The sequence below is a fragment of the Engystomops pustulosus genome, chromosome 10 (genome assembly GCF_040894005.1).
Source record: "Engystomops pustulosus chromosome 10, aEngPut4.maternal, whole genome shotgun sequence".
In the NCBI taxonomy this organism is placed as follows: domain Eukaryota; kingdom Metazoa; phylum Chordata; class Amphibia; order Anura; family Leptodactylidae; genus Engystomops; species Engystomops pustulosus.
Genome location: NC_092420.1, coordinates 10,409,609 through 10,697,966, shown reverse-complemented (window position 1 = coordinate 10,697,966; position 288,358 = coordinate 10,409,609). Strand labels below are relative to the sequence as shown.

Here is a 288,358-nt window from a genome sequence, read left to right as displayed (position 1 = left end):
GAACTAATATTTAGGTTTTTATAGATGATGATGATTAAGGGGCCGCCGTCCACACCCGCTACTTATCATTCGGGTATGTTTGTGGTACATGGGAGACAATATTAGCGCCATAGAAATCTGTAGGGTTAACGCTATCCTTGTCTGGGAAACCCTTTAACCGATACCAAATGAATACATAGTGATGTCATTGATGATTTTACATGATGACATCATCAGTACGCAGGCATAATAGACAGAAATGGGGGCGATGATGAAAAATATGGACTGAGGTAAAGTTTTGTGAGGTAAATGTCCCTCACAGACTGGGTGGGGCAGATCATTTTAGGGTAGGCCTCAACCATTTTTTGGATTGGGAGAACTAGGCATCACTTGCACAACTTAAAGGGGAGGACCAGGGACGTTGCTGTAGGTTTTACAGAGGCAGCAGTGGCTACCAGGCCCTGAAGCCTGAGTAGGCCTCAAGGCTGCGCTGCCACATAAGAAGATACTATTATAAATGGTGCAAGATAGATGAGGGACAGGCCCAAACATTGTCATCAAGGGCTTTGATGGAGTTAATGGTATAGGCCAAGGAAGGTGCATTCGCTCCTGAGGGCCCAGTCCAGTCCCCCAGCCCCCAGGAAATTGAATCCTTGGACTATTAGCTAGTTTGCCGACCCTTTAAGCAGTTTTACGTATTACGCCTTAAAAGGAGTGTAAAAATTAGGTTTAGTAAAACAGCAGAATCCCCTTAAAGGACATGAAGATAATCATAGGAAACAGTAAAACACGATCCGTCTGCTGTGAGACTGGAGAAAACATTGACGGCGGCCATGTCCCCCCCTCCGTCTCTCAGCAGATTGTAGATATTTACGGAGGAGACTAAACATGTTTGGGAGCCATTAATCTGAAGTCATTGTTTGGGTTCTCGGCCATAACCTTTTATATAACGAAATACGTCAAACTACGAAAAAGCCATGGAGGGTTTCCTGTCTGACACCCCCCATTACAATGTTATTGGACCCTTTAAGAGAATAATAGGTCCTCGAACAAAAATCACAACAACTGCGCAATGTCCCAGTCAGATAAACAGGGCCTTGCTAATCTTTACCACACATTTCGATTATGGCCTATCACATCGCTATATGTCCTGACAGGATTTACCCTATACATGAGGAAATTTTATAGGCCCAGACCTTCTATAGTTACAGTATCATCTCATATTGGGGTTCCCCTTACTAATTTACGGGGAGGGGGGGGATTAAAAATCTATGAGATATGAGAAAATCATCCAAAATTGGCGATTTCCACAGGGCCAGTCATTATCTAATATCTATATATAAAGCTGAATGTATGTGTGTATGTATGTACGTTTGTGTGTATGTGCATGTCCGCTGAAGGAATTTGCAACATTTACAATCACCAAATCTTTCACAGGAACTCTCTGTGACTCAGGGAACATCATAGACTCGGTTTTGAGACAACATTTTCACCAAAAATTTTTTCAAAATACATTTATTACCCAATATATACAGGAGCCATTATCTGCTGCTGCAGTGGCAGTTAGAAGCTGAGCCGTGATTGGTTGCTGTTTTGCCCCAGGTCATTAATATGAGCTCTGAGCTGTGATTGGTTACTTTATATAAGTATATATGAGTATATGAGTCTTATATGAGTATAAGACGCTTATGTATTAGGTAAGATGGATAGAGATACAGACATGGGGGAGATATATCAGAAGTGTCTGAGGTAAAACTGTTCTAGTTGCCCATGGAAACCAATCAGAGCTCAGCTGTAATTTTATAAACAGCTGTGGGAAAATGAAACTTGAGCTCTGATTGGTTGCCATGGCCAACTAGAACAGTTCTGCTCTCCGACACTTCTGATAAATCTTCTTATAGACAGACTGTCACAGTCAGAGAAAACAGTCAGAGACAGAGACAGTCTGAGACAGTGGTAGACAGAGACAGTCATAAACAGAGACAGTCAGAGAGAACTGCATTCGTAGACACAAAGAGATAGTCAGAGACAGAAAGATAGTGAGAGACAGAGACACTCAGAGACAGATAGTTAGAGACAATCAAAAAAAGTCAGACAGAAACAGAGAGTCGGAAACAGAGACAACAGACCGACAGTCTGTTTTTACGTGGGTTTCCTCCGGTTTCCTCCTACACTCCAAAAAAACATGCCGGTAGTGTGATTAGATTGTGAGCCCCATTGGGGACAGGGACCAATTTGGCAAGTTCTGTACAGCGCTGCGTAATCTGTGTGCGCTATATAAATAAAGAATTATTATGGTGGTGGTTGGATGGGTCAATCAGCCATCTTTAGAGTCAACACTCTCACCATCAAGGGCAAATCTAAGGTGTAAATCACACAACTGGAGGGCATGCTGACACTTGTAGTCCCTGAACACCTGGGTACATGCAGGAAAGCAGCAATACAAGGTCATCCTGGTGTGTACAGCTGTCAGGGCCCTGAGGCTACCGTATAGCACCACATATGATTCCAGCTGACAAATGTAGCAGACATGATGGGCACGGACATAACAGGAGACATCTCCGGTATGAGCGTGCTCTGCGGATTCATCATCTCACCTGTCAGGAGCGATTTAACACACAGAGGCGAGATGGTCTGCGGCAAGTAAGTAAAGCCGGGCTCACGAGGGGCCTCCCTGATGTCACCTTAGACCCCCCCCCCATTATTTCATCCCAGTCCAGATGTTCTCCTCATTCTCCAACATGAATGGGCAAGGTCTGTCTGCTGCTGATGTCATCTGCTTTATGGGAAAGACACTCCGTGGCAGACTAAAGAGAGCAACAGCTGCTTCTATTGATGTCTGGACCACCGTAGGCATGGAAAACAGGCGTACCTGAGCCCATCATCCTCCGACGGACAACCCCGCACTCCCCCCATCCCCAAGATTATATCTATAAAGTCACCTCACAGGAATGCAGACACCGCTCATACCCCTGATATAAACAGATAGGGGGAAAGAAATGCACCAACAAGCACTTAAAGGAGTTTTCTTGCTTCCCCTCCAGTACTCCAATTCCGATCCATGCAAGATTAAGGGAACCCATCAGCAGGTATAACCTGGTATTGATCCGGGAGAGATGTGTAGTCATTGCTTTATGTATGTTTTAGTGGACAGTGACATATGGGTGCACAGGGAACGTGTCCTCACACTGCTGTGCTCTGTATTGAATCAATCCACAGCCCCTCCTATTTGTTCAGAGTGATTGCTGTATTGTTCAACCAGTAGCCCACGTGCACGTGCGGTACCATACCGCTCCGTACCCGGGAAAAAGATAGGACCTGTCCTACCTTTTCCCGTAATACGGCGCCGTGCGCCATGTATCTCTATGGAGAGGGGCGGGGTGAGCTGCGCTCACCTCCTCCTCCTCACCCCGTGCACTGCCGTTGCCCGCTACAGTACGGTACGGGCGGGCAACGGCAGTGTGAATATAGCCATACTGATACAGTGTAGGAAGCCATATTGTTTGCTATCCAGCTTTCCTACAGTCCTGAATAGAAAATTTGGATGGTCATGCGCTTATATGGGAGGATGGAATGGATCATTCCATGATAGGGTGCATTTGGAGTTCGGGACAGAGAGAAAGCTCATCCGATGCCTATCTGGAGCTAAAATGGCTGCTGGGTTCATGGTCACCCAGCTTTCCCAGTGACAGATAACTGCAGTGACACAATACCAGGGGCAGGAGATGAGTTGGTGGTGTTTTTCTGTATATAGAGGTGATAAACACGACGCGCTCAGCTGTTTTTTTTACACACTTATTTACAGGAATCTGTGGCTGGAATGCACTTTATCCACTATCACAGGAGAAAGGTCACACAAACATCAGGTGCGGAGGCGGAAACCATGAAAGGGACAGCCAGGGGATGGGGTTAATGAGATGAGTGCTAATCCTGCACAGCTATGTGTGCCAAAGGTGCAATCCCATCCACATGGCAGCCAGTATCTAATCCCCGCAACACCACCCACCGCGGCCTTGGAGTAAAGGAGTACACAGTGCGTATGGAAAGTATTCAGACCCCTATACATTTTTTCACTCTTTATGTCATCACAGCCCATTGGTAAGATCAAAAAAGTTCTTTTTTTGCGCATGAATGTGCACTCTCCCCCCAACTTGACAGAAAAAAAAACTGAAATGTAGATATTTTTGCTAAATTATTAAACAAACCCCCACCTGAAATATCACATGGACATAAGCATTCAGCCCCATTGCTGTTACATTCATATTTAACTTACATGGTGTCCATTTCCTTCTGATCCTCCTTGAGAGGGTTCTACTCCTTCATTTGAGTCCAGCTGCGTTTAATTAAACTGATTGGACTTGATTAGGAAAGGCACACACCTGTCTGTATAAGAACTCACAGCTCACAGTGCGTATCAGAGCACATGAAAATCATGAGGACTAAGGAACTGCCCAAGGAGCTCAGAGACAGAATTATTACAAGGCACAGATCTGGCCTAGGTTACAAAAGAATTTCAGCAGCAATCAAGATCCCTTAGAGCACAGTGGCCTCAATAATCCTTAAATGGAAAAAATTGGAGATGACCACAACTCTTCCTCGACCTGGCAGTCCAGCGGAACTAAGCAATCATGGGAGAAAAGCCTTGGAACATCCCCGGGGGCTGAATACTCATCCCCCAGGGCCGAATACTTGTGATATTCAAGTCTTTCTTGTTTAATAAATTAGCAAAAATATTTACATTTCTAAATTTTTTCCTATCCAGATGGTGCAGAGTGCACATACATGAGCGAAAAAAAAGGACTTTTTTGATCATACCAATTGGCTGCTATGTAACAAGAAGTGAAAAATTTAAAAGGGGTCTGAATACTTTCCGTACCCGTTGTAACTCTGCAAAGAGGAGATAGATCTATTTGTGAATGGAGCTACGCTGCAGTACCAGACGCCACCTGTATGGAGGGGTGGCACTGTTTTGGGATTTCTTCTGTTCTCAGATAACCCCTTTACCCCTGGCAAGGTGAAGCTACTGGCAGGTTACTCTACTAGTAGCAGCATCTGGTATCCTTTCCCTCCTCTTTGCTTCCGTCCATTAGCTGCAGTTTTATTCTCGGCTGCCCTCAGAGAGCGGGCACTGCCAGTACAGTTGGCCGCTATCCAGAGATGAATTATTATTAACCACTCAAGTAGATTTTTCTTGGAGCTTCTCTTTGTGCCAGTACATAGAGGTCACACGCATCAGACGTGACACCAGCGAGGACAATAGAGCGCAGTTCACACAAAGCTTGGCACTGAGGGGTTAGGATGGTGCCTGGCCAGATAACAATACAAGGGTGTGGTGTGGTCGCGGGTGGGACGTGACCATAGGCACAGTCGCTGCATCCTCACCCATCTGTCATCAGGAGGGGAGCCGGGCATTGACTGATCCTGTGTTTACTATCTGAGCCTCCTTGATAAGCCGCAGGGACCCGCAAATTTCACTTTGATGTGTGCGGCTATGGACCAACACAAGTGTAAAGTTATCCATAGGAGCTTACAATCTAAACACCCACCACAATCCGTCCAATATTCATCAGTTAAAAAAAAAAAAAAAAAAAAAATGTTGCTCTCTACTTCCACCACCAATAGTTGCCAAATGTTGCAAGGCTCTAAACAAAACAAAATCTGGCAGAAAAAATTATAAAGTTGCAAGAGGGTAATTTCAATTTTTCATGAGCGCCTTCTTTTGACTTTGTTTCATAATATGCTCATCCTTATGTAATGCAGAAAGTTCAAAAAGTATCCCTATATTCTAAATACTTTTGACACAGAACTTTTGTTACACAATTTTTATTGATGCATATTTTGATTAGCGCCTTCATTCAACTTTGTTGCCATGTAAACTCATCCTAATGGTATGCAGAAGGATTGACACACAAGAACCTTTACATAGAGACATTTAAAACATGTTTCTCATTGATTTAGATCTATATTCTGTGGCCCTTACCTTGAGGTTACCAGGCCGAAATCCAGGGGATCCCACAGGCCCCCCACCACATGACATGACTAATTTACATGTACTTAATGAAAAAGTCACATAGATGGATCAAGTCCTGAGCAATGCTAATACCACCCTCCCTGTGTAAATGCCGATCCAATTCCACAGCAGCCAGGAGACAACATCACAGGGGTAGCAAACTGTACAAAAGTTGCATTAAGTACAAATGCAAATTTAATGTGGAAGTTTGAAGTGTACCCCAAGATTCTAAAAGCTTTTCACATTGAACCCTTGTTATACCATGCCATTGATGCATATGTTGATGCATTCAACTCTGCCACCCCATGCTCCGTTGGTGCTACCCAAACAGCCATAATAGAATTCATGTCAGAAACCCACCATGTTAGGACAGAGAGCTGTTTGGGGGTAAAAGATGTGGAGGCCTCTTCTAAAGTTTGTTTTAGGGTTTCAACCATTCTAGTAACGCCTCACCAACCAACATTAAAGAACTGTTCCCTAAAAGCTTATAGACTGTAACCTCTTATGTCACCTCCTCATCCTCATAGACTGTAAGCTCTTGTGTCCCCCCTCATCCTCACAGACTGTAAGCACTTATGTCACCTCCTCATCCTCATAGACTGTAAGCTCTTGTGTCCCCCCTCATCCTCATAGACTGTAAGCTCTTGTGTCACCCCCTCATCATCATAGACTGTAAGCTCTTGTGTCATCTCCTCATCCTCACAGACTGTAAGTTCCTGTGTCACCCCTCATCCTCATAGACTGTAAGCTCTTGTGTCACCTCCTCATCCTCATAGACTGTAAGCTCTTGTGTCACCCCCTCATCCTCATAGACTGTAAGCTCTTCTGTCACCTCCTCATCCTCATAGACTGTAAGTTCTTGTGTCACCCCCTCATCCTCATAGACTGTAAACTTGTGTCACCCCCTCATCCTCATAGACTGTAAGCTCTTGTGTCACCCCCTCATCCTCATAGACGGTAAGCTCTTGTATCACCCCCCGCTCCTCATAGACTGTAAGCTCTTGTGTCTCCCCCTTCATCCTCATAGACTGTAAACTCTTGTGTCTCCTCCTCATCCTCATATACTGTCACCCTCTTATCCTCATAGACTGTAAGCTCTTGTGTCACCCCCTCATCCTCATAGACTGTAAGCTCTTGTGTCCCCCTCATCCTCATAGACTGTAAGCTCTTGTGTCAGCCCCTCATCCTCATAGACTGTAAGCTCGTGTCACCCCCTCATCCTCATAGACTGTAAGCTCTTGTGTCACCCCCTCATCCTCATAGACTGTAAGCTCTTGTGTCACCCCCTCATCCTCATAGACTGTAAGCTCTTGTGCCCCCCTCATCCTCATAGACTGTAAGCTCTTGTGTCACCCCCTCATCCTCATAGACTGTAAGCTCTTGTGTCACCCCCTCATCCTCATAGACTGTAAGCTCTTGTGTCACCCTCTTATCCTCATAGACTGTAAGTTCTTGTGTCACCCCCTCATCCTCGTAGACTGTAAGCTCTTGTGTCAGCCCCTCATCCTCATAGACTGTAAGCTCGTGTCACCCCCTCATCCTCATAGACTGTAAGCTCTTGTGTCACCCCCTCATCCTCATAGTCGGTAAGCTCTTGTGTCACCCCCTCCTCCTCATAGACTGTAAGCTCTTGTGTCTCCCCCTTCATCCTCATAGACTGTAAGCTCTTGTGTCTCCCCCTTCATCCTCATAGAATGTAAGCTCTTGTGTCACCTACTCATCCTCATATACTGTCACCCTCTTATCTTCATAGACTGTAAGCTCTTGTGTCACCCCCTCATCCTCATAGACTGTAAGCTCTTGTGCCCCCCCATCCTCATAGACTGTAAGCTCTTGTGTCACCCCCTCATCTTCATAGACTGTAAGATCTTGTGTCATCCCCTCATCCTCATAGACTGTAAGCTCTTGTGTCACCCCTCATCCTTATAGACTGTAAGCTCTTGTGTCACCCCTCATCCTTATAGACTGTAAGCTCTTGTGTCACCCCCTCATCCTCATAGACTGTAAGCTCTTGTGTCACCCCCTCATCCTCATAGACTGTAAGCTCTTGTGTCACCCCTCATCCTTATAGACTGTAAGCTCTTGTGTCATCTCCTCATCCTTATAGACTGTAAGCTCTTGTGTCTCCCCCTCATCCTCATAGACTGTAAGCTCTTGTGTCACCCCTCATCCTCATAGACTGTAAGCTCTTGTGTCCCCCTCATCCTCATAGACTGTAAGCTCTTGTGTCATCCCATCATCCTCATAGACTGTAAGCTCTTGTGTCACCCCCTTATTCTCATAGACTGTAAGCTCTTGTGTCACCCCCTCATCCTCATAGACTGTAAGCTCTTGTGTCCCCCCCTCATCCTCATAAGACTGTAAGCTCTTGTGTCATCCCTCATCCTCATAGACTGTAAGCTCTTGTGTCCCCCCTCATCCTCATAGACTGTAAGCTCTTGTGTCACCCCCTTATTCTCATAGACTGTAAGCTCTTGTGTCACCCCCTTATTCTCATAGACTGTAAGCTCTTGTGTCACCCCCTCATCCTCATAGACTGTAAGCTCTTGTGTCACCCCCTTATTCTCATAGGCTGCATTCACACGGACATGTATTTCTCCAGTCCTGTATCTACAGGCTGTATTTCTGTATAAATATGTGACGTTTTTCATCCGTATGCAGCACGTATTTAACCCGTATTTTATACATGCGCATAGACTTTAAGGGCATACACAACTGAAATACGGGAGAAAATAGGACATGCTCTTTATTTTTATCCGGCCAGTATACGGTCCGTACACTCCAGTGTCAAAAACGGCAATATAAATGGTTGAACGTATTGTCCATTGAAATGAATGTGGCCGTATGTAACCCGTAAAAAAACGGTACGTATGCGGCCGTTTTTATACGTCCGTGTGAATGTAGCCATAGACTGTAAGCTCTTGTGTCACCCCCTCATCCTCATAGACTGTAAGCTCTTGTGTCACCCCCTCATCCTCATAGACTGTAAGCTCTTGTGTCACCCCTCATCCTCATACACTGTAAGCTCTTGTGTCCCCCTCATCCTCATAGACTGTAAGCTCTTGTGTCCCCCCCTCATCCTCATAGACTGTAAGCTCTTGTGTCATCCCCTCATCCTCATAGACTGTAAACTCTTGTATCACCCCTCATCCTCATAGACTGTAAGCTCTTGTGTCACCCCCTCATCCTCATAGACTGTAAGCTCTTGTGTCCCCCCCCCCTCATCCTCATAGACTGTAAGCTCTTGTGTCACCCCCTCCTCCTCATAGACTGTAAGCTCTTGTGTCCCCCCTCATCCTCATAGACTGTAAGCCCTTGTGTCACCCCCTCATCCTCATAGACTGTAAGCTCTTGTGTCCCCCCTCATCCTCATAGACTGTAAGCTCTTGTGCCCCCCTCATCCTTTAGACTGTAAGCTCTTGTGCCCCCCTCATCCTTTAGACTGTAAGATCTTGTGTCACACCCTCATCCTCATAGACTGTAAGCTCTTGTGTCACCCCTCATCCTCATAGACTGTAAGCTCTTGTGTCACCCCCTCATCCTCATAGACTGTAAGCTCTTGTGTCACCCCCTCATCCTCATAGACTGTAAGCTCTTGTGTCACCTCCTCATCCTCATAGATTGTAAGCTCTTGTGTCACCCCCTCATCCTCATAGACTGTAAACTCTTGTTTACTCCTATAGTTCCATATGAGTGTTTGTACTCTGTAATGCAGTATTTTATATGCATATATCCCTATGATTAGGGGAAACGTTCCTTTGTCGGAGGTGCCTGGGAATTTAGCTGTTACCCCACCCTTCCCCTGATAATGAACCCCCTGTCCCCCCTCCATCCTGTGGACTTTTAAACTCTGTCTCTTCTGGCAATGTACAAAAAGAAGATCCTCCAGAGCCGGAGTTAAATACATTTCGTCTGAGCCGAGGCCAAATGAGGACAAAGGCGGAAAAAAAAATAAAAAAAATCCCCCGCCTGGTGCGGCGCGCCGTGTGGCTTTGATTGCCGCCGTTTTGATCCCACTTAGCGAGCTGATAAGTGGGATATCACTGGGATGTCAGGCGGTCAGAGGGTGTCAGCGCCGTGATGGATTCATCCTGACAGGGGACCGGGGTGAGGAGCGCTAGGATCCAGTACACACTTGCCAAAGGACACATTCTTCAGAAAAGTCAAATATTTGGAGGAGGTGGAGGGATGCGCCGGGTATGGGGTGCACGCATTCTGTTGAATTTCTCAGTGAGAAGAAGTTATTTGTGTTCATAGTTCACAACCTGCAGGAAGTGTCGTGTTTCGGAAAGCTGCCAAAAATTCCGATTAAATTCAGTTTTCTGCAGTAACAAAAATCGGTTCATTGACATTTAAAAAAAAAACAAAACATTTCTCGCGTTACTTGGTTGGAAACCAATAAAAAATGTAAAACTCACCTCACCTGGAGACAGCCAGTTCCATTGCTGCTGCTCTGGGTCCAGAGCTTCCAGTTCCGTCACAATGGAAATAGTGATTTTCTGCAGAATTGTAAATCTGCTAATTTTAAAGGGAGTTTTTTTTTAAGCATTTAACAAAACACATCAAGGGGAAGACTTGGTTTAAAAATAAGTAATGTCCCCCAGTTCCATCGCTGCTGCTCTGGTCCCTGTACAATCAAATATCTGCATTAAGATTAAAGGGGTTTCCGACCATTATGAAAACACCTTTTAGAGTAGCTTTGGTGTTTAAAAAGGTTTTAAAAACTTTGTAGAAGTCTCCCAGTTCCGTTGCTGGAGTTCTGGTATCTGTAAAGCAAATAGTAGCAGTGAATTTAAAGTTTTTTTTTATTCTTTGGACCTTTATGTAGAATCCTCAGGTCCATTGCTGGTGCTCTGGTTCCGGTGGCTTCAGACAGGAAGTGATAACTTATATTTTGCATATGATGTCTGAGCCAATCACTGGCGTCTGAGGTCAGATTCACACATGACCCATGAAGCGATTGGCTCAGCCATGACACACCTACCTTGAACATGATGCAAACAATGGGACGCAGAGCACTGGTGGTGGAACTGGGGACCTCCAAAAAAGTTTCCCCCCCCCCCATTCTTATACCACAGCTTCTCTCTAATGGTTCATAAACAATTTTGGGGACCTTTTGAGTTTTAATAAAAGGTTTATCAGTGAAAAAAGTCCGACCACTTTCTTTGTGTTTCTATTCTCCTCCATTGCTCAGATTTCTGCTTGCTGTCAGTGAATGAGAAAACTCATGGGAAGTAACCCTGTACAAAGCCAAGTCCTGCTCTAGGGTGAGAATTTGATACAACTGTATCTAGGCAATGCTCTGTGATCTAAACAGCCTGTACTGATACATTGTAGAAAGTTCTCACAGAGAATTGTCTAGAAATAAAATGTTCAAGGTTTAAAATATTCTTATCGCAACAGCGCCACAATTATCCACAGGTTGTGTATGGAATTGCAGCTCATATCATTTACTTCAATGCCGTTGTAATACTGTGTACTGCCTGTGGGCAGGGGTGGCACTGTTTCTTCTACTAATGTTTACATAGAAGATTTTCCCAGCAAGTTCTAATTCACTTTGTTCCAAAACATAAGTCATCACTGGTGACATCATCACGATGAGCGTAGAACGCGCTGAGATAATATCCATACATATTTATGAGGTGGTAAACAAATTTAAGATGCATTGCTCATCCCAGACACCAGGACAAAGCCCCTCTGACTATGTAGTCACTGGGTGTCCATGTGACCTTCCCCTGACTGACAAAGGCTTCTATTGGCTACACTAAAAAATCCCAAAAAAAACAGAGTGTGAGTCAGGAGCGTACGCTGAGTCATGCCGAGTGACTAACATGGTGACTGACGCGTGCCACGATGCCAGGGGGCTGCAGCCATGAGATAGCGCTCTCCGTGTAACGCGCTGACGCCACTCTGCCGCTTATCTCACGTGCATCAGGGTCCTCTGTATTCACGCTTCACACAATACACTGCGTCTCAATGAGTCAGCGCAGGACGACACACACACAGATCAGGTTCCCCATCCCCTCCTGTTACACGTTACCTTCGTAAAGCACACGCATGACTGAGACCACGCAGCACGTACACACGGATAACATCCATGCAGTCTAATATGGCTGCAAGACTAGACAGGTTTGCCATTTCTGACCCTGGAAAAGCTGGGTGACTTAGTTTTGAGCCAGTTATTGTAGAAAGAGATGGAAATCGTATTGGTTGTGTTTTGTATTGCAATTCATCCGCACTCAAGTGACTAAAATTGACCTGCAATACCAGCCAGTGCCTGAATACACTGGTGGCGCTGTTTTGTTACTCAATACTGGACATTTTCTTTCAATTTATGAATATTATACTTAATTGCATTTGATTTTAACTGACTTTTATTGTATCTGTATAATAAAAACAACAGTAAAAATCTTCTACCGTTTTGTGCCTTCAACTCTGATACAGAACTATGCGTATCCATAGTAACAGACAAAACAAACCCACCGTAGTCATATTCTTCTCCATGTGTCCTTTTTGCTCATATTCATTTGATAAAGAAAGTAGAAGTAATAAAAACAACGACCGACAATATCCGACTACACAAGATGTATTTGTTGTCTGTTACCATAGCGACACATAGATCAGTATAGGATCTCTAGACACCAAACAGTAAACAATATTACATTAGGATCCATTGTTAAGCTGTAAACAAGATTTTTGTTGATGCTTTGCTACAAGAAATGAAAATGATAGATAAAAAGAGAACACGGCTTCGGGGTCAGACTACACAGGGTGGGCTTGTAGTCTGTTACCATGACAACACAAGGAGCTATTGGAGATTCTTCATTACACTGTAATGCAATGTTACTTTGTTTTTGTTTGCTTTGGGATAAGGGATGAAACTATGTTTCCTTGGAGTAGAATTTTGTACTAATGTGTAATCCATGATTCATGCAGAGAATTCCTGGCAGCGTGGGATTCCGTTTTTGGGGCTTAGGTGTCACAACACAGAGATCTACATGATCTCATTTCTTTATCGAGTGGAAGGGGAGAGGAATTTGTAAAAATGAGGGATAATGAGAGAGATTTTCCATGTGAGGGATTGTTTCCATATGTTGTTCTGTATTCTCCTACAAAGGGGATTCCCAGGTTATAGGACACTGGTTCCAAACATTAACAAAGAGGCAATCCCAACCCCCCACCCCAGGCTTCAATGGTGGATTTAACATTTTGGGGGACCCCAAGTAAAGTTATGTTTAGGCTCCCCCCCTAGTGTTAGACTGGGGCAGCACAGCCTGACCCTGCTGTCCTCCTGATCTTGGTCTTTCTTCTATCCCTTTCTCACTAGAACTTGAGATTTCAGAATTTTTGGTAGGGGGCAGGAGGAAGACATGGAGCCAGCACATGCAGGTCCTCTAACATTTACATCAGATAAGGGGGGTCCTATACTGCTGTGCTCAGGACTCTCAACTCAAGTGTCCGCAGGGAGGTCTTCTATCAAAGAAGTGTCCAGGCTCTTCTGCTCCTTAGTAATTGCTTGAGATTGGTTTAGTCTCCAGTTTTGTATGGTGCACCATTGGTGAGGCGAGTTGAGCCCCTTGCCTCAGGCGGCACTTCCTGCAGCAAGAGGGGGGGGCGGCATCAGGGGTAAGTACAATCACCTGCTATAAAAACAGGACCTGATACCTAAAAAACAGTGTCTCTTCACACCCGATCCTACATGGAGAACCCATTTACTAAAAAAATAACCTGATATATTACTTCTGGGGATGGGGTGCAGGGGGCGCTGTTCTATAGATCGCCTCAGGAAGCAGAGACTTTAGATTCATCTCTGGTGGGAGGTCTTCTCCGCCAACCATGCTAGGATATGGTCACACCTGGGACCCTCAAGAACCTAAGGGGGCCCATGAGGTGTCTACAAGAATCCGAACACTATAGACAATGGGGCAGATCGTGCTGACACTCCATGCGCCAAAACTTGTTACTAGCCCCTCCCCTTGATCCGCGCTGGATATATGAAGAGCCCCGGAGCCTATAGACATACAAGCGGCGTGGTGGGCGCACTATTGTGCACATAGCTCAGTTCTTCGGGTGTAGAGGGGGAATTAGGCGCAATTCCCGCCTTTGCTGCAATGTAATTTGGTATTCAGGCTTACAAACCATGATAACCCCCCCAATACTTTATAGTTGGGGCCCGGTACAGATTGGCGCATCTTATGACCCAGCGTAGACTGGTTGGGGCAGTATACTCCTTGAATGCAGCGCATAGCAGAGGCACACGCGTCTTAGAGCAGAGAAGACGTCCTCAGGTTCTCCGGAATTAGTGACAATTCTTTACAGTATCATATCAAAGAACAGAACATTCTGTAATAGTGGCGGAGCCCTGGATATCAGTGATACTAATCCCGTGCTTCCTCCCGCTCGCTCCCAAAAATAGCTCATGTTAATACAAGGCAAATTTACATAAAAAACACGGAAAAGGAAAACTCCGGCAGCACATTTAGATCCTGAGCAAATATTATTGAGGATCTGGAATCAGCGAGCGAAGGGTAATTAGCGGCGACAGTCGTGTCTTACACGTGCGGCCGAGATAAGTGATGGGGGGGGGACAGCTTGTTATCGAGGTGCTATGGAGCCTATAGGAGGACACCGCCGGGATCGGCTACGAGGCAGCGATTAGCGCCTGTTTTCCTCGGAAATTTTATGCGCTGCACTGAGCAGACAAAGTCCAGGGAAAAGTCCGAGAGAGACGAGCGAGCCGAGGGCGGACTGCGACCAGAGCAATACACAGCGCCAAGAGATACATAGATAGAAGATAAATGATAGATAGATAGATATGAGATAGATAGATATGAGATAGATAGATAGATAGATATGAGAGATAGATAGATAGATATGAGAGATAGATAGATAGGAGATAGATAGATAGAAGATAGATATGAGATAGATAGATGAGATAGATATGAGATAGATATGAGATAGATAGATATGAGATAGATAGATATGAGATAGATAGATAGATAGGAGATAGATAGATAGATAGATATGAGAGATAGATAGATAGATATGAGAGATAGATAGATAGGAGATAGATAGATAGAAGATAGATATGAGATAGATAGATGAGATAGATATGAGATAGATATGAGATAGATAGATATGAGATAGATAGATATGAGATAGATAGATATGAGATAGATAGATATGAGATAGATAGATAGATATGAGATAGATAGATATGAGATAGATAGGAGATAGATAGATAGATATGAGATAGATAGATATGAGATAGATAGATAGATAGATAGATAGATAGATATGAGATAGATAGATAGATAGATAGATATGAGATAGATAGATAGATAGATATGAGATAGATAGATAGATAGATAGATAGATAGATAGATAGATAGATAGGAGATAGATAGATATGAGATAGATAGATAGATAGATAGATAGATAGATAGATAGATGGATAGATATGAGATAGATAGATAGATATGAGATAAATAAATAGGTAGATGCTGGCTGTTTTGTCTAGGTCCCGTGTTCATCCTGTGATTCATGTGGTTACTCTTTTATGTCTTTCCATCACGATGGGATTAGTCATCACTTACTATAATAATAATCCTCCGGGCTGGGGGCCAGGGTGATCGCTTCTGAACTAATGTACTGACACTTGTGATGCTGGACGGCTCCTGTGCAATTGTTGTTCTGTTTTTGTTTTATTCTGCAGTGAAACATCAAGAGGCTGATTCATCCTCACCCAGGATCTGTGGCCACCACTGATGATCACAGTCCACCGTCTCTGTGGGGATGGGGGGAGGTGGGCTGCAGTGATGTCACAGTACAGGGATAATACACACAGTGATGTCACAGTACAGGGATAATACACACAGCGATGTCACAGTACAGGGGATTATACACACAGCGATGTCACAGTACAAGGATAATACACACAGTGATGTCACAGTACAGGGATAATACACACAGTGATGTCACAGTACAGGGATAATACACACAGTGATGTCACAGTACAGGGATAATACACACAGCGATGTCACAGTACAGGGGATTATACACACAGCGATGTCACAGTACAAGGATAATACACACAGTGATGTCACAGTACAGGGATAATACACACAGTGATGTCACAGTACAGGGATAATACACACAGCGATGTCACAGTACAGGGGATTATACACACAGCGATGTCACAGTACAGGGATAATACACACAGTGATGTCACAGTACAGGGATAATACACACAGTGATGTCACAGTACAGGGATAATACACACAGTGATGTCACCGTACAGGGATAATACACACAGCGATGTCACAGTACAGGGATAATACACACAGTGATGTCCCAGTACAGGGATAGTACACTCAGTGATGTCACAGTACAGAGATAATACACACAGTGATGTCACAGTACAGGGATAATACACACAGTGATGTCACAGTACAGGGATAATACACACAGTGATGTCACAGTACAGGGGATAATACACACAATGATGTCACAGTACAGGGATAATACACACAGCGATGTCACAGTACAGGGATAATACACACAGTGATGTCACAGTACAGGGATAATACACACAGTGATGTCACAGTACAGGGATAATACACACAGCGATGTCACAGTACAGGGATAATACACACAGCGATGTCACAGTACAGGGATAGTACACACAGTGATGTCACAGTACAGAATAATATACACAGTGATGTCACAGTACAGGGATAATACACGCAGTGATGTCACAGTACAGGGATAATACACACGGTGATGTCACAGTACAGATAATACACACAGTGATGTCACAGTACAGGGATAATACACACAGTGATGTCACAGTACAGGGATAATACGCACAGTGATGTCACAGTACAGAAATAATACGCACAGTGATGTCACAGTACAGGGATAATACACACAGCGATGTCACAGTACAGGGATAATACACACAGTGATGTCACAGTACAGGGATAATACACACAGTGATGTCACAATACAGGGATAATACACACAGTGATGTCACAGTACAGGGATAATACACACATTGATGTCACAGTACAGAATAATATACACAGTGATGTCACAGTACAGGGATAATACACACAGTGATGTCACAGTACAGGGATAATACACACAGTGATGTCACAGTACAGGGGATAATACACACAATGATGTCACAGTACAGGGATAATACACACAGCGATGTCACAGTACAGGGATAATACACACAGTGATGTCACAGTACAGGGGATAATACACACAATGATGTCACAGTACAGGGATAATACACACAGCGATGTCACAGTACAGGGATAATACACACAGCGATGTCACAGTACAGGGATAATACACACAGCGATGTCACAGTACAGGGATAATACACACAGTGATGTCACAGTACAGGGATAATACACACAGCGATGTCACAGTACAGGATAATACACACAGTGATGTCACAGTACAGGGATAATACACACAGCGATGTCACAGTACAGATAATACACACAGTGATGTCACAGTACAGGGATAATACACACAGTGATGTCACAGTACAGGGATAATACGCACAGTGATGTCACAGTACAGAAATAATACGCACAGTGATGTCACAGTACAGGGATAATACACACAGCGATGTCACAGTACAGGGATAATACACACAGTGATGTCACAGTACAGGGATAATACACACAGTGATGTCACAATACAGGGATAATACACACAGTGATGTCACAGTACAGGGATAATACACACATTGATGTCACAGTACAGAATAATATACACAGTGATGTCACAGTACAGGGATAATACACACAGCGATGTCACAGTACAGGGATAATACACACAGTGATGTCACAGTACAGGGATAATACACACAGTGATGTCACAGTACAGGGATAATGCACACAGTGATGTCACAGTACAGGGATAATGCACACAGTGATGTCACAGTACAGGGATAATACACACAGCGATGTCACAGTACAGGGATAATACACACAGCGATGTCACAGTACAGGGATAATACACACAGTGATGTCACAGTACAGGGATAATACACACAGCGATGTCACAGTACAGAGATAATACACACAGCGATGTCACAGTACAGGGATAATACACACAGTGATGTCACAGTACAGGGATAATGCACACAGTGATGTCACAGTACAGAGATAATACACACAGCGATGTCACAGTACATGGATAATACACACAGCGATGTCACAGTACACAGATAATACACACAGTGATGTCACAGTACAGGGATAATACACGCAGAAATGTTACAGTACAGGGATAATACACGCAGTGATGTCACAGTACAGGGATAATACACGCAGTGATGTCACAGTACAGGGATAATACACGCAGTGATGTCACAGTACAGGGATAATACACACAGCGATGTCACAGTACAGGGATAATACACACAGTGATGTCACAGTACAGGGATAATACACACAGCGATGTCACAGCACAGGGATAATACACACAGCGATGTCACAGTACAGGATATAATACACACAGTGATGTCACAGTACAGGGATAATACACAGTGATGTCACAGTACAGGGATAATACACACAGTGATGTCACAGTACAGAGATAATACACACAGTGATGTCACAGTACAGGGATAATACACACAACGATGTCACAGTACAGGGATAATACACACAGTGATGTCACAGTACAGGGATAATACACACAGTGATGTCACAGTACAGGGATAATACACAGTGATGTCACAGTACAGGGATAATACACACAGTGATGTCACAGTACAGAGATAATACACACAGTGATGTCACAGTACAGGGATAATACACACAGCGATGTCACAGTACAGGGATAATACACACAGAGATGTCACAGTACAGGGATAATACACACAGTGATGTCATAGCACAGGGATAATACACACAATGATGTCACAGTACAGGGATAATACACAGCGATGTCACAGTACAGGGATAAGACACACAGTGATGTCACATGGTTAGGTACAGTCCCTTGGGAGTCACATAAACCTTTTTAGAATGTAGGGGATTTGGAACTTTGTATCAGTAAAGCTTAGGGGAAAGTGTTAATGGCTGGATCTATCTGCCATTTTCATTATTAGAGGGCGGCCGCACGCGGTGTTTCCTCTCTTTGGCGCTCGCCCGCCCCAATCTACCTTCCCACCTCTTCAGGGGAAAACCCCTTTAACACCCTGAGACTTATAATAGGATTAGTCTCTGCAGATTTTCCCGCCTTGACATGACCCTGGGCTTACACATTGCTGTGACACATGTCAGTGTTGTGTTTATCACACGCGATTCGCGCTTTCGAAACCTCTTCCCGCTCACAGGTTTCTGAGAAGTGCCGCCCTTGTTGTGGGCTTATGGTGACACTCCACTTCTCTCTTTCTAAACTAAATGGAGCCACGGGCCGGTGTCGACACTGACCGCTTTACGGCTTGTTGTGTAGCCCTTCCAGTAAAGAGCGCCTGCGGTTAGCATGGCGGCCATCCAAGAGGAAGTCTTTCCGAAGGTCATCTCCCACCAACAGGAAGTTCAGGGGTTTCCTGTTTTTCATCTGTGTCTCCTTATATTACTAGACACAAGGGAAGCGGCAACAATGGCAGAACATCTGCCCGGCACCAGGACAGCTGGGGGGGGCCCCAGACCCTGAGCCATCCTCGGACAGTCGCCGGCCTTCCGCTCTTCCCTAGCGGGCGGTCATAGATCAGCCGGAGCTGTCACAGGTCACATCACAAACAATACGGAGCGGACAATGTAAATCATCACACCCGAGTACAGTACCACTTACCTGGCGCTACATTGTCCAGTGCTCATCAACAAACAGCCTAGACACAGACCCTTCTACCAGTACATTGCTCCATAAAGTCACATCTTCTCTAAGAATTATAGATTCTTCTGTTATTCCTCCTGGAAATGAATAGCTACATTGACAATTGGGTGTTTCCATTTACTGGTATGTCAGTGCTAAGACACCATATGGAGAAGGATGAACGCATATATTTCCAGGAGGACTAACAGAGGGACAGCACAAAGCGGGGTACTGAGAAGATTCAGGGTTATACAATGGAAATCCTACATCTGGGCCTGACTCTACATTTCAGTATCATCCTTTATCTGATCCTAGACCCGAGCCCGATCCCAGGCGCGAGCCCGATGCCAGACCAGAGCCCGATCCCAGACCAGAGCCCGATCCCAGACCAGAGCCCGATCCTCCACCTGAATCCAACCCTACACCTGAGCCTGATCCCTAACCCGAATCCTACCCTACACCTGAGCCTCCACCTCAGCCTTCCATCTTTCATCTTTGCCCGATCCTACGCCTCAGCCTCATCCTTTATCTAAACATACTAGAGAGGAACAGAAAGAAACATTAAAAAAAAGCGCCAATTTCTCCCGGCAGCAGAATAAGTAAAATATTTACTGACACTTGTCTATTGTAAGACTTCAGGAAGTTATTTAAAGAATTGTCCTACCCAAAATAGCAACTGAGGTGGATGGCGCTGCGCCAGCAGAGAAGAACTCAAGATGAGGCCAAGCCTGCCCCGCTGCCCGGGACCATCAGGAAGGGCACCAGATGTGACACAACTGAGTGGTACGTGACAGAGCTGTGTGGGCCCTGACGGCACTACAGAGCAATAATGGAAGATCAAAGGCTGAGGGACAATAGGTGCCGGCCAGTGGGCGTCTCTCACTCATACCCAGGCCGCTGGTTCAGCGCTGCCCAGACAAGTCGGGGAGACCCTCTGACCAGAGTGACGTCTTTACCTCCTGACATCAGAGGGTATGACGCCTACAGCTCTCAAGTACGTGCCAGCCTCCACTGCTTAGATACTTTGAGATTAGTGAAGATTTAGGGCAAAATATAGGGGTACATTGATAGTACTCCACTGTAAGAACCTCCCGGAGTGAATAATCAGCCATATACTTGAGTCTTTTGGTGTCACATGACCCACTTCCTTACAAATAAAGAGTCCAGGAGGCGGATCTTACCGTTTCTTTGTTGCACAGTTAAGCAGAACATGGGTTGGTCATAACTTGTAACAGTTTTTTCATGATTCTGCTTGGGTCACATGATACACTCCCCTATAGCGCTGACTAAGAAAGAAGGAGTCTGGGGGGCGGTGCTCTCATTTCCTTTCCCCTTAGTTTGGCGCTATTGAAGTCAATTCAATGAAATTATTATGGCTAGTTCATTTCCTTTACTGCGCTGATGAATTTGACTTTGGGGCTGGAACTATGAGGGAGGGAGTTGTAGCCAAACCATGGTTGGTTTTGGAAATCTAGAGGTCACATGGACCATTATACTCGTAAGTCAAATTCATCAGTGGGAAGTGAAGTGATCGGTAGACCTCTCATGCAGGTTAAAAAAAAATAAATAAGTGAGCCCCGCCTCCTGGACTCCCCCAGGAGTCAGGGCCGGAGGGAAGCGTGTCATGTGATCCTACCACACTTCTCTGATTGGATGAGTGAGGACTGAGGATCTATGATTCGGCCACCCCTCTCGTACAGTGTTCTTGCACTCGCCCGCCCGCTTTCACCATGGCTTGTTGTGGTAACCTCCGTCGCCAGGCCTCCTGCAGACAGAAGATTAGGGATGATTTGCATATATGTGCAGATTCCAGAAACAGATTCTTATCAATACGGAAAACATTGCCAGGAACATCCTCCTTGCACATTTGTAGATTTCACCTGACTTTGCATAAAAAGCCATGAAGAGGATTGCAGAAAGTTGCCCAACAAGTAGGTCGTGTTTCAGGGAAATGGAATTTCCGATCACCCCCTCGACACATTTTCTCAACAGTAAATACTGTGCTGGGACATTGTGTTTTCATTGTCATCTCATTCCTTCCTCGTTCAGCAGAAGGGAAGTGTCTTCATGTAACGGCCTCAGCGTCCGGCAGCCATCATCCACACAGCTTTCCCGGGGTTACATACCTGACAACACTTCTTCCTGGGGTACATGGGGTTCCCGGGAATGTAGTCCGGGATTTTCATTCACATTGGGGGTCGTATCCACCTGATGAGGAATCTACAAGCCTGTATTTTCACCACCAGGCAAGATTCCCCCTTACTGTGGTTGATATTATGTTGTCCCTCCCAATAACTATAGTTTTTGATATTTTTAAACCCCCCCCCCCCTACTGTGACCAGTATTTTTGAGTCCCTCCCCCAACTGAAGTCAGAAGTTTTGTGTCTCGCCCTTAATGCGTCCGGTATTTTAAGTCATCCCACCCACTTTTGTGGCTGTTTATTTTAGAGCCCCCTATCGTGGTCAGTAGTTTTGAGTCCCCCCCCTCCTTGTGGCCAAAAAGGTTGAACCAGTCATCTTCACCCAACCCCCAATGTTTCTATTGTGCCCAGTATTTTTGAGTCCTGCTCTAAATTCTAGCCACCACTTTAGAGGGACAACTCTGTTGCGTTCAGTATTTTTCAGTCCCCTCCCCCTCTGGTATTTTAGAGACGCCCCCTTTGGCAGCCAGTATTTTTAGAGTTGGCAATGCAGCTACACTACGTTGTAAGCCCCGCCTTAGAGGTTCACTGAACCCCACCCCAGAGGTTCCATGAGCAACTCCCCTTGGTTGGCCCAGGATTTTATGAGACTATATGAAAATTAGAGACTGTCCCAGCAAATATGGGACAGTTGCTAAGCATTTCTTGTCCTTACGGGCTAACACATGTCCAGAAATGATGTACCACTTTCAGTGATTGGCATTTCAGAAGACGAAAGTTTTATTTAGATTTTTTTTACATAATGCATACAGGATCTTCATTTGCACACTGAAGTGGGAGTGTATGACATCAAATGGGATTTCTTTGTCATGCTCCGCCCCTCTGACCCTGTACCAGGAGTCACATGGAGTGTCCCTGTGCGTTTTAGTGGTACCTTTTAGTGGCCATTTCTCAGCCTGTCCTTGTCTTGCAGAGAGGCCGCCCTCTTGGCAGGGCCGGGCTCCTCTTCTTGCAGAGTCACAGCTGAAGCGGGAGATGAGATCTTGCACTTCCACAGAAGGTTCTGTTTCTGAGAAATAGTTGCACGATGAGCGGTGTCTTGGTCTTCCTCATTCGAGTTACTTGGAAGAGGGGCTGCGGCTGCAGAGAATTTCTGCTTTTGAGTTTATCGCAGATTAATGGTCTGTGGTTTCGTTTCTTCGGAAAGTGCTGTGCACGTACGTCAGCCCCTGGACAATGCACAGAGCCCAACCGTGTGCGAAGGCCCCCAGCGAGGAATGTCTCCGCTATTAACCCCTGTGGAGGAAAAATCAAGAGCTTTTCCCCTTAAAAAGCTGGGTGGTAACAAGTACATCTGCTTTACTGCACATACTGTCATCCTCACCCAGCTTTCCAATACTCCGGAACGGCACAGCCCATCTACTCTGCTCTGAGTAACAGCTGTAGCAGGCTTCCGATTTTATATTTTAGCAGTCACTCACAGCAGAGATGGGAAGCAGAATAGTTCAATACAGAGAACACAGTGTGAGGACAAACCTTTAGTGTACACAGTACAGCTATACAATACCTTACACTAGCTTCAGAGAGCTAAGAGCACAGCAGTGTTAAGACACTTGAAGAAGCTCCATTCCCACAAAATAAATCACAGTCCTGCTGCTACTAACAACATACACTTAGGTATGATTACAAATCTCTCCAGGCACAATGCCTAACACTGGCTGCAGCTTTGTTTGGTGAAAACTGCTGATACATTCCCTTTAAGGCGGACATACGACCAGTGTATGTTACATTTGTCATCACCCACCAAGATTCAGTTTTCAGGCCTAAAAGTTTTCTAAAATCTTGGCTTTGGCCCCCAGCACCAAGAGCATAGGCCGTGCTAACCCCCTACTGTTACCAGTATATGTATTAGGCTCCTTTTGGTACTCTGTGACAGCAAGCAGAGATCTTGATAACTTTGAGAAATTGAAACTTGTTTAATTTAAGGAGGATAGGAGATAAGTCGTACCCAAGCCATAGACATACACAGAGTAGTAAGTATCCAGGTACCCAGGGTCTCGTAGACCCCTATTACAACTCTTTGGACTTCCAGCGGCCGCTCCATCCCTGATGCACATCACTACAGTATTTTTTAGGTGCACGCGGGCAGCATGTAGTAACCACACGTCACACTTCAGTTTTTATTTTCCAGGAAAGGGGAACTGGATGGTTTCATTGAGACTTTTTCTGATCGCTGCCACAGAGAAAAACAATGTGCAGTTTCTATTCACTTAAAGATAGAATAAAAGCAAAAACGAAACCTATCTGACACTACAGGTGCCTTATCACACAGGGGCCGTAATCCGGAGCACAAGTCTCTACCAGGGGGTGACCCTACACCCCAGTAGGTTTCCTATGCATTGGATAGGGAGGGGGACCTATTGGATTTCAGATTTGTGGACTACAACCCATGGAAAATACAACTCCAAGGCTATCAGGCCATGGTGGGTGCTGTACTTTTTCAATAACTGGAGACTTGATGGGGATTTGTTAAACAATCCACCCTCCCATGTCAGATTTAGGTTCCTTGGGCCAACCACTTTCTGAAGGCCCCACTAACCCTTAGGATATAGACACAAGTAGGAAATGGTTTGTCTTCTGCTGGACCTCTAGAGTCAAGTTTTGGGAATAAGTCTGGGTCCACCGAGGATCCACCAGTTCTCTGGTGGACCAGTACGACACTGGTTTGACCAACAACAGTGGATCAATAGTGGATCGATAGAGGTTCCTATTGGGCAGGTGGGAGTGGGTTCGATGGATGTTGGGGGTTGTAATATGGCCCAATGTGTGGCTGCACTGTGGCCGTATACCATTGCCCCATGATACATAGCCTAGACACATAGTCCAATCCGAAGGATAGACAAAGATTTGAGTGTTTTGGACAGCGGATCCTACCCATTTCGTTTGGATCTGCCAACAATCCCATGATATCTCCATTCTATAGCTTGTTGATATAATTTCTGACAGCCGCTTATCTCCATCCCACTGTTGAAATATGATTTAAGCGTCGCATAAATTAGTTAATTGCCCCTTTAAGAAAGTAGCATTCTTGTCTCGCTTCTACAAACATGCACCTTAGGCAGCTGCCTCTGCTGCCCACAGCTCCTATGTAGCAATCAATCTCTTCCAGCTCTGCAGGGGTTAATAATAATAATCGGCGCAGGCTCCACGGGGACAGATGAAACCATGGCAGACGGAGCGGGATTCCTGTTGGACTGAGTCTATCCCTCTTGGCCAGGACGTTAACAGTAACACTGTGTGTGCAGGACAAGCCAACTCACAGTTTCCAAGTGGTGCGGTAACTGGCTGTCTGTGCCTAGGAGATCCCGGGCTCAGGGTCTGATAGAGAGACTTCAATGTAAAAAAAAATTAAAATTGGCCGGAATTTTACGTTAGAATCCAAAGAAGGCGGTCACCTCCTTACTCATAGCCATGAGCGCCGCACATTCCAGTCCTACAAAGGTCCGGATTGGATGAGGACTGGCACATAATGCTGGGAGTAGTAGTTAGTAGCCGAGCTGCAAGGAGCGGGCCTCACCCTGGCATGGTCTCCATCTTTCCTTTGCCCATGTAACCTGCCAGTAAATACCACAGTGACTCATTCCCCCGCGTTACACCTCAGCGACAAACACGCTATTAAATGAGAGTCAAAACATTACAGATGGATGAAGGGCTGGAGCACATCACTGGATCATGTAGCAGAATAGATCGCATTTTTAACATATCTTCTGAATGCACCATCTTTATCACCTTCCAGCAGATTGTAAACTTTTCAGGTCAGCAGTAAATATACTAAAACCCATCTAGAGTCATAAGATACAAGAAATAGATTGCAGGTGAGAGGAGGAGGGAGATGCAGCTGCAGGGACTTTCATACAGTGCGCTTGCGACTGAATGCTGTGGTAGGGGAGAGGGAGCAGTCAAACTGACAATAAATATAATGCAGGTAAGAGGAGTTGGAAGGGGAGGTAGCTGCAGTATTTTTCAGAGGTGGGACAGCCAGAAAGATACTAAATATAATGTATAAGCAAAGGAAAGGGCATGCAAATGCTAAATTTCTCATCATGTGAGATGGCACGCTGTGAGAGGGAACACCCAGACACTAAATGCAATGGGGAACATTTACTAAGGGTCCGGCGGACGCATTTCCAGAATTTTTCCGTTTTGCGCTGAATTGCCCCGCACGTGATCAGATTGTGGCACATTGTCGCAGGGCTTTCATGCGACACAAAGCAACCCGACTGATTCGGACAAACCGCGGAATTGGAAAATCAAATTGTGTCGCAAGATCAGCACTCACATACACCGGGAAGAAGAAGGTGAACTCCGGCGGACCTAAGGGGTAAGCAACACATGCAGGATATCAAGCGCCCGACATTAGTGAATCGTGGCAGCTCCGAATCCTCGTCGAACATTGCAGATTGGCGGCATCAACGGGACGGGTAAGTAAATGTGCCCCTATAAGTTAGAGAAAGAAGAGGGATATGAAGATGTAGTCATTTTTTATTTCAGTGTCTATCACACACAATGCTGTGAGAGGGGAGAGAGAGCAGCCAGAAATACATTAAATAGAATGCAATCAGGAGGAGAGGGAGGAGGGGGAAGTAGCTGCAGCCACTTTTAGATATAATACTGTGAGAGGGGAGAGGGAGCAGCCAGAGAGAGTAGTGATGAAGAAGAAGAAGCTGTACAAGGTTTACAAAACCATAGTAGGCATGACATAAAGCCACAAATGGAGGTAGAAACTCATTTAAAAGGGGTTTATAATAAACATTTATCACCAATCCATAGGACCCCCTCAGTAATCAGAACAGCAGGGATGAATGGGTCAGTGGTGTCCATACATTGCTCATGAGCACTGGCACAGCATTCATCCAGGGGAGTCAGAGACCCCCTTCCACCTCAGCACTGGATGTTCCAGGTGTTGCTGTTTCCGTCTCAGTCCATCACATGAGACATTCGGGCAGATTTACTTACCCGGTCCTGTCGCAATCCCGCTGTGCGTTGTCCGACGAAGATTCGGGTCCGGCACGATTCACTAAGGTCCTGCATGTGTCGCTTCCGAGCTGAGTTCACCCTCTCCTTCCTGGTGCATGTGAGTGTGTGATCTTGCAACACATTTTGTTTTTTAAATTCCGCAGTCTTTCCGAATCCGCTGGGTTGTCCAACGGCCACGCCCCCCCCCCCATTTCTGCCGCATGCAAGCCTACGCCGATGCACCATAATCCGATCACGTGCGCCAAAAAATCGGGGCAATTCGGCGCAAAACGGAAATATTCAGGAAAACCTGACGGAATCGCAAATCGTGCACCCTTCGTAAATGTGCCCCATTATCTATATACCCTGCACAGCATGGGCAATGGGCACAATGTCCACTGACAGTCAATGGTAGGGTTTGGGGTGGGGTCTCAAACAAGAAAACAGCTGAAAAACACAATTCCCATGTAGGGCGAGTGGTCACTGATGTTGAGGTTAGAGCCCCTCCTGGTCCTGGTCCTTGGCCCGGTGGGCAGATGAGTCTCTGACAGCTGCTGTACCACACCCAGGATTCACAGAGGATCTGGTTCTTGTGTAAGTCAATACCCCCAGTGATCGGACCAGTTGGCCCCCTATGATGACCACAGGTATGCCCCCGTGTGTCAGCATTGAGTTACAATCAGCTGGTATCATTCGGGTAGCATCAAACCCCAGATAGCGCTGCCTCCCTTCCATGCCACAGACTCACAATGTATGATCCGGATTCTATAATAATAATAATAATCTTTATATAGCGCCATCATATTCCATGGCGCTTTACAATCCTACAAATTTTGGTTTGTAATGTATGATAAATAACGTAAATGACGTAAAGCTGCAGTGTAAAGCATAAGGGAGAGAAAGACCCAATGTAGGTGAATGTCTGAATTGCTCGGCTAACAAGTAATAACAGCCTGTTAGATAAGATATGGGATAACAAGGGGCCCATAAACTGTCCATGCGCAGTGCTCCCCTACTGAATGACTTTCCCAAATTTGTGTTCCAAATGTTTTCATTCAAGAAGTTCTCCCTCTTCTTATATCTGTTTGCTTCTGAGCTATAACCTAATCTGGGTTACTAGTGGGTGTGGCCACCTAATAAGGACCTGCCCACGAGGAGCACAGCAGTGGAATACTGTATGAATTAGGGGTCAGGTGAGGGTCCACATTTTGGGCAGCGGTCTATACTCCTATAGTTAATGGATTGTAATCTGGTTATATGAAACTCCTATCATTTCACTACTGAAAGAAACTGACTCGACAGAAACCAGATGAGACAATGGGCCCCAGACAAAAGGGAGCAGCAAATCCTTTAAGTTCCAGTCTCTTCTTTATTTGCAACTTTCATAACCAGTTTGTTCACAGCTAAAATACTAAAAAAATGTTGTGAATTTCCGGGTCTATTCTGCCTGAACTCTGTTTTGTACAAAGGTCTCGTCCCATAAAAACAGGTGGAACTGTTCACACCTAAATATAGCGCTGTTTTCTCAGCGAGGTGCAGAAGCTTATAAATAGGATTTGCAGCCGCATACAAGTTCTTTTTGATTACAGGTGTCCTAAAATACCTGAGCCATTCATTAACAGACGTGATCCGCCATTGTGCCGGATAGGGAGATACAAAAGGCCACTTACCGGCTCAGCACTGCCCAGGTCATAGACGTCTATGGCTATACAATGTATGGACCGTGTCTGTATAGGACATAGACTTACACACCTACATTCTATTGTATTGCTTTGTGAATTTCACGTAACCTATTGCTCCCTGTTATCAGCAGACTGACAATAGTGATCTTACCCCGTATTAGACGGGACACACCTAGATAATAGGTTAATGAGCCCCACATTACATAACATTACAAAACATCAGACTCTGCTCCAATAATAAGCCATAAAAGAGCTAAAATAATAATAAAATCATAGGAGTCCAGAAACAACTCTCCTGAGAAATGGGAGCACGTGACGCAGAGGCTGACAGGTATTGGACCCTTTGGCTCATGTTTAGGATCATAGTAAGTATGATATAAGCCACAAATGGAGGTAGACAATTACTTAAATTTACAAACAATAAAAAACAGTGGAGGAGAATGTAATTCCCTCTCCCAGCACAATAAATACAAGGCAATGCTTGCATGTGAATCCACTGGTCTCACAATCCAACAGATGGATTCAGCTCTGGGTTACCCCCAGCAGATGTTGACAATGTGCTGCAGATGCATCAGAGAAATCACATCCAGATGTTATTCAGGAGCCAACTACAAAAATTCTGCAATAATTATTCTCTTGTTAAAGGAAATCTACAATAAAAATCCATCCTGATAAACCAGGGACATTACTCATAGATCCAGGCACCGGGACTGTGGGAATCGTCTTATATTTCTTATCCATGGCCTCCTTCCTTCTAAAATCAACTTTTAAAATTATGCTAATGAGCCAGAAAGGCTCTGGGAGGCGTTACTAGAGCCCCTCTGCAACTTCACAGGCAGTGACACTGTCTCCCCCTTCTCCTGTTCCCTCAGCACTCCCCCCCCCCCTCACTCATAGTATCTCATGGCAGCAGAGGAAGTTTCCGCACAGAGTGGGAGGGAAGAAGTGCTACTGCACAGTGTAACAGACTACAGCAACACAACAGAGGTGCTCTGGTAACACCCCAAAGTACTTCCGCTTCGTTAACATGATTTTAAAAGTTGATTTTAGGAGGAAGGAGGCCATGGATAACAAATATAAGAAGATTAACACAGTCACGATGTAAATGTCCCTGGTTTATCCCTGGCCCTTGATTATATGGCTGCTTGTCTAACTGTGGGTGTGGTAGCCATATTGGACGTTGGTTCCTAAAATTATACTGGTAGCTTACCTTCCACTCCCCCCCCACCCCTAGAAAAATTGGGGTCCAGTACAGGCAGTCCCCGGGTTACGTACAGGATAGGTTCTGTACGTTTGTTCTTAAGTTGAATTTGTATGTAAGTCGGAACTGTATACTTTATAATTGTAGCCCCAGCCAGAATTTTTTTTGGTCTCTGTGACAATTGGATTTTAAAAATGTTGGGTTGTCATAAGAACCAGGAGTAACACTAAAGCTTCATTACAGACGCCTGTGATAACTGTTATAGCTGATTAATGTAGCCTAAGGCTAAAGTACAGTAACTTACCAACAGCCAGAGGTCCGTTTGTAACTAGGGGTCGTATGTAAGTCAGGTGTTCTTAAGTAGGGGACCGCCTGTACAGGGTTTGAGCTTTGGCCCTTCAGAGGAGTCTCTGAACCTGAGTACCCGGGTTCTGTCCACCCACATAGGAGGCATTTTTTGTATTTTTGGGGTAAATAGTCTATTTTTAAGCAAGTAAATAAACACACTAGGGCCAGGAGTGGGAGGAAGGGCTGATAATGGGATGGATTTACAGCCCCTGTCATTACTGGGCCATCACTACTGGGCCGCAGCAGCCAATAATGAAGTCATGTGCGGAGTTCCTGGGTCTCTGGCAGCTGAACCTTTGATCTCTTTCATTCCCTTTTCTCTTCTTGTGCTTCCTTCTTCCTCCAGCAGTGAAGCGTATCTAACCGCCTCCCCGGCCGCTGGTGTTAATTTCATTGATTACGTTTTTCCCATCACCTCTTGGCGGAGGAAAGGAGGAAGAGAGAACAAAGCGCATTCTCTGGATAATACAAATCTTCCCATAGTGGAAAGTGGAGAATAGGCTACAAAACCCGGAATAGTCAGGTCACTAATGGATAGCAGCAAGTAATAAGCCCAGTATCATCCAAAATTGTCTTATCTGCAGGCAGTATGTTATAGAGCAGGAGGAGCTGAGCAGATTGTGCATAGTGTCCTATCTGCAGGCAGTATGTTATAGAGCAGGAGGAGCTGAGCAGATTGTGCATAATGTCCTATCTGCAGGCAGCATGTTATAGAGCAGGAGGAGCTGAGCAGATTGTACATAGTGTCCTATCTGCAGGTAGCAGGTTACAGAGCAGGAGGAGCTGAGCAGATTGTACATAGTGCCCTATCTGCAGGCAGCATGTTATAGAGCAGGAGGAGCTGAGCAGATTGTACATAGTGTCCTATCTGCAGGCAGCATGTTATAGAGCAGGAGGAGCTGAGCAGAGTGTACATAGTGTCCTATCTGCAGGCAGCATGTTATAGAGAAGGAGGAGCTGAGCAGATTCTGCATAGTGTCCTATCTACAGGCAGCATGTTATAGAGCAGGAGGAGCTGAGCAGATTGCACATAGTGTCCTATCTGCAGGTAGCAGGTTACAGAGCAGGAGGAGCTGAGCAGATTGTACATAGTGCCCTATCTGCAGGCAGCATGTAATAGAGCAGGAGGAGCTGAGCAGATTGTACATAGTGTCCTCTCTGCGGGCAGCATGTTATAGAGCAGGAGAATCTGAGCAGATTGTGCATAGTGTCCTATCTGCAGGCAGCATGTTATAGAGCAGGAGGAGCTGAACACCAACAAGACAGATTTAAGTTGTTTGCCCACGAAAAAATGTTCTCAAATCTCTAGCCATCCTAACATGATATGGATAAGTTTTAACTACTTTGCAATGTTGCTCAGTTTTTGCAGCTTTTGCTTCTTTCCTAGAATCAATCAGCTCAGTGTAAAATTCTGATGTGTGGGCAGGGGCGGATAAGGCTGCCATGGGCCCTGGACTGTATGAATATTATGTCCCCTACAATTCTAGGAGTCACTTCCTGCATCTGGTACAAGAATCCTTGGGGAATGGAGGATGTGTCCCATCTGGCCGCTTTCAATCTGTGGTTTCAGGACATTTGGAGGACCATCAAAGGTCCAGAAATGGCTCTTGTGTACATGTGTAGTGAGAGCAGGAACAGATGTAAATGTTTTTCATGGGTGAAGGTTCTTCTCAGTATACAATTTAGTGGGTGGTTTGGGTGGCCATGGGCCCCCCAGAAGGCTTGGGCCCCAGGGCTACCACCCAAACCACCTGTATTATAATCCACCACTGTAGACTAGACATGGTCAGCTATCCGCATGCTGAGCTGTGCTACATATTACATATGCGGATGCGCAAAATATGTACTAAAACTACATCCAAGACACACATCCGGTACCGGTACATCACTGTGCTGCTGCTCCGTGTCATGGGCATTGTTGTAGCTGCGACCCGTCACGGTGTCGGAACTTCAGCAGTGAACAGGAGAACATCAGTAGTGTTCTACGGAGACTCTGGCAGAACCGGCGAGCTGAGCCGGCTCGTTCTCCACAGGTTGATAAAGAGATGCGGCACCGGGCACATACTCCGCTGAGGATGTGTATGAGCGAGACCCTCACTCCCACCCAGTACCGGGAACTGAAGGGCTTATTCAAAATCAGATGCCACAGACACGCGGCGCTAACTGTGCCGAGACTGCGGAGACTCCAGCTCCCTTGAGCCGACACTCACAAACAGGGTTCACAAACGGAATAGATACGGTCTCGGAACCAGAACTGGTTCTGAAGTAGTAGTCAGTGGTGTAAGGTTTGGGGAAAGAGGGTGCAGACCCAGCCCGGAAGTGGAATAGGATAATGTAGATAATAGGATGGTGCCGGGCAGTGCAGGGGAGAAAAGCTGATGTATCGGTCCTCCATAGGCAGGAGATGGGCGTTCATGTGATTCTATCCGACCTGACAGGCAGAACTGGATGAGTTTATGGTCGTGTCCAAGGACAACCAAATAACACATAAGGAGGACTAGTGGAGACAGGTTATGAATATATTGAACAAAGTATGCAAAATTTCTACCGTGAATGCAATTAAGAATCTTGTCTCCGTGGGAATACAGTTCCTGCTTATTATATAAAGATCACTGAGGTTTGTCGTTACATTGTGTCAGACCCGTTTTCTTTCCTCACTTCTTACCAGGAATGATATGGAACCTGCAATTTCAAGTGGAGACGAAATGTCATGTTCCTTATCGATAGTCCGGGATGTCAATCTCACATCAGTTATAATTGCTTCGCCCTGTGGCCTTTGTCCTCCCCGGGGGAATGTCGCCTTCTAAGAAATTATTAAGGAGCTAATCACGAATGTGCAGCACCTGAGCTCCGGCCCCTTTGAGACGCTGTAACTGTGTAACCGCAGCGCTGAGCCCTCCTGCTCTACGGTGTCAGCACCATCTCAGGTCACGCAGTGCCATGACTAGGCACACGGGTGCCATAAGACTTGGACTTTGTCACAGCTATGCCACAGCGCAGATTACTAAATAACCCTGGAATAACACCGGAGGGAGAGCAAGGAGGAATACTGGAATGACTTGTGATCGGAGGGTCACTCCAGGTCAAGGGAAAGGTCACGGGGTTGCAATGGGATCAAGCGCTGGGAGGTTAATAAATAAGTTATTTCTAATTATCATCACACACTGCAAGCAGTATTTTAGTTTAAGGGTTCATGTGCCACTATTAAATCAACAATAGTCACTGCATACAAGGATGGTCACAGGTTGTTGTGATGCTGGGACCCCCTGTGATGAGCTGTAATCTGTGGTGGAATCTATTGCAAATTGTTTGATTTCTCTGCAGCACCCCCACAGGTGATATAAGATATTACAACATTAATAGGTTGTCTGCACAGTGTGGGTCCTCCATGCTACCTACTGGCACCCTGTGATGAGCTGGTAGAGCCTAATACGGGTGCTACATTTCCCTACAGCATCCCCAAAGGCGAAATTATGTATTACAACATTTTACAATTAAATTATCAGGGTGAGTGTGGAGTGTATAGACATGCTGGGTCCTCCAGAAAGTCAGACACCCTTCAAGCTGGAGAATAGATTGGGCAACTCAATGAAGGACCCGCTATATTAATTCACATAGAATCCCTTTAAGAGCTGAACCAGTGGGGCCGTCACCCATATTTGCCAGAACAGGTCCACTCCAATTTTTTGGAAAGCTGAAGGACAACAAGAGGGGGGACCATAAAATAGGTCTTGAGGGGTCCTAGAAGTCAGATGATGGACCTCTTCACTTATTTTTACCTTGATACTATATGAAACAAAATTGAACTCCACAGTCCGGGTGCTTTTGTCATGGAACGGTTATGGGTTAACTATAATATCCCATAGAACATACTATATGTAATCTGGCAGCATGGTGGAGGACACATGACACCCATCAATCACGATGTTGGGAGATTCTATCACTTTAATTGTGTTATGGAAATTCCTGTAGAAAATTCCAACTGCCGGTAGGAAGGGAGGATGACAAGGTTCCATTTTTCCTATCACGCTCCATCCTGACGCCTGGTCAGTTGTTGTGTTCCTGTTGTGTGAAGCTCCACCGTATGATGTCCACATGATGACCTTGTGACATGATGGGAATGTGTCCTGTGGTCCACGTGAGCTGCGGTGCATGTGGAATGAACAATAGGAGAAATGTTCACCCTACAGAAGACATCGGAAGAGAAATTGTAGGGAGGTCTCATGGTCTACAAGTTCTCACATGGTCTTAGATGGGATCTGAAGGTTCTCCACCTCACACAAATCTGATTACTAGGACAGTATAAGCAGTGGTACTGCTAAGCCTGATTGGCCAGTCATTAAGTAGAACCTAAGAAATGTTAACTTCAGTGTGTGGCCTGAAAGCTACATTTGCCTCATTGACAGTCTTGGACTGCTTTAACAAGAAATTTAACAAATTTTCCCAAAATATGAAATCTGAATAAAAATTGTAGAGAGGTCACATGGTCCATCAGTTGAGACTTCTCCATCTAAGAAAAATCTGATTACTCAATCCTATACTGAACCTGAGACTTGGTGGGTTGTACGCAGTCTAACAATAATAATATTATTAGTGTGTTTCTTAAATTAATAAAAATGTTCAAAAAATACAATTAGGTTGACAACTTCCTCTACCTCAGTGATGGCAAACCTTTTAGAGACCGAGTGCCCAAACTACAAGACGGACCCACTTATTTATCGGAAAGTGCCAACTCAGAAATTTAATTTGTGATTTATACTCCCTGCTCTGTCACAGTTTTCATTGATACCAGCCCCTGAGGACACAAATAAAGCAGAAAATAGTCCCAGGTAGAGCTGTCACTTTAAAATAGCTCTGTGCACAGCAAGTCCTGGGCTGCCTGGGACTGCAGGAAGGTACCTGGAGTCATCTCTGGTGATGGCCTGGGTGCCCACAGAAAGGGCTCTGAGTGCCACCTCTGGCACCAGTGCCATAGGTTAGCCATCACTGCTCTACCTTTTAGGGGCGTAGATCTGGATTTCTGTTCGAACTTGAGGTGGAACCAATAATAATAATAATAATAATATAATAATCCTTTATTTATACAGCGCACACAGATTACGCAGCGCTGCATAAAGCATGTCTAATTGGTCCCTGTCCCCATGGGGCTCACAATCTAAACAACCTAACTGTATGTTTTGGAGTGTGGGAGGAAACCGGAGTACCCGGAGGAAACCCATGCAAACACGGAGAGAACATACAAACTCTTTGCAGATGTTGACCTGGGTGGGATTCGAACCCAGGACCCCAGTGCTGCAAGGCAGAAGTGCTACTCACTCAGCCACCATGCCGTATCTTTGGTTCCTTGACAGTCTTGGGACCATTTAGACAAGGTGTATTATACCTAGATGAGACATTTGATCAGGAAATATGATGGTCTAGAAGTTCTTAGCTAAAACCTGAAGGTTTTCCACCATACAAAAATCTGATTATTGTGGCAGCATTCACCTTGGAACTTCTAAGGCTTCATTCTTTAGACAAATATCTCCAATAACTTTAGGGACAAAGCTCTGGTTTCCAGGCCGATTGCCCCATCTTGATGTAGAACCAGTAAAATGTTGACCTGAAAAGTAACTTTTGATTCCTTTTGGGGATCATCTCAGCAAGGTGGCTTATGCCTAGATATGACAAACGAACAAACTCCGTACAAGTTGTTCCAGGGTTTTTATATGAGACCTGAAGGTTCTCCACCATACTGTTTAGGCAAATGTGATTACTACAGAAGTATTAACTCTAGTACTTCTAAGGCTTCCTACTAGTGACAAAAAGCTTCTATAACGTTGGGGAGAAAGATCTGGATTTAAGCCTGATTGCCCTGTTTTGAGGTAGAACCAATGAATCCTTGACCTTTGTTTCCTCCACAGTCTTGGGATAACTCTTACTTCCCGACCCTAGTCACTAGCCTCTCACCCAGCCAAACCAGTTCCCTACGCTATACTGCGTAGACCCAACCAGGTTGAAATAGCGCCCTCTACAGTTGGGAGTCTGTACCTTCTGGAATAGATATACTGGTTTTGTTTTAATCCCGCATCATGTCATTAGGCATCTTGTAGGTCATGCTTGATGTTAAGGGAGCTGCCTTACAAGGTAGCTAAAAGAGGCGTGGCTTTCCTTATTCCATCCTGGAAAACTATGCATAATTTCCCAGAATCCTCCTAGTGGAGCATCCATGTCTATAAGACTTCACACACCTACATACTCTTACTTCCTGACCCTTCGGAATGTTTAGACCTGCATATGACATATCAACGAACTCCATAATAACATTGCATTGTTTTTATTTGGGACTTGAAGGTTCTCCGCTATTTAAAAATGTAATTATAGCAGAAGTATTAACCATGGTACTCCTAAGGCTTCCTATTTTTTTGACACCTCAACCCCTTAAAGGATAATTTCATATTGTGACCTTAGGCATTGCCTCTTTGGAATCAGTAGAAGACTACTGCTGTACCTAGAGATATGACAACAAACTACGAGGATGTCCCACAGTCTACACAGTTTACATAAGTTCTTCCTTGACCACACCGGAGACATAATGGTTGCTAGGGAGCACCCTGCTCAGCAACCCTGCAATTAGCATATCCCCGACTAACTATTAATTAGAGTTTTCTAAAAATACATTTAGGTGGAGAACTTCCTGAACCTCCTGGGGTGGAGTTCTGAATCTCACCCGGATTGTCCTACCTTGAGGTGCGGCCGGTGAGATGTTGACTTGTGACCTGAACACTACCTTTGCCTTCTTGGTAGTCCTGCGTTGTTTTGGCAGAGCGTCCTGGATACTATTTACTACCAATTCAATATAATTATTAATTACTCAGAAGGAAGATAAATGCTGTAAGCCACTTGTGACTTGGCGGAGATAATCCTCACCACACAACACACTGGTAATTATATCATTGTCACAACATGGCTCCTAGGACAACCTGTACATTGGGCTACTGCCTCCCTAAAATGGCAATATCTCCTCTCTATTGGTGATGATAACTTAAGACATGCCTGTTCTGGCCTTGGTTGGACCCATCATTCTGGTCACCTTCTGGAACCTACAGCCCTACTACGAAATCCATTGGTGCTTCTCCAATGGTGGCATATGTATAGGGTGAGCGGGAGTGGACTACCTGTCCTCGACAATAAGGTCAAATTGGGGGACCCTGGCAGTCCTCTGGTTGTGTGTGGTACAGCCTTCAATAGAACTGAATGGCAATACCAGACACAACTTTTTAGTAGCAAGAACGTAAGTTGACAATAATATAAAGTCCCGCTATTTTGGATTTGGCATCTGCTTATTGTTGTGTGCCCCGGGGCAATAAAATAGAGGCAAAGTGGAATTGCCCCTTCAGCCTGTATTGACAGGCTGAAGTCACATCTGTTCTGTGTCACATTATCACCTATACGAGAATAGTCATCACTCTTGTATCATGACTCATCATGTGTTAAGAGACCCCCCACCACCACCGCACATCTGTGTACATCAGGTGAGGATGTGTGAACAGGGCCATAAACAGCTACTTGTGAGCTGCTAACACAAGCTGTAACCCCTGACACTCCCCCTGTTTATATATCTTAAAGGGGTTGTCTACGAATTACAAATAAAATAGCCAATACTGATGGCCACACTGGAATTTGTTGACTATTCTGCATTGATAGTGTGCTGACCATGCTCTTGTCATGAAATCGCTAATGAGCAGAATAGTGAGTGCAGCTCTGGGGTATAATACAGGATGTAACTCAGGATCAGTACAGGATAAGTAATGTCATGTATGTACACAGTGACTGCACCAGCAGCAGAATAGTGAGTGCTGCTCTGGGGTATAATACAGGATGTAACTCAGGATCAGTACAGGATAAGTAATGTCATGTATGTACACAGTGACTGCACCAGCAGCAGAATAGTGAGTGCAGCTCTAGGGTATAATACAGGATGTAACTCAGGATCAGTACAGGAGAAGTAATGTCATGTATGTACACAGTGACTGCACCAGCAGCAGAATAGTGAGTGCAGCTCTGGAGTATAATACAGGATGTAACTCAGGATCAGTACAGGATAAGTAATGTCATGTATGTACACAGTGACTGCACCAGCAGCAGAATAGTGAGTGCAGCTCTGGTGTATAATACAGGATGTAACTCAGGATCAGTACAGGATAAGTAATGTCATGTATGTACACAGTGACTGCACCAGCAGCAGAATAGTGAGTGCAGCTCTGGAGTATAATACAGGATGTAACTCAGGATCAGTACAGGATAAGTAATGTCATGTATGTACACAGTGACTGCACCAGCAGCAGAATAGTGAGTGCAGCTCTGGAGTATAATACAGGATGTAACTCAGGATCAGTACAGGATAAGTAATGTCATGTATGTACACAGTGACTGCACCAGCAGCAGAATAGTGAGTGCAGCTCTAGGGTATAATACAGGATGTAACTCAGGATCAGTACAGGATAAGTAATGTCATGTATGTACACAGTGACTGCACCAGCAGCAGAATAGTGAGTGCAGCTCTGGGGTATAATACAGGATGTAACTCAGGATCAGTACAGGATAAGTAATGTCATGTATGTACACAGTGACTGCACCAGCAGCAGAATAGTGAGTGCAGCTCTGGAGTATAATACAGGATGTAACTCAGGATCAGTACAGGATAAGTAATGTCATGTATGTGCACAGTGACTGCACCAGCAGCAGAATAGTGAGTGCAGCTCCGGGGTATAATACAGGATGTAACTCAGGATCAGTACATGATAAGTAATGTCATGTATGTACACAGTGACTGCACCAGCAGCAGAATAGTGAGTACAGCTCTGGGGTATAATACTGGATGTAACTCAGTGATTGGTAACTAAAATGAATGTATGAATGATTGCATTTCCTCTCTTCCCTCTAATCTTGGATGTGTTTCTAAGACTTTTAATCTAAATCCACCTTCCATGAAAGCAGTGGAGGTCACATGAGTTCAAAGGAAATGTGACCTGGTGCTTTCTCCTCTACAACTTTTTCTTTCAACTTTTCAATGTCATTACCCAGAATTGAGGGATTTTATCCCATTTTCCATGAAACCTGCCCCTCCCACATATCACTGCCCTCAGTACTAAGTCACGCCGAGATAAAACACTAAAATAAATCAATATAACACGGAGAATGCGGCCACATCCTGCCATAAAGCGTCATCTCCCGGCCACGTGATGAGCCGCCACTAGTCCTGACGGGTGTTGGGTGATATAAGGACTATTTAATGGCTTTCCAAATATAGAGGCCGGAGCAGAACCTTGTACCATGCAATGATAAAAGTGTCAGCGATTATACACCTGGCAGGTGAGGACTAGACCTAGGAGAGGAGGCAGGTGCTTGAAATAACACATGCATGCTCGGCTCACATGCATGCTCGGCTCCATCACATGAGTGCCGGGTTATGGGCAAGATGGAGAGAATAGCAGAAAATGCAGACTGCAGCCAGTGCTATGTATTGTCCTTGGAGAGATGTGTAATCAGACCTCTGTGTATGGTGTTAGTAGCAGCAGGACTGTGATATATGGATTTATATTCCAGGGTTTTATCTCTAGGAGGATGTCCTCACACTCCTATGCTCTGTGCTCTATGCAGCCAGTGTTAGGTAGTGTCCCTGGAGAGATGTATAATCATAGATTTGTGTATGGTGTTAGTAGCAGCAGGACTGTGATATATGGATTTATATTCCAGGATTGTGTCTCTAGGAGGATGTCCTCACACTTCTGTGCTCTGTGCTCTCTGCAGCCAAAGTTAGGTAGTGTCCCTGGAGAGATGTATAATCATAGATTTGTGTATGCTGTTAGTAGCAGCAGGTCTGTGAAATATGAATTTATATTCATTGTATCTCTAGGAGGATGTCCTCACACTTCTGTAATATTCCAAGATTGTAGCTTCTTCAAGGGCACTAAGGCTGTGTCCTTACCCTGCTTTGCTCTGTACAGCCAGTGTTAGGTATACGCCCTAATAAGAGCTTTGTGTACATTGTTATTAGCAGCAGGACTGTGCTATATTGATTTAAAGGACATCTACCACCAGGATGAAGGATTGTAAACCAAGCACACTGACATACTGGTGTGTGCCCCCTCTGACATGATCTGCTCTTCTCTTCTTATGGCCTAGGTTTTTTTTAAAACAAAAAGTCTTTTAAAAATTATGCAAAAGAGCCTTAGGGGCACCGTTTTTTCCATAGGTGTCAATAGGGCCTGGAGCTCCTCAGCCTCATTTGCATAATCTGTAAAGCCTTTTATCTTAAAAACCAGGGCATTAGAAGCTAAAAGAAGAGCGCATCCTGCTAGAGGGGGCACACACCAGTATGTCAGCGTACTTGGTTTACAATCCTTCATCCTGGTTGTAAATGTCCTTTAAGTTCCAAAATTTTAGGGGGCATGTCCTCACACCGCTTAGCACTGTGTAATGAGTTTCTCCACAGTCCCTACCACCCTCTACGGTAAAAGATGTAGTAGTTTTTTTTATTAAATCCCTCAGAGAAAAGGGGTGGAGCTTGACAGAAGCTCAATGTAGGGAGCACAGAGCACAGCAGTGTGAGGACGCTCGACCAGTGCATGTTGAGATGCCACAATCCTGGAATATAAATCAGCAGATCATAGTCCTGCTGCTACTAACAACAATAAAATATTTTCATTTAAAATTTAGAATATAGAAATCATTCTATTGGAAAAGCTGGGTGACTGCCAATACAGAATATATTGCAGCGCCCCCAGGGGTGACCACCCATCGTTCTCGGTCCAGCAGAACTACCACTCTCATTGTGCATTACTACATAGCTCCACGTACTGTAATCCTTTAACTCCACAGCGGAGAGACAGTGTCTCCAGATCCTGTAAGGTCTCATCCGTGTCTGATATTGATCAGTAGCTCTGAAAAAAGGGGCTTAAAGGGATCCCACACAACGCATATCATAGGATTATGGTGTCACAGAGATTTTCTCAATGGCTCCTCTTATCTAGGACCTTAGAAAAGACACTATTATCCAGCTTACCAGGGATATGATGCGTTTACGGGAAAGCTGGGTGACAATGATGGAATATGCTACCCAGTTTTAAAGGGCCATAAAAAACTTTTCTTAAAATTGCGACCCACATAATACCGCCATATAGGTTTACGTAGTACTCAGCTGCTATAATAACATAATACCGCCATATAGATCTACGTAGCACTGAGCTGTTATAATACATAATACCGCCATATAGATCTATGTAGTACTGAGATGTTATAACATAATACCGCCATATAGATCTACGTAGCACTCAGCTGTTATAATACAATGCCTAAAAGATATACACTATACAGTGAAGAACACTACACTGCAATCACCACCCAAATAATACCGCCATACAATACTCTGGGCGGTCCGAGTCTGTTCCTAGGGAAACGCTCTTTAATATCAAGCCCTGAGTTTCCCTTGATGTGGTAGACGGCAGTATAAACATGACATCAGCCGCTCGGTCAGACGAGCTCCTAAATATTTATATAGTAATAAACCGCACACATTGTATTACCCCGTCACACCCTGCACATGTGCTATACACTGCTGAGGAGTGGCGCGTCACGTGAGTCACCGCACCAGGTCGTACACATAGCATAGCGGTCACTTAGCAGGCTCTACTTGGCCCTATAAAGTATAGGGGACCACCAGAACATACATGTAGGTGGAGAACCCCTTTAAAATTTGACCTTGGTCACCAGACGACAGAAGCAAAGGTCAGAAATGAGTTATCCAGAGCAGGGTCGTATACTACATAGTTGATAGGTCCGCACCTGTTAGGGTGCGGGATTTAACTTTAAGATTGTGTTGCAAAACAATGCACTTACATGCACCAGGAAGAAGATGGTGAACTCCGGGGACCTGAGCGGGGAAGCGACACATGCAGGATATCAGGCGCACGATCTTAGTGACTCCCCGCACAGCGCATTATACACGGACAATGCACTTACATGCACCAGGAAGAAGAAGGTGAACTCCAGGGACCTGAGCGGGGAAGTGACACATGCAGGATATCAGGCGCACGGTCTTAGTGACTCCCTGCACAGCACATTATACACGGACAATGCACTTACATGCACCAGGAAGAAGATGGTGAACTCCGGGGACCTGAGCGGGGAAGCGACACATGCAGGATATCGGGCGCAGGATCTTAGTGACTCCCTGCACAGCGCATTATACACGGACAATGCACTTACATGCACCAGGAAGAAGAAGGTGAACTCCGGTGGACCTGAGCGGGGAAGTGACACATGCAGGACAAAAGGCGCACGATCTTAGTGACTCCCCGCACAGCGCATTATACACGGACAATGCACTTACATGCACCAGGAAGAAGAAGGTGAACTCCGGTGGACCTGAGCGGGGAAGCGACACATGCAGGATATCGGGCGCACGATGTTAGTGACTCCCCACACAGCACATTATACACGGACAATGCACTTACATGCACCAGGAAGAAGAAGGTGAACTCCGGTGGACCTGAGCGGGGAAGCGACACATGCAGGATATCGGGCGCACGATCTTAGTGACTCCCCGCACAGCGCATTATACACGGACAATACACTTACATGCACCAGGAAGAAGAAGGTGAACTCCGGGGACCTGAGCGGGGAAGCGACACATGCAGGATATCGGGCGCACGATCTTAGTGACTCCCCGCACAGCGCATTATACACGGACAATGCACTTACATGCACCAGGAAGAAAAAGGTGAACTCCAGGGACCTGAGCGGGGAAGCGACACATGCAGGATATCGAGCGCACAATCTTAGTGGATCGTGGCACAGTGCATGATTGTCGGACATTCCGGATCATGGATCACGCCAGGGACGGGTAAGTAAATGTGCCCCAATTTGTTCATCATTTGGGGGCCTTATAAGCGGGACCCCTACTTCTCTTGGCAATGGTGGGTTGTTTGTACATTGGGGAAGTTTCATAGTGGTGAATTAGATGGCAGAAACTCCTATGATGCATTAAGATAGGGGGTGAGCCCTATTCTCATATACATAGGGGTCACAATGAGGTAGGGGGTCAATCCTATTCTCATATACATAGGGGTCACAATGAGGTAGGGGGTCAATCCTATTCTCATATACATGGGGGTCACAATGGGGTAGGGGGTCACCCCTATTCTCATATACATAGGGGGTCACAATGGGGTAGGGGGTCAGCCCTATTCTCATATACATGGGGGTCACAATGGGGTAGGGGGTCAATCCTATTCTCATATACATGGGGGTCACAATGGGGTAGGGGGTCACCCCTATTCTCATATACATAGGGGGTCACAATGGGGTAGGGGGTCACCCCTATTCTCATATACATAGGGGGTCACAATGAGGTAGGGGGTCAGCCCTATTCTCATATACATAGGGGGTCACAATGGGGTAGGGGGTCACCCCTATTCTCCTATACATAGGGGTCACAATGAGGTAGGGGGTCAGCCCTATTCTCATATACATAGGGGTCACAATGGGGTAGGGGGTCAGCCCTATTCTCATATACATAGGGGTAACAATGAGGTAGGGAGTCAGCCCTATTCTCATATACATAGGGGTCACAATGGGGTAGGGGGTCAGCCCTATTCTAATATACATAGGGGTCACAATGGGGTAGGGGGTCACCCCTATTCTCATATACATAGGGGGTCACAATGAGGTAGGGGGTCAGCCCTATTCTCATATACATAGGGGGTCACAATGGGGTAGGGGGTCAGCCCTATTCTCATATACATAGGGGTCACAATGAGGTAGGGGGTCAGCCCTATTCTCATATACATAGGGGGTCACAATGAGGTAGGGGGTCAGCCCTATTCTCATATACATAGGGGGTCACAATGGGGTAGGGGGTCAGCCCTATTCTCATATACATAGGGGTCACAATGGGGTAGGGGGTCATCCCTATTCTCCTATACATAGGGGTCACAATGTGGTAGGGGGCTCCCCTATTCTCATATACATAGGGGGTCACAATGAGGTAGGGGGTCAGCCCTATTCTCATATACATAGGGGTCACAATGGGGTAGGGGGTCAGCCCTATTCTCATATACATAGGGGTCACAATGAGGTAGGGGGTCAGCCCTATTCTCATATACATAGGGGGTCACAATGGGGTAGGGGGTCAGCCCTATTCTCATATACATAGGGGTCACAATGAGGTAGGGAGTCAGCCCTATTCTCATATACATAGGGGTCACAATGGGGTAGGGGGTCACCCCTATTCTCATATACATAGGGGTCACAATGGGGTAGGGGGTCACCCCTATTCTCATATACATAGGGGGTCACAATGAGGTAGGGGGTCAGCCCTATTCTCATATACATAGGGGGTCACAATGGGGTAGGGGGTCAGCCCTATTCTCATATACATAGGGGTCACAATGAGGTAGGGGGTCAGCCCTATTCTCATATACATAGGGGGTCACAATGAGGTAGAGGGTCAGCCCTATTCTCATATACATAGGGGGTCACAATGGGGTAGGGGGTCAGCCCTATTCTCATATACATAGGGGTCACAATGAGGTAGGGGGTCAGCCCTATTCTCATATACATAGGGGGTCACAATGAGGTAGGGGGTCAGCCCTATTCTCATATACATAGGGGTCACAATGAGGTAGGGGGTCAGCCCTATTCTCATATACATAGGGGTCACAATGGGGTAGGGGGTCACCCCTATTCTCCTATACATAGGGGTCACAATGGGGTAGGGGGCACCCCTATTCTCATATACATAGGGGGTCACAATGAGGTAGGGGGTCAGCCCTATTCTCATATACATAGGGGTCACAATGGGGTAGGGGGTCAGCCCTATTCTCATATACATAGGGGTCACAATGAGGTAGGGGGTCAGCCCTATTCTCATATACATAGGGGTCACAATGAGGTAGGGGGTCAGCCCTATTCTCATATACATAGGGGTCACAATGAGGTAGGGGGTCAGCCCTATTCTCATATACATAGGGGTCACAATGGTTTGACACGACCATCTACAACTTATCCTCTATCCTACAACTTATCAACCTAATTCACTGACTTCAGGGATCACAACCAGGGATGCCACTAGGAAGTTGCCCCTGAACACGGTCACACTAAACCCCACCCCCTTATGGCAACCCTGGTCACACCTACTGCATTTCAACATGTCCAATCCAATTACACTAGGACAGGACTCATTGCCAGTCATCTGGTAGCCACATGCATGCTCAGCCCAGCCAAGTGTGCAGTGCATGAGGGTAATGGTCAGTAGGTATCTCGTGTATGAGCAGCCAAAAGTGTAGAAAGAAAACTTCTGAAAGTTTTGATATACTCTATGCATCCATCCCACCCTGACTCCATTCTTCTCACAGCTGGGATTTTGCTACAGTTGCATCCAATCTTGTGAAGTTGAACATGGCCCAGACTGGAAATAGTTCATCATCTCCTACAGCTGATGGGTATATTCACACTATAGACAAACCATCCTGATCTTCTTAGCACTTCCATCAATCTCCTTAAAGGATCGCATTAAGAACAGATGCCACCAACTGTCCCCTCAGACCCTTGCGGGATCCCAAATCTCAGGATATGTGGACACAGCTGACAATGATTTACATTTCTGCTGACATCCTATATCAGGTTGAGGCCGAGTATTCAGGAGGTAGATGCTGACACGGAGATGACCTCTCCCAGAAAATAAGGTGTCACAAAATGGTGAGAAGGTGTCTGGGCGGTCAGGAGCGCTGTGTTGAGACACCATATAATCCACAGAACAGGGGACCCCAAGTCCCTAAAACTTGGGGTTAAAGCGGTCTCGCAGAAGATAGTCGTCTTTTATGTCCCCCAACAGAGCCAGTCATGGGGATTTGCGGTGGGTCTCAATTGTCGAGCATCCATCAATCAGATCCCCTGTAAAGAGAAACATTCACCAGGTATTACCCCACAAAACTGCTATCCCCCTCCTTTTTTTTTTAGAATTCTGTATTTTATGGGAAGTCTCACCCTTTTACCTATATAAAATCTCCCTAAAGTCAAGCAAATATGACTCTTTTCACATGAGATGAGTCAAGTTTACTGGCTGCAGGGGTAGTGTCAGTCCAGCATCCCCTATCTTCTGTTCTATAGCACCTGTAAACATACTGCCGGTGTCATATTAAAGATGAGAATGCCTTGTTTAAGATCTGATGTGGCTTATGGCTCTGTGTTTAGCTGTCTCTATCTGCGGTTCTGTAGCTCATAAGCATGACGCGATTTTAAAATATGAGATTATTATCTTAAATATGACACCAGCAGCATCTTTCTAGGTGCTATAGAACAGAAGATAGGGGCGTCTAGAGTGACACTACCCCTGCAACCACTAAACTTGACTCATCTCAAGTGAAAATGAGGTTAGAAGAGTCATATTTGCCTATTTTGGGTAAGATTTCAAATATGAGGGAAGTCTATAAAGGACATTTCATACCTGACCTGAGGGGACTAGTAGTTTATTAGGGTAAAACCTGCTGATAGGTTCTGTGTCCCCAATTCAAAAACCTACAGAAGGGCCTCCGCCTCCTGGGTGCCATATATAACACTGGTGTTGTCTTATATGGCGGAAAGACCTTTGGCTTGGCCTGTGAACCCTAATTAAGCAGGTAACCCCCAGTCTACCTCCACTACCACTGTCCAACCATCCAAGATCATATCTGACAGGATGAAAGCTACCAAAACGGTATTATGGGCCTAGTTTCCATAAATCCTGCTACTTTACAGGATGATCCAGGCCAAATCTGACCTTCTGCCTGAGCCCCATTCCCATGGTAACACTTGCCACTGATCCAATATGGCGGCTTTCAAGATGGCAGCCATGTTCTGGAAATAAAATGGTATCCTAGGACTTTCCCCTCACCTTCTACATATATAATCACCTATATACTAACACTTACGATTGCACAATTTTGTCACCTTGTTTACAAAATTGTTTGAAAAGTACATTCAATTTTGCAAAAACAGAACACAAAAAAAAACCCACCCTATGGGATGGAGCACGATGTGACATCTCTGTAGTATGTCGACATCATAACCTTTAGTATAAAAGCCAGGTATGTGTGAACTGCAGGTAACCGCATTCCTCCGGGAGCATTCCTCATAGCTGACACATAAGAATGCAGGTAAAGTCCCAGGGGCCAAACTGAGTCCTGCAGACATTGCAGGTGAGACCCCCGTGCCTTTACATCTTACTCCACTCCTTACCTGAAAATTCCCACCTGACGGTCACCACATCGCCTGTATTCACACTCTGCAGATTTATAGCAGCTATTTCTTTGGCTTTTACCATTCAACGCAATTTATTAAAGCCTCTGCGCCAGTTTTCTGTTTGCGCTAGAAAGAATGTGCAAACTGCTTGTACATATATTTATAAACTGGGGAAATCTATTGCTTTAAGTATAAGCCTAGGATGTGAAAAGCATTGGTCACAGCCTCCATCCAGTATATAGCCAGCCCCCTGTTCTCCAGTATATAACCAAGCCCCGTCCCCCAGTATATAGCCTGCCAGCCCTAATCCTCCAGTATATAGCCAGGCCCTGCCCCAGTATATAGCCAGCCCCCTGTGCCCCAGTATATAGCCAATCCCCCAGTATATAGCCAGCCCCCTGTACCTCAGTATATAGCCTGCCAGCCCCTATCCCCCAGTATAAAGCCAGCCCCGTGTCCCTCAGTAGAAAGCCAGCTTCCTGTCCCCCATTATATAGCCAGCCCTGTCCCCCAGTATATAACCAGCCCCTCAGTTAATATAACCAGTTCCCTGTCCCCCAGTATATAGCCAGCTAACCCCTGCCCCAATATAAAGCCAGCTAGCCTTTGCCCTGTAGTATATAGCCAACAGCCCCCTGTCACCAATATATATACAGCCAGCAGCCCCTGTCACCAATATATATAGCCAGCAGCCCGTCACCAATATATATGGCCAGCAGCCCCCTGTCACCAATATATATATATAGCCAGCAGCCCCTGTCACCAATATATATATAGCCAGCAGCCCCTGTCACCAATATATATAGCCAGCAGCCCCCTGTCACCAATATATATAGCCAGCAGCCCCGTCACCAATATATATGGCCAGCAGCCCCGTCACCAATATATATGGCCAGCAGCCCCCTGTCACTAATATATATAGCCAGCAGTCCCTGTCACCAATATATATGGCCAGCAGCCCCCTGTCACTAATATATATAGCCAGCAGCCCCCTGTCACCAATATATATATATATACAGCAGCCCCTGTCACCAATATATATGGCCAGCAGCCCCCTGTCACTAATATATATAGCCAGCTAGCCCCTGTCCCCAGTATATAGTAAGTAGCCCCTGCACCTAGTATATAGCCAGCCCCCAGTATATAGCATGGGCGCATTTATGTTTATATGTAACAACAAAATGTATATGTATGTAATGTGTAGGCATGTACGGTATGCATGTGTAATATACTAGTACTATTTTTATGTGTGTAAAGACGGTATTTATTTCTGTCAAGTTACATTAGGTGTGAAAAATTTAATTAAATTCTAGTTGCGTGTATATATGTAAGTACAAGTGGGAAAGGGAGGAGGGGGTGACACACAAAATCTTTGCCCCAGGTGATGAAATACCCTAACCAGGATTGCACTCTGACACAAAACTGAACAAAATGCAAGGAATGGTAAGTTGCATACATCTTTCTCGAGTCTATAAGGTTCAGCGATTCCTCAGGGCGATGCGGATGTCTGTGCCGGGAACATGTGGGTCAGAGTTCACTATTACTAACGTCTGGTTAGGGCAGGTAGGAATGGAGCAGAGACGGTGAGCAGCAAATCATGAGGGGTATTAGACGCTGATCCTTTCTACTTAGGGATTAAAAGCAATTAGACGCTAAAAAAAACACTCTGAAGCACCTGTCATTTTACCAGTCTTCAGCAGGGGACACACGTTACATACTACATATACATCCCCTTGACTATGCTTGCACCATAAAGCACTGCAGGTTAGCTGCAGCTGAATCACCAGGGGTTAACCTGCAGCGATTTACAATGTCCCCAGGTAGGACCTGATAGAGATATTGCTAGCTGGACATGCCCTTTAACAGGGAGTACACTGTTAGCCTCCCATGCATGTAAGTGACAAGGTGACAAAATATACTATTCCATTGCTTTCAAAATGGAGGACAATTCTCATAATTTCCTGTCTCCGGGAACCGAATAGTACAACTCTGAAGCACAAACTGACGTAGTAACTACTGGAAAGGCTCCATTATCTTGTTACTACATGTGATTAATAGACGTTTTCACAGCTTTCTACTGGCGTCAGTATATTATGTACTGAACACTGATTTTCTACCTCATAGCGTAAAAATGGAGCATGTAGGACATAAGATTGGAGGATTTCCGCTCAGAACATAAAGACTGATTACTATGACATAGGGGAAAGGTCAGAGAAACAGCTAGTGTTTTATAATTACTTCATATTCCTTTGAGGAGATTTTCAGCATCATTTGGTTTCAAGGTGGCAGCCATTTTGGAAAAAAAGATATGACAGGAAAAGCAGCCATCTTGGATGTTACCTCATAACAGCAAGTCCAAGGTTATCGATTAAGAAAGGGCAGAGAAAATTACAATGATTATTGACCAATACGAGGCTAATAGAGCTGTAAATATGTCAAAGATAACGTCCAGCTGGACAGGACGTCTGATTTATCAATAATTTGATAATTTGAGGGCTAATGATAAATTAATATCTGCCCTAAAGTTGATATAGTAAACTGGGACAGTTTGAAGCTGCAGTGTTTGCAGAATTGTGAATGCAGCTCAGGGCAGTGAGCTTAAAGCTTGCAGAATTGTGAGTGCAGCTCTGGGGTAATGTATACTATACTATCTGTAGTACACAGGGCGTAGTAGTATCTCGCTTCTGGTTTCTTGCAGTAGCAATTACTGTACGACAACTTTCGGACAGTTTCTTAGCCGGGCGATGTGAGTGCTATCACAGACCTGCCGGGGATCTTCTTTCCTCCGTGTTCAGAATATGTGGGTCATTTTGTCACCACCCCGGCTCCTGTTGCTGGTACATGAAGCTGACGTCTGAATAGGTGAAAGGCAATTCGCTATAAACTGGTTTAACCCCTGGTAGTCTAGCCTAACAGGGATCTGATGATGAAAAGAAAATGTCTATTCTTTTTGGCTACGCTATATGTTTTTGAGAAAGTTGGGTGAGAGGAAATGGGGCTCATTTACTAAGGGTTGAGTTTCATTGAGTTTCCCGAATATTTCTCTTTTGCCCTGAATTGCCCCAGGTTTTTGGTGTTCGCAATCGGATTGTGGTGCATCGGCGCCAACTTGCATGCGACAGAAATCGGGGGGCGTGGCCATCAGACAACCCGACCGATTCGGACAAACCGCGGACCTCGTCACAAAAGTGACTCATGAAGGAACTCGGACGCATGATTTTAGTCAATCGCGCCGGACCTGAATTCTCGTCAGACAACGCACCGCGGGATCGCGACGGCTTCTGCCAAAATGGCAAGAATCTGAAATTAGTCAGGTTTCTCCCTCATCTCTGGTAACGGTCTAAACAAATATGGGTACAGATGTCAAGCAGAAGAGGTTCCCATTAGGACATAAAGTTTATTTATATAGCGCCTAATTCAGTCCCTGTCCCCATGGGGCTCACAATCTAATCATTTTAGCTGAAGTCTAAATGGGCCCCCCTAAGGCTCAGGGGCCCAGGTGCAATGTCCCTTTTCCTGTCCTGACAAGAAATAAGTACAGAGTCTTAAAGGGGCGCTGCAGTGCAACCAACTCACAGAAAAGGGGAAAACTGATCAGTGGGGGTCTAGCTGCTGGGATCCCCACTGATCTCAAAATCGGGTCCCGTGATACTGAGTAAATTACTTTGCTCCCTGCTTTCTGGCAAACCAATCAGAAATGTATGGAATAACAGTGCGTATGTGCGACCCCCACCGTCCAGCAAGTTGTCCTCTATCCCCTGTATAAATCATTGTCACCAGACTACCCCTCTAATGGTGATTTATTGGTAAAAGTCATTATATCTATAGCTGCTTGACCCCCACCCCACTTAGCCAATGCTGAGCCACAAAATTAAAGGAACAGGTGTCGGCCCCCCACCTGTCCGTAGCATTTCAGCTGTGACCAGTAGCATGTGTTGCCGTGAGTAAAGCGGAGGGTGATGCTGGAGCGGCGTTGACAAAGGCTAAGAATAGCATCACGGTATCAATTACATCAAGAGCTGCAGGACCTTATACCGTACGTCACCCCTCCATCCCGGCGGCCCCCCCAAGCATTGACCTAAGCCACAGAAACATGCCCTTTAAAATTGGTTTGGACATAAAGGGCAGCAACCCCTGCGCGCTCCTGAAGGTTAATTCCTCGATAATTGTTGTCATCTGTTCACCGTAACGCACTGACATCACTTTTGATCGGTGTCGATTGTAAACAAAAAGAAGTAAAAAAAAACCTACATTTCCATTTATTGAACTAAGAAGCGCACAGCGAGAGCCTTAAGATGTGGTAAGAGCTTCCTTTACCTCCGTGGCCCCGAGGTGAGGATGAAATAAGAAAGCTTTGTGTAATTAAGAGGATGCAGTAAAATAAAACATAAAAACAACATAAAAAACAACAATCCCCAGGCTCAGAGCACGCAGGGTGAGTAATAGCCTTCCTGGTATGTTCTTAAAGGGGGTCTTCAGAATGACATAAATAGGGGTTAAACAAAACACCTACATCTGTTGAGCAGGCTAACTTGTGTGTCTAGGAGGAGACAAAACAGCGCCACATGTGTCTGTAGGATTTGTGTGGTACTGCAGTGCAAGTCTATTCACTTTAAAGGAGATGAGCTGCAGTACTGGGCACAACCTGCGGACAGGGGTGGCGCCATTTCTGGCAGAAAACTGTTGTTTATGGCCGGTCCCGGGTGCCAATGATATATACAACTATGTAAACACAGAGAGGTTAAAGCTCCCTGGCCACAAAGCGGTTAATTCCCGAAAATATTTAATTGTACCTGGCAATTTTACTAATATTTATTGTGTCTTCTGGTGGAGTGTTCCTTAATTGGTTCCAGGCATTGAGCACCCGGGACTCATCCACACAGGAAATCTGGAATCCAGCGATGCGTCTTGTCTAATACAAGGTTAGAATGGGATTATTCATATTTCTTGGAAGCCGCTCTTTACGGAGACATAAAAGCAGAGAAGAGGAAATCCCGGTCTATAAGAACTTGTCTGCAGGCACTCGTAAAAAAAAAAAAACAGGAATAAAATATTGAGACAAAGGAGAAGAAAATCTCAAGCAAATCTCAAAGAGGAGCAAATATTTGACAGTGATGCATTATAGTGGGGGGAGCACATGGGGGGCACATGGGGGGCTGGTAATATATCAATACAAGTCATCACAACAGGATAATGCAGTGTATGTGGGGCCTGATACAAGGGATCTCACACAGAAACGCAACTACTCTACAGTTACAGAAACTGAGCATCCAGCAAAGCCCCCAATTCAGTGTGTACAGAGGGGGAACACCCCAACAGTGTTGTGTAATATAGAGGAGAGCCCCATTGTTATACAATATAGAGGAGAGCCCCATTGTTATACAATATAGAGGAGAGCCCCATTGTTATACAATATAGAGGAGACCCCCGTTGTTATACAATATAGAGGAGACCCCATTGTTATACAATATAGAGGAGTGCCCCATTGTTATACAATATAGAGCAGACCCCATTGTTATACAATATAGAGGAGAGCACCATTGTTATACAATATAGAGGAGACCCCCGTTGTTATACAATATAGAGGAGACCCCATTGTTATACAATATAGAGGAGTGCCCCATTGTTATACAATATAGAGCAGACCCCATTGTTATACAATATAGAGGAGAGCACCATTGTTATACAATATAGAGGAGAGCTCCGTTGTTATACAATATAGAGGAGAGCTCCATTGTTATACAATATAGAGGAGAGCTCCATTGTTATACAATATAGAGCAGAGCCCCATTGTTATACAATATAGAGCAGACCCCATTGTTATACAATATAGAGCAGAGCCCCATTGTTATACAATATAGAGCAGAGCCCCATTGTTATACAATATAGAGCAGAGCCCCATTGTTATACAATATAGAGGAGATCCCATTGTTATACAATATAGAGGAGAGCCCCATTGTTATACAATATAGAGGAGAGCCCCATTGTTATACAATATGGAGGAGAGCCCCATTGTTATATAATATAGAGGAGAGCCCCATTGTTATATAATATAGAGGAGAGCCCCATTGTTGTACAATATAGAGGAGAGCCCCATTGTTATACAATATAGAGGAGAGCCCCATTGTTATACAATATATAAAGCAGAACCCAATGTTGTATAATATAGAGAAGACCCCTTTATTATAGAAGTCACAAGACTTCTTACAACACCCCCCCCCCCACACACACAATGAATAGCTCTGAGGTCACAATGTCACCACATGACATCATTCCTCGCCCCTTTCTCTACTGCTGCTGTGTGACAAGAGGCCATTTGATCCTGGCTTTACATCAATGAACCAGGGGGATTAGGATGAGCAGAGCTACTGATCCCTCCCCCCACCCCAGATAGAAAAATATGCAGGACTTGAACAGTGGGAGGACCCACAAACATACATGAATACATTTTCCGATTTTAAACAATGCCGCACACTACAGCGTCTCCCACAGATTCAGGAGTCAAAATTTTTGTCGGAATTATGGAGTGGAACAATAGTGAAAAGAAAGAAAAAAAAAAAAAAACAAGATTTGAGGAGCAAACAGAGAGTCTAGTATGTGGTCCTGTTACCTCCTGCAGGATGTGAGGTTAGCGCAGGCCATTTTGGGTTCACTTCAATGGGATTCCACACATTCCTCGCTCAAATTACAGCCATTCTTATGCCGCTTCATCTGTCCCCATTAGCACAGTTGATGTTCCTCAGATTTCACATGGATCCCCTCAGGCTCTCCGCATTTACACAACAAACACGGCTCAACATGGAGACCCCCGACTTCCCACACATAATAAGTGCAGGATGAGGGGAGTCACATGTGAAGATCCGAAAAGGACTAAGCCACTTCTTGGAATTTCTAATGACCTTTCAGGAACGCGCCATCAAGTGACGCAGAGGTCAAGTATAAAACGCAGATGGCGTTTACTCAGAAAATCGCCTGCGATACAACGGATGGGACATCTGGTCCGGAATATAACACACAAGTATTTCACTATTTCAATCTAACTTAAAAGGGAACCCGGCAGAAGGTTTGACCCCACTAAACTACTAGATCTTGACCAAAATCAGGCTAAAAAAAACTTTTCACATGAGATGAGTCAAGTTTAGTGGTTACTGTGTTAGTGTCACTTCAGAAGCCCCCATCTTCTGTTCTATAGCACCTGGAAACATGTTACTGGTGTCATAGTAAAGTTAAGAATCTCAACTTCCAGATCGTTTTATCTTATTTTAATGTGAGCTACAGAACTGGGACATATAGGGAGTTAAAAAGTCTGGAACTGGATCTTTATCTGCATTTGCAACTACGTCTAATATCGTCTCAGGCACCAGTAGAATATTTTTAGGTGCTATAGAACGAAGTTGAAGACTAGTTAGAAGCAGGGGCGTAACTACAGCGGTAGCAGCCATAGCAGCCGCTATGGGGCCCGCAGTGTCAGGGGGCCCCGTCATCCAACCTGACACAATAAAGACAGGAGGATGTGCACCATTATATCTATATTGTACTGCACATTGTCCAGCATAATATGTATATAACATATACTGTGATGGATATGCAGTATCTGTGATGTGTAGATGGTGTCTGTATACACTGTATGTGTGTGTATATGCACATGAGTGTATTTATATGTGATTGTAACTCGCATGTGTGAGTATACTAATATGTATATCTTTTAAGTGGGAAGGGGGGCCCCATGCAGTAGCCTGTTAGGGGGCCCTGTCTCTCCTAGTTACACCACTGGTTAGAAGTAAATTTGATTCATCAGTCTATGGTGCTTAATCTCTTTAAGACAATTTTTCGGTATGTTTAATGATGGGACCAATCTGTGTTATAAAATAAGATGGTGTAACCCCTGAGTGTCAGGAATACGCGCATCCTCTGCTGTGTAGAAGCGTGATAGCATTACATAGCTGGTATATAAGCAGATGCCGGGAACACGTGCTCCTTCCTCCAGCCTTATATAAGAATTGCTTTTATGCAAGTAAAGGTTACCTTGTCCTGCCTTGTGATATTACAGTGTACACCGCACATAAGCCTCCCGCATTCCAGCTATAGAATCAGCTGCCTACAAACATCCAACATATTCTCTACGTAGGTGTATAAACTTTCATTTTTGTGCTGCTTCCATTGTGCATAGGTTTCCAAAGTTTCCCCCAAAAATTTTTATGTAGGACACCTCTGGACAGAATATCGTAGTCCATACTTACATAATTTTGGACATAGGTTTCAGCAATTTCTGTAAATATTCTGCCATGACCACACCTCATTTGGCGGACTCTATATTGTGGTCACAATTTGTCCGACAATGGGGTGTGGGTTGAAGGAAAGAATGGAAGGGAAAGGCGTGGCTTAACATGAAAAGGTGTGGCTGAATTGGAAGGAAAGGTGTGGCTTAACATGAAAAGGCGTGGCTGAATTTGGAAGGAAAGGTGTGGCTAATATAGAAGGGAAAGGTGTGGCTTAACAGGAAAGGGTGTGCCTGAATTGTTAGGAAAAGGTGTGGCTTAACATGAAAAGGCGTGGCTGAATTTGGAAGAAAAGGTGTGGCTTAAAAGGAAAGGGTGTGGCTGAATTGTTAGGAAAAGATGTGGCTTAATATGAAAGGCAGAGCTGAATTGGAAGGAAAGGTGTAGCTTAAATAAAAAATTTTATTAACAGGAAAGGGCATGGCTGAATTGTTAGGAAAAGGTGTGGCTTAACATGAAAAGGCGTGGCTAAATTTGGAAGGAAAAGGTGTGGCTAATTTGGAAGTGAAAGTTGTGACTTAACGGGAAAGAGTGTGGCAGATTGTTGGGAAAAGGTGTGGCTTAATATGAAAAAGCGTGGTGAAATTGGAAGGGAAAGGTGTGACTGGATTGAAAGGAAAAGGTGTAGGTAAAGATGTAACATTAATAAAATGTATAATTTCTAGGAGCGAGATGGATGCAGGAGTTTTCCACAGGACTCGAGAGATATGCCAACTTTTGGGACAGCAGAGGGTCTGCTGTTTCCTTCACCACAAAAAAAGGGGTGAAGTGCCACTTTAAGAGACACCTCAAAATCTAAACCGCCCCCAAAAGTCTCCTCCAATTTACCCATAGACCACTTGTGTTGTTTTTTTGGAGCCTCCGATTTCCTAATTGTCCCCTCAAGGACCAGTCAAAGATTTGAGAATGATAGAGAGATTTTCAAAATAAGAGGGGGAGGGGTAGTTTGGACAGGTTCCTGTAAATGCCACAGGAATGTGGTGATAAGGGACACTACCCCCCTAGTCCGGGACGCTCGGTAAATAAAGCCCAGGCTTCGGCCGCCCACAGTCCTACGACAGGCAGCGCTGGGGCTTGTGGCTGATGTCCCGCTGTGAAAATGAAAGACAAAAACTTGATGATAGGGACTGAGGACAAACAAAAATAAAAGCAATGCAAAGACCCAAGAAACTTGAGACAAAAAGTAATGGAGAAATCCTGGCCTCTGTGATTATACGAGACGCAAGACTGCGGACAACGACACATGAAAGACCCCGAAAATCTGTGCAGTGAAGTGATATATCCTTAAAATTAAAATTAAAATTTGTGGTCGCTAAAATTTTAAGGTTCCAGTCAAACAAATGAAGAAATGAATGGCAGGGAAGTAACCACAGCAGCTTCTGGAGGAGGTGTACCTGTTTATTTGATGGGGTGTGAAAAAGACCCTTGGCTTAAAATGGAAACTTCCTACAGATTTGACCAAAGGAATTCCCCCTGGAGAGATGTGTAATCAGACCTTTGTATATGTTGTTAGTAGCAGCAGGAAATATGGATTTATATTTCAGGAATGTAGCCTCTCCAAATGCTTTGGGGGTGTGTCCTCACACTGCTGTGCTCTGTGCACTCTGCAGCCAGTGTAAGTAATTGTCGCTGGAGAAATGCGTAATCATACCTTTGTGTATGTTGCTGGTATGCAAATATGGATTTACATTCCAGGATTGTAGCCACTCCAAGTGCCTTGGAGGTATATACTCACACTACTGTGCTCTGTGCACTCTGCAGCCAGTGTTACTAATTGTCCTGGGAGAGATGTGTAATTATAGCTTCTTGTATATAGAAGAAGGACTTGTATTATGGGGGTCTTCCTTAAAGCTACTGATCCATTTACACTCTGGGATCCCTGATCTTATGAATAATGGCATTGTCAGTATTGACAAGTTGCCATTAGCAGTGGAGCTTGCAGGCTGAATCATCCTGATCCTCCTGGTTCATGAACAGAATACTAGAACAGTGATGACTGACAACCATATGGCAGTGTAATGGTTACTGGTACTGGTTGTTACTGGGTTTCTCTGAACATATATCCCAAAGGAAGGGATGGAGATTTGTGAAATGCATTGAAATTGATTTCATTGCTAATTTTCAGTCCACTCTTTGGATCTCCGAATAAATGTAACAGTTTCTTGCGGTGTTGATCCGTTTCACATTGTGGGAATTGAATGTCTGCATCATTTATTCCAGAGTTCTCCCTGCCACGTGTATCATCCGGCGCTCACATCAGGCAGCCAGAGCGTGTGCGCTCATCATGCTGTATACAATAACAGGGATAAGGCCCTCGAGATTAGGATTTAAAGGGAACCCGTCACTAGGAATACACATTTTCCCCTAATGACAGGATCTCATAGCCTATTTAATACTAATTCCATACTCCTTGTATAATTGACAATACTGGTTCAGTTGATAAAAGTTTACCTGGCTCCCTGCCAGCAAACTGCATTGAGTCATGGGGGCTTCAGAGTCCATGTGCCGTCATCATCATTATCTCCTCTCTGTTAGCTCTTCCTACGTCCCTCCTCCCTCATGCAAACTGGAGCGGACAGAAATTTGCTTGAGTATGGGGTCAGCCCACAGCTGCATGAGGGAGGGTGGAGGAAGAAAAAGCTAGCAAAGTAGAGAGGAGATAATGATGACGAGGCTTGTGTACACCTCCATGACTCGATGCGGTTTGTTGGCAGGGAGCAAGGTAAAACTTTTAGCAACTGAACCAGTGATTTTAATTATACAAGAATATGGGAATACTTGTATTAAAAAGTCTATGGGAACCTGTCATTAGGCATGGACAAAATTTAACACCTGATTCGCTTGAATGGGACTGAGCTGAAAACAGACCGAGTGATGAATAAATATGACATTACTGGAGCGTCACGGCTACTTCAAACATCAGATTATTGGGGTGCTAGGTGTCGGACCATCTGATACTGATCCCACAGATAAGTGAATAGTTATAAAATTCACAATGTAAGGCAGATACAGGTCTATAGGATGTAAAAGAGGCAAGCAGGGAAAATACAAGGAAAGAGGAGATACAAGCAAACAGTGAAGATAGGAACAGACAAGGTGAGTAAGATACAAGTAAACAAACCAGCAAAAAGATTAAAGCTGCATCTTCCCCAGAGATCTGCGGGTGCACTGAGCCATGAGAGGCGCGAGGCCCGGTACATGGAGGAAGCAGGTGGCTTTGTATCTTACGCTCCCATCTTCAGGCACTCAGGTAAATTTACTTGTGAGCAAACTGACATCCTCATCCTGACAGCAGCGCGGGTCTTGTCAAGCCGATCCCTTCCTTAAAATCTCCGTAATGAGCCTTATGTGCGGAGTCAGGAGCTCTGGGACTACTCCGCACTCCCCGCGCTTCCATTTCTCTCTTAATGCTCGAGTGCGAATCCTCCGAGAGGACGCCATCGGCGGAGGTCATCGCTATATGGACGAGATACGAGAAAACAGAACATGTTATCTTAAATCAACTCCTCTCCATTAATGTCCATACGTGGAGGTTACGCGATGGTGTCCTACAGACGTGAAGGTCGATCCATCTCTTCATCACAGTCCATTTACTTTGCCTTGGAAAACGCAGTTGACTTAAAGGGATATAGGCGTAACTTGAAGTTGAGGGACCCCCGATACAAAATCTGAACCAGGCCCCCCGCACTATGAGGAGTTCTTTATAGTATTGGTTTCCTCACATGGAGAAGAGACATCTAGATGGTTCCTAGACCGGAACCCATCCCCGGTTACGAGCCGGAGCATGAGTCCATCTTTAAGATGTTCTTCAGTGATCCCAAATCATTGAATGGAACTACAGTGCCCCCAATGTTACTGGCTTCTCCATATACAAGGTGAGTCCAAGCTCCAAGGACACTCTTATTCCAGAAACAGAAGGTAAATGACATATCGGATACTCCAGTAAGTAATACAATTAAGTAAAGGGTCGATCTTTTAGGAAAATTCCAGGACATGCCCACCATCTTGGATCAAGGACAAGATTTTCCATCGAGAAGGTGGGCACGTATCATGTCGAAGACCACAAGAACTGTCTAAAAGATCGATAGCCGAAATATTTCTTGTGCTTCAAAAACTTAGCATAAAAAGTTAAAGCAAGAACTGGGAACTGACAAACTTTTTGGTAAAATAGCAAAGTTAAAAAAAAATGACAACAAAAATTCTTGTAAAAGGAAGAAAGAAGGTCACGAGAAGCCCTTGAAATAAATGCAGTTTTTATTAATGTTGAAAAACACTGTAAAAACAGAGGCCTCCAAGCCATTTGCTGCTCAAGTGATAACCTTTTGTTTTAAGTTTTATGTCTTAGGGTTAATCATTGACCCCTATTGGGGATCTTCTTAATGGTATTTGGGCTAATATTGTAATATATAGCCCCTGTAATATACAATACTGACAGCAGGTACAAGGGCGAGGCTGGGGTCAATTTACACCCTCCATGGAATGAGGAAATATTTAAAAAAAAATCCCATGAAATGCAAATACCAGGAGGAACATGATCGGCACCGTGTTTGTGTTGTCTTTTATCTTTATATTTTCACACGTGATACATAGGAAGTGTCCATGGCAGAACAGCATTCTCACCGGTGTCAGTGTCGGGCTTGTGTAGCTATGATGCTCAGAAGACCTGACTAATGCGTAGGGATCATCACATTTATCAACCTGCTTTTTACTGTCCCAACTCCGCTTTAAGCAGCTCAGATTGATACCTGGACTCCAGGAGATCTCTGAAGGAGTCCTGTGCTATCGGAAATCAAGATGCAGCAGCAGTTCCTTAAAGTTCCTGTGAGTTGCTTGTTGAGGCTTCCATAGATGAGACATGTTCTTCCAGCACATCCCACAGAAAATCGATCAGATCGAGATCCTGGATCTTGATCTATTTGTCACATTCCTCACACCATTCCTGAACACTGTCTACGGTGTGGTCGGGGCATTATCCTGCTGAAAGAGGCCATCTCCATTAGGAGGTATTGGTGACAGTTGTAGTACTTGGCTTTTAGGTTGGTGGTGACCATTGTAGGCTTTACGATGGTGAACAGGGTGCAACATAGACGCCCTCTGTGTCCTGTCAATGCCCAATGAGCCATGGGTGGCCATGATCCCTCACCAGATCTCCTTCCTTGGGTCACTTTTGACAGGTCCTAACCACTGTATTCTCGGAACAAAACACAATTCCCGACATGTTGATGGTGCTCCGACCCAGTAGTCACCATCACAATCTGGATATGGTCATAGTCCCGCTTCTAAAATATCAACCTGTTTGACCTGTCATTAGCCCCCTTATATATACTCTTCGACCACCCTAATGGTAACCTACCTGTAGAATGATCAGGAACTGGTGAATGTACAATAAAATAGTCTGAACCGTAAAACGGTGACCCCGGAAATAGTGGGTCTATCTAAGACGGCTGAGGATGTCCTAATATTGATGAAGCACTTGCAGGAGCTTTGCTTTCTTAAAGGTACATAACCGAGAATTATTTTTTGCCTCACGACAGTCCAATCGCCCCCTGAAAGCGATAGGGTGACACTGGGACAGCAGACTATAAATAACGGACAATAATAATAATTATGTAATGGGACGGGATAGGCTGCCTGGCAGGGGCAGGAGCCATCGGCATGCTGGATTGGCCCATCTATTTTGGGCTGAGAGGGCTGCCTCAGCATACTCCGGGCCGGCAGAGTATTCCTGACATCCTAGCTTGTCCATCTTCAGTTCCTCACACTGATAACATTTCCAAGCGTCCCCCTCCTCCTCCTCCTCGGTTTGGCAGGATCCCAGGACGCTGATGACGTCACGGGGAAAGCTATACGGAGGCCGGTGCTCGGGTGGGAGCTGACACAACTGGTGGAAAGGAGATGTCAACAAGGATTGAGTGTAACATAACTGAGGAAACTTCATAGCCGAATGAAGCGCTATCCCACAGGAAAGATTAGACAACCCAAAATATGCACATGAGAGAGACGCGCCCGCTGCAGGGGTGTCATGTGACCCAGCGCTGCAGGAATCTACAGACCCTAAAACCACATACAATTATACGGTATTACACAGTTAAGTAAATCATTACCCCAAAATTACATATTCGCCTTAAAAGACTTAAAAGCCTGTCTTCACTGGATGACAAAAGAAGGGGCCATCGTCATAGGATGCTTGTGATATAAGTGGCTATCTGTAACAGATGCTGGTAACACAAGGGACCAACCTCATAAAATGGGGGTAATAGAATGGGCTATACATCATACCTGTACCTTTTGGTCTTTGCCAAATAAAAAAAGGAAGAAGAAGGGGCTATCCTCATGGAATGGTGGAAATAGAAGGGGCTATCCTTATAGGATGGTGGAAATAGAAGGGGCTATCCTTATAGGATGGTGGAAATAGAAGGGGCTATCCTTATAGGATGGTGGAAATAGAAGGGGCTATCCTTATAGGATGGTGGTTATTCGAAGAGGCTATCCTTATAGGATGGTGGTAATAGAAGAGGCTATCCTTATAGGATGGTGGTAATAGAAGGGACTATCCTTATAGGATGGTGGTTATTCGAAGAGGCTATCCTTATAGGATGGTGGTAATAGAAGAGGCTATCCTTATAGGATGGTGGTGATAGAAATGCTAGCCTCGTTGAATGGGGTAATAGATGGGCTATTCTCATTGGATGGTGGTAAAGAGAAGGGACTGTCCTTATAGCAAGGTGGTAATAGAAGGGGCTATCCTTATATGATGGTGGTAATAGAAGGGGCTATCCTTATAGGAAGGTGGCAATAGAAGGGGCTATACTCATTGAATGGGGCAACATAAGTGGCTAATGGTGGGAACAGAAGGGCAAGCCTCATTGAATGGGGTAATAGAATGGGCTATCCTCATTGGATGGTGGTAACAGATGGGCTACCCTCATTGGATGGCAGTAACAGAAGGGGCTATCCTTATAGGATGGAGGTGATACAAAGGGCTAACCTCATAGGATGGTGGTAATAGAAGGTGCTTGTACAAGATGGTGGTAATTGATGGGGCAATATTTGATGGTGTTAAAAGATTGAAATAGGGGCTATCCTCACTAGACAGTTGTAATAGAAGGGGTTATCCTCACAGGATAGCAATAGTTGAGAAAGAAATTATTGCAGAAACACACCAATAACCATTCCTACCGCTTAGGGTGAAGACACACGTCGCATTTTTAGGCCGTTTTTGGGCCATTTTTAGTTAGTGCGTTTTCAGATCTTAAAAAACGCATGCGTTTTTGACCAGTTTGAATTAAGATAATTGGTCAAACCTGTCAGAAACGCATGAGTTTTTTACGATCTGAAAACGCACTAACTAAAAACGGCCCAAAAACGGCCTAAAAACGCCACGTGTGTCTTCACCCTTAGGGTGATGGCACATGTGGCGTTTTGAACACGTTTTTGGCCCGTTTTTAAGCAGTCCGTCAAAAACCGCATGCCATCACCCTTAGGCCGCGGTCACACGTACCGCTAAGCGTCCGTCATAACGCGACGCTAGCACACAGGGGGAGGTCCTCGTCCCGAACGCACATGCGTTTCCAGGGATTGTTAAGCCGATTGCATGCATTTCTCTGGAAACGCATGTGCATTCGGACCGAGGACCTCCCCCTGAGCGCTAGCGTCGCGTTATGAACGGACCCTTAGGGGTACGTGTGACCGCGGCCTTAGAGGGATTGTCTGGAGGTTGGAAAACATGGCTGCTTTCTTACAAAAACAGTGTTACACCTGAGCACGGTTTGATATTGATATTACTACTCAGCTGCATAGAGATGAATCAAGTTGGGTTGTAATTGCGCCACAAACCATGGTGGTGTGGTGCTGTTTTCAGAAGAAAGCAGCCATATTTTTAAACCTCTGGACAACCCCTTTAACACTTTATGGGTCCACAACATTCATTCATGATTAGAACGATGCCCCTCCTATTGGGACCCATAGGACTTGTATGGGTTTCTGTATAGTAAGGCAAATTTCAATTGAAAGGCCATTTCTTTTGTCAATTGGTCCGAATCCAGCCTTTGGGAGGGTTGATATAATGAGCTGTAAATAAATATCAGATGGTAAATATATATCTGAGAGTCATGGTGACTCTAGATCCCATGACATCTGCGTGGCCTCGTTCATGGAGCGCGCGCTCCCATGATCACTCGTGCCCTTGGATTAATATTTACATAGTTATATTAGACACATGGCGCACGTGGATCCCGTTAATGTGGATATAAATACCGCTGCGGTATATACAGAGCCTCCCCAGTGTGTGACTTGCTTAAATTTATGCATTACACTAGTAAGGAAGCATGCCACAAGCCCCGTGACGTCAGTCCCCGAGGATGTCCAGATTAGAACGACCTTTTGATACCCAGGCCCCTGTTCAAAGCCTTGTGACGTCCATGCATTTGTGTGTACATATTTAGTGCGAGAGGCCTTCCCCCACCAATGAGAGCGCCACTCGCCTATTTACCCTTTCATCACTCAAGGTTAAGGTCAGCGGGGGTGCCTAGCAGGCCCGATTCAAGGCACAAGTGCTGTTTGGATACTATATCATGTACTTGCCACAAGTTATGCTCTAGTCCCTGCACAATCAGCACATGTGACAGTCCTATGTATAACAGCTGAGCTCTATTTCGGAAAATATGTCTATAGGCGCTATTTGAGAAAGATGGTGGACGTCTTCTCTATGAACAGCACCACCACTGTTCATGGGTTGTGTCTGGTACTGCAGGAGTGAGTGGCAGTCAGCTGCAATACCAAAACACAACCTCTGAATAGATGTGCCACTGATTTTTGGCAGACAGTTGCCATGTTTTTTGGGGCCTGTAAAACATTTCTAAAGAAATTTTTGGGCAAACATCAAAATCTGACCTCTACTGACCATGCAAATGCTGTTTAAAGGGGATGTGTCACCAAATACACAGAATACTAGGGAACCCCCTTGAAAAACACCTTCTGAATTAGGGAACACACTTTTATACCTCACACTTGAATTTTTCACGATGGAAAATCTGTGAAAAATATCCATTGTGTGAACAGTTTCATAAAAACATGGCCGCTTTCTTCTGAAATCAGTACCATAAGTGTCCACAGATCGTATGTGGAATTGAACCTCAGCCCTATTCACTTTTTAAGTAATGAAAATCCTTTTATTTACATGGATTTTAATTTTTATTTCATGTTGGCGCCCATATTTCAACCAGTTGAATAAAAACACGGCTTGATCACTTTTAGTTAAGGACGTCTACTTACATAGATTTTCATTTCAATTCCACGGTGGCGGCCATTTTGGTCCAGTTTCATAAAAACATGGCCGCTTTCTTCTGAAAACAGTACCACACATGTCCACAAGTTGTATGAAGCATTGAAGCTCAGCCTTATTCGCTTCTTTAGTTAAGGAAATCGCTTTATTTATATGGATCTTCATTTCTCCATGGTGGTAGCCATTTTGGAAGAGACAGTAGGTTTGTTCACCATTTTGGGGAAGACAAATCTGATGTTTTGCTTTGAGTGGGATAAAAACAGACCTTTCATATTATAATTTTTCATTTTGGCGATTGATCATGGGGCCTGTTTATTTTATTCTCTCTTCTACAATGGTGGCTATTTTGTAAGAGAAAGCAGAATCAGCCACCATTTTGGTCCAGTTTCATAAAAACATGTCTGCTCTCTTCTGAAAGCAGTACCACACACATCCACCGATTATATGCGGCATTAAAACTCAGCCTTATTCACTTCTTTAGTTAAGGAAGTCGCTTTTACTTATATGGATCTTCATTTCTATTCCATGGTGGCAGCCATTTTGTAAGAGACAGTAGGATCATTCGCCATTTTGGGGAAGACATCTGAAGTTTTGCTTTAAGTGGGATAAAAACAGACCTTTCATATCATATTTTTTCTTTTTGGCTATTGTTATTGATAATGGGGCCTGTTTATTTTATTCTCTTTACCACAGTGGTGGCCATTTTGTAAGAGAAAGCGGGATCAGCCACCATTTTGTTCCAGTTTCATAAAAACATGGTCGCTTTCTTCTGAAAACAATACAACACTTGTCCACAGATTGTATGTGGCGTTAAAACCGCAGCCGCATTCACTTTTTAGTCAGGAAATCTCTTTATTTACATGGACCTTAATTTCTATTCCATGGTGGCAGCCATTTTGTATGAGACAGAAGGATCGGCCATTTTGGGGAAGACATTTAAAGCTTTCCTTTGATAAAAACAGATCTTTCCTATTATATTTTGTTCTTGTTGGCGATTGTTATGGAGCGTGTGTGGCCTGTTGATTTTATTTCTCCCTTTCTCTCGGTCTGGGCCAATGTTTTGCTTTCATTCCATCCAGATCCTTAATCTGTGTGTAAAGCACATTCCCCAAATTCCACAAGCGGGAAAAAAAATAAAAAGACAGCTCTATCTGATGGCGCTGTGTATGGCTGTAATAAATTGTCATTGTTGCTAAATAATGTGGTTGGATTTACGCAGTTAGGCCCGCTGCGGACGTCACACATCAGGGTCCGGTCCTCCTCCTACTAGTTTATACAATACAAAAGGAGAAAAGAAATCCGGCTGCCTCGGAATATGGAAATGTACAACACAGTGAACTGGTGCAAGATGGAGTAGATGAATAGGTAAATTTCCAAGGCCCTGTTGAATACTCCTTCATCCCTGAGTTATGTGGTGGACACATCCAAATGGGATATATCAACCACGAAACAATGTGGTGTTTCAGGGTTCCCCATATGTGGCATCACTTAGAAGGATGGAGCGTTGCCAGACCATAAGTAGTCCCGGGAAACATGGCTCTAGTCTCCCCCAAGCCTGGAGAAATGTTCCCACATAGACCGGTCCCACATTCCAAAAATGTGCCCATAGCCAGGAATGGGATGTATAATAATAATTATTATTTATTTATATAGCGCACACAGATTACACAGCGCTGCACAATGCATGTCAAATTGACCCCTGTCCCCATTGGTCTCACAATCTACACAACCTAATAGTGTGTTTTGGAGTGTGGGAGGAAACCGGAGGACCTGAAGGAAACCCACGCAAACACGGAGAGAACATACAAACTCTTTGCAGATGTTGACCTGGGAGGAATTTGAACCCAGGACCCCAGCGCTGCAAGGCAGAAGTGCTACTCACTCAGCCATTGTGCCGCCCTGAAACTTTAAGATGGTATTTCGTGCTTGCCATACAGGACATCACTTAGAAGGATGGAGCCTTGATAGACAATCCATAGTCCCGGAACAAGGGGCTTGTCTCGCAAGCCTGGAGGACTGCTCCCTCATAGATCGGTCTATTTGGAACTTCCTATGGTGGACACACCCCGAAAATGTGCCCACACCCTTAAAGGGCATGTCCGAAGCCCTAAAAAGATGGTGCTTTGTGCTCCCCATATGTAACATCACTTAGGAGAGAGAGTGGCCAGACCCTTTGTAGTCCCCAATGTAGGGGCTAACCTACAAGGCTTGGAGGAATGTTCCTGCTTCTACCATGTGTTTTAGAAACATCTTGTGGCAGTCACGTCCTGAAAATGTGCCCACGCCCCAAAAGGGGGTGATTTGCGACCCCTTGAACGAGGACATATCGAAACTCAAAAATTAGTTACATTTTGTTAAACATTGCTCTCCCCACCCAATGATCCAAGGAGCACCAAACTTGTAGAGCGGAGGTCCTCCAATCAGAAATCAGCTGCACCGAATCGTATGTTTACTAACAAAACCGTTACGTTACTGCCTAAAAAAACCATAGTAAACAAAGCTATAAATTTATCCTTCTGCCATGAGAAAAAAAAAATAATATTTGTTTCGCCTTGAGAAAAGACGTCACCGTCATAAAAAACTTCCAAGGTCAGAAGTATCATCTTCGCATCATGTACCCTCTGCCACGATTCTATTCTGCCCTATCATCTCATGTGAACTCCCATCATCTGCTCGAAGAATGTAACCTTCTGCTCGGAAAGGTCACATGACTCCGAGAATGCCGGATCGGTAGGAAAAGTTTCGATGATTTTCTCAAGGAAATGATACTGTTTTTGTAAACTTGAGAGTTTCAGACTGTTCCTTTCTATAATGGAATCTGCCGTCTATTCTTTCCAGAACTTTCTGTGGAGGACTGGGAGGAGGGGCGGGTATCACTATTTTTTTTACATCCTTATATTTTATTTGGGTTTTGTTTTTCCATTCGCTCATCCCCTGTAAGATTATCCGTCCTGAGGTAGTGGAATCGCACTTGACTATTGAAATGTAAACAATATAGAAGCTAAATATAGAAGCAGGAGGGGAAAACAGAGGCCCTGCCATATACATGTAAAAATGTCAGCTCCCTATATATATAGTTTTACATATCACTGCGAAAACATTACCGCCTCAGGGAGGGGGCGGGCCGACGATTGTTGATAGAAAAACATCACACGTATAGTCAGACGATTAGAACAATATAAGGAGACGTTCTTATGTCACTAGCTGCAAGGTCACTGCAGCAGAATGCCACGTGCGCCATCGTGCAACTTTGTAGAGTTGGCAAAAAGTTCAGTTTGACTCTTTTTTTGCTTTTCCATCTGAATTATAATGGTATCAAGACCTACACGAGACTGAGAGGTGGCATACGCACACTACGATCCCTTTCACAAGACAATCCCTTGAAGGCCATGTTTACATTTTTTCACAAAAACTAGGATTTAGATGAACTTGTGGATTTATGAAGAAGGGCCTCAGTCCAGCTCCTAGGAAAACAAAACAGTGTACACTGTAACAGAACACAGCTGTGAACGAGCAAGCTAGTGGGATGTAACTAGGATATGAAATTATAATACCATATTAGTAATGCTATATGCTAGCAAGATAGCATCATATTCTAAGATGGGGAAACCCCTTTAAGACCCCAAAGTACATTGGATGAAACTTCTGCAGAATTTACACCAGGATTGCAAATGCCGTATAAAACAACTAGTGGATTCTGCGTCTGTACCTCAAGCCAAGGAGAGTTCAACCTTTGTAGTGCAGTATTGTAGCTTTCAGGGGCGTGTCCTCACACTGCTGTGCTCTAAGCTCACAGCACTGAGCTGCTCCCGAGCCCCCATCTGGTGCATTTGACAAATGGCTGTCCAAAGTGGAAAAGTACATGAAAGATATCTATGAAAAATTTACTAATATTCCAGGATTATAGCTATAAGTGCACTGGAGGCGTGTCCTCACACTGCTGTGCTCTAGAGAGTCTGCACTGAGCTGCTCCACAGCCGACCCCCATCTGCTTTTAGTGACTTAGAAAATGTAACCAATAGCTATAGCTTTTACTCATAACAGAGGTGCGCAGCAGTGTGAGGACACGCCCCCACAGGCTGCAGAGAGCACAGGGTACGGCAGTGGGAGGATACGCCTCCAGTGTACTTGGGGAAGCTGCAATCCTGTAATATATCACAGTCCTGCAGCTACTAACAAAACACACAAAGGTGTGATTACACATCTCTTTATGAACAAAACCTAACACTGGCTTCAGAGAGAACAGTGCACAGTAGTGTGAGGACATGCATCCAGTATCCTTAAAGGAGTTTTCCCACGAACAAAAGTTAGCTGATCAGCTGATGAGACCCCTACAGAACACAAAAACCAGGGGTCCAATGGGGTCCCACGTACCTCCATCGGACCCCTCATCGCTCCGCCAGAGTAATGGAGAAGACGGCCCCGCATGACCGTTCTACTACATTAATCTCTATGGACCTGACGAAAATTGCTGAGCACAGCGCCCACCGATCTGGAAGATCCCTTTAAATAGCGCAGAGAATCATCCACAGCCACTGTACTCCTTGTGGCGCTGCGATCTGCTCCTGATCAAGCAGGATAGAGTCAGTTATTCTCGGTAATCTGTGTGTCTGTTTCCCCGTGTGCTACACTTCTACCGTCTGAAGATTAATGACAGACAGGATCTGTGCCGGATTACCGCTAACTTGTGATTAGGATTAATACGTCCGACTCACTTTCCCTTTCGCCGCCAATTATAGGTATCCCTTTTATATAAGCATCTGGTCCTCGTTCCCGTTTCTGATTCTCGCTCTGAGTTCACACAAAGCAAAGAGAAGCAGAAACTCCGCACAAACACAGATGAAAGCGCCGGGGTCACATTCTCCCCGTGTCCTTCCACAACCTGCGGCGCATAAAACATTCAGCCGGAGACGCACTGTTCTCTGATGAAACTGATTAAGTCTAATTAAATTGATGCCAGATTAAAAAGGAACAAATCGTGATGCCCAAATCTTCATGAAACTCAGACATAAATATTTTGGTGGCAGGTTCAATGCTCTCATAACTACTCACACGCGCATGCGCCAGCCCGGTCTGCTGACATGAACTCTGTTTACCTTTCCAATCGTTTCTATTTGACAGGTTTATAAGATATAAGAAAAAAAACGTCACAAAGTGAGTATTCAGCTCCAGTGCAGGTTTATGTGTCTCTACGGTTACAGACTACACATATATCCCATTGCAGTCTGATACTGTAGTCATGTGTTTGAGCCTTGAAAAAAGAATAAAGAGTTACATTGTGTATTATACTCCAGAGCTGCACTCACTATTCTGCTGCTGGTGCAGTCACTGTGTACATACATGACATTACTTATCCTGTACTGATCCTGAGTTACATCCTGTATTATACTCCAGAGCTGCACTCACTATTCTGCTGGTGCAGTCACTGTGTACATACACGACATTGCTTATCCTGTACTGATCCTGAGTTACATCCAGTATTATACCCCAGAGCTGTACTCACTATTCTGCTGCTGCTGCAGTCACTGTGTACATACATGACATTACTTATCCTGTACTGATCCTGAGTTGCATCCTGTATTATACTCCAGAGCTGCACTCACTATTCTGCCACTGGTGCAGTCACTGTACATACATGGCATTACTTATCCTGTACTGATCCTGAGTTACATCCTGTATTATACCCCAGAGCTGCACTCACTATTCTGCTGCTGGTGCAGTCACTGTGTACATACATGATATTACTTATCCTGTACTAATCCTGAGTTACATCCTGTATTATACTCCAGAGCTGCACTCACTATTCTGCTGCTGGTGCAGTCACTGTGTACATACATGACATTACTTATCCTGTACTGATCCTGAGTTACATCCTGTATTATACTCCAGAGCTGCACTCACTATTCTGCTGCTGGTGCAGTCACTGTGTACATACATGATATTACTTATCCTGTACTAATCCTGAGTTACATCCTGTATTGTACTCCAGAGCTGCACTCACTATTCTGCCACTGGTGCAGTCACTGTGTACATACATGACATTACTTATCCTGTACTGATCCTGAGTTACATCCTGTATTATACCCCAGAGCTGCACTCACTATTCTGCTGCTGGTGCAGTCACTGTGTACATACATGATATTACTTATCCTGTACTAATCCTGAGTTACATCCTGTATTATACTCCAGAGCTGCACTCACTATTCTGCTGCTGGTGCAGTCACTGTGTACATACATGACATTACTTATCCTGTACTGATCCTGAGTTACATCCTGTATTATACTCCAGAGCTGCACTCACTATTCTGCTGCTGGTGCAGTCACTGTGTACATACATGATATTACTTATCCTGTACTAATCCTGAGTTACATCCTGTATTATACTCCAGAGCTGCACTCACTATTCTGCCACTGGTGCAGTCACTGTGTACATACATGACATTACTTATCCTGTACTGATCCTGAGTTACATCCTGTATTATACCCCAGAGCTGCACTCACTATTCTGCTGCTGGTGCAGTCACTGTGTACATACATGATATTACTTATCCTGTACTAATCCTGAGTTACATCCTGTATTATACTCCAGAGCTGCACTCACTATTCTGCTGCTGGTGCAGTCACTGTGTACATACATGACATTACTTATCCTGTACTGATCCTGAGTTACATCCTGTATTATACTCCAGAGCTGCACTCACTATTCTGCTGGTGCAGTCACTGTGTACATACACGACATTGCTTATCCTGTACTGATCCTGAGTTACATCCAGTATTATACCCCAGAGCTGTACTCACTATTCTGCTGCTGCTGCAGTCACTGTGTACATACATGACATTACTTATCCTGTACTGATCCTGAGTTGCATCCTGTATTATACTCCAGAGCTGCACTCACTATTCTGCCACTGGTGCAGTCACTGTACATACATGGCATTACTTATCCTGTACTGATCCTGAGTTACATCCTGTATTATACCCCAGAGCTGCACTCACTATTCTGCTGCTGGTGCAGTCACTGTGTACATACATGATATTACTTATCCTGTACTAATCCTGAGTTACATCCTGTATTATACTCCAGAGCTGCACTCACTATTCTGCTGCTGGTGCAGTCACTGTGTACATACATGACATTACTTATCCTGTACTGATCCTGAGTTACATCCTGTATTATACTCCAGAGCTGCACTCACTATTCTGCTGCTGGTGCAGTCACTGTGTACATACATGATATTACTTATCCTGTACTAATCCTGAGTTACATCCTGTATTATACTCCAGAGCTGCACTCACTATTCTGCCACTGGTGCAGTCACTGTGTACATACATGACATTACTTATCCTGTACTGATCCTGAGTTACATCCTGTATTATACCCCAGAGCTGCACTCACTATTCTGCTGCTGGTGCAGTCACTGTGTACATACATGACATTACTTATCCTGTACTGATCCTGAGTTACACCCTGTATTATACCCCAGAGCTGCACTCACTATTCTGCTGCTGCTGCAGTCACTGTGTACATACATGACATTACTTATCCTGTACTGATCCTGAGTTACATCCTGTATTATACTCCAGAGCTGCACTCACTATTCTGCTGGTGCAGTCACTGTGTACATACATGACATTACTTATCCTGTACTGATCCTGAGTTACATCCTGTATTATACCCCAGAGCTGCACTCACTATTCTGCTGCTGGTGCAGTCACTGTGTACATACATGACATTACTTATCCTGTACTGATCCTGAGTTACATCCTGTATTATACCCCAGAGCTGCACTCACTATTCTGCTGTATACATACCTTAAATTATCGAGTTAAATGCTATATTTGGACCTCATAGCTGCAGTCACTATGTAGTTACGATGTTTGATAACAAGCTTACTGTAGCACATGGCAGAATTATGAGTGCAGCCCTGAAGCATAATACCAGCTACAATTCCCTGCACAGTCAGAGTTTTGTAGAAATGATGTGCAGGAAAACACACCAAGGTAGGTCCTATCAACATACCTTAATATTAAAAATACCCCTTTAAGACCTATTCAGCATCTTCATCTGATCCCATTCATTGTACAATAGACCCTGCAGCTTTGTGCTTGTCACTACATTATGCATCATGGGATATCCGGCCATGTGCGAAAATACAATTATGAATTGATAAAAGAAAAAAAAAATCTTCCCACACCCTTTTCTATCACCCCCCCCCCCCCCCTCCACCCAAAGCAAAACTCAGGAATTTCTGTCATGTGCGGCTCAGGGCGTCCTACATGATTTGCCGCTTACAATTCTGAATTTGTTTAAGTCCTTTTTCTAGCCTGGGGTGACCGGCAATTTCCTGCAGTACCAGAAAGGAGGAGAATTTTCTTAGGTTCTGTTCTGCATTCTTCCCCGGGAAGTTGTAACGTAAAGTCTGCAACGCAAAACATTGCAGTCACATGAGGCGGTCACTCACTGGCGGAGAGAGGCTGGCCAGAACCGGCAACAGCGGCTTCCCATTAACAAGTGACATTGATATAAACTCTCGCTAGGTCATCTGAGGCTGGGATCACAAGACTGGCTTTAACCCTTCCACGCCGCTCCACTTTCACCTTGGAAGACGAAGGATTATATTCCGCTCCTCGGTATTTCCCTACAAGTCCTTGACTTTGTCCTCTACTCACAAGTTTATAGAAAATTCCTACAGATGACCCCCTACTTAGATTTCTTACTTTTTCAGACCTTAAATGATAAAAATCTTCCTAGAATTTGCTCTGATCTTAGTCTTGGGGCTCATTCACACAGCCTTGATCTGATGCGACCAGATCGTGGCCCCCATAGATTTCTATGGCACCAAGTCATGGCACAGTCCGCACACCGTGACCGTGTTGGGGGTGGACTTGTCTTATACTTTGCCAGATATGCGGTGCGGCTGCTCTTCTGGCTGTGGAGGGCGGAGGGGTGATGAGCGTTCACCCCATCTTGCCTCCTTCTCTAGGCCCTGCCCGGGTGAACACACAACCATGGGAATGTCCCCTTAGTTTGTAGAACCTTTAAGACTATGTCTGTGCCATGTGTAATAATATGGTGCACCATATGGCTGTACGCTATGCAATGATCGAGACAGGGATGAACCTAAACTCTCTGCTGCCTGAGGCGCGCAATATAGAAGTGGGCCGCCTCCATCACATCCAATAGTAATATATTAGTATTTCTTTAGTAAGTGGGTTCTCCATGCAGTTTCTCAAACCCATTCTAAGAGACACTATTTCTAAGTGTCAGGTCCTACTTTATAGCTCCTGCCCCCCATCTGTTTGCAGGGGGTGCCGCCTGAGGCAAGAGGCTCAACTTGTCTCAGGGATGGTGCACACCTGGATAAAGGCTACCGCTGTTTTTCCATCCCAGAGATATAACAAATTGGACTAAGGAGCAATGTGCTTGTATAGAGATACAAGGGGTATCCGCTTTAACTGTATTATATGGACATTGCACAGCACAGCTATTAGTTATGGAGATGTATGTTGGTGTTATTTGAGCACCTTATTGCAATATTTATGGATCTACTGTTGTATGGGGGGTCTTCACTGAAGGCCATTAACTATTAGGCTGTGTTCACACGTGGCATTTAGATTGCATTTTACAGCACTGCAATCACAATGTAAACATAAACCTCTAAAGTCTGGAGCAACAGTAAGCTATATTGCAGCATACGGGACTTCCATGGTGGTCATACACCATTGGAAAATGTACAAGGAAGTAAAAATAAATTATAAGAGATCCAGGGAAATCCAAAGAAATATCCTCTATGATCGCCTTATCTCTACCTGACATGGCCGGAGATGTGGGAACGGGAGATTTTACAACCCTATAAATCCCTCACGTTCTAAAAAACTATGGCAGCTCCATAAAGAGGAAGTCCAGTTCCAGATTTATTTTCCTTCTCCGGTTTATAGTTATGATATATAATGTGCGGGTTCAAACGACAAGATAGAACCAATGGAGACAGAGTAGCTCCAGGTTTCAGTAGGCCCCTGGGCGACAGAGCCTCAATGGGCCCCTTTGCAGTGAACTCATGTGCAGTGAGCTAAAACAAAAAGTCTCTTGTTTCCTAAAATATTCCCTAGTTTATCATCCCAAACAGTCCCTCATGGTTATTTTATATAAAACCCCCCACCACCTATATAGATTCATTAAATACAGCCCCCCTCACCCCCATGGCTTCCTTATGTACAGCCTTATGTGGGCCCCCCCAGCAGCTCTGGGCCCCCGCACTTGCCCAGGTATGCCCAGTACCGGCGCCGGCCCTGAATAGAGAAGGTTGAAATAGTGTAGATACCTACCTTTCTAGTTGAGGCCCAAAAGCCAGGGGTGCAACTTGAGGCATGACAAACTTGGAGGATCGAAAAAAGGTCTCTTCCACATTCAAAGATTACAATAATGTAGCGGGGGATTTGTATAGAATTAGCAGTTTCATGTTACACCTCAAATTGCGAGGACTTCAATTCTACAGGTGGTTCATGGAAAGGGGGGCTCTGATGTAGATGTCACCAAATTATGACTGCCTACATGCGTTGACGTCATCAGGGCGCCTTAGGAAATGTAGTTGTTGAGCGAGTGGTTGGACCCATCAAATTGGCCACATGTTTGATTTGGTTATATTTGGTGGCCCTTTAGGTGTGACCTTGGCTAGATCATTGTTCGAAGACCCATTCTACAAACTGAATGGGGACAGTACAGCCTGTACATGGTTCCAGTGGAACATCAATGACCTTGCATTACAACGAAAAGTTTGTTACACGACCTAGAACAAAAAGTCTTCAACTTTACCAACCGCTCTTGACAAACCCACTCAACACCACGAGACTGTAAGCTGCTTTGTACTCAATTATATCTAAACAGCAAAAAGGGGGGTTAGAGGTAGAGTCCTAAAACCACCTCATCCAGAGCGAACTAGTTGTTCTAAGAGCAGGAATTCTCCTCTCAATTAACGAGTGTTTATAGCAAATACATGTCAGAGGACTGTCCTGCTGGGAAGTCACCTGAGGAAAGGCCTAAACATGAAACAGAGAAGTTTTTACTGCGTAAGGACATAAAAAGTGAATGAAAAGCAGAACAATGTGACTTTCGCAACTCACAACACACAAAGAAAGTGAGAATGGGAAAACCGGCGAAAACCAACGCAAACACGTGGAGAACTTACAAGTCCCATCAGATTGTAACCTAGGACGCTATCGAAACCAGACTAAAAATTTCGGTACTGGGGGCATTTCACAAATACTGGAGAAACAGTCAAGAGGAAGGGTTACTGAATATAGTTTCTGTGTGTTATATTTAGGAAGGAGTAGTAGTAAATTAATGGGATAGTATAGTATAACTAAGAGATTGAGCCTGAGGGGGCTTAGTAGTAGAAGAGGTTTCTTTGCTGGAAAATTGGGGTCCAAGACTGGACAAGGTATGCAAAGGTCATAGAGAAGGTCATATAATAATCTTAGGGGTCTGAGAGGACTGCTGTGTAGCAGGGGATTTGGTAATAGAGAGGACACACTCCCACCAAGGACGTGGACCACCACACACCAATGGTCAACCTGAAGGCCCAACCCTTGAAGGAACATTTTGTAATCATGGGTTTTTGCGAAATGGGCCCCCATTAGCTATCCTCCCTTATTCTGTGAATGGGGGAATAACCTTAATTAGGGCTGTAGTCACACATGCAGTTTTTGATACGGATCTTTGCATCATGGCCAGAGTCCTTTGTTTATAGCTTCCATTCCTTAAGAAACCTCTTCAAGTTTTCGCTCAAAAATGGTTCCAAAAGCTACAAGCCGATTGTTAGTTATAGTGTGAGGAAGTACCAGTCTACCTTGGTGGTACAGACCAGCCAAAAAAAATTATCTAGGAGGGTCAGCTGCAATTAGCCCCAGTCAATAATTAGTTCCCTTAATTAAGTCCCCCAGGGGAATTTCCCATAACTATTAGTGAATTCAAAAAATTTTTTTACTTAAAATAGCAGACAAGAAGATGAAGAACTTTCCCTGAAAACACATTGGGAATTACCGTACTCAAGAAGAAAATATACCATGTACTAGTTTTTTACAAAAAATAAAAAAAAAATAAAAAAAATAGAAAGACAACTCCAAAGCATAAATGAAGCAAAAAAAAAAAAAGCAATTATACTGCTACTTTTTTTTTTTGGTCATAGCTCCCTGATGGTTTTGTTATCTCTAATAAATTGGGACATAATCCCACCCAAGGATTCTTACCGTCAGGGGCCTTACGGTAGAGGCCGAAGAATTTACATGGATGCTTCAGTCTCTTTAAATCCTGTTACCAGTCTTAAATACTTTGACCTCTCTGGACCCACAAAGCCTTTTCCCAGGCCTTTATTGTAGCAGGTTTTTGGAGGTGGAATTTGAGGACTGAAGACGTTAAACATAGGAAACAATCACTATAGCCCGGGTCAGCGGGTCAAGATCAGAGGCTACTTCCTGTAGGGAGGACACTTGAGTGTGGAGAGGGCCTGTCAACTCAACTCTAGGGTTTTGGTAACATTGTTTTTTGGAGGCAGTCACCCACATCTCTGCAACCAGCGGCCTCCTCTGCCCTCGACGGATCCCACCTCTTGGCCTTCTAAAATTTTAACAATAGTGTCTTCCATGCAGACTCAATCCTAATGATCTCCCAGTGAGAACCTGAGGAAAGTTTGGAATTACACATGAAAGAATCCCATTCATCCCCTCGCTCGGCTCTCCACTCACATTAAACCCTCGCCGTTCTCATGGGTATTTATTTTTGGTTATTAATAACCGATAAAGTCACCTGAGAGCGGAGCAGTACCTTGAAGCTCCTGGGGCGTGACAGCTGATGCAACCATACCCGAGCCCTGCATCTGGTGTTTTCTGGCTTCTGCATCAACCTTTAACTGTTCCGGTATATAAGATCATTGTTAATCAGTGCAAATGTTTTATACTTTCAGGAAAATTCCTTGGGGACCACCATATTGGTGACACGTAGATGATCAGTATAGGGCAGCAGGGAGAGTCTGATTTATGGCTGTTGCAATAAGCTGCAAATGAGTCACCGGACAGATAAGAATCCCCTACTTAAGAACACCCGACTTACATACGACCCCTAGTTACAAACGGACCTCTGGATGTTGGTAATTTAATGTCTGCAATGAAGCTTTATTGTTAATCCTCGTTCAACAACACCATTAAAATCCAATTGTCACAGAGACCAAGAAAAATTTGGCTGGTGCCAAATTTGGCCCGTTTTTAAGCAGTCTGTCAAAAAAACGCATGCGCTTTTGACATGTTTGACCACTTATCAGGTTTGGTCAAAAACGCATGCACTTCCAAAAAACGCATTCGTTTTTCAAAAACGCACAGGTTTTTTAACGCACACGTTTTTTGACGCACTGCTCAAAAACGGCCCAAAAGCACGTTCAAAACGCCACGTGTGCCATCACCCTTACATACAAATTCAACTTAAGAACAAACCTACAGACCCTATATTGTACTGCCTGTACCAGGAAGTCCATTAGTCCTGAAGTACACAATTGATTTTGGGACCATATTATGGAATTTTGTAGGTTTCCTATTAATGTTAGGTGAAAACCCCATTAAGTTGGAACAAAATATTACATAGTTGAGGCAAAACTATGATGTTTTGCAGCTTGTTGTATGTTTTAGGGATCAATAAACCCCCGTGATGAGTGAGTCATACACGGCACAGGGAAGGTTTCTATATTATTTACGCCATTATTAAGCCATGTGCAGGCAACATTTATTTTTCATGAAGATCTCCCATCTTGTGCGTCCGTTTCGTTCTTCATTAAGTCCTCCACAAGATTCCCTTACGACTCTACCACCCCTCCCGACTTATGAACGGCCCTTTTCACCAACCTGTCACTTAATGCGAGGGTGAAATGACAGCGTTGGTTTCCCTGCTTGTGTGTTTGTGTTTTTGCCTTGCCCATGGCTACATCCATTAATCACTGCCTTATCCCATCTCCGTCCCACAGGCCGTTCTCAAGGCAACCATCAACCAAGAGGGCCATATTGCTGACATCATAAAAAGAAGTGGGGGCGTGCATGACGCACGCACTCACAGAAGATGATAATAATACGGTTCTGTGTTGTGCTGCCGGTGATGGGGGCCTGTATGTTATGTGTCAGGGACCATGTGACTGCGTCATTGTTGTCATTCGTCTTTCTAGCGGAGAGAAAAAAAATGAGGGTGGAATTACCCAGGCCGAGTCTGACTCCACTTGTCAGATTCTTTCCACTATGCAATCAGTCCTCCTCGCGACGCACATCATACACAGTAACTTTTTGTGATCTATCAAAATATTGGCGGCGCGGTGAGTCAGGCTGCAGTCCGCACTGATTACTTAATGATGTCTGTGAGTCCCGCTGGAGTGTTTTCACTCTGTGCCGGGAAAAGGATTTTCTAACACTATTTTTTTCCCCCTTAAAACCTAAAATATTATGTCTCATTTGCTTCTATGCCAAAGTGGAGACAGACGTCTGAGTATAAAATTATAAATGCTGAAAGGAGAGGAGGGCACTGCTGCTGGAGAGCGGTACTTACACGTCTGGTGAGGGTGGCCCTATTGAAGCTGGAGTGTTGGCCACACGGCAGGGATGCACTGACGCATGGCTTTGTTTGTGGGTGGTGCAGGAGTCGTAACTTTGGCACGTGTTTCAAAAAGTCAAATAACAGAATCGTCCACCTATTGATTGATAGGATATTGTTTATTATAAGGTATACATAAAATTGAAATAGTTGGACAATAGATACAGGAAATTGACGGTTAGTTACGAGACCAAGGGATTGCGGCGAGATTGCGGGATAGAGGGGAGATCGAGGGATAGAGGGGAGATCGAGGGATAGAGGGGAGATCGAGGGATAAATACCAGATAGAGGGATAGGTGAAAATACATCTATATTAATCTTATATCTTTATCCATATAAAGTAATAAGATCACTAATTAGATAAATATAGAGTAAACATAGACCAGTCCATTTTCTAAGATTGGGGCGAGATCGAGGGATTGGGGCGAGATCGAGGGAGAGGAGCGAGATCAAGGGTTAAATACGAGATCGAGGGATTGGGGCGAGATCGAGGGAGAGGAGCGAGATCAAGGGTTAAATACGAGATCGAGGGATTGGGGCGAGATTGAGGGAGAGGGGCGAGATCAAGGGATAAATATGAGTTCGACAGATAGGTGAAAATAGATCTTTCAGCACTTAATCTGATATCTTTATCCATATAAAGTAATAAGATCACTAATTAGATAAATATGATGTGAGAAAACATAGATCAGTCCCTTCTCTAAGATCAAGGCGACATCGAGGGACAGCGTCGACATCGAGGGACAGCGTCGACATCGAGGGACAGCGTCGACATCGAGGGACAGCGTCGACATCGAGGGACAGCGTCGACATCGAGGGACAGCGTCGACATCGAGGGACAGCGTCGACATCGAGGGACAGCGTCGACATCGAGGGACAGCGTCGACATCGAGGGATAGCGGCGAGGGATAACTGCAAGATCCAAGGATAGATACAAGATAGAGGGATAGGTGAAAATACATCTATCGGCACTTAATCTCATATCTTTATCCATATAGATAAAGTAATAAGATCGCTAATTAGATAAATATGATATGAGTAAACATAGATCCATTCCATCTCTGAGATAAATGGTAGTACTTCATGGTAAATAGCGCCGCTATAGAGCAGCTGCACGGCATATGTGTCACGTTGTTCCTCAGGCCATTGAAGGCAGAATCTTTCTTTAGTTTTATGCATTTTGATAGCATCGGCTTAAATACAAACAACAAACTATAATGATCATCCATGGTTAAGTCTGGTTCTTTAAATTATCCCAAAATATGCAGCTTGGAGGATTTTCCAAAAAAAGTTTTTTTTCCAGGCCCGTCGTGGAGGCGGCATGATGCTGAACAGAATCTTTACTTGTTGAGTACAGGCTGTAGTATTTACCGAGCTATATGAGGCGTCTGGCTCACCAAGAACAGCACATCACGACTAAATGAGTCAGGACATGGAGTTCCTTCAATGACTATGTAGTCACCGTGTTCTGGGGATACCAATGTCTAGCCGGTGCCAAACTCTGTGCCAAATACACCCACCCTCCCACAGAAGGGATTTCTGAAAATGCCAAGCTCAACACAACAGCAGCTAACAAGTTGGCTTATTCATGTATTTGTTATATACTGTGTGCCAGGGGCCCATGTACCTCTTCATCCCACAGTCATGTCGGCGGCAAGCGCTGTGCATGGCGCATTGCGTCTGCTTGTCATTGATACCTCAGAGAAAGAAAGAACCCTTCTGTTACCATTCATAATAATAGGGAAGCATATCTCCTAATAATGACTGCAAACCCCTCTGACAACACTTCCTGTCTTGTGCCTTGACAATTCATTGTCCTAGGGAATGGCTCAAAGGGGACCTCTCATGCCCTCCTGACACGTCCGTTTAGTTTAATAAATACCTATTTTCTTTCTATTTTTTTGGAGACTGAAATTCTTCCTGTAAATGTGTGTAGATAAATTGAAAGTTTGGTGGTGGGGATTTTAAAGTTTATTTGTGGATCAAAATCACCATTCACAGTCTAAGGCCTCATGTACGCGAGTGAAGCGGAGGAATCATGGCCGCTAGCCGTATTTCTGGGGACTCATTCACACAGCTGGGGTTTCCACAGCCTCATATTTGGGGCCCAGGTATCCTTTCAGACACGCCAATGCCACAAAGGCTGAAAACAATGGGCCATGTATCCATTGTTTACGGTCATAGATTCTTAAAGGGGCCCCCGGTACGAATAGTGTTAGGGGACACATGATGTCACATCCCCCCTTCCCTGCTTTATTGTGGTTATTTGCTCATATTTTACCTCAGGTGACGTATTTAAAGGCTTACACAAATTTGTATGAGGTTCTGTGGTAAGTTTTTTCACGCTCTTTCTTATTTTTTTTATTATTTTACTTCAGGAGAGTTATGGACCAAGGAGAAGAGTGTTATTGGGGTAAGTTGTGAGTGGGTCCCGAGTAAGTCAAATGAGAAAGCAGTTAATGGGGCTCATTTACTAAGGGTCCGCGGTCCGAACTATCATCCGAATACCCGACGATTTCCAATGCGCGCTGCATTTAAAAGGGGTTTTTGGCGCACGCGATCGGATTTTGGAGCAAACGCGCCGACTTTCATGCGACAGAAATCGGTGGGCGTGCCAGCGGACGATTCGACGGATTCGGACAACGCGCCGGATTTAACATTCAAAATTGCGCCTTACTATGGGGGATCGTGACGGGACGGGTAAGTAAATGTGCCCCTATCAGGAACTTACCTGATTGGTGAATCTTCATGGCGTTTCTCTTGATTGACACCCCACCCCGTTATAAAACTTCTGAAGCCAATATTGTTGGTAAGGGTATAATGAGGTTTGCGGTAACGTCACCGTTCTACCACAGTTTGTCTGTGACCAAATGGCGCTGTGGAGCCCTAACCTGCAGCGTTCAGTAGCCAGTGAGGAAACACTGACCTAAGCACGAAATACATTAAGGATTTCTGCTCAGAAAAAGGGGGATTTGTGATGAGATGAGGAGCCGCAGGAATCCCAAACAATTTAACGATGACTTATTACAGAAGTATGCGAGGGGGGATTACAACTTTCCCCTCTCTACTGAGATGACCTCAGAGAAGACCACCAGCTTGGCTTCTATGTGATTCCTAATAAATAGCAGATGCTGAAAAATTATAAAAGAGAAAATCGTAGAAATAACAGAAGTTTTATGATAAAGTCTGGAAACAACTGCATCATCGTACAGTCAGCGGGATAAACCCGGACTGAGGACCTGCGGGACCTGTCAAGGCTTCCGTCTAAGCGGAGCTGATATCAAAGCATTCAAGTTGTTGTCTAACTACAAAATTTTAGCGTTACGCACCTTTCTCTCATATGGAAAATAGTATGTCAAATTGGTTGTCCAGCCACATCAAGTTTAGCAAATTAGCAAGTTAACTTGCTAATTGTGGGAGACCCACTCATGGAAACCCAACATACCACAAGACCAAGAGTTCACATTGTCCCCTCAAACCAAGCAGCTCATTGTACATGTCCCTGCTGCTCTATTCATCTCTATGGCGCTGACGGAGATAGCCGAGTGCAGGACTCCGCTACTACTGTCAGTGCCATAGAGAGTTGGACATGCACACTGCCACTCCATTCATTTGTGGTACAACAGACCCTTTAACTACTGGCCACACCACTAAGACCCCCAACAATAAACAAGTTTCCCTCATCCACTGGATAAACTTGATGTCGACAAGTTTCGACGTCCCTGTTAACTAGTATATAAAGATAGATAGATGTGTAAAATAGAAGTAGGACCACATGACAAACAGAGCCACAACAAATCCACATAAAAGGAAACCTACCACTTGAAGTGGCAGGTTTCAGAAGAAAACACCAAGCACCAGCTCAGGCTGAGCTGGTGCCGGTGCTTATTTTTGTTAGTGTTTTAAACCGCGGTATCGCGCAGGGAGGTACGCGCTCGGCGCTTACCATGCGCGCGGCTCTCCTTCACTTCCTATGTAGCCGCACGCACGGTCGCGCGCATGGTAAGCGCCAAGCGCGTACCTCCCTGCGCCGGCTATACAGTTTAAAAAGTGTTTTAAACCGCGATACCGCGGTACCGCGATACCGGCACCAGCTCAGCCTGAGCTGGTGCTCGGTGTTTTCTTCTAAAACCTGCCACTTCAAGTGGTAGGTTTCCTTTAAAGACGGACCCCTCTGCCCACTGTGACCTCTGGTGAAGCTCTCTGGATGTTACTATAGTCCCAGACTGCAATTAACACCTGTAAGGTGTCTGTAAGGAAGCTTTGTTGATAATCCTTGGTCCCATTACAGCAAAAATTTTTGAAATGCCGATTGTCATAGAAATTCAACTTAAGAACAAACCTATGGAACCTGTCTTGTATGTAACCCGGGGACTGCCTGTAGATAGATTTATAGCAAGATCTTAGCTGTAAAATTAGTTATAGAACCACAAGGTGAATCATGTCGCCATGATGCACCATCCCAGCTAGATACAAAATAGAGGGATAAATTGATTAACGCATAGAGAGATCGACACATTCATTACAAAAGAATTTAGATAATAGATACAAGCTAGATGGATACATAAAAGCATAAATATGAGATTGATACGCAAATAGATAGTGATTGAGGAAATGAGAAGGATGAGAGAGAAAGAAAGACAAAGAGATTGTGGATTTATTAATTTTGCGTGATAGGCAAACTTTACTTTGCCGGTACGACTAGACACATTTTGATTGTAGATCGATAGATAACAGATTAAAAGTTACAATGATAGATAGTTCTACTATCACGCAGACACCCCAGAAATCTATCGGACATTGCAAAAATGGACACTTTTTTCCACAATCCAGATGCAAACCTGATGCAGAGAGCGAAACCTAAGGCTTGGCTACGACATTCTAGTGTGGAACCCCAGTGGAATCTCACTGTAAAAATTGCAACAAAAATGCGGTATAAACCTATTCTATAAGCCGCGGTGTGAACACGGCATTGCTGTGCCTTATGACTTGTGTATTCCGGATTTTGCTTCCACTCGACCATACAATACGATTATTATGAACCTACGTAAAGCGCTGACATCAGTGACCAGGATGGAACAATGCATTACCAGGCTCTGTCCTAAGTCGTCTCCTGTCCCTGTAATTATGGACTTACACTCCAGGTCTGCACATAGGTGTATTATTAGACAAATTCATTATGAGGAGCTGTGTTGTGCCTGCGTCATGGCTCCCGTGGACGCAGAAGGGATTACACGCGCAGATAACAGACTTGTGTGTTCTGACATCTTAATGAAGTCAGTGAGTCACGAGCTCCTAGCAATGAATGACAAACGCTCCGAGGGCTTGTTTCTGTGGTGAAGGGTCCGGGATAACGGGGCGAGAGGTCCTGTTACCAGAATACATAAGCCCTTAGGACAAACATGTGCGTAGGTGGCGGAGGACTAGCTTAAACTGGCAGGATACACATCACTAGCTTGTGTCGGTTAATACAAATATGTCAATTCCAATTTTTCTCAAGATTTTTCTTTAACTGTTCAAGGCTGTGTCTAAAAATAAAAGACTGTTTTTGGAGCAATTCTTAACATCTTTTAGTTGGTGCAGCTTCACTGCTTTTGGAGTGTTTTTTTTTTTGGTAAACCTCACAATTTCCCAACAATGAATTTGTGTCACAGCTTGTATAATACTCCAGAGCTGCATTCACAGTTCTGCTGGAGGTTGGAGACTGTCCGCACACTATTATTCAGGAAACTCCTGTGATAAACAGGACATCAAGGAATAGGGCCAAGTGTCACAGTGACCAGACAAAACTAGACACTATAGAAGAAGGGGGTGAAGGATGATTGCAGCTCTGAAGCCGACATAAAGCAGCTTGAGGGTTGCACACACAGTGAATCACAAATCATACAGAACTACAGATGATGTCCAGGCAATGCTCTGACAAATAAAACATTGGGGTCAAGTGGTACACAAATGCCCTGGCCAAAGGCTGAACTTATAGTCCCCTGGGACCCCCTAAAATGGTATACTTTAGAAAAGGAGGAAAGAAGTGCCAACAGGGAGTTGGATCAAAACAAAATATATACTTTTTTCGTTATTTTACCCCTGCCCCCGGAGATTTTCAGATTAACCCAGGAAAGCAGACCAGACACAGCCATAGGATGTCGAATTTCCTTTATACCCTTCCCATTATACTGTGTGGCCCCTATGGGAGTACCAGGTAAAACATATTAATATGTGTTAAACATACACTCATCGGCCACTTTATTAGGTCCACCATGCTAGTAACGGGTTGGACCCCCCTTTTGCCTTCAGAACTGCCTCAATTCTTCGTGGCATAGATACAACAAGGTGCTGGAAGCTCCTCAGAGATTTTGCTCCATATTGACATGATGGCATCACACAGTTGCCGCAGATTTGTCGGCTGCACATCCATGATGCGAATCTCCCGTTCCACCACATCCCAAAGATGCTCTATTGGATTGAGATCTGGTGACTGTGGAGGCCATTTGTGTCCAGTGACCTCATTGTCATGTTCAAGAAACCAGTCTGAGATGATTCCAGCTTTATGACATGGCGCATTATCCTGCTGAAAGTAGCCATCAGATGTTGGGTACATTGTGGTCATAAAGGCAACGTTTTTCCAATCTTCTACTGTCCAATTTTGTTGAGCTTGTGCAAATTGTATCCTCAGTTTCCTGTTCTTAGCTGAAAGGAGTGGCACCCGGTGTGGTCTTCTGCTGCTGTAGCCCATCTGCCTCAAAGTTGGACGTACTGTGCGTTCAGAGATGCTCTTCTGCCTACCTTGGTTGTAACGGGTGGCGATTTGAGTCACTGTTGCCTTTCTATCAGCTCGAACCAGTCTGCCCATTCTCCCCTGACCTCTGGCATCAACAAGGCATTTCCGCCCACAGAACTGCTGCTCACTGGATGTTTTTTCTTTTTCGGACCATTCTCTGTAAACCCTACAGATGGTTGTGCGTGAAAATCCCAGTAGATCAGCAGTTTCTGAAATACTCAGACCAGCCCTTCTGGCACCAACAACCATGCCACGTTCAAAGGCATCAAATCACCTTTCTTCCCCATGCTGATGCTCGGTGTGAACTGCAGGAGATTGTCTTGACCATGTCTACATGCCTAAATGCACTGAGTTGCCGCCATGTGATTGGCTGATTAGAAATTAAGTGTTAACGAGCAGTTGGACAGGTGTACCTAATAAAGTGGCCGGTGAGTGTATAAAAATGCAGGGGCCGCATAAAGACAAAGGTCTAGGTAGTAGGTGCCCACCTGTGATCATATATATATGGAGCATGCACTTCCCCTTTAAATTGAAACATCAAAACTGAAGCTCCATCGCGTTCCGTAGGAAAATATCTATATATAACCCTGACCTAAAAATAGCCGCCTTGCCTCATTTATTGTGTTCCGCAATCAAGAGAAATATGATTACTAAATGAATACTTATCACTCTCGTCTGGAAGATCTCTCCAGCCGACAGGCCGGGGCGCACGCCTGCAATTAGCCGAACAGCTGTGCCGACGTCTGAGGCAAGAGACCCAAAAGGTCCTGTTCGGAATAGGTCCCATCACTAATTATCTGTAGGCCTTTATATTGGGAAATGTCCGGTATTAACACTACCAGGGAATGACACACCATCGGAGGATCAATAACAGTTATTTTTGTGTATGCAGCTGCAATGCAGATGTATGTGTCTCCATGTCAACAGACCACAAACAAGCTACAAAGTCATATGCAGCAGACATATTCAAATATTTCTAGTGAATGATTAGAGGACAAACAGAATAGTAGCCAATGTCAGAAATACCGCACCTTCTGTTTATCTGTTAGACCAAATAATTGCCACCAGCAGGAATGCAAAATTATTTGTAGAATAGTGAGTGCAGCTCTGTAGTATAATACAGGATGTAACTCAGGATAAGTAATGTCATGTATGTACACAGTGACTGCACCAGCAGAATAGTGAGTGCAGCTCTGGAGTATAATACAGGATGTAACTCAGGATCAGTACAGGATAAGTAATGCCATGTATGTACACAGTGACTGCACCAGCAGCAGAATAGTGAGTGCAGCTCTGGGGTATAATACAGGATGTAACTCAGGATCAGTACAGGATAAGTAATGTCATGTATGTACACAGTGACTGCACCAGCAGCAGAATAGTGAGTGCAGCTCTGGAGTATAATACAGGATGTAACTCAGGATCAGTACAGGATAAGTAATGTCATGTATGTACACAGTGACTGCACCAGCAGCAGAATAGTTAGTGCAGAGTGCGGCCCCCACCTGGAAAAGCACCGCCCGCCGTGTATTCACGGCGGCGGTCGGGTCATGCTGCATGGAGAGGGCTCACGGGCTGAGCCCTCTCCATAGCCGGTAAGTCTTTGCTGCATATTGCAGCAAAGGCTTACCGGTAACACCCGCGATCAGTGCTAGCACCGATCGCGGGTGTTTGCACAGCGATAGCTGCCGGCAAAGCTGCCAGCAGCCTCAAAAAGATAGCGGCGCATGGGTGCCGCCATCTTACCTGGGATCGCCGCTCCACGTGACGTCATCGGGGGGCGGCGATCCGTCTCCATGGTAGCCTCGGGTCTTCCGAAGACCCGAGGCTATTTCGTTTTAACCCCTTCATTACAATGTGCTGATAGCACATTGTAATGAATGAGGAGGAAAATCCCCATATATTGCCATACTGTAGTATGGCAGTATATGATAGGATCGATCAGACAACCTAGGGTTAAAGTACCCTAGGGCAGTGATGGCGAACCTTTCAGAGACCGAGTGCCCAAACTACAACCAAAATCCACTTATTTTCCATGAAGTGCCAACATGGCATTTCTAGCAGTAGCTTATTGCTACCTGTTCTTCCACATCATTCAATTGTATTGGCCCTCCTAAGGCCACCAATAGAGTTGAAAGAAGATGGGCAAATAAGTTCAGACTGTCATTGTAGCTTTTCTCCAGAAAGAATGGTGGGTCCAGCAGAAGGACCTCCAAAAACAATGCAGTTCTGTCAAAACCTTCTCACTTTTCCCGCAGTTTCAAACAGCCAATAGCGCTTTAAAATAGCGCTGAGAGCAGCATCCCTTAAGTTGCTTGGGACTGCAGGAAGATTTGGTGGATTTTGTCCTGTTTGGTGAAATTGGGGGGGGGGTGGCCTGAGTGCCCACAGAAAGGGCTCTGAGTGCCACCTCTGGCACCCGTGCCATAGGTTCGCCATCACTGCCCTAGGGAGTCTGAAAAATAGTATAAATAAAAATACAAAAAAGTTTAAAAAAAATTTCAAATCACCCCCCTTTCCCTAGAACTGACATAAATATAAATAAACAGTAAAAATCATAAACACATCAGGTATCGACGTGTCCGAAAATGCCCGATCTATCAAAATATGATAATGGTTTTTCAATGCTTTTAACCCCGTAACGGAAAATAGCGCCCAAAGTCGAAAATGCCACTTTTTTGCCATTTTGAAAAATATAAAAAATCTATAAAAAGTGATCAAAAGGTCGTACAGTCCTAAAAATGATATCATTGAAAATATTATCAAATTTCGCAAAAAATTACACCACCCACAGCTCCGTACACCAAAGTATAAAAAAGTTATTAGCACCAGAAGTTGGCAAAATCAAAAAAATAATTTTAGTACAGGAGGTTTTAATTTTTGTAAAAAACATTATAAACCTATAACAAATTTGGTATCCCCTTAATCGTACCGACCCAAAGAATAAAGTAGACAAGTCATTTGGAGCGCTCAGTGAAAGATGCAATATCCAAGCCCACAAGAAAATGGCGCAAATGCGTTTTTTCACCATTTTCATTGCATTTGGAATTTTTTTCCCGCTTCCAAGTACATGGCATGGAATATTAAATACCATCACTATGAAGTGCAATTTGTTACGCAGAAAACAAGCCGTCACACAGCTCTTTACGTGTAAAAATAAAAAAGTTATAGATTTTTGAAGGTGGGGAGTGAAAAATGGACATGAAAAAACAGGAAAGGGCCCGTAACCGGTTAATCCCCTTCCCTCCGGTACTTGAAGAAGATGAAGTCGCCGCTCTGAACGCACTTGGTGCAGGTCAGAGCGGCAACTTCATCTTCTTCGATGGGAGGGACACGGGGAGGCAAGTACCGGGTGGTGGTGGGGGGGGGGGGGGAATGGAGTGTCCCTGACTGGGCTCAGTGCGGTAGGAGCTTGGGACCCCTCGGTACACAGGACGCGTTCATAGAGAAAACACGTCTCCCAGCTTGGGGCTTTCCTTGCACTGGGAGACGCCGTGACATTTGAATCTGAATAATGATATTTTGTAAGTGCATTTTGTGTGGAAAACTTGATGCGGCCCAGCCTTACCCAGAATCTACCTCCAACGGCCCCCAGGTAAATTGAGTTTGAGACCCCTGGTATAGAGTATAATAGAGGATGTATCTTAGGATCAGTAAAGCAACAAACAATTTTGGTTGCAGTTTATGTCCCCTTAGTACATATGGGGAACCTTACCACACATTATGATTATAATGCCCCCCAGTTCTGTGTGTGGGGTCATGTGATGCACACAGCACTTTTGTCTATTTGCTCATTTGACCTCATGCCATATGGAAACCAGATCAGCATTTCATTGCTATGCAGATACATCAGCCGTGTGTCTTTTTCCAGACTGCAGTAATTGTCTCAAGTCTCAGATTTTTTTTTTTCATGTCCTTTTTTTTTCCCCCAATACTGTGCAGAGCGCAAGATAAGAAGGAATCCGTACTGTAAGGCGGAATCATCTGCAGCATTTGTAGAGAATAAAAAAAATCTATCAAAGTGAGGGAGGAACTCCGGATAAAAGAGTAAGCCGAAATATAGGTAAAAGGGCAGCCGTCACCCAGACATGACCTCTGCATTGTGCCGTAGACTAAATTATGGCGCTGGGGCTCCCTTTTGTCCCACACGGATCTGCACTCTGCCCAAATAAACTTTTCCCGTTGCATAATTCGCAGTCTAGAACAGTGGTCTCCAACCTGCGTCTCTCTGACTATTGCAAAACTACAACTCCCAGCATGCCGATAGACGCCCGAGAGCCCTAACTTGGTGACCCTTACTCTATACAGGCAGTTCCCGGGTTACGTACAAGATAGGTTTGTTCTTAAGTTGAATTTGTATGTAAGTCGAAACTGTATATTTTATAATTGTAGATTATTGCAATCTGGGACTATAGTAAAACATTCAGAGAACTTCACTAGAGGTCACAGTGGTCAGAAGGGTCCGTCTTTAACTTGTCTGTAAGTCAAGTGTCCATAAGTAAGGGACTGTCTGTACTGTAAAAATGGAAAGTTGAAAATTTAGATTGTTTTTCACATAGAAGTTTCAGTAACTATTCTACTTGATTCGAGTTCCGGGGGATGTGGATCACAGGATCATGGGACCAACATTGTTGTGAATTTGGTGAACATTCCATAAGTCAGGTGTTCCCGCGGTTTTCCAATACTTCTGATTCGTGGGATCATGGGACACATTTCGACCAATGAATGGTCTTCTTAGACCTGAGGGCAAAAAAGGAAACGGATGTCCAATGGTCCAAGAAGGCCATTCATTGGCAAAAATGGGTCCTGTGCACCACAAGCCGGGAGCACCACTAAAAGACCAGAGCGAGATGGGAGTCACAGCAGGGCAAGTGGGCTTTCTTTTTTGGCTACCCCTCTTACAGAATACTGTAAATCCTTCTTAACCCATGTTTTACCCTAATAAACTACTAGTCCCATCACGTAGGAGGTGAAATATCCTTTCTAAAATACCCAATTTTATGTGACATCTCACCTAAAAAAAAAAAAAAAAAAAAATCTCCTCAAAAACCAGGCAAAAACGACTCTTCTCACCTAATTTTCACATGAGACGAGTCAAGATTAGTGGTTGCAGGTGTTGTGTCACTTCAGAAGCCCCTATCTTCTGTTCTATAGCACCTGGAAACATGCTCTTGGTGTCATATTAAAAGATAGAAACTTTGGCTCACATCAAGCTTATGGTTCTGAGAGCTACAGAACTGGATCTTTATCTACAGTTTGCATTGCCCACTTTAGCTGCCTGTATCTCCGATTCTGTAGCTCACAAAGCCATAGGCCTGATGTGATCTTAAAGGTGAGATTCGTAGCTTTAATATGACACAAAAGCTTGGTTCTAGGTGCTATAGAACAGAAGAAAGCTGCTCCTGAATTGGCATCACACCTGCAACCACTAAACTAATGTAGATTTTTTTTTTATATATAGGTAAACAGGTGATATTTCACATAAAAGAGGGCATTCTAGAAAGGACATTTCATCCTATACCTGAGAGGAGTAATATTTTAAGTGAGGTGAAACCTGTTGACAGGTTTTCCTTAATGATACACCCTTGTCCATTGTCCCTGGGGACAGTCCACCAATGAAGATGACCCTACAAAAGTATTACATCCACAGTGGCGCCACCATTGGTTAAATTAGGTAGTGCACGCTGCCTATATAATCAATGCATTTATATATTGGGTCCTCCAGCCAGAGAGTGACACTTTTTGGGATGGAGTCGTTATAGAACGGGTTTTTTGAACTTGCTTCCACGTCCCCCTTCCGGTCTCCTATACACCTGGATGATGTAGCGCGGGCGTCACGCATCCTTAGCTGCTAATTGACTTGATCCTATTTCTGTCCTTCCATTAATAGGGGAGATTATCTCTCCTTCCAGTGACACGCTGTAGCCTCTCCGCCAGACTATTGTGAGGCTTCTAACCGGGCAGAGAATGAGGTCAGAGGCGCACGAGCAGATACCTATCATTTGTTTTGCATTACTGCGCTCTTCAAAGCTCGATTGCAAAAGATGTTTTTCTTCTTCGCCGCTTATTTTTCTTTTTGATTCCACAGACCAGAAAACACGGGGACGATCTGGAGGGTTTATCATCAGTCAGTGCAGATGATTCATTCAGAGACCAGGCACAAAAACTGTGTTTTGCAAGAAAACGACTGCAAATCACCAGAAACGTCCCCAATATTTTTCTTTAATTACAGCTTCCAGCCTTAATTACAAGGGCACTCAAGAGCATTAACCCCTTGATACACAGATGAGAGGAAAGACTTAGTGATGTGCAATGTGTTGGCAATACATAGCATAATGGGATCCTTCCATTAATAATAAAGATTGAAAACTCCAGAGCTGCATTCATAATTCTGCTTGTATAAGGTCTATACGGAGCTCGTAGCCTAATGCTGGAAAACAGCTCCTATGCATTAAAAGAAAGAATAGTAACTTCAGTTCTGGAGTATAATATAGGATGTAACTCAGGATAAGTAATGTCAAGTATGTACACAGTGACTGCACCAGCAGCAGAATAGTGAGTGTAGCTCTGGGGTATAATACAGGATGTAACTCAGGATCAGTACAGGATAAGTAATGTCATGTATGTACACAGTGACTGCACCAGCAGCAGAATAGTGAGTGCAGCTCTGGAGTATAATACAGGATGTAACTCAGGATCAGTACAGGATAAGTAATGTCATGTATGTACACAGTGACTGCACCAGCAGCAGAATAGTGAGTGCAGCTCTGGGGTATAATACAGGATGTAACTCAGGATCAGTACAGGATAAGTAATGTCATGTATGTACACAGTGACTGCACCAGTAGCAGAATAGTGAGTGCGGCTCTGGAGTATAATACAGGATGTAACTCAGGATCAGTACAGGATAAGTAATGTCATGTATGTACACAGTGACTGCACCAGCAGCAGAATAGTGAGTGCACCTCTGGAGTATAATACAGGATGTAACTCAGGATCAATACAGGATAAGTAATGTCATGTATGTACACAGTGACTGCACCAGTAGCAGAATAGTGAGTGCGGCTCTGGAGTATAATACAGGATGTAACTCAGGATCAGTACAGGATAAGTAATGTCATGTATGTACACAGTGACTGCACCAGCAGCATAATAGTGAGTACAGCTCTGGAGTATAATACATGATGTAACTCAGGATCAGTACAGGATAAGTAATGTCATGTATGTACACAGTGACTGCACCAGCAGCAGAATAGTGAGTACAGCTCTGGAGTATAATACATGATGTAACTCAGGATCAGTACAGGATAAGTAATGTCATGTATGTACACAGTGACTGCACCAGCAGCAGAAAAGTGAGTGAAGCTCTGGAGTATAATACAGGATGTAACTCAGGATCAGTACAGGATAAGTAATGTCATGTATGTACACAGTGACTGCACCAGTAGCAGAATAGTGAGTGCGGCTCTGGAGTATAATACAGGATGTAACTCAGGATCAGTACAGGATAAGTAATGTCATGTATGTACACAGTGACTGCACCAGCAGCAGAATAGTGAGTGCACCTCTGGAGTATAATACAGGATGTAACTCAGGATCAGTACAGGATAAGTAATGTCATGTATGTACACAGTGACTGCACCAGTAGCAGAATAGTGAGTGCGGCTCTGGAGTATAATACAGGATGTAACTCAGGATCAGTACAGGATAAGTAATGTCATGTATGTACACAGTGACTGCACCAGCAGCAGAATAGTGAGTGCAGCTCTGGGGTATAATACTGGATGTAACTCAGGATCAGTACAGGATAAGTAATGTCATGTATGCACACAGTGACTGCACCAGCAGCAGAAAAGTGAGTGAAGCTCTGGGGTATAATACAGGATTTAACTCAGGATCAGTACAGGATAAGTAATATCATGTCTGTACAGAGTGACTGCACAAGCAGCAGAATAGTGAGTGCAGCTCTGGGGTATAATACAGGATGTAACTCAGGATCAGTACAGGATAAGTAATATCATGTCTGTACAGAGTGACTGCACAAGCAGCAGAATAGTGAGTGCAGCTCTGAGGTATAATACAGGATGTAGTATCATATACAAAAAAGACACTTTTGCATCTTCAAATGAACTTTTAATTAAACCCCATACAGAGTCACCTAATCTTATCCACATTAATTAGCTAATTCTCCCCCTCAGGGTGTATCCTCCACAATCCCTGGTCATTATCCTATGTAAAGTGTGATATTTTATTGCCCTACATGACTCTGAAGCATCTGAATAACAATAACAACCCCCACCAATCCCTCTTCCCTGCTGCTCTGCCATTGTGTCAGTGTTTACCGCAGTTTTGCATTATATTCATGTACTAGATTAGTAGCTCCGCTGCAGTAGGTAAGGGGGTATAATTCTAAGCATCTGGAAGGATTCTTAGACAGTCATTTTTCATCACGAGGAATCGATCAGGGATTACATATGATATTTCACAGCCTCCTCGGCACCCGGCATCACAATGTGACAGAGCGGTGGAATGGCACATTCTAGAATAATAATTCATACACCCGAGAACAACACATTACAAGGAAGATCTATTTGCACATTTTCTGCTCGGCCGTCCACAAAGCTGACATCTCAACATCTCCAGTGATTTCGACGCGTTTCACGTCCGCAGCCTCATCAATTCTTGCATAAATGAAGAGGGATCCCGGCTGTTTCCCCCCCTGCGGAGTCTTTCTGGTTCCTGGCCTGGATATTCTGACGTCCGTACGCTCATATAGGAGGTAATTCCCATGGTGGATTTGTAAATGTTTCATGTCGGAAAATCAAGTAGAGATTGAGCGAGCTCTTAAAGGGAGTGTTTCAGGTCCACAATCAGTGATGATCTTCATTAATATGCAAATCGGCAGAAGGAGAGGGGCCTGATTATCCTTTAAAGTGTTAATTACCCCACTTCTACCAGTAGTTCTGCTTTGGACAACACTTTTGGAACTTTATAGTAATTTGCTAGGGGGTAACACATGCGCCCCCACCCCCCACATCTACTTGGTCTTTCTGCATCCATAAACTTTTTATGGAAAACCACCATATTACTCTAATGCTAGATAACCCCTATCTGGACGGCGGGACAACCCCGGCCCTCAGCAGTCACATGTGCAGAAAGTCGAGTATTTCTGGGCCATCAATAATACATTTAACAAGATTACCACAGTCCCGGCGCCCGGATCTATGAGCATGATGGATTCTGATGGTAAATGTGATTGGTTACGCAATTCATTTGGGGGTATAACCAACCCAGTTTTGGGGATTCGTAAGGATCCCACTACAGAGAAAGTTATCGACTAACCTTGACGTGGATCCACTTGATGTGGACGGAAAACCCCTTTAAATGGAACCTACCAACACGATTCTACTTATAAAGGTAGAACTGGTGGAAGGTGGATGTATGGGACGTGAGGATAGCCCTTTTTAGAGCTAATCCTCACATCCCGCTAGCTTTTTAAAATCTTTATTGCCCTAAAATGTAAATTTTGTAAAGCGGCTGCTGGGGCGCGGATTAGCGGACAAGAGGCTACACGTTGCAGCTACCCACGCCCCAGTAGCCTCTTTTCTCCCCTTACCCTGAGATCTTCAGCGTGCAGCTCCTCGTAGCTGCGTGCCCTCATCCGAGAAGCTGGAGTCCTGCACATGCACAGTAGCTCCGGCTTCGGAGCAGTGGCCGGGCAGCCACTGGCCTGAGTTCTGCGCATGCTCAGAAAGCCAGCTTATCGGACGAGAAGTAGCTGCGCGCCGAAGATCTTAGGGTAGGAGGAGCAAAGAGGCTACTGGGGCGTGGAGTAGCCACGACGTGTAGCCTCATGTCCGTCTACTCCACGCCCCAGTAGCCGCTTTACAAAATTTACATATTAGGGCAATAAAGATCTTAATAAGATAACAGGGATGTGAGGATTAGCTCTAAAAAGAGCTATCCTCACATCCCATACATCTACCTACCACCCGTTCTACCTTTATATGTAGAATCATGGTGGTAAGTTCCCTTTAAATGTTATCCTCTATACACAAGATAGCAGGTTGAAAATCTGCAAAAGGAGTGACAGGGTGAATGGTCCCCCTGTTATTGTAATAGCTGATTGAACCCCATCAATAAGAACGTTATCACTTATCCACAGGATAGGGGGATTACGTTTAAACCTGGGAAACCCCTTTAAGTAAAAACATCCATCGATTTTCCACCCAAATTTGACCAGGACTTAATAGATTCAATATGGAACGCATTAGGAAATTCCCTTCACTAATGCACAAAAATAAACTAAAAAACACCAAAACATTAAAAAAAAAGAGGAAGAAGCACCAGAGAAACTCTGTAGTTGTAAATTTTTGACCTATTCGCTTAAATGAGCCCAAACACAATAGATATTACTACAACCCCCTCCCCCCTTACTTCCTCTGCGAGCGGCTGCCCCTCCAGTCACACAAGGCCTGTGTTGTGATAAGAGCGGAAAAACAAATGACTGCCATTCATGACTGAACAGTGAGGGATCAGTTCTGAGGAAATCTCCCCGCTGTAATAACACAGATCTGTTTTGTTTCGCAGCGATGGGATGAAGTCGTTTCATCACTTGTGAACCATCTCCTAGGAGTAAACATGGGTGCAACGACTGACGGCGCAGCGCACAAAGGATCGGTGCGACGCTTCTCTTTGAAGTCGCGGGGCTATGGCGGCTGTGGAATCCGTCATGTTAGGGGCTGGGGCCCAGTTTTAGTTACATCAAGATCAATCGTGAAGTTACAGGACCATCGAATAAATTTCACAATTGCTCAACATCTCTGCTTGCCGAAAAATGAACCGAAAAATGTTGTATACCAAGTACGTCAAATTCATTTACCCGTTTGAGATCTCTGCTTGCCATCTGTGAATGGAGAGGTTCCGGTTTACATCTATAAGCTGGGCCAGTCATCACATACCTAATTATTGTTCATATATCTGCTTGCTGTCAGTGAGTGACACTTCCCAATTTACATGTCGTTGCTCTATGATTCTATGATTCTGAGAACATATGTGGTGCCTGGACTCCTTGCTCTTTGTGAAATTAGTTTGATATTAATGGAATATAAACAAGTTTTTAACCAGAACCTGAAAACCTAAATATCTCCATGAGAGGTCATCCCGACTTTCAATGTTAAAGGAAATCTACCATCAAAATCAAGTATGATAAACAGGGACACTTACTCATAGAGCCAGGCACTATGTGTCTATGGTAAAATCAACTTTTCAAATTATGCTCATAAGCAAGAAAGGCTCTGGGGGTGTTACCAGAGCCCCTCCATGCTGCAGCTTCACAGACTGTTACATTGTGCAGGATTACTTTTCCCCCTCCCTCTGTGTGCTGAAACTTCCTTTGCTGCTGTGAGCTTACATCAGGAAGGGGGAGAGGGGAAGTGCTGAGGGTGCAGTGGCAGGGTGAGACAGTAATATCCTGTAAAGGTAGAGCACGGAGGGGATCTGGTAACACCCCCAGAGCTTTTCGGGCTCAGTCGCATAATTTTCAAAGTTAATTTGAGAAGAAGTATAACAAATAAGATTACCACAGTCACCGTGCCTGGATCTTGTATGCCTTTGTATGCCATATACCAGTGGTGGCGAACCTATGGCACGGAGGTGCCAGAGGTGGCACTTATAGCCATCTTTGTGGGCAACCAGGCCATTAGCCAAGCAAAAAAGTCTGGACAGGGCTGGACTATCATTAAACAGCCGACCCACAATTCCTTCTGTTTAGGGGAACACTGGAGGGAACTACAATAATAATCCAAATTTCTCCTCCTCCTTTCAAAGGTGTTTGTCTCCTTCAGATGCCAATACAATTTAAATATGTAGCAAAGCAAAGAGCAATAAGTTGCCTAATTGCTGTGTCGCCACTTTGAGAAAAATAAGTGGGTTTTTGTGTGTAGTTTGGGCACTCGGCTTCTAAAAGGTTCGCCATCACTGCCATATACCTTTCATTTTGAAAGTCAGGACAACCGCTTGTTAAGATATTTAGGTTTCCAGGTTTTGGGAGGAAATATCTTATGTTGATATTTATTGATCAGACAGATTTCTCAAAGAATCTTTCCATTAGTTCGGACCCCCGCACTCCGGACCATCCGAGGTGGTGGACCATCTCCAGGGATCAGGTACTGAAGGTCAACAAATGATGTAGCTGTAGAGTCGGAAGCCCCCACTAGCTCAGACAGTCTTTAGGCCCACCGATTCTCATCTGTCTGGGGTCTTCGAGTGGCTGTGCATTTTGCAACGTTGCAGAATATTCTCAGTTCTATGTTGACAAGCCAAGAGATGATCCGATAGAAATGAGGAACATGCCACAAAGGAATGTGTTACATCCGCTGCAATTACCGGCAGGGAAACCAACAAATTATGTGAATCATTTCAACCATCTTGTGTTTTTTTTCCCCCCCTTTGTGACATTCTGTAAAAATGTAATCGCTGTAAACAGAAGCGGCAAGATCTGTGTACAAAAGGGAAGCTGAACAAATATCACAGCCTGGGAAAGCTGGGAGACATGCAAGACTGTAAATGCAACTCCCATTACTCCCATGACAGATGAGCACAGCAGAGAGCAAAGCAGTGTGAGGACATTCAGGTCAAAACTGCTAAACGATGAGCACAGCAGTGTGAGGACACAGTCCTAGAGCTACAACTCTGGAATATAAAGCCATAATTCAATGTCCTGCTGCTACTAACAACATACAAAAAGGGACGATTACACATCACTCCAGGGAAAATACCCAACACTGGCTGCAGAGAGCACAGCAGTGTTAGGACATTCAGGTCAAAACTGCTGACAGATGAGCACAGCAGAGAGCACAGCAGTGTGAGGACATTCAGGTCAAAACTGCTGACACATTCCCTTTACTGAAGTATTAAGTAAAACAGATAGAGGGAGGTCCTCACACCCTATTATGTCCTGCTAACAGGGGTCCAGCAAGCAGAGATATAAGGAGGCGTTTGCAGGGCCTGCCACTCTGAAGCAGTTTTAGAAGTTTTTATAGCCGTCAATGACTACAGCAGCTATACTTTATCTCTCCACGTCATGGGCAATGTAAACATAAGCCAATAGTGAGGACCCCAATAAACAGGCTCCTATATCTCATCTTTCTGGCCCCCTACAATGGGGACTTCGAGGGGATCATCTGGAGTCCTATGTGTATTTTCAGGTCTGAAGTGTTAGACTTTAAATGACCAGGAAATACAAGAGGATGTAAGATTTCGCTGTGGGAAAATGGAGACATTCAGGATTAAGAGGCCTTTGAAGGAACGTCTTGTGAGGGTCTGGAGATAAGTGTTCAGATATATTTGGCAAGAGGCGCCCTTGCCTTTTCTTAAAAGCCCCATTAGCACTTGGCCATAATAAGCAACGCCTGGAATCTTACAATTAGGCATGGCACGATTGTCATTGAGAATTCTTTCCGACATGGAACTGAATGGAACAAGTTTCCTCCGCTGCCGTGGAATGACGTCACATGTAAACAGAGTTGTCTTTCCATGCCATGTTTCGCTCTCTTCTTCTTTAAACAAAATAACTCAGCCATTTATAGGTCGCTGTCTTTCCATTTTATGCTTGTGGAATAATTGCAAGGTGAATTTTTTTTTTGGCAGAGCAACTTTAGGAAGAGTTGGGGGGGGGGGGGGGGTAGACAGTCCATTCAGTCCATCACCCCCTGACAAAGGCTAGGAATAGCCGAAACGCGCGAGGGACAGCGTTAACCCGGCCACATTGGTGCCATCACTAATGTGGGTGAGTGGTAGTTGTTCATATCATCTGGTCATTGCAATAGGGTCCGATATATTGTATACTGATAGTAATTCTGTTATCCATTAGGATGCCAACATTTTGCTATCTGATCATGTTATACTTACCATTGCTGTATATAGATTATATATTTGCACCCAATGTAGCATCCTATCCACAGGGGTAACTAACTGTCTGCTTCAGACTCTTTTTGCTGACTAGGTTTATAATTTTTATAAAAATGCTACAATAAAAGTGATATTTTTCATTGTTCTTCCCATCTTTGACCAAAAGTAGGTACCGTTACAGTCCAACCATTGTAGAGGCCATCCCTCATCTCTCTACCTTGCTGCAGTTGATGCGACCCGAAGTTGCCCTTCACGTAAGCGAGCATAGCCGTCGGGTTATGATCAATGGGACCATAGGTGCTTTGGCTATGTTCACATTGCATAATGCTCCCCCGTCAGGGGTTCTGCCACACCGAATGGCAAAAATAGCGCATCAAACTAAAGGAGCCCCAGTCATGAGCCGACATAGCCCACCATTATGGCAAGTCTCCTATAATGATCGCAAACTATAAAACAGTATCCATCAATGGATTCATGCCTAACATTTGTGGAACCTATTTAAAGTGTGCAAAATAAATCAAGATTTATTATTAGAGCTGTGGTAAAAATAAAATTCCTAGCATGTAACTCCTCTATAAAAACCATAGCCATGAGTGGGCATGGTAGTTGTAGTTTTAGAGGCGCCTGGGTGCTGACAGCATTTTATCTTTAGGATTGGTCATCAATGACAGACCAATTGGGGCACAAAGACCAGAACCCTCATCGATCAGCTAGATGACATGGCCTATTTATGTTTTTCCAGTCTAGTCTAACAATATCTCATTAACATCTACATCCTGGAAAACCCCTTGAAAAAACACCCTGTGTTACAAGTGTTCAGTGTAAGGTAAACTGCTGACTGGGAAATTTATCTGAAATAAAATAATCTTGAACTATTAATACCCTCTATAGGATCTTTTAGTAAAACTATCACAGAAAATGTGGCAACCAATCAGAGCTTTACTTTCATGATTAAAACTGCTCAGTAAATATGAAAGCTGCTCTGTGATTGGTTGCTATGGGCAACATGGCCACACTTTTCTGTCAGTTTAGGTAAACAAGGCCCGATTATGGGAAAATGTTGCCGTTCCCAATATCAAGAAGTGCGTCATGAGTTTTTTTGTCGTTTATGCCACTGTCTGAAGAGACGTAAACATGATTTGTCCTCCTCGTATCCCTGTGTGCTGCACAATCGCATAAAAGATATATATAGATATACGGCAGCAGTGCTCTAAATTAGGTTATGCGATACCCTACATAAGAGAACATGCAGTGCTGATAGGGAACAAGTCTTACAGGGGGGTCGGATTTGACACACTTCCAGGACCACAGAAAGGTCAGACAATTGTACCCGGGTATCCGTCAGATTAGTCGTTTTACAACAGCGGCGTATTAAACGCCAGCCCTGAGCCACTCAGAAAATAGGCCATTGTTTGGAAACAGTATAAGCAATCTGGTCAAGGAATTACGTCTATACGGTGTGATAAAGGAGCGCTCACAACGAGGCCACATTGTACTCTTCTGCGTACATAAGAACCGGAAACATAGGGGGAGGGGGCCAGCAATTCACCTGCTTAGCCGTAAGGGGAGGAGGTGGGGGGGTAAATGTCACCTGTGTTACGCTACCAATTTGTAGGATGTGGACACAAACATCAGGAGATTAATGTACGTGCAAAGGGAAAAAAGAATGGCGCTCATTACAACCGCCAACATTACGTTCATGGAGCCTTCCTTAGTCTGTTTGCTTCAATTCACTGACAGCAACAGAGATCTCATAGGGGATTCCATTGGGCTAAAAAAATAGGAGGAAGGTAGGTGTAAAAATTTAAAGGGGGTTTCTATAGTTATTATTAATTATCTAGATTACCTATAATTAAGATAGGAGATTAGTGATAGATTAGCACCCCACCAACTATATGTCGGAAAAGACGTCACAAGGATCACTTACGCCAGCGATTGGTAGTAGTCAGGAGTCATTTCTTGCTCATGTGACCCCTGAAGCCAATGATTGGCAATGGTCAGGGGGTGACATAATAGTGTTCTTGCTCATGTGACCCGTGAATTCAATGATTGGCAATGGTCAGGGGGTGACATCATAGTGTTCTTGCTCATGTGACCACTGAAGCCAATGATTGGCAATGGTCAGGGGGTGACATCATAGTGTTCTTGCTCATGTGACCACTGAAGCCAATGATTGGAGATGGTCAGGTGGTGACATCATAGTATTCTTGCTCATGTGACCACTGAAGCTAGTGATTGGCAGAGGTCAGGGGGTGACATCATAGTGTTCTTGCCCATGTGACCACTGAAGCTAGTGATTGGCAGAGGTCAGGGGGTGACATCATAGTGTTCTTGCTCATGTGACCACTGAAGCCAGTTATTGGCAATGGTCAGGGGGTGACATCATAGTGTTCTTGCTCATGTGACCCCTGAAGCCAATGATTGGCTGAATCAGTCAAATAACGTTTTTGATATTGCAACTCAGCCCGATTCACATGAAAGGCCGTGTGTCGAGTGTACATATTACAGCACAGACCAGGGAAGTAGAGCTGCGATGGTTGGGTGCTGGAAATCAGACCTCTGCCAATCCAAGATTAATTTCCAAAAAGAGTTACCCATTAAAAGACAAAAACTGCTTACGCTCATCTCCACCAATCCCTGACTACTCTTGTCTCCCATATTTTAGCAAAGAACTGAAACATTAAGTACATTTACAATCCCCTAACTGTTACAAGTAACCCCTGCTACCACAACTCAATCTGAATTTACATAAGAAAGACCCACATGACTGTTCTACAGAAGAGGTGAGAAAAAAAAAATCTAGATACACGTGTTCCATGTGACTAAATGTGACTGTGCATTAGGAAAGGTGATAACGTGAGAGCATGGCGGAGGCTGCTCCGTATTACCATAATCACACATAGCCTGCCCACAGTACTCACAGCTGGAGAAGGCGATACCTTCAGAGCAAAATCCCTACATGTTAATCATGAGTACACGCTGCACACCTCCCCCCACGCTCTCTGCCAATTAACTGCAAATAAACGATATGCTAATGTGCAAAATTTACATTGCCCCTTTAATAAATAAAAAAAATTACCATGAGTAATCCCTCTGCTGGAAAAGAAAACACTCCCTTGGTGAGAAAACCAATATGGCCGCCATTACAGCCATCCAATAGGAAACTCACATACAGGCAGTCCCCGAGTTACGTACAAGATAGGTTCTGTAGGTTTGTTCTTAAAGGGGTATTCCCGTCTGGACATTCACATTCAGTTTCACTAATCTTCCATATATAAACATTTCTTCAATTGGATGTTATTAAAAAAATTGTTCCTGTGTGAAGATAATTTCTCATAAATGTAGCCATGTTGTCCCTTAGAAACGAGATGGCTTTCTCGGTTACGACCACGTCACACTCTGGCAGAGGTGGCCAGACATGCACTATTGAGCCCTGCCTGACCTCCTGTATTCAGCAATCATTACTACAGGATGGCTGTGGGACATACAGTAACTCCCGGACATTTCATATACAAAAACTTTTTGTTTATTTGTGAAATCCATCCAGCAGAGGTGGCCGTATCCGAGGAAGCTATCTCGTTTCTAAGGGACAACATGACTACATTTATGAGAAATTATCTTCACACAGGAACATTTTTTTTAATAGCATCTAATTGAAGAAATGTTTATATATGGAAGATTTATCAAACTGATTGTGAATACCCAGACGAGAATACCCCTTTAAGTTGAATTTGTATGCAAGTCGGAACTGTATTTAATAATTGTAACTCCAGACAATTTTTTTTGGTCTCTGTGACAATTGGATTTTAAAAATGTTGGGTTGTCATAAGAACCAGAATTAACAATAAATCTTAATTGCAGACGCCTGTGATATCTGTTATAGCTGATTATTGTAGCCCAAGGCTAAAGTACAGTAACTTACCAACAGCCAGAGGTCCGTTTGTAACTAGGGGTCGTATGTAAGTCGGGTGTTCTTAAGTAGGAGACTGCCTGTATTCTGCTTTATAAAAGCCCAATTAAAAAAAACAAAAAAAACACCAGCAATAAAACGGTTTTTAGAAGAAGAGGGTTGTCCAACTAAATTTGGAATGGTCAAATGGTTGCGGGCTTGAGGAACCGTCCTCCATTAAGCATTTACAATATTACTTTACATTATCGGATTATTAGGAGACACCATTTAATTAAGGGTGATGCCACACATGGCGTTTTGAACGCGTTTTTGGGCCGTTTTTGAGCAGTCCGTTAAAAACGCATGCGGTTTTGACCAGTTTCAATTAAGATAATTGGTCAAATCTGTCAAAAATACATGCGTTTTTTAACAGACTGCTCAAAAACGCGTTCAAAATGCCATGTGTGGCATCACCCTAAAGGGACAAAAAAAAATTCAAACCTGACTTTTTTCAACTGAAGCTTTTGTTGGGGAGGAGCCTCTATAAAAGGGGTGGAGTTTCCATTTGAATTATTTTAACGGTAGATGTAATAAAAGTAGCACCTACAGATGACAGGGTGGGGGATGGGTTTGTTGTGTGAAGTAGGGGATGGTTTTAATGCAGTTGCCCTCAATTCTATAGCACAAGAGCGAAAGCAGAGAAGAAAGTCGAGTTCATCATGATTAAATAGAAATCTTGGAGCCGGCTATAAGCGCAGTCATAGATCTTTCTGACATGTATAAATTGCTTTCTGTGCGCACATACAGGTAGCCTATATCAATAAGCATATACATTAGAATTTAGCATGCCATATGACTGCAGCTGCTCCCCGAGAGGCGACCCTCCCCTTTAATCAATGCAGGCAGCCTGGAGACCTCTGGGCTTCACATCCTCCGCAAAAACCTACAGCCACGAACAGACCGAGTGATTGTTAACCGAGGAAGAAGTGGTAGAACTTACCATGGAGACTGAAGCGGCCCTGTCCTCATTGTCCCCACTGACCTCTCGCGGTCATATCACTCATGTAGTGAGGTCGGTGCGGTCACTAGAATAAGCTGTGTACACAGCGGCTGCACTGAGCGCCTCCAGTACCATTTTATCACAACAAAAAAATGCACCGATAAAACCAGTCGCTGGATATAAATAGTTATTACGAGACAGTTAACCCTTTGGAAGACGGACACGTTAATTAGCAGCGATAGATATGAGGATCAGAAAGCTAGAATGGACCAGTAACCACTCACGACCAGACAAGTGATTGCAACAAATTAGGTATGGAGGAAAACAAACAATACCCCATCAGGTACTGATGATATCATACACATGGCACACATTGGTCGAGCCAATCCCATGCCTTAATCAAGGTCACGTGGCTACAAAGGGTTCAGGGGTCATGTGCCCAATGTATGTGACATCATTTATAGGCAGAACAATTATGTCATCACTGGATCCAACAGAAATAGACTGGATCAATGATTAAGAGTCTTGTCCTATGCCACCCCATCATCGTGGGGCCGCCCCTCCCTGACTTCCCTCTCCGCTGGGCCGCCCCTCCCTGTCTTCCCTCTCCGCTGGGCCGCCCCTTCCAGTCTTCCCTCTCCACTGGGCCGCCCCTTCCAGTCTTCCCTCTCCGCTGGGCCGCCCCTTCCAGTCTTCCCTCTCCGCTGGGCCGCCCCTTCCAGCCTTCCCTCTCCGCTGGGCCGCCCCTTCCAGTCTTCCCTCTCCGCTGGGCCGCCCCTTCCAGTCTTCCCCTCTCCGCTGGGCCGCCCCTTTCAGTCTTCCCTCTCCGCTGGGCCGCCCCTTCCAGTCTTCCCTCTCCGCTGGGCCGCCCCTTCCAGTCTTCCCTCTCCGCTGGGCCGCCCCTTCCGGTCTTCCCTCTCCGCTGGGCCGCCCCTTCCGGTCTTCCCTCTCCGCGGGGCCGCCCCTTCCAGTCTTCCCTCTCCGCTGGGCCGCCCCTTCCAGTCTTCCCTCTCCGCTGGGCCGCCCCTTCCAGTCTTCCCTCTCCGCTGGGCCGCCCCTTCCAGTCTTCCCTCTCCGCTGGGCCGCCCCTTCCAGTCTTCCCTCTCCGCTGGGCCGCCCCTTCCAGTCTTCCCTCTCCGCTGGGCCGCCCCTTCCAGTCTTCCCTCTCCGCGGGGCCGCCCCTTCCAGTCTTCCCTCTCCGCGGGGCCGCCCCTTCCAGTCTTCCCTCTCCGCGGGGCCGCCTCATCTTCTGTAGCCTAGAAAGAAACATTTTTTGCACATTATAATAATCAGAATATACCTGCCCTGCCAGCGAGATACATTGGGGCACATTTACTAAGAACAGTGCCGTCTGTACCCTGTGCGCCAGATTCAGAATTTCTCGCACTCCCTGCACTGCCCCGACATAATGCACCACTATATTTTCTGTGCATTTTTAACATGTTCCATGCGACACAATTCTGTTGGACTTTGCAAGTGCGACTGAGCACAGGAACGCCCCCTTCTGTGCAGAAATTTGGATTGCATGATAAGTGCCGTCAGATGTGACGCATACGTGGCGCAGGCACTTCTTAAATACATGTGCAAACAGTTTGCAGTGAAAAAAACGTGCAAAGTCCGACAGAAAACTGGCGCATGGCCCTTTGTAAATGTGCCCCATTATGTCTGTAGCCAGTAGTATACCCAGCACTGGGCTTGTATCCCAATGCAGCAGAACATAACAACTAAACAGAAGCCCCGGGTGTAATAACAACCCTCCCTCCATGCAGGGGGTCAGTAATCGCTTCACATTTATTACTTCCTCATGTTAGTATCATCTTCATATGACCGGAGGTGTGTGGCATAGTTGCCTTGGGATATAACACAAAGCTGCCGCCTGGATACAATGGTAGTGATACACACAGAGCATGGCGAGATGACGTCACACCCCGAGCAACACAAATAAACAATGTCATGTGCGGCAACACAAGCGGGAAACAGAGAGAAAGATGCACAACGCCATGGAGAGGGCAACAAACTCCGGGCAACAAGTGATCAGATAATCCGGGCTGCAGGGGACATTCCTGCTATTGGAAAACTACCACTACCAGCATGCTCCATTCACTTTTGCAGAATTCAGAGAACAGTGAAGCAGGTTTGAATGCTGGGAGTTGTAGTTTCACAAAACACAGCTGAGCTAAAGTTTGCTGGGTCTTCTATAATAAATTATAGAAAGCCCATTGTCAAATATGCCAGGGCCAGGCTGGGCATAATCGCAGAGGGTTAGCAGTGGTAGCTTGCTGCCATTAACACTTACAAATCCCACCTACATGCTTCTCAAAAAAATGTAGCCTTTGTAATGTTTTTTTGTTGTTGTGAAGGAATGTCCACAGCAAACCTGCCCCGTTTGTCCTAGGCCTTAGGCTATGTTCACACAGGCAAAATACTCTTCAAATAAAATCTGATAAGTGTTTTGGCTTTGAAGCCCTTGGAGTATGGCCAAGGCTTTCTGCTGCGTCATCAGATTTTAGCCCTGAGTTTCAGCCACAGGTTCACACAAAGTCTTGTTTAATAGGGTTTATCTTACTGCGGCCTCCTGATGCAGAAAGGTTTTAAATGCAGAAAATGCAAAAAAAAAAAAATCTTAAAAAGTTATCAAGTGACTGCTTTTTAAGATTTAAGAATCCTTGGACCAGAGGTCCTAGCATGTCCACCCATGAGGTGGAGAGACCAGAAATGTTTAAGGGGATTTCTGAACTTTCTCGGATACCATAGTATCAAAAATCACAGTTTGAAGGGTTGGAAAAAAATTTTCATTTTATCACCACAGGATAGAGTAAAATAAGCAGATCAGGGGGTCTGCCTGCAGGGACCCCCACTGCTCAGTAGACTGGACCACAGCAATTCAGAAAACTGGAGTCCAATGGAGCGGCAGGTCATGTACGTGTCCTTTTCATTAGTATAGGAGTGTCAGAAATTGGATTGGCATTCTAAGACACACATTGCTGTGCTCAGCAATTTCCAACATTTTCAATAATCCTGTGGCTCCACCCATTAGTGAGAGACAACCCCTATTCTCTGGAATGCTGGGGGAAGAGGGTTGTTCTCGTGTTCAGTTTGGGTCCCAGTATTCGGAACCTATGCTTTGCATGGATAACATGCAAATTTGGGACAGCGTCAGAATAGATACCAGTTCACCTCCCCCCCCCCCTGCCCAACTGTAGATAAGAGTCTTCACTTTATTATAGTACAAACAATAGACATTGTCACAGTGGCATACAACAGGCCGACGCGTTTCATTGGCCATGACTAAGGACGGGTACGCCGTCTGAAACGCGACGGCCTGTTGTATATCACTGTAACAATGTCTATTGTTTGTATTATAATAAAATAAAGTGTCATATCTACAGTTGGGCTGTAACGTAACATTATTTTTTGGACTGAGCTAAATTTGGGAAAGCCCCTTTAAACTAGGACTATGTCATTCTTTCCTTGGTGCTCACCATTAGAGGACCCTTGTATCAAGGTGCTGTCCAAAGTAGATTCCTCAAAACTGAAAAATGAGTCAAATATAACAATACCACAGCTATAAAATGTATTTTCCAGTTTCTATGAACTGTCCATGGCAGACGATAATAGATGACCGAATGATCATTATGACCCTACACCATTAGCACGGGGACGCTGTGAGCACAGCCCCCGTGTTCATACATTGGTGTAAATGGGGTTTCCATTGCGTGTCCCCAATGGCTGTTCCCTAGTAGCATTCCTGCACTTCCTCTTGTTTGTGACAAACACTAGACATATGCATGATAACTATGAAGGGCAGCAATGGCCTGCGGCCTGCAGACTGCGCACACGTACCTGCTACATTCCTGAGCCTGACTCATTGCTGCTGCGGACCAAACACGCCAAAATAATGTCAATTAAATATTCAATTATCAGGATAAAACTAAAACTGTGTCCCCTAATTTCCTCCCTCTCCAGCGCCATAGGGGGCCTGGGTCATATCCCAGTGTTACAACAGAGATGGAACAGGACCTCTCCCCTAATTGTGGCGAGGCAGAGTTCAGGCTCTATTTCAGTTGTGCCATTGACTGTCATTGCAAAATATGACAAGATTCCAAAAAAAATGAAGCCGCAACGTAATACGGATTCTGACAAAGTCATCAGGGAGCTGATGTAACAGAGACGGAGTCTCCCGCTGGCGGATGCCAAAATTCCGGTCTAGTCTCGTGGCTGATAACTGGGAGCAAAAGAGGGCACAGAGTTTAGGTGTGGTGCTTCCTTAGGATGGTCATCAATGTGGAAATTTTTTTATATACAGTCTGCTGGGTATTGTACCAGGTGATACAGAGGTAAACAGACACACTTAATGCTTTAATGTGATATCATGTCTAATGCATCCCTATGATAAGACCCTATCCAACATCATGCAACAGAGGTAAAGCAGAGTTAGCCAAAAAATCCTTGGTGAGTAACCCTTTACAATTCCAGTAGCAGCATAGTGGGGGGAAATAGGACCTGCATGTAGCAGTGAAGAGTGACTCCTGCATGTCGATATATACGCTGCAGATGTGTAGTCGGAATTTTAACCTTTGCATTCTAAACCCATATGCCCTGGGGTTCTGTTAAAGTTGTGTACAAAAATATATGGTCTTTCACCTTTCAAGAGAACTTATCACCAATATTTACCACACTACACTACTTGTCCCCTCAGGTCAGGTATGAAATGTCCATTCTAGAATTCCCTCTTTTATGTTATGTCTCACCTGTTTACCTTAAAAAATATGACTGTTCTCACAACATTTTCTCAAGAGAGGAGTCGAGTTTAGTGGTTGCAAGGTTATAAGCCCCTATCTTCAGTTCTATAGCACCTAGAAATATGCTGCTGGTGTCATATTAAAGTTGAGCATCTCATCACCCCAGGCTTATAGCTATAGAACCAGAGATATAGACATCTAAACACATAGTTGGAAATGCAAGCTGCAGATAGAGATCCAGTTCCTGCCCATATTTTAACTGCCTTTGTGCCAAGTCCAGTGGATCACAGAACCCTGGTTTCTGGAAGATAAGATTTATATCTTTAATTTCACACAAAGAGCATGTTTTTAGGTGCTACAGAACATAAGATAAGGGTTTCTGAAGTGTAACTACTAAGATAAGCATGAGGGGATCTGAAAGATGAGATTTATATCTTTAATATGGAACAAAAAGCTTGTTTCTAGATGCCATAGTTCAGAATATAGGGGCTTCACAAGTGACCCTTCTTCATGCAACCACTAAACTTGACTCATCTCATGTGAAAATAGGATGAGAAGAGTCATTCATATTTAACTTTGGGGGAGAAAGTCATATTTGCCTGACTTTGGGGGAGATTTTTTTAATATAGGTAAACAGGTGAGCTTTCAAATGAAATTGGTAATTCTAGAAATTATATTTCCTACCCTACTTTGAGGGAGCATGTAGCGTAGTGGGGTAAAACATGGAGACATGTTCCCTTTAAGAAGAGATTTGCAATAAGTGAAAAGTCCCCCTGGTGCCTCCAAGTCCATTAACAGCTGACGGTAAGTTAGGAAAGTTTTTGGACTGTCCAACCATGGGCAGAAAATCCAAAAATCTTCCAAGCCGGTTAGTAAAAAGAGCCAGTGTAATAAGTACGGTCGTCATGTTCGCAGGCAAAAAAAAAACATAACAAAAACACACACACTGGCGTAGAGGTAAGCACAGCGGCGCCCTAGCAGCTGGAACAATAAGAGGTTTGAAATATAAAAGAATGCTGTAGTTGTATGAAGCATGCAGCTCCATACTTAGTCACTGATGGGAGGGTAGGCGTGTAACGATACCCTCCCCCGGACCCTCCCCCTACCGCGCTGTCAGCAGTGTCATGTTGCAGAGTCCTTGAGCCTGAGTCAATGTGAACGCTGCTATCTTAGAGGACTGATCATTCCTTGGACTATACCAGCACCGATCGGACTTCTAAGTGTCAGCAGGGAACGAGAAGAAGAAGACGGCTAGCCTGGACAAACCACTACGGCAAGACCGTCACCCTTCAACCGGATCCTACCCTGCTGATACCGCCACCATGTCATCGGTACAAGTCATCTATCACCAGAAAATCCACAATTACCTCCTGAATTCTGTATTCCCCAAAGAGGAGCTGCCAGCTGGTGAGTAACCTTTCTGCTACAATGTATCGCTGACCTGTGAACAGAACATACGATGTTGCAATTAGTCTTTAATGTTGATTTATTTTATTTCGTTTTTTTTGTATACGATGTTGTGGATGTGGTAGAGCCGGACTGATGAGGCACATGATGTCTCCGGGGCTATAAATATTAATGCACGAGTGTGATTCATAACACAGGGTCTTGTGCATCATCGGCACTGAGGGGGTAATTGTAGAGAAGGGATTGTGACAGCTCTAAACTCAATATTATACTGGAATATCATGTGATCTGCCACAGCGGCAGCGGCGGTGTAACATCTATGAGAGAGAGAGAGAGAGAGAGAGGGGGGATGTTAGGTAACCACCGGGGAAGCCTATCTGTGTAAAGGGAACCACGCCATCTGTGCGATATGATATTATAACGCAGCCGGTTTCTAAAATATCCACCGGGTCGGGGGCTGCTCCTGAGCAATATATAGGATACATAAACATACTGATGACATGGGGGGGGCGAGGGGGGTCCCTGGGCTCCGTGTAACATTAAAGCAGGCAGATAAGATGGATGACGTGTCGTGTTTGCAGCTGGTGTTATCCCAATGCTCCCAATACCCCATCCTCTAAACACGGGAGCTTGCGATCAAAGCTGCAGGAGGGCGTAACGATATGATAGACTATCTTCTATATAATATATCGTATCGTTAATTACCAGCTTGAAGGACACCCGCCTCCTGGGAAAAGGGGGTAAGACCCTGGGCAAATCTATTTATAGCAACATTCTGTGTGGATTAACCCATTATTAAGTAATTTTTTTTTTTAATAATAATAATGAATTATGGCAGATGATCGAAGCTGCACAACCCCCGCCGGGTGTTTGCTATTTACATAAGACCTCATCTTTTCAGATTACATAAGAGAATTAAGGATGTAAACAAACCCCTATAACAAAATCCAGGGGCGATGAGAATTTTTTTTTGGGGGGGGGGATTGGGTTGTCAGTTAGAAGTGTGACAATTAGACCGATTTAAAGGAGGAAAAATTGTAAAAATTGAAAGAGAAAAAAAAAAATGGCTTCTCCGAGTGCATCGCCCTGGCAGTAAATTAAAGGGGTGGTTATAGAATTTTCTACTATGGCGGAATAAAGCTGGCATTCCACGGGAGGTGAAAGATCTAACCGGTATTTTAAGTGCGCAGAAGGCTTTGGGCGGTATTACAGGGCAGCGGCGAGGTTACCAGAATCTCACTGACATATCTGGCAAGGAAAATGTCAACACTGAGCCCAGCGGCGTCCCCTAGCGGCCGCTAGTGGCGCGGCAGCGTGCTATAATAAGAATGCTTATTATGTCGCTCCGCCACATTACACACCGTCGTCAGTGGCAGATTTGCATACCTTCTAATTGCTCTCTTCTGGGTGTTCACCGAGAGGGTTTCGATGATGCCGGAGCGTCTAAAATTAGAGACCGGGACAGAACGTTGTCAACTTCTTCAGCGAGGGAAATCCTAGGTGTGACCTGAATAGAACGATATACAATAAGATGCAGACACGTTGTATTACATCACGGGCGGATGTTGTGACTATTATGGGATATAAACAAAGTGAAAAGTTTTTAGAAAAAGTTGCCAAAACTTTTCTTTTTCTCACGAATGAAATTTAGTATCGTCAACGGTGAGATCTCACGATTTGTAAAGCGCTACGGAATATGTTGGTGCTATATAAATAAAGACTTTTATTCATCTCAGTAATTTTAGCTATAGTTTAATTCACTTGGACACTCACCCGTATCAGTGTGAACAGAAGGGAATATCAAGACGCTTCATTCTCTTGGGCCTTATTCACACCTTTATCATCAGGTTTTTTTTGTTTGTTTTTTTTACACAGTTTTAAAGCTAAAACCAGAATCCCAACACGAAACTGATGCAGATCTTTCTAGATTTTTTACTTTTATGACTCTGGCTTGTTTCAGACTTAAAAAAAAACTGCATCTAAAACCTGCAGGTGTGAACACTCACCAAGAATAAGTGTGACAATTGTCAGGGATGGGGTTTGAGCAGTAAATCAGCATCTAGTAGACACCTGTCATGGCTGTGATTCATTCAGGGGCAGCTTTAAAATCTTATTCCTGTATAGGGGACAGTAACATATATCCCCCCCCCCCATATAGCTACAATTTTGTGTTTCCAATAACTACAATTCCATAAAGTCTGCACTGTATCATCACAGAATGCTGGGGGTTGTAGTTCTCTGCTGGCTCAGTGCATGCCATGTGTAAGGTCCAGTCCTTTGTGCAGGCAGCAGACCACCCAGCCTTGCAGACCCCCTGCCTCTCACCCTCTGTGTGTAAGGGGGGATGAAGAGGGGGGCTGGTTCACCTCATGTGCTCCCAGGTTTGGCGCCATAACCAAGCCACACTCTCATCCTATAGGAATGCGGGGAGGAGGGGGGGAGAGGTATTGAGCAGAGACAAAGGTGCCCCGCAGCCATTCTCATTAGCCGCCATTGTTGGGTTAGACTGAGATAAACTCTCCATCGCATCACATTATCACTGGCGCTGGAGTATTGCGATAGAGGCTCATTCACATTGTATTCAGCGGCTGCGGATTAGCAACGCGAGGGGGAGGGGGTGGGGCCTTTTGCACTCGTATTTGTATTCATCCGCAGGCCACGCCCCTCCGCCTCTCGTTTGCATTCAAAAGCTTTGTCCCTGCCGCGCGCTCATTGGCTGCCCTGCCCTCTCAAACGCGGGAATAAGAATCCCGGGATGCGCCCTGATTGGTCAGTGGCTTACAGTACCCCGCACGCTGGTTGGCCAGTTCGGGACCCTCCCGGAGAGCTGATTGGTCAGTTCTTACACCTTGGGAATAATATACAATATTGTAAGCGCACGGGCCACACGTGGAGTTCGTTGTTCTACCGGCCGGCAGCAGCAGCGTGGTGTGTGCGGGCAGCGCGGCGTGGTCATCATGTTACTGGCGGCACAAGGGCCCTTCATGGAGCATCATCACATGGCTCCTCTGCAGCGCTACTATAGGAAGCCATCAGCCGGCAGCGGGCATGACACTACAGCCCCGGAGCCCTGCCCGGTGCCCGAGCAGCAGGGCAACCTCCCTCCAGGTATACACTGCTGTGCCCGGAGCTGAACGGGTTAATCTCCAGTGTCTGCTGTGATGTAGCAGGGTTGTTCTAATTGATTGATGTAGCTGGGTTGAATGGGTCACCCGGTATTCTACATATTATTGTGTAATATTATAACTTATTATTATTATTTTGGGAATTTTAGATAATGCTTGGGAGTTGTATTTGCTGATCAGTTTCTTTTGGATCATCAGTAGGATTTTATTATAAGTCATTCTGTGTTATTTGATGTAGCAGAGCTGAATAGCTATTTACTAATAGCTATACTGTCATATTTTTTTTTTTTTTTTTTTTTTTTTTTTTTTTTGCAATGTGACGGATTTGGAGACTTTACTGGAATGATTTGCTATATCTATATGAAGTGCATTTACATGCAGATGGGAATAAATGCAATTTGTAAATTTTGATATTATGTTGCAGATTCTAGCTGGTTCCAGCATGAGATTGAGATGGATAGATATAGATCTGAGAGAGTGATATTAGTGGCAATGTTGCTGCAATATATTCTGTAAATCCATATGATGCGGTGATGTTGGTAGATTATAGCTGCGTTGCTCCAGAGCTGTCAATCTAGCATGGGCCCCCACATGTGTTCGTACAATGTGCTTGGCTGTGGCTTGTGCTCTGAGATTAGATTGAGTTGATGCTGATGGGAGTGCGGCCATCATTGATCCTGGGGGTAGGTGATGGCTATCCTCCTCTGCGCTTGGATTAGATGTGGTACCTGCAATGAGAGGCTGCAGCTATTGATCTGCCCAGGGGTGGGGGCTCTTTGCAGATGCGCTGCTGCATGGAGAGAGAGAACGTGTGTGGGTGTGGGGTGGTCTCCTCCTGAGGGAGGGGTTTCCCCGGGATACCCGCAGAGCTATGCTTGGGAAGGTGGAGGGGGGAGGTTGCCTTATCCGCAGGGAGTCTCCCAGATCCTACTGCTTTCTAGGAGATGCTGCTGGTGATGAGGCGGCGTTTCGCATGGTGACTCACCTGCTGTGTACATTTACATGCAGCGATGACTAATATAATGGGGGTCTGCAGACCTCACACCCTGCCCCCACTGGATGTAATCACTGTACTATGCTTTGCTATTTACTACATCAAATGTTTTTTGTCTTCTACCACCATGGCTCAACTAACCACCTCCTTTCTCCTCCCCACAGTTAAAGAACCTTTCGAGGACTGCTACCAAGTGGGTCCTGTGATTGGCACCGGCGGCTTTGGCACAGTCTATTCTGGAGTCAGGCTGGCAGATAAATTACCCGTAAGTGTCCTTCTCTATGTAGCATTCTATCAAACTCGCCCTTTACTTGTCAGTCAGCTATTTGCATATTTATTAGCCCATGTCTTAAATACTGGATATATGATTTATATAGTGACCCTTCACTAGGTATAATGCAGTCTGGCTGATAACAGCAAACAATAGATTGCATTGGAGATTATGCAACATTATCTAGTGATCAAGGTGGCCAAATACAATATAGTCTGGGCTGATAACAGGGAACAATATAAGGGAGATTAGCGATCAAGGTCAGCTTTCTAGAAACAATATTGTCTGGGTGATAATAGAGAACAATGGATTGAATGTAATACAGATAAGATCAGAATTAGGTGAAGTGTCCCTTTAAGAATGCCTTATAAGTATTGAATGTTTTCTTAAAGGTGATGTTGTCTGTTACAGGTTGCCATCAAGCATGTGTCAAGAGACAGAATTGGAGAAATGAAGCACATGGTAAGAGCAGTGAATTGCCAAAATATAATGTGCAGATTATAACATAATCCAGACTGTTGTATTCATGGTCGCCTTCATCTTTCAGAATGGGACCCTGGTTCCCCTAGAGATCTACCTTCTGAAGAAAGTGTCCACCAGCTGCCGGGGAGTGATTCGTCTCCTGGACTGGTACGAGAGGCCGGATGGGTTTATAATAATCATGGAGCGGCCGGAGCCGGTGCAAGATCTATTCGACTTCATCACAGAACGAGGGGCCCTTGGTGAAGACCTGGCCGCCAACTTCTTCCGTCAAGTGGTGGAAGCTGTGCGGCACTGCCATGCCTGCGACGTGGTACACAGAGATATCAAAGACGAGAACATTCTTGTAGACCTCAGAACTGCAGAGCTGAAGCTGATTGATTTCGGTTCCGGTGCCTTGCTGCGCGATGCTGTTTACACTGACTTTGACGGTAAGGTTCCTCTAAGATCTCAACTCTGTGTCTAATCCTCCTATAATGTCTATGGTGGACATTTTGATTTAATTGGGTTTCTCCTTTGTCTTTCATATAGGTACACGCGTCTATAGTCCACCAGAATGGATCCGGTTTCACAGATACCATGGCCGCTCTGCCACTGTGTGGTCCCTTGGCATCTTGCTGTATGATATGGTCTGTGGTGACATCCCATTTGAACACGATGATGAGATCCTCAAGGGAAAGATCCAGTATCGTTGCAGGGTGTCTAGAGGTAAGGATGATCCTAAGACTTCTTCCTTCATAATCGTCATGTATGTAGAATGCATCTGGCTGGAGTGATGTGGTTTGTAGGGGGATATTGCCCGTCATCTGATCTGATTGGGTATGATCAATAATGGGATATAATATGAATAGTTTTATTGTGATGGTCTGTTCCATGTAATTAATGGTCCTATTTGTGTTCCCTCTGCAGAATGCCAGCATTTGATCGAGTGGTGCCTGTCCAAGAGACCCTCCGACAGACCGACGCTTGAGCAGATTCTGTCCCATCCCTGGATGTCCCAGGAGAACCATCTAGAGAAAAAGGACAGTAAAGTGTCTAGGAAAGTGGACCAAGAATCAACCAGCACAAGTCAGGAGAGCCTCTAATCTCGTAGAGAGACACTCGGCGAGCGAGGCGGGAAGTATCTGTTGCAGTCCCGGTTGTGAATGGGCTGGCGTGGGCTTGTGCGTCCAGCCTACAAGCTTGGATTCCCGGTGGGATGGAAGGAGCTGTCCCATCAAGAGTGTGACATACCTCGTTGGGGGTCTTAAGAAGGGACTTTATTTTCTTTTCATACCTAGAAAAATGTGGTGACCTCAGACTGTGGACTTATTCCGGACAGCTCTCGCTTTCTCAATGGACTTGATGGGAAGGATGGGGGCGAGTGCGGTGGGTGGATGCCGGGGGTATCACTAGCGAGATTCTGCTGCATCTTGCTTCTCTAGTTATCCGCTGTATCAGGGTTGGTTAGCTGCAGTTTACACTTGACATCTTCTTAAATGTGTATATTTTTGAGTGTGCATCCAACTGGAACCAGTTTTCCTATACTGACACTAATTTTATACATGGACCAAGCAATAGTTGAGATCGGTGACCACCAGACCGGTTCCTGTTGTGACTATTTTATCCTTAGAGCCAAGTACATTGCTAGAGAGATCATATAAAGTTAAGTGGATGTTTCGATTAACCCAGACAGGATTGGGTTGGGCTGCAGAGCGGAGTGTGAAAAGCAACATCTTGTAGGGGGAGTTTATGCCGTTTTGGCTGCATGGAAGCCAAATACCCTGCAATTTTATTTTTTGGGGACTAAATTTATCTTTTAAATGTTTTGTTTAGGAGGGGTAAGGTCTTGTCTTAAAAAAAAAAAAGACATAATTTCCTTCTTGCTGCTTTATAAGGGGACCGGCACCTTAACCTGGTAGTGAGGGGGTTAACTTTAAAGTTCCTTCTCAGGAAAAACTAGTAAATCAAGATTTTGTGATATTATTAGCTAAGCCAGCATTATCGATGACTACCTGTCATACCTGTAGTCCCCTGACATGGACCATATTGGATTGGTTCATTTACATAGCAGTGACTGCCTGCAAAGCTGGTAGAGTTGTGAAAACTTTTTTTTTTTTTTTTTTTTTTTTTTTTTTTAATTTTCAGAGCCTTAATTTTTTTTTTTTTTTTTTTTTTGTCTAACACATCCATTTTGCTGAATTTTTATGTGATTTTTTTTTTCTCTAGGTTAATAAATACTCCATCTAGATTTTGTACTGTTTTTCGAAAACCCAAGTGTGGGAATGGATGTGCTTGACTCCTATTGCCCCTTATGCATCACACGTCATATATTTGCCCCTCTTTATGGCGTAGTTCACATACTCCATACTTAGTAGTAGCCAGAATGGTTTGCAAGTTTCGCATCATATTCCCTCTTAATATCACACCTTGTAGCCGATGTGGCGTAATGGGGGGGGTGATATTGGGAGGGATGAACATGCTGCTGCTTTTTTGATCTATTGTTGATTCTCGTCCCAATTGACGAGATAAGTTTACAGTAGTCGGACCTCGAAAAAATAAATTGTGAATTGTTCACAAGTTGTAATGCAGACTTGCATACCCATCTAGCACACTAAGACACGTGGGATTATTATTTGAATATTTTTTTATTTTATAATTTTTGGATGATCCCGTGGGTTGATTGTGTCTTAAATCTTTTTACGCCAAGCCGAATCATTCCCACACTGAACAAAATAAAGAAACTAGCCTTATGTGGCAGCATTTGCGTTTAGAGGTTTATATTGGGTACATACAGTACCCCACACAGTGTTCACTGGTCATGTCCTAATTTATTTTATTTAATCTATGTAACTCCGGCCTCATCAGACTTTTACTGCGGAGGTCGATTTTTATTTATGAAGAGACTTCATTTTGTTTCCTTTTGGAATATGAACGGTATTTATAAATTTTCTTTACGTTCTGGATTTCAGAATTTGTCAGATTTATTTAAGTGTTCAGTTGTAACTATTTTTTTTTTTCTTTTTAATAAAACTTTTTTTACTATGTGAATGATTTCCTGGTCTTTCTTACAAACCTGTAGAATGTCTTGATTTTATTTAAAAACATCATCCTGAATGGTCATCTCTTAAAGGAATTTGCATTACAATGATGGTCTCCAAAAATGCTGCATGTGGAGGTCATGCTGGGAATTGCAGTTTCATGGCTGGAGGTCTTCAGGCTGGACCCTACTATTCAATGGGAGGCCTCAGACAGTACAGGATTCTGACCTCTTACAATATCATCATGTAGCAGTGCAACAGTCCAGTCCTACTTAGAACTCGTCCTTAAACCTGCATGCTCAGGCCACCTCACTAGTGAATTCTCATGTATGGCCAATGCCCGAAGTATCATGGTATATTATAATAATTCCCTTATTTATATAGCGCACACAGATTACGCAGCGCTGCACAGAGCTTTCCAAATCGGTCCCTGTCCCCAATGGGGCTCACAATCTAATCAACCTACCAGTATGTTTTGGAGTGTGGGATGAAACCCACTCACGCACAGAGGGAACATACAAACTCTTTGCAGATGTTGACCCTAGGACTTGATCCCAGGTCCCCAGTGCTGCAAGGCTGTAATGCTAACCACTAAGCCGCTGTGCTGCCCCTATAAAAGGTTGGGAAGTGGGTTGGACTTGAAGGACCTGGATCTAAGATTAAACAAATGGTTATGAGATTCCTTATACCTATAAGATGTTGAGGGGACCTGTAGAAGCGTTGTACTCATTTGTAATTTACAACTCAAGTTAGGTTTTAAAGGACACCTACCATCAGGGATCTAACTAGTAAGGTAGATCAGATGACAGGTTCATTTATTGTACAACAGCCCAATCTTTTTTTTTTTTTTTTTTTTTTTTTTTTTTTTTTTTTTTTTTTTAGCTAATCCTTTTTTTTTACTGCCCCCAAACATTAAATCTTTTATCATACAAATATGCGAATTATGTTACGAGGATACTGGGGCGTTGAGTAGCTAAGACTACTTCACATACCAGTTTTAATCCCTACTCCCCTTCAGTCTTCAGGAGGGTGCATGAACTCGTCTGTGAAGCCGGAGTTTTGCGCATGCTCAGTAGCTCCACCTTCACAGATGAGATGCTGCACGTCCTGTGCTCTGGAGCTACTGTGCATGCGCAAAACTGCGTCCTCCCAGATGAGTGACTAAGGGATACAAAGAGGCTAGTGGGGCGTGGAGTAACTTATCTCCCGCACCACGGCGCATCTACTTCATCCCGCAGTAGCTTCCTAAGGTAATTTGCATATTTCTAGTGTTCCTGCTGAAAATCCCCTTTTTTTTTCCTGGTGCTAAACACTAATAAATTGTTCAGAAATGAGAACGGGCAGTGGGAGCCCAAAAAAGGCAAAACCCTATAGTAAATGTCCCCCAATTGTGTTTTGTAACCTCGAATGTTAACAGCAATGTAATTCGGCGAATCTCCTCAGCTCAAATAATATACAAAGGAGCAAATGGCGGTCAAGAGGGTGAGCCCCCCTACACATGATCTACTCTGTTAACCAAAATGGAGGACCATTAACAAAGCAACCAATTGCTTTGGTCATGTATATATTGACACTATATGTGAATAGCGTAGGTAGGTGTGCGCCATTCACTGCCATGGGATGATATAGAGTGATGTAATCTACTTATTTTCAGCAGTTCCTTGGGAATTAGTAGGTTTACATTTTCTGCACATTAAAAAATGGTGGACAGCTAATCCTTGCTCATATATAAAGACACCTAAACCAGTTGCTATGGACAACAGACCATTTTGATGAAGGCCACAATTTATTATCACTACCTTTCCTCATAGTGACCAATCACAATTCAGCTTTCATTTTTCCGTAGCAGAAAGAAAAATGCAAGCTGTGCTGTCATTGGCTGCTGTTGCCAATAAATACAACTGTTCTTTAAGACCAACTTTATTTGTAACCAGTGTCCATTTTAGGCTAAATGTTCCTAATTCACATACACAAGTATGGAGTATGGCTACCGTTCACCTCATTACAGTCCAATGTGAATACATTGCATTCATAGTAGTCCAACACCAAAATGGCTGCCTGAAGTATGACTGTGCACCCGCCGCTAACATTCCCCAGCTCAGACCTTATTATTGTCTAATTCATTTTGTGTGACTCATGACAAGCTTTTTACTAGTTTTCATTAGTGAAGTATGTCCCAGTGACTCTCAGTACCAGCGCCGCATTGTTTACATTCCAATTGTGCAATATAAAGAATATTCCAATCTCAATACAAGTTTCCATTGCGTATACACAGAGTCACCCCAACATGAGAGCCGGTAGGGAGGTTCCGTACTGTGGACCGAAACTGGCCTAAATGATGGTTTTTATATAGCATTGACCTGGAACTGTGACTATATTGTTAAATATTTTACACTGGGTTCACATTGTAATATATAGATGTACATGAGACAGATAATAATAATAATAATCATCGCTATTTATACAGCATATTCCGTAGATAGATATATGATGGGCCAGATATATCACTTTTCTGCGTGTAAGTGTAGTAGTTGTGCCAGAATTATCACAATCTACAACCATCTTTGATAAGTTAATTTCCTGCATCTTATTATTCGCTTTACTTTAACACAGTTTAGGTGCAATTTTGGCGCAGTTTAGGCGCAATGTTAGATTCAGGCACTTACATGTGATCCTCCTACAAGCTCCTCTCTGCTTCTCCCACAGACCAGAATGAAGATACCACTCACAGCAGCACCCAGGTGTGTGACACCCAGCACCCAGTGGCCTCCTCAGCAGTGGCTTCTCCTGGAGGGGATCCCCCAGTGCTGGTCTCCTGCTGCACACCTGTAATTCTGCACAGCATCCTCCTCTGACACCAGTGTGATCATCCTGTCACACGGGGGACACTTCTCTGTAGTATCTGCAAAGTCCTGCAGACTTCTCTCCTGTCCTGCTCTGAGCTAGTAGTATCTGTAGTAGTGTCTGCTGAGCTCTGCTGCTGGGGATGAGCTGCTCTGCATAGTGTCTGCAGTGTCTGTATTATCTGTAATAGTGTCTGGCTGAGCTCTGCTGCTGGGGGTGAGCTGGTCTGCACAGGGGCTCAGTCTTACTTCTCAGTTAACGACATCTTCGGGCTGGAGTGTTTTTGTGCCCGTTTTTACGCCTGAATGAAAAGTCGCAAGTGATGAATATTATCAGGATCAGGAAAACATCTGGATTGGTAGGATAAATGAGGGAAACATGGTTATTTTTGCTGCGAGGCTAGTTTGGCGTTTAGTCCCAACAATGGCGCAAAAACGGTGCGCCAGTATGAAAAAATGCAAAAACAACAGAAAAAACGAGTGATACATCTGGCCCGATATACACTGCTCCAAAGAATAAAGGGAACACTTAAACAACACAATATAACATCAAGTAAGGGCTCTTTCACATTGGCATTGATGTTCAATTGCCCGTACGTTGCATTGGGCGACAGAGACCTCACATTAAAAATTCAGAAACTAAAACAGTCTCCTGTTCCCTAAAATATTCCCTAGTTTATCATCCCAAACAGCTCCCTCTTGGTTATTTTATAAACAGCCCCCTCATCCCCTATAGATTCATTAGACATAGCTTCCTCACCCCCATGGATACCTTATGGCCCGCCCCCCAGCAGCTCTGGGCCCCAGAACTTCCCCAGGTATGCCCAGTGCTGGTGCCGGCCCTGTCCGTGACAGATTTGGGAAGCTCTGTGCACCGCTGCGTTGTGCTATATAAATAAAGAATTATTATTATCAATTTTGTCTTAAATGTTACCATTGGTTTGAAAACATCACACCCGGACTTTCAGCCTCATCAGTCAAAAAATCAGTTTAAACCGTTTTTTTTTTTTGCGGACTCATAGACTTCTATTGCCTTTCGTGATCCGCATCAGTGAAGAAAATAGGACGTTTCATAATTTTTTCCACTGACAACGGATCAGTGAAAATACAAGCCAATGTATGTGTTTTTTGGACCGTTTTAAAGCATGCGTTTTCAGTCCGTTTAAACGTTTTTGAATGTTTACCATGTGTTTGGCTGGTTTGACCTAAAAAACACTACCAGTATGTTGTCAAGCAGCTGAACACCTTCCAGATTATGTTCCTTTAATGGCCCAGTGTGGTGGCATTGTCCAGAAAATCAACTTTGAAGTGAGATGTAATTGGATGTATAAAGTCAAAGAGGCAGAGATTTTATCTCTGAAGTCCAGCTCTCTCTTCCTCATAATGCCCCCTATACTGTCATTGAGGTAATCCACCAGGCTTCCAGAGAGCCACATAATGAGAACCCTGGACGTAAGGGCATCAAATACAGCAGAGGGGGAATTCTATGGCAGGGAGAGCTTGACTTCAGTGCTAAACTCTCCGCCTCCTTGACATTATAAATCCAATTTACATCTCACTACAAAGTAAATTTTTCAGATGATGCCATAACACTGGACCACAAAAGAATTGTGATCTGGAAGGTATTAATCTGCTTGACAATGCACCAGTATTGGTTTATTAGCTCAATTTCTTCTGACAGGTTTCCTTTAAGCGTATTGGTCATATTTTGTACTTTTTTGGATTAATAAAGCTTAAAGGTTTTAAAGATAATTTATTCCACCATATTTTTCCCAAATAGATATGAGATAGATGAATAGACATATAGGCAGATAGATAAGAGCTAAACAGATAGATATTGTATAATCTATATATGAGCGAGTATATATACATTTTTGTTGTGGCAATGAAAGCTGACACATCCTGCAACCTTTAGAGAGAACAGCCAGTGCTAAGTGGTCCAGGAGGGAAGCAAATCAATAATTCAGATAAAATTAGTCAACACTTCCTGAGCAGAGAGAATGAAGAAAAACAAATTGCCTGGGGAGAGTGGTCTGGAGGAGGGGTGGGGGGCAGCGAGATTGTGGATGGCACTGCATGCACCTTATGTAAGGGCCAGTCCTCTCCAGCTGTTCCTATCATTATGTTGATAGACAGTGTGTCTCCCTCATTTTAATTCCCTGCTCCTTTCTAAAATCTCTGCTAACTGTCAGTGAATGCAAAAATTCCTTACACTCTAACCATAGAAGCAGATACACAACTCATAGGCCCACATTTACTAAGCAGTCTGGACCAGTGAAGTGTTTCCGCCAGTATCCCCTATATAATACAGTAGCAGAGCAGTGTATCCCCTATATAATACAGCAGCAGAGCAGTGTATCCCCTGTATAGTACAGCAGCAGGGCAGTGTATCCCCTTGATAGTACAGAAGCAGGGCAGTGTATCCCCTGTATAGTACATCAGCAGAGCAGTGTATCCCCTGTATAATATAGCAGCAGAGCAGTGTATCCTCTGTACAGTGCAGCAAGCCAGTGTATCCCCTGTATAGTACAGCAGCAGAGCAGTGTATCCCCTGTATAGTACAGCAGCAGAGCAGTGTATCCCCTGTATAGTACAGCAGCAGAGCAGTGTATCCCCTGTATAGTACAGCAGCAGGGCAGTGTATCCCCTTGATAGTACAGAAGCAGGGCAGTGTATCCCCTGTATAGTACATCAGCAGAGCAGTGTATCCCCTGTATAATATAGCAGCAGACCAGTGTATCCCCTGTACAGTGCAGCAGGCCAGTGTATCCCCTGTATAGTACAGCAGCAGAGCAGTGTATCCCCTGTATAACACAGCAGCAGGGCAGTGTATCCCCTGTATAGTACAGCAGCAGGGCAGTGTTTCCCCTGTATAGTGCAGCAGTAGAGCAGTGTATCCCCTGTATAGTGCAGCAGTAGAGCAGTGTATCCCCTGTATAGTGCAGCAGTAGAGCAGTGTATCCCCTGTATAGTGCAGCAGCAGAGCAGTGTATCCCCTGTATAGTGCAGCAGCAGTGCAGTGTATCCCCTGTATAGTGCAGCAGCAGAGCAGTGTATCCCCTGTATAGTGCAGCAGTAGAGCAGTGTATCCCCTGTACAGTACAGCAGCAGAGCAGTGTATCCCCTGTATAGTGCAGCAGCAGTGCAGTGTATCCCCTGTATAGTGCAGCAGCAGAGCAGTGTATCCCCTGTATAGTGCAGCAGTAGAGCAGTGTATCCCCTGTACAGTACAGCAGCAGTGCAGTGTATCCCTTGTATAGTACAGCAGCAGAGCAGTGTAACCCCTGTACAGTACAGCAGCAGAGCAGTGTATCCCCTGTATAGTACAGCAGCAGAGCAGTGTATCCCCTGTATAGTACAGCAGCAGAGCAGTGTATCCCATGTATAGTACAGCAGCAGAGCAGTGTATCCCCTGTATAGTACAGCATCAAAGCTCAGTCAGTGTTTACACTACCTGCAGCCTCTGTTTATAGTTCATGAGCTTCTATTTACAAATAATCTGAAAAAGCAGCAGCTCAGAGCAGGATAGAATAGAATTGTGCCTAAATTGCACCTAAAGTAAAGTGTAGTCGCACAATAATCCGGAGACTCACAAGTGGCTAGTAAGAGGCAGGGACAAAACTCATCACAGATGGTTGTAGCTTGTGATAGTTCAGGCACAACAATGTGCCTTATTTCAGTGCAAAAACAGAACAAGTGCGGCACAACTGTGATACATCTGGCCCCATCTACTTTATATTTCTGCATCTATAAATCTACCGTATATACTCGTGTATAAGCTGAGTTTTTCAGCACAAAAAAGTGCTGAAAAACCTCACCTCGGCTTATAAACGAGTTAATTAAAAACAAAAAAACTTAATACTCACCCTTCGGTGTCCCCAATGTTCGTTGCGGCTCCCCGTGTCTCCTCTTCTATCTCCTGCCCCCATGCCCCCTATCTGCCCCCTATCTTTTCTATTCTCTAGCCGTCAGAGTCGCGTCCATGCGATCTGCCGGCTGTTGCACACTATGATGCGGTGGTGTTGCCACTGATGACGTCATCAGCGGCGACAGCGCCACATCGTAGTGTGCGGCGACCGGCAGATCGCATGGACGCGACTCTGCCGGCTAGAGAACAGAGAAGATAGAAGAGAGAAGAAGCCGCCGGGAGCCGCTACGGGGATCAGGAGCCGCAACGAACATTGGGGACACCGGAGGGTAAGTATTAAGTTTTTTTTTTTCTGTTTGGCAAACTGCGGGGGGCACGCTGTATACCACATTGGGGCAGGCTGTATACTACATTGGGGCAGGCTGTATACTACTGGGGGCAGGCTGTATACTACATTCGGGCAGGCTGTATACTACATGGGCGCAGGCTGTATACTACTGGGGGCTGGCTGGTATACTACTGGGGGCAGGCTGCATACTACTGGGGGCAAGCTGTATACTACTGGGGGCTGGCTGTATACTACTGGGGGCAAGCTGTATACTACTAGGGGCTGGCTGTATACTACATGGGGGCAGGCAGTATACTACTAGGGGCTTGCTGTATACTACATGGGGGCAGGCAGTATACTACATGGGGGCAGGCTGTATACTACTGGGGGCTGTCTGTATACTACATGGGGGCAGGCTGTATACTACTGGGGGCTGGCTGTATACTACATGGGGGCAGGCTGTGTACTACATGGGGGCAGGCTGTATACTGTATGGGGGCTAGCTGTATACTACATGGGGGTTGACTGTATACTACATGGGGGCAGGCTGTGTACTACATGGGGGCAGGCTGTATACTGTATGGGGGCTGGCTGTATACTACTGGGGGTTGACTGTATACTACATGGGGGCAGGCTGTGTACTACATGGGGGCAGGCTGTGTACTACATGGGGGCAGGCTGTATACTGTATGGGGGCTAGCTGTATACTACATGGGGGCAGGCAGTATACTACTAGGGGCTTGCTGTATACTACATGGGGGCAGGCAGTATACTACATGGGGGCAGGCTGTATACTACTGGGGGCTGGCTGTATACTACATGGGGGCAGGCTGTATACTACTGGGGGCTGGCTGTATACTACATGGGGGCTGGCTGTATACTACTGGGGGTTGACTGTATACTACATGGGGGCAGGCTGTGTACTACATGGGGGCAGGCTGTATACTGTTTGGGGGTTAGCTGTATACTACATGGGGGTTGACTGTATACTACATGGGGGCAGGCTGTGTACTACATGGGGGCAGGCTGTATACTGTATGGGGGCTGGCTGTATACTATTGGGGGTTGACTGTATACTACATGGGGGCAGGCTGTGTACTACATGGGGGGAGGCTGTGTACTACATGGGGGGAGGCTGTGTACTACATGGGGGCAGGCTGTATACTGTATGGGGGCTAGCTGTATACTACATGGGGGCTGGCTGTATACTGTATGGGGGCTGGCTGTATACTACATGGGGCTGGCTGGCTGGCTGTATACTACATGGGGGCTGGCTGGCTGTATACTACATGGGGGCTGGCTGGCTGTATACTACACCCTCGGTTTATACTCGAGTCAATAGGTTTTCCCAGTTTTCGGGTCAGCTTATACTCAGTATATACGGTATATATCATCTTTCATATTTATCTTCAATCATCCACCTCCCTATCATCTGTGTCTTTCCTATATAATCCTCCTATAGTTTCATATTACAGATAATTACCTATTACTGTGTGTATCTACAAAGTTTTATTACTATGCAGCGATAAAGGAGCCTCTTACTGACTGTGACTGTTTATAAAATTATTTTATTTTGGGGCCCCACTTTCAGTTTTCTCCAAGGTCCAACTTTGTCTAAAACCGGCCATGTTCAACGCAACACAATACTGGGGCTTATTTACTAAGGCTCCGCGGATCGCATTTCCGATCATGGTATTCGGGATTTGCGAATTCGGGACAGGTATTTAGAAGGGGATTGTGTTGCACGCGATCGGATTGTGGTGCAGCTGCGCTGCTTTCATGCAACAGAAATCGGCTCATCGGACGCTCCGACTGATTCGGACTGAGCGCGGAATTTAAGATTAAAATTGTGTCCAAACCAAAGCACTTACATGCACCGGGAAGAAGAAGGTGAACTCCTGGGACCTGAGCAGGGAAGTGACACATGCAGGATATCGGGCGCACGATCTTAGTGAATTGCGGCACAGTTCATTATACACGGACAATGCACTTACGCGAATTCTGGGAAAGTAAATGTGCCCCACTGCCTCACTATTAATAAATAAGGGCCATAGGTTTTACAGCTGAGAATTTGTTGCACTGTATCAGCTTGTATTTGGCTGTAGAGCTTGGTAAGAATATTTTGGATTAGATCCTTTTGTTCCCACAATAGATAAGATGTCACCTTCTTTTGTTTTAACAAGAGATAAGACGGCACCCGAGGGGTCTGGAGGCAGCTCAGTGCCCTCCTAGTGAGCCTGTAGAGGGCAAAATTAGTTTTTGATGATAGCGATCTCAAGTGTCTATCTGTCTTAATATGAACTCTCTTAAAGGGATTTTGGCCCCTGACCACCACCATGTTATCCAGAACAGTGACAGGATCACAATAATGTCCGTCACAGAAGGATCAGCGTTCAGCCTTCTCATCCACATCCATATTTGGATTCAGGAGTCTGAACGAAGACTTTCTGTTTGCAAACCTTTAGGACTCCAAGGCCCCAAAAACAAATGTTGTCCTCATTAAAGGAGTCAGAATAAAGCAGCAGAACATATGTTGGAGTGTTTAAGGACAGGGGATCTGTTCCTATAAGGACAGATAAACATCTCAGGTCTGTGGTGAAGCAAGAATATCTTTGTATTAAAGTAAACTGAGATGATGTCATTCAAGGTCTGATCTCTCCTGAAAATCCCACTGAGTGCTTAGTGAATGGAGTCATTTAACTCATTTATCTCCAGTACCAGGATCAAGGCCCCACTGTAGTCCTCCTGGTAAAGATTATTAGGTTTAGAAAGGCTGCGACTATCATTTTAAAAAAAAATAGCCTTTATTCCATTTTTTAAATAATTACAAACAAGCAGTGAGCATGTATATACTGAGTTACACACCAAAACATTCAAAGCAAAATCCTCTACCGATCCTGAGTTACATCATTTATTATACTCCAGAGCTGCACTCACTATTCTGCTGCTAGTGCAGTCACTGTGTACATACATGACATTACTTATCCTGTACTGATCCTGAGTTACATCCTGTATTATACTCCAGAGCTGCACTCACTATTCTGCTGCTGGTGCAGTCACTGTGTAAATACATGACATTACTTATCCTGTACTGATCCTGAGTTACATCCTGTATTATACTCCAGAGCTGCACTCACTATTCTGCTGCTGGTGCAGTCACTGTGTACATACATGACATTACTTATCCTGTACTGATCCTGAGTTACATCCTGTATTATACTCCAGAGCTGCACTCACTATTCTGCTGCTGGTGCAGTCAGTGTGTACATACATGACATTACTTATCCTGTACTGATCCTGAGTTACATCCTGTATTATACCCCAGAGCTGCACTCACTATTCTGCTTCTGGTGCAGTCACTGTGTAAATACATGACATCACTTATCCTGTACTGATCCTGAGTTACATCCTGTATTATACTCCAGAGCTGCACTCACTATTCTGCTGCTGGTGCAGTCACTGTGTACATACATGGCAATACTTATCCTGTACTGATCCTGAGTTACATCCTGTATTATACTCCAGAGCTGCACTCATTATTCTGCTGGTGGTGCAGTCACTGTGTACATACATGACTTTACTTATCCTGTACTGATCCTGAGTTACATCCTGTATTATACCCAGAGCTGCACTCACTATTCTGCTGGTGCAGTCACTGTGTACATACATGACATTACTTATCCTGTACTGATCCTGAGTTACATCCTGTATTATACTCCAGAGCTGCACTCACTATTCTGCTGGTGCAGTCACTGTGTACATACATGACATTACTTATCCTGTACTGATCCTGAGTTACATCCTGTATTATACTCCAGAGCTGCACTCACTATTCTGCTGGTGCAGTCACTGTGTACATACATGACATTACTTATCCTGTACTGATCCTGAGTTACATCCTGTATTATACTCCAGAGCTGCACTCACTATTCTGCTGGTGCAGTCACTGTGTACATACATGACATTACTTATCCTGTACTGATCCTGAGTTACATCCTGTATTATACCTCAGAGTTGCACTCACTATTCTGCTGCTGGTGCAGTCACTGTGTACATACATGACATTACTTATCCTGTACTGATCCTGAGTTACATCCTGTATTATACTCCAGAGCTGCACTCGCTATTCTGCTGCTGGTGCAGTCACTGTGTATATACATGACATTACTTATCCTGTACTGATCCTGAGTTACATCCTGTATTATACCTCAGAGCTGCACTCACTATTCGGCTGGGGGTGCAGTCACTGTGTACATACATGACATTACTTATCCTGTACTGATCCTGAGTTACATCCTGTATTATACCTCAGAGCTGCACTCACTATTCTGCTGGGGGTGCAGTCACTGTGTACATACATGCCATTACTGACCCTGCATTACATCACATATTATACTCCATATTCTGCTGGTGTAATAACTGTAGATTCAGCCCCAGGCAAACCCGGATAGTTACTGGTCTGGGTAAGGATGACCAATGCTTAGTCAAAAGGCCCAAGGCCTCCCTGTAATCCCATTTCTCCTGCAGTAGAAAATTGACTGGAACTGATATAGTGATACTTCCCAGAGGAGGAGGGTTAGATACGGCACTTGCTCATTTCTTATAAGAAATCTGTGTCAGTCGGAGGACATCCCAATATTGTAATGAAGAGCTGAAGCTGCTGTGTCATCACCATCTGCAATCTGACTGTGCACCTCTCTGAAGATGGGAAGGTCACCCCAAGGACAAACCCGGCATCTGCAGAAGTAACCTATTATACCAGACGTGGGTAACACAGCCCCAGTGTGAACTGTTCTTTATCTGAAACATAAAATAATATATATGATCATGAGGCGATAATGCTATAATATTAATTTAAAGGGACCCCTTTCTAGTTGCTGACCTAATGGGGCCAGAAAGAGATATCCTGTTAAATACAGTCATAGTAGATGGGAAACATTAAAGGGGATGTGCCAAAGGTTATATGTTATAGCCCAATTACAGGTACCCATAGGGATCTCTTATCACCCATAGGTACCCTTAGGGATCTCTTATCACCCATAGGCACCCATAGGGATGTCTGACCACCCATAGGCACCCTTAGGGATATCTTATCACCCATAGGCACCCATAGGGATGTCTGATCTACAAACTTTTTAAAAAGTTGCAAAATTTGGATCACACCCCAACTTTTACATGGTGGCTGTGGAGGTCCAACTGATTGGAACTGATCAAAAAAATATGGCAGCCTCTTTAAAATTATCCTCTACTAGATAAAATCAGTGGCCAAATTACAGAGACATCTTTGTTGTTTATGCAAATTAGCATTGTAGTGCACTGTGGGCGTGGCAACAAGATCCAGTGCACCATCTCCTGGCTATTGTCACTGGTTGTGATGGGGAGTTTATATTCACAATAGTTTACACAATCCCTTTAAGTTTCGGAAAATTGGTTTATGCTGCTCCCTAATTAGCGCCACTCTTATCTTTAGGCAACATCTGGTATTGCAGCTACTCAGTACCATCTACCTGAAACGGGATTAAATTTAATAAGCGGTTCTCGTTTCCCTCTTATTTTTACGGTTCCTAGTATGTTAGGAATTAATTCGTCATTGGTTATGACAAATCTTCCAAACGTCGGACACTTTGATGTTGATCCACATGGAAGATCTGAGACTCGGGCGCGGCCTACATCAAAATCAGCACGTGCTAGGCATCCATAGTATTCACCAGAGTCACCCAACTGGAAAAGTGCGTTCCTGTCTCATCCTCCTCATCATAGTATCACCCAGTGATAGGGCCACATACCTATAGTTCACTGGACTGGACCACCATCAATATAATGTCCATTGGTGTTTGGTAATGGGTATAGCAGCAGCAGACCCTGTCTGTCCCAATGGCATGTAATACCAGTCGCTGCCTGTAGACATAAGTGGCGCTGTTTTGGCGCTGATAGAAAGCATAAGGTGACTTTCTCCCTAAAGGTTGCTCTATACATTGATGATCCGGATCTTTGAAGTGTATCCGGCTCCCATCCTCCATGCACGCGCTCTCAGCATCCTTACAGTCAGATTTGTTTTCTACGCCAGGGCTTATTTTTATGTCTCTGCCTCCCAGGGGACCCTCTCCAGCTGGGGCTCACAGGAAATGGAGTCTGAAGATACATTATTGATCCTAATGGATCTTTTGTCTTGCTGATATTTCCTTTTCATGTCTGTCCCCCTTCACAAGCCATCTGTCTCCTTGTAAGACCTCAGAGCAGGTTTTGTGGATAGGAGGGGGGTAGCTCTGATAGATCGCTGACCTGGGATGTCATTGAGGGTATCGGGGGTGAATACTGAACTGTATTCAGACTGTAATTACCGTCAGATACAATCTGCATGTGGCTACTATAATACAGTGCAAGTGTATCAGTATTCTGTATTATGTTACCTCTTTATAACTTATCAGTTTTTGTGTCAGTCTTCACTGTGGTCATTGCATTCTATTCCTAAACCAAATAACCCAGGTTGCACGGAGTTACAGATCTCTCTCAATTTTCCTACAGCGCCACCAAAGACGAAATTAGGTATTACACTTAACCCATTCACATCAATGTCCTTGTAACCAATCTCTACTTTGTTTTAAAGATCATGAATATGATATATCTCTATTAAAGGGATTATTCCACTAAAGACAGGTTAGGGGATAAGTGTCTGATAGCTAGGAGTCAGGCCGCCCATAGAAGTGATCATTTATTTAACATAGAACATTTGGGGACCCCTGTCCTCACATGGAAGTCCCACTGGAGGGATTCTAAACTTATTACCCTTTAACTCAGAATTCCCTGAAAAGGCTTATGGAAATGGGTTTCTTAAACAGGAGAACCCCTTTAAGAATTGTAATCTCTTTAACCCTAAAAGTTACAGCCAATGTAGCTTATGTCTTGACCTGTGCCCCTGAGGCCCATGCCTTGGCGGGGGCTAATTGCCTCGTTACTGGCCGGCCGCACAATGTGACTCCTGTTATCGCGCTGACCATTGGGTTCTCTGTTACATAACACAGGGAGACTTGCCAAAAGCAACAGCACGAGGCCACAGTGGAAAGTTATCTCCCAGTGCTCCTGAGAACGTCTTTGTGCTGGCCGAGGACACGGACCAGGCCTCCAACGCACAGTGAAGGTGACTCCGAGCGCCAGCAATGTGCCACTTCCCAGAAATTAAACTTGGAAGTAGAACGGAACAGGGAGCAGACAGCAACGTACTCTATGCAGTGGTCAGACCAGGTTACTGCATGTCATCTAATATTAATTCAAATAAGAGCTAAGCTGCAGTGATCCAGCCTGGCCACTACACAGACAACGGCGCTGTCTATTACCAGTTCCAATCTTTATTCTTGGTGGAGTAAAGAAATACTTTTATAAGGAGTGCTGCTTCGCTACTGTATTTTTCTGGTGAACTTTTGATGTGTTTGGATAAGCCGCTTTTGAAGACTTGACCTATACAACTGCTGCTCCAATTTTCTCTATTTTTTTCTGTTCCATTCTCTATACAGGCAGTCCCCGGGTTACGTACAAGATAGGGTCCCGAGGTTTGTACTTAAAGGAAACCTACCATTTCAAATGGTAGGTTTAAGCTGTAAACACCGAGCACCAGCTCAGGGTGAGCTGGTACCGGTGCTTAGTTTCGTTAGTGTTAAAACCGCGGTATCGCGGTTTTAACACTTTTTAAACTTTATAGCATAAACTGCTTCGGCGCTGCGTGCGCACGATCGTGCGCGCGCCTACATTGGAAATGCCGCAGGCGTTGCACGCGCACGGTCGCGCGCAGCGCCGAAGCGGCTTCTGCTATAAAGTTTAAAAAGTGTTAAAACCGCGATACCGCGGTTTTAACACTAACGAAACTAAGCACCGGCACCAGCTCACCCTGAGCTGGTGCTCGGTGTTTACAGCTTAAACCTACCATTTGAAATGGTAGGTTTCCTTTAATTTGATTTTGTATGTAAGTCGAAACTGTATATTTTATAATTGTAGATCCAGACAAAAAATAATTACAATTGGAGTTTAAACATTTTTTGCTGTAATGGTACCAAGCTTCATTACAGACACCTTACAGCTGATCATTGCAGTCTGGGACTATAGTAACATCCAGAGAGCTTGACCAGAGGTCAGAGGGGTCTGTCTGTCAGTAACTAAGTCGGGTGTCCTTGAGTAGGGGACCGCCTGTATATTATCTGCTAAGATGATTTGTGTGGGTGCTGGATGTAAGACCCCCACCAGTCTGAAATGGATGACCAATCTTTAGGATGTGGTGTCTAGTCCATCATTGATCATCTGAATTGGCCCTTAGGCCGGCGGCACACGTGGCGTTTTGAACCCGTTTTTGGGCCAATTTTAAACAGTCTGTTAAAAAACACATCCGTTTTTGACCAGTTTTACCAATTATCTTACTTAAAACGGGTCAAAAACTGATGCGTTGTTTAACGGACTGCTTAAAAACGGCCCAAAAACGGGTTCAAAACGTCACATGTGTCTCCGGACTTATACTCTCAGAATCCCAAAGCTTCTTCTAGTTAACAGAGATGTAGCCAACAATGTAGCCCCAATATGAAAATAAGTATGAAGACCCCCCCCATTTCCCAGTTCATAATGTTGCTGTCTCTTACGTGGTAGGGGGGTTTTGGACCACTCTTCAGATGTCATGTGTAAAGAATGTGATCACACCCAAACCCAGGAGCCATGTGTTCCCTCTTCCCTTTATATTTGGGGTACTGAACAGTGGTGTAACCAGAAGCTGATGGGCTCCAGTGCAAAGTCTGTGCCAGGCCCCCGACTAATTACGGTTTATAGTAATAGTCTTCTCATACGGGAAAGTGACACCATAAGGGCCCCCTAAGCCTCTTAGGCCCAGGTGCGATCGCAACCTCTGCACCCCCTCAAGTTACGCCCCTGGTACTGAATTTACAATAGGACCCCCAAGTTATGTCCTGGAGCACCACGCAGGGGGGGTCACTGTTTATCTGAGCATTGCTTGATCTTCTATCAGGGCAGGTAACCTTTCATGTATCTTATCTTATTGACTAGTTTCAGGACAATTGACCCTACATTCCCCCACCGGTGTCGTCACTGATGACATCACCAAGTCTTTGTATTTCGGGGACTCTACGACCCTGTTTACTGCATATTTCTGCCTTTGGGTCATTCATTAGCAACCTGTTCCCAGAAACTCAAACTGTTTACACCATTCCCGGCCCCATAAGAGATGCGTCCACTGATTGTATGATAGCTCCTTGAAGAGCGCCATAAAGGCTGCTGCAGAACAGGTCAGGTCACAGTTTTAAGATGATTTTGTTTACTACTTAATCTGTTTTTAAGGACAAATAGGAACAGAACGCAAGTTTCCATGAATGCACCTCCTCTGCTTGCTGTCAGTGCTACAATGTGTCAAAGAGAATACCCTAGATGGGACGCTATTGTAGCAAACCCTCAGCTAATAGCAGAAATGACTTATCATTCATCTTTCTACGTTATTTTGGAACACGTGAATACTGTACAGTATAAATTATCTGGATGCCAAGTGTTAGCAGAACTCATGAAGAACTCAGATCACATTACTGTGGCATTTGTAGGCGAGATAAAGGGGATGTGTGGTCCCCCAGGCACTTTACATACTAATGACCTGTACTCAGGATAGCTCATTAGTATGCAATAAGGGGGGCTCCTCAGGGGACATGTTGCTCCCGTTAACATGAACACTGGGGTCCCAAGTGATCAGACCGTTATCTGCCTGATAGTAAGTGCTTTAGAGGGCAAAAAAGAAATAAAGAACACGTACTGTGCTCCTGACCCCTTTTTGGTCTGGTAAGTTTGATTTTGGGCCTGCACCCAACTAGAAGTTAGGGGGTCTTTGGACTCACCTAATCCAATGAGTGGCCTCCTCAGAGACAGGATGCCACTAGTGTTTTCACTTCACTTTCTGTGTTGTCCCATGGTCCAACGAAAACCATTATTGGATCTAGCAGGTCCTGTGAATTTCTAGTGGGGTTCACAAGCCCAAAATAGTGTGGATCTAGAGATGGGGCATGTCACGCATTTTCTCTCTCTCTTAGGCCGTTAAAAACCGCATGTGTTAAAACACGCATGCGTTTTTGAAAAATTCATGTGCTTTTAAAAGCACACTGCTTGATGTTCGTTAATTGCATGCTGCTGTGTCTCTTGGAATTTGTAAAAAACGCATTGATCTTCTCCCTGCTGTTTGTGCATGTAATCACATGTGCAACACCCTCGCCGATGCAAGGCGAAGGAGTGCTTGCGAATACGTCCCACAGCATGTCACTACATCACACTACATAGTCCTTATAGGACACAGGGGACATTGCAGTGGTAGATCCTGCCTGGCAAGGCAGGAGTTATGTGTTTTGTATGATGTAAGATCTATCATCCAATCACCTGTATTACATTCTGTCCAATGTAAGCTGAGATGTAACTGCAGGAGCAGCCACCACCTGACCAGGGGAGTTACAAAACCCCTGGCCAGGAATGTTCTAGAGTAGTTCCAGTCAGACCTGAGGGTCTGCAGGACACCAGAAGAGTTTAGTTTTAGCCTAGCTCAGATCAGAAGAAGCAGACTGGGTTATCCCAGTACAGACTCTATTCAGCCAGCATACCATACCAGAGCAGGAAGAGCCTAGCCCCTGCCTCTGAAGAGTGGAGCTAATAGCTAAGAGTTAGTGAGGAAAGGGGTATCATCCTACCTTCAAGGGTGATACCTGAAGCACTCCAGGACAAGCTGAAGCTTCCCATAGGACACAGCTACCTCCCAGCCTGCCCTCTGCATCCAGGCTGGCGATCTACCTCCTGTGGCTTCCTCCAACTGCATCTCAGGACTCCACCATTCTGTTAAAGGCACGTTGCTGCAGTTCCTGTCGGTTCCAATAAAGAACTGTAAGTTGTTTTTGTCCAACCTCTGCCTCCGTCTGGTCCCTGCTACTACGGCTGCCCTCATCACCGGCACCCTGTCCACTACACAGAGACTTATACTCTAGACACCAAAGGGTTGCCCCAGGGAGATCCGCTATAGCAGCCTCTCCCTCATCATTTCTTGCCAACACCACCTGCTGGAGACCTGCCAGGCTGTAGGACAGCCCTCCGGTTCCCCATACCAAGCACCGTGACAATAGCGTGCCTAGGCCGCAACCGCCAGCCACTCAGGTACTGCGGGCCCCGGCTGACTCCAGGCCCCGAGAAAAGGCTAGGCCCCGGTGGGGGATGTTGTACATGCATTTCAAAACGCATGCATTTTAAAAAATGCAACCGCTTTGATAAACACACCTTTAAAAAAACGCAGACAAAAAAACCGCAGGGGACACTTTAACCTTAAGCCCATTGAAAAAGCCAATATGCAAATATGATGCAAAAAGGCAATGAAAATAAGTGTCTTCACTTGGTATCCTAGGGTGAACGTTTTGAACGTGTTTTTGGCCCGTTTTCAAGCAGTCCGTCAAAAAACGCATGCGTTTTTTGACAGGTTTGACCAATCATCTTAATTCAAACTGGTTAAAAACGGATGCGGTTTTTGACGGACAGCTTAAAAATGGGCCAAAAACATGTTCAAAACGCCACGTGTGGCATCACCCTTAGTGTCATGCTCAGGTACTAAGCATAATCATCACATCAGTTTTCTCAGGAGTATTCCTTTGATAACGGTGCAGAACTGGAAGAAAAATGAAGGCTCGGTATCACTTCCAGGTCGTCTCCACCACGTGCCTTACGGTACAGATGGCGATCCCCTTGGCGAGCCTCACAAGCGGTTATTTTCCACGTTGTTGATGTCGGAGCACTGATGCATATGTCCAGGAGATGCTGTTCTTGCGCTCGTGTTCTCAGAACTGTTGTTCGCTGGTTAATTATTGATATTAAAGGTGATGATTCCACACTTCCTGCCCGGGTAAATTACGGAAAACATAAATCCCAACATCCTCTCTTGTGGCTTGTTTTGGTATTACCCTATTAATAGCTACTGGTCATTACTGGGATATAAAGACATTTTTCTCCCGAATTTCCAGGCAATCTCTTTGTTTCCTCAGAACAAACATTTCAAAAATTCCAATTTATGAGTCAATTTTTTCCCCCAATAATACTCTCAAAAAATTAACAAAACATTCTGCAGAAGAAAGCGGTTGTTGGAATTGGACAAAACATTCTCTGCATGATGTAATTATGATATCTGGAAGTGATTACGTTACAACGAAACAAGTTTTTTATGAGTAAAATGTACAATAGACAGGAGGCTCTAGGACCCTGTTGGAGCCTGGATACAAAATGAGATACGGCTGGGCATGGAGGAATACAAATTTCAGATGGTATCATGCGCCACATTTAACTACAAATAGGTCTTTAGTTTTTCACTGCTCACCATTCACAGTGCCATACTATGTAAAGTGGCGGTGTTTATTATTGCAGCTTAGCCTCCTTCACTGAAAAGGTGGTAGAAGTGGTGATTACTACTGCTATGACCACCTAATCTGCGGTGATAGGATCTAATATTGTTGACTTATTACAAATTTTTAATCTTGGAAAACCCCTTCAAGTAATAAAATTCTGGCTAACATTTACCTCCAATAGGGGGAGCTATAGAACTTAATGCATACATTTTTTAAATGGCACTAATGCAACAGCACATAGAGGGCACCCCCTACTGGTGACTATATGTAGATGATATTATAGCAATTATTTATATAGCTATGAAGGTGATTTGGAGCTTCGTGTTAGGGAAGCATGGATCTGACTGCTGTTCTGATACATAATCTCATCACATTAGTCCTGCGTACACACTTGAGTCAAAGCAGGACACTCATAACAGCGTTACACATTACCCTGGCCCAATTAAGCTTAGAGGTCTGTCGAAATTACGCAACTTTTAAAGGAACTGCATTTACAATCTGCTGGATTTTTCCGAGCAGAATACACTGCCAAACTTTTCCAGGTCACTGAAATTACCTACAACCCCCAAGCAATACACTTAAGGGCGATGCCACACATGGCGTTTTTGGTTAGTTTTTCCCAATTTTCTTAATAGATAAACAGGTTGTAAGCAGCCAAATGCATGGTAAACTGCCAAAAACAGACTGAAAATAGATGTTTAAAAACGGACCAAAAAAACCACGTGTGACATCACCCTAAGGGTGAGGTTACAAATACCGATAACGCTGCATTTACAAATATAGCGCTAGAGTGTGGGGGTGGTCCGATTGCATATGCGTTTCGATGGAAATGCAGTGATCAGTGACCAGAATCGTTTCAATGCCAGGCACCAGGTTCTGGTTAGCGATTGCAAGCGTTTCCAAAGAACCAAATATGTGATAGGCCGAGGCAGGCCCCTCATTTGTAAATGCAGCTCTAGCGGTGCCTGTGACCACATTCTTACAATTATGCTCCAGTAACTTCCAGAACTGCATTCAAACTTCTGACGTGTTCCTGTGAGGGTGCGTTCACATGATTCGTTGCGTCACGTTTTTTTCCCAAAGGTTTCAGCCTTGAACAAATGCTTAAGTAACATTGCGTTTTAGCAAATGCAATGGAAACGCAATGTTACCTCATCGTGTGATCCAGGCTGAAGCCTTGGAATACATCAAAAGCGCATCAAAAAACATGACGCTCACACGATGCGTTGCATCCCTTTTTTTATGCCTTTTTGACGCATTCCAGAGGCTTCAACGTTGATCACATGCTGAGGTAACATTGCGTTTTAGCAGATGCAGTGGAAAAGCAATGTTACCTCAGCATGTGATCCAGGCTGAAACCTTTGGAATGCGTCAAAACGCATCAAAAAACATAACGCAACTCATAGTGTGAATGCGGCCTTAGATTTAAATGTCTGCACAGAGCTTGACTTTCTACTGTCCAGCATGAGAAATCGAAGCTTTTCCAAAACCAGATTGAATTAAAGTGGTTGTCCAACCACAGACTCTTATCCAGACTTTCCGTCTCCTAATCAATGGCGTTGATTGGACCCCTCAAGTTCTGAGGGCACTTTCACACGATGCGTTGCACTTTTTGACGCATTGTAAACGCTTCAGCCGCTACAACGTACCGCTAGGCGTCCGTTCATAACACGACGCTAGCACACAGGGGGGCGGTCCTAGGCCCGAACGCACATGTGTTTCCAGAGAAACGCATGCGATCGTCTTATCAATCGCATGTGTTTCCCTGGAAACGCATGTGCGTTCGGGCCGAGGGCGTCACCCTGTGCGCTAGCGTTGCGTTATGAACGGACGCCTAGCGGTACGTGTGACCGCGGCCTGAGGTTACATTGCGCTTCCACTGCATCTACTAAAATTTGGAATGCGTCAAAAACGCAGCAAAAAACGTGACACAACTAATTGTGTGAAAGCGCCCTCACAATTATCCCCCATTCTGTGAATAGAGATGGCCGCATCAATTTTATCTTTCATTGTTATTGTAGAAGATAAGTGGAGAAGTTGCCCATAGCGACCAATAAAAAGTCTTCTCTCATTTTCAAAAGGGCCTCTGTACAATGAGAGGTGGAATCTGATTCGCTGCTAAGGGAAATGGCTGCACATTTCCTTTGCTCCGGTTTTAATAAATCTCCCTCGCTGAGGCGGTGACCGACGATCAATGTCGCATCTAAACCCATTCCTCCTGGGCGCTGCGACGTGAAGGACAGCGTCATACGTTCTCAGGTACATGACACAATAGCGATTTTCTTAATAGATTCCCTTTAAGCATCGACGCGGTTACAGAAGTCAGAGGCGTCTGTCATTGTGATAAATGGTGAATATTGATCCATGCGCCACAACAGCCACAGGTGTGTTCTCTGCCCGACGTCTGGAGGCATCGCAACGCAGATAAATCGTCCTATGTGATCAGCAGTGGGTTTCATTTAAAGTTGAAGTGTCCAAAAATTTGGTAGTTGATGCAGCTACCTGGAAAACAGAAGTGATATTCTATGGTCCGGGGAGGCCACTCAGTGGATGAAACAGGTCCTGTGATAATAATTTATATAGCACCATCATATTCTGTAGCACTTTACATATCATAGGTGACATATACAAATGAAATAAAAAACATGACATAGCACAAACATTCATATGGAACCAAAGGAGTGAGGGCCTTGCTCGCAAGAGCTATGAGGATGAAGGGGACACACAAGAGGTTAAAAAAACTTATATAATGGTCCAGCCATTCTTATTAAGGGAATAGAACAAAATATAATATAATACATAGAGGTGCTGCTGCCTGACCCAGTCATCATCTTATATAGAAAGTCCAAGGTGAATGGGACTGCACAGAAGCCTGAGGGCGCATTCACGCGATGTGTTGCGTCACGTTTTTTGATGCGTTTTTGACGCATTCCAAAGGCTTCAACCTTGATCACATGTTGAAGTAACATTGCTCTTCCGTTGCATCTGCTAAAAAGCAATGTCACTTCAACAGGTGATCAAGGCCGAAGCATTAAAAAACGTGACATAAAGCATCGTTTGAATGTGCCCTGAAGCCTGATTGGAGGAGGACACAGGATGGGGAAGTAAAGAGAGTTGAAACCTCCACAACCTCCAGCCAGATTCCAAGCTAACACTGTATAATACCACCCAATACCACCCCCTCCACCCCCAAAATTATTGATGTAAAATAAAATCAACCAAATCGTCCCCCTCCTTTCTGTTGCTGCTCTCAAAACCATCAGGTGTAAAGATATCACTAAATCACAGTCTAAGGCCGCGGTCACACGTACCGCTTGGCGCCGGTTCATAATGCAACGCTAGCGCACAGGGGGAGATCCTCGGCCCGAACGCACATGCGTTTCCAGAGAAACGCATGCATTCCGCTTATCAATCACATGCGTTTCCCTGGAAACACATGTGCGTTCGGGCCGAGGACCTCCTCCTGTGCGTTAGCGTTGCGTTATGAACGGATGCCTAGCGGTACGTGTGACCGCGGCCTGAGAAGAGTAAGGGTGAAGACACACGTGGCGTTTTTAGTCAGTTTTTGGGCCGTTTTTAGTTCTGAAAACGCACTAACTAAAAACGGCCTAAAAATGCCACGTGTGTCTTCACCCTCAGCTGTTGTAATGCGTTTTAAAACGCAACCAAAGTGCAACGTGTGAACGTGCCCTAAATGGAACGTAATCGCCCCATTCACCAATTTCAAAAGACATCTCCTATCCACCGAAAATGGGATAACATGCTGATTGTGTTTCATTGGAATCGCATATGCGTTTTGGCCAAACCCCCTCCCACTTGCTTTTATGATATTTAAAAAAGCGACAAAAACGCCACCTGGTAATCTGCCTTCACCAATCATGAGAAAAGGAAACCCCTTCAATCCAAACAATGGGGATCTTGTCCTCAATAATGGGTGTAACAGAGGTCAAGCATATGTCTGACAATTTTCTCTGCTCCCATTCTATTGGGGCCACATTCATGTATTTTGAGATACAATCTAAGTGCTTCCCCTGTAATCACATGTCGAGGTAACATTGCGTTTCCATTGCGTCTAGCAAACGCGATTGAAATGAAATGTTACTTGGACATGTGATCACAGGGGAAGCACTTGGATTGTGTCTCAAACCGCCACGTGTGAATGTGGCCACAATGGAGTGGCAAAAATTGCTGGACACACCGCTCGCCTACCTCCAACAATCCAATTCACCATCTATGACTGGCGCGCTGGGCTCTTCAATTTCCAAAAGTCTGATTGCATTGAATGAATGGATCTGCTCCACCAATTAGGGCGCGTTCACACGTTCCGCTAGCGCCGCGTTCATAACACAGGGGGCGGAGTTTGGGGTGATCGCATATGCGTTTCCAGAGAAACGCATGCGATCGGGTTATTAATCGCATGCGTTTCCCGGGAAACGCATATGCGATCGGCCCGAGCCCCGCCCACTGTGCGCTAGCATCGCGTTATGAACGCGACGATAGCGGAACGTGTGAACGCGCCCTTAGGGTGAAGACACACATGGCGTTTTTGGGCCGTTTTTACTAAGTGCGTTTTCAGATCGTTAAAAACGCATGCGTATGCGAAATTGCGCAATGAAAAACGGACAAAAACGCATGCATTTTCAAAAAATGCATGCGTTTTTAAAAACCGGATGCGTTTTTACTATCGTTAACGATATGCGTTAACGATCTGAAAACGCACTTAGTAAAAACGATCTGAAAACGCACTTAGTAAAAACGGCCCAAAAACGCCATGTGTGTCTTCACCCTAAGGCCGGCGCCACACAGGGCGCTTTGTCTGCGCTTGCAAATGCAAACGCCGAGGCCCGCCCCGGTGGGCGCGACTTTGTCTGCGTTTGCAAGCGCAGACAAAGCGCCCTGTGTGGCGCCGGCCTAAGGGTCTAAGGGTGAAGACACACATGGCGTTTTTGGGCCGTTTTTACTAAGTGCGTTTTCAGATCGTTAAAAACGCATGCGTTAAAAAACGCATGCGTTTTTGTTCGTTTTTCATTGCGCAATTTCGGAAAACCGGACAAAAACGGATGCGTTTTCAAAAAACTTATGCTTTTTTAAAAACGTATGCGTTTTTAACGATCTGAAAACGCACTTAGTAAAAACGGCCCAAAAACGCCATGTGTGTCTTCACCCTTAGGCGTTTTTGGGCCCTGTGTGGCGCCGGCCTAAGGCAGAATTAACGCAAAACACCGGCGGCTCGTTCCCGATCGCAGGCGTTTCCATAGAAACGCCGATGCGATCGGCCCGCAGACTTTGTCTGCGTTTGCAAGCGCAGACAAAGCGCCCTGTGTGGCGCCGGCCTTAGGGTGATGCACATGGCATTTTTTTAAACATCCATTTTCAGTCTGTCTTTGGCCTTTAACCATGCGTTTGGCTGCTTACAACCTGTTTATTAAGATAATTGGGAAAAGCGGACTAAAAACGGACCAAGAGCATCACCCAAGCGAGAACAAAACCATGCTTTTCCAAATTACATGAGGTCCCATTCTCATTATCAGTGGGGTCCCAGCACTATGACCCTCACTGATCAGCTTCTTATCCCTTATCCCATTCAAAGCTGATAGAGATCCCAGGATTGAAATCCATCATCGCCCTGTTTGGGATGTATTCATACAGTGCATACTCGCAAACATAAAACTGCATCCAATTGTGATGTGGAAATCTGGGCTGTGACCAATGACATTAGCGGCTTTCCATCAGCCTCCTGGCACAGAGCTCCATCACACACACGTGTATGCAGCGCTGCCTGATGCAACCCGGTCCCGCCCACTTCATCTCGCTCCAGCCACGCCATTGGCGGCAGTGGCCGGTCCTGCGAGCCGCCATTGGTCGCCTCCTCCCGTCCCATTGGTTGTCGGCGCGTGACGTAGGCAGCTCCGAGACGTGATTGGCGGCTTTGCCCTCTCTTTCCTTTCTCCCGGTTCCAACATGGCGGCCGACTCGGTGTCTCTGTTCGTGTCTATCGGCCTCAGCGAGCAGAAGGCGAAGGAGACGCTGAAGAATGAGGCGCTCAGCGCGGTGCTGCGGGAGGCCGTGCTGCAGGTAGTGGGGCTCTCCGGGGTGTTATTCTCTGTGTATTTACCTTAGTTCACCTCATGGGGTACCGGAAATCCTCCACTGTCATGTCTGCTGACAGGTAATAAGTCACTATATCAGTAAGTATCTGATATTCCGGCACTATGTGGTCTGATAATCCGGAATGAAGCTGCTGGAGCCCTATTCCGGATTAGTAGGAGGTGCCTAGCATGGCACAGGTTAATGCTGGTCAGTGACTGCACATAACACGCAGGGTCCCTTGTTTTTAGTGAAGAGGTTTCCTTATGGACTTGATTAGAAATCCCTTTCATCTTAGAGTTCACAGCTCCTATGCGGGTCTATGGGTGTCCATGGTGACAGACTACATCCTATGTAGTCAGAGCCTGCAGTCATCATCTTTCCGCATCATCTTGGTCATATAGAGATAGCAGGAGTCCTGCTTCTCGTGAAACTATGAAGTGGGAATATACCCAAGACCTGCCTGCGGGGTCAGTGACCTGTGAGGTCACACCCTCCGTCCTGTATCTGCCTCCCCCCGCTCAGGGACAACACGCTGCCGCCTGAGGCTGTTGCAATAAATCCAGGAGGAGATTTCTCAATGTTGCTTCATGTTGTACTTTGTTCTGTGTAATGTTGAAATTGTCGGGTGCTGATACATTGTGGCTGATCCACCACACGTGGGGTCTCTAGTGATGGTGTCAACAATGTACTAAAGGGGGTTACCAAGTTTTCAAGTTATCCCCTATCCACAGGATCCACAAACTGATGTGTTGGGGCCTGATACTAATCCAGTGAAAGGGGGGGGGGAGCATGCATCCTGCCGCTCCATTACATATTCAGATTAAATCAAATCAAAAGATGAGGGGGCACTGTCTCTGTTTGGAGAAATAAAGGTTTAATCACCAGAGGTGACAGGGCTTCTTTACTGTGAGAACTGTCAATCTGTGGAATAGCCTGCCTTAGGCGCTGGTCACAGCAGGGACAGCAGAGCGCTTCAAGAAGGGTCTACATGCCTTTTTACACCTAAATAACATTGAGGGTAATGCTATATAGCAGTGATGGCTAACCTATGGCACTGGTGCCAGAGGTGGCACTCAGAGCCCTTTCTGTGGGTACTCAGGCCATCACCAGAGAGGACTCCAGGTATCTTCCTGCAGTCCCAGACAGCCCAGGACTTGCTGTGCACAGCTATTTTAAAGAGACAGCTGTACCTGGGACTATTTTCTGTTTTATTGGTGTCCTCAATGAAAACTATGACAAAGAAGGGAGTATAAATCACAAATTAAATTTCTGTGTGGGCACTTTGCGATAAATAAGCGGGTCTTTGTTATAGTTTGGGCACTCGGCCTCTAAAAGGTTCGCCATCACTGCTGTATAGGATTGTTTCCCCTAAATCCCTTCCTCATCCAATCCCTTCCCTTCCTTGGTTGAACTTGACTGATGGACAAATGTCTATTTTCAACTGTATAAACTATGAAACATATTATCGAACTGTCTCAAGTTGCTGAGCTCAGCGCTCGCCTATCTCCTGCACTTCCATTCACTTGGGGGTCCTGTATTGTGCCCTGTACTTTAGTCTTCTGGAGTACAAGGAAGGAAAGTCGCAATTCATGGAGCATGCTCAGGAAATTGACCTCTTCCCCCACCCCCACCCCTTTCTCTCCATACTTGCCCCACTTTTTAAAAAAAAAATTAACATTGGCTATAATCATACACAGTACAGGCATAGATTATACTGGTTATGTGCACAAGCATGGATGGTAAGAAGGCTGGTGTGTGATGTTCCAAACTAAATGCATTTCCCCACTGTCTTGAGTGGTGGAGATACCTGAGCGCTGTACTCTGCAACTTTCAACACTCCTATACTAATAAAAGGAGCGATCAGTTGCATGCTTGCCGTGCCGCTCCATACATGTAATCCCCGTTCTCTGGATTGCCGGGGTGGGGTCAGTTCTCATGATGCATTAGGGTCACAACAGTCTGACCCTAGCACATCACCTTTAGTAAAATAGTAATGGGCATAGGTCACAGGCACATTGCGTTCTGATTGCACTGTTATGATAAAATGAGTAGCAATGGTTTCCTAGTCCGGACATCCTTATTAAAGGGGGATGTCTTGGAATAGTAAAATAACAATGGTCACGGGTCACTTGTACAAATAGTTGGAACACCCCTTTAAGTTTTGTTATGTCTTCCAGTTCTGATGGCTCAATGTTTGGGGGGGGGGGGGGGGTTAACACATCACCTTGTTGTTCCACTCCTCAGGATATTACACAACTTTTCACATTCTGTCCAAGCGGCGAAAGTGAAAACACAGAAACCTTCATGTGGTTTATGGGACATGGATAATATTTGCTGCTGGGATCCGTTCTGTTTATAGCCGGGTCATGTGTCACTTCCGATTGTGAAATGTTACATGTCTTATCTAGGATTAGAAATAACACTGCTTCATTCTGCTAGAAAACAGCGCCACTTCTGCCACCAGGCTCTGTGTGGTATTGCAGATTAGATCCATCCACATTAGCTGTGCTGCAATATCAGAAAAGAAGGCAGCAAGATTTCCCATCTAATCCTCTATAATCCTTCCCCCCCCCATAGACACACGAGGCCTAAGCTGCTGTGGAATCGTATTTTATTCCATGATGTCGCTCCACGGGGGATGAATGTTGAGGAATTTACAGCAAATTTCTGTCGCTGCAACATGAACATTTTTTATGCAGATGTTGCAAAGCTTGAAAGTGAAAATGTGCAGTGGTGATAAAATGATCTTTTCCTCTTTGCTGCCTGAATATCCTATGACTCCAGATGGGAAATCTTGGGCCGTGACTGCGTATTGCACTTGCAATAATCCCGATCGGTACAAGTCGGCTGAGTCGCATTGTGACAACTACAACCCCCGACTTTGAATTGCAAAAAATTAAAGTATTGGTGGAAGGTTCAATCTAATTGATTTCACAGCGACCCAATGATCTATAATCATCCCTACCCCTGGTGTATAGAACATTGTGATGCAGGGCTCCGGTAACTACTTCAATTGAGGGGGCAGAGAAGTGATTATCGTGCATATTACTGTAATTTGATGCATGTCCTGATGTGACACCCTCCCCTGGCGGGCGCCCTTGTACTGCGCCATCAGCGGCTCCCTGACATAATTGATCTTTATGAAATTCTCAGCGGACCGGTCGCACCAGGACACTAATCGCCGCTGTAGTCATAATGAACGGGGTAGATGTGCAAACGCTGGCACTTCTTATGCTCTAGCCCTTCCTCACTACACAGGTCCACTTGACACCCCCTAGTCTGCAAAGGGTTTTGCCATCATTACTGAACTCTTGATGATTTAAGATGAGGACCGTTTCTTATGTGGCCCTGCAGATTCCAGCACCTATGGACCACCCTCCCCACTGGGTGCCGGTGGATTTAGTTGCTTGGATTCTGTTCCATTGATCAGCTCTGCAGTAATAGTCATGTAATCCGTGGACTGCAGGAGATATGATACCTATATACTGCAGTCCTGGAGGTTTCGTCTTCTGGGATAAGTCGGGTTATTAAAAGGATTTTATAAAACCGGTTTAGTTAATGATGGGTAATTTCCTCACTTGTCCCCCACCCTGGCTTAGACACACAAAGAAAGGTAATTTACCTGTGAGTCATAGATACTGTAGGTGAAAACCCTAAATCTATACATACTGCAACACTGCGCCGGATCATATAGACTGCAGCCGGGCTGTCTTTTCTCCTATGCATATTTTTTTTTTTTTATCTTTATAGTTGTATATTTCAGCACAGAACCCCTGCAAATGGAGTATATAAAATTCTGTCTCCACTCTGGGAAGCTCTCATAATATCTTATATCTCATAATCCTAAGACAAGCTCCCCCTAGTGGTGGCAGCAGAGAGTAAGAATTTTAGCACTTGTATTATCTAGCCGCTGCATGTTAATTTATATTGTGTCAAGATCCATGGGGGTGACCCCATTATAAGAGAGCGAGACAGATATGAGCAGGTGTTGGTAGTGGGTGAAATCTGCAGCCTTCAGCACCTTCTAGGTCTGATCCTGTGACAGATTGCGGCTGCATCTGCTTCACTTCCCCCTCAATTCAGAGACCTTGGTAGCCAATTATTGTGGGCATGATACAAAGGATTTAAAGGGATTTCAGCTCAGGCTCTGGAGAGGACGGCCTGGTCATCCTGTGGCTATGTAACCCCCCCCCCCCCCATATTCCTAGTGACCCTATAGATGAGTTATGAGCCGTGTTTGCGGGTCTGTGAGACGCAGAGCTCCTCAATGATGCTCGTTGTTCATGTGCATCTCGCAGAGGTTTGCATTGGATTTTCTGTTGCCTTGTTAATACCACAGGGGGAGTCCTGGGAATATATAAGAACAGCACTTGACCTCAAACTTTGACCTCAAATAATTGGCTGCATATAATGGAATATTGAAGACCTTGTTATAGTGGTGGCGCTGAGGGGTCATCTCCTTGCATGTAGCTGCTACCCTGGTAGTGCAAGATATGGAGATTTATTGCCATTTTGTTATCTAGCGTTTGGGTTGTAGTAATAGGTGCCCTGCACCCTGCCATGCTCTAACCGCCTGCACATGGTATATTGGGCCATATACAGTCTGTGCATTCATTGGATCAGGCAATGTGGCCCCGGGACACAATAACGCTACCATGATTTCCATGCCAGGTCAGTTTAGGGCACCAGTCACCTTAACTACTGCAAGTAGCTCCCCCCCCCCCCCCCCCCACCTAATTTCTCTGATCAGTCTTTGCTTCTTCCTATAAACCATGTTTATCCATGTAGGCTGCAGCACAGTGTTATGCATCGCCTCTGGAGAGATGTGTAATCAAACCTTTGTTTGTTTTTGTTAGTAGCAGCAGAGCTGTGAAATACAAATTTATACCCTGTGTTTGTAGCTACTCCAAGTGCACTGGGGGTGTGTCCTCACACTGCTGTGCTCTTTACTCTGATTGATTGAACTACTCCAGAGCCTCTCCGCTTTTGCTTTAGTATTCAATCTGCAGCCTATTACAGATTTTAATTAGGGCAGAGGGATTGGACTTTAGGGTGTGTTCAGATGCAGTTTTCAAAGCTGCAGCTTTTTTATTTTTAAAACCTCCACTCCTTGTTTGGACATTGGAAACTGCATCTGAAAAACTGAATGTGTAAACGCAGCCTTAGGCCTCATTCACACTGCCGCATGGGGCAGCGTACCGCTCCATACCCCGTGAAAAAATAGGACATGTCCTATTTTTTCACGGCATACGGTGCCATGTATCCCTATGGAGAGGGGCGGGGGTGAGCAGCCGTGTGCCTGCTGTGCTACGGTACGGCGGGCAACGGTAATGTGAATCCAGCCTTACAGTAGTTTAATGCAGAAAGTTCAGAGCACAGCAGTGTGAGGACACAGCCGTAGTGCATTTGCAAAGCTACACTCCGGGGATATAAATCCTGATATCACAGTCCTGCTGCTACTTACTGCATATGTAAGTTTCTAATTGCACATCTCTCCAGGGACTATATATAACACTGGTGCAGCATATAGGGTCACACTTGCTGACACATTTGGTTGATTTTGTGACTTATTGCATTGGAATTTGTGACTGTGAGCGGATCGTACATTATGGATGTGGCCTGTCGATCAGACTTCGAGCCGTTGCCCTTTAAGAAAGGCTTATAAATCAATCTCAGATTGATCAATCACTTTTTTGTTGATTGCATAAATCAATTCCCCCCCCCCCCTCTATCCTTTATCTATAGTCCTATGGGACCCCCTCCCTTTACCTTGCTGTGGTATAGCTCTGCCCCTAGTAGTATTGGCGTGGGGGGTGAGGGGGGGTGGTATATGTCATACATATATATATTCCGTTTGGACAGCTGGACCCTGGCTCTGTGATGTAAGCGATGCCTGTCAATCCGGGGAGGATTTATTTCTAGATTGTCACCATGTAACGTTGGGTTTCTTATTGCACGTCTCCGGCTGCAGCGTTCAATCACCAGCGCATAACCAGAGCTGTCCGGTGACGTCAGCAGCAAATGGCAAAGTATTCAGAACTTGTTAGGGGGAGCCGGTTTCTGGTTACAGCCCCCTCTGCAAAAGATTAACCCCTTACACAGCTCTGCTACAAGGAGTCCATCTGGATTCAGTGTAATCTATGCCTACTAATATGGCTGCCTACATCACCCAGCTTTCCTAGAGCCCCCAATGGTAATTTGACCAAATAGTGCGGCAATGCAATCATCTGCTCTTGTCTGTCTCTGTCTTGACATGTGAGTTAATGGACCTTTTTCTTTCCGTCATCTTAGGCCCAGGCCGCGTTGGGACCGTCCATTGACAAGGTCATCGGCACCCTCATATACAACGTCTCCACCCGCCTCAAGGACACCAAGAGACTGGGGTTCCTTGTTGGATACATCATCGGCAAGAAAATCTCTACAGATCTGCAGCTGAACGGTGAGTTTTGCATAGTGAACTATTGCGGATAAGGCGGCCATATTTGGTTTTTACTCCCCTTTCCCGAAACGAATATTACTTATAATCTACAGAATAGAAATTTTACATGGACATAAGCTCAATGTACATGGGTGTATGTATCTCTCCTTATATGCTTAACTTGGTCTGCGCAGGGTTCATCTCAGGATAAGTCCTTACCTCCTGCCTCCCATGAGGTTTTCTCCAAAAAAAGACTGTTAATTAAATCTCTAATGTGCTAAAAATTAAATTGGCTCCACAGAGGACGCAGAGCATGTACATCGCGCTCCATGTCCTCCTAATTTCATTACCTGCTCTGCTCCTTCCTCCCCTTGGCAGTTTGCTTTGTGCTTTTCTTGTTAATTTTGTGCCAAAATCCTCAACAATTCCCCCCACTCCATCCTGACTTTGATTCTTCTTCGTTATCTCCAGCCGCCTTAGATTATGTGAAGGCTCATCCCCTGGACCCCATCGATACTGCTGAATTTGAGAAAGAATGTGGAGTTGGGGTTACTGTGACACCGGAGCAGATAGAAGAAGCTGTGAGTAATGTGATGCATCCTGTATTATACCCCAGAGCTGCACTCACTATTCTGCTGCTGGTGCAGTCACTGTGTACATACATGACATTACTTATCCTGTACTGATCCTGAGTTACATCCTGTATTATACTCCAGAGCTGCACTCACTATTCTGCTGCTGGTGCAGTCACTGTGTACATACATGACATTACTTATCCTGTACTGATCCTGAGTTACATCCTGTATTATACCCCAGAGCTGCACTCACTATTCTGCTGCTGGTGCAGTCACTGTGTACATACATGACATTACTTATCCTGTACTGATCCTGAGTTACATCCTGTATTATACCCCAGAGCTGCACTCACTATTCTGCTGGTGGTGCAGTCACTGTGTACATACATGACATTACTTATCCTGTACTGATCCTGAGTTACATCCTGTATTATCCTCCAGAGCTGCACTCACTATTCTGGTGCTGGAGTCAGTTGAATTTGGCCCCACCCATAATGTATGTTCTTTACCTGTTTTTATCTTTTTAGGTTGAAGCTGTGATCCAGAAGTATAAAGAGCAGCTGTTGGCGGAGCGTTATCGTTTTAACATGGGCCTGTTAATGGGTGAGTTTGCACCCTACATAGAATCCGTCACCTTTTTGGAAAGCCCACATAATTGTCATTGTCATTGGGTGCTGCTTTGGAAGTCATTTTTATTGACTAGGATGCTGTTCACATAGTGGCTCTTGTCAGAGGAAGGCGCTATAGTTTGAGCTGGACTTCAACTCACAAAAGTATCTAGTAACATGGAAGTCCTAGGGATAAGGGGAGAGGCCAGACAATGGTTTAATTCCCATCAGCAGAGGTCAGTGCTTCTCTATAATGTCCTATATGATATTGTTGATGCTTCTAAGGTAGAAAGTTATGGCGTGAATTCTCCACTTTCTGTGTGCAGTGTATGGGAGACGGCATAGCAGCTCCAGCCACCAGCTCTGAGACATTAGGGTACATTCACTGACGTGTGCTCGCCCTGGCTGACGTCATAGGCATCTATGGGGACGTACATGGCCAGATATACATCCACACACAGTCCAATGTGAATGTGGTCTTCTGTTAATTAATCCAGAATAGTCAAATAATGGTCAGACATGATGGTACTCCCCATGTACACACATGAGATTAGGAATGTGGGTGAGGGTTAGGTATACGCATTGCTGTATCCAATTGTTCTTGTGTATCTTTCTTAAAGGGGAGGCAAGAAACAGACTGAAATGGGCTGATGGAAAAATAATCAAGAATGAAGTGGACATGCAGGTAACGGGGGTTCCACCTCGCCTCTCCTAAATATAATACATTTGCTGGCCAATAGTTAGATATGTCAGCAGCTGCTAATTGGATATCGAGCAGAGCAACCAAACAAGAATCTGTTGAATTTTTAATCTGTTTTCTGGACGCCCCTGGTAACTTTCAAAATGGGTCGCACTTCTGCTTGGCTGCAATCTTGTACAACGGATGCAACCTCTGTCGAATGTATAAGTCCCAGCCCTGCATGGGAAATGGAGAGTCCTTGTGCTTTTTGCAAGGATAAGTGGTGTCTGAAGTGTATGGCAGCTGCTCATCCTTATACCAGGTCATGCATGTTGCTGAGTATATGTATGGCCAGCTTAACACTGCACTTGGTAAAATAAGGGGACCCACTATTTTCTGTGATGCTCCGCTAGTCTCCCCCTTGTAAGCAGATCCTTGACCCTGACCCTGCCGTTTGCTATTAATCCAGGATTACACCCAGAAGTTGGTTCATATGCATATGGAACCGCTGTGCTATGGGGGGTCAGAGGAGTTTGACTGTAATTGTTGTCTTCTAGATAATTGCTTTGCGTGCGGAGGTTGCGATTTCTCATCTGCGTTCCTTGCAGTTTTCTTCCTGCTTCCTTTGACCCGTCGACCATTAACCCTTGACCTTTTGTTTGCCCACCGCAGGTTTTGCATTTACTTGGCCCCAAGACAGAAGCCGATCTAGAGAAGAAACCCAAGGTATTTTGTTGACTTGTTGCTCCTGACAGTAAATAGGTGATTTGTGTGACCCCCGAGTGACAGAGGTCGCTTTGATGCATGGTAATCCTCCACAACTGCCCGGCCCTTAACATTCCACCCTCGGAGACGGTCAGTCTGCTCCTCCTGCAGTAAAAGAACCTTCTGTAGGTCGCCGCTTCCCGATTTAACCTCCTGGAACAAGGAGACTTTATGCTTGACTGGAGATATTCAGCAAGTCTACTACCTGTCATGTAATACAATAACCTGATGTTAAAGGGGTATTCCGACCTCACACAGTTATGACATGTCCACGGTATTCGCAGTTGACATGTTTAATAGATGTCATAATCTAGGGACCCCCCACCTATTAGATGTGACTCCCAGTGATTTATGGCATATACCATTGGAATACCCCTATAATGTAGGAGGGTTTCCTATAGGGGGTTTAGCCAGGGTTTAATGTTACATACTGTTGGTTTAATTTTGCACATCCCCTGTAAGAAAACAGTAGGTGCCTACAGCTGACTTAACCCCATATACTTATTGTGACGTATTAGGGATTTTTAGTAAATTCCTAGTACATATATCTTGGCTGCATGCGGACATAGGGGCCAGAGACCATCTGCTTGTACTGAAGGAGAAGCTGCCTCCCCATAAACTACTTATCAGTACAGTGCGAGCGGTCGGGGGAAGGGCAGGATGGCCGCAGCTGCCTGATCAGTAGGTGCACATCCCTCCTGTATAGCAGGCGAGAGGAGTGTTGGGTCTCATGCATACAAACGCGCGCATCAGGCCTAAGGGTGAAGACACACATGGCGTTTTTGGGACGTTTTTGGGACGTTTTTACTAAGTGCGTTTTCAGATTGTTAAAAATGGCCCAAAAACGGCCCAAAAACGCCATGTGTGTCTTCACCCTAATTCTGGGCTTTATATAAAGGGTTACACCTTGCGTATAAACTGAATTTTTAATTTTTTTTTTTTTTTTACCTTCTAATCACTTTATAATTGGTGGGGGTTTGACTTCTAGGTGTTCATAACCTCCACCTTTTCAAAAAGTTATGTTGTGAATGATGTGAATACCCCCTGATAAGTTATGATTCACATCAGGCAGATATTGCACACAAAAAAAAAAAAATATTGTTGCTAAATGTTTTGGGTAAATCTCCTCCACCAATACTGTGATGCCTGCAAAATTTTTGTATTTAAAATTTTGAGTGATCATAGCATGAATGGTCTTGAAACGGTATTCCGTAGGAGAGTTGCTAGGGTTGATAACTGAGGACAATAGCTGTAGTAGTAGTAGTAATGATCAAGGGAATGTACAGCAGATGCAGTGCCATTTATACTGAATACTGTACACTGCACTGCCCTCTAGTGGCCGCATCATGCAAGTGCAGCTATACTTTGTTTAGTATTTGCAGTGTAAAGTTGTGGACATGGCTCCTATTTGTACATAGTTACCCCCCCCCCCCCCCCCTTCCTCTGTTCATCATCCTCTTTAATCTTTTTTCACTTTAAGGAAACAAATTCCAGATAAGTGACTCATTTCTATGGAAAGGGAGTGGTGCAGAAGCTGTGTGGGTGAGTTATCTAGGCAGATAACGGAGACAATGGCCGCCCGCAGGGTTATCGGCACCTTGTTTTACGAGGAATGCGCGGTGTAAAGAGACGAAAATTATGGCAAAATCACCCAAGCATCAAATGTGACTGCAGATATAAGAGGGGGGTTCACACTGCCCACTCTATATATACTTTTGGAGATGACCCCCCAGCACCCACCATTCTGGACACGCGCATGCGCAGCCATGTGTTACCAGATGCTTGCACAGTTGCCTCCTCCTCCCCAGGCTAATTAGTGACCGGACAGTCTGATCATATTGAGATGGCATTGCCCCAACCAAACCCTAGCAGCAGTAGCCATATTGTCCCCCCCAATGTTTTCTGACACACCCCTTGTTTCTATGTCTCTCCATTCAGGCAGCAAAGCAGAAAGTTGTGGAATCCGAGAAAAAAAGCGATGCCGCAGTAAACGGTGAGAAACTCGTAGATTTACACTTTCCATGACCCGTCTCCGCCTCCGCTGTTATATCTCCCTGTGATTCCCGCGGTCACAAGCCTTTCAGGTTTCCCGGCAGAGCTGCGTCCTCTTGTTCCTCCACATACCTGACATTCCTGTCCAGACACAGCGGCCCCGAAACCTGATGGTTACAACCTGCAGAGCATTCTCCTCGCATACCTACCTCCTCCATAGAGTGACTCCTCACTATCGGCCAATCAGCGAGTAATCGGAGAGGACAGAAGATGGTGTTTTTTTTTTTTTTGTTAGTTTTTTTTTAACCATGGTTGGCGTCTGTTTTATATGTGAGAACGTAAGACATTCCTGAGCTCAGAGGTGACATGTGTCCCCCAGCGTGATCCTGAGAGATGTGACCAGTGATCTATATCTATAGGTTATATCACATCAGCTACATATAGTCATATATAGGGGGCAGTATTATAGTAGGTATATTCCTGTACATAGGGGGCAGTATTATAGTAGTTATATTCTTGTACATAGGGGCAGTATTATAGTAGTTATATTCCTGTACATAGGGGGGCAGTATTATAGTAGTTAGGGGGGCAGTATTATAGTAGTTATATTCCTGTACATAGGGGGCAGTATTATAGTAGTTATATTCCTGTACATAGGGGGCAGTATTATAGTAGTTATATTCTTGTACATAGGGGCAGTATTATAGTAGTTATATTCTTGTACATGGGGGGCAGTATTATAGTAGTTATATTCTTGTACATGGGGGGCAGTATTATAGTAGTTATATTCTTGTACATAGGGGGCAGTATTATAGTAGTTATATTCTTGTACATAGGGGACAGTATTATAGTAGTTATATTCTTGTACATAGGGGACAGTATTATAGTAGTTATATTCTTGTACATAGGGGGCAGTATTATAGTAGTTATATTCTTGTACATAGGGGACAGTATTATAGTAGTTATATTCCTGTACATAGGGGGGCAGTATTATAGTAGTTATATTCTTGTACATAGGGGGGCAGTATTATAGTAGTTATATTCTTGTACATAGGGGGGCAGTATTATAGTAGTTATATTCTTGTACATAGGGGACAGTATTATAGTAGTTATATTCTTGTACATAGGGGACAGTATTATAGTAGTTATATTTCTGTACATAGGGGACAGTATTATAGTAGTTATATTCCTGTACATAGGGGGGCAGTATTATAGTAGTTATATTCTTGTACATAGGGGGGCAGTATTATAGTAGTTATATTCTTGTACATAGGGGACAGTATTATAGTAGTTATATTCTTGTACATAGGGGGCAGTATTATAGTAGTTATATACTTGTACATAGGGGACAGTATTATAGTAGTTATATTTCTGTACATAGGGGACAGTATTATAGTAGTTATATTCCTGTACATAGGGGGGCAGTATTATAGTAATATTCTTGTACATAGGGGGCAGTATTATAGTAGTTATATTCCTGTACATAGGGGACAGTATTATAGTAGTTATATTCTTGTACATAGGGGACAGTATTATAGTAGTTATATTCTTGTACATAGGGGACAGTATTATAGTAGTTATATTCCTGTATATAGGGGGCAGTATTATAGTAGTTACATTCTTGTACATAGGGGGCAGTATTATAGTAGTTATATTCCTGTACATAGGGGGCAGTATTATAGTAGTTATATTCTTGTACATAGGGGGCAGTATTATAGTAGTTATATCCCTGTACATAGGGGGCAGTATTATAGTAGTTATAGTCTTGTACATAGGGGGCAGTATTATAGTAGTTATATCCCTGTACATAGGGGGCAGTATTATAGTAGTTATATTCTAGTACATAGGGGGCAGTATTATAGTAGTTATATTCCTGTACATAGGGGGCAGTATTATAGTAGTTATATTCCTGTACATAGGGGGCAGTATTATAGTAGTTATATTCCTGTACATAGGGGGCAGTATTATAGTAGTTATATTCTTGTACATAGGGGGCAGTATTATAGTAGTTATATTCTTGTACATAGGGGGCAGTATTATAGTAGTTATATTCTTGTACATAGGGGGCAGTATTATAGTAGTTATATTCCTGTACATAGGGGGCAGTATTATAGTAGTTATATTCCTGTACATAGGGGGCAGTATTATAGTAGTTATATTCTTGTACATAGGGGGCAGTATTATAGTAGTTATATTCTTGTACATAGGGGGCAGTATAATAGTAGTTATATTCTTGTACATAGGGGGCAGTATTATAGTAGTTATATTCTTGTACATAGGGGACAGTATTATAGTAGTTATATTCTTGTACATAGGGGACAGTATTATAGTAGTTATATTTCTGTACATAGGGGACAGTATTATAGTAGTTATATTCCTGTACATAGGGGGGCAGTATTATAGTAGTTATATTCTTGTACATAGGGGGGCAGTATTATAGTAGTTATATTCTTGTACATAGGGGACACTATTATAGTAGTTATATTCTTGTACATAGGGGGCAGTATTATAGTAGTTATATACTTGTACATAGGGGACAGTATTATAGTAGTTATATTTCTGTACATAGGGGACAGTATTATAGTAGTTATATTCCTGTACATAGGGGGGCAGTATTATAGTAGTTATATTCTTGTACATAGGGGGCAGTATTATAGTAGTTATATTCCTGTACATAGGGGACAGTATTATAGTAGTTATATTCTTGTACATAGGGGACAGTATTATAGTAGTTATATTCTTGTACATAGGGGACAGTATTATAGTAGTTATATTCCTGTATATAGGGGGCAGTATTATAGTAGTTACATTCTTGTACATAGGGGGCAGTATTATAGTAGTTATATTCCTGTACATAGGGGGCAGTATTATAGTAGTTATATTCTTGTACATAGGGGGCAGTATTATAGTAGTTATATTCTTGTACATAGGGGGCAGTATTATAGTAGTTATAGTCTTGTACATAGGGGGCAGTATTATAGTAGTTATATCCCTGTACATAGGGGGCAGTATTATAGTAGTTATATTCTAGTACATAGGGGGCAGTATTATAGTAGTTATATTCCTGTACATAGGGGGCAGTATTATAGTAGTTATATTCCTGTACATAGGGGGCAGTATTATAGTAGTTATATTCCTGTACATAGGGGGCAGTATTATAGTAGTTATATTCTTGTACATAGGGGGCAGTATTATAGTAGTTATATTCCTGTACATAGGGGGCAGTATTATAGTAGTTATATTCTTGTACAAAGGGGGCAGTATTATAGTAGTTATATTCCTGTATATAGGGGGCAGTATTATAGTAGTTATATTCTTGTACATAGGGGGCAGTATTATAGTAGTTATATTCTTGTACATAGGGGGCAGTATTATAGTAGTTATATTCCTGTACATAGGGGGGCAGTATTATAGTAGTTATATTCTTGTACATAGGGGACAGTATAATAGTAGTTATATTCTTGTACATAGGGGGCAGTATTATAGTAGTTATATTCTTGTACATAGGGGGCAGTATTATAGTAGTTATATTCTTGTACATAGGGGGCAGTATTATAGTAGTTATATTCTTGTACATAGGGGGCAGTATTATAGTAGTTATATTCCTGTACATAGGGGGCAGTATTATAGTAGTTATATTCCTGTACATAGGGGGGCAGTATTATAGTAGTTAGGGGGGCAGTATTATAGTAGTTATATTCTTGTACATAGGGGACAGTATTATAGTAGTTATATTCTTGTACATAGGGGACAGTATTATAGTAGTTATATTCTTGTACATAGGGGGCAGTATTATAGTAGTTATATTCTTGTACATAGGGGACAGTATTATAGTAGTTATATTCCTGTACATAGGGGGGCAGTATTATAGTAGTTATATTCTTGTACATAGGGGGGCAGTATTATAGTAGTTATATTCTTGTACATAGGGGGGCAGTATTATAGTAGTTATATTCTTGTACATAGGGGACAGTATTATAGTAGTTATATTCTTGTACATAGGGGACAGTATTATAGTAGTTATATTTCTGTACATAGGGGACAGTATTATAGTAGTTATATTCCTGTACATAGGGGGGCAGTATTATAGTAGTTATATTCTTGTACATAGGGGGGCAGTATTATAGTAGTTATATTCTTGTACATAGGGGACAGTATTATAGTAGTTATATTCTTGTACATAGGGGGCAGTATTATAGTAGTTATATACTTGTACATAGGGGACAGTATTATAGTAGTTATATTTCTGTACATAGGGGACAGTATTATAGTAGTTATATTCCTGTACATAGGGGGGCAGTATTATAGTAATATTCTTGTACATAGGGGGCAGTATTATAGTAGTTATATTCCTGTACATAGGGGACAGTATTATAGTAGTTATATTCTTGTACATAGGGGACAGTATTATAGTAGTTATATTCTTGTACATAGGGGACAGTATTATAGTAGTTATATTCCTGTATATAGGGGGCAGTATTATAGTAGTTACATTCTTGTACATAGGGGGCAGTATTATAGTAGTTATATTCCTGTATATAGGGGGCAGTATTATAGTAGTTACATTCTTGTACATAGGGGGCAGTATTATAGTAGTTATATTCCTGTACATAGGGGGCAGTATTATAGTAGTTATATTCTTGTACATAGGGGGCAGTATTATAGTAGTTATATCCCTGTACATAGGGGGCAGTATTATAGTAGTTATAGTCTTGTACATAGGGGGCAGTATTATAGTAGTTATATCCCTGTACATAGGGGGCAGTATTATAGTAGTTATATTCTAGTACATAGGGGGCAGTATTATAGTAGTTATATTCCTGTACATAGGGGGCAGTATTATAGTAGTTATATTCCTGTACATAGGGGGCAGTATTATAGTAGTTATATTCCTGTACATAGGGGGCAGTATTATAGTAGTTATATTCTTGTACATAGGGGGCAGTATTATAGTAGTTATATTCTTGTACATAGGGGGCAGTATTATAGTAGTTATATTCCTGTACATAGGGGGCAGTATTATAGTCGTTATATTCCTGTACATAGGGGGCAGTATTATAGTAGTTATATTCTTGTACATAGGGGGCAGTATTATAGTAGTTATATTCCTGTACATAGGGGGCAGTATTATAGTAGTTATATTCCTGTACATAGGGGGCAGTATTATAGTAGTTATATTCTTGTACAAAGGGGGCAGTATTATAGTAGTTATATTCCTGTATATAGGGGGCAGTATTATAGTAGTTATATTCTTGTACATAGGGGGCAGTATTATAGTAGTTATATTCCTGTACATAGGGGGGCAGTATTATAGTAGTTATATTCTTGTACATAGAGGACAGTATAATAGTAGTTATATTCTTGTACACAGGGGGCAGTATTATAGTAGTTATATTCTTGTACATAGGGGGCAGTATAATAGTAGTTATATTCTTGTACATAGGGGGCAGTATTATAGTAGTTATATTCTTGTACATAGGGGACAGTATTATAGTAGTTATATTCTTGTACATAGGGGACAGTATTATAGTAGTTATATTTCTGTACATAGGGGACAGTATTATAGTAGTTATATTCCTGTACATAGGGGGGCAGTATTATAGTAGTTATATTCTTGTACATAGGGGGGCAGTATTATAGTAGTTATATTCTTGTACATAGGGGACACTATTATAGTAGTTATATTCTTGTACATAGGGGGCAGTATTATAGTAGTTATATACTTGTACATAGGGGACAGTATTATAGTAGTTATATTTCTGTACATAGGGGACAGTATTATAGTAGTTATATTCCTGTACATAGGGGGGCAGTATTATAGTAGTTATATTCTTGTACATAGGGGGCAGTATTATAGTAGTTATATTCCTGTACATAGGGGACAGTATTATAGTAGTTATATTCTTGTACATAGGGGACAGTATTATAGTAGTTATATTCTTGTACATAGGGGACAGTATTATAGTAGTTATATTCCTGTATATAGGGGGCAGTATTATAGTAGTTACATTCTTGTACATAGGGGGCAGTATTATAGTAGTTATATTCCTGTACATAGGGGGCAGTATTATAGTAGTTATATTCTTGTACATAGGGGGCAGTATTATAGTAGTTATATTCTTGTACATAGGGGGCAGTATTATAGTAGTTATAGTCTTGTACATAGGGGGCAGTATTATAGTAGTTATATCCCTGTACATAGGGGGCAGTATTATAGTAGTTATATTCTAGTACATAGGGGGCAGTATTATAGTAGTTATATTCCTGTACATAGGGGGCAGTATTATAGTAGTTATATTCCTGTACATAGGGGGCAGTATTATAGTAGTTATATTCCTGTACATAGGGGGCAGTATTATAGTAGTTATATTCTTGTACATAGGGGGCAGTATTATAGTAGTTATATTCCTGTACATAGGGGGCAGTATTATAGTAGTTATATTCTTGTACAAAGGGGGCAGTATTATAGTAGTTATATTCCTGTATATAGGGGGCAGTATTATAGTAGTTATATTCTTGTACATAGGGGGCAGTATTATAGTAGTTATATTCTTGTACATAGGGGGCAGTATTATAGTAGTTATATTCCTGTACATAGGGGGGCAGTATTATAGTAGTTATATTCTTGTACATAGGGGACAGTATAATAGTAGTTATATTCTTGTACATAGGGGGCAGTATTATAGTAGTTATATTCTTGTACATAGGGGGCAGTATTATAGTAGTTATATTCTTGTACATAGGGGGCAGTATTATAGTAGTTATATTCTTGTACATAGGGGGCAGTATTATAGTAGTTATATTCCTGTACATAGGGGGCAGTATTATAGTAGTTATATTCTTGTACATAGGGGGCAGTATTATAGTAGTTATATTCTTGTACATAGGGGGCAGTATTATAGTAGTTATATTCCTGTACATAGGGGGCAGTATTATAGTAGTTATATTCCTGTACATAGGGGGCAGTATTATAGTAGTTATATTCCTGTACATAGGGGGCAGTATTATAGTAGTTATATTCCTGTACATAGGGGGCAGTATTATAGTAGTTATATTCTTGTACATAGGGGGCAGTATTATAGTAGTTATATTCCTGTACATAGGGGGCAGTATTATAGTAGTTATATTCCTGTACATAGGGGGCAGTATTATAGTAGTTATATTCCTGTACATAGGGGGCAGTATTATAGTAGTTATATTCTTGTACATAGGGGGCAGTATTATAGTAGTTATATTCCTGTACATAGGGGGCAGTATTATAGTAGTTATATTCCTGTACATAGGGGGCAGTATTATAGTAGTTATATTCCTGTACATAGGGGGCAGTATTATAGTAGTTATATTCTTGTACAAAGGGGGCAGTATTATAGTAGTTATATTCCTGTATATAGGGGGCAGTATTATAGTAGTTATATTCTTGTACATAGGGGGCAGTATTATAGTAGTTATATTCTTGTACATAGGGGGCAGTATTATAGTAGTTATATTCTTGTACATAGGGGCAGTATTATAGTAGTTATATTCCTGTACATAGGGGGGCAGTATTATAGTAGTTATATTCTTGTACATAGGGGACAGTATAATAGTAGTTATATTCTTGTACATAGGGGGCAGTATTATAGTAGTTATATACTTGTACATAGGGGACAGTATAATAGTAGTTATATTCTTGTACATAGGGGGCAGTATTATAGTAGTTATATTTCTGTACATAGGGGACAGTATTATAGTAGTTATATTCCTGTACATAGGGGGGCAGTATTATAGTAGTTATATTCTTGTACATAGGGGGCAGTATTATAGTAGTTATATCCCTGTACATAGGGGGCAGTATTATAGTCCTGTACGTGATACTTCGCACACACATATTTTATTTATTTTTATATACCACTACATTGAGCACTGGAGTCAATGAATTTTACCCAAGTCTTACAGGTTTTCTTTCCCCTCTTGCAGTTGTGGTAGGGCAAGGGTTACTCCGAATGTTCCTTTTCCTATACTCCCCTCATGTAGCGGTTGTGAGGATTGTTTATCTTGCAATTAGAGTCGGCTGTTAACAAGATGGCCTAATTTCCAAGGGGCCTCTGTTGGCTGCGAGGAGTCTGACGATTTTCTCCCGAGGTGCTGGAAGGTGACTTCTGCCGTCTTCCAGGTGGGAGGGGGACACTAGGAGTGCGCTGCATTTCATGGCTGGAGGAGACGACATTCAGGGATACAATATCTGCCATAAGTCTAGAACCTCTTGATGGGGAGGTGAGAGGTTTGCACTCATGGCTGAGGGGTCTCTGGTGGCCGGTAATGCAGATAATGCTCAGACTCTCATTATATACCATTTCCCTATTGTTCTCTAATTTATTTCTGCAAATCTCATAAAAGATAATGAGACGATGAGAAATGGTGCAGAACATTCTCCTTTCAAAGCAGGTAATGGAAGGAACAGATACAATGTCCTTGGATACTTACAACCCATTTTTATGATATATTTGATGTGTATGGGAATCATGTGATGCTTAAAGGAACGCTCCATTCAAAGCTGAGTCCTTTAAATACATTGCGCAAGGCCTGAAGAGAGGAGCAGGACTTTATACCTAGAGTCCTGCATTAGAATAGTTGGCACAGATTTTGTATTGGGGTGCCTTAAAGGGGATAGAAATACATGACGGCTTTCTTCCAAAAACGGCTCCACTCCTTCCGCTACCCAGTACGCGGTAATGCAACTTCCCTCCAACCTTGGCTGCATCCAGAATCTAAGGAAAGTGCTGGAATGGAGAGGCGATAAAAAGGGAAATCTGATTGATTGGCGTCTCCAAAAATATGTGAATGTAACCTGTTCATGACCAGGGCTTTAATGGCTTTACGGACTGGAGCGTTTTTAATGAATTTTAATACTTATTGTTGTAAGGGCCACAACTTTTTTTTTGTGTGTGTCAACTGGAGAAAAATGTTTTCTTGAATGTATATTGTGTGTATATAAGGATGTGCGCACACAGGAGAGAAGGGAGTGAGCGCTGCTCGCCCCTCTCCATAGAGAAATATGGCGCATGTCCCATCTTTTCCCGGTTACGTAAAAGTACGGTCCCCCAATGGCCATGTGAATGTAGCCTAATATATATTTTTTTTACATTTTTTTCAAATTTACCACAAATGACCATTGTAAATTAATTCCCTGGGGCAAACAGGCTGACAATGGTGATGGTTTTTGTACAGTGTAGAAAGGCATTTTATAATTTTGTTGGGGTATATTATACATCCATCTATAAGAGGACCACTTATAGGGGAAAATTACCCCCTGGTGGATCAGAGCTGCACTGGGTTTGATTAACCCCTACAGACTCGGCAGTCACGTGACCGCTGGGCCTGTAGGGCCAGTAGCAGTGTTGGCTCTGCTCCTCACTGAGCTGGCTGGTTCTGCACTGTGCAGATTGGAGAAGGAAGAAGCGGTAATAAACTGCTTCTCCCTTTTCCCTAGGGTATTTGGGTGTCTGACAGCCTGAGACCCGTTCCTGTTTTGGCAATTTTTAAAAAAATAGGGAGTAGATTGTGTGAGGAATTTACTAAGGACATTTCATACCTGACCTGAGACTAGTAGTTTAGTGCGGTAAAAATTGGTGATGGGTATCCTTTAAGAGGCTGTAGGGGGTGAGTCGTTGCAGATGCCGTTACCTTCAGTTCTATAGCTCCTAGAAACCTGCTGCTGGTGTTAAATTTAAGATCAGAATCTCCTCTTTTTGATCACATCAGGCTTGTGGTTATAAGAACTACAGAACAGGAGATGGAGATAGTTGGGAATATTGGCTTCAGCTCCTGCTTATGTCTGTAACTGCTTGTATCTCTGGTTCTGTAGCCCATAGAACCAAAAGGCTGAAGCAGACTGAAAGATGAGATTCTTCTTTAATATGACACTAGAACCATTTTTCTAGGTGCTATAGAACTGAAGATTGAGCATCTGAAGTGACACTCCCACTGCAGTCTCTAATCTTGACTTCCATCTGGTAAAATATTACTTGCCTCATATTTTATAGGTGACAATTTACACGAGGGAATTCTATAAAGGACATTTTCATACCCAAACAGGGGGCTAGTAGTGGCAGGTTCTCTTTAAATGATTTATGTAAAGGGGATATATTCATAGCTGTCCTGTGTTATTTCAGGGACAGTCTCCTTTTTGGGCGCTTCTCCATGTAACTACTACTCCTTATATTGGGGCTATGAGGAGTGGGATTGTGTAATTCCTCTCCCCAGGGATCATGGTCTCCAGCCTGCGAGTCTGGCAGCTGCTTTCTATTGTACGTCTCCTGCCCGTCTTCTAGGAACCTCAAGAAAGGAGATGATTGAGACGCGGTGAGTGGCGGGGGGGGACGGCCGAGCGCTGCTCGCTCTCTATACCGCTCTGTTCATTTTCTTGGAAAGTCTCAGCCCAAACCAAAACATTGTGTCAGTGCTGAGACTCTGCAGAGTGTGGGGGGGTGAACACTCGCGGCGGCTGTCAGGGGAGTCTGCGGGCAGAGCTGGTAGCTGCCTCTGTGATGTAGACACCCCCGCATGAGGCGGCATCACAGGGGCAAGGTCAGGGCTTAACACCTCCAGTCTGTCATCTTCTGTCGTAGCTAATGTCACGATGCTGCAGGTCCGATCTGTTCCATCGCGTGACAGATTGTTAATGGATACTGTTAGCTTTGTAAGGAGACTAATGGAAAGTGATGTTTCCCACCTGTCTTTCCGTGGTCTCTTGGATAACTCCCAGCATTCCCTGACAGACTGGGGGGGGGGGCTATGATATTGCTGAGGGTCTGACCCACCCCCATCTCCCTAACAGTCAAGGAAAAGGACCCCATATGACTGTTGTCTGTCTCTATAGAGGTTGCAAATACGTTAATGTTTCCCCTGGGAAATATTTGCACCCAAAGGTATTTGTGGGACCCCTTTTTTTTTTTGTGTACATGAGTGATTAAAATCCCTTTAAGTGGAACCTGTCACCAGATTTTACACCATTAAACGATCACTTAAAGAACCCATCGTGTACATAACCCGGGGACTTGCCTGTAACAAACCCTGAGATGTGATAATCCCAGGATCACAACAATTTACCATCACATTATAGAAGAAGTGGCTGGGGGGGGAGGCGTAATCCATAGATGAATGGATTTGTCCCTCCTGAGGACTTTACCGCCAAGTGTGTGGTCTACCTCCTGCACGGCTTCTGCTGGCAGACAAGATGGGGTTAACCAGACTGTAATTTCCTATACGGCAGCAGCAGAGGATTATATCTGCTGAATGTGGTTTTAATTTAGACTCCGGGGACTGTAGTCGGAATGGCCGGGCTCTTCCTATAGAGTCTCTGTCCGGCTAATTGTATTTTTTTCCCCTGATGACACGGAGGCGGCTGGAGACGTGATGATAAAAAAAACTTTTTATATAGCTCCAAAATATTTCATAGTATAAATAAAATATTACATTACGGAGTACAGTCCTATGGAACAATAGGAGGGTCCTGATCAGAAGAGCTTACAGTCTATACAGATGGAGGTGACACAAGAGCTTACAGTCTATGAGGATGAGGGGGTGACACAAGAGCTTACAGTCTATGAGGATGAGGGGGTGACACAAGAGCTTACAGTCTATGAGGATGCGGGGGTGACACAAGAGCTTACAGTCTATGAGGATGAGGGGGTGACACAAGAGCTTACAGTCTATGAGGATGAGGGGGTGACACGAGGTATAAGCTTATATAATGGTCCAGCCATTCTTTAGAAGTAAACAGAATAAAATGTAATAAAAATGCTGCTGCTTGAACCATATTAAGCCTAAGGTCAATGGGACTGCAGAGAAGCCTTGAGTTTAGTATCTCATATCTGCTGGCGACACGAGATGGGTTTTAAGAGCACGTTTAAAACTTAAGAGGTTGGATATTAGTCTGATAGTCCGGGGTAGGGCACTCCAGAGAATATGTGCAGCTCGGGAGAAGACTTGGAGACATGATTGAGGTTCGAATTAAGGTAGAGAATAATCTAGTGCTCCTCGATTTGCCAGTTTCATGAGTTGGGCGATGGACTTGGAAGAGAGGTAGGAAGGTGCAGCGTTGTGCAGAGCTGTATGGATGAGGGTTATTGTAAACTGTATACGGAAGGAGACGGACAGCCAGTGTAATGAATGGCCGTGAAGCTTTTGGTCTAAAAGACTATCCTGGCTGCGGCATTAAGAATAGATCTGAGAGGAGAGTTTAGTGAGTGGGAGACCAATTATTAGGGGGTTACAGTAGTCTAGTTGAGTGAATTAGAGCAACAATTAGCATTCTAGAGGATTCAATTTTAAGTGTTGGGAGGTTTCTGGAGATGTGGCAAGATCCAGCAAGAGATTGAATATATGAAGTTGAGCACAACCCCAAGACGACGGCCTGATGCCTCTGCTATAGTGATCCCACATGGAGAGGATTCTAGGTGGGGGGCATGTGGAAAGTGAGGCTGGGGGTGCACAGGTCTTCCGTAGGACCGCTTGCTGTGGTATATTGGGGATTATACTGATCCCATCTGCTGCATAATATTCTTCGGCCCCTTGCTCACGCATCGTATATGGCGGCTATACACTAGCTGTACAAACCGCAACTGCAATATGGCCGCCATGTCAGTGTGTTGTGCGCAGAGCAGTATGGGTTAGCGTGCGCTTGGGTCCCATTCGTGTGCAAGGAGCCTTGGGATGGGGGTCATTCTAGGTTTTTGGGTGAATTTTGTGCATAGGAGCTATAACCATGAGCATCTACCCTGCAGATGGGACCGTATCCACCCTATAAAACCATAGAAAGGGGAACTCTACCCTTCATATTACAAGATGGACAGTAACGATCCCTATAGTGGTCTTCCCCAGTGTTGTATCCCTGTATGTGGTGGTCTGCAGAGCGCACAGGCCTGGGATTGTTCTGCACTTTCCCTCCTTTCGTGTGTATGTAAAACCCAGCAGAGTCTTCAGTATGGGGGGGGAGGGGGGCAGTGACGACCTGTCAGACTCCCCATTTTCTAGGCGCGTTCGTGTTTTTCTAAGCTGACGGCCGACGGTCAGGATAATGACGGCTCAGTGCGGCGGCTGATTTTTCCATGCGGCTTCTAGTCATTACTACAAAGGGGAATTATAGGGATAAAGAGAAGAAATCCTTTCATAGGCCATAGCCACCCTCTATTACCGAAACCCGAGGCGCGGATGGTGCTGTTTACATAGGAGGCACCACAAGGACCAGCATGCTTTGCAAGCCTCACAAGATGTTGTACAGTCCCGGCTCTTCCCATCCCCCTCCCGCAGGATAGAATCCTCCGTGGTATTAAGTAATCTCCCTAATTGGACCCTGAGTAACGATCAGTATACCAGCGCAGTCCTGAGCCGCGGCGTGCCTACAAGTCACGTGCGCTTCCCATGCTGTCGTCCCTCAGCCGCTCTGATGACGGCATCCACATAACTCCAGGGTTCCTAGAAAACCGGGATTTAGATTACTTAGAGTTTCCTGGAAATCTCCTCTAAACAATGTATATACAGTATGGGAAGGAGGGAGAAGGCTCGGGCCTGGCGCCACACTGACGCCTGCTGGACTGCAGAGGAATTACAGCTGTGTAGTTTTACTGCTGCTCCATCTTCTCTATCCTGTGCCACTCTATGGATTATGGCGGCGCTATAAAAAAAATTTCCTTTCTTATGCAGGTGAAGTGAAGTTGGAATCTGCATCCCTGATGGAGCAGCTTAGAGGAGAGGCCTTGAAGTTTCACAAGCCTGGTAAGTTCTCACATGGAGAGTGCAGCATCTATACATTACTGACTGATCCTTGGCGGTCCAGGCACCAGGACCTCCACTGATCATGGCACTGCCACCGCCAACATTTGTGCATCTTCAAGGAGCCCCACGGAGAATAAAGGCTGTCTAGTTATCTTATAGAGGGCATATTGGTAAAGGAGCAGGGTGCCCACCTATTATATCCTGTCTGGTTAACCCTTTCTCCATGTGTTCATTTGTGGCCACCAGACTGTGGGTGCATACAGGACCATACTGTTCATATCTGACCACCCCAAACTTAAAGGGGATTCTCGTAACAAGCATTTGTTTACTAGAGCGCCCTCTAATGTCTATATTTGATAGTACCCCTCTGCAGTCACCAGAGAATGGATGTTACAGCACTCCAATATTTGTAAGAGTGATCATGTGAGATCAGTAGCGGATTAAGTGTGTGTATTTTTTTTTTTCTGACCCCCTTCTTAGGTGAAAATTACAAGACTGAAGGCTACATTGTAACCCCAAAGACTATGGAGCTTCTGGAAAAACACCTGGAGATCACTGGGGGGCAGGTGAAGAACCAACACACAGGGTATTATGCACCAGGAATGCCCATAGAGGAGTGGGAAGAAAAACTCCTCCCCCTATTCCTAGTCCTTGGTGGGGAAACCCCTTTAATGCTGCAGTAAAGGACAAGATTTGTAGCTCTGATGTGGAACATGGCGACGTCTGACTATCCTCTCCCTTATTTAGAAGAGTAAATCAAATATTCATGGACCAAAAGTAATTCTTCACCCCACATCCTGATCTGTTTTTTGATCTTTCGTAGGTGAGAACCAGGTTTCCTCCCGAACCCAACGGCATTCTGCACATCGGTCACGCCAAGGCCATCAATTTTAACTTTGGATACGCAAAGGTGAGCGCATGATCCCGGAGATGTGATATCGGGCACTTGTTAGTAATGTACTAATTGCATATATAGGTTGGGCAGCAGTGTTCCCCATACAATTCTCCTGTACCTGCTAGATGCCAGCTGTGGCCCAGCGATCAGAGCGAGCACAAGGCTGGGTTACATTGCGCATATTTATTACTAATAAAAGTTCTCTGCTCAAAGGCAAATGGTGGCATCTGTTTTCTTCGCTACGATGACACCAATCCAGAAAAAGAGGAAGAGAAGTATTTCACAGCCATCAAGGACATGGTGGAGTGGCTAGGTATGTAGATGTTGGTTATGGATGCAGCTTCTAAATCTGCCACATGGTGGCGCCGCTTCCCATACTCCTGAGTTACAGATCTGCCTAATGCAGTGATGGCGAACCTTTTTAGAGACCAAGTGCCCAAAATGCAAACCATACCTACTTGCCAACACGGCAATTGTAGCATTAAATTATTGAAATGTTTTTGCTCTGTGCTATACCACAGCTTTCAATGGTCCTGAGGACGCAGTGTATAGGGGGTGTAGTTACAGAGCGGTCAGAGTGCCCATGCTGACCACTGCTGGCTATGATAGAAAGGTGTCAGGACACACAGGACATGGCAGCTCCCTGTGTATGGGGGGTGTAGTCACAGAGGGGTCAGAGCGCCCATGCTGACCCCTGACCACTGCTGGCTATGATAGAAAGGTGTCAGGACACACAGGACATGGCAGCTCGCTGTGTATGGGGGGTGTAGTCACAGAGGGGTCAGAGCGCCCATGCTTTCCCCTGACCACTGCTGGCTATGATAGAAAGGTGTCAGGACACACAGGACATGGCAGCTCGCTGTGTATGGGGGATGTAGTCACAGAGGGGTCAGAGCACCCATGCTGACCCCTGACCACTGCTGGCTATGATAGAAAGGTGTCAGGACACACAGGACATGGCAGCTCGCTGTGTATGGGGGGGGTAGTCACAGAGGGGTCAGAGCGCCCATGCTGACCCCTGACCACTGCTGGCTATGATAGAAAGGTGTCAGGACACACAGGACATGGCAGCTCGCTGTGTATGGGGGGTGTAGTCACAGAGCGGTGAGAGCGCCCATGCTGACCCCTGACCACTGCTGGCTATGATAGAAAGGTGTCAGGACACACAGGACATGGCAGCTCGCTGTGTATGGGGGATGTAGTCACAGAGGGGTCAGAGCACCCATGCTGACCCCTGACCACTGCTGGCTATGATAGAAAGGTGTCAGGACACACAGGACATGGCAGCTCGCTGTGTATGGGGGGGGTAGTCACAGAGGGGTCAGAGCGCCCATGCTGACCCCTGACCACTGCTGGCTATGATAGAAAGGTGTCAGGACACACAGGACATGGCAGCTCGCTGTGTATGGGGCTGTAGTCACAGAGGGGTCAGAGCGCCCATGCTGACCCCTGACCACTGCTGGCTATGATAGAAAGGTGTCAGGACACACAGGACATGGCAGCTCGCTGTGTATGGGGGATGTAGTCACAGAGGGGTCAGAGCACCCATGCTGACCCCTGACCACTGCTGGCTATGATAGAAAGGTGTCAGGACACACAGGACATGGCAGCTCGCTGTGTATGGGGGGTGTAGTCACAGAGGGGTCAGAGCGCCCATGCTTTCCCCTGACCACTGCTGGCTATGATAGAAAGGTGTCAGGACACACAGGACATGGCAGCTCGCTGTGTATGGGGGATGTAGTCACAGAGGGGTCAGAGCACCCATGCTGACCCCTGACCACTGCTGGCTATGATAGAAAGGTGTCAGGACACACAGGACATGGCAGCTCGCTGTGTATGGGGGGGGTAGTCACAGAGGGGTCAGAGCGCCCATGCTGACCCCTGACCACTGCTGGCTATGATAGAAAGGTGTCAGGACACACAGGACATGGCAGCTCGCTGTGTATGGGGGGGGGTAGTCACAGAGGGGTCAGAGCGCCCATGCTGACCCCTGACCACTGCTGGCTATGATAGAAAGGTGTCAGGACACACAGGACATGGCAGCTCGCTGTGTATGGGGGGTGTAGTCACAGAGCGGTCAGAGCGCCCATGCTGACCCCTGACCACTGCTGGCTATGATAGAAAGGTGTCAGGACACATAGGACATGGCAGCTCCCTGTGTATGGGGGTGTAGTCACAGAGGGGTCAGAGCGATCATGCTGACCCCTGACCACTGCTGGCTATGATAGAAAGGTGTCAGGACACAGGACATGGCAGCTCGCTGTGTATGGGGGGTGTAGTCACAGAGGGGTCAGAGCGCCCATGCTGACCCCTGACCACTGCTGGCTATGATAAAGGTGTACTGGAGCAATGGAGGGAGCTGCCATGTGGATGGACGGGCGTCTGTGCATTACTTACCAGGATGCATCAGATGGAGCTTGTGTGATGCTGTTTTGTGTCATTTCTACTAGATGCACAGAATCACAAGTGACATAAAGATGCACATGAGATGAGTGATTTCAGTGAGGTCACGTCTGGTGCCTTCCATATAACGATATCCATCTGGATAACTCCCTGGAGGGCTCAGAATTGCCGGGTTTGTTCATCTTTTACTTCCTCTTCCAGGATATAAGCCCTACGCGGTGACGCACGCCTCCGATAACTTTGAGCAGCTGTACGAGTGGGCAGTGGAGCTCATTAAAAGGTGAAACCTCCTCTTCTCTAGTAAGAATACAGATGGCGGGGGCCTATTCATCTCCAGCGGCCATTTCTGACATAGTCAGGCTGGTCTAGTGCCCTGCACTGGCGGTAGTGAAAAAAGATCTGGGTAATGAAGTTTGTGACGTGCAGCTGTACTGTAAACACTGGGTGACCCTGCCTTAAAGGTGCATGTCTTATTCCCTAGAGGCCACGCCTACGTCTGCCACCAAAAAGTGGAGGAGATTAAAGGGCACAATCCACCCCCTTCACCATGGAGAGATCGGCCAGCTGAGGAATCGCTGCTGCTCTTTGAGGTATGTTGGTCCTGTGAGAATTCATGGGTGACAATTGGAGGGGGGTCCTCTCTGTCATCTCCCCAGGGAGGGGGGTCCCCTCTGTTATGTCCCCATTGTCAAAGAAGTTGAGTCATGCTAGATATGTGATCGTTACATCATTGTAACCGCTGCAACCGATATTTTGTGATCCCAGGGAATGAAAAAGGGAAAATTTGCTGAAGGAGAAGTCACACTCCGGATGAAGTTGGTCATGGAAGACGGGAAGATGGATCCAGTTGCATATCGGATAAAGTACACCCCTCACCACCGCACTGGAGACAAATGGTAACCATAACGTTCCACTCTCTTTGCTCTCCATAATAAATACTAATCTAATGCACATGTCCAGTTTCCATATTGGACTACTGGACAGTTCTGTCAAGACCGGTCATTTATCTCATGTTTATGGAAGTCTCCATCCTCTCTCCAAGCAGTAGACGTTTGTGATAGGGAAGGATTTGGTTGTATAGTGTTGACATGCTCAGTCTTTTTTGGAAGGAGCACACCTGACCATGGCATGTACTGGAATAACCGCACACATGTTATGAGATATTGGAACTGGGTTGCAATACCAGGTACTACAGTCTTAGAAAGAAAGCTGCCATGTTTTCCTCTTCAGGACATCCCCTTTAAGCTGCATTGTACCTCATGCAAATGTCTGCCTCAGCACATCCATTACCCAAGATGTATATGGAGAGGAGCTGAATGGGGTCTGCATCTCTAAAACCCCCTGCGGTCTCGTATAGACTGCAGGACAAGAAGAGATGCTACAGAAAAGAGATTTTTCAAAATGCAGAGACTTTTCCATGTTTCTGTTTTATTTCACCTCTCGCACATATCTGTTTTGTTACTAGTCTCCTGTCTATGAGCTTATCAGATGGACATTGATAGAGAGTGATAAGTAAGGCTCCAAAAAAACGCCACCATGCACATTGCTATACGCCGCATAGTGGTTGTGTTTGGTATTGCAGCTCTCTCCTATTAATGAGCTGAAATTGGGCCACATGACTGACTGGACACGACATCACAGGTCCTTTAATCTATCATTGATGACTTGGAGGAAAGGTTATCAATGTGGGGTTGTCCAAGACTTTATGCCAGGCACCCTGATGTACGCTGTATAGTGGCTATGCTTGGTATTGGCATTTGGACCTGCCCAGATCTTACATTCTCCCATCCCAAACTGTTAATTCTGGGCTGTGTCCTCCAAAAGAGACCACCTGCTTTCCCATGATCCTGTTTAACCCTTTGTAATCTCTGGCTTCTCTGTTTGCAGGTGCATCTATCCCACGTACGACTATACTCATTGCCTCTGTGACTCCATAGAACATATTACACATTCTCTCTGCACCAAAGAGTTCCAGGCCAGGTAAGGATTTGGGGGTGTCCTGTATAATGTATCCCAGACACTGAGCATCTGCATCACTAAACAATACCCCGGCTGTGTCTTATCTATGGATACCTGGGCAAGAAGTGATGCCAGAGGATTAAGTAAGGGATCCAAGTGGTAGTGACTGTGTGTTCCTGTCATATTTCACCCCTGACGCTGCAATGTGCTCTGCCAGTGTTGGTTACATGAATAGTCAGTGACTGTAGTGGGACAATGTGGGGTCAGCCTTTTGCTCGGCTGTCTTTTTGGTTTGTATGACCAGGTTTTCTGTATCCCCAGGCGCTCGTCATACTTCTGGTTGTGTAACGCGCTGGATGTGTACTGCCCTGTGCAGTGGGAATATGGTCGCCTGAACCTGCACTATACAGTAGTGTCCAAGAGGAAGATTATTAAACTGGTGGAAACGGGAGCCGTCAGGTCAGCGACAGGAACCATTGTAACTCAGATTATAGACTTTACTCCTGTCTCTTCTATAAACTCTACTCTTATTCCAGGGACTGGGATGATCCTCGTCTCTTCACACTGACAGCTCTGAGGAGGAGAGGATTCCCACCCGAAGCAATAAACAACTTCTGTGCAAGGGTAAGGACTAACACTTTACAATAATAAGCTGTACTTTAGTTAAAGCACTATTCTAGTACAGCAGTCCCCGGGTTTCATACAAGATCGGTTCTTTAGGTTTGTTAAATTGAATTTGTATGTGAGTCGGAGCTGTAATTTTATCATTGTAACTCCAGACATAAGAACCAGGATTAACAATGAAGCTTAATTGTAGACACCTTTTGATAACTGTTATAGTTTTATTGTAGTCTAAGGCTTAAGTATGGTAATTGCCAACATCCAGAGGTACGTTTGTAACTAAGGGTCGTCTGTAAGTCGGGTGTTAAGTCGGGGACCTCCTGTATTTATATTCTTGTACATAGGGGGCAGTATTATAGTAGTTATATTCCTGTACATAGGGGGCAGTATTATACTAGTTATATTCTTGTACATAGGGGGCAGTATTATAGTAGTTATATTCTTGTACATAGGGGGCAGTATTATAGTAGTTATATTCCTATACATAGGGGGCAGTATTATAGTAGTTATATTCTTGTACATAGGGGGCAGTAGTATTATAGTTATATTCTTGTACATAGGGGGCAGTATTATAGTAGTTATATTCCTGTACATAGGGGGCAGTATTATAGTAGTTATATTCTTGTACATAGGGGGCAGTATTATAGTAGTTATATTCTTGTACATAGGGGGCAGTATTATAGTAGTTATATTCCTATACATAGGGGGCAGTATTATAGTAGTTATATTCTTGTACATAGGGGGCAGTATTATAGTAGTTATATTCTTGTACATAGGGGGCAGTAGTATTATAGTTATATTCTTGTACATAGGGGGCAGTATTATAGTAGTTATATTCTTGTACATAGGGGGCAGTATTATAGTAGTTATATTCTTGGACACAGGGGGCAGTATTATAGTAATATTCTTGGACACAGGGGGCAGTATTATAGTAGTTATATTCTTGTACATAGGGGGCAGTATTATAGTAGTTATATTCTTGTACATAGGGGGCAGTATTATAGTAGTTATATTCTTGTACATAGGGGGCAGTATTATAGTAGTTATATTCCTGTACATAGGGGGCAGTATTATAGTAGTTATATTCCTGTACATAGGGGGCAGTATTATAGTAGTTATATTCCTGTACATAGGGGGCAGTATTATAGTAGTTATATTCTTGTACATAGGGGACAGTATTATAGTAGTTATATTCCTGTACATAGGGGGCAGTATTATAGTAGTTATATTCCTGTACATAGGGGGCAGTATTATAGTAGTTATATTCCTGTACATAGGGGGCAGTATTATAGTAGTTATATTCTTGTACATAGGGGACAGTATTATAGTAGTTATATTCCTGTACATAGGGGGCAGTATTATAGTAGTTATATTCCTGTACATAGGGGGCAGTATTATAGTAGTTATATCCTGTACATAGGGGCAGTATTATAGTAGTTATATTCTTGTACATAGGGGGAAGTATTATAGTAGTTATATTCTTGTACATAGGGGGAAGTATTATAGTAGTTATATCCTTGTACATAGGGGGCAGTATTATAGTAGTTATATTCCTGTACATAGGGGGCAGTATTATAGTAGTTATATTCTTGTACATAGGGGGCAGTATTCTAGTAGTTATATTCTTGTACATAGGGGGCAGTATTATAGTAGTTATATTCTAGCACATAGGGGGCAGTATTATAGTAGTTATATTCCTGTACATAGGGGGCAGTATTATAGTAGTTATATTCTTGTACATAGGGGGCAGTATTATAGTAGTTATATTCTTGTACATAGGGGGCAGTATTATAGTAGTTATATTCCTGTACATAGGGGGCAGTATTATAGTAGTTATATTCCTGTACATAGGGGGCAGTATTATAGTAGTTATATTCCTGTACATAGGGGGCAGTATTATAGTAGTTATATTCTTGTACATAGGGGGCAGTATTATAGTAGTTATATTCTTGTACATAGGGGGCAGTATTATAGTAGTTATATTCTTGTACACAGGGGGCAGTATTATAGTAGTTATATTCCTGTACACAGGGGGCAGTATTATAGTAGTTATATTCCTGTACATAGGGGGCAGTATTATAGTAGTTATAGTCTTGGACACAGGGGGCAGTATTATAGCACTTAATGTAGGTTATTCCTGTAAAGCAGCACTGCATTTTCTGGATGTTTGTTCTCCTTCTGTATTCAGGTTGGGGTAACAGTTGCACAGACAACAATGGAGCCTCACCTGCTGGAAGCCTGTGTCCGTGAGGTCCTGAATGATACAGCCCCCCGAATTATGGCTGTGCTGGAACCCCTGAAAATTACAATCACCAACTTCCCGGGAGATCAGGTAAGTGATCTGCACCTCTTGATCTTGTCAGTTCATAGTTTGTCGTCATGTGGTGACTCTAATGTCTCCTGAAAGGCGATTGACGTCAAAGTACCAAACTTTCCAGCAGATGAGTCTAAAGGCTTCCACACTGTTCCCTTCTCCTCCACGGTCTACATCGAGCAGACGGACTTCAGAGAGGTAAGTGATTTGTGCCTGGTGTTTAGGTTAGTGATTCTAGAATTCAGTGTTATGGCTGACATCACATTGTGGCTTATGATCTGGAAGTCCACAGATATGTGTACCCCAGGATGACCAGTAGCCATAAATGAAGCTTAGTGTGTTACCTTCCATAGGTGATAGAGAAGGGGTACAAGCGCCTGACCCCAGAGCAGCCGGTCGGCCTTAGACACGCCGGATACATCATCTCTGTACAGAACATCATAAAGGTAAGTGTTTTTCCCTATTTTCAGCCCTGTAATATTGGTGTTATGATCTGAGTTTAAAAAAAAAAAAAAATAATAATAATTTTTCTCCCCCCTCTACTTTACAGGATGGTAACGGTAAAGTGGTGGAGCTGGAGGTGACCTGCACAAAATCAGACGCGGCCCAGAAACCCAAAGCCTTCATCCACTGGGTGTCCAACCCTCTCATGTGTGAAGTGCGTCTCTATGACCGACTGTAAGTAGCCACCAACCTTCTCATAAGAGGCAGAGGTGGATTAAAAGTTCACTCGTTCTTTTGTAATGCATTACTAAAACCCCCCGGCACAGTGGTGGTACGTGCCGGGACAAGAAGTGATGCTAGAACATAGACCAGTGAGATTTCCAAAGTGGGGGGATACTGTGTCTCCCCGCTATTTCACCTCTCACACAGATTTTTTTTCGATCTGGTTACATGGCTACTCCTGTAGAGGTGAATATTTTGCACTACTTCATTCACACACCGTAATCTAGGAACCAAATTCTCGATCGGTGGCTGAGCCCTGGGGATTAACTGCTTATACCTTACCCTGCAGGCGGGGTATCTAAGGGTGATGCCCCAAACTTGAATGGTAAAATCAGGTGTGGGGGGGGGGGAGGAGTCTAATAATGCTTCAGATTTATTAGATAAGTGTATACAAAAACAATTACTTTGTACCAAATTTGTACATTTTAAGTCAAGCCCCCTTAATCAGCAGGTTCATGATAGTTTCTTTTTATAATAATTTTGAAGTAAATCTGCCATCAAAATCCATCCTGATAAACCAGGAACATTACTCATAGATCCAGGCACCGTGCACTGGTAATCTCCTGATTTACTATCCTTGGCTTCCTTCTGAAAATCAACTTATAAAATTATGCTAAGGAGCCAGGAGGGCTGTTTAATTATGCAGGAGCACTCACAACTTCCACTCTGTGAGCTTACATCAGGCAGAGGGAGGAGGGAAGTGCTCCTGCACAGTTTAACATCCTGTGAAGCTACAGGTATGGACTCCCTCCCCTCCAACATCCATTTGGGCTCAATGGCATAATTTTAAAAGATGATTTCAGAAGGAAGGAGGCCATGGATAACAACTAGAAGATTATTACCACAGTCTCGGTGCCAGGGTCTATGAGTAATTTCCCTGGTTTATCATGATTTCCTTTTTATTGTTAGACACCAAATATTTGAATAGTAAAGAAAGATCCCAGGAGTAAGAATATTAGTAAATCTGCCCTAAACAATATCCAAAAATGTCAGTGTAGATCAGCGGATGCTCTGCAATGGCCACAGAATCCTTATCTATTGATGTAATAATCTTCTGGTGTTACAGATTCCTGCACAAGAGTCCTGAGGATCCGTCTGAAGTTCCTGGTGGATTCCTAAGCGATATAAACCCTGTAAGTCCCTGGAGATCTAACAAAAACTAAAATCCACTTGTTATTTTATAATACAGAACAGCCTATAATAGTGCAGCATCATCATTAGAACAGGGGCCGATACCTGTAGATTGTAAAGGTTATGGGAACATTTGTAACCATTCCATCATATGCTCCATCATATCCATGGCCTATCCAAAGGGACAGGTTATTATGAGACCTGCAGACAGACCAAACACTCTTGAAATTAGAGTCAAAACATCTTTCCAAAATTGCCCGAGCCTCTGGCACTCCCACATCATGTGCATTAGGTGTGCTCTGTCTCTTCCGCATCTCGTCGTCCCCACGAAGACCCTATTGTTTAGGTTTTTTTTTTTTTTAATTGGTTTATAGTTAAAGCCAATAACGTTTAGTAAGGTTTAGTATCCCTTAGTGTCCCTTGAGTGGCTTGTGTACATACTGTAAGTAACTTAATGCACACAGAGACTGGGTCCAAGTATCGTGATGCAAGGTGCTGATGTCCAGCGATTTGTTGCGGCTCCCTGCATCATATATATCTGTCTCTGGAACAGTGTAGACCACAACCACCGGACAGTTTGGATTCCGTGGACTGAGCAGGTTGTGTGCCCTTTAGCCCTAAGTTAGTGTCTCCATACTAACTGGACAAGGGTCTCCACATATTTACGCCTCTGCACATATACCATCTTACCATATTGATAACCCTCCCCCCTCTTCTCTTTACAGAACTCCCTGACAGTCATCCCTGATGCCTTAGTGGATCAGTCTGTTAAGAACTGCAAAGCACTTGATAAGTTCCAGTTTGAAAGACTGGGATATTTCTCGGTGGATCCAGACACCACTGGAGACAAGGTCAGTCGGCTTGTTCACACTACAGAGCCTCCATGCATTACTAAAACCCCCCGGCACAGTGGTGGTACGTGCCGGGACAAGAAGTGATGCTAGAACATAAACCAGTGAGATTTCCAAAGTGGGGGGGATACGGTGTCTCCCCGCTATTTCACCTCTCACACAGAATTGTCTATAAAAAGCTACACGTTGCAGCTACTTCACGACCCTATAGCCTTTTTCTCCTCCTACCCTCACATCTTCGTCGTGCAGCTCCTCATAGCTGCACACCCTCGTCCGAGAAGCTGGCGTTTTGCGCAGCCACTGCCCTAAAAAAAAAGGGACTAATGGGGCGTGGAGTAGCCGCATGTCGCAGCTACTCCACGCTCCAGTAGCCGCTTTTGAAAATTTACATTTTGGGGGATTTTTTTAAAAAATAGCACAGATGTGAGGATTAGCTCTATAAAAAGGCTATCCTCAAGTCCCGTACATGCACCTACCACCTGTTCTACTTTTTTTATAGGTAGAATTGTGGACGTAGGTTCCCTTTTTACGGGTCAAGTCATACAAATGGGTCCAAATATCTGCCGACTGTCATTAATCGTATGTCTGATCCACCATAACGCATTTTGCTATCTACTCTCTTGCAGATTGTATTTAACAGGACAGTGACGCTGAAGGAAGATCCGGGGAAGGTGTGAAGCATCTGCATGTGTAACCAGTCCTGCCACTATGAGACCAGATACACAGAACAACCGCTTGCCTTAAATGGGAGGAGAGGAGGCTTTATCCAAAGTCCACTTTGGTTTTTTTTTTTTATTACTATTTGCAATTGGAAAAGTAATAAACTAGCACTTATTTAATAAAGTCTCTTATCTGTATGCTTCAGTGTGTTGCTATTCACTCTTCTACCTGCAGGAGGAGCCACACAACCACTATTGCACAGATGTGTATTTATATTGCAGATATTGTGATCTCCTCATATGGTTAGATAATTCCTTTATTTACATAGCGCACACAGATTCCACAGCGCTGCACAAGGCTTGTGTCTCCTCATCACAGACTTTGGGACTACAAATCTGTAGAAATGCTCAGTCTGTACTGTAGTCTGAGCAAATAATCCCTGTCTATATGATGTCTGCACATGAATGGCTGGTCTCTTACTTGTATGATCAGTGTTTTAAGGAATATTCCTACTGATGCAACTGACAGTGTATCCATACAATTATACAAGATGGTGATAGTCTAAGTCCTATGACAGAGACCACCACGTATAAAATGTTCGATTCACTGGCCGTATGCAGCTTGAGAAGTGGGGTCTGTGTACAAGCAATGCTTGTAGAAATAATCACACCAGGGTGTCTAGACCAACCAGGGTCCCTCTATACCAGACCTACAGCTGTACATATAGGATATGTATAGTACAATTATTAAAATAAGATGGGACTTTATAGCAGTGTATTTTCCCTTTGGGGGAAGAATAATCTCCTTCTGGGGAGGAATAAAGTTTTGTCTTGTAGCCATTCAGGAGCTCCCGGTCTCATAACTCATTGACCATAGGGGATTTGTGGCTGGCACACGTTGTCTAACGCCCAAATAAACTTGATAAAGTGCGATAATCAAAATTCCATGAAAAAAACAGCAAAACGTCAAAGATGCAATCTGAACGAGATTGAAACCTGAACTGCTCTACCATCAATGGGCCATTAATAGGAGCCATAAAGCCTGAATGAGACCAGGAAATGAATGCCTCACTTACAATAATACAAATATACCTAATAATAGAAGTTTTTGATCTGTAAATGTGACCCTCAAACTTGTGAGTCTTGTAAATGCAAAGATGTGCCAAACAAAGTAACATTAATGATTGCCAATGTGATGTACTGTACTACAATTGCTATGGTAATAGGTAAGAGTTTCTGGGCCAAGTATAAGGGCTTGGTGATATCAGCCCAAGCTGCTGTAGTCTAAACATTCTGGTGCAGTTTGGTAGGCAGAGAATCCTTGCATCATATTTGTGAATGATGCAAGGTTCCCCCGTCCTGTACATTGTTCCATGTGTTGGCCCAATGCTTGGTCGGTTTCCGCAGACAGATTACATTTGTGTGCAGCCGACCTTACTGTGTGGTTTATATGTAAGCGGTGACTATATTTTACCTTATTAAACTACTCACCTCAGCCCCCCCTCCCCCGCCCAGGTAGAGGAACATCGGACCTTTTATGTGAACTTTCACCAGTTTACCTACAAATTTTATCTTTCAAAGTCATGTGAAAATGAGATGAGTAGATGTTGCTTGAGAGGAGTCTAATTTAGTCTGCTGGGTTAGTGTCACTTCAAACGCGCCCCTATCTTCTGTTCTATAGCACCTAGAAACCTGCTGCTGGTGTCATTAAAGGGGTGTTCCATTTCAGAAAATGATTTGTATAAAGTTATACAATTTTCCAATATACTTTCTTGTGGTTATATTTGTGGTTTTTTTTTTTTTAACTCTCTGCTTGTTGTCATTCTATAGGAAGCTTCATCAGTGGATAAAAATCTGACCATGGTCAGTATCGGAGAGTAATCAGAGCTGTGGGATGTAATGAACCGTGCACCTGTGTGACCATGGTCAGATCTCTATACACTGCTAGTAAGCAATGACGCTTCCTATAAAATTTGTATAATTTCTCATTGTACAAACCATAATAAACAATTCTATATGTGGAATAGAAAAGAGTTGGCACTCGCTATCAAATTCTTAAAACGTCTTATTCTTTATTTCACATCGTTAAAATGTAGGCATGTTAACAGGTAGAGGTATGACCACAGGAGACCAAAAAGAGTGAGGGACGAGTCATTTTTACGCTCTTAGCGCTCAATCTTGCCTGTTTTGCCTGGCAGAACGTACAGGAAGTGCACCTTTATTTTTTTTCCCAATTCTTTTGCTATTTTTGCACAATATTTGCCAAAAAGAGAATACCCCTTTTAAGGACAAGTTCTTTCAGATCTGGAGGTTCTGTGTTCTAAAGAACAAGAAGATCCAGGCAGATGTAGTCACACTTTCTAAAAACTCAAACATTTGATAAACGTGTGCGTTTTCAATGCATTCAAAAATGCCATGTGTGTCACCGGCCTAAGGCCGCGGTTACACGTACCGCTAGGCGTCCGTCATAACGCGATGCTAGCGCACAGGGGGAGGACCTCGGCCCGAACGCACATGCGTTTCCAGAGAAACACATGTGATCGGCTTAACAATCGCATGCGTCTCCCTGGAAACGCATGTGCGTTCGGGCCGAGGACCTCCCCCTGTGCGCTAGCGGTACGTGTGACCGTGGCCTAACAGGTATGTACCTCTTCTGGCAGGATCTGATCTTTTATCTTATGCCTTTTGGTTTTTATGAAAAAAAAGCCTTTCGAAAAATTAACCTGGGGATCTGGGCTAACAAACACGGTGCCTGGATCTCCACAGGCCAATTTACAATTTTTTTTTTATTTTTTTTTAAAAACCAGCATAAGAAGCTAAAAGAGCGGATCCTGTCAGGGTAGACACACACCAGTATGTCAGTGTGCTTGGTTTACAATCCTTCATCCTGGTGGTAGTTGTCCTTTAAGATGCAACCAGCATGTTTATAGGTATTCTAGAACCAGATGGGGAAGTCGGAAGTGACCCTCCCCCAGCAGCCTCTAAAATTTCTAAAGGGTTATGGAATATGATGGCACTGTATAAATAAAGCTTATATGAAATCACACATTCAGATGGGCATGTCCTTTAAGGGTGATGCCACACGTGGCGTTTTTGGTCCATTTTGGAGCATGCGTTAAAACGTTTACCATGCGTTTGGCTGCTTAGAAACTAAGCTAAACTGGACTAAGCTAAACTATTAAGATAAACTGGAAAAAACTGTCAAAACGGACTGAAAATGCATGCTTTAAAAGGAACCTGAAATGCCATGTGTGGCATCACCCTAAAAATGTGGATTTGAGACTGCATAGGGATGTTGTCTGTAGTGACTGTCTTCTATAGCAGCTTTCTTCCATTCCTTTGCACACACAACAAGGTTTCCCACCGGAGCAAATTTTTCTCTAAAGTTGTGCATGAGGCTGTGACCCCTGGAGTCAGACAGTAGTCAAAATACAACCTGACCTCTAAACCTGAATATATACAGTAACCACATCATTCATTGTGTGGAAAAATGAGGCTCTGCCTATTCATGGTGTTATAATATCACCAGTGCTCAAGAACCTGTAATAGAACACAAAGGCAGTGATACAATGTTGCAAATAACTTCCAGTATGGTAACATTTGGAATTTCTACTATGAAATTGCAAGAAAATTTTAACAGATTTTATTGTAGAAACAATGTGGAATAAATTGTAACAAAAAATCTTTTGATTTGCATTACCTAGAATCTTTATTGTAGATCTATAGTAAATCTGCTGAAATTACGCATCGACTTGTCCACTTGATGTGTTGTTGTTCTGTAGACATCCCCATCTTCTGAGCTCTAGGAGCAGTAATGAAGATTTTGCTTTCCATCTGAAGAAAGAATAAAACACAATATAATAGACAAGTATAAAACAAGTTTATGTAGAAATCCCCTACTGATAATCCTATACAATGTTATCGCGGCCACTTCTGTGCCATTCCTGACGCTGTAGCTTTAAACTTTGCCACATTTCCCCTTGTATACAAACAAAGTAACTAATCGCTGGCTCCCAGATAGTCAAGTCTTTATTTAAGGTGGAGCGGATGGGATTATGCACCTGCCACACAACCAATGCTGTGCCAGGGGGGCAGATCACTCCTAATACTGAGATACACCTTAAGGAGCACAACCCAACATGCCCATCTACTTCTTAAGGTGGAAAGCCGACTTCTCCCAGTGCAGAGAGTAGGGAGGACCCTGGCGCCTCCTTAAGATGAAGTGTTGCTGTGTGGAGTGGGAGGTTATAGAGCAGCACATGGATATGTTAAAGCTATCCTGTCCCTACAGGGAACACAGGGACCTGGCATACTAGAGAGAGAAGAGCAGCTGGCACACAGGGGTTAAGTGGGATGCACTGGATTCGGAGACACTTTATAGGACCGTGTCTGATTGTGATGTCCGATATGTAGGAAACCATAATATGCAGATAATCAAGGACTAATACCCCCATTTGCAGATGCTGTTTATAGCCTCACCTTAGCCTTATCAATTTATCCAATCCTGGTGTGAACCACAAATCCCAGCAAGTCCGCCCCAATCAGTCTGAAGTGTCCGATCAGGTCCAATATAGGAATGATCACTTACATATGACAGGGAATGCTGGGAGTTGTAGTATTACAATGGTTGGTGACCACTGTTGTAGGGGCTATGGTGAATACAGACAGTACGGACACCTTACTATACTATACCTGCCTTATGTATGGTCTTTAGGTCTCCACACAACTGAAAAGGCCTTTAATAGCAAATTCTCCTTAGAGGGTTTAGTTTCTTCTCTGACCTAATTATTAGCAATGACATCCTTTAGCTCAGGCGTCAAAATACAATGTTATAGACAGAAGTAAACCCCTTCCTCGGCTGCCTGTCATGTAATATAGGTGATCAGAAAACTGAAAAGAGGATGTGAAAGACAATAAGAAAGCGGCCACTTCTCTATAAGAGTGGTCGCATAACAGGATTATGACTGCTTTGCTTTACTGATTTAACGTAAGCAGGGGTTAAGGGGATGGGCACAAACTGGGCCCATATGAGACCAGTACTATATACATTATAGTTAAGAACTCAGTACAGATTTTGCATTGGGACCCCACAGCTTCATGCTGTAGCTACAGTATGAGAATGAATACTTATATTGTGGAAGACAGGGGCATAACTAAAGTCATAGCAGCTGCTCTGGGGCCCACAGTGTCAAGGGGCCCCAGCATCCAACCTGACACACAAAAGAATGGAGGATGTGCACCATTATACCTTTCCCATGTGGTCAGCAGCTACTGGGACAGGTCTGTGTAAGGGCAAATTCACACGACCGTTGCGGGACGTATATACATCCCCCATAGGCCGGCAATGGGCACACAGCGTGGTACCGTTCCGTGCCCGGGAAAAGATAGGACATGTCGTATCTATTCCTGTATTACCATATATATCTATGGAGAGAGGTGAGAAAGAGCAGCGCTCACCTCCTCCTCTCCCGTGCACATGTTTGTGGGAAATCACCCTAAGTGTATTAATGTATATATATATCAGCGCATAAATGTGTGTAAGAGAGTATAAACACATGAGTATACATATACAGGCAGTCCCCGGGTTACATACAAGATAGTTTCTGTAGGCTTGTTCTTAAGTTGAGTTTGTATGTAAGTCGGAACTGTATACTTTATTATTGTAAGTCCAGTCAAAATTTTTTTTGGTCTCTGTGACTATTGGATTTTAAAAATGTTAGGTTGTCATAAGGATTAACAATAAATCTTAATTACAGACACCTGTGATAACTGTTATAGTTGTTTATTGTAGCCTAGGACTAAAGTACAGCAAATTACTAAAATCCAGAGGTCCGTTTGTAACTAGGGGTTGTATGTAAGTCAGGTGTTCTTAAGTAGGGCACCGTCTGTATGTATATTTTCTGAGGGGGTAGGGGGGCCCCATTCAGGAGTGTGCTATGGGGGGGCCCTGCCTCTCCTACTTACGCACCTGGTGTAAGAAATGCAGATGTGATATATACAAGGCTTCAGGGGCAGCCACTTCTACAGACAGTACTTGGCCCAGGACAGGGACAGGATGCAAAAAGGATTGGTCTAAAAACAGAACCAGATAAAGAATGAAATGAGGAGCTTTCTATAATCTGACATTTTCAGCTCTACTTGCATACAGACTTGGGGAAAACATGAAATTAATCTTGGAGAGGGCAGATTGAGGAAGACTCACAGGCTTTCCCTGTTACTCAATGGGGGCTTTTAGGACTCACAGGCTTTCCCTGTAAAGTGGGCATATTAAAGGAAATCTACCATATGTTTTCATGCATTGTGAACCAGACATACCTTGAGAATGGTGTAGCTACACTTATGCAGAAACATATCTTGTTTGATCCCTGAGCTGAGTGAGATGAAAAAACAATTATAAAATTCAGGATCTTGGGAAAGCTGGGTTACATGCAGGCTGCCTACATTACAACACATTACATTGAGCTTCCAGAACTGTCCAGACAGGACTGATCAACCTGAGCTGGATGACTCATACACAGCAGCTCGGGGATGGTGCAGCGATTGATTACTTCTGCCTGTTAAGGACAACACAGTGATGACATCATTCTCTGGAGCAGTGCATAAAAAAGGCGAACAGGAAAAGACCAAAAAGCACTCATAGAGTAGTAATTTGCAGAAATATTGAGACAATGGTGAGATAAGGCACCACACTAGTGGAAAGCGTGAGAGATACCGTATGGTGCTGCCAGATGACTGGATCTTCAGAGCACAGTTGCCACACTGGTCTGGATCAATTGGTAGAGAAGTGGTTGTCAGTGCGGCGCACACTGGTAATGAATGGAGTTGGAAGTGGTCTTCATACGGAACTTTTTATTGGTTACTCAACAACGAAGTGTTGTCGAGTAACCAATAAAAAGTTTTGTATGAAGACCACTTCCAACTCCATTCATTACCAGTGTGCGCCGCACTGACAACCACTACTCTACCAATTCTCTGGAGCAGTGCATAATTAGGGTAAGAGGAGAAGCCCTGGAGCTGTCACAGGAGCGACAGAGCCTCATTATCAGTATTAAAATTCTGTAAAACCACTCAGCACAGGGATTAAACAAGATATGTATATATATATATATACATATATATAAATATATTTGTTTACGAGTGGGAGGGGGGTGGCCAGACTCAAAGGCTCTCTCAACGAGTAGGCGGGGTTAGCAGGACTCACAGACTTTCTCTATGAGTGAGTGGGGTTAGTAGGACTCAAAGGCTTCTTTTATTAGTGGGTGGGGTTAGAAGGACTCACAGGCTTCTCTTATGGGTGGGTGGGGTTAGTAGGACTCACAGGCTTCTTTTATTAGTGAGTGGGGTTAGTAGGACTCAAAGGCTTCTCTTATGAGTCGGTGTGGTTAGAAGGACTCACAGGCTTCTCTTATGGGTGGGTGGGGTTAGCAGGCTCACAGGCTTCTCTTATGGGTGGGGTTAGTAGGACTCACAGGCTTCTGTTTTGAGTGGGTGGGGTTAGTAGGACTCAAAGGCTTCTTTGATGAGTGAGTGGGTTTATAAGGAGACTTACAGTCTTCTCCTATGAGGGTTAGTGGGACTCCCAGGCTCCTAACAGCATTTACACAGTTTTCTATACATACAAGTACTGAATAAAATCATGGAGACGACATATCCCTGAGCTGCTTGTACATGGCGGCTTCTAGATTTGTCTCAGTCCTGGCCTGAGGCTGATGATCCTATCATGTTATATACGTCAGCGTATGAGGAGATAAAGCACTGGTCTATGAAGATGTCACTGCCTGTATAATTGTCCTGATACCAGAGAACACTAGCAGCAGCATGAGAGGGTGCAGTCTGGGCCCATGAGGTGTCACTGTCCCATATGAGAAGACTAGTACTATAAACCATACATCATAGTCACATCACTGCTGTTATAGTCAGACTTGTGAGCAGGAGCCAGTGATGTGACCTGCTGGGACTTGTAGTGCTAATACACAGGGGTAATACGCGGGGGCTGATGTGTGAGGTCCTTGTCCTCCTCAGCTTGCACTTTCCCGTCTGCACGTCCCCTTTAAGTGGACACAGGGGCCGCCCCCCCCAGGCCGAGCATCGCGCGATTTGCCGCGTGAACTCTCGCGAGGGCCGGGCCGCGATTGGCTGACGGCTTCTGAATGTAAGATGGCGCCCAGGGAGCTGTGAGGCGAAAATAATCTATCGGAGGAGGAAAAAAAATAATAATAACGATAAAGGAATAAGGAAACCGTCAGGAGGGCAGGAAGGTTCCGGGAGCGGGGCCGCCGGGGGTGACGTGGTGGCGGCGACAGTGGAGAGGAAACAGACGGAGCCAAGGCCGTGCCGGAGGAGGAGGGGGGCGGGCTGCCTCCGGACAACGAGCAGCGGGGTAGGTGAGTGACACGGGCGGGACCGGGGAGGCCTCAGCGCCGGCGGCAGCAGCAGCGCCCGTGACCCCGGTGTGAGCGGATAACCCGCGCTATTACCTCAGCGCCGGGGACTGTGCGCGCGCCCCACACTCCTGTCACACACCGCGGGGGCGCGCTCTCCCTCCTCTGTGGACGCCTCAACAATGCACCGGGCGGAAAAAAAAAAAGCGCGGGGCCCTATTTTTTTTCCCCTCTGTTCTCATGTTTCCACCTCGCGCGCGCGCACTCGTATCCCTCCGCCGCCGCCTTCTTCTTCGTCTTAAAGTGACGGCGGAGGGATAACAGAAAAGCGGGACTACATCATACGTGGCGCTTGTGTACATGACTGAGGGGGCAGGCCGCATAATTATTATTATTATTACAACTGTAATCTATCTTCGACATCGGGTTCTGGTGCGCGCACCCTAGAAGCCCCCCCCCCCCCCGCTACGTTCTGAGGCGAGCGCGCGCACCCGAGCCTGGGACTGACGGCGCCTGCGCGTGCCCGCTCCGGGCTCTGAGAGGGGGCGGGGCCTGGGAGAAAGAAGCGATGGAGGCGAAGGAGATGTGGAGCGCGGCGGCCGCAGGGAGATGACAGGACATGACAGGATGATAGCGGGGAGTGTAACGGGGACTCCTGTGTGCTGTGCCATGGGTCAGGTCATGACGTATCTGTGATGTCATCTCAGGTAGGATACCTTTAAAGGGGACACCCCAATGATTAGGGGGGGGGGGGGGTATGATGATTCCTATGTGTGAACACTGCCCTAGTAAACGCCTTCTATACAGATATGACACTGTGTGCCGATATCTGTCACTAGAGCTTCATTCACACAGATGATGTCCCCACTTCCCCCCTCCCAGTAATCATTCCATCATTTATGTGAACATCCCGCTGGTCAGTCTTTTTAAAGCCCCTATTAAATGGATTATTTCAATTAGAGAATCGCAGACCTGATTGTCAAGCTCGGCCGTCTGACCCGGACTTATTAACGGATTGGCGCACGAACAGCGGATCTGGGGAAATGATCCCCTTTTCAACTAGCCCAGGCTATGATTGGCCAACACCACCCCGGATAGGTGCTATGGGCTTTATTCTTCTGTATTGGATGGTCGGGGCAGCAATCTATCCAGGTTGGGGCGGCCGAGCCTGACCATCGGGTCCACTCCTACATTTCCGATATCCAGTGTAGTTCTTATAATCTGTGGGGGCCAAGTTCTCTGTAATGAATGCAGCTGCACGTCAGACACAACTCTACTCCCGGTCTATGAGGCTCGTCCTTGCCCCATTCGTTTGTGTGTTTGGGCTGCTAATGCCATGGTCACCATGTTATCCCCTAACCTGTGGATTTCGGTAATCAATAAATATTGGGACGATCCCTTTAACACTGTATTCACATTGTGTTTGAACTGTTCTGTAAAGATGTATATCATAACTATACATAACTATACAGTAGGTCATTGCCCTGGAGTTTCTGCTGTTTACTACTGTGATGACGTGCTGCATGTAATGTGTAATGTACAGTAGCTGCACCTTAGAAGAACACGCGGACATGTATCCGGTGGGGATTGTTTGATGTCAAGTTGGTTGCAACCTACATCTTTCACTTTTTTGGCACCGAATTTAGCATTACCCTTCTGTTTAGCGTCCCCAAACGTTCCCGCTGTTATTACAGGTGCAGAATGATAATAAATTTCTATATGTAGCGCAGTCCTATTCGGCTGTATTGTAAAGATCATGGGGGAAAATAGACAGGATAAGAGGAAAAACTTTAGCAGGTGTAACAAAAGAAATGGTGGCCCAGCTCCAAAGAGCTTACACTCTATTACTGGATCACAAAATAATAGTGATGTGGGGTAACATAAAGGGTTGGCATCCTCAGTCTCAGGATCATTGTCTCATTGTTGACACAATAAGTCCCAGACAGACCCAGAGATGGTGATAAGTGAAGAGCAGTGGTCCACATTCTGTCGCTCAGGTTTTGGAACATTGCTGTAGAGATTTAAGTCTTTGTCTGGACCGCCCCACCTACCAATAAACTGTTCATATGCAATAAGTGAGAGTCCCACAACCCCTGAACCTCTTTAGTTGACAAACTTCAAGAAGTAACCAGTAAACCCCCTTTAAAAAGGCCACAAGCCCTGCTCATCGGTGACACTTTTTGGTATCCTCTAAAGTGGTATTCCTTCCTGTAATAGAGAGGATACATTCCCAGAATAAGTCAGCACATTATGGACAGTTAGAGACCCATCAATCCTGAGCATGAAGAAGACCAAGCCGAACCTCCTGTCATAAAGGGATTAAATATTTTTACAATATGGCCAAAGCCCATAAAGAATAGTATAACATGGTGTCACTGATGATGGAGGCTGGTGAGCGTGGAATGAGCCCACTGAAGATGTATATATGGCCCTTGCCTACAAGTGTTACCCGGAGGGGTCTTGCTAGGATGGGAGAGAAGGAATGCATTATGTCAGATGGATCCAATTATTGTATCTATTAATCTCTCTTGTCCAGAATGTATTATATTCTACCTTCCTGGCAGAATTAGACATTTACTATGTGTTTGGGACAGTCCTGCTATAAACTAACCATCATGGTAAAGGTTGCACGTCAAAGGTATTATGTTACGGTATGGATACAGCTCAAGAGAAGTGCATTACGTCATAGCCCAATTTTAAAATTTAGGAGGGGAAATTAAGTGGGTCAGGACTTGCATTATATTCTTCATGGTTATTGTTTGGAAAATTGTGGCGGCTGGGAAGTTCTATAGAGCAGTCAGGATGGCAATGTTGTCTCATAGATGCTCCTCCGTAGGGATAGTAGCTCCCAAAAGAATGTAGAGGGACATTGTTCCCGAACTGTCCCCCAAAATATGTCATGGGAGCCAGTGCCTCCCTCATTCCAACCCTTTTCCCTTTTGAGAGATGCACCATGACTAACGTTGTCTGGCAGCTGTTCAGCTATCACCAGGTAAGATGTGCGGCCTCCATGAGGCTTTAGTCGCGCTCCGCAGAGATTTCTGCATGTGGAAATCTGTTTCCTGTATCTGAATGAGGTTGTTCCTGCAGATCGGTGACTGTGGATGAAAAGTGCAGGGTGCTATCTGCGTGGTGTGAATGCATCCTTATAGATCAGTGGTTCTCAACCTTTCTAATGCTGTGACCCCGCAATACAGTTCTTCATGTTGCGGTGACCCCAAACCATGTACAAAAATATTATATTGGTGCCAAAAAATGCAATAGAATTGTGGCTGCGATGGCTTTAGGCGACCCCTGTGTTTTGGTCGTTCGACCCCTGCCGGGGTCGCGACCCACAGGTTGAGAACCACTGTTATAGATGCTGTTCTGTTTTGTGTACATTGTTATTGCGCTGATCTGGTGAGTGTCCTGTTATTTGTGTGTATATTTTAGCTCTTTTGGTCGTGTGAAGACTTCTCTTCAGGGGCCGCAGGTCCTTTCCTTGCTCCCATATTTTATAGTGTGCTATAATTGAAAGGAGTATGCGCCGTGCTGGGCCCGGGCTCTTTCCACATGTTCCTGGATCATCTTGCTCCCTCCCCTCCCCTCCCTGTTGGCTTTGTGCACGAGCCTCCATTGTAGTGGGGAGTCCTGTATTACACGCAGCGCGCTCCCGCTAGCACAGACTCTTTTGTAGGAAGGGAATTCCCTGACAGAGAAGAGAAGGGAGGGTGAACAAGGCCTGGGTTCAGCAGAAGGACACTCCATCCCCAGGCCACTTCTCAGAGCGACATTAACCCCTTGCTGACTTCCGCAAATCTGCGTTTATCGGATCTAGTTGGTGTAAAGGTGATGATACATGAGTTGCAAAATGGCTAAGGTCTCCATAGATTTAGGACACTCCTACAGTAAAGCCCAATGTGTATATGGTGAGCGCAACATCTCTAGGGCAGCTTTACTGTTATTTGTCCATAAATTATTGATTTATGGACATGTTAATTTCCTCTTGAAAATAAGATTTTATCATTTACAGCTCATTCTAATGTGTGTATGCGTAGTGTGTATATAGATATATAGATTAGTGCTGCCGTTTTTCATTTCTATTGTTTTTGGGATTGTGTTGGTTATCTTTTGCAACTCTCAGATGAATAATACATTTTTAGTTTCTTTTCACACATAAAGAAGAAAATTCTCTATAACAAACTTTAAATCCTAAATTCTTTCCTTTTTTTCGTTCCCTTCAGAATTTGGCTTCAACATAGGGTAGAAGATGGGATTTACACACAGCCTATTGTAACATATTTAACATTTTTGCTCCTTACAATGTATCTTGTTCAGTGATTCTGTGACCAGATGTTTCTCATGTCTTCATACAGAGACAGTGGTTTCAGTTACATTTACATAATTGTATTAAAGTGATTTTATTATTATGTATCCACTATATAGATGCTGTTGTGAGCAGGGCCCTCCTTCCTATTGTTTCACCTTCCCGTGATGTTGCTCTGTAATGTCTTATTATTTATACGGATTGCGTGGGACAATTACAATCTGTAAAGCGACGCAGAAGAGAATGGTGCTATGGAAATAATATCTTATTAATCTCTTAATTATTCTTATCGATTTATAGAGGGTGTTCAGCAGTTGGCAGGGTGGGGGTGGACAAAAACAAAAATTAAGGGACTAAAATTCAGATGGGCGATCACCAAAATGTGATATGTCAGGCACTTATTAAAAGGTTTGGGCTAAGATTTACAGGGCTTCTCTGCTGAATTTTAAAGGTTCAAGGGCACAAGGGAAAAAGAACGAATATATATGTATAAAAATCTGTAGATGTTTATGATCGTGTTAATATTGTAAGTTTAGAGTAATGTATTGGGAGTTATTGTTTTATAGTATTACTCTAATAATTGATTTCTTCTAAATGCAGGACTTGAGTGTGCGCTATGAATAATTCTTTGGAAAATACCATTACGTTCGAAGAGTATGTCCGCATGAAAGCTCGGACCGTCCCCCAACACAGGATGAAGGAATTCCTGGACTCTTTGGCTTCGAAAGGGCCAGATGCCTTGCAAGAGTTTCATCAACCCCCGTCCAGCACCATGGTGTATCAGCAAGGGGGTAACTGTATCTACACAGACAGTACAGAAGTGGCAGGATCACTGCTGGAACTGGCATGTCCTGTGACAAGTGTGCAACAACAAACCCAGCAGGAACAGCAGATCCATCAGGTGCAGGTGACTGATACTCCTTTTACTTTTTAGTCCTATTACGGTCACTGCAGAATATTTTACCCGACTTTAGTTTAGATGTCATAGGGTTGCTTAAAGAGGTTCTACGAATGATAGACTCTCTTTAGGTAATTTCCCATGAAGAAGATGGGTATATACTTGGGATATGCCTAGTTGGGAACTAGATTGTCTCAACCACTATAGAACCCCTTTAATAACACTCAGACATAAACATTCACACATTTTGTTTTGGCCACTCAATGTCTAAAAGATCAAGGAGCCAAAATATTTCCATATGCCTGGAGATTTTTGAGATGTCTGACACACCTGTTTTTTTTAGCTCACATCAGAGAGATGTTAGTGGCTGAGTTTCCATTGTTGATTTCAGATTCCTGAAGCGCTCATCCGACCTTGGATCCACCACCCTGCCCCTCAGCTGAATCGAATCAACCTCTCCCCCGAGGGGTCACAGGACTCTGGTATATCAGAAGATTTGTTGGTCAGTTTCCCAAAACCAGGCTATTTTATATCTAAATTTACAAGGAAATATTCTCCCTCCAAACTTTTTTTTTTTATGCCAAGTCTCAAAATACGGTTTCAATTTTAGTTCAATGAAAAAAATCTGTTTGTCCTGTTGCACCTATAAGCTTGTGTGTTATGTACCTCTTTGTAAAACTGAATGCAACACAAGTTTATGTATAGAAAAAATTTTGCTAGAAATCATCGCATAGGGAGGTTTTCCTATATGTCCTAAATTAAAATAACGACTATTATATGGTATTCTCCTCTGCGCATTCATATATTTCAATTAAGCTACCATAGTTATACATTTCTTCAATTGTATGTTATTTTTTAAAAATTACCTGTGTAGTGATAATTTTCCATAAATGTAGCCATTTAGGGGAAAAATGGCTACAAGGACAGGTAGCTGTCCTTGGATATGACCACTTCTGCACTCTTATAGCATGTGCTGTTGAGCCGTTCCCAACCACCTGGATTCAGGGTACAAGACGGCTGTGGGACATGCAGTAAGTCCTGGAGCATTTCATATGTAAAAACTTTATTTCATTGTGCAGTCATTCCAGCAGCAGTGGTTGTATCCAAGGACAACAAACTTGTTTCTATCTCGGAATACACCAAAACCTTGGACCAAAAATACAATGAGAAGTATGTAATATTCAAAGTGAAAAAAGCTTTGTTGATCACAATATCAGTAACATAGCAATAAACAGGAACATATGATAAAAAGTGTATATAATGCCAATATAAAAGGATTTTGCCTACTGTGGGCAAAGTATATAAGAAATATGGAATAGTATTAAGACAAACTAGATGGAAATGACAAGATATAGCACAGATAAATGCATAGATAGCATCCAAATCTAGATTATACAAATCACAGGGTGAAATCAAAATTATTAAAACCTAACTTTTATTAACCTCAATAAAAAACGTGTCCTAAAAACCAAACTTAAGGACCAAAAATCGGCAAATTAAACAGTAATTGCCATAAACACTGGCCAAGCCCTAATAAGTTGGGAACATATTAGGGCTTACCAGGGTTCACCCCTAGGATAGGGCGACCTTGGGACTGCCCTTGTTAGGGCAGGAGCTAATTTATTGGGTATAGGGAGAGACAGCAATAGGGACTTCTAGGTGCAGTGCTGTCATCTGTTCCTGACCTGGGGTCCACCTCTGTTTACTCCTGACCCTGCTCCTGCATCTATATACGACTCAGCCACTGGTAAGACCGTTTCATACTTTCCCTGTTTGGTTCCAGCTCTAATATTTAGAATGGATAAGTGGATTGGATGGCCAGTGTTTATGGCAATTACTGTTTAATTTGCCAATTTTTGGTCCTTAAGTTTGGTTTTTAGGACACGTTTTTTATTGAGGTTAATAAAAGTTAGGTTTTAATAATTTTGATTTCACCCTGTGATTTGCTAATTGAGATACCTCCTGGTGATTTATAGTGTATCCTTGATAATCTCTAGGTAACACGACACATAGCCTTTTTCACAGCAAACAGCTGCTGCAAAATTTGATTCTGTCAAATCTAGATTATAGTTATCATACCGATGTTTGGGCATACACTGTGGGACCCCGACACGTGTTTCGCAGATGGCTTAGAGCGCCGCCTACGAAAATTCGCTAAAATTGCCCGGCCTCTAAAGACATGACTTATGGGAAATTATTATCACACAGGTAAAACATTTTTAATAACGTCCAATTGGTGTAATGTATTTAAATGGCAGATAAATTGAAGTAAATGTTAATGCCCTGATGAGAATACCCCTTTAAGGATTATTTTATCTATTTTGTCATTTTATTTTCTTATCTACAACATTTACAACTGTTTGTTCCCTGGTTCTCTGACCACAGTCCACAGCGTTATCGTTTTCTGTGATCATGTGATTTATAGTCTCAAAACGGAACTGATGTCCCAGACTTGGAACTTGGAGTGGAGGACATTGGTCCTATTGAGTGGAATTGTTTTTACACCCTTTAAACCAAGTTTTTCGTCCGATTTATTTGATTATGTTTGAGACTGCAATCACACAGATTTCTGTACCACCCTATATATATGTATTGGAAGTAATTTTCAGTTGCAAAACTTTCTGTGTAAGCCTCACAACTCAGATCAGGTCTTCTCCTCCCTGTGGTTGGGAGCTGTCTTTATTTGGACTTAGTCTTTTTCTCCTGTCATCAGTGTGTGAGTAGACCTTGCACGCCGATGACACGTGAGCCGCTAACAAGACGTCAAAACTTGATGACGAGTTCTCTTTAAAAAAAATTAAAAAAATAATAATAATAAAAAATTGTTATCTGCTCAAATGGAGGATTAAAAAAAAGCTATAAAAAGACATCATTTTTAGCATGGAAATATTAAATTTGCATTATGAACATCTCCTGCCTGAAAGTCATAAGTCTGGTAATGAAAAGGAGATTGTAATCTGTACGTATGGATCCAGTTTCTTTCGTGTAGCCTAATCATTTGCTTCCCTGGTGGTAACTTTCTTTTGGTGATGGTGGCTATTTTTGTAGTTTGTTTTAGTATGCCTTAAGTAAAACTTGTGACCTACACATCTTTCTTTACTCGCTTGTAGTTGTTTCAATATTCTTTTTTTTTTTTCCTCTTGAAAGAAACTTCATCAAACTAGGATTTAGGGTCATATTTATCATTTCTTCATCTCTGGGTGGGAAGGTGCTGTGGGTCCCCTGGTATGGGTCCATATGAGACCTTCAGCACAATGTGACAAAAAGTCAATATAATCATCATATGAAGAGTACATACACAATGCTCTGATTTGTTTGTTTAGATTTGATGTTATATCTGCTATAACATTATTATTCAGTAGGAATTTGTTACCTAGGTTCTATTAATCGATGGTAACTTGTTTTCTAGGTCCAGCAGTCTCCCCAACAGCTCTCGCCACAGCTCAATGTCCATCAGTCCAACGAGCATCCAATCCAAGTTCAAGTGCAGATCCAGGGATCGGCTCAGTCTCAAACGGCACAAAACGCACAGACGATACAGACTCAGTCTCTTCAGTCCAACAACCCTTCACAGCAGCTCTCAAACTCCCAGTTACAGGTGGCTCAGATCCAAGTGCAGCATGTTCAGCCTGGCCAGCAGATCCAAACCACGGACCTCCAGGATGACCACATACAGCACCAACAGATTCAGGCACAGCTTGTGGCAGGACAGTCAGTAGGCGGTGGAATTCAGCTTCAAAACCCAGGTGCACTTTCACCACCACCATCGCAGGGCTCTCCTAGAGAAGGGGAGAGGCGATCTAGCTCTTCAAGCGTCCTACAGCCTGTAAAGAAACGTAAGGTGGATATGCCCATTACTTTGTCATATGCAATTTCGGGCCAGCCAGTTGCCGCTGTACTTGCTATTCCACAAGGCCAGCAGCAAAGTTATGTTTCCCTGAGGCCAGATTTGCTGACAGTGGACAGTGCTCACTTATATGGGGCCACAGGCACGATTACAAGCCCAACGGGAGAAACCTGGACAATCCCAGTTTATTCAGCAAACACCCGCAGTGATTTGCAACAGCAAAACATAACCCACATTGCCATCCCTCAAGAGGCCTACAACGCCGTCCACGTCACAGGATCTCCCACCACTGTGGCTGCTGTAAAATTAGAGGATGAGAAGGACAAAATGGTAAAAAATCACGAGGAAGTGGTTCAGACTCTGACAAACTCCCTTTTCCCGGCTCAGTTTATGAATGGGAATATCCACATTCCGGTAGCTGTCCAGGCTGTGGCAGGGGCATATCAGAATACAGCACAAACTGTCCACATATGGGACCCTCAGCAGCAGACGGCACTACACGAGCAGGTGCAGCAACAACATCAGCAGCATGCCCTGCAGGTAACTTACTGCCTACTTTTATGGGGGGAGTTTGGATTATGGACCTTATATTTTACAATATCTAGAATATTGTTGCTTCTGCATACACCTAGTGCCTTACATTCTTCTTTTGATGCATGTTGTAGCCAAAGACAGGCGCACAATATCATGGCTGTGTTTTATAGTAAAATATTGAGCTCGGAGGATTTGTGTGAATTAAAGCTTCAGAACTAGATTTAAAGGGATTGTCCATTCTCTTTTACTAATGACCTATAGGATAGTTAATTGGTAGCTGGTCAACTGGGGTACAAAACTCAGTGCCCTAAACTTATCTGCTGGATGCAGGGATTTTTATTTTGGTGATGCAGGAGCAGGCGGCTCCTTCCATAGCGTATTGATCACACCCCTTCTCTTCAGCTGCTAGTGATCCTGTGGGCCTCTATTATAATGATCGTATCAGTGCAGGTCCGACGCCAATCATTCGGACTCGTACTGTATGGGTAGGCGATAATTTTCAATATTGGAACAACCCTTGTAGTTCTTGACTCATTTTCTGCCGTTAATGCATGTAAGGCCCCCCCATTCACATGAAGCAGAACAACTCCTACTGATGCAGAATATACTTCAAATTATACCCTGTGATTTGCAATGGTACTAAATCATGTACTAATCTATACCTTGGGTAAATGTGAACATTGGGGCGGATGATCGGATTAGACTTCATCTATCAAGAGAGGCAATGTTCCTTGATAACAATAAGGGCTCCTGCACACATCAAGTCCCTAGGCAGCCATATTTCCCAAATTGTTCTCCGACTTGAATGCCCAGCATCAGAGTTGCCTGTGGTGCTGTGAGTTTCTGCCTCCCAATGGCACTCATGTCTTGTTCTCAGCACAGGACATTGGTTCCCTGTTCCGGTAAGAACTTGTAGCAGAATAGAAACTATAATGCAGCCAATGCAAAGTGAGTGCATCTGGGTAAAGGTATAAAATAAGAATTGTACATCCCCACACACACACATAATGTTCATAAAGACTACATAAAATCCTCCCTGTAATATTCTCAGCCACTCTCTCGTTTCCGTTTACTTCTAATCTTTTAATCTCTCCTGCCGGTCTCCTTTTTGCACAATTCACAAGTGTTTGCACACATTAGACTCTGCTGGACAAGTTTAGTTATTTTTGGCCGTGCTGAGAGAACATTATGGGAAGAGTTAAAAAAATAAATAAATAAACAAGCTCCCTTCTTCATCCTGGATTATGGTGACAGTTTTAGAAAAAATCTGTTTGTGCAAAAAGATGGAAAAATAACCCATCTGGTGTTAAAAATTTGTGAATATTAAAAAAAAAAAAATCTGATGCAAAACTTTCCAGAATTTGGCTGAATGAGAATCGTGTAATGCTGTGATTGGTCTTCATGAGCAAAATAAAGGGTATCTGTGTATGGGTAAAGGAAGGCTGCAAATAGATGCAGCACATGGGACACTCCTGGTATGTTTATGGATCCTTCATTGCCACTCTCTTATCTGATGGCAATGTAATGAAACTCTTGATTTAAAATCCCCATTGTGATGTCCCAGCGACTTCTTATGCACAGCAGGTCACCTCTATGTAGCAGTAGTACCCGTTATCTTTATGAGCAGCGACATGGGAAATATATACAAACCCTAAAGTTGACTGGATTTTTTTCTAACTTCTCACAACACGGCGTTATTAAAAATTTTTTTAAAACCATGATTAAATTACCGTTCAAAAATATATCCCAAAGCAACACACAAACCCCATTCATTTTGGTAACCCATAATGCTGGTTTTCCTCTGACATCCTTTCTCCTGCTGGCAGATTAAAGGGTCATGATAGAGGTGGCGGGTATATAGTAATAACTGGACGTCGTAGGAAGTCCGGAGTCATGTGATGCAGCAATCCCTTTTACGGTTGTTCACCCCACTTGTGCCTGTAGGTAGTGCAGTCACATTGTACAGACATCAGCGAGATACATGTATAATCTTTGTTATTGTTGTTATAGATGTGTAATATAATGACCCTGCTGTTGTGTTAAATTAGTATAATGACAACATATAGATGTGATTTTCTGAAACGTTGCGCCTAAAGCCATGGTGTTCAGTACGTATAATTATCACCTATGAATCATTTTGTGACTCTTGTGATTCTGAGCCGGCGCACCCACATACATATGTAACGTATATGACACAAGTTGTTAGTTACACTGGTGCTGATAGATGTTTACTGTGCGTACATTCAGCCGTGTGTAGTCCATGTGTCTGCATTAGCTCATACAGATCATTCTGCAGACAGGAGCTGTTTGGGTTGATCAGGCGCTTTTTTTTTTTTTTTTAAATCCAATTCGCACCAAATGTTAGCTGCAACAAGTCATCAATTCTGAATAAATTACGCGTGAATTACAAACTAAGGCTGCATTCACACACATGTATGGGGGACATATATATGGATAGGACATGTCCTATCTTTTCCATCTTTTCCCGTATTACGGCACCGTGGCCCATAACTTTCTAAGGAGAGGGGTGTGGGTGAGCCGCGCTCACCTCCTCCTCTCCCCGCGCTGCCGTGTGCCCGCCGTGCTACGGTGCGGCGGGCACACGGCAGTGTGCATGTAGCCTTAGGCAATATTTACACTAACATGAGCGGGACGTATGTATGTCTGCAAGCTTGCTTACGTACGTCCCCCATAGACAGTAATAGCTGTCGGGCGAGAACAACCCCTGCTCACTGTACCGGTACATAGCTGTAAACAGAGCAGGTCTCGTCTTCAGCCATATTTATGGCCGTGCTGCATTATTCTCAATGGAGGGGGAGGCAGGCAGGCACCGGTCTTATTTTAAACTTGCATGAAAGGGAACCTGTCACCTCCATACCGTACAATAAACCCCAAAAAGTTCCTTATAGGCAACTGTAATTGTTGTGTAATGATGCCAGTGTGGCTCCAATGCATTGGTGCTTCTCCACAAAAAAAACTTATTGCCCATCATTTTCCTCTTGGATCCAATCAACGAGGTGGGCGAGCTTTTAAACGCAGTCAGGTTCTCTCGTCTCCTCGTCACGGCCTAGAGCCCCACAGAGAACATGGCACACACCGGAATATTTTTTATGATTTTATTTTAGTGAGTATATCACATAGCCTAGCCTCCACCGAAATATGTGGATACAAGAAAAAATATATTTTTTTTACAGATGGGAGGTAGTTTACGACACTTCGGTCATCACAACCTTTATCATATCTGGTTTCATATGGTAGGATGTAGGGATATGGCGAGGACACGCTGCCTCAGTTTCTGTCACCACGAATGTCAATTTTACTTGGTGACAGGTGCCAATAGCCTTTGCTATAATAATAGTCCTAAGTTCACCTGCATAAACCATCACACAATCACTGAAATAACCAAAAATCTGCCCTTCACCTAGAAATTTTAAGACGACCTATATAGATCAATTAAACACTTTAAAAAGTAAATCCAACCAAAATAACCTGCATATAATTCTTGAAAGCAGACAACCTGGTGTCTGCAATTGTCTGAAGCAAAAATTGACAATAATAATAATAATTCCTTTATTTCTATAGCGCACACAGATCCCATACAACGCAAATTCAGAAAGATAAAATTGCATGAGCACATACATTTCTGCATAAAACACATCAAAGCGGAGATTTACACTCCAACTAATGAGATAACAAAGATCACTTTTAGGTGTGTGTAATCATGTGCTGGCTACACAATAACGAAACCTCATAAGTTGGGTTGGAACGCCAGAACCTAGGTATAAATAACTGAGGGGCCGGGTAAAATAAAACCATTTGGGAATGTGTGTGCTTTTTCTGAATTGCCTGCAAACTTTTGGACAGGTTCTGGATGGCGGTGTTGATGTGTGGCTAGATCAGATTCGGAGGATTAAATGTTTATCTTCCGCTCCATTACTGAAAATGATCTGGGTAGGAGAGTGGTAATAACATGAACAAAAAATCATGTTAATATCAACAGGTTTAGCTACAGAAGCTGATAATATTTGATGTATTTACAAGCTGTAGCTGCTCCCTCCTCCTGGCTGCTAATAGGCTGGTGGGGGAGGTGCACTTCAATGGGCTGTAACTTTGGGGCTGTAACTTTGGATCAGTTCGGGTGTCCTCTTAACCCCCCCCCCCCTTTCATATACCAGTCTTGTGTTTCTAGGTGCCAGGGAACCAGAGATACTAACTGTTCCGATACAAAACCCTCTCCTGACTGTCTCTTTAAGATCGCAAATACAAATTTCATTGTAAACGTGAATATCTCTGGTTCTATGGCAGCTAGAAACCTGGTATCCTATGAAAGAGGTTCTGATTCTAGGTGCCACCAGTCCACAGTTATGGCTTTTAGTAGCCAGGATGTATTGGATACGTCCACCCATTGAGGTGCCACCCTGTGAGGACATATGAGATCCGTTCGTGGCAGGGAAAAGGCTAAAAGCCAAAACCGGATGTCGATTATAAGTGTAGAGAATGTATAAAGAACTGAGGTGAGTGACCCAGCTGTACAATGCAGTCACCTATACCAGGTGCTAATACACATACAGTATTGGCTTATGAGGGAATCTGAAAAAATCTAGAAAAATAATTGCAGTCCTCAAGGCTAAAACCTGGTTGTCTTTTGTGACTATGCAGACTGCAGGCAGTATTATGTATGGTTTCTGGAATGGAGTGTAATCGTACTTCTGTGTGCCTATATATTAGTAGCAGCAGAAATTAGGATTTATATTCCAGGAATGTATTTTCTCCACGTGCACGGCTTGTCCTCACACTGCTGTGTCCCCAGCTCTGTGTATTGAGCTCCTTCACAGTCATTGCCCTCTGTCCTGAGTAGAACAGGCTACTGTTTTAAAGGGGTTTGTCATGTTTCAATAAATCTTTCATTAGACATGTGTCGGTATGTATATGTTACCTTTTTGTTTTTGCCTCATCTGAAAGCTTCAGCTTTTGCCTGTTCTCACCATGCTGCCCTCTGCATATATACACCGCTTCCTCTATCTCGCTGCTCTGGTCCATCCTCATGGCATCTCCCACTGTATCTTTCTTCACCTGTCACCAGGGACCTCATTTTCACCAAAGACAGCCTGCAGGAGCCCATTACAGCTGCATTGAATAAATGCCCCTCTGCCTTTTCTAAGCGTTTGCATTACAATAAAATTGTGTGTCATAAATTATCTTGCACCCTGACAGAATCCTCTATGTAGTCCCAGGGGTTGGGCTTTGGTTTGGATGCATTTCAAAAAATATGTGACTTATCTGTGCTGTTCACTCCTCAGCTCTCAGCCCCCACCTTTGTGCTCCTGTACAGCTCCTCCCACTGATGTAATCTCAACAGGCTGTGAGCTCTGTGCAGGAAGGAAGAGCTGTAAAGGAGCACAAAGGTGGGGGCTGAGAGATGACTCGCGTGTTGTTTTTTTGAAAAGTAGTCAAACCAAAGCCCAACCCCTAGGACTTCATAGATGATTCTGTCATGATGCAAGGTAAGTTATAACACGCAATTATATTGTAATGCAAATGCTTAGAAAAAGCAGAAAGGCAGATGGAAACTGCCGCTATAATGGGCTTCAGCAGCCTGTCTATAGTGAAAATGGCGTCCCTGTTGACAGGTTCCCTTTAAGGACAGATGGGAAAAGGAGAGGAGGGAGCAGGATGAGTCGTAACTCTCCTGCTGCAGATCCTTTTATTCATCAGAGCACAGGCATGCAAACAAAGAATCACAGAGAGTCTGTACACAGCACAAATGTAAGTAGCAGGACAGCTGCATCTCTTGATGAACATTCAGGCATTTTCTATGAGACCTTAAGGGCACATGGACAACTCCTGTAAAAGAGTGACCTACCCCTTGAAGGAAATTTGCCATCAAAAAATTTATCATGATAAACCAGGGACGTTACTCATAGATACAGGCTTGTGACTGTGGTAATCTCCTTATATTTGTTATCCATGGCCTCCTTCCTTCTAAAAATCAAGTTTTAAAATTGTACTAATGAATCTGAGGGGCTACCCTAGCCCCTCCTGTGATCTGGCTTTGTGTGAGGACAGGCCTCAAGTACACTTGGAGAAGCTAGAACCCTGGAATATAAATCCATATTTCACAGTCCTGCTGCTACTTACAACATACGTAAAGGTCTGGCATCTCCCCAGGGACGATACCGAACACTGGCTGCAGTCTGTATGGTCACACGTCGGCTTTCTTTTCAAAAGTTGATGTTAAAATGTTCATCGGGTGTAACGTATCAGATTATTTACTTATTTATCTGCAGCTCAAGGCATCTCTTATACACCGTCTTGGGGTCCTGCTTTTTCTGGTGATGTGTTAAGCAAGTGAAGGGCACATGCACCAGTATTGGGCAGATGCAAGGTACAGATATGTAATGTGGACCTTGTCTTTCCCTCAGGCCCAAGCTGTCCAGGTTACAGAAGTTGAGCCTCCCCCACAGCCCTCCCCGGAGCTGATGCTACCAAATGTTCTGAAACCAGAAGAAGGTTTGGAAGTCTGGAAGAATTGGGCTCAGACCAAGAACGCTGAACTGGAAAAGGACTCTCATAACAGACTGGCGCCAATAGGACGTATGTATAGAAATCCTTCCATGTGCAGAACCAGGCAGGGAAATGGGATCAGAACCCGTATTATACTCCATGGCTTGTGGACTTCTTCCCTTCCAGCTGTATGACTCTGTGTGTGTCTCTCTGCAGGACGCCAGCTACTGAGGTTTCAGGAGGATCTCGTTTCTTCAGCGGTTGCAGAGTTAAATTATGGATTATGTCTCATGACAAAAGAAGCTCGCAACGGCGAAGGACATCCCTATGACGCCGACGTACTCTACTATATATTCCTCTGTATTCAGAAGGTGGGTGACGTCATAAGCCGGCCCTAGCGATCTGCCAATCCTGTGATATATACATCTACAGTGGGTTCAGAAAGTAGTCAGACCCTTTTAAACGTTTCATTGCAGCCAATTGGTTAGATCAAAAATGTTATTTTTTATTTTGGCTCATTAATGTGCACTCTGCCCCGATCCCTACAGCCAGGAGTCTACTTGGGAAGATGCAACAAGTTCCTCACCCCTGGATTTGGGGGTCCACTGCCTCTTCCTTGCAGATCCTCTCCCGTTCCCTCAGGTTGGATGGTGGAGACATTTTCCAGTCTCTCCAGAGATTCTCTGTTGGTTTTAGGTCCGGGCTCTGGCTGTGCTGGTCAGGAATGGTCACAGAGATGTTCTGAAGCCTCTGCTGTGGTATTTTAGCTGTGGGCTTAGGGTCATTGTCTTGTTGGAAGGTTCGGTCCAGTCTGAGGTCCAAAACTCTGGAAGAGGTTTTCATCCAGGTCATCTCTGTACTTGGCCGCATTCATCTTTCCTTCCATTACCCCCAGGGGTCCTGTCCCTGCCCCATAGCCTGATGCTGCCCCCTATGTGTCACTGCTGGGATTGTATTTGGGAGGTGATGAGCGGCTCCTGGTTTTCTCCACCGCTTAGAATTAACACCAGAAAGTTCAATCTTCATCTCATCAGAGCAGAAATTCTTATTCCTCACAGTCCGGGATCCTTTTTTTTTTTCTTCACACTGTATGCGGCTTCCATGTGTCTTACACTGAGGAGAAGCTTCCAGACTCGGCCATAAAGCCCCGACTGCTGGAGGCCGCAGTGATGGGTGACTCCCATTTCCCTACTGCATCTTTGGAGCTCAGACACAGGGATCTTAGGGTTCTTCTTTACCTCTCTCACCAAGGCTCTTCTCCCATGGTTGGACGGCCAGGTGGAGGAAGAGTTGTGGTCGTCCCAAACTTTTTCCATTTAAAAGAAACCTACCATCATGGATCTAGCTAATAAGGTAGATCCAGTGGCAGGTTCATCTATTGTACAGCAGCATATTTGTATGATAAAATATTTTGGGGCCCTAAAGGCTTGGCAAGAAAAAACGCATTTTGCTGCTGTACAATAAATGAACCTGCCACCAGATCTACTTTTTTTTTTTTTAGGTAGATTTGTGATTGTAGGTTTCCTTTAAGGATTCCAAGGTTCCTAGGCCACTGTGCTAGGAACCTTGAGTGCTGCAGAAATTTTTTTTGTAACCTTGGCCAGATCTGTGTCTTGCCACAATTCTGTCTCTGAGCTCCTTAGGCAGTTCCTTAGACCTCATGATTCCAATGTGCTCTGACATGCACTGTGAGGTCTTAGGAAAGGCGAACACCTGTCTAAATAAGTCCAATCAGTTTAATTAAACACAGCTGGACTCCAACGAAGGAGTAGAACCATCTCAAGGAGGATCAGAAGAAAATGTAGAGCATGTGAATTAAATATGGGTGTCACAGCAAAGAAGCTTAATACTTATCACCATGTGATATTTCCGTTTTTCTTGTAGATATTTTTGCAAATTTATTAAACATGCCTTTGTTTCTGTCAAGAGTGTACAAGAGAGCAGAGCAGACTTTTTTGATCTTCCCAACAAAACAGAGTGATTGTACAGGGGTCTGATTGCTTGCCATACCCACTGTACATCTAAGGCTACTATCACACTAAATGTCCGCTCGCCCGGCCATAAACACAGGGAAAGCTGGAGCACACTTTCTTTTCCATGCGCCACAAGTGATTGTCTCCGTACCACCACCAGATGTATATCTAGATGGATATGCGTCCCCACAATCCCTGTGTGAAAGGGTTTTAAATCACATCTCGGCGTATAGAGGCAGTTGTGGAAAACGGGAAAAAATACCCCACTTTTTGGAAGCCTCATGACCTGTTTATGGGGGATTTTCCCCACTTGAATCTGGGATTGAATTTCTCCTGTTTAGATCTTATAATTTACCATTGTGCAATGTGTTGAATAGCGCTGAGGCTTTGTAGTAGTCTGACTCTTATGTATGATCTTTCCTTCTAGTACCTCTGTGAAAACGGAAGAGTAGATGATATATTTTCGGATCCTTACTACATCAAGTTCACAGAATGGCTTCACCAAATCATAAAGACATTTCAGCCCAGAGTCACACCCCTTGGTGAGTACCAATGGAAATCAAACCAATCCATTCCCAGGGCAGCCTGGAGACTCCATGACCTGTAATTCTGAGGCGCGCTGTTACAGATCCATAGCAGATTCTCCATATGCTGCAATAGTGTAGTGTTGAAGAATGTGGAAGGTGTAAACCGACCCCTTGTGGGTCTAAAAGGTAGTAAAAATACTTTTAAACATTCAAATTACCCCCCTCCAGATCTATCAACCTATAGAAACGGTTATTCCTGTAACAAAAAATACTGCCCAAATATCCGAAACTCCACTTTTCCCCCATTATGCAACAATCAAAATAATCAGTGATCAAAAGATTGTACAGCTCTGTAAAGGGTTTTTATTTATTTATTTTTTGTTTGTACAAAACGTTTGAAATTTTTCTCTATTAAAACATAATATAGGCGGTCCCCTACTTAAGAACAGCCGACTTACATACAACCCCTAGTTACAAACGCTCCTATGCATGTTGGTATTTTACTTTATCGAAGTTAAATATGGCATCCCTATAATCATATCCACCCAAAAACATGTCATGTGGAGTGCACAGTGAAGGCCGTCTACACAAATGTGTTTCTTCTTTCTACAATTTCATTGCATCTAATTTTTTACCAAATTTATTACAGGTTTTGTCATCCCCAGCCATGTGACAGAAGAGATGCTGTGGGAGTGCAAGCAGCTGGGTGCCCACTCTCCTGCGACATTACTGACTACCCTAATGTTTTTTAATACAAAGTAAGTAATGTGTATAACGTCATGTGATGTAATGTGACCGGGACAACGTATGGATTGTCTACGGCTACAGGGGCCATAAGGTGTAATATACGTTTCTGTTTATTATATTCATTTATCAATATGTTAGGTGAGGCACATTGTGCTGCTCCTTAACACAATATATAATTTGAGGCATTTTTCAGCTTTCGAGTCCAGTACAAGAGGAGGCCCATTAATTCATATTGCACGGTGCCACAATCATTCCTATGAAAGCCCATGAAAGGGGTCGTTAAAGAAAAGCTGCAGCAAATTCTTTAATTAAAATTAGTAATTGCAAATACGACCGAAGGTTTTTTTTCACTCTTGGTAGCGAAGTTTTAACTAAAATTCCAATTCCGGTCGTATACTGAATACAGTATCTGAAGGTTGTGCGAGACCAGGCCACTACCATGTGTTTACTGTATATTTTATGGTTTTTGCTACATTGTAACAGTGTGAAAGAGGCTCTTCATGGGCTTGTAAATGTGTACGAAAAATATGCTAAATTTGACGTCCTTGGAGTAACATGACACAGCAGGAAACACTCTAAAAGATTGAAGATCGAGTCACTGGATGTTGGGACTTGGTTGATGCCACCACACATGGCGCTTCTGGTCTGTTTTTAAGCGTTTTGACCGGTTACCATTATTAAGATAATTGGAAAAAATGGTCAAAAAACGCATGCGTTTTCAAACGGACTGAGAACACAAGATTAAAAATGCCATGTGTGACAGCACCCTTAGTAATAGGGCAGCGGGGGTGGGGGGGTGTTGTGATTATTTTACTGGCCTGTAAAGCTCCTATAACTCTATATTTTTCTCCCCCCCCCCCCCTTTTTTTTTCTCTTCCTTTTTATCAGGTATTTTTTGTTGAAGACCGTTGACCAGCACATGAGATTGGCTTTCTCTAAGGTTCTGAGACAAACTAAAAAGAATCCATCAAACCCAAAAGACAAAAGCACCAGCATCCGATATCTTAAGGCCTTTGGAATCCACCAGACAGGACAGCAGAAAGGTAACACCCCTGGACATATGACTGTTGGGGGTAAGGGGAGGAGGTGTTTCAGACTTTGGGACGTTTATGTATTTCACACATTTTATTTTCTATCGTTTTCAGGTTTTCCAGTTACAGATGACATGTATGCGGAGCAAACGGAGAATCCGGAAAATCCATTGCGATGCCCCATTAAACTCTATGATTTCTACCTCTTCAAATGGTACGATGGGATGATGATTGACCTCTAACTTAGGTTTCCAGGAGGGACCATTCCCTTTGTGTATGAACCCGATGGTCTGAAAAACTTGTCAGCTGCTCCCATCACTTGTAGGAGACTGCAGGTTTCTCAGCAGCTATCAGTCATGTAATGGGGAAGTATGATATCAATGTGTCAGTAGGAAAGGAAACATGATTTGTCCAAACTTTTCCCATCATCTATGTAATAGGACCCTCACAAATACTGTGATGTGTCTGGTACATCTCATAACATACTCTTCAATCTCCAATCTTTATTTCATGTTGCAGCCCACAAAGCGTGAAGGGTCGAAATGACACCTTTTACCTGACGCCAGAGCCGGTGGTGGCTCCCAACAGTCCGATCTGGTACTCCACCCAGCCCATCAGCCGGGAACAGATGGAACAGATGCTGACCCGAATTCTTATTGTCCGTGAAATCCAGGAAGCCATAGTGGTTGCCAGCGCCACCAACATGCACTAAAGAACGAATCGTTACAGCCACAGAGGGAATGAGATGGAAATGAAATGTACAGACTTTTACACTAAAACAAAAAGACATTGCCTACTTTTTTTATGATCTTGGTGTAGTAATGAGGCCCTTTTAGGCTTCTCCTGTTTAAAATAAAGTATAAGACGAAAACTTTCAGATGTGCATCTTAGCAAAAACTATACAGAATTGTTCCTGAGATCCGAGTTCTAGAAGAATCTTGGAAAGAAAAGTCCTTCTATCTATCCGATCGGCAGGGGAGGGGAGACAAGAAACTCGTAGACAGATTACATTTTGTCTTCCGATACTTCGAGGATCTTTGGGGAAAGCAGTTGCCTATTTTCTTGCCTTCTCTCTCTCTCCAAGGACTTTGGATTCTGTTTCTTCGATAGAAGGGAAGGAAAAAAAATGTTTTTATATGAAAAAATGTATACAAATATTTCTGGGGGGGAAAAAAAAAATCACAAGCCTAAAATATATATAAAGGTTTTTTTTTTCCTCCTCCGGCCCAGGTATCATGGCCTTAAACTGCTGGCAAATGAGCCTTTTGTAAATTTCTTGTAAAATAATATTGTGTATCTGCTGCAGATATATCCAGATTTCTCATTTGTTCCTAATACTCTTTGTTTTATTAAGAATAAGCATGTCTTTTTAACATGCAACTGAGCCGTGTGGTTTATTTTCACGTCTCTGTCGTGGGTTTGGGGTCCTAAGTCGAGATTTATCCTGTTTTGCTCTATGGAGCCCTCGTATAGTCTAGTCATTTCCTTAAAGTCTCATATTACACGTCCTCTTCAAAATATATGGGCCTCTGCTACCACCGTATGAAAGGGGAGAGCGGAGGGATCAGGTCACTGTATACAAGTAAGCTTGTCCCATGTCATTGGGAGATCTTGAGAGAGGGTCAAACCATTAATAGCAAGGGCTACTGATTTTGGAAGTCAGAAACTTGATAAATTGGACCCCCCCCCAGCGTCAGGATCCAGCAACTCCACCTCTTCTTCATTGCGGTTTCCATATGGGAGACCCAGGGGGACCTCGGTGAGGTTCCCAGGTGATCCACTGCACCTCCGGTGGAGCATGGGATGGGCTAGTCTTGTGCCCCCTAATTCTAAGCATTTACCCAGTTGGGAGGAGCCAGGGAGGTCGTATGTCCGCTAGTTGGTGGGCCAAACCTGGGGACAGTGGGTAAGACCCCTTAGTGTGCGGCGTGCTCGCCCCCTGGTGACTTAAAGGGAACCTGTCACCAGGAGACCCATTTTTAGCACTCCCCCAGTCCCCACAGAGCATAGTACATACACTGCCAAAGTGTTTTTGTATAAACAATTTGGTTTTACAGAAAAAAAAGATTTGTTATATTGTACCTTTCATTAGCATCTGCTGTGTGACTAGGCAGTTGCCAAATGGGAGGGGCTGGAAAGGAGCAGTTCCCCCCACCCCACCCTTGGGAAACATGTGACCTTTTCAAATATATGAATAACTCCCCACACTCGGGATTGGCTGTAGAGGAGCAGGGGGCATCGCTAAGCCCAGTGATGGGTGTTTTCATATATTTGAAAAGGTCACATGGAGGAGCTGTTTCCCAAGGGTGGGGGGGAACTGCTCCTTTCCAGCCCCTCCCCATTGGGCAACTGCCTAGTCACACAGCAGATGCTAATGAAAGGTACAATATAACAGATCTTTTTTTTCTGTAAAACCTATTTTTTATACAAAAACACTTTGGCAGTGTATGTACTATGCTCTGTGGGGACTGGGGGAGTGCTAGAAATGGGTCTCCTGGTGACAGGTTCCCTTTTAATGGGGGCAGTGTGAAGGCTGTGAGCAGGGATGTCCCCTGAATACTCTTATTGCCCTACTTCCAGTGCAAACCAGAAGTGGGGCGGCCTCCTGGTGGATCACATACTGGAGCCGTGTGCTGGGAAAATTGAAATTACTGAGGTCCTGGCGGGCTAGTTGGCGTTCTATCCATGCTCTCAGCTCACCACTCCTGCTTGCTTCAGCTCAGTATGTACCTACCTTTCTCCCTCTCTGTACATGTATACATGCTGACCTATGCATATACTATATGTACTAGCTCGCTGCATCCGTCTGCTGTGTACCGTGACCTTTGTGTCTACTGCTATGAGATCCGAGGACACGGAAAGAGGGGAATCTGTAAAATCTGGGGGTGGACAAATCTACAGTATGGCTTACAGTGTGATTCCAGATGGCGGTGAGTACGGCCAGTAGAAAAGCCACCGGAAAATCTGGGAATAAGGTCTGTGGAATTTGTTGGGATAATGTTCCATCTTCCTACGAAGAACCTACTTGTGAAGCCTGATGTTTGATTCTATGCGCACCTTTATTTCAGAGGGCGTTCATAATTCAGTAAAAAAGGACACTTTTTCAAGTAGAGGATACGGGACCATCTGATCAGATTAGTAAGGTCCACCACTTATCCGTGTGCCGTAAAAAGGAAATGCTCCTTTGCGGAAAAATAAGATTGTGATAGACCAAGATGGATGTGGTGATTTCTAATATCTCAAGAAAATCTAATTCAGCCAGCAGGGTCATCTTGTTTAAAAGTTGGAACGGAGAGGTGTCATCCTATGTAGAGGCGAATTCTTATTTGGTTCCACCCTGGTCAAGATCCTGGATAAAGTTTTGGACAGGAAAAAGGGTTTTCCAAGCACACATGGATTTCGGAATGGATTCTTTTGTCCCCAGCAAAGATATGGTTCTAACCAGAAACCTTGTGATAAAGAGTAGGGGTTTCATGTTTAACCATCCTCAGACCACTCAAAAGACCCAGCCAACAATGACGCAAGGGTTCCTGTAGAGGGCAGAAATATCACCCTAAGTGTGTTTAATGTATAGTTATGTGTCTGTTCACCTCCTGAGCTAAGTTCTGGTGGACGCACATGCTCAGTCGCTCCCCCATGGCCGGGTCTCTGCATAGAGATCCTCTGTACACTGCAGGCAACCAATAAGAGATGCTTCTTGCCCTGCTTGTCAGGAGAGGAGCAGAGCCTCTGCAGTGCATGGCTGAGAAGACTCCTCCTGCTGGGGAAGTAAGAAAGGGTTTTAGTGTCAGATGCCAGAGGGGGAAGGAGACTGATTCTGTTAATCTGCAATTAGAAGCATTAGCACCAGGGAAGAAACAAAATGCAACATCTAAGGCACCTGTCTACTTGTAGCCATGGCTGGACTTAACAGCTTGTAATAGCCTGCATGTAATCTGCCACAGCTACATCCATTATAAAACCGCTCTACTAATATTAGTGCTGAGTCATTTCACAGACAATAAACCAGGAGACACAATGGAAGGACACACACAGGAGAAGTACAGTAACAATATAATGCTATAGGAAATGTGGATCCGCTTATATACAATTGCCTTGCTGGGAAATGAAGTGGAGGTCACAGCTATTCCAGAACCTAAGATATAATGGAGAACCTCCCAGACATTGGGCTCCTGTATAGATGAGGCCCAGGTGTGGCAAGGTACCAGCCTCTGATGCGGTCTATCTGCATGATGCCAACCTCTAAACCTTTGGATACTTGGGATGTGTGAGGCTTCTCTATTACTGAATAGAAGACAGAACTCGGCTGTGAGTAGGTGAGAGAGAGTGCACCTGGCCTTGTGGCCACACCCACTGTGCACCTAAATGCTCATTGAAGTATGAATATCAATTAAGTTTTCTGGAGTTCTGATTTTCTCCAGAGCAACATGTATGACGCCGGGCACCGTGTATGTGATTGCAGGAGGTCCTTTAGGAGTTCTTCTTCCAAAGGTTTATTTTCCTAAGGGCACATGCTATGTGTATATTAGTCATATGTGAGCTGCTGTCAATACGAGCGCACGGCCTCCACCCCAATAGCTTTCTATGGGCTCACACACCGAGCTATAGTTTGTATCAAGTTCCTGATCTAAGGATTTATTGCTCTAAGGCTTCATTCAGACTTACGTATGTCCGCCCCGATGGAGAGGAAGAAGGGTGACCCCTTGCTCTGCCTTGCACGGGGGGGAGAGATAAGACATGTCCTGTCTTTCCCCCCCGTGTATGGCGCGGTACGGTGCCGCACGTGTCCCCCATATGGTCTTGTAAATGTAGTCTTGGGTTCATATTGTCAGACTGATCATCTTCAAGGGGCCACATCAGTAATCAGCACCCTAGATTCGCCAATAACCACAGAACAGTGCAAAATTCTATGGTAATCAATACCAAATACTGCATTCAGAGACCCCCAGGTCATACAATTATACTGAAGACCCCAAAAGAGACAAAAAAATAAATCCTCCTGTGTCCAGCAATCCTTCAGAGCGGAGCGGCAGCGTTTGATCCGCAAGCAGCGAAAAATTCTCATGCATGTGGGTGCGGCTTATGCACCCCTGATCCCCCTTTAGTTGAGATGAATTTGGCTGCACTTTATGTACATGCTCAGCAGTGAAGCTCTTCTGCTATAGATCAGAGGAATAAGGCGCTGGGCAGGAAGCAGCATTTAAGATACTTAATAGGATGCGCGAGTTCTGGGGGCCTGAATGGAGAAGTAGTACTGGAAAAGATGGGTGACACATGCTTAAAGGGGTTGTCCCACAATCCAACATTCCCTATTCAGGAATAAATTGCTATTCACTTCCGAGACCCTCAAAACCTCTTACCAAAGGTCCCTTGATAAAGAGCTCTCCATCCTGGCACCGAGTTAAGGGCATGTCCACCATGTACGCGAACTGGTGCCCCATTTACAGGGGCTTCGGTCCCCATTCTGCAAATCACTTGGGGGGGTTTCTATAGTTGGACTTCTATAGCTCCATATTCAGTGGATACATATTTGGGACAATCCCTTTAACTGCTTTAAGGAGATGGGGGTCCTCATTTCACAAACTTGTAAAGATCCGAGCAGTGAGGCCTCCATCAATCCTGAACACTGTTATCACCCCTTGCTGTAAAGTAACAGCAGGAATCTGTCACCCATCTTTCCCAGGAGCAGACGCTGCTGTTACATTGTGTCACATCCCGGGCACGTGCGGGGGCGCAGGGAGATGAAGTCACCGGTGGGTGGCGCTCGGGAGCTCCTTATAAAGTGGCGGCTCCGGGCTGTTTGGCCTCTCGTGTGATAGGCGCAGGCCGGGCAGGGGAGCAGCATGGCGGACTATCTCATCAGCGGCGGCACCTCGTACATCCCGGACGATGGCCTCACAGCACAGAACCTCTTCGGGGCTGGGGACGGGCTGACCTACAAGTGAGTGTCCCGGGGTCACCCTGTGCTCCCGCCGCAATGTCACCCGCACTGCAGGTACACGAGGCTGGCAGTGCCAGGGAGAGGAGGACTACAACTCCCAGCATGCTCTGCCAGCCTACACACTATTATTGTAGTGCCACCTTCCTGGTGGAACAACAACTCCCAGCATGCTCTGCCAGCCTCCAGAGTATTATTGTAGTGCCACCTTCCTGGTGGTACCACAACTCCCAGCATGCTCTGCCAGCCTCCAGAGTATTATTGAAGTGCCACCTTCCTGGTGGAACAACAACTCCCAGCATGCTCTGCCAGCCTCCATAGTATTGTAGTGCCACCTTCCTGGTAGTACTACAACTCCCAGCATGCTCTACCAGCCTCCATAGTATTGTAGTGCCACCTTCCTGGTGGTACTACAACTACCAGCATGCTCTGCCAGCCTCCTCAGTATTATTGTAGTGCCACCTTCCTAGTAGTACTGCATGACTCAGCAGGCTCCCCCAGCCTAAGTAGAGTACTGGCATACCCTACTAATACTATAGTCAGCTAGAGTACCTTAACATTGTAACTGGTAGTACTTTGAGTACCAGCATACATCAGCCTCTATAGTAATGCTGTAGTGCCAGGAGTACTTCCTGGTAGTACTGCAAGGCTCAGCAGGCTCCGCCAGCCTCCCATAGTAATACTATAGTACTCAAGAGTACTACAAGTACCAGCATACCCTACTAATACTATAGTAGCTAGAGAACCCTAAGATTGTAACTGGTAGTACTACAAGTACCGACATACATGAGCCTCTCTAGTAATGCTGTAGTGCCACCTTCCTGGTAGTACTACAACTCCCAGCATGCTCTGCCAGCCTACATAATATTATTGTAGTGCCACCTTCCTGGTAGTACTGCAAGACTCCGCCGGCTCTGCCAGCCTCCCATAGTAATACTATAGTAAGTAGATAACCCGCTGCACTTTCCTGGTAGTACTACAAGTGCCAGCATACCCTACTAATACTATAAAAGCTAGAGTACCCTAACATTGTAACTGGTAGTACTAAAAGTCCTAGCATACTATCAGCCTCTGTAGTAATGCTGTACATAGAGTATCGTCACATCCTTGCTGGTAGTACTGCTTGTCTCCAAGGATAATGCACTCATAACCTGACTGATTTCTCCCTCGATAACCTGACCTAGTATTGGGGGGGTTGGCAAAGTATGAGACCTCTAGCACTACCAAGGTGTCCAAAATATTCTCGCCATCTTCCTGGTAGTACTACAAGTCCCAGCATACCCTGGCAGCCTCCCCTGGTAATTCTGTAATGCCCTCTTTCCTTGTAATCATATGATGCCCAGAGTACCCTTACCACCTTCCTGGTAGTACTGTAAGCACCAGCATACTCTGCCAGCTCCTGTTGGTAATACTGTAGTGTTCAGAGTACCCTCCCAGGCCTCTTGGTAATGCTATTTATCCCTGCATACTCTGCTGTCTCCCTGGGTATTACTGCTGTGCCCTCAAAATGTTCCGGCCTGTCCCTGCCCTACTGCCCTCATGACTTTCCAGTTAGTACTAGAATATACTGGACGTGCTGGGGGCAGTACTGTAAGATGTGCCATGCTGTACCAGCTGCTGTGTATGAGCTTCTTCTATTGTGGTATTTTAAATCTCACCAAGGCCTTGATGATCTGATGATACTACAACCCCCAGCAGGCTGTATCCACCATGCCAGGGCTAAAGCTGTGGTCCTTGGTCAGGCTGGCACTTTTTATCAGGGTGTTTTGCCCTATTGGTTGTGTGGAGATCCCCTAGATGTTGTATAGTGGGCTACCTTTCCACTAGATTTGGGCACCCCCACCTCTGGGGTCATGTGGTTCCTTGTGACCTGCTCCTATCTTCCTTCCTCCATCTCATATTTCATGGTGGGGGTTGGGGGCACTGTGTTGTGAGTCTCTGGTCAGACCAGCAGGACCACTTACTTGTCAACAATGATGGGTCCATGACAAGTTCTTTATCCAATGTTCTCACCAGTGACTGCTTGCCCACCCAGCTTTCCCAAGTTCCTGAATGGCTAATCTGCTTCTGTGTACTCTATGTGTACTCTATTCCTTCTCTTACATTGCTGCCGTCATTTGCTTCAAAATGGTGATCCATGATTTCCAATTCTTCATCGTGGATTACTGTTGGTATTTTGGCAGCACAGAGTATTTCAGGAGAGACCTGTCATTCTATAATGAACATGGGATTATATTCCTTCATTGAGGAGTCATGTTGTATGGAACTGTGTGACCTGAAGTAAAAAGAGCTGTGTTTCCAGCAGCACAGAGCATTTCAGGAAAAGTATGTACTAAGAAGCAAGACTGTCCTGTCCTCTCATGTGATTATATTACTTGGTCATGAATTATGGAAGAGATTGGAGCCTGTTGAAAGGCGTAGGGTTTCCCCAGCAGTGCAGAGTATTTCAGGTATATTGAACCACTTATGCAATTGTGAAAAAAGCAGAACAATGCAAGGTCACAGGTTGCCGAAGGATAAAGGTCACAGGTTGCCTAAGGATAAAGGTCACTCGCAGCACAGAGTGTTTCAGGATGGTTTTCTGCTATTGATGGAAGGGACGTCCAGCAGCACAGAGGATGTCAGGAGTAGTCGCCTAATAATGTTGGCTAGGACAGGCCGGTATGAGGCAATAATGGCGCTGTACATTGTGTGTCTATAGATTGTAGGACATAAACAAAGCCTTGCGTAACGTGTTTGGGTTTGTGTCTTGTTCCCTTCCGTGGGCCGTCCCTTGACTCAGGTCTCTATCAGTCATCGTCCGTGGCCTCTCACTATCTGCTGTAACATGAGGCCGCACACGTTTCATGTCACCGGGCAGCCGTCCTGACACTAGTTCTAAATATAGTGGCCATTGTACCGTGAGGCGCTGAGGGATGGTGTTTCCTACTTAAAAGGGGAGCTCCAGTAAATAAATATGAGGTACACTTTGGTCTCCGTGTTGATTTCTATACAATATCTATAGAAAATATTAAAGATCCAATATATATTTAAAATGGCCAACATGTCCATTAATCACCATAGAAACCAATCAGAGTTCAGTTGTCACTTTTTTAAACTCCCTGGAATATTGTTAACTGAGCTCTGATTGGTTGCTGTGGGCACAGAGTCCTGCATTTCTATTATGTGATTATTTGGACTAATATCAACCAAAAAATGGACTCTGCTATAATTTTGTAAACTCCTTAAGAAAACTATGAGTTGAGTTCAGGTTATTATGAGCAACAAGATGAAACTTCTCTGTGTGATAAATGAGGAGCATGGTGACCAATTGGAGCGCTGCTTTCATTTGGCAAGCTGCTCTTTAGAACCTAAAGCTGTGCTGTGATTGGCTGGTGTAATTAATGAGGAGAAATATATATTATATAAGTTTTATATGAGGAGAAATATCTATGTCCCTTCTATTCAGCTGCTGTAGATAATTTTTATTCAGTGTAACCTCCATTACATACCTGGTAATCTTCAATAAACATATTCTTGTTAAGGTGTTGCACAGGCGGCCATATTTTATTATGTATTGTCTGAACTAATCTTATATTATCATAGTATAAGTTCTGTTCAGTCATGTCAGGGTTGGCCCAGGAAATATGGCCGACACCTTGATCCGGTTTCTATAACATAACATGTGTTGGCCATCCAGACTATAGGGTTCCTACAGGTTTATGAAATTGCTTAAGAAATGGCGCAATTGCTATAACTTGGTTATGTCCGGTATTGCTGTGCAGGTCTTTTAATAGAGACTGGTGCTAAGCTGCAATACCACATGCAACCAGGGAATAGTTGTGGCGCTGTTTATGGTTCTAGGTATTTGGTTGCTGACTAACAGGTGTTTTATTTCTTTTGTCGACAGTGACTTTCTTATTCTTCCCGGGTACATAGACTTCACAGCAGATCAAGTGGTAAGTGGCATCTTCAATACATAGAGAATATCGTATATTATGTGCCGTATCGGGGAGTGTGTTGTAATATTTCCCACTAGGTGTAACCTGATAGATGTGTCCTGACAGGCAGCTGTGTCGGTGGAATACTTCTAGTAAGATATATTACCGTTTTGGGTTTTTAGTTATTTTTTTATTTTTCTCTTTAGGACCTCACCTCTGCCCTCACTAAGAAAATAACCCTTAAAACCCCGCTGGTTTCCTCCCCAATGGACACTGTAACAGAAGCCAACATGGCGATCGCTATGGCAGTAAGTAAACTGTAAAAATAATTCAGGTTTTCTCATTTTTTTTATCTCGAACTTTTTTTATGCATTTATGTATGTTCTATTTTTTTTTTTTTTTTTTTTTTTTTAGCTGACAGGTGGCATCGGTGTTATACATCACAACTGCACGCCCGAGTTCCAAGCTAATGAAGTGCGCAAAGTAAAAGTGAGTCTGCTACTGTTACATGACAAACCATAGTCCTGTGTGTGCTGACCGCTTGAGCTGCAAAACTCTGGCCACGTGTACACGAACGTATGAGGACCATTGATGTGGCCTCACAATTTGCGTCCACATTGCGGCACCCAATCACTGAGCTGGGGGAGGGGGGCACTGGGCAAAATATGTAACATGGCCTATGTTTTGCCCTATTACTGTGGTTGCAGCTCAGCTCACACGATGCGTCGTTTTTTTTAAATGCATTTTTGATGCATTCCAAAGGCTTCAGCCTTAATCACATGTTGCAGTAACATTGCGTTTTAGCAAATACAATGAAAACGCAATGTTACTTCAACATGTGATCAAGGTTGAAGCCTTTGGAATGCGTAAAAAACCTCAACGCATCGTGTGAATGCTAATACTTTTATGATTTTCTGAGATGCCCCTCCCCCCCCCCCCCCTTCATTGCAATCCGTATGCTAAGGAAGCTGTTGGCACCCAGAGCACGGATATTCCAACCAAAAAACACTTCCCTTTCCTCCCAATATCGCACAATGCTGGTGTGTGTAGTGCTCCACACAGGAATAGCATTTTTAGGTGCGTAGAACAGGTCTTGGGTACATCAACTGCTTCATTTAATATTCACATATTAAAAATGTGAATATTTTGGAAACTGCATAATGGACAGTAATAATAAAGATATGGAAATTTGTTTATTTCCCTACAACATTGGTATGTTTGTGGGAGGGGGTAGACTCCTTATACATGATGTCTCTGTTTTTCTCCATCTGTAGAAATATGAGCAAGGGTTTATCACAGATCCCGTAGTCCTGAGCCCCACGCACCGGGTACGAGACGTGTTTGAGGCGAAGGCTCGTCACGGCTTCTGTGGGATTCCCATCACAGACAGTGGGAAGATGGGAGGTAAACTGGTGGGGATCATATCATCCAGGGACATCGACTTCCTGAAAGACGAGGAGCACGACGCGCCCCTGAGCGAGGTGAGTGCTGGTGGTCTCACAGAAAGCGGCTGGGGGACAAACAAAACAAGGGTTTGGATTTGGGTTGTGGTGTGTTTTTTATTAAAGTGGGTTTTTTTTTTTTTTTTTACTTTGCTCCTATTACTAGATCATGACCAGAAGAGAAGAGCTTGTCGTGGCTCCGGCGGGTGTAACACTCAAACAAGCTAACGAAATTCTACAGAGAAGTAAAAAAGGTGTGTGGGTTAAAGAAAGGCGCCATGTGTACCACCTTCTTTAATTAGGACCTTTTAAAATTTTATTATGTTTTATTACAGGTAAATTACCGATTGTTAATCAGAACGATGAACTTGTGGCGATCATCGCGAGAACAGACTTGAAAAAGAACCGGGATTATCCACTGGCTTCAAAGGACTCTAAGAAACAGCTGCTGTGCGGCGCCGCAATAGGGACCCACGAGGACGACAAATATCGCCTGGATCTTCTTGTGCAGGCCGGAGTGGACGCTGTTGTCTTGGTGTGGAAAAAATATATATATTTAGTTTTGGTTTATAGAAACTGTCAGCAAGTTGCTGTTTAACCCCTTAAGGACGCAGCCATTTTGCAGGTTAAGGCTCAGCCCGATTTTTTTTGGATTCTGACCTGCGTCGCTTTATAGGGTTATAACTTTTGAACACTGTTACTTATCAAAACGATTCTGAGATTGTTTTTTTTCCCCCACATGTTGTACTTCATTTTAGTGGTAAATTTTGGCTGATAAGTTTTGCGTTTATTTACAAAAAAAAAGAAAATATGATAAATTTTTTGAAAAATTTGCCATTTTCGAAATTCTAAATCATTGCGTTTTCAGGCAGATAGATTTACCACCTAAATAACTTGCAGAATAACATTTCCCATTTGTCTACTTTACATTTTCATAAATTATCCAGACATTTCAGAAATTATTTTGATGTCACGCGGCTTACAAATCGATTAGCGCTTTTCCGGATTTTCAGAATTTACTATTTTGGGGATAAATACAGTTTGGAATGAAATTTTACATATTTAGCATCAAAACCCCCTATATAACCAACCCATTTTCAAATCTGCACCCCTCAAGCTATCAGAAACAGCATTTACGAAGATTGTTAAACCCTTGAGATCTTCATAGTAATTGAATAAAAATGGAGGTGAAATTTAGAATAGTCAAATTGTTCCCTTATACGTTCATTTAGCCCTAAAATTTACACATTTCCAAAATATAAAAAGAGAAAACCCACCATACAATTTGTTCTGCAATTTCTCCTGAGTACAAAGACCCCCCACATGTGGCCGTTACTTGTTTTATGGGGGCACAGCGAGACGCAGAAGGGAAGGAGAGCCCTGCCAGGATTTTAGTTTCCTCATTGGCCCCTTTTGAAGGCTATAGAATTTTCGCTTTTGCGTTATTGGGGCCATGTGATGCCATTTTTTTTGCGCGATGAGATGCTTTTTCCTGTGTTACCATTTTGGGGTTGGTATCACCTATTGTTGAAAATTTAGGAACTTTTTTTGAGGGCAGGAGTAGAAAAGCATCAATTCTGTACTGGATTTTTTACTCTTTTTTTTTTTTTTTTTTTTTTTTTTGGTGTTCACCGTATAGACTAATAATCATGTTATCTTTATTCTATGGGTCGATACGATTACGGGGATACCAGACTTGAATATATTTTCTTACGTTTTACTAAATTTGTCAAACAAAACCCTAATGTGGGGAAAAATCTATCATTTATGTATTGCCGTCTTCCAAGTGGCATAACATTGTTACTTTTTTGGCTACGGAGCTGGTTGATGGCTTATTTTTTGCGGGACATGTTGTACTTTGCACCAGTATCATGTCGGAGTACACATGGTTTTTTGATCGCATTTTATAGCATTTTTTGTGGGATTGAATAGCTAAAAATCATAATTTTTGGAAGGTTTATAGCAGTTTTTTTTTTACGGCATTTATCGTGGGGGTTCAATAATGATTTACTTTTATTCTACGGGTTGTTACGGACGCGGTGATACTATATATGTGGGGTTTGTGTTATGATTTAGACTTTTTTTTTAGTTATATGTCTCTTTATATGTTTTGGGGGTTTTGGGCATTTTTAGTGATTTATTACTTTATTTTTTTATTGAATAACATTTTTTTTTTTACTTTTTCACTTTTATACCATGGGACATGAAGAAGCAATCATCTGATTGCTTCTTCATGATAATATTCTGCAATACTCATGTATTGCAGAGTATTATCAGTGTCAGCCTATACACTTGCATAGGCTGGCACTGTGCCAGTAAGATGACGTCACAGACGCCATCTTACTGGCAATTCTTGCAAGTAACTCTGGGGTCCAGATCGGACCCCAGAGTTACTATAGCAACGATCGGCGCCCCCCGAAAACGGTTCGGGGGGGCCGATCGTGGGGGAAAGACCCCCCCTTAGAGGCATGTTAGATGCCGCGGTCGCGCTGACCGCGGCATTTAACGGGTTAAGCATCCGCGATCGGAGTCAACTCCGATCGCGGGTGTTACACTGGGGTGCCGGCTATTAGTTACAGCCGGCACCCCGTGTTTCCCGATGCCGTTTCGGCTCAGATCTTGAGCTGAACCGGCATGGGCTCAGCGTCCGATATATCGGACGCTGAGCGCTAAGTCATTGAGCTCAGCGTCCGATATATCGGACGCTGAGCGTTAAGGGGTTAATAATCTGATTAGTATTTATTTATTCTATTCTTGGGTTAGTTAATCCTTATATGATCGATGGGGTCTTCAAGTGGTGCAAAACCACTATACATTGTACAGCGCTGTGCTTGGTAAAGAGAGAGGGGCTGCAGATCTCATCCAAATACTTAGCCGTGTAAGGAGATCTTATTTGTGGGGGTGCCAGGCGTCTTCCATTTGAACACTGATCACTTCTCCTAAGGAAAGGTGGTCAATACATAAATCATGGAATGCCCCTTGAAGACTACTATTACACTGGAATAATATGGGGGGCTTCCTAATGTATACGGAATGCTAAAATCTCCTGGGATTCATTGGCCTGCTTTCTGATGATTTCCAAGTAACGGAGATAAGACCTTTTTTTTTATTCCCAAATTTTAGGATTCCTCTCAAGGAAACTCAATCTATCAGATAAATATGATCAAGTACATAAAGGAGAAGTATGAAAATGTCCAGGTGATCGCTGGAAACGGTAATTGTAGTTTTATTCTATTAGATGTTATTGGAGAGGTGACCAGTGGGGGGCGCTGTGCTCCCTATGCCCCAATTCAGCAGTAGTTATGTATCTGACTGTTCCTGGTAATCCCTTGCTAATTCCGTCTCCCATAAAGCCAGGACTAGCGCACTATATACGTGGACAGTGGACTCTCCTCTGCATTTTGGGAAGTGTCTGTATCTTGTATAAATAACCGGTAACTCAACCCGTGGAATGTGGCGCTGACGTCAGTGACAAGTGTCCTCGCCCCCATCGGGCCGGCTCCGAGCTATCTTTATCGCCCACTGCCCTAATACTTCCATGGAAGAGGAAGATATCAAAGCTATCCCTCAGTTCTCTGTATTGTGCCCCCTAGTGACAGAACATGGAACAGCGGCCTAGTACAGCATAGCAGGATTTCTAATGTGTTCTTTTATATTCCCAGTGGTCACTGCCGCTCAGGCCAAGAACCTGATAGACGCCGGAGCGGATGCACTGAGGGTGGGGATGGGAAGCGGATCAATTTGCATAACACAAGAAGGTAAAAACAACAAATATGTGTTTGATTCTGGTTGTGTAAATCTTCTATGTAGATGCATGGCCTACTGGGAGGGATAGATATGAATTTGTGAGCACGGTCTGGGTGCCAAGCCGTGCCATCCATTCATTATATGTGTGCTTGGAGGGGAAGAGTTCATTATAGGAGGACTAGTGATGTCATAGAAAGGGAGGCTACAGTATAGGAGGATTAGTGATGTCATAGAGGGGAGGCTACAGTATTGGAGGACTAGTGATGTCATAGAGGGGGAGGCTACAGTATTGGAGGACTAGTGATGTCATAGAGGGGGAGGCTACAGTATTGGAGGACTAGTGATGTCATAGAGGGAGAGGCTATAGTATAGGAGGACTAGTGATGTCATAGAGGGGGAGGCTACAGTATTGGAGGACTAGTGATGTCATAGAGGGGGAGGCTACAGTATTGGAGGACTAGTGATGTCATAGAGGGAGAGGCTATAGTATAGGAGGACCAGTGATGTCATAGAGGGAGAGGCTATAGTATAGGAGGACCAGTGATGTCATAGAGGAGGAGGCTACAGTATGTTTCTAGAAAATGGGGGGTCCTGTACTCATGATCAGTGGATGTCCCAGCAGTTGGACCCCAACCTCATAACCCTTTTTAAGGGGGATATACATGATGTCCCCTGCCCTTGGGGGGTGGATGGGTCCTCTTGTGTGTTGCTGTGCCCGCTGCTGCATCCGCAGGGTCTCTGTTGCTTGGTGAATTGATGTTATTTATCTTCTCTATTTAGCTGCTCCAATGATCCCTCCAGACCTAAAGTCTCACAGCCCCAAATCCCCCTCTAGTGTGACAGGCTCCTATAGTAAGTCACAGCCGTGTCTGGCCTGAGCCCGGGCAGCGCCATGCTTGACTGACTGGTAGATGTAGATGCACTTTGGGATTTGGGGCTTTGGGGGACTGGTTGAATGTTTTGGGGGGTTATTAAGAAAGCAGGGTTCCTATAATATTGTGCTTTGTTTTGTTAAATGGGGTCCATATGGTACCATCTCCCATATCACCTTGCATAGGGTGCTGTGTAAGCTTTCTAGATATAGTTTCTGCTTCTCGGCGATCTTTTTTTTTTTTTTTTTTTATGCAAATTGGTCATAATTTGGCCAGCACCCCTTGTGTTCTGCTGTAGAGTAGAAAGAACACAGGTGCACCAGCAGGAATAGCCCCTCCTCCAGTGCACCAAGAAGCACATTTGCATAAGAATAAAAACATTAAAGGGGTTATCTGGGTTTAAAACATTTTTTATGGCCGGGCTGGGGAGGGATAGTTAAACGTAATAAACATGGACTTACCACCTCCGGCGCCGCCGATGTCCCGCGCCGCGGTCACTTCGATCCGTGCCGCTGTAAACAAACAGGGGCACGGAAGCCGCGCATAGGGAGCTTCCGGTCCGCGTTGTGGACGGCTCCTCCCATCCGTCCCCATCTCTCAGCGTTGTAAGCGCTGGGAGATGGTGCGAATGGGAGCATCCGGCCGGCCAGAAGCTCCCTGTGCGCACCGAGAAGACGGGCCGCGGCGCGGGACATCGGCAGCACCGGAGGAGGTAAGTACATGTTTATTATGTTTAAATAGCCCACCCCAGCCCAGCCATAAAAAAACCCGGATAACCCCTTTAATTTTCTCTGATTGCTGGAAAACAGAATAATATGGCAAGTGTATGCAGCCCTCTGTACAATGCTGTGCAGTGATCTGGGAGATCCTATTAATACATATATTTACAGCTATGACTGCACCTAGGAGAGTATAGGGGCTTCCTTCACACTAAAAATCCAAATATCTCAGCACACTGCCATAGGGGGCATTAAGAATTGCTACATAAAAGATGAGTAACTTTAGAAATGGATTACATTATTGTACTGCAGAGCTGCACTCCCACATCAGGAATCCAATCTATGTAACAACCAGGTGCCTCCTAATAGGACACATCTCTAATGGTAGAGCAGCCATCAGATACCTCTACTAATGTGCAAGATGTCAGCGGAAAATCTGTGTAGAGCGCTCTGTGGTATTCAAGCCATGAAGCTTACAAGTTTATAAATAGAACTTTGTACATGACATTACTTCCCTTTTGTTACAGATATATTCCACAGTGACTGCACTAGCAGCAGAATAGTGAGTGCAGCTCTGGGGTATAATACAGGATGTAACTCAGGATCAGTACAGGATAAGTAATGCCATGTATGTACACAGTGACTGCACCAGCAGCAGAATAGTGAGTGCAGCTCTGGAGTATAATACAGGATGTAACATAACGCTCCTGAGCTCTCACGTTGTGCAGGGTGGCCATGCCTTTTATCTGCTGTTCATTCCTCTCATTTATATAATTGTTAGGGAGATGCTGAGACCCCGGGTTAGGAGGAATCCACATTTATTTACCCTGCTATTTATTGAACCCTGCTTTTTAGGGAAGTGTTTGCACCTCCTAACTTCCCAGCACAAGGACTTGATTGTGACACTTAATCTCCCCGATGGCTGCTGTCAGTGATATGTGATGTACAGGGGGTCCCTTAATAATGGGGTGGGTGCAGGGGGAGGTTACATGCCTCAGTTTGTTGCAGGCGCCATGTGCCCCCCATCCTATCTAATGGTGATTTACGTTAGAGGAGACCATCCTCAATCCCTCCACCTGTCGCTGACATCCATGTTGTGGGACACAGATCACTTCCTTGTGTTATGTGGGTTTTGCATTTACAGGAGCACGAAAATCCCTAAATAAATCTCTGCACCTTGGTTACTAATCTTGCATGTGGTCCAGTCACTATGATGGATCTGTCCCATTAACCCCATGGAGGTTTTACTGTTACTTCTTCGGATCATTGGATCTGTATTCTTGATCACTTTAGACCTGGGATAAAGGTCCAGCCCATGACTGCTTCTCGTTACTGCTGTAACTGTAGAGAATCCTTTCCTATATGTAGAGTTAATAGTATTGTACGAGTTTACAGCCGGATATCATATAGAAGCTCTGACCTGTTCATGTGTTACCACAGTCCTGGCGTGTGGGAGGCCTCAGGCCACGGCCGTCTATAAAGTCTCTGAATACGCGAGAAGGTTTGGGGTCCCAGTCATTGCCGACGGTGGAATCCAGACAGTCGGACACATCGCAAAGGCTCTGGCCCTCGGCGCCTCCACAGGTAAGGGACACTTCTCTACAGTGCACCTTAACTCTTCACCCCCTCCAACATATCCATTGTTGTATTCTGCGTCTGCAGTGATGATGGGGTCCTTGTTGGCCGCCACCACGGAAGCGCCTGGTGAATATTTCTTCTCTGACGGGATACGGCTGAAGAAATATCGCGGCATGGGCTCGCTGGACGCCATGGACAAGAACGTGAGCAGCCAGAAGAGATACTTCAGGTGAGATCTAGTCCCATATTTTGGGACTATATTATGGGTCTTGTCTAGATCTCACTGACTCTTCTTATTTCAGCGAGGCGGATAAGATCAAGGTGGCCCAGGGGGTGTCCGGCGCCGTGCAGGACAAAGGCTCCATTCACAAGTTTGTCCCATATTTGATAGCTGGAATCCAGCACTCCTGCCAGGACATAGGCGCCAAGAGCTTAACACAAGTCAGGTAGGTGACCGTCTATATCACTGGGGGTAGTACTGCAGGTAATAAAGCCTACAACCCCCTTAATGCTAGACTGAAGCCGTGACACAATTATGTAAATTCTAAACTACTTCTGCTTCGTTACAGGGCGATGATGTATTCTGGAGAGCTCAAGTTTGAGAAGAGAACCATGTCTGCACAGGTGGAGGGAGGCGTCCATGGTCTTCACTCGTAAGTCTCCTTTCATACTACACATTCACTCTGCATACAGCGCATTCAATGGAGGGCGGTGTATAAATCTATGTAGAGAGCTCCCCCTAGTGGTGTCGCAAAAGCCATGAAAATATCTAATCTGCATTGAACTATGGACCTAGTTTAAGTTTCGTAGCAAACAAATCTAAAAGGGACAATCTTTAGCACATACGGTGCTGTAGACTCCATACAGAATAACTTTCTATACCAATGTGAACAGACCCCATACTCGTGGGTACATGGCAATTAGAAATCTCTCCACCCCTCCCCCACAGCTCTTCTATTCACCAGCGATTGATGACATTGAACTGGATTCGTACAAAATATTTGCTTTTTTAATAACAAAAAAAAGGAATTCGCAAGAGGTGAATGGTACAGGACCCCACCCCGGTCTATTCCATAGTACAAATGTGTTGCTGGGGGAGTTAATTTAAGGAAAAATAACCATTTAAACATTAATGATGTTCCATGTCTAGTGCTGGGCCTTAAAAGATCGCCAACCCCCCCCCCCCCCTCCCTAAGGCCATGCAGGGGTTTAACATATTCGTCTTGCAGGTCTCTAGTGTATAATTACTTCTCCATTTCCTCCTCCAGGTATGAGAAGAGATTATTTTAATGTTGCCGATCCTCCTCCGCTGTCACAGCACAGAATGTAGCCTCTGCCTGCACCGCATGTCGCCTGCGTGGAGACCATTGCACCAGTAGCTGCCTTGTCCTCATTGGCCAGTCTTCATTACAAGGGGTTTCTGGGTATTCTGAATATACTGTTCTTTGTCGTCACTACTGCGTCTGGAGTTTTTCAATAAAAAAGTTTTACATTTTCTGTGGAATCTGTCTGCAATTCTTACTTCTGGATTCGGTCTTGGGTCAGAAAACATTAAAGTTTGGATGATGGTGGATTCTGGATCGGTAGTGATGAATCTTCTGCTGTAAATGTGTGACCTGCAGGGGGGCGCTCTCTTCTCCAGATGGTAATAAATAACAGGTTTCTAGGCTGATACGGGGATTAAGGCGGCTGCAGTGACTCGTCGCTCGCTGGTCAGAAAGTTAAATGTGGCGCAGGCGTTCGGCTGCAGAGGACAAAGAACAAGCATGAAAACTGAGCAGGAGATCAGAGTGAATATGGTGGTCGGACCTTGCTAGCATAGTAATTACAGAAAATAAATGTAGCTGGTCACAGGTTTTGGATCAGCATATCTGAAGAGTCTGTGGGTTTCCGGGCATGCTGGGAGTTGTAGGTTGGCAGAGCAAGGGGTTAGCAAACATCCTCTGCTATTCTCAAAATCACTTTAAGGAAAAAGAGCATGCTGGGAGTTGTAGTTTCATGACCCCTATTGGAATAATCTCACTTGCCCCACCATAAGCCATGGATGGATGAGGGCAGTACATACCCAATAGAAGCCTTAGAGTGAATTTTCTATTTATTCCCTATAAAGGGGATTTAGTTAAAGGAACACTCCAGTCTTCGCTAGTTCAATGAATAACACATGGTGCAGGGCATGATGGGAGGAGCAGGACCCATTATCATTATATTCCTAGAACAGAGTCACTCCTCCTCCCTCCAGCACCTGCACAAGTTGTCATTCAATGAATTGGTGGTGACTGGAGGGTTCCTGTAAGTATATGATTGCAGGTTCTGTACAGGACTTTTCGGAAACCCTATAAAAAGTCCATATGGGGAATGAGGCGTCTCTGCCCTACGCTCCGCAGTCAGAGCTCTCACAATCCTACCGATCTCTTGTGTATAGGATATAATCACTTACCGTATCCTGAATCTCCATGGCCACACCCTTCTGTCTCATAAACCTGGCAATGGCAGGATCCAATCTCTCCACACGATCCCCTGTGCCCAGAACCAGGATTTCTGCCACAGAGAATATGAAGAGTTAAAAAAAAAAGTACAAGTGAAAAAAAAACTTAGGCACAGGCCGATAACTTAGGATTCCATTCCTGTTCTAGATTACATGTATTATAGAAAAGAAAATATACTTTTACCTATTTTGGGAACCAGTAGATGAAACAAGGATAAACTCTCCAGAGAGATGTCCTTATAGGAAGCCACCTACACACGGAACAGAAAAAATAATGTGTAAAAATACTCTTGCAGTATATTACAGATGCTGTGGTGTATAAGGTGATGGTCTCTGCTTCTGAGCTCTCACTTATTATATATTAATAAGGGGTTCACACACATTAAGGCGAGAACAAATGCCAGTACAAAATGCAAAATCTACAGTAAGTGGAAGGAGGACCTTGCCTCGGGGCCCACAATCTATATGCAGGGTGGATGGAGACATGAGGTGACGGAGCAGAGCAGTTATTGTGTGTTGTAGGCGATCCTAAACAGATGGGTTTTCAGAATATGTTTGGAGGGTGGGGGACAGTCAGACACATTTTGGTAGAGTCCCAGAGGATGGGGGAAGCACGGGAGAAGTCCTGGAGACAGTTGTGAGAAGAGCGGATGGTAATAGAGACGCTGAAGATACGTGTGGGGCGGTAATGGCTGATGAGTTCAGAGATGTATGGAGGGGACAGGTTGTGGACGGCTTTGTAAGTCATGGTTAGGATTTGCAATTGAATTCGCCGTGCAATGTGTAACCAGTGGAGAAACTGGCAGAGAGGAGAATCGAGGGGACAGACGGATTAGCAGGACAGCAGAGTTATGGATGAATTGGAAGAGTGTTAGAGCGTTAGCTGGGAGACCTCCGAGAAGAGTGTTTGCAGTAATTCAAGTGGGAGATGATAAGGGCATGGGCTGGTAATTTTGTAAACTCCAGTTTTAAAGGACATCTAGCACCAGAATGATGGGCTGTATGCAAATTAGCCTGAGGGCCTCAGGCCTATTTGCATATAGTCTTTCATCTTGGTGGTAGATGTCCTTTAACACTGATCGGAGGTGAGAGATGTTCTTAAGGAGGAGGCGGCAGGTTGTAGTAAGGGCCTGGATGTGAGGCGTAAAGGATAAAGCAAATATGACTCCAAGGCAGCGGACTTTAGGGATCAGAGGGAGTGTGGAGCCATGAATCGTGATCGGTGGAGGGAAGATTATGAGTTCTGTTTTGTCCATGTTAAGTTTTAGAAAACCAGGAAGAGAAGGAGAATGATATGGCTGATAGATCGGCTGGAAGAGAGGACATATCTGGACCGTAAATTTAGATCTGTGCATCATCTGCATAGGAGCGAAAGCCATGGGACCGAATGAGCTGTCCCAGGCCAGGGGTGTAGGTAGAGAACAGTAAGGATCCCAGGACAGAACCTTGAGGGACGCCAACAGAGAAGGAAGCGAGGTGAAACGTGAATTCATTAGGATCATTTTCTGTTATATCTACTGTAAATCTATGTAGGTGTGTCCCTAGACAATTAAACGAATTATTCCGAGCTTTCTGTGCAGGACAAGGGAAAGTACAACACCTAAATCTAGAGGAATGAAGCAAAGTTGGTCCAGAAGTTATGAACAGCCTTGTCATGAGAGGAGACAAAGGGTTCATTACAATATGAGCTAAAAATATTAATGATGAGGTAGGTAGGGGATCCAACAACAAGCACCCCCAAACATCAGCTGATAATAATTCCTTTATTTATATAGCGCACACAGATTCTGGAGCGCTGCACAGAGTTTGCCAAATCGGTCCCTGTCCCCAATGGAGCTCACAATCTAATCAACCTACCAGTATATGTTTTGGAGTGTGGGAGGAAATCGGAGGACCCGGAGGAAACCCATGTTAACACAGAGAGAGAATACAAACTCTTTCCAGATGTTGACCCTACATAGATAAGGGGACAAGAAGCAGACATTGCCGTTCTCAGTGTAGTGGCTGAACGGAGTCCCTGCAGCTTAGCTTCATTCAATGAATAGAAGCTGATCTGCAGTAACCAAGTCTAACCTCAGCACCCAGAACAGCGCCGTACTACTGCCTGTTCCATTTACCAGGTAACAACTGCTGAGGACAGACGACCTTCAGGGGTAATGGTTGTATGACCGCCCCTTCGCCTTCCGCATCTATCAGATACTGAGGGAATATTGTTTGGGACTCCCCCTTGTGGCAACATTAACATGAAAAATCAGCAAGAAGCGATGTGCGCTCAGATACATGGGCCTATTTGACTACTCACATTCCACTGCAGGATGCTCTTGGGTATCACAACGCAGGGCCCCACCACTTGGTCTCCGTTGATGATGAAGCCCTGGGAGCTGTATCTTTCGATGAACATCATCTCTGGGGAGTCCCTCTCGATGCGCGTCATTGTGGTTTTCTCGTAAAGTTCATCACCGGTCGGGGACAGGCGGTGGGATCTGCTCTGTTGCCTGTGAATAGATTTACATCATTGTGGAGGAGAATAAGAGACACAAAGTTCTGTATGTAAGTAGCCGGAAGGTGAGTACATGACTTACCATGCGAGTGCTGCGATGGCCGGACCGGGCTTCAATAACTGAGGGGCAGAAAGCCGCAGCAGCGGGAGACATAATGACGCTAAGGGGGCCATGGGGGGGAACCGGACACAGCCCTGCGGAAAGCAGATAAGAACAGTCTCAGCACAGGGCATCAACACTCGCTCGCCGGCACAGCGGGCCCACCCTCACTCACTGCAAAGGTCCACTTGTACCTCCAAGGATTATAAAAATCCCCCCCTACACTCTATGAGGACCCCAACACACATTGGGGTGCTAGGAGCTAACGCTTAGGGAACGGCGACATTTCAGTCTAATCTAAAATCTTTTGATCTGGGTGTTAAAGGGATATTCCAGATGTAGAAGCTGCAGTCACATCTGGGCCCCGATACCTCAAGGGGGGCAATAGATGAGGCCAGTATTACGGCATGTGGGACCCCAGGACCAGACGCAGGATGTTCCTCCATACACTGCGCCATTATACAAGTATTATTTCATAATCTACTAAATGACCTATAACCTCACATCTCATGCATCATGTCACAACTTACACTGAAAATCCTAAAGCCCCATAATAATCCTACTCCAGCTCATTACAACATGCACCTGGGCTGCAGAGCTGACAATCTAATGCAAAGTGACTGAGCTGTAGTGCGAGCTGTCATTTACACTGCACTATCCATGAACCAGCCAGGAGAGAGAAGTGCCAGAGAGGAGAGAATCTGCTGAGGGTTGTAGTCTTACCTACAGAGGCATCAGGCTCAGACCCCAGCACACTGTATGTCCTTGTACACCCAGCATGGGCGCCGGAGCATGACACTTACCATAGAGAGCGCGCAGTACAGACAGTCCCTGCAGCCGCGCACACTGCACGCTGCTGCCCCCCTGTGCACAGGAGAAGAACAGCCGCTGCATCTCCTGCAGCCGGAGCTTCTCATTACTGATCTTACTGCATTTATGTATTTATCAATTTCACTTGTAAATTCTGATCGAGCTTTCTCCAGAAATGTAACAAGTAGTATTGTCTTTAATAAGTATAACCTGTATATAAGTAGTAATATTTATTTCTGTTATTTTTTTAAGATTATTTCTCCCCCTTTATAAACACAGTAACATTATCAATGGTTACAGAAGATGCCTGGCTGGGCCCCTTAGGATGTTTCACATATGCTTACAGTCTATAAGGATGAGGGGGTGACACAAGAGCTTACAGTCTATGAGGAGGAGGGGGTGACACAAGAGCTTACAGTCTATGAGGAGGAGGGGGTGACACAAGAGCTTACAGTCTATGAGGAGGAGGGGGTGACACAAGAGTCCACAGTCAATAGGACTGCAGAGAAACCTGGAGCTTGGTGTTTGCTGGATAACAGACAGGAAGAGGACACAGGATGGGTTAATAAAGAGAGAGTTGAAAAATCATGCAGTTAGGGAATGTGATAGATCTGCCTAGAGAGATGGGTTTTAAAGGGGTTATCCGGGTTTAAAAAAAAAAATTTATGTCCGGGCTGGGGAGGGCTATTTAAACATAATAAACATGTACGTAACTCCTCCGGTGCTGCCGATGTCCCGCGCCGCGGCCCGTCTTCTCCGTGCGCCGGTTTCAGTACAAGGGCGCACAGGGAGCTTCCGGTCGGCCGGATGCTCCCATGCGCACCATCTCCCAGCGCTTACAACGCTGAGAGATAGGGACGCATGGGAGGAGCCGTCCACAACGCGGACCAGAAGCTCCCTGTGCGCGGCTTCCGTGCCCCTGTTTGTTTACAGGGGCACGGATCGAAGTGACCGCGGCGCGGGACATCGGCGGCGCCGGAGGAGGTAAGTCCATGTTTATTATGTTTAACTATCCCTCCCCAGCCCGGCCATAAAAATTTTTTTAAACCCGGATAACCCCTTTAAGAGCACATTTTTTAACTTTTTCAGGTTGGGTACTAATCGGATTCCAGAGAATTGGTGCAGCTTGGGAGAAGTCCTGGGGACGTGCATGAGAGGTTCGAATTAAGGTAGAGAATAATCTAAGATCACTAGCAGATCGAAGAGCACGGGCGATAGACTGAGATGAGAGAAGAGTAGGGACAGGGCCGGCTTCAGGTTGCAGTAGGGCCCTGGGTGATAGGGCCTCCAAAGGCCCCTTTGCAGTACATTTACATGGCGGCATTAAAAATTCAGAAAATAAAAAAGTCTCCTGTTCCGTAGTTTATCATACCAACAGCCCCCTATGGATTCATTAGATACAGTCCCCCTCACCCCCAAAGACTCCTTATGTACAGCCTTATGTGGGCCCCCCCATCAGCTCCAGGCCCCGGCACATGCCCCAGTATGCCCAGTGCTGGTGCCGGCCCTTGGTAGGGAGGTGCAGCATTATGTAGATTTTGTGGATAAAGTGGATTATTTTTAACTGTATTTGGAAGGAGCTCTATCTCTTCTGGTTTAAAAGTTATCAACACAGAGAGTAACAGCAACGACCAGGAACGTTCCCTGTGATGCACAGCTATGTGTCTCTCTAAGAGTCTGGAGCTGAACACAGAAGGCACTGTTATGAAACCACATGAGAATCTATGGAGTTGATAACTTTTGAACCGCAAGAGAGATTACAAATCAGACAGCGGCAATCCATTTCTGAGACAATTCTGGTCTTTGAAAAGTTACATGACCCCCTTCCGATTGGAAAAACTTGACCTTGATCCAAATGTTGGCTTTCGAGATGCCAGGTTCCAGACATAGACTAAAAGATGTCCCCCCCTCACCTATTACTTGCTGGGGTATCAGATATGTAAATAGTTTTGGAAATAAAACAGTATCCTGCTTTGTCTCACCCTGTATATAATTAGGTTATACCACAACGATACCATGTTGGGTCCCTCACAACCTGAAGGCATGGATAGACGTCCGCCTGATATCTACAGCCAGCCTGATATCTACGCATTAGGTGGCCGATGTTCACCTGACATGTGTGGATCAATAGCATGATACTTCTGAAGCCATTATGCATGCTTGGTATCAAAGGGTTAATTGATGAGGTTTGAGGGGAGTTGTGGGAATGGAGGTAGGTGGACAGGTGTCAGGATCTCGCCATGCATGGTCGCTTCCATAACTCATCCTGGTATCATTACAGTTCCGCCTCGGGTGGCCGCAAATTGGTTTTCCAGTATGTAAGGAATGGGCCCATTAAGGGATGGAAAGCACCTAGGTCTTGGACATCTTGGGTTTTATGACATTATCATCTCATATAACAAGAAGAAACGTCCATGACATAACCGCAAAGTCATTAATCTTCATTCCAAGTGACGGGGTGGACGCTGGGGAAAAGAGTTCAATGTTCATGAGGCTCCAGTGTGAAATTCATACTAGAATCATCAGGCGAATTAAAGGGATTCTCCAGGGCTACAAAGGATGACATAACCGCGGGGTCACAAACTGGGGATCGGCACAGATCCTCACTGGTCCATGCAACTGGCGATGGCACAAGATGCAGATAATGGAATGGTATGGCCCTTGTATATAGTAGAAGATCACCAACTTCCCAATACTTTGTGATATATTTTGACGGGTTGTCCATTGATGAAGTCTATGAAGACCCACTGGTAGAGTAGAAAGCCTTGTTCCTACAAACCCAGCCAACCACATTGATCCAATGATTTACTGACTGAGCCAGATGGACGTCATGTCTGTTTATTGTCCAGCCTTGGAGATCTAGTGGCCAACGACAACGGGGATCAAATGGATTTATGATCATCTTGATGGAACTTGTTTGGTTTAATCCCCATCGCTGATAATCCAAAAACCATCACTGAAGATGGTTAAGAAGACTTTCTGATCAAAAGTGATCTAGAGGACATCCAGGATGATTAACTCGATAGACCTTTTGTGGTTTAGAAGATCTAGAGGTCATCCCTTAGTTAGTTAACTGGGCATTATAGGAAATCTAGAGGTTATCTTTGATGATCACGATAGGTGGTTTGATGATCATCCTGATGGGACATCTGTGGTTTACCAACCGTTACTAGAGAAGTAGAAGTTATCCTCGATGACCCAAAGATCAACTGATGATTCTATAAGATCCGGTGGACATGATTTTCATTGATTCAGGTGCCAACCCAGGAATTTAGAAGTCATTCACATTGATGGTTTAGTGAACATCCCAGGTAATTCAAAGGTTCAATAGTCAATTCAGGTGAACCAGCCATATAATAGAAATAATAACCAGCTACAGATAGAAATCCACTTCTGGTTTCATTGATAGTCTCCAGATCATCTTTGAAATGCATAAGGATCCCTAAAGAGTTTTTTTTTTTTTTTGGAGACCCCAGTTTTTTTTGGAGACCCAATGGTTTTAAAGTCTAAATTTCACTTACTAAAATATTAAGACTTCATAGAGATAAAGTGGTTCTGTTGCCCAGATATTCCTGTATCACTCATCCTCTCGGCTGACTGATGTGAGGAGTCTTTCAGAAGGTCCTTCTGCAATTTGCTGACCATTGCTGGGCGCCCAGCAGTGGCGTAACTAGAAGCTGATGGGCCCCAGTGCAAAGTCTGTGCCAGGACCCCGACTATAATGTATGGTTTATAGTAATAGTCTTCTCATATGGGAAAGTGACACCATAAGGACCCCCTAAACCTCTTGGGCCCATGTGCGATCGCAACCTCTGCAACCCCTAAAGTTACGCCCCTGGCGCCCAGAGGCCATCTAAGTGTCCCTCTTCGCAGATTTAGATGAATTTGATGTAATGATACAGTCCTATAGTGGCCATTCCTGGTGACCCAATTCCCCAAACTTAAAGGAACACTCTAGTCAAAGCTAAATTCATTGGATAATACATGGTCCATGGCCTGAAGGGAGCAGCAGGACTCATTTTCATTGTATTCCTAGCACCCTACTCCTTCCTTCACAAGGAACATTTCAATGAATCGGCTGTGACTGGAGCGTTCCTTTAAACAATATCAGCCGAAAAGGGTCTTCGGGGTTTATAAGAACATGGCTGCTTTCTTCTACACACAGCGCCCCCATCTGTATAAAGGTTGTGTCTGGTATTACAACCATTTCACTGAAGCTGAGGTGTAAGAGGTGGCACAGCTTGTGATAGAAACCAAAACGTCAATTTTGTTCTTACTCTAGAAAACCCCTTAAAAACACAATCTAGGTGACAACCAATGTTAAAAACGGCCATATTGGTTGTCAGAAAACTTTTCCAGATGGGAATATGCTTGAATACAAATTTACTGGACAATAATTTATGTACTTTTTGACTTTGACCTTCCCTTTAAAGGTATGGGAACGTCTCTATATCCGGAAGGGAAAGAGTTAACCGAATCCTGTTTATGGTGGACAAGTTTTCCTGGGAATGGGGATAATGAGAGTGTCGGTTACAGGGACCATCTGTGATGTATCCGCCCTCCAATATTCAGATGTCACCTGCTTGGGGACATCTTGTGTCCCCGAGCGCCCGCCGCCATCCTCCACAGGCTGTTGTTTTCTTCTATTGGAGGTGTACGAGACAGGCAGCGTGTAATTGTAGACTGCCCCCGCTCCCCGAGACCTCCTGATTAATAGGCATCCTCATAGTGCTAATTATACAGACAGGTGGGAAGGAGCAAAGGCTTCTGGGAAAATCACAGGTCACTGGAAAACGACAACATGGCCGCCATCACCCAGCTTTATCACAACCCTGAATGGCCAATGCAGCAATACCCATAATGCTATGTATTAACCCTTCAAGGCAGGACCAGTGACTGCCATCTTACGCACAGCAGTTACCAGCCCTTTGCTGCCTCTTAAATAAGAGGAAGGAAATATCTGTGACGGTTTGATGGTATCTGCGCTCGATGCTGCAGACGGCTTCAAGAAATGGGTCATATCGGACCTCCAGTGTCTGCTACTTTAATAACATCACTGCCTAATAACTTTCAGCACCCCCCACTTTCAAACAGGAGGACATATATAATGTATGGAACACAGACAGTTAACAATTTTGTGTGTGTGTGTTGTGTGTAGCAGCAGGACTGTGAAATATGGATTTATACTCCAGGATTGAAGCTTCAGGGTCCGTGTCCTCACACTGCTGTGCTCTCTGCAGCCTGCGTTATGTATTGTCCCTGGAGAGATGTGTAATCAGACCTTTGTGTATGTTGGTAGTAGCAGCAGGATTGTGATATATGGATTTATATTCCAGGATTATAGCTGCTCCAAGTGCACTGGAAGGGTAAGGGGGAGGTTCTGTGGAGTAGGTCAATGCAGAGAACTAAGAGCACAGCAGTGTGAGGACACAGTGACACCTCACTTTTGAGCATCATTTTTTACTTTGCACATTGCAGCACAGCCAAAAAGTAAAGGCACTCCTGTAGAAATTATATCATTTTCTTATTTTACAGTCATAACCTTAAATTTGGGGAAATAAATGAGGGCTATCAGTTATGTGGCACCTATGAGTGAGTTAAAGCTCTCACCCGGGATGCCTGTTCCTACCTGCCCAGTCTCTGCAGCATCTTGCCCACATGTTGTGCCCGCCCGGGTACTCCTCACATACTATGGGCTTCTGCCCCTGAGGGGCCTGATCCCTCCAAGTCGCCCACATCACCCATCCTGGTAAACTGCCTCCTGCACCCACTGGGGCACTGCTCCACTGGATGAAACCCCAAATCCTACAACTCTGTGATGCCATTCCTCCCCTGCACAGATCTGCATTGTTATTCTTATGATATAGGAGTCAAAGGTTCAAGGTTGAGGAGTACAAAAGGTCTAGTAAAGGGGCATGTACCCTGTAAACCCGACCTTGTAACTGCAATAACCCCTTCCCCCACTAGGTGGTGTCATTCACTTACATTACAATCCATGAAAATGATTGGCTGGTCTAGGTCCTATATCTCCAGCTATGGAAATATTAATAATTGCCATAAATGTGTCAGAGGCCTGAAAATATCAGATTTATTATGCTCAGAGCATCTGATACAAGCGGTAACTCTGCACGTGCTCCTGAATGGCTATTTCCTATGTATGCAGCTCCCATGCAGGTCTATGTGTCTCCAGGGTTACAGACAACAGAGCACATCTCTGCCCTTCTACTCAGTACATTAGTATCTATTGGGGGACTGGGTATAACTGTTTAAGGTTGGAAAACAGCGCCCCTTTAATGCTGGACTCTCTTTGGTTATCAGTCTATGGGCACCTTCTTTTATGGGGTGACATAGGTTATGGGGACATTCCCAAGCTAAGGAGGAGTCTCAACATTCCCATTTTTTGGAACAATCTCTAGCAAACACTGTTCTCTATAAGACTTTCCGGGGGCACTCAACGGTGGTCATTATGTATGTGGGGGTCACACACCGACAGGTACTGTATGTGGGGGTCACACACCGACAGGTACTGTATGTGGGGGTCACACACCGACAGGTACTGTATGTGGGGGTCACACACCGACAGGTACTGTATGTGGGGGTCACACACCGACAGGTACTGTATGTGGGGGTCACACACCGACAGGTACTGTATGTGGGGGTCACACACCGACAGGTACTGTATGTGGGGGTCACACACCGACAGGTACTGTATGTGGGGGTCACACACCGACAGGTACTGTATGTGGGGGTCACACACCGACAGGTACTGTATGTGGGGGTCACACACCGACAGGTACTGTATGTGGGGGTCACACACCGACAGGTACTGTATGTGGGGGTCACACACCGACAGGTACTGTATGTGGGGGTCACACACCGACAGGTACTGTATGTGGGGGTCACACACCGACAGGTACTGTATGTGGGGGTCACACACCGACAGGTACTGTATGTGGGGGTCACACACCGACAGGTACTGTATGTGGGGGTCACACACCGACAGGCACTGTATGTGGGGGTCACACACCGACAGGCACTGTATGTGGGGGTCACACACCGACAGGCACTGTATGTGGGGGTCACACACCGACAGGCACTGTATGTGGGGGTCACACACCGACAGGCACTGTATGTGGGGGTCACACACCGACAGGCACTGTATGTGGGGGTCACACACCGACAGGCACTGAATGTGGGGGTCACACACCGACAGGCACTGAATGTGGGGGTCACACACCGACAGGCACTGTATGTGGGGGTCACACACCGACAGGCACTGTATGTGGGGGTCACACACCGACAGGCACTGTATGTGGGGTCACACACCGACAGGCACTGTATGTGGGGGCACACACCGACAGGCAATGTATATGGGGGGCACACACCGACAGGCACTGTATATGGGGGGCACACAGCGACAGGCACTGTATATGGGGGGCACACAGCGACAGGCACTGTATATGGGGGAACTCACCGACAGGCACTGTATATGGGGGCACTCACCGACAGGCACTGTATATGGGGGCACTCACGACAGGTACAGTATATGGGGGCACTCACCGACAGGTACAGACAGTATATGGGGGCACTCACCGACAGGTACAGACAGTATATGGGGGCACTCACCGACAGGTACTGTATATGGGGGCACTCACCGACAGGTACTGTATATGGGGGCACTCACCGACAGGTACTGTATATGGGGGCACTCACCGACAGTTACAGCACTTTATAACACTTACTGGTGTAAGGGGGCATTTTCTGTCTGACACTATTTATAGGGACACTTTCTGGCGGGCACTGTATAAAAACATCACAATCATGGGGCATATTATGGGGCATAATTTATGGGGGTTCTACAAATTCAAAACCTTCCTAAAAAAAACTTTACGCCATTGTCTTGCTCCCAGTCACAGGGCATGCTGGGAGTTGTAGTGTAGCAAGGCGACAGTACATATTATAACTGATATACTGTGTGTGTAATTCCTACGTTTGCCGCTGTACTGCACATGTGAACAGCGCCGAGTCATTACAACTTTTGAGCCTTCAAAGGAAAAGTGATTCTTTTTTTTTTCTTTTTGTTGCCACAGACTAAAAGGGGAAGTTGATTGCGATCGTGATTGGAGGATGATAAATTTGTGGAGGAGGGGTGTGGGCGAGAGGCAATATAAAGACACAATGCGTCCCAACAGGTATCAGACCCAGCCCGGGACGGGTGAGTAGGAACCACGGCTATCTCATTGCACAACGCACTTAACCCTTCACGCTCTGCCAGGTGCTGCCTCGCCGTCATTAACACTTCTCGTGCTGATTTACCTTAAATGGCAGATGGGTTTTTCGCTTTTACCACTTTAAGGCCACGTTCACACACTGGCATCAGAGCCACATGTACGGCATGGCACTACATGTAAAAACTAGTTATAGGGGAAGTTATTATTGTAGTAAGATTGCCCCCCAAAAAATGTCCTGAGTGCACGTGGCCTTACCCCCAAAATATCTGTAATGTCTTAGCATTTGCACTGTTTAAGCCTCAGCTATGCCCGGTATTGGTGCCAGGGTATATCCAGCTTGTATTATATTGTGGCGATGCCCTGTGCCACCGCCGGGTGCAGACAATGGGACACAAGGTGAACAGGTGGGACAGATGTTCCTTATCTGCGGAGGAAAGTTGTAATAAAGGGCAGGGTGGCAGCTGGAGCCCCATTCAGGCTTAACCCTGTGTGTGCAGGTTCAGTAATCGTTTAGAATGTTATGTATCCAGTGGGACTTGCAAAGGTTCTATATGTTCTATATAGCAATTCAGAACCAGAGACCGGAGAATCACGGCCGAACGTGGGAATTTTACTACAGGAAGGTCAAGTTTTCTTTGTCCCCCCCTCCATCCCCCCTGGATAAGCCCGGGTAATTGCAGAGAGGTGTTTAGTTTTCTGTGGGAAGATCATGTAAGGTGAAACCCGAGGACAATCCCATCACTTTGTCACGACTGAGCGCTCCCGATCACCCAGGTGTGCGCTCTCTCTGCAGTGATCCCCTGCCCGGGGTTCAGCGTGCGGAGGAGTCATCATGGCTGGCAGTGCCATGTGCGGGCAGAAGGAAGCAGACTTGTCACAGGGGTGGGGCAGGGAAACAATGGTCTGTGTCTGGGACTTCTCAAAACTGCCGAAGTTCTAGGGCAGAACTTTAAGGGAAATTGTAAACTGATTTCTAAGATGAAGATTGTACATATATCTATAACTGCAAAAGTACCTACCTAATATCTACCCATCTATATAGCTAGTATCCAGTAGCGTAACTAGGAGAGGCAGGGCCCCCATAGTGAACTTCTGAATGGGGCCCCACTTAGACGTTAAAAAATATACATACAGTGTAAACACACCATATACACAGATATACACACATCACAAATACACACATACAGCATATTCACATCCAATACCCCACATGCCAGGGTCCCCTGCCACTGTGGGCCCCATAGCAGCTGCTATGGCTGCTACCACTGTAGTTACGCCCCTCCGCTGTATCTATAACCTATCTGTCTCATACATATCAAAGTTTCTATGCAACCACAATGATTTATAATGCTGTGTTCTGACCTCCATCAGTGCGTTACTACTGGTTGTGTTTTGGTTTCATTATATATCTATCATCTATCTCTCCATCTCATACCTATCTATCTCCAACTCATATAAATCTATATCAGATCTCTCCATCTCATCTCTGTCTTCTATTTATCTATTGCATATGTAATAACAATCTTTCTCATATCTATCTATCTATTTCATCTCTACCCATTTCATCCCTCTCTATTTAATATCTACCTATTTATCTTTTCCATATACCGTATATCTACTTGCAGAAAGTGCAACCAGCACAATCACAAGCAAGGGTAATCAATGGGTTCACGGCAATAGGGCCAGGCTGAGGTTCCACAGCATGTACAAAAGGAAAGCAGCAGCACTTCAGATAAGTCCAAGAAAAAGTGGGACTTTTTCTTAGACTTAAAGTGCTGCTGTTACCTGTCTATCTCTCCATCTTATATCCCTCCATCGTGTATCTATCTCTCCATCTTATATCCCTCCATCTCGTATCTCTCCATTTCATATTTATCTCTCCATTTTATATCCCTCTATCTCTCCATCTTATATCTCTCCATATCTATCTCTCCATCTTGTATCTTTCCTTTTTATATCTATCTCTCCATCTTATATCCCTCCATCTCATATCTATCTCTCCATCTTGTATCCCTCCATCTCATATCTATCTCTCCATCTTATATCCCTCCATCTCGTATCTCTCCATTTCATATTTATCTCTCCATCTTATATCCATCTATCTCTCCATCTTATATCTCTCCATATCTATCTCTCCATCTTGTATCTTTCCTTTTTATATCTATATCTCATATCTTTCCTTTTTATATCTATCTCTCCATCTCTATCTATCTATCTATCTATCTATCTCTCCATCTTATATCCCTCCATATCTATCTCTCCATCTTATATCCCTCCATTTCAAATTTATCTATCTCATATCTTTATTTCTATAAAACACCACATTTAATATGATCATCTGTGGGGTTGTGTCCTGGTTTCTCTTCCATTACTTTTATAAACAATACATTGGCTCAGATTTATCAAAAGTCGGTGACCTCTTGTATGTGCAGGGTGCGGCAGATTACTGAATACTGGCGTAAGGTCTTCATTAATCTGGCACCGCTTGGGAAATGGCGCCATTTTATATTTTTTTTTATGCACATTTAACACAGTGCGTATGACACAATTCTGTTGAGCAGTAACAGCCCCTTTTGGTGCACATTTTTTTGTTGGCACAGCGAAGCCATAACACAAAACGGGCGCAGACACTTTATATGTACTTGTGCAAAATCCAAAGAATTTCTTTATAGTGTAAAGTCAGACAGAAGACTAGTGCAGCCACAATAATAGACCGTGGCCACTGTGTATAATTCTTGCATTAGTTTTAATGTAAAAGAATATTCCAGTAGCCCCATTACAATCTGTCATTAATGTGTAAATAGCCGTAGCCATGATGTTAATGTGGACAGAGCAGGGGCGTAACTAAAGCGGTAGCAGCCACAGCAGCCGCTATGGGGCCCGCAGTGTCAGGGGGCCCCGTCATCAGACCTGACATAATAAAGAATAGAGGATGTGCACCATTATATCTATATTGTACTGCACATGACCAGCATAATATGTATATAACATATACTGTGATGTATATATGCAGTATCTGTGATGTGTATATGGTGTTTGTATACACTGTATGTATGTGTATATGCAAAAGAGTGTATTTATATGTGCGAGTATACTAATATGTATATTTTTTAAATGGGAAGGGGGGCCCCATGCAGTAGCCTGCTAGGGGGCCCTGTCTCTCCTAGTTACGCCACTGGGACAGAGTCATATATTCTTCAGTGTGATCTTTTCTTTGTGAGCTGCAAAAGTCTCTGATGGAATATACAGGGATTGCAGTACCCACCACACATGGAAGGAATCTCCTAAATCATGTGCTATATACCCATGATTTATTCTTGTGTAGGAAGCAGTCACATGATATAGGGGAAAGTCAGATGATTTACTATAGGCCGCAACACAAATCCAGGCATGTCCTCTGACATGATGTTTGAGAAAGGCAGATAGACCATTTCATTTTCTCTTCAGCTGGTATGGGAAATAATACATGCAATGCTTCCTGGGAAATGATATGCAAGTTCTCTCTCTTCCAGAAAGATGAGAACGGTCTAATGTCTTATCCGTGAAAGAGCTTTAAAATATGTCTCTCAACGGGACTCCCTCTTTTAGGTAAAATCTCCCTCATTTTAAAATATCCCCTTTGAAGTCATATGTAAATGAGCAGAGAAGAGTCATATTTTATCTGAGGCGAGTCAATTTATACAACTCCATCTTCACTTCTACAGTGTCTAGAAACATGCTGCTTGTCTCATATTAAAGATAAGAATCCCCTCTTTCAGATCTTTAAGTGCAGCTCTGATGTCCTACTAGGTCTTTATCTGCCTGTATCTCTGGTTCTGTAGGTCACAGAACCACAAGTCTGATGCAATCCGAAAGATGAGATTTGTATAGTCAATATGACACCAGCAGCATGTTTTCTAGGTATTATAGAAATGAAGATAGTCATATGAAGCGACTCTTCCCTTGCAACCATTAAACCGTAGGAGCCAGCAGTCACAGGGATTCCCCCAGTAGCCAGCAGTCACAGGAGTGCCCATGGTAACAGTGATGCCCATTGTAGTCAGAGTGTTCTACTTAGTAGCCAATAGTCACAGTGATGCCTCTAGTAGTAACAGTGATGCCCTTGGTAGTCAGAGTGATGCCCTCAGTAGACAGTAGTCACAGTGATGCCCTTAGTAGCCAGCGGTCACAGTGATGCCCCCAGTAGCCAGCGGTCACAGTGATGCCCCCAGTAGCCAGCGGTCACAGTGATGCCCCCAGTAGTCAGAGTGATGCTCCCATTAGTCAGAGTTATGCCCGCAGTAGACAGAAGTCACAGTGATTCCCCTATTAGCTTTACGGTGTCTTAGTCCCTAAGAACATTGAAATACACATATTTCCGATGGTCTTAGGTGACCCATGTGAAAGGGTCATTCAGCTCCCAAAGGGGTCAATACCCACAGGTTGGGAACTGCTGCTTTAGAGCCTCAGAAAGGTTTTATCAATGAGATTACTTATTGCGCCCGGTCAGGGAAGGGTTAATATAGTAATATCCTTGGTTGAACACTTGAGCACTTCTTGGTTAAACTTTCATCTCAAGAATTCTCAAAGAATGAAGGTGAAGAGGTAGGAAAGAGGCATCGATCCCAAGTGTCAGCACCGAGCCGTGATGTCCTCTGATTATCCGGATATGTGTTATGAATTCATCTATACTTCTATCTCATATGTATCAAATTTTATCTCTCAATTCATACAGTTATATATTCATCTAAAATTACAAATCTAATCTATTATTATCATCCGCCTCTCAAATTAATGTTAAAAATCATATTATCTTTCTAGAAAATTCTTCCTTCTCTGTATATTTCTCATATATATGGGGGATAAAGAAGCTATATCTGGTCACAGCAGGGGGTAGTCACAGAAGTAAATGGGGGCATGATCAGTTTCGCCACTGGGGGCATTTGGTGGTTCCTTGAGGAAATCCTACTGACAGAGGAATTCTTGGGGTATGTTCACACAGTTTTATAAATCAGAAGCATCCAAGCTCCATAGCCGAAACCAAGCCTCATTGTTTGCTGTGGTTTCATACACAGGTAGTTACTATGTATATCCATGCCCCCAAAAGATCTCAACTAGAATTTTCCCGCAAAGTGAAGACCCTCCCTCCCCACCCTGTTTGGCGGTTTTGCCCCTCATCATTACAGAATAATGTATTCCCAGCAGTCACACTGTTTATCCAGCAGATCTCATCAGCGCTGTGTACATACACCCTCTCGCCCCGTTCACATGTCTCATCCACAGAGGTAGATAAATACCCAGAGACGCTGCAGAACATAAGCCCCCGGCTGTGTAACGTGGATGGGAACAGACCTGCTGATTTTCTACATCCGTCCTGATCAAGGACTATGATGGGCCCCGAGGCTAAATACTGTGCCCCACTATCATATACAGCTCAGAGAAGAACAGTCTACAGGTTAAAGATAATATAAAGCCCCCATATCGTTCACAAATAATAGTGCTCTATAGTTCCCAGATGCTAAGATAGTAGTGTATCATATATATCATACTGCTACCAAGTGGGCAAATAATACCACCACATGGTGCCCAAATAGTAGTGCCGTACTGTATAATACCACCAAATCAAAATAATAATCCCCTACACTTTCCATTTAATACTACAGTAATACTAAGTAAGTATAACATGGACATAAAGGATATTGATGGTAGATTGTGTAGAGAATTGGGAAGGGGGGGGGGGGTAGATGGTGGCAATGGGTTTCATAGGAGGGGTACCCCTGACCATTTAACCTGTTTGAGTCATATTTGGGGTAAGAGGCAGATGTAGTAGCAACTGTAGGGAGGAAAATAGGAAGTCGTGGTGTTTCTCCTTTTTGCACTACATAAATGAACCTGTAAATCAATCTGATACAGATATATACAGATATGTTCATACAGGTTCCTCATGTGATACAGGAAGTGTAGAGGGGCAAGGGGTCAATGACCAGGCCCCAATCTAGTGGCAGTGTATAATATGATCATATACATGGGATAGCAACAAATTTAGTGTTGACTCGGCCGAGCGTGCATGTGTTCCCACATTCATCTTATTAGTATGACCATGGACTACTTGGCGGCCATATTTCTCAGAAAGTGATCCGTTTATGGAACAGGACTCCTTATCTATGATGCTCGGAGTCCATGGGGCACATGTATCATAGTTCTTCAGCTGCCACTTTTTCAAGTTTTCTGATGTTGGCCTACTTAATTATTGCAATGTATCTTAAAGGGGTATTGCTATTACAGCAAATTAATTTTCTTGTTTGTATCATAAAAAGTTATACAACTTTCCAATATACTTTCTGTATCAATTCCTCATGGTTGATCTTTGCTTTCTGTCATTCTATAGAAAGCTTCTACCTTTACTTCAAGTAAAGACAAAATGTGTCCATGGTCACACAGGTGCACCCACAGCTCTGATTACTCTCTGAGCCGTGCACCTGTTTGACCATGGTCAGATGGAAGTAAACGCAGTAGCTTTCTATAGATTGACAGCAAGCAGAGATCTAGACAACCATGAGGAATTGCTACAGAAAGTATATTGGAAAATTGTATAAAACTTTTTATCATAAAAACATAGTTTGCTGAAATGGGATTATCCCTTTAAGTTTTTCCCTTTTGATACATGTAATGAGTTGCCAGTTTAGTCTCACTTTTGCGACTTTTTTTGATGTGTGACTTTTTGGTCCCAAATATTAGCTCCCAAAAGTAAGTCTGGGCCTAGCATGCTCTGTTTTGGGACTTATTAGGAGCAAGAATGGGACAACTTCAGAGCCACAAAGTCTCACATCTGGGCTACAAAGATAACTACGGCACACTGCACTAAATCCTTAAGGGTGAAGACACACGTGGCGTTTTTAGGCCGCTTTTAGTTAGTGCGTTTTCACATCGTTAAAAAACACATCTGTTTTTTTAAAAACGCATCCGTTTTTTGAAAACGCATGCGTTTTGTCCATTTTTAATTGCGCAATTTCGGAAAAACTGACAAAAACGCATGCGTTTCCAAAAAAACGGATGCTTTTTTTAACGCACGCGTTTTTAACGATGTGAAATCGCACTAACTAAAAACGGCCCAAAAACGGCCTAAAAACGCCACATGTGTCTTCACCCTAAGGCAGTCAACTTTGGTACGCTGCTTGAATGTGCACCTAAAAAGTCTCAAACTGCGAAAAAGTCTCACAAAAAGTTGCAGAAAAAAAGAAAAAGTAAGCAATAGGGGGGATATATGTTCCCTGTAGGACCTTGGTGGACCCACAATGAGACAGGGAGTCCTTGCATCATACAAAAGGAGTCCTGCTCCATAAACATGACCGAGATATAGCCTAATAGTGGCATTACACTGAATAAAGAAAGAATAGAAATCATCATGAGTAGATGAACACTTCTCTGAACTTCTGCACGGTCTTGTCATCTTCCTTCCATTGCTCGGGCGGGCACGTCTTGCTCAAACCACCCAGTGACTCAGATTTTTTTTTTTTCTTCCCCTCTTACAAAACGAAGTCACTTCCACAAAACAAAACTAAAAGTAGCTTGAAAATCGACCCATTTTATTTAGGCCGAAAGAGAATAAACAAGCCCATGCCGATGCTTTAATCCTAATTGTCATGGCTGCCATGATATCTTGGTGTGTGCCTCCTTTAATGTGCCCGCTCAGGCTGGGGAGTGTGGATGGTACATGGAATTCCCCGGATCATTTGTTGTTTCCTCTTGATGTTATTATTACCACATTGTGGGTGACGGGGGTCACTTGATCTGTGGTGTGGCGCATGGCGGGGTTGGAGTAAAGACAATGCCAGATGAGGAGATTACTATATACTTCATTTAGTGCAATGTATATGCATTAACTGGGACAGTTTTTGGGCCAGTAATTACACCCCCAAGACTTATATCCCCATTACAAATAACCCTCATCTGAAAATGCCCTCAAAATAAGCGAGAACTACCACATGTTTTGTACTAGTATAAAAGCTGGGAAACAACAGCTGAGGGAGTTCACATGGCAGCCATATTGGATTTCTCTCACAGAGTATAAGTGATAGTATAGGAGATTGATGATGACTGAAGTACTGGGATTTTTCCCATTTTGGGGTGGGCTGCTATGGTCTTTCCCTTCAACACCCTCCTCCTGTATGTAATTTCACCCACAGGTGATGAACAAACAAAGCTGAGAACATGGGCAGAGGCGCTGCGCTTCCTCATTATACCCTTGTGCGGTGTCCGGTTTCCCCCTTTTATGACTCTTTTGTTCTGCATTATTAATCACTTCACTGCACCCATTTGAAGCCCTTACAAATTGGGATCCAGAAAAAAGTATGGAGGTCGTGCAACCTCTAATATTAACCCCTATTTATTCCCTAGAGCCTTACGAGCCGCAATTAACAGCCATCACATCTGTGAGGAAATTACCTGGGAAGAGGGCTTACAATTGTCTTAAATAATCTTATCAGTTCTCTCAAGGTTTCTTCTTACACCAATCCCATAAGATAAAAGTGGAGTAGGTGCTGCTTTCATTTCTCTATCTGCTTAGCTAAATAATTGTGTTTGCATCACATCTCCAAACTGCGCCCCTAAATTTACAACAGTCACTTATAGCACTATCCCACACTGTGTTCTGAAAATAATACATACCCCTCACACCATAAATGACCTTACTGTGCCCCCTGAAATATAATATACACATCTCACACCACAAATAATCACACTATGCTCAAATATAACAAATATACCACTCACACCCCAAATGACCACACTATACCCTCTACATATACCATTATATATACTTATATACTGTATATATAAAGCAACCCTTATTAATTAATCTATAGACTGCACACCATTTTGATGTAATATAAAGCAACCCCTTATTCATATCCATCACCACCTCATGAACTGGTTTATATGCAGCACCCCCAATGAATACATTTATATACAGCACACTCTTATGAATTAAATAAGCCCCCTCAGCTGTGTCAGCATTAAAAGAATAAAAGTGATGCTGATGCTACTGATTCAGGTATCAGAGGTACGGACCTGCCAAATACATCAGGTCTGTTCATCTTGTTGGCAATTTGGGCCTTGGTGGCAGACACAATCATCCACATTAGAATTTGCTATTGGTTTTCCTTTGTCTGTTTGTTTCAGCATTAAAACAAATAATAAAACTTCTTTGAGCAAAAGAATATTAATGATTTGCCATTGATAAGAGGTTTAGAGTGATTTTTAAAAAAATATAATTAGTTCTATTAGTTATTAGTGGAAGTTATGGAAAGCGCTCTAAATATGGTGTATATTACATAGGGATGCTTTACTTTTATCATTGTACTTATACATATTATAATACTAATGACCGATATACTACTGCCCCTATGTACAAGAATATAACTACTATACTACTGCCCCTATGTACAAGAATATAACTACTATACTACTGCCCCTATGTACAAGAATATAACTACTATACTACTGCCCCTATGTACAAGAATATAACTACTATAATACTACCCCCTATGTACAAGAATATAACTACTATAATACTGCCACCTATGTACAAGAATATAACTACTATAATACTGCCACCTATGTGCAAGAATATAACTACTATAATACTGCCCCCTATGTACAAGAATATAACTACTATAATACTGTCCCCTATGTACAAGAATGTAACTACTATAATACTGCCCCTATGTACAAGAATATAACTACTATAATACTGTCCCCTATGTACAAGAATATAACTACTATAATACTGCCCCCTATGTACAAGAATATAACTACTATAATACTGCCCCCTATGTACAAGAATGTAACTACTATACTACTGCCCCTATGTACAAGAATATAACTACTATAATACTGTCCCCTATGTACAAGAATATAACTACTATAATACTGCCCCCTATGTACAAGAATGTAACTACTATAATACTGCCCCTATGTACAAGAATATAACTACTATAATACTGCCCCCTATGTACAAGAATATAACTACTATAATACTGCCCCTATGTACAAGAATATAACTACTATAATACTGCCCCCTATGTACAAGAATATAACTACTATAATACTGCCCCCTATGTACAAGAATATAACTACTGTAATACTGTCCCCTATGTACAGGAATATAACTACTATAATACTGCCCCCTATGTACAGGAATATAACTACTATAATACTGCCCCCTATGTACAAGAATATAACTACTATAATACTGCCCCCTATGTACAAGAATATAACTACTATAATACTGCCCCCTATGTACAAGAATATAACTACTATAATACTGCCCCTATGTACAAGAATATAACTACTATAATACTGCCCCCTATGTACAAGAATATAACTACTATAATACTGCCCCCTATGTACAGGAATATAACTACTATAATACTGCTCCTACCTACATGAATATAACTATTATAATACTGCCCCTGTAAACAATCTCGTCTTTATGCTGTGTATATGACAGACTCTATTGACTGATCTCGTGCTCAGAATAAACCTCCTGACTCTTGTGTTTTGCAGGATCCTTGGGACATTCTCCGGTATTTCACATCCCTAACAAGGCAAAAGATTGGACAACGGAATCCCAAAAGCAGCTGTTGTGACCGGTTCAGCTGCAGTTGGGATCCGTTAGCTGATCTCTTGCAATTTCATCAACTCTATATTTTTTTTCCCCAAGACGTCTCCAGAATGGCGGAGGAGGCATGGTCTGGGGTCTTGCAACATAATCTTGAAATAACACACCGTCCTGAAGTCCTCGAGCTGTTACGGCTTAATGATAAACCAAGAATGTGACATAGAAGAACAAAAGAGCCCTTATCAATGTTTGAGGAAGGAGAGAGGAAGAGGAAGGTGAAGAGGACAGTCTGCAGAAGGTCTGACACTAGGAGGTACAGTATCCATACTTGAGACATCACTGTTGGGGGCACAGCGTTGTGTATTAGAGGGCTCACTAGATTAGAAATATATGGAGAGGAGGCATATTGTGGACAAATTTTTGAAACTGAATTAATTGTGCAATTGGTAACCTATGGAGAGACCAGCAGAGAGGAGGAGAGGCAAAGGAGATGAATGAGAGAGATGGATTAACCGGGCAGCAAACGAAAAGATAAATTGGAGGAAGTTCACTGGGAGACCACAGTGAAGAACGTTGCAGTAGTCCAAATCGGAGTTGATGGACCAGCAGGGGTGAGCAGGAGATGTTCTTGAGGTGGACACAGCAGTTTGTAGTGAGGGACTGGATGTGGGCCTTAAAGGATAAGAGAGACTCAAAGTTTACTTCTTGATTCTCCATTGTGATGGTTAGGTCTGGCGGGAGTAATGTGTTATTCAGGGGAAAGTTTATGGGTTCTGCCAAGTTTATGGGTTTGTCCATGTAGAGTTTTAGAGACCTTAAGGAGAAGGAGCACATGGCTGATGCTGTGGAATTCCAACTAGAAGAGAGGTGATATCTGGGCCAGTGATATAGATCTGTCTGCCATCAGCATAAGAGTGATACTGAAAGCCATAGGACTTAATGAGCTGTTCTAGTCCAGAGATGTGGATGGAATAGAGGAGGGGTCCTAGCCCAGAGGTGCATATGGAGAAGACTAGGGGTCCTAGGCCAGAAGTGTGGATGGAGGAGAGTAGAGGTTCTAAGTCAGAAGTGTGGATGGAGAAAACTAGGGGTCATAGACCAGAAGTTTGGATGGAGAATGCTAGGGATCCTAGCCCAGAGGTGTATATGGTGAAGACTAGAGGTCCTAGGCCAGAGGTTTGATTGGAGAAGACTAGGGGTCCTAGGCCAGAAGTGTGGATGCAGAAGGCAGGGGTCCTAGGCCAGAAGTGTGGATGCAGAAGGCAGGGGTCCTAGGCCAGAAGTGTGGATGGAGAAGACTAGGGGTCCTAGTCCAGAGGTTTGATTGGAGAAGACTAGGGGTCCTAGTCCAGAGGTTTGATTGGAGAAGACTAGGGGTCCTAGGCCAAAAGTGTGGATGGAGTAGGCTAGGGGTCCTAGGCAAGAAGTGTGGATGCAGAATGCTAGGGGTCCAGAGGCCAGAGATGTAGCTGAAGAAGACTAGGGGTCCTAGGTCAGTGGTTTGGATGGAGAAGACTAAAGGGCCTAAACCAGAAGTGTGGATGGAGAAAGCTAGGGGTCCTAGGTCAGTGGTTTGGATGGAGAAGACTAAAGGGCCTAAACCAGAAGTGTGGATGGAGAAAGCTAGGGGTCCTAGGCCAGAAGTGTGGATGAAAAAGGCTAGGGGTCCTAGGCCAGAAGTGTGGATGAAAAAGGCTAGGGGTCCTAGGCCAGAGGTGTACATGGAGAAGGCCAGGGGTCCTAGGCCAGAAGTGTGGATGGAGAAGGCTAGGGGTCCTAGGCCAGAGGTGTACATGGAGAAGGCTAGGGGTCCTAGGCCAGAAGTGTGGATGGAGAAGGCTAGGGGTCCTAGGCCAGAAGTCTGGATGGAGAAGGCTAGGGGTCCTAGGCCAGAGGTGTACATGGAGAAGGCCAGGGGTCCTAGGCCAGAAGTCTGGATGGAGAAGGCTAGGGGTCCTAGGCCAGAGGTGTAGATGGAGAAGGTTTGGGGTCCTAGGCCAGACAAGTAGATGGAGAAGGCTAGGGGTCCTAGGCCAGAGGTGTACATGGAGAAGGCTAGGGGTCCTAGGCCAGAGGTGTACATGGAGAAGGCTAGGGGTCCTAGGCCAGAGGTGTACATGGAGAAGGCTAGGGGTCCTAGGCCAGAGGTGTACATGGAGAAGGCTAGGGGTCCTAGGCCAGAGGTGTACATGGAGAAGGCTAGGGGTCCTAGGCCAGAGGTGTACATGGAGAAGGCTAGGGGTCCTAGGCCAGAAGTGAAGATGGAGAAGAATAAAGATCCTAGGCCAAAGGTATGGCTGGAGAAGAATATGGGTCCTAGGCCAGAGGTGTGGAGTAGAAAAGGACGGATCCTAGGCCAGAGGTGTGGAAGGAGAAGAGGATGGGTCTTAGGCCAGAGGTGTGGGAGGAGAGGAGTAGAGGGTCATGAGACAGAAATGTGGATGATAAAGAGTAGGGATCCTAGGACAGAAGCGTGGAGGGAGAACAGTTAGGGTACTAGGCCAGAGCTGTAGATGGAGACTGTCTTAAGACAGAGGTGTAGATGGAGAAGAGTAGGAAACCTAGGCCAGAGGTGTAGATGGAGAAGAGTAGGGATCCTAGGCCAGAGGTGTAGATGGAGAAGAGTAGGAATCCTAGGCCAGAGGTGTAGATGGAGAAGAGTAGGGATCCTAGGCCAGAGGTGTAGATGGAGAAGAGTAGGGATCCTAGGCCAGAGGTGTAGATGGAGAAGAGTAGGAAACCTAGGCCAGAGGTGTAGATGGAGAAGAGTAGGGATCCTAGGCCAGAGGTGTAGATGGAGAAGAGTAGGGATCCTAGGCCAGAGGTGTGGATGGAGAAGAGTAGGGATCCTAGGCCAGAGGTGTGGATGGAGAAGAGTTGGTATCTCAGAAAAGATGATGAAGAAGTGTAGGGGCCCTAAGACAGAGCCTTATAGGACACCAATTGAGCGGTGAAGATGATAGTGCAGTTGATGAGGTATGAGGAGATCCAGGAAAGGGCCAGATCCTTGATTCCAAGGAATGATAGAGATTGTAGTGGGATACAATGGTCAAAGGTATCAAGGCAGAGGACAGGTCAAGGAAGGGACAGAACAGATTAGTTTTGTTTGGCCTTTGCCACCAATAGATCATTAGAGACTTAGGTTAGATCAGTGGTTTATCAAAGAGCAGATTGGAGGAGGGGAAGAAGAATTGTCCAGGTAGACAGGGTGTGCAATAGGGTGATAGTTGAGAAGAGAAGTTGGGTCCAGAGATGGCTTCTTTAGGTTGTGTGTAATAGTTGCATAGTTGAAAGAAGAGATAGAGATAGGTTAAAGAGCTTACGAATTATGCAAATAAGCCTGGGGGGCTCAAAACTCCAATGACATCTATGTAGCCCCAGAGCCCCTCAGGCTCATGTGCATAATAATTTTTTTTTTTGCAAAAACCAGGGCATAAAAAGCTAAGAGAAGAGCATATCCTGCCAGAGGGGACGGACACCAGTATGTCAGTGTGCTTGGTTTACAATCCATCATCCTGGTGGTAGATTTCCTTTAAGCGATCAATAGTGATTCCTGGCTAATCCATTAACACATGCTTGATAATGGTTTACAGAAAAAACAATTAAAAAAACAAATTATTGATTGAATTATTAGTTACGTACTATACAAAAAAATCGATTGAAAAGACTTGTATCATCATCTTCCTTCTTTTGAGTGAGATAAATCTAAAGATAGTCACCAATTTCCTGTCTGAAACCACAAATGCCGTTAAAAAGAAAAAAAAATCCAGAAATAGCAGCGCTGTGGATCACCCCTACTGTGCCCACCGACATGTGTACAACTGGAGGAAGACGCTGCCTCAGATATGATGGCGGTTACAGAGATGCGGCCATTACCATGACAGACCTCCAATGTGATAGACAGATGGCAACCAGACATCACCAACACAGATAATGTAACACTTCATCTTTCATAACCCATTCCATTAATCTGAGCTGTCCGGACCAAGTGTTATTAACAACTACTATAATACTGCCCCTATGTACAAGAATATAACTACTATAATACTGCCCCCTATGTACAGGAATATAACTACTATAATACTGCCCCCTATGTACAAGAATATAACTACTATAATACTGCCCCCTATGTACAAGAATATAACTACTATAATACTGCCCCCTATGTACAAGAATATAACTACTATGATACTGCCCCCTATGTACAGGAATATATCTACTATAATACTGCCCCCTATGTACAAGAATATAACTGCTATAATACTGCCTCCTATGTACAAGAATATAACTACTATAATACTGCCCCCTATGTACAAGAATATAACTACTATAATACTGCCCCCTATGTACAAGAATATAACTACTATAATACTGCCCCCTATGTACAAGAATATAACTACTATGATACTGCCCCCTATGTACAGGAATATAACTACTATAATACTGCCCCCTATGTACAAGAATATAACTACTATGATACTGCCCCCTATGTACAAGAATATAACTACTATGATACTGCCCCCTATGTACAGGAATATAACTACTATAATACTGCCCCCTATGTACAGGAATATAACTACTATAATACTGCCCCCTATGTACAGGAATAAAACTACTATAATACTGCCCCCTATGTACAAGAACTACTATAATACTGCCCCTTATGTACAAGAACTACTATAATACTGCCCCCTATGTACAAGAATATAACTACTATAATACTGCCCCCTATGTACAGGAATATAACTACTATAATACTGCCCCCTATGTACAAGAATATAACTACTATAATACTGCCCCCTATGTACAAGAATATAACTACTATAATGCTGCCCCCTATGTACAGGGATATAACTACTATAATACTGCCCCCTATGTACGAGAATATAACTACTATAATACTGCCCCCTATGTACAAGAATATAACTACTATAATACTGCCCCCTATGTACAGGGATATAACTACTATAATACTGCCCCCTATGTACAGGGATATAACTACTATAATACTGCCCCCTATGTACGAGAATATAACTACTATAATACTGCCCCCTATGTACAAGAATATAACTACTATAATGCTGCCCCCTATGTACAAGAATATAACTACTATAATGCTGCCCCCTATGTACAAGAATATAACTACTATAATGCTGCCCCCTATGTACAAAAATATAACTACTACAATACTGCCCTCTATGTACAAGAATATAACCACTATAATACTGCCCCCTATGTACGAGAATATAACTACTATAATACTGCCCCCTATGTACAAGAATATAACTACAATAATACTGCCACCTATGTACAAGAATATAACTACTATAATACTGCCCCTATGTACAGGAATATAACTACTATAATACTGCCCCCTATGTACAAGAATATAACTACTATAATACTGCCCCTATGTACAGGAATATAACTACTATAATACTGCCCCCTATGTACAAGAATATAACTACTATAATATTGCCCCCTATGTACAGGAATATAACTACTATAATACTGCCCCCTATGTACAGGAATATAACTACTATAATACTGCCCCTATGTACATTAATATAACTACTATAATACTGCCCCCTATGTACAAGAATATAACTACTATAATACTGCCCCCTATGTACAGGAATATAACTACTATAATAATGCCCGCTATGTACAGGAATATAACTACTATAATACTGCCCCCTATGTACAAGAATATAACTACTATAATACTGTCCCCTATGTACAAGAATATAACTACTATAATACTGCCCCCTATGTACAGGGATATAACTACTATAATACTGCCCTCTATGTACAAAAATATAACTACTATAATACTGTCCCCTATGTACAAGAATATAACTACTATAATACTGCCCTCTATGTACAAGAATATAACTTCTATCATACTGCCCCCTATGTACAAGAATATAACTACTATAATACTGCCCACTATGTACAAGAATATAACTACTATAATACTGCCCTCTATGTACAAGAATATAACTTCTATCATACTGCCCCCTATGTACAAGAATATAACTACTATAATACTGACCCCTGTGTACAAGAATATAACTACTATAATACTGCCCCCTATGTACAGGAATATAACTACTATAATACTGCCCCCTATGTACAGGAATATAACTACTATAATACTGCTCCTATGTACAAGAATATAACTACTATAATACTGCGCCCTGTGTACAAGAATATAACTACTATAATACGGCTCCATATGTACAAGAATATAACTACTATAATACTTCTGTCATGACAAGGGTTATCAGTTTTGCTCAGTCTTCCTTTACAAGATGTAGTTAATGAAATAATTAAGATGAAGTCAGATTTTGCATAAAATGGCGAACATTAAAAGGAACCCTGCCTACATTTAGGATAGGACAGGGGAGGAAGGAGGAGGGGGGGGGGGTTTATCCCAGGAATGGCGTTAATCATCCAAAGGAGGGATGGGAAGCCTTAGTATCATATTACAATAATTTCTTTTATAGAACCAACCATGAAGGTCTCAGACAGATCCAATGAGTGACTGAGAGGAACAAGACAGCCCATGAAGATCCACGGAAACCTCTTTAGAGAGACACTGCCCTGGAATGACACGATCACTCCCGTTGAGCCCAAGCACTGACCCGCCATCGGGAATATCGTGTCGCTCCAAAGCTCTCTCTTCCACTCCTGTGACCATGGAATAGGCAGAAAATAAACTATTCTGTTGTGAAAAGTACACAATACAATATACTGTGGTCTCTGTACGATATAATGTATCTAATATATTGCTAGAATGTTTTCTTTCATTTGCTATAATACTGCCCCTATGTACAGGAATATAACTACTATAATACTGCCCCCTACGTACAGGAATATAACTACTATAATACCGCCCCCTATGTACAGGAATATAACTACTATAATACTGCCCCCTATGTACAGGAATATAACTACTATAATACTGCCCCCTATGTACAGGAATATAACTACTATAATACTGCCCCCTATATACAGGAATATAACTACTATAATACTGCCCCCTATATACAGGAATATAACTACTATAATACTGCCCCCTATGTACAGGAATGTAACTACTATAATACTGCCCCCTATGTACAGGAATATAACTACTATAATACTGCCCCTATGTACAAGAATATAACTACTATAATACTGCCCCCTATGTACAAGAATATAACTACTATAATACTGCCCCCTATGTATAAGAATATAACTACTATAATACTGCCCCCTATGTACAAAAATATAACTACTATAATACTGCCCCCTATGTACAAGAATATAACTACTATAATACTGTCCCCTATGTACAAGAATATAACTACTATAATACTGCACCCTATGTACAAGAATATAACTACTATAATACTGCCCTTTATGTACAAGAATATAACTACTATAATACTGTCCCCTATGTACAAGAATATAACTACTATAATACTGCCCCTATGTACAAGAATATAACTACTATAATACTGCCCCCTATGTACCAGAATATAACTACTATAATACTGCCCCCTATGTACAAGAATATAACTACTATAATACTGCCCCCTATGTACAGGAATATAACTACTATAATACTGCCCCCTATGTACAAGAATATAACTACTATAATACTGCACCCTATGTACAAGAATATAACTACTATAATACTGCACCCTATGTACAAGAATATAACTACTATAATACTGCCCTTTATGTACAAGAATATAACTACTATAATACTGTCCCCTATGTACAAGAATATAACTACTATAATACTGCCCCCTATGTACAGGAATATAACTACTATAATACCGCCCCCTATGTACAAGAATATAACTACTATAATACTGCCCTTTATGTACAAGAATATAACTACTATAATACTGCCCCCTATGTACAAGAATATAACTACTATAATACTGCCTCCTATGTACAAGAATATAACTACTATAATACTGCCCCCTATGTACCAGAATATAACTACTATAATACTGCCCCCTATGTACAAGAATATAACTACTATAATACTGCCCCCTGTGTACAGGAATATAACTACTATAATACTGCCCTTTATGTACAAGAATATAACTACTATAATATTGCCCCTATGTACAAGAATATAACTACTATAATACTGCCCCCTATGTACAAGAATATAACTACTATAATACTGCCCCCTATGTACAGGAATATAACTACTATAATACTGCCCCCTGTGTACAAGAATATAACTACTATAATACTGCCCCTATGTACAAGAATATAACTACTATAATACTGCCCCTATGTACAAGAATATAATAATCACTGTTGATCAAAATAATGCCTCTCTCTCTAGTTACAATATGTTTTCTATGTAATATTTATTGATATTGCGGTATTATGCGGATAGACAGTTAAACATCTGCAGTATTTATGATCACATCCTATTGCTGTAGACAGTCAGAAGTTGGTCTGGTGTAAAAATAAATTCTCAGATCACCTCTTGGCTGTGCGTAGCATCCAGGAGAGCCAACGCGTCTGTCCAATTTATAATGTAGTTATTTTGTACATTTCCAGCAGCTGTTCCATTCCTTTCAATTTTAAACCAAAATTAACTTATTTCGACAAAATATTGAACATTTCTAAGTTCAACAGGTTTGAAAATAAAGAGAATGTGATATGTTGCCCTGTGTTTTTTTTTTATGTGATTTGTATTGTAATATGTCAAACTTAAAGCGTACATGTCACCAAGTACAAAATACTGACTCGTCTACTAAATGTGATTTCAATTTGGTGTTTGGTTTTCCAAAATCTGTCCACCCATTCAAAAAATATGGCCGCCAGAAGATTAAAGGTTACCTCCCCCTTGACTAGTGTGAGCTAATCCTCATATAAAGGGGTTGTCCACTTTTGGCAAATAATTGATATGGTTTGAGTAATGAAAAGTTATACAATTTTCCAATATACTTTCTTTATCAATTCCTCATGATTTTCTAGATCTCTGCTTGCTGTCCTGCTATTCTTACTTCCAGTGGATAGAAATCCACTGGTCTTGTGATGGACAGGCCGATGCCCGAGCGGGTAGTATCACATGGCTCTTATTATTCTCTCTGATTATAACAGCTCGTGCACCTGAGTGTCCATCACATGGCCATGGACACATAACTATCCACTGCAGGACAGCAAGCAGAGATCTAGAAAACAATGAGAAATTGATACAGAAAGTATATTGTAAAATTGCATAACCATATCAATTATTTGCTGAAACTGGACAATCCCTTTAATTTTCTCTGGGGGCATGTCTCTGTGTCCTATATGCACCGCCCCCTTGGCTACAATGAGCATTTTCACATATAAACTTGTTAATCTAAACAGATGGATTTTGGAAAAACACCAAATTGATTGGGGAAACAGCGACAATCATATGATGTATGTCATCCGATATTCGCTACTCAATGTTTAGTCGTCTTTAAAGGGGTGGTCTGTGGTCTAGTAGTTCGGTAGCCGAGGCCCAAGCCTTCTAGTGGGCACATGGCCACCCAAACAAGCACCAATTTCTTTACTGTGAAAGGTCTTCGGCCATGAAATCCTCAGAATACACGTGTACACAACAACCCTTTCAGGACCTTTGAAGGTCCTCTAAAGGTCCTGAAATCACAGATTGAAAACAGACAGAAGGGACACATTTTTCATTCTCCAAGAAGCTGATTCTAGTACCAGATGTAGGAAGTGACTCCAGATTTGTAGGGGCTGTAATATTCATACAGCACAGAGCCCATGACAGTCTGAATCTGCCCCTGTTGTGACAAAAAAAAGCATCAAGTTCAATATATGACAGAGGGAATTAGTGGCAATACTAACAAAGCTGTTAGATAACCTATTAAAGGGTCATCCTCATCTCATACATATAAGGCAGTCATAGAACACCCCTTTAAATAATTGAACCTTTTGAATCATCTGTAATTCCCATTGCTAGTATCTTTCCAGACTGTTGGTAGCCGTACATGATACACATATAATAACGCTTGGAGAATACTAATCATTGCTGGAGGTAAAACAAATATCTCCACACTTTCCTGCCATCACATGAGGAGCCACCAGACGCGAGGAGCAAATAAATATCATTATGAAAACTGAATTTCAAATTGTGACTCTAATCTGCATAGCTGCAGGGAGATGGAGGTGGCTGGGTCTTAAAGGGGTTGTATTAAGTTTAAGACGTATTATTTATCAACAGGATCGGAGAGAAGTGACTGATTGTGGGGGACTAACTGCAGGGACCCCATTATGAACCCATTAGAGAGCCCCTATATGAACAGTCCCGTATGAGCCTCTCCTCTGTGTTATATGGGCTCCTGCAGATAACCAAGAGATGTAGTGCCCCCAAAGTTTACACTGCTGAGTAGCTATGAAGTGAGTGGGCCTGAGCTGCAATACCATTCACAGCCACTATGCAATGTACAACGCTGTGCTTGGAATGCAATGATCAGATCAGAGCCCATCAGAGCTGATATGGTGGAGATGCAGAGGGTTCTGATGTGCGATAAGCCCTGAGGAAAACATATTTGCATCCTGTCCCCATATAACCTCACATCTGAGCAGATGATATATGCTAATATGTTGGATTATAGCTGCCGGCAGTGAAAAAGAAACTGCTAAAACTAAAATTAGTGATGTCTACCCTGAGCACACAGCGTGACACTCCCCACGTTAAAAAATCTCATTATAAAACATTGGCGGATTGTTCATATTATATAATATACACAATACATTGTATATGTCAGGATTGCCCCGGGTCACAAACAGTAAAGATTACTTCAGTTTGTCCTAATTTATATGAGGGAGGATTGCAGCACTGCTCTGCAGGGAAAATGTTGTACTCTTCAGGGCCGACGCTAGCGGGCGGCAAACTGGGCATTTGCCCAGGGCCCTCATGTCCTAAAGGGGCCGCTTCATGTGGACTTTTGTGGGCAGAGGTTGAATACCCGTGTGAAGATCATATGTCTAGTTATCTATCTTCTTTATAATATTTAACCATCTTTCAATCAATCAATCTTTTATCATCTATTTATATATAATCTATTTTATATTTCTGCATCTATAAAGCTCTATCATCTTTCATATGTATCTTCTATCCTCCATCTACCTATCATCTGTCTCTCCCCTATAAAATCCTCCTACAGCCCCATATTACAGATACTTACCTACTACTGTGTGTAACAAAGTGTAATTAGTGTGCAGGACTAAAGGAGCCTCTTACTGACTGTGACTGCTCATAAAATAATAATAATAATCCTTTTTTTTTAGGTAGCGCACACACAGATTACACAGCACTGCACAGAACTTGCCAAATCGGTTCCTCTCCCCAATGGGGCTCGCAATCTAATCTACCTACCAGTATGTTTTGGAGTGTGGGAGGAAACCGGAGGACCCGGAGGAAACCGACGCAAACACGGAGAGAACATACAAACTCTTTGCAGATGTTGACCTGGATGGGACTTGAACCCAGGTCCCCAGTGCTGCAATTCTGTGGTGCTACCCACTCAGCCACCGTGCTGCCTCTACCTTGGTGCCCAACTGTTAGTTTTTCCCAGGGCCCCACTTTGCCTAAAACCGGCCCTGATCCGCTTTAATGTGTCACAGCACATCAGGAGATGCAAGTTACAGAAAACCCCCTGGGTGAGGTAAAAAAAAAAAAGAAAGCAGACCTGTCTCCTCCCGTTCCTGCGGCATTCCAGTACTACTGGGTTTAGGTGTGCACCCTACTGGAATTTTTTTTTTTTTTTTTGATGGGGTGGGGGTGTCATGTTTTTTAAAATTTGCCACAATGTCTATTGCATAGGGAAGTAATATCCTCTAGTCGACATATTTGTGATACTTTGTTCACCCAGTGGATAAGGGGAGGGAGGTTGAGTAGATCTCCGGGCCAGTGGGATCAAAGTTTTTGCAGTGATGATCACTTGCTGTCACAGCTTTCTGTTGTATCCATCTAAAGGGGGGCCCCAGGGCATAGGCTCTCAATCATAAATTCCGACGTCGCTCAGAAGGTTTCTTATTAATTTAGCAGTATCATAAGCCAAGGGCAGATGTGGCATTATGGGGGTGTGGGGTATTTTATGTCTGGGGTCCCCTAATGCATAGCTCCTCCACATGGCATATCTAGGAGTCTATTGCTCTATTACAGTGGTGGCAAACCTATGGCACGGGTGCCAGAGGTGGCACTCCAAGCTCTTTCTGTAGGCACCCAGGCCATTGCCCCAGCACACCAGACAACTTAAAAGATGCTGCTTTCAGTGATATTTGAAAGTGATGCTTACTTGGGAATGTAGGAAGAGAGAGAATGTGTACACAGGGCCGATTTATCTTTGGAGGTCCTCCTGCTGGCCCCACGATTCTCTGTGTACAGAGGGACACTGGAAAGAAGCTACAATGATGCAAATTTTCCCTCCTTCTTTCTAGTGTGTTGGTGTCCTCGGGAGGCCAGTATGAACATTGTTTAAGAACCGGGAGCAATAAGTTACTGCTTTAATTTTTGGCTGGCACCCGTGATAAATGAGGAGGGTTTGGGTTTGCAGTTTGAGCACTCGGTCACGAAAAGGTTCGCCATCACTGCTCTATTCTCTACAATAGCTTTTAACAGCATTGGTTTCCTGTTAGTGTGAGGGCCCCTAATCTCTGGGGCCCAAAGAAAGTAGTTACCTCCCGATCGCCTCAGATTAATAGGGACACTGCTGGATTTTCTCGTCTGTCCCACCATTGGATGGTTCCAGGCCTTGCAGATATAATTGAATGCAATGGTGAAACAGGGGGCTGTCAGCTTCTCGCTCCACCATTGTGCCTCCAATGCAACAGGTGCAGTAATTTTTTATGTATCCCAACAGAAAAGAGTCATTATACAGTGTGTGGGGACACATCACAGCTTTTATAGGACGGCTGCCTGCAAACTCTTCGATATTTTTTATAATTAATCATGAAAATACAATAATATATCTTCTTTATACCATATAATCAGTCCCCACCCACATCTTACTAATTACTTGCCAATGTTAGGAAAACATATAAAAAATGGAAAAGTAAAACAAGAATAATAATTAAAAAAAAAACACTACTTGCCACAACCAAAATGTCTCCTCAAACAACACAGCGCTTACTGACGTCACATCCGGCCACAGGTCTCCATTGGTGCTTCAGTTATTTTCTTCCGTGTGACCATCGGGTAGAGCAGGAAGGTTCCGTTACATTACGTTCTGCCATGGAGGCAGAGACCTGCGGTACCGCAGCAGTGTATGTGTCTGAGGTCCTACGAGCACTGGGTAACGCACTGCAGGCGCCCCCTACCGTATGGTTCAAGGAAAGCAGCCAGAAGAACCTGAGGAGCAGAGACTTCTTGGTGCCCAGAGGAGCGCTGAGGAAAAGCTTCCCGGATGGAGAGGTGCAGGCAGGGGGCAGGTCACGTGGCTGGCAGGGAATTAGAGGGGGGGCTCTGGGATATCCGGGGAACTACAAGTATCAGCATGCCTGCAGGTCCTTGGCTGCACTTCAGAGATTGGTGGATAGGAATATACATTATATATCCTGGATCACATGATGCAACTTATGTCTGATCTGAGATTCATTTATTCATCGTACATTGTTTGGGAGATTAATGGAAGACAATGTTCTAGTGAGCCTGTGTATCTAAGCCCAATGTGTGGGATACTGCCTGATGAGACTGTGAATCTCAGCCTGACATGTGGGATACTGCCTGATGAGACGGGTATCTCAGCCCATCATGTGGGATACTGCCTGATGAGAGGGTGTATCTCAACCCATCATGTGGAATACTGCCTGATGAGAGGGTGTATCTCAACCCATCATGTGGGATACTGCCTGATGAGAGGGTGTATCTCAACCCATCATGTGGAATACTGCCTGATGAGAGGGTGTATCTCAGCCCATCAGGTTGGATACTGCCTGATGAGATGGTGTATCTCAGCCCATCATGTGGGATACTGCCTGATGAGACTGGGTATATCAGCCCGTCATGTGGGATACTGCCTAATGAGATGGTGTATCTCAGCCCATCAGGTAGGATACTGCCTGATGAGACTGGGTATCTCAGCTCGTCATGTGATATACTGCCTGATGAGAGGGTGTATCTCAACCCATCATGTGGGATACTGCCTGATGAGATGGTGTATCTCAGCCCATCAGGTGGGATACTGCCTGATGAGACTGGGTATCTCAGCCCATCAGGTGGGATACTGCCTGATGAGACTGGGTATCTCAGTCCGTCATGTGGGATACTGCCTGATGAGATGGTGTATCTCAGCCCATCAGGTAGGATACTGCCTGGGTGTATCTCTGCCCATTATGTGCAATACTGCCTGACAAGAAGGTGTAGCTAAGCCCATTATGTGCAATACTGCCTGACGAGAAGGTGTAGCTAAGGCCTCATGATTCTCTGTGTACAGAGGGACACTGGAAAGAAGCTACAATGATGCACATTTTCCCTCCTTCTTTCTAGTGTGTTGGTGTCCACGGGAGGCCAGTATGAACATTGTTGAAGAACAGGGAGCAATAAGTTACTGCTTTAATTTTTGGCTGGCACCCGTGATAAATGATGAGGGTTTGGGTTTGCAGTTTGAGCACTCGGTGACTAAAAGGTTCGCCATCACTGCTCTATTCTCTACAATAGCTTTTAACAGTATTGGTTTCCTGTTAGTGTGAGGGCCCCAAAGAAAGTAGTTACCTCCTGATCGCCTCAGATTAATAGGGACACTGCTGGATTTTCTGGTCTGTCCCACCATTGGATGGTTCCAGGCCTTGCGGATATAATTGAATGCAATGGTGAAATAGGGGGCTGTCAGCTTCTCGCTCCACCATTGTGCCTCCGATTCAACATGTGCAGCCATTTTTTATGTATCCCAACAGAAAAGAGTCATTATACAGTGTGTGGGGACACATCACAGCTTTTATAGGACGGCTGCCTGCAAACTCTTCGATATTTTTTATAATTAATCATGAAAATACAATAATATATCTTCTTTATACCATATAATCAGTCCCCACCCACATCTTACTAATTACTTGCCAATGTTAGGAAAACATATAAAAAATGGAAAAGTAAAACAAGAATAATAATTAAAAAAAAAACACTACTTGCCACAACCAAAATGTCTCCTCAAACAACACAGCGCTTACTGACGTCACATCCGGCCACAGGTCTCCATTGGTGCTTCAGTTATTTTCTTCCGTGTGACCATCGGGTAGAGCAGGAAGGTTCCGTTACATTACGTTCTGCCATGGAGGCAGAGACCTGCGGTACCGCAGCAGTGTATGTGTCTGAGGTCCTACGAGCACTGGGTAACGCACTGCAGGCGCCCCCTACCGTATGGTTCAAGGAAAGCAGCCAGAAGAACCTGAGGAGCAGAGACTTCTTGGTGCCCAGAGGAGCGCTGAGGAAAAGCTTCCCGGATGGAGAGGTGCAGGCAGGGGGCAGGTCACGTGGCTGGCAGGGAATTAGAGGGGGGGCTCTGGGATATCCGGGGAACTACAAGTATCAGCATGCCTGCAGGTCCTTGGCTGCACTTCAGAGATTGGTGGATAGGAATATACATTATATATCCTGGATCACATGATGCAACTTATGTCTGATCTGAGATTCATTTATTCATCGTACATTGTTTGGGAGATTAATGGAAGACAATGTTCTAGTGAGCCTGTGTATCTAAGCCCAATGTGTGGGATACTGCCTGATGAGACTGTGAATCTCAGCCTGACATGTGGGATACTGCCTGATGAGACGGGTATCTCAGCCCATCATGTGGGATACTGCCTGATGAGAGGGTGTATCTCAACCCATCATGTGGAATACTGCCTGATGAGAGGGTGTATCTCAACCCATCATGTGGGATACTGCCTGATGAGAGGGTGTATCTCAACCCATCATGTGGAATACTGCCTGATGAGAGGGTGTATCTCAGCCCATCAGGTTGGATACTGCCTGATGAGATGGTGTATCTCAGCCCATCATGTGGGATACTGCCTGATGAGACTGGGTATATCAGCCCGTCATGTGGGATACTGCCTAATGAGATGGTGTATCTCAGCCCATCAGGTAGGATACTGCCTGATGAGACTGGGTATCTCAGCTCGTCATGTGATATACTGCCTGATGAGAGGGTGTATCTCAGCCCATCATGTGGGATACTGCCTGATGAGATGGTGTATCTCAGCCCATCAGGTGGGATACTGCCTGATGAGACTGGGTATCTCAGCCCATCAGGTGGGATACTGCCTGATGAGACTGGGTATCTCAGTCCGTCATGTGGGATACTGCCTGATGAGATGGTGTATCTCAGCCCATCAGGTAGGATACTGCCTGATGAGACTGGGTATCTCAGCTCGTCATGTGGGATACTGCCTGATGAGATGGGGTATCTCAGCTCGTCATGTGGGATACTGCCTGATGAGATGGGGTATCTCAGCTCGTCATGTGGGATACTGCCTGATGAGATGGTGTATCTCAGCCCATCATGTGGGATACTGCCTGATGAGAGAGTTTATCTGAGCCCATCATGTGGGATACTGCCTGATGAGAGGGTGTATCTCAGCCCATCATGTGGGATACTGCCTGATGAGAGGGTGTATCTCAGCCCATTATGTGCAATACTGCCTGACGAGAAGGTGTAGCTAAGCCCAATAGGCAGATTTTTGTCTGTTGAGATGTTGTATCTAATCATATCATGTGCTATACGGTCTAATGAGCTGATGTATTAATACCTTTGTGTGACCCTGGCTGCACAGATGGTGTATCTAAGCCTCTTATGTCCCTCCTTTGCTTCGCTAATGTATCTAAACCTGTTGTGTCTCTCACTCTGGCCAGATAGTATATCTAAACCAGCCGTGTATAAGACGGATTCATGAGAGCCACTGTATCTAAGCTAACCATGCTGTATCTAAACATATCATGTATAATATTGACATTCTTTAATCATATTCTTTGATACTTTCTACTGTCCCTGTGTATCTAAGTGTAATACTGTCTGCTGCTGGTTTATCTAGGCCAGTCATATTCAATAATATCTACTGAGCCATAATTGTATCTAAGCTGATGGTGTTTGTGCTGTATCTAACATCGGCTACTGTTTGCCTCTGAGCTGATGTACCTAAGCCTATGATACATGATACTATTTAATAACCCACTTCGCTTCGCTCTGTTTTCCTGCCAGGTTCCCGCGGAGCTGATCCTCACCCTGCTTTCCCTGGACGCTCCGGACCTCCCCCCTCTGCGCCAGTGTTTGCAGTGTGACGCTGGGCTGGTGGTTCAGTTGGACAGACCGGCGCTTTTCTATAGAGTTCTCCGAGACTTTGCTCCTTATCTGAAGCCTCTTCCCTCCGCAGACCATGGACAGGATATCGTGATCCTGAACTGCGCTCCGCTGCACAGCGCCAAGAGCCTGGACGCACTGAGACTGAGCCACCTGCGGGCGGCGCTGCTAGCGGACCACCTGGCTGAAGTCCTCACACTAAATGGGTCAGTAGATTCCTTATACACCATTCACAACATGAGCTGCATTCAGGACTGGTGTCCCATCTACAGGAACTCAGGTCCTCATGTTGAATTCTCTGCAGTATTGGATTCCGAGAGATGTGGTGTATACACTGGTAGAGTTATGCAGGTTGTGCCAAGATGAAATGTTATCTTCTATCCACAGTATAAGGTATAACATTCTGTATTAATGGACCCCCACCATTCCTGAGAACAGGGGTCCTGTTCCCCATGACCGTCCCCTTCCCTGTGCATTTAAGGAAGCCTACCATTTGATTTGATGCATTATGAAGCAAACATACCTGGAGAATGCTGTAGCTACACTGATGCAGGATCATATCTTAGTTAATCCCAGTGCTGAGTGGTTTTGCTGATAAAACAGATATAACATTATGATAATGAAGTTCTGTCCCTTCTATGGCTCCTTCAACACTTCTCCTAGCACATGAGTTTTTCTCTGCAGGAGATGATGATGCAATCACTGTTTTCCCTGACAGACAGAATAATCAATTGCTGCACTATCCCCCAGCTGCTGTGTATGAGTGATTCAGCTCAGGTTGATTAGTCATGTCTTGACTAACCTCCATTTGTAATTCCAAGCTCCCGTGTGTAATGTGTTTATCTTGGCAGCCATCCTGACCCAGCTTTCCCAAGGTCCTGAATGTTATAATTGTTTTTTCAGCAAAACCACTCAGCTCAGGGATTAACCAAGATATGATCCTGCATCAGCATAGATACAGCAGTCTCAAGGCATGTTTGCTTCATAATGCATGAAATCAAATGGTAGGTTTCCTTTAAGTTAACATTGCAGCAGACTTCTGGTAGAATAATAAATCATTCACCTAGAGCATAGAACTGGTGCTGTGAAGCTGCTCAATGCAGAGAGCTAAGAGTACAGCAGCTTTGGCTGTGATTGGAGTAGAGGTTTAACTCTCCATCTGCAATTTTTTATTTCCCTGCTAGAAAACATGTATACCCAGTTCCCGCTGTACCCAGTAAGGAGGTGGAAGAGTTTTTGAGTCAGCTGGGTATCTCCTGGCCGTCTTCAGGCGATACCTCCCTTGTGGAAGAGACTGTTTCATCTTTTAAAGACTTCCTTCGAGACTGTGTCCAGAATGCCGGGGATGGGAATCATACACAGTCACCGGATGAAATCAGAGTACAGCTGAAAACCAGCGCAGAAAAGCACAACCTAACCCTGGAAGGATATGCTCCTAATCTGGACTTCTTCCTTGGTAAATAAGGACATAAGTGGAGAATTTTGGGCAGTTGGGATGATTGCAGTAGCTGTCACTGCCAGCAGATGGCGCTGTCTTAGAGCAGCAGGTAGGATTGCTAGAGACTTATGTACAATGGTGACATCTGCTGGCCGTGTGTCAGTACTACAAGCACAATAGCATCATTGAAAGCAGCATCCAGAACATCAGAGATGGACATGAATGGCGCTGATTATCTGGTGACAATGGCGCCTCCCTCGGGTTATATATATATATATATGTCAGCGAGTGACAAGTCAGTTTCTAAAGATCATGTATTTAAAGCAATCAATGTTATGGCTGATCTTAACACAATTTAAAAATCCATTGGCAGATAATAATCTTAATACAAAGTCCTCCGTTTATAGATGTTTTCCTCCTACAGTGAGTGAAGATGACCTGAGACACGTGGCGAGGCTGCAGAGGTCAGTCCAGGACTTGGTGGTAAGTGATGGTGTAGATACGGGGCCTATACACGTCCATTGACTTTCTCATGTCGCACCCCGCGTATCCTTATGACCAGGATCTCTGTCCATTCACAGCAGACGTCTCCTTGTACAGTGTTACATATCATCAGCTGTGAGGAAGAGTTCCATCAGCAGAAGCTGGACCTTCTCTGGAGGCTGATGGTCCCGAGCAGCAGAGATGTCACCCAGGTACTAACCAGAGCTAAAATACAGACCCTCCAACATGAAGAGAACAATGTAATATGGGATTTAAGTTCTAAGAACACAAGGATTTATCTTAAAAATAATGCTCATGTCCAGGTTGTCTGTAGTATAGCAGTGTAGACTCATTCACTTCTATGTAACTAAGATGCAATACCAGACACAACCCAGGTGAGGCGCTGTTCCTGGAAGAAAACTGACGTCATTTTCTACCCATTTTAATACAGGGATTTGGATTTGATAGTTACATCTGGTCCTGGGTGTAAAACCAGCAATGTCAGGGGTATACGTAGAAGATGTGCTGGTAATCAGACAGCACGGGGTTAATATGAGCAGCAGGATGAGACACTTCCTGCAGTTACAGCTCCTGATCCTGCTCTATGATAACAGGGGGCTCAGTTTCTGGGGTCAGGCTCAGTCCTGTGTCATAGCAGATACATTAATAGGTATTGGACACCGCACCGTATTCTATCCCCCATGCTTTACACTGCAGCTCTTCTTCAGGCCTACTAAAAGGGGATCAGACTGCTCCTGTGTATTATCTATCTGAGGTTTATCTGTTGTATTGCAGAAACATCTGATCTGTGGACCTGTGAAGGTGCTGAACTCCACGGCGCCCCCAAGCAGCTCCCAGTACTTCCAGTAAGTGCGTATTACATGCTGGTATATATATATATATATATGTGTGTGTGCGTATAAGGGAGGCCATTGCTTACATGCTTATTCGCTCATCCCTTGTACAGGCTGCGGAAATCTCAGATGCTGGAAGCCTCGGTCATGAAGTACGGAGAAAGCGTTAAAGGTTTTGGGATTATTTTGGTTTTTTTTGCCGCTTCTGTAGCGATGATGTCACTTGTCTTGACATATGATTTGATGTCATGTCTCACCAGGTGACAGCTGGGATGAAATCATCACCTCCCTGACTTCAGCGGCCGTCAAGTTTGAGTTAATGGCGACTCCTCATCGCTCCCAGGTAATAACATATATCAAAACTACTACCCCTCTCATCCTGCAGATGGGGGGAGTTGTAGTCTCAGCACTGGGCTGACAGACTAGGTGGGGGTTAGTCTGTAGTCTGTTACCACAGAGAAACACAAAACAGTAGTGGATACATTGTAGCGGTGTAATGATGATGACTGAACTTTAGAATTTTGGTTTTTTTTTTAACCTTTTAGGTGAATCTGAACTTGGAGGATGGGAACATCACAACAAAGGGAACCAAGAGTGGAGCGTTTGTCATGTATAACTGCGCCCGTCTGGCCACCATGTTTGACAGCTACAATGACGCCGCCAGTGAAGGTACAGCTAGCGGTGGGCAGCGGCGGCCATCAGGGGGGTGATCGGGCTGTGAGTGATATCCCTCTTTCCTTAGGTATCTATCCAGAGTTCCCTCCGGCCGGAGATCTCAGCTATTCCAGTCTACGTGAGGAGGTGAGGGAGCGCTACTCTATATGACATCACATTATACAGGACAGCGCCCCCCGGTGTTTACTCCCCGGTACTGCAGGGGTGAAGTATAATAGCACAGATCATGTTCGCTTTTGGATTGTTGCCTATTAGGGCCTGCACGCAGCCGGCTCACAGCTTCTGCTTCCTCACGCAGGGAGAATGGCTTCTTCTCTTTAATTATATCATGATGTTCCCAGAGGCGCTCAGCCAGGCGGCGCAGATGTCGGCCCCCTCCCCAGGGATCCGGGTCACAGCCAACACCGAGGCGGTAGGAGAGCTCCCGGCCTGTGACAGATACATGTAGCAGAGCCGGGTTTGTTGTCATACATTTCAATGATATAATTGTTTGACAGTAGTTTGTTTGTCATTATTATGGTGAAGGATAGCGGGTCAGGTGCTGATCAGTGGAGGAGGGTCCATTTGGACCCCCAAGCCTGTTGCCTATCGCTCTATTCACTGCCTATAGAGATTGCAGAATACATCAGTGCAATGGAGAATGATGAGGGTCCTAGCAATGAGCACGTCATCCGCTATCCTAAAACGTCAGACTGCCTTATATCTAACCTGCGGCTGTCTTACACTACAACTCCCAGCATGCGGCTGTCAGCACATACAGGAGATTGTTATAAAAGCTAGAGATCTACCATTGCAATACACACCTTTATACATGAAGACAATTGCTAAAAATAGCGCCACACATTTCCTCTGGTTACTTGCGGTATTACAGCTCTGATCCGGTAAAGTGAATGGAGCTAAGCTGCAATACCGCAAGTATCCTGTGGACAGGTGTGGCGCTGTTTTACGAAGTAGCTGCCATTTTTTCTAATTTTAGAGAACTGCTTTATGGTTGTTATTCTGCTAATGTCAGGATCGGGGGTACATGTCTGATCACTGGAGGCGGACCCCCTGTGAACATGAGAAGGGGGTCCACAAGTGACCGTACGGTATCTGATCATATGTGACACCAGAGAACGTACCAAATTCTATCCTTCCATAGACTTTACCGCTTCTATTCCAGGTGTGCAAGTTCCTGGTGGGCCTCAGTATGGACTTCAGCTGTTACTACAACAGAGTGCACATCCTCGGGGTGAGTGGCGGCTTTATATGGGGGTCATTGTTGCTCTCGTGTCACTAACTCCATTGCGTTTCGGTAATTTTGCAGGAGCCGTTGCCTCATCTCTTCAGTCAGATGTTCGCCCGCCTGCGCCTGATGAAGGGGGTCCAGAGCGTTCTGCATTCTGCGCTGAAGACCCTGCACATTACACCCCTGACCCAGATATAAGACTGGAGGGACCCACAACATGAACTGTAGGCCCTCACGGGGTCTCCCTATGCATCGGGACTGAAGGGTCTCATGGGGTCACCATAATCCAGCCCTACCGCTCACCCCTGCAGATAAGCGGTGCCTGAGCCGTCAATACATGAGAAGAGACATCACACATCTGTCTAATGAGGGGAACATTTGTAGACCATGAAAGATCCAGATGGAAAATCTACCTAGAAGATATGGATATTTTTTTTATCACTTTTATTGTAAGTCATCCTCCTAATTAAGTTTATTGTGTCCTAATATGTGAGATGTACATTATATTAAAGCTAATAAAGGGAATTGTTATAATACACAGAGATGTAACCTGCTCTTACTTTACTTCTACCACTGATGAGTGAATTATCGGCAAGCAACAAACCTAAAATTGAGGGATTGTTACTATGGTTGTAACTACTATAATACTGCCCCTATGTACAAGAATATAACTACTATAATACTGCCCCCTATGTACAGGAATATAACTACTATAATCCTGCCCCCTATGTACAGGAATATAACTACTATAATACTGCCCCCTATGTACAGGAATATAACTACTATAATACTGCCCCCTATGTACAGGAATATAACTGCTATAATACTGCCCCCTATGTACAGGAATATAACTGCTATAATACTGCCCCCTATGTACAAGAATATAACTACTATAATACTGCCCCCTGTGTACAAGAATATAACTACTATAATACTGCCCCCTATGTACAGGAATATAACTACTATAATACTGCCCCTATGTACAAGAATATAACTACTATAATACTGCCCCCTATGTACAGGAATATAACTACTATAATCCTGCCCCCTATGTACAGGAATATAACTACTATAATACTGCCCCCTATGTACAGGAATATAACTACTATAATACTGCCCCCTATGTACAGGAATATAACTACTATAATACTGCCCCCTATGTACAGGAATATAACTACTATAATACTGCCCCCTATGTACAGGAATATAACTACTATAATACTGCCCCCTGTGTACAAGAATATAACTACTATAATACTGCCCCCTGTGTACAAGAATATAACTACTATAATACTGCCCCCTGTGTACAAGAATATAACTACTATAATACTGCCCCCTATGTACAGGAATATAACTACTATAATACTGCCCCCTGTGTACAAGAATATAACTACTATAATACTGCTCCCTATGTACAAGAATATAACTACTATAATACTGCCCCCTGTGTACAGGAATATAACTTCTATAATACTGCCCCCTGTGTACAAGAATATAACTACTATAATACTGCCCCCTGTGTACAAGAATATAACTACTATAATACTGCCCCTATGTACAAGACTATAACTACTATAATACTGCCCCCTGTGTACAAGAATATAACTACTATAATACTGCCCCCTATGTACAAGAATATAACTACTATAATACTGCTCCCTATGTACAAGAATATAACTACTATAATACTGCCCCCTATGTACAAGAATATAACTGCTATAATACTGCCCCCTATGTACAAGAATATAACTGCTATAATACTGCCCCCTATGTACAAGAATATAACTACTATAATACTGCCCCCTATGTACAAGAATATAACTACTATAATACTGCCCCCTATGTACAAGAATATAACTTCTATAATACTGCCCCCTATGTACAGGAATATAACTACTATAATACTGCCCCCTATGTACAGGAATATAACTACTATAATACTGCCCCCTATGTACAAGAATATAACTACTATAATACTGCCCCCTATGTACAGGAATATAACTACTATAATACTGCTCCTATGTACAAGAATATAACTACTATAATACTGTCCCCTATGTACAGGAATATAACTACTATAATACTGCCCCCTATGTACAGGAATATAACTGCTATAATACTGCCCCCTATGTACAGGAATATAACTGCTATAATACTGCCCCCTATGTACAGGAATATAACTGCTATAATACTGCCCCCTATGTACAGGAATATAACTGCTATAATACTGCCCCCTATGTACAGGAATATAACTGCTATAATACTGCCCCCTATGTACAGGAATATAACTGCTATAATACTGCCCCCTATGTACAGGAATATAACTGCTATAATACTGCCCCCTATGTACAAGAATATAACTGCTATAATACTGCCCCCTATGTACAGGAATATAACTACTATAATACTGCCCCCCTATGTACAAGAATATAACTACTATAATACTGCCCCCTATGTACAGGAATATAACTACTATAATATTGCCCCCTATGTACAGGAATATAACTACTATAATATTGCCCCCCTATGTACAAGAATATAACTACTATAATACTGCCCCCTATGTACAGGAATATAACTGCTATAATACTGTCCCCTATGTACAGGAATATAACTACTATAATACTGCCCCCTATGTACAGGAATATAACTACTATAATACTGCCCCTATGTACAAGAATATAACTACTATAATACTGCCCCCTATGTACAAGAATATAACTACTATAATACTGCCCCCTATGTACAGGAATATAACTGCTATAATACTGTCCCCTATGTACAGGAATATAACTACTATAATACTGCCCCCTATGTACAAGAATATAACTACTATAATACTGCCCCTATGTACAAGAATATAACTACTATAATACTGCCCCCTATGTACAAGAATATAACTACTATAATACTGCCCCTATGTACAGGAATATAACTACTATAATACTGACCCCTATGTACAAGAATATAACTACTATAATACTGCTCCCTATGTACAAGAATATAACTACTATAATACTGACCCCTATGTACAGGAATATAACTACTATAATACTGCCCCCTATGTACAAGAATATAACTACTATAATACTGCCCCTATGTACAAGAATATAACTACTATAATACTGCCCCCTATGTACAGGAATATAACTACTATAATACTGCCCCTATGTACAAGAATATAACTACTATAATACTGCCCCCTATGTACAAGAATATAACTACTATAATACTGCCCCCTATGTACAGGAATATAACTGCTATAATACTGTCCCCTATGTACAGGAATATAACTACTATAATACTGCCCCCTATGTACAGGAATATAACTACTATAATACTGCCCCTATGTACAAGAATATAACTACTATAATACTGCCCCCTATGTACAAGAATATAACTACTATAATACTGCCCCCTATGTACAGGAATATAACTGCTATAATACTGTCCCCTATGTACAGGAATATAACTACTATAATACTGCCCCCTATGTACAAGAATATAACTACTATAATACTGCCCCTATGTACAAGAATATAACTACTATAATACTGCCCCCTATGTACAAGAATATAACTACTATAATACTGCCCCTATGTACAAGAATATAACTACTATAATACTGCCTCCTATGTACAGGAATATAACTACTATAATACTGCCCTCTATGTACAGGAATATAACTACTATAATACTGCTCCCTATGTACAGGAATATAACTACTATAATACTGCCCCCTATGTACAAGAATATAACTACTATAATACTGCCCCCTATGTACAGGAATATAACTACTATAATACTGCCCCCTATGTACAGGAATATAACTACTATAATACTGCCCCCTATGTACAGGAATATAACTACTATAATACTGCCCCCTATGTTCTATAATAAAGTAAGGATTACGCGGGGTGTACAGCGGTTTATTGCACTTGTCTCATCACCATGTATACGTACTTCTGGCGCTGGAGCCAGTGTTGGGGGCTCTGATGTTGTGGAAGCTCAAAGAAGGAGAAGCTGAAGTTGCGGCTGAAGTTGAGCTCGGTGACTGCGGGGACGGGGGGCAGTTTTATGTTATGGAGTTTATGGAGGGATCTCCTCTTGGTTACTCCGGTTCTGCCCTTGGGTTTTCCTCTGCCATTGGCTTTGTCCTTCGATGGGGTTTGTTCGGGGGGAGTCACCTTGGGGCTTTCCTTGTGCGTGGTCTCCCTCTGACTTGGCGGGTTGTCGGCCATGTTGTCAGGTAATGTTTTTGGAGAGGGGATGCTGTGCAGGAGACAGGTGAGCGAGGTCTCAGACGGGGAAGCTCTGACCCAGGGTGTCATGTCTCCGGGGAGGATGGGCGGGGGCTTGTTCCTGGGGGGCGAGGTCCTCAGCGATGGGGAGAGGTCTGTTCTCCTGGAGGTAGTCCGCACGTTTAGAGCTGGAGTATAAAGTAGTATTAGGCAGCAGATCAGATGGTATTATAAAACACGACAGGGACAGACTGAGGGGTTGGGCTCCGAGGCCCTGGTCTGTGGTCACCAGTAATACCGGGCTCTGGAATATCATTTGTAATCGGACTTTTCACTTCCCGCTACCAGCCCCCTCAGGTAGGGGATGAAAAGTCCTTTCCAGAATTCCCTCTTTTATGTGAAATCTCACCCGTTTAAAAATCTCCAACAAATTTATGTCACAATGAGAAGAGTCGTATTTTGCCTGAGAGGAATCAATTTTCAGGGGAAGTCATTTCAGATGTCTCTATCTTCTGTTCTGTAGCACCTAGAAACATGCTGCTGGTGGCATCTTAAAGAGAAGAATTACCAGCATTTTTGTACAAAATGTTTTCATTTTTCTAAATGAATGAAAACACAGTAAAACACATATATACATATATATGTGTGGTCTCCCTGTGATTGCACCGAGCCAAAGAATGAAGTAGACCTGTCATTTGGGGCGGACAGTAAAAGCTCCAAAAACCAAGCCCACAAGTGAAATGCTGCAAATGCTTTTTTCCACCAATTTCACTGCAGTTAGATTTTTTTTCCCAGTACACGGCATGAAATATTAAATAACGTCACTATGAAGTGCAATTTGTTTAGTAGAAAACAAGCCCTTGCACGGCTCTTTACATCGAAAAATTAAAAAAAGATACAGATTTTTGAAGGTGGGGAGTGAAAAATGGAAAAGGGCCTGGTCATTAAGGGGTTAATAGGACACTGGCAGCAGGTTTCCAGGCAATAGAGAACTGACGATTGGAGCGACTGAAGTGACCCTCCTCCTGCAGTTTAGAAACTTGACTCATCTCAGGCAAATATGACTCTTCTCTGCTCATTTTTTTACATTCATTTTATAGGTAAATGGGTAAAATTTCACAGAAAAGTAGTAATTTTAGAGAGGAAATTTAATGGGGTAAAATCTGGGGAGAGTGTTCTTTAATGGGGTTGCTGATAAGGGTCATACAATGGGGTTCCCAGAGATCACATGATCAGGATTCTTGGGTTTTATAGCCTTATTTTTTTTAGACCTTTGCAGAGAATTTATTGACTTATATCCCATCATTTGCTTTTATTTCCAACCTGCAGATTTGTCTCCGATACCCGACACCGGCCGTAGCAGCCGCGGTTATAAAGGAGCAGGTGGCCCCATCGCTGGATCTGATATGAGTAGATTAGACTCTAAGCCTGGCATCAGGTGGAGGCACCTTTCATGTACGTTCAGGCGGTCCCCAGGTCCTGGCGCAGGTGACGCCCCTGATATATAATACGTAACCCCTGGCGCTGCGGGGGGGGGGGGGGGGGGCGAGACCGACATGTAGATTAACGTGCCAAGTGCAGGGGAAGTCTGGGCTGGACACACACCTCCCATTGATGCCAGCGATTGTCTTATGCGGCAGATGGAAGGTTACAGATGGCGGCGCCTGGCACAGCCTCAAACACTCTCAGGAGGGCACAATGTGGGCGGAGGCACCACTAACGGTGGCGAATATACCACGCTTCACCGGATTCATGCCCTAAACACCTGCGCCAAGGAGCCCGGCATCTCCCTATGGAAGCCCGGCACAGATCGCCCACCCATATGCCCGTACCTGTCACCCTCCCCGCTCCTTTCTTGATGAGCGGCAGAGCAGATCTCTTCCCCCTCTCCGCCACGTGTTCGGTTAACGCGTTGTCCGGGAATCTGGCGTCAGCTGAGATCTGGAATGGTTAAAATGGGTAAAACGCAAAGAAAATGAGATTATCCGGTATCGGGGAACTCTTCATTACCAATCAGGGGGCGGCCATATTGGTCATCACCCAGCTTTCCTGCCATCAGAACGACTGACCACAAAAAACTCATTCCGTTATTTACCTTCTCCCCCAAGTCCGACTGCCACCCATCAACCATGACACACACCAAGATGGAGAAGCAGTAATACATTTTCGGGCGTGTACATGGTCGGCCCTCTATAAAGATTATCAGATGCCACTTTTGGGTCTTTGGACCTCTGGGTAAGAGATCGATGACGCCACGAAGCATCAAGACTGAGAAGATCACGTTTGCCCACACACAGCAAGGGAACGTCTCCTCCATTTATCACTTCCTTGGTTCCCCAGTGGCCGGCCCATCTATGATGGACTTACCTTCCGTGGGTAGTTGTCCTGCCGCGTTCCTCTGCTGCCGCTCCAATCACTCTGGTTTCTTGGAGACGGTTCTGTCTTTTGGCAGAACCTGGGGTTCGTTGATGCCCCACCCGTTCCAGCTGCAGCCTCATGACCTGGTACCATCAAAGTCACCCTGTTAGACGTCCCTCGATTGGACCTCCCTTTCTTGGAGACGCTATTCTGGTGCATTGCAGAAGATGCCTCTGGTCTTCAGAAGATCCGTGCAAACTACTCAGCATTTTCCAGGCTCTTTCTCCAAGGATCTGCATGGACGGGCATCCAAGTTCATGGTCCAAGTGTCACTGGTGAACCATGGAGGTTCCTGCTGAGGGTTCAGATCAGTGGGGCTGAATTATTGATGAAGACTCTTGGGTTGGGAGTAGATCAGCCTTTCATGGTGGCAAATGCTCAATAATTCAGACAGGCACTGGCAATGCACATTTGTATCCATTATAAAAGCTGTCAAGAGAGCAACAGGCAGTGAATGGGAACCAGGGGATCGTGTTCAGCACAGCAAACAATGAAGAGGCAGCTCACAAGCAGGTCATACAGTAATACTGCCCCCTATGTACAAGAATATAACTACTACAATACTGCCCCTATGTACAAGAATATAACTACTATAATACTGCCCCTATGTACAAGAATATAACTACTATAATACTGCCCCCTATGTACAAGAAGATAACGTCTATAATACTGCCCCCTATCTACAAGAATATAACTACTATAATACTGCCCCCTATGTACAAGACTATAACTACTATAATACTGCCCCCTATGTACAAGACTATAACTACTATAACACTGCCCCCTATGTACAAGGATATAACTACTATAATACTGCCCCCTATGTACAAGAATATAACTACTATAATACTGCCTCCTATGTACAGGAATATAACTACTATAATACTGCCCCCTATGTACAGGAATATAACTACTATAATACTGCCCCCTATGTACAGGAATATAACTACTATAATACTGCCCCCAATGTACAGGAATATAACTACTATAATACTGCCCCCTATGTACAAGAATATAACTACTATAATACTGCCCCCTATTTACAGGAATATAACTACTATAATACTGCCCCCTATGTACAAGAATATAACTACTATAATACTGCCTCCTATGTACAAGAATATAACTACTACTACTACTATAATACTGCCCCCTATGCACAGGAATATAACTACTATAATACTGCCCCCTATGTACAGGAATATAACTACTATAATACTGCCCCTTATGTACAAGAATATAACTACTATAATACTGCCCCCTATGTACAAGAATATAACTACTATAATACTGCCCCCTATGTACAAGAATATAACTACTATAATACTGCCCCCTATGTACAGGAATATAACTACTATAATACTGCCCCCTATGTACAAGAATATAACTACTATAATACTGCCCCCTATGTACAGGAATATAACTGCTATAATACTGCCCCCTATGTACAAGAATATAACTACTATAATACTGCCCCCTATGTACAAGAATATAACTACTATAATACAGGCAGTCCCCGGGTTACATACAAGATACGGACTGTAGGTTTGTTCTTAAGTTGAATTTGTATGTAAGTCGAAACTGTATATTTTATCATTGTAGTTCCCGACAATTTTTTTTTTTGCCCCAGAGACAATTGGAGTTTCAAATTTTTTTGCTGTAATAGGACCAAGAATTATCAATAAAGCTTCATTGCAGACAATTTTAAGCTGATTATTGCAGTCTGGGACTATTTTAAAGCATCCAGAGAGCTTCACCAGAGGTCACAGTGGGCAGAGGGGTCTGTCTGTAACTATGGGTTGTCTGTAAGTCGGGTGTCCTTAAGTAGGGGACCGCCTGTACTGCCCCCTATGTACAAGAATATAACTACTATAATACCGCCCCCTATGTACAAGAATATAACTACTATAATACTGCCCCCTATGTACAAGAATATAACTACTATAATACTGCCCCCTATGTACAAGAATATAACTACCGTATTTTCCGGACTATAAGGCGCACATAAAAGCCTTGGAAATCCAAAGTGCGCCTTATAGTCCGGTGCGCCCTATGTATGGCGCAGGGCAGCGGACCATACTTACATAGGTCCCCGCTACCGGAGACCGGAGACAGCAGATCTCCAGCGGGAACTGCAGACCACGCGGCACGAACAACTTCTGCCGCGTCGGTCTGCAGTTCCCGCTGGAGATCTGCTGTCTCCAGTAGCGGGGACCTATGTAAGTATGGTCTACTGCCCTCCTCCCCCTCACCTTCCCCGCGTTGCCGCGTCTCGTCTTCGGGTCGCGCCTCTTCTCGTCGGGTCTCCGCTCCGCCCCCGGACCTCCGCCACGCCCCCAGACCCTGCGCCTTATAGTCCGATGCGCCTTATATATGGAATTATTACATATATAAGGCGCATCGGACTGATGCGCCTTATATTCCGGTGCGCCTAATGGCCCGGAAAATACGGTACTATAATACTGCCCCTATGTACAAGAATATAACTACTATAATACTGCCTCCTATGTACAAGAATATAACTACTATAATACTGCCCCCTATGTACAGGAATATAACTACTATAATACTGCCTCCTAGGTACAAGAATATAACTACTATAATACTGCCCCCTATGTACAGGAATATAACTACTATAATTCTGCCCCCTATGTACAAGACTATAACTACTATAATACTGCCCCTTATGTACAAGAATATAACTACTATAATACTGCCCCCTATGTACAAGAATAACTACTATAATACTGCCCCCGATGTACAAGAATATAACTACTATAATACTGCCCCTTATGTACAAGAATATAACTACTATAATACTGCCCCCTATGTACAAGAATAACTACTATAATACTGCCCCCGATGTACAAGAATATAACTACTATAATACTGCCCCCTATGTACAAGAATATAACTACTATAATACTGCCCCCTATGTACAAGAATAACTACTATAATACTGCCCCCGATGTACAAGAATATAACTACTATAATACTGCCCCTTATGTACAAGAATATAACTACTATAATACTGCCCCCTATGTACAAGAATAACTACTATAATACTGCCCCCGATGTACAAGAATATAACTACTATAATACTGCCCCTATGTACAAGAATATAACTACTATAATACTGCCCCCTATGTACAAGAATATAACTACTATAATACTGCCCCCCTATGTACAAGAATATAACTACTATAATACTGCCCCCTATGTACAGGAATATAACTACTATAATACTGCCCCCTATGTACAGGAATATAACTACTATAATACTGCCCCCTATGTACAGGAATATAACTACTATAATACTGCCCCCTATGTACAGGAATATAACTACTATAATACTGCCCCCTATGTACAGGAATATAACTACTATAATACTGCCCCTATGTACAAGAATATAACTACTATAATACTGCCCCTATGTACAAGAATATAACTACTATAATACTGCCCCCTATGTACAGGAATATAACTACTATAATACTGCCCCTATGTACAGGAATATAACTACTATAATACTGCCCCCTATGTACAAGAATAACTACTATAATACTGCCCCTATGTACAGGAATATAACTACTATAATACTGCCCCCTATGTACAAGAATATAACTACTATAATACTGCCCCCTATGTACAGGAATATAACTGCTATAATACTGCCCCCTATGTACAAGAATATAACTACTATAATACTGCCCCCTATGTACAAGAATATAACTACTATAATACAGGCAGTCCCCGGGTTACATACAAGATACGGACTGTAGGTTTGTTCTTAAGTTGAATTTGTATGTAAGTCGAAACTGTATATTTTATCATTGTAGTTCCCGACAATTTTTTTTTTTGCCCCAGAGACAATTGGAGTTTCAAATTTTTTTGCTGTAATAGGACCAAGAATTATCAATAAAGCTTCATTGCAGACAATTTTAAGCTGATTATTGCAGTCTGGGACTATTTTAAAGCATCCAGAGAGCTTCACCAGAGGTCACAGTGGGCAGAGGGGTCTGTCTGTAACTATGGGTTGTCTGTAAGTCGGGTGTCCTTAAGTAGGGGACCGCCTGTACTGCCCCCTATGTACAAGAATATAACTACTATAATACCGCCCCCTATGTACAAGAATATAACTACTATAATACTGCCCCCTATGTACAAGAATATAACTACTATAATACTGCCCCCTATGTACAAGAATATAACTACCGTATTTTCCGGACTATAAGGCGCACATAAAAGCCTTGGAAATCCAAAGTGCGCCTTATAGTCCGGTGCGCCCTATGTATGGCGCAGGGCAGCGGACCATACTTACATAGGTCCCCGCTACCGGAGACCGGAGACAGCAGATCTCCAGCGGGAACTGCAGACCACGCGGCACGAACAACTTCTGCCGCGTCGGTCTGCAGTTCCCGCTGGAGATCTGCTGTCTCCAGTAGCGGGGACCTATGTAAGTATGGTCTACTGCCCTCCTCCCCCTCACCTTCCCCGCGTTGCCGCGTCTCGTCTTCGGGTCGCGCCTCTTCTCGTCGGGTCTCCGCTCCGCCCCCGGACCTCCGCCACGCCCCCAGACCCTGCGCCTTATAGTCCGATGCGCCTTATATATGGAATTATTACATATATAAGGCGCATCGGACTGATGCGCCTTATATTCCGGTGCGCCTAATGGCCCGGAAAATACGGTACTATAATACTGCCCCTATGTACAAGAATATAACTACTATAATACTGCCTCCTATGTACAAGAATATAACTACTATAATACTGCCCCCTATGTACAGGAATATAACTACTATAATACTGCCTCCTAGGTACAAGAATATAACTACTATAATACTGCCCCCTATGTACAGGAATATAACTACTATAATTCTGCCCCCTATGTACAAGACTATAACTACTATAATACTGCCCCTTATGTACAAGAATATAACTACTATAATACTGCCCCCTATGTACAAGAATAACTACTATAATACTGCCCCCGATGTACAAGAATATAACTACTATAATACTGCCCCTTATGTACAAGAATATAACTACTATAATACTGCCCCCTATGTACAAGAATAACTACTATAATACTGCCCCCGATGTACAAGAATATAACTACTATAATACTGCCCCCTATGTACAAGAATAACTACTATAATACTGCCCCCGATGTACAAGAATATAACTACTATAATACTGCCCCTATGTACAAGAATATAACTACTATAATACTGCCCCCTATGTACAAGAATATAACTACTATAATACTGCCCCCCTATGTACAAGAATATAACTACTATAATACTGCCCCCTATGTACAGGAATATAACTACTATAATACTGCCCCCTATGTACAGGAATATAACTACTATAATACTGCCCCCTATGTACAGGAATATAACTACTATAATACTGCCCCCTATGTACAGGAATATAACTACTATAATACTGCCCCCTATGTACAGGAATATAACTACTATAATACTGCCCCTATGTACAAGAATATAACTACTATAATACTGCCCCTATGTACAAGAATATAACTACTATAATACTGCCCCCTATGTACAGGAATATAACTACTATAATACTGCCCCTATGTACAGGAATATAACTACTATAATACTGCCCCCTATGTACAAGAATAACTACTATAATACTGCCCCTATGTACAGGAATATAACTACTATAATACTGCCCCCTATGTACAAGAATATAACTACTATAATACTGCCCCCCTATGTACAAGAATATAACTACTATAATACTGCCCCCTATGTACAAGAATATAACTACTATAATACTGCCCCCTATCTACAACGATATAACACTATAATACTGCCCCCTATGTACAGGAATATAACTACTATAATACTGCCCCCTATGTACAAGAATATAACTACTATAATACTGCCCCCTATGTACAGGGATATAACTACTATAATACTGCCCCCTATGTACAAGAATATAACTACTATAATACTGCCCCATATGTACAAGAATATAACTACTATAATACTGCCCCCTATGTACAAGAATATAACTACTATAATACTGCCCCCTATGTACAAGAATATAACTACTATAATACTGCCCCCTATGTACAAGAATATAACTACTATAATACTGCCCCCTATGTACAGGAATATAACTGCTATAATACTGCCCCCTATATACAAGAATATAACTAATACTGCCCTCTATGTACAAGAATATAACTACTATAATACTGCCCCCTATGTACAAGAATATAACTACTATAATACTGCCCCCTATGTACAAGAATATAACTACTATAATACTGCCCCCTATGTACAAGAATATAACTACTATAATACTGCCCCCTATGTACAGGAATATAACTGCTATAATACTGCCCCCTATATACAAGAATATAACTAATACTGCCCTCTATGTACAAGAATATAACTACTATAATACTGCCCCCTATGCACAAGAATATAACTACTATAATACTGCCCCCTATGTACAAGAATATAACTACTATAATACTGCTCCCTATGTACAAGAATATAACTACTAGAGATGAGCGAACATGCTCGTCCGAGCTTGATGCTCGGTCGAGCATTAGCGTACTCGAAACTGCTCGTTGCTCGGACGAATACTTCGCCCGCTCGAGAAAATGGCAGCTCCCGCCGTTTTGCTTTTTGGCGGCCAGAAACAGAGCCAATCACAAGCCAGGAGACTCTGCACTCCACCCAGCATGACGTGGTACCCTTACACGTCGATAGCAGTGGTTGGCTGGCCAGATCAGGTGACCCTGGGATAGACTAGCCGCTGCCCGCGCTGCTCGGATCATTCTGTGTCTGGATGCCGCTAGGGAGAGAGCTGCTG

General features: G+C 44.0%; 7 protein-coding genes, 5 long non-coding RNA genes and 3 other non-coding genes across 26 annotated transcripts; 10 read left to right on the top strand and 5 right to left on the bottom strand.

Moving 5' to 3' along the window:
- Positions 1 to 95,020: 95,020 nt before the first annotated feature.
- On the top strand, positions 95,021 to 97,265 carry LOC140105154 (uncharacterized). The gene is made up of 2 exons (XR_011850508.1): positions 95,021 to 95,226; positions 97,038 to 97,265. It is a non-coding gene; the product is annotated as an uncharacterized lncRNA (long non-coding RNA).
- A 13,847-nt stretch (positions 97,266 to 111,112) lies between these two features.
- Positions 111,113 to 119,292, top strand: LOC140105255 (serine/threonine-protein kinase pim-3-like). Of its 2 annotated transcripts, none has more exons than XM_072129202.1 (6): positions 111,113 to 111,396; positions 115,680 to 115,780; positions 116,198 to 116,248; positions 116,334 to 116,697; positions 116,798 to 116,974; positions 117,176 to 119,292. In XM_072129202.1, the coding sequence occupies exons 1-6, from the start codon at positions 111,312 to 111,314 to the stop codon at positions 117,349 to 117,351; spliced, it is 954 nt and encodes a 317-aa protein (XP_071985303.1). In that variant the 5' UTR covers positions 111,113 to 111,311; the 3' UTR covers positions 117,352 to 119,292. The 2 variants fall into 2 exon arrangements, with proteins under 2 accessions (XP_071985303.1, XP_071985302.1); XM_072129201.1 differs by lacking the exon at positions 111,113 to 111,396 and adding an exon at positions 114,178 to 114,504.
- Positions 111,301 to 114,008, bottom strand: LOC140105257 (uncharacterized). The gene is made up of 3 exons (XR_011850522.1): positions 113,170 to 114,008; positions 112,783 to 112,903; positions 111,301 to 111,430 (listed from the first exon to the last, which is right to left on the bottom strand). It is a non-coding gene; the product is annotated as an uncharacterized lncRNA (long non-coding RNA).
- A 25,346-nt stretch (positions 119,293 to 144,638) lies between the features above and the next one.
- Positions 144,639 to 181,362, top strand: QARS1 (glutaminyl-tRNA synthetase 1). The gene is made up of 24 exons (XM_072126821.1): positions 144,639 to 144,798; positions 151,105 to 151,252; positions 151,703 to 151,812; positions 152,334 to 152,409; positions 153,035 to 153,099; positions 153,766 to 153,819; positions 155,797 to 155,851; positions 169,534 to 169,605; positions 170,086 to 170,171; positions 170,429 to 170,515; positions 170,714 to 170,813; positions 173,105 to 173,183; positions 173,385 to 173,493; positions 173,669 to 173,799; positions 174,791 to 174,883; positions 175,184 to 175,321; positions 175,399 to 175,486; positions 177,672 to 177,815; positions 177,891 to 177,995; positions 178,151 to 178,243; positions 178,348 to 178,475; positions 179,590 to 179,656; positions 180,380 to 180,505; positions 181,132 to 181,362. The coding sequence occupies exons 1-24, from the start codon at positions 144,685 to 144,687 to the stop codon at positions 181,180 to 181,182; spliced, it is 2,319 nt and encodes a 772-aa protein (XP_071982922.1). The 5' UTR covers positions 144,639 to 144,684; the 3' UTR covers positions 181,183 to 181,362.
- LOC140105315 (small nucleolar RNA SNORA14) lies at positions 174,227 to 174,353 on the top strand. Its single transcript, XR_011850552.1, has one exon. It is a non-coding gene; the product is annotated as a small nucleolar RNA SNORA14 (small nucleolar RNA).
- LOC140105316 (small nucleolar RNA SNORA14) lies at positions 178,541 to 178,672 on the top strand. Its single transcript, XR_011850553.1, has one exon. It is a non-coding gene; the product is annotated as a small nucleolar RNA SNORA14 (small nucleolar RNA).
- Positions 180,538 to 180,672, top strand: LOC140105317 (small nucleolar RNA SNORA14). Its single transcript, XR_011850554.1, has one exon. It is a non-coding gene; the product is annotated as a small nucleolar RNA SNORA14 (small nucleolar RNA).
- Positions 181,363 to 184,853: 3,491 nt separating the features above from the next.
- LOC140103661 (uncharacterized) lies at positions 184,854 to 189,769 on the bottom strand. Its single transcript, XR_011850158.1, has 4 exons — positions 189,642 to 189,769; positions 187,133 to 187,236; positions 185,861 to 185,945; positions 184,854 to 184,998 (listed from the first exon to the last, which is right to left on the bottom strand). It is a non-coding gene; the product is annotated as an uncharacterized lncRNA (long non-coding RNA).
- Positions 189,240 to 210,789, top strand: QRICH1 (glutamine rich 1). 6 transcript variants are annotated; one of them, XM_072126818.1, is made up of 11 exons: positions 189,240 to 189,316; positions 194,452 to 194,758; positions 195,141 to 195,251; positions 198,159 to 199,136; positions 205,553 to 205,724; positions 205,851 to 206,005; positions 208,035 to 208,149; positions 208,784 to 208,892; positions 209,770 to 209,924; positions 210,027 to 210,126; positions 210,432 to 210,789. In XM_072126818.1, the coding sequence occupies exons 2-11, from the start codon at positions 194,468 to 194,470 to the stop codon at positions 210,622 to 210,624; spliced, it is 2,379 nt and encodes a 792-aa protein (XP_071982919.1). In that variant the 5' UTR covers positions 189,240 to 189,316; positions 194,452 to 194,467; the 3' UTR covers positions 210,625 to 210,789. The 6 variants fall into 6 exon arrangements, with proteins under 6 accessions (XP_071982919.1, XP_071982917.1, XP_071982916.1 ...); XM_072126816.1 differs by having other exon boundaries at positions 189,268 to 189,544; XM_072126815.1 differs by having other exon boundaries at positions 189,268 to 189,548.
- A 97-nt stretch (positions 210,790 to 210,886) lies between these two features.
- On the bottom strand, positions 210,887 to 217,309 carry LOC140103662 (uncharacterized). Its single transcript, XR_011850159.1, has 3 exons — positions 217,205 to 217,309; positions 213,503 to 213,672; positions 210,887 to 211,013 (listed from the first exon to the last, which is right to left on the bottom strand). It is a non-coding gene; the product is annotated as an uncharacterized lncRNA (long non-coding RNA).
- IMPDH2 (inosine monophosphate dehydrogenase 2) lies at positions 215,692 to 229,632 on the top strand. Of its 2 annotated transcripts, XM_072126837.1 has the most exons (15): positions 215,692 to 215,853; positions 219,740 to 219,788; positions 219,977 to 220,078; positions 220,185 to 220,259; positions 221,045 to 221,251; positions 221,379 to 221,466; positions 221,548 to 221,747; positions 224,336 to 224,426; positions 224,875 to 224,970; positions 225,740 to 225,811; positions 227,991 to 228,134; positions 228,213 to 228,357; positions 228,431 to 228,574; positions 228,698 to 228,781; positions 229,397 to 229,632. In XM_072126837.1, exons 1-15 carry the CDS (start codon positions 215,756 to 215,758, stop codon positions 229,416 to 229,418), a joined length of 1,617 nt encoding a protein of 538 aa, XP_071982938.1. In that variant the 5' UTR covers positions 215,692 to 215,755; the 3' UTR covers positions 229,419 to 229,632. The 2 variants fall into 2 exon arrangements, with proteins under 2 accessions (XP_071982938.1, XP_071982939.1); XM_072126838.1 differs by lacking the exon at positions 225,740 to 225,811 and having other exon boundaries at positions 215,694 to 215,853.
- Positions 229,116 to 266,251, bottom strand: NDUFAF3 (NADH:ubiquinone oxidoreductase complex assembly factor 3). Of its 3 annotated transcripts, none has more exons than XM_072126841.1 (6): positions 265,968 to 266,251; positions 233,196 to 233,308; positions 232,916 to 233,108; positions 230,798 to 230,864; positions 230,566 to 230,666; positions 229,116 to 229,872 (listed from the first exon to the last, which is right to left on the bottom strand). In XM_072126841.1, the coding sequence occupies exons 2-6, from the start codon at positions 233,285 to 233,287 to the stop codon at positions 229,792 to 229,794; spliced, it is 534 nt and encodes a 177-aa protein (XP_071982942.1). In that variant the 5' UTR covers positions 233,288 to 233,308; positions 265,968 to 266,251; the 3' UTR covers positions 229,116 to 229,791. The 3 variants fall into 3 exon arrangements, with proteins under 3 accessions (XP_071982942.1, XP_071982940.1, XP_071982941.1); XM_072126839.1 differs by lacking the exon at positions 265,968 to 266,251 and adding an exon at positions 234,017 to 234,110; XM_072126840.1 differs by lacking the exon at positions 265,968 to 266,251 and adding an exon at positions 233,937 to 234,017.
- On the top strand, positions 246,393 to 259,751 carry LOC140104263 (uncharacterized). The gene is made up of 3 exons (XR_011850284.1): positions 246,393 to 246,838; positions 252,800 to 253,167; positions 259,364 to 259,751. It is a non-coding gene; the product is annotated as an uncharacterized lncRNA (long non-coding RNA).
- A 1,811-nt stretch (positions 266,252 to 268,062) lies between the features above and the next one.
- DALRD3 (DALR anticodon binding domain containing 3) lies at positions 268,063 to 275,375 on the top strand. Of its 3 annotated transcripts, none has more exons than XM_072126835.1 (13): positions 268,063 to 268,318; positions 270,068 to 270,372; positions 271,351 to 271,622; positions 272,029 to 272,087; positions 272,189 to 272,299; positions 272,883 to 272,953; positions 273,055 to 273,113; positions 273,202 to 273,284; positions 273,487 to 273,610; positions 273,684 to 273,742; positions 273,915 to 274,028; positions 274,779 to 274,847; positions 274,923 to 275,375. In XM_072126835.1, exons 1-13 carry the CDS (start codon positions 268,139 to 268,141, stop codon positions 275,040 to 275,042), a joined length of 1,626 nt encoding a protein of 541 aa, XP_071982936.1. In that variant the 5' UTR covers positions 268,063 to 268,138; the 3' UTR covers positions 275,043 to 275,375. The 3 variants fall into 3 exon arrangements, with proteins under 3 accessions (XP_071982936.1, XP_071982937.1, XP_071982935.1); XM_072126834.1 differs by having other exon boundaries at positions 268,064 to 268,318; positions 272,186 to 272,299; XM_072126836.1 differs by lacking the exon at positions 273,915 to 274,028 and having other exon boundaries at positions 272,186 to 272,299.
- Positions 275,376 to 278,773: 3,398 nt separating this feature from the next.
- On the bottom strand, positions 278,774 to 282,041 carry LOC140104705 (uncharacterized). Its single transcript, XM_072128347.1, has 3 exons — positions 281,453 to 282,041; positions 280,918 to 281,026; positions 278,774 to 279,273 (listed from the first exon to the last, which is right to left on the bottom strand). The coding sequence occupies exons 1-3, from the start codon at positions 281,660 to 281,662 to the stop codon at positions 278,774 to 278,776; spliced, it is 819 nt and encodes a 272-aa protein (XP_071984448.1). The 5' UTR covers positions 281,663 to 282,041.
- Between the last annotated feature and the right edge of the window lie 6,317 nt (positions 282,042 to 288,358).

Bases quoted from the DNA above. Each gene is read 5' to 3' on its own strand.
- NDUFAF3 (XM_072126839.1), bottom strand. The intron at 233,109-233,195 runs GTAAGTCATGTA...ATCTATTCACAG, and splicing joins GCCATCGCAGCACTCGCATG to GCAACAGAGCAGATCCCACC. The intron at 230,667-230,797 runs GTAAAAGTATAT...TCTCTGTGGCAG, and splicing joins TCTACTGGTTCCCAAAATAG to AAATCCTGGTTCTGGGCACA.
- LOC140104705 (XM_072128347.1), bottom strand. From the start codon at position 281,662: ATGCACCAGAATAGCGTCTCCAAGAAAGGGAGGTCCAATCGAGGGACG. The intron at 281,027-281,452 runs GTAAGTCCATCA...TAACCATTCCAG, and splicing joins AGGACAACTACCCACGGAAG to ATCTCAGCTGACGCCAGATT. The intron at 279,274-280,917 runs GTACGGGCATAT...TTTATACTCCAG, and splicing joins AGGAGCGGGGAGGGTGACAG to CTCTAAACGTGCGGACTACC.
- DALRD3 (XM_072126834.1), top strand. From the start codon at position 268,139: ATGGAGGCAGAGACCTGCGGTACCGCAGCAGTGTATGTGTCTGAGGTC. The intron at 273,285-273,486 runs GTAATAACATAT...TTAACCTTTTAG, and splicing joins CGACTCCTCATCGCTCCCAG to GTGAATCTGAACTTGGAGGA. The intron at 273,611-273,683 runs GTACAGCTAGCG...CTCTTTCCTTAG, and splicing joins CAATGACGCCGCCAGTGAAG to GTATCTATCCAGAGTTCCCT.
- LOC140105255 (XM_072129201.1), top strand. From the start codon at position 114,354: ATGTTACTGGCGGCACAAGGGCCCTTCATGGAGCATCATCACATGGCT. The intron at 116,698-116,797 runs GTAAGGTTCCTC...TCTTTCATATAG, and splicing joins TGTTTACACTGACTTTGACG to GTACACGCGTCTATAGTCCA. The intron at 116,975-117,175 runs GTAAGGATGATC...TTCCCTCTGCAG, and splicing joins TCGTTGCAGGGTGTCTAGAG to AATGCCAGCATTTGATCGAG.
- IMPDH2 (XM_072126837.1), top strand. From the start codon at position 215,756: ATGGCGGACTATCTCATCAGCGGCGGCACCTCGTACATCCCGGACGAT. The intron at 215,854-219,739 runs GTGAGTGTCCCG...TTTTGTCGACAG, and splicing joins GGGGACGGGCTGACCTACAA to TGACTTTCTTATTCTTCCCG. The intron at 224,971-225,739 runs GTAAAAACAACA...TTCTCTATTTAG, and splicing joins AATTTGCATAACACAAGAAG to CTGCTCCAATGATCCCTCCA.
- QARS1 (XM_072126821.1), top strand. From the start codon at position 144,685: ATGGCGGCCGACTCGGTGTCTCTGTTCGTGTCTATCGGCCTCAGCGAG. The intron at 151,813-152,333 runs GTGAGTAATGTG...TTATCTTTTTAG, and splicing joins CGGAGCAGATAGAAGAAGCT to GTTGAAGCTGTGATCCAGAA. The intron at 170,516-170,713 runs GTGAGCGCATGA...CTCTGCTCAAAG, and splicing joins TTAACTTTGGATACGCAAAG to GCAAATGGTGGCATCTGTTT.
- QRICH1 (XM_072126818.1), top strand. From the start codon at position 194,468: ATGAATAATTCTTTGGAAAATACCATTACGTTCGAAGAGTATGTCCGC. The intron at 205,725-205,850 runs GTATGTATAGAA...GTCTCTCTGCAG, and splicing joins CAGACTGGCGCCAATAGGAC to GACGCCAGCTACTGAGGTTT. The intron at 210,127-210,431 runs GTACGATGGGAT...TTCATGTTGCAG, and splicing joins GATTTCTACCTCTTCAAATG to CCCACAAAGCGTGAAGGGTC.